This window comes from Haliotis asinina, chromosome 7 (assembly GCF_037392515.1).
Source record: "Haliotis asinina isolate JCU_RB_2024 chromosome 7, JCU_Hal_asi_v2, whole genome shotgun sequence".
Classification (NCBI taxonomy): Eukaryota; Metazoa; Mollusca; class Gastropoda; order Lepetellida; family Haliotidae; genus Haliotis; species Haliotis asinina.
In genome coordinates, this window is record NC_090286.1 from 36429576 (window position 1) to 36656148 (window position 226573).

General features: G+C 40.3%; 10 protein-coding genes across 12 annotated transcripts; 6 read left to right on the forward strand and 4 right to left on the reverse strand.

The window, feature by feature from the left end:
• Positions 1-10249: 10249 nt before the first annotated feature.
• On the reverse strand, positions 10250-21484 carry LOC137291778 (uncharacterized). Its single transcript, XM_067823300.1, has 4 exons — positions 19764-21484; positions 17006-17173; positions 14993-15136; positions 10250-13542 (listed from the first exon to the last, which is right to left on the reverse strand). The coding sequence occupies exons 1-4, from the start codon at positions 21016-21018 to the stop codon at positions 12860-12862; spliced, it is 2250 nt and encodes a 749-aa protein (XP_067679401.1). The 5' UTR covers positions 21019-21484; the 3' UTR covers positions 10250-12859.
• A 15765-nt stretch (positions 21485-37249) lies between these two features.
• On the reverse strand, positions 37250-40019 carry LOC137290887 (protein DBF4 homolog B-like). Its single transcript, XM_067822056.1, has one exon. The coding sequence runs from the start codon at positions 39774-39776 to the stop codon at positions 37674-37676; it is 2103 nt and encodes a 700-aa protein (XP_067678157.1). The 5' UTR covers positions 39777-40019; the 3' UTR covers positions 37250-37673.
• Positions 40020-45829: 5810 nt separating this feature from the next.
• Positions 45830-106197, reverse strand: LOC137291777 (proteasome adapter and scaffold protein ECM29-like). Its single transcript, XM_067823299.1, has 50 exons — positions 106076-106197; positions 104233-104363; positions 102900-103016; positions 101556-101674; positions 100798-100947; positions 99882-100160; positions 99216-99257; positions 98765-98843; positions 98171-98287; positions 96631-96716; positions 96054-96132; positions 89112-89228; positions 88232-88354; positions 84420-84523; positions 83099-83231; positions 82536-82607; positions 81879-82071; positions 81327-81418; positions 72997-73131; positions 71806-71947; positions 71152-71339; positions 70298-70399; positions 69397-69510; positions 68948-69040; positions 68244-68358; positions 67618-67732; positions 66966-67034; positions 66458-66575; positions 66032-66202; positions 64149-64228; positions 63050-63155; positions 62586-62633; positions 61966-62087; positions 60791-60950; positions 60320-60379; positions 60051-60140; positions 59490-59556; positions 58794-58885; positions 58516-58582; positions 58276-58407; positions 57721-57789; positions 55889-56100; positions 55195-55238; positions 54318-54366; positions 53620-53763; positions 51780-51900; positions 51152-51257; positions 50330-50424; positions 49643-49714; positions 45830-48444 (listed from the first exon to the last, which is right to left on the reverse strand). The coding sequence occupies exons 1-50, from the start codon at positions 106107-106109 to the stop codon at positions 48302-48304; spliced, it is 5508 nt and encodes a 1835-aa protein (XP_067679400.1). The 5' UTR covers positions 106110-106197; the 3' UTR covers positions 45830-48301.
• Positions 106198-106942: 745 nt separating this feature from the next.
• LOC137291291 (mucolipin-3-like) lies at positions 106943-138949 on the forward strand. 2 transcript variants are annotated; one of them, XM_067822592.1, is made up of 14 exons: positions 106943-107271; positions 117979-118256; positions 121115-121306; positions 123762-123915; positions 124218-124326; positions 124625-124721; positions 125553-125649; positions 126424-126536; positions 127364-127513; positions 128429-128542; positions 128838-128960; positions 130174-130380; positions 131365-131501; positions 133133-138949. In XM_067822592.1, exons 1-14 carry the CDS (start codon positions 107067-107069, stop codon positions 133185-133187), a joined length of 2031 nt encoding a protein of 676 aa, XP_067678693.1. In that variant the 5' UTR covers positions 106943-107066; the 3' UTR covers positions 133188-138949. The 2 variants fall into 2 exon arrangements, with proteins under 2 accessions (XP_067678693.1, XP_067678694.1); XM_067822593.1 differs by lacking the exon at positions 106943-107271 and adding an exon at positions 115719-115788.
• Positions 138950-140101: 1152 nt separating this feature from the next.
• Positions 140102-145653, reverse strand: LOC137291699 (uncharacterized). The gene is made up of 4 exons (XM_067823137.1): positions 145581-145653; positions 142333-142527; positions 141172-141243; positions 140102-140729 (listed from the first exon to the last, which is right to left on the reverse strand). Exons 1-4 carry the CDS (start codon positions 145603-145605, stop codon positions 140479-140481), a joined length of 543 nt encoding a protein of 180 aa, XP_067679238.1. The 5' UTR covers positions 145606-145653; the 3' UTR covers positions 140102-140478.
• A 7497-nt stretch (positions 145654-153150) lies between these two features.
• LOC137291468 (thioredoxin-like) lies at positions 153151-161729 on the forward strand. Its single transcript, XM_067822820.1, has 5 exons — positions 153151-153463; positions 158875-158976; positions 160181-160243; positions 160766-160831; positions 161195-161729. The coding sequence occupies exons 1-5, from the start codon at positions 153443-153445 to the stop codon at positions 161255-161257; spliced, it is 315 nt and encodes a 104-aa protein (XP_067678921.1). The 5' UTR covers positions 153151-153442; the 3' UTR covers positions 161258-161729.
• A 6741-nt stretch (positions 161730-168470) lies between these two features.
• On the forward strand, positions 168471-169499 carry LOC137291967 (uncharacterized). Its single transcript, XM_067823519.1, has one exon. The coding sequence runs from the start codon at positions 168471-168473 to the stop codon at positions 169497-169499; it is 1029 nt and encodes a 342-aa protein (XP_067679620.1).
• Positions 169500-174265: 4766 nt separating this feature from the next.
• LOC137291377 (uncharacterized) lies at positions 174266-185970 on the forward strand. Of its 2 annotated transcripts, XM_067822696.1 has the most exons (3): positions 174266-174655; positions 182292-182412; positions 184261-185970. In XM_067822696.1, the coding sequence occupies exon 3, from the start codon at positions 184262-184264 to the stop codon at positions 185372-185374; it is 1113 nt and encodes a 370-aa protein (XP_067678797.1). In that variant the 5' UTR covers positions 174266-174655; positions 182292-182412; position 184261; the 3' UTR covers positions 185375-185970. The 2 variants fall into 2 exon arrangements, with proteins under 2 accessions (XP_067678797.1, XP_067678798.1); XM_067822697.1 differs by lacking the exon at positions 182292-182412 and having other exon boundaries at positions 174418-174655; positions 184261-185515.
• Positions 185971-186827: 857 nt separating this feature from the next.
• On the forward strand, positions 186828-195361 carry LOC137290669 (thioredoxin-like). The gene is made up of 5 exons (XM_067821749.1): positions 186828-190525; positions 192976-193080; positions 193692-193751; positions 193919-193984; positions 194577-195361. The coding sequence occupies exons 1-5, from the start codon at positions 190505-190507 to the stop codon at positions 194637-194639; spliced, it is 315 nt and encodes a 104-aa protein (XP_067677850.1). The 5' UTR covers positions 186828-190504; the 3' UTR covers positions 194640-195361.
• A 7708-nt stretch (positions 195362-203069) lies between these two features.
• LOC137290670 (thioredoxin-2-like) lies at positions 203070-208726 on the forward strand. Its single transcript, XM_067821750.1, has 5 exons — positions 203070-203244; positions 205278-205382; positions 206760-206822; positions 207573-207638; positions 208397-208726. Exons 1-5 carry the CDS (start codon positions 203212-203214, stop codon positions 208457-208459), a joined length of 330 nt encoding a protein of 109 aa, XP_067677851.1. The 5' UTR covers positions 203070-203211; the 3' UTR covers positions 208460-208726.
• The last annotated feature ends 17847 nt before the right edge of the window (positions 208727-226573 follow it).

Consider the following 226573-nt stretch of genomic DNA (forward strand, 5'->3'; position numbering starts at 1 on the left):
TGTCTCAGCGTCAGTAATTGGCCTTCAGCAACACATGATGGTCAACTAACAGGGTCAACAGACTTAGTTGACAAATGTCATCGTATCCCCTGTACGTAGATCCATGCTCATGCTGTTGATCACAGGATAAATGGTCAAAACTCGAATATTTACAAAATATATAGCTGGAATATTGTTGAGTTAAACAAAATAAACAAACATTATCAAGAAATATGTAATGTTATACAGTGAGACAGTCCTGTAATTTATGGGTTTTGGGGTAGCCTAGTGGTTAAAGCGTTCGTTCGTTACGCGGAGGGCCAGGGTTCGATTCCCCACATGGACACAATGTATGAAGCCCATTTCTGGTGTCTCCTGCTGTGATGTTGCTGGAATATTGCTAACAGCGTCGTAAACCTAAGACTCACTCTCTAATATATAAATACATTTTTCAGCAGGTTTGTGACTTAAATCCGAGCCCCTTTCATAAACTTACTGAACAGTTTTATATGCAACTCTGTATTCCATATGTAATTGTCGTAATGAAAAGTGTCCGTACTAACTAGGTAGAACACATTCTAGGTAAGCCATTATGGAGACAGCCAGGGTCAGGGGTCGCCTTTGTTTGCAAAGCCAGTCCCTGTTCTTGATCCACCTGAAACGATGCATCCAGGGAGTTTGAGGCATTTACAGTCAACCTTGACATTAAATGTAATAAATGTTACCTGATCATATGCTAAACACTGAACCCAGCGTGTACAATTGCATAAACTGTTAGAGGTCGAGTGACTGATGCACATATGTTAAGGCACGTTTTGCAGTGGGTAAGGACAATAGCTTGATGTGTAAGAGTGAGTGAGTGAGTGAGTTGACTCACTTCTGCAGTTGTACAGGTGTTCACAGCGGTGGATCTTTATAAAGTTTACGAGCACGACAAACATAATGAATGGACATGTTGGCTATCTGAATTATCCTTTTGTAATCACAAAAAAAGTTAGCATCAATTTGACATTTGAGCACATTACCGAATATCAGTATTCGTAAAATATATAAATATATGTACATACATGCCAGTGAGTGAAAATCAGTTTGGGAATATAAGACCAAATAGTAGAGAAATTAATATGAATTCTAAATGAGATGTTTTTCTCCTGACTTTTGCCCCGTATTTCCACTCACGCAATCTGGAGCCCTTAAATGGCTCCGATAAATGTTGAAACATACTTGAGAGAGTGAGGTTAGTTTAACGCCGTTTTCAGCAACTTTCCAACAACATTCCGGCAATATAACGCCGGGGCGGCAGTAACGTATTTGCGTTAGGACTGATCGTGTTGAAACAAATATGATGAGTGAGGCAGACTTATTATATTCAAATGCTTCTAATAATATGACGTTTTATGTTTTCACAGGCACACATTTATGAATGGACAATGCCTTTTAGAAAGGCCAAATAGAAAACACAACATCTTTGAGATTGCACTTTCTCAGCCAAGTACACATTCTTGTACGTTTGTGGGTGGAATCAAATATGGGTTCGAACCCAAACCCTCAAAGTGAGGCGCCTAAATTTAGCAAAGAAATGAGCGATCTTACACTGGCCTTTCAGTGTGGATAGAGTGTTTTCTTTGTGTACACTTTGGGGACACGTATAACGTATAAAGAAGGGGGGGGGGTAATTTATGGATATAACCTTATGGAATATGAACTATCAAAGAAAATATGCACGAAATTTTAAAGATCCATGTGTTCTGATCAGACTTTTTACATAGATCATGACTATCTACAAGCCACCGTGTGGTTCCAGTAGTTCCAGCGACTAACGTGATCGTGTGGTCAGACTCGCTGGCTTAGTTGACACATGTCATCCTGTCCCAATCCCGTGGATCGATGTTCATGATGTTGATCACTGGATTGGCCCTGTTGATCATGTGAGTCTCTGACCCGCAATCGGTTTTTTACAGACCGTTGCCATATAGCTGGAATATGTCCAAACGTTCACCATGGAAGAGAAGGAATCTAAGGTATCAAGTCCCAGATATGGCCATGTTGACTCTGTGTCATGACAATGCTTGGATGTCCCACCATCAATTATTGCAGAGTAAATATTGTACAACATCACATGAAATTCATGATGTAAACGCTGTTATGTTTCGGTCACTGGTAATTTATCTACGATGGCATGTGTCACCAGTACAATGTATATGTAGCACACGTTTCCCGTTCATTTTAATATGCATTCAAGCATATGTTTTTTGGTGTTTCATGATGTAGACAAATACCTAGCATACCACAGTCATCATGTGTTGTTTTACAGGTGTGTTTGGGGGGGAGGGGAGTGGTTGGGGGAACCGCTTCGGACAGCAACATTAATTACAGTTACATGCCGAGTCTAGGCCAGGCTGACCAAGGGTCACTATTTCAAACAACAATGATAAATACTAGGTTATCTTATAGACAGCACTATCCAAACATCAAGACAAGTCTTAAAGGCACACTATCACGCCATATGTTTCTAAAAACCAATATTGCATTTTTCTCATTAACACTATCAGCCCACAGCGAAGCTACCATTTAATTTATCCCCCCAAAAATACGTACTAAGATTACGCTATGAAATTATGAAGTTCTAATGAATTAATGCAAAGTTACGTTATATTGACTTTCGCGCCCCCTACCTACCGAACTTTATTTTAAGGGAACCCCATAGAGTTATGTCCCTTGGAAAGCTGTTACACCGACAACATTGATCAACACGAAGCTAAATGACTGCTATGCCCCAACATGTATATCATAGACCATAACTGTGACACTGTGTCTTTAACTGTTGCAAACGGGGTGGCCGTGTGTTTTGACAAATGTCTTGAGATGAAACTAAACGAAACAGACGCAAACATCTCTCTCTGTGGGATAATAGATTCACATCTTGTTCATTTCCGCCTTGACAAATCGTACAAGTACTTAAAGGCTTCACCTGAACGTCCTTGAAACGAAAATATATTTTTCGTAGTGCACAGTGAGCAAAGTCTCTGTTAGAAGCAAAATCGTCATCATTCTTCAGCAGTAAACGTCATCAGTCATTCTAATGCAGGAAGATATCACTTGTCTTCCGGTTACTTGAAGTTGCCTTTGACTCCGGGATGTACTATTGAACGACTCTGTGGCGAATTTCATGTAACGAATGAATAGTGTCTGTGATTTTGCTTACACACAAATTGTGATGAGTGAAACAACTCTTGGAATTCCAAGTGAAAAGATTCTCGTGAATGTTGAGATCATGCCAGTTTCAAATATATGCAGTTTCAGATATGCTATATTACCACCTTATAGTCGTATCAGCACAGTTGCTTAAAGGTCGTACTATAACATGAAAATGGACGTTTGTAAGGATTGTCAATGGTTGCATTTTGTTGGTCATGATTATATTGGATTATGAGTGTACTTTTTGGCTGTGGTACGTTCTCGGGGAGTCGGGATCTTGCATAAGACTCTCATTTTAATGTCTATATAAAACATACACAATAAAAGTAATACTATTTCACACATGCGTGCACTTTGTCTGTGATGTGTTGATTGGGTCTTTTCAGAATCTTGCAGACCTTGATGGGCCACTCTTTTGTTACAAAAAGTAAAAATCTACTCCACATGACTGAAGTCTCGCACTTTGAACTTTGGGAGTTTTCACGTGTGCACCAACACGCCGTCCACAAATTACTTGTTACAAGACGCGTGTATTATTCCACTGTCAACACGTGACGCTCCAGTTACAGGGCACCCTGGCTGTGTGTGTAATCTTTTAACATGGAAACGCCCATCTGTGGGTGACAGTTCCCCCTGGGACCCTTGACCTACAATCATCGGGCTGAATCCATCATTCCATTTTCCGTGTACCTGAGTGTGGGTGTCATGTACATTCAAACCACACTTACATGTATGTATTCCATAATAAGGCGATATGCATATTAGGCAGTCATGTCAAAAAACGAGAAAGGAAAATTACCGATCTTTAAGTAATTCTTCTTTCATGAATTTCTAGAAAGTTATTACCGGTTTCATCATAATTTGTAGTATCAGATTTCAAAATATTTCTAGTTAATTTAATCTAAATTCAAAATGATTATGAACCAAACCCGTGGATTGTTGTCCTCTTTTCTGACATTGTCTTTAATTATGGGTCGGTGGAGTAGCCTAATGGTTAAATGTTCGCTCGTCACGCTGAAGATCTGGGTTCTATTCCCCATTCGGGTGCGGTATGTGAAGCCCAGTTCAAGTAATCCTATGCAGTGATATTGCTAGATTAAAAGCGGTGTAAAACAGTACTCACTCACTCACCCTTAAAATATAATAAGAGTGACGTTGCAGGCACAAACTAGTTTAACCCAAATAACTACATTACACATGCCTACTGATGTCGGCAGGGTAGCATCAGATCAAACAGCTGTGAAAGCTTAGTCGTTTTTCTGATCCGAACACTCGAAATTTCGGTTTAATGAGCGGAGGCATAAACCGCTGGCCTGCCCGACCGTAGGTTGTATAAGCAGCCATAATGGGATATGAACACACTCGGTTGGTGTGGTCCAGCGTCCTTGGTAGAGTCAACAACAATGGTGTAGGAACTAAACACAACAACACCTTTTGTTTAATGTTCAAAAAACACTATTTCTGATCCGAGCACTTGAAACTTCGGTTAGATGAGCGAAGCATAAACCTCTGGCCTACCCGACCGCAGGTTGTATAAGCAGCCATAACGGGATATGATCACAGTCAGGTGATGTGGTCCAGCGTCCTTGGTAGAGTCAACAACAATGGTGCAGGAGCTGAACACAACACCACCTTTTGTTTCATGTACCAAACACGTTCTGGTACCTTTACTTGAAGTTACTGAAGTGAGTGTGAATGTATAGTTTTTCGTCAGTCAGTGACATTCCAGCTATACGGTGGCGGTCTGTAAATAATCGAGTCTGGGCAAGCAATCCAGTGATCAACAGCATGAGCATCCATCTAGGGAATTGGAATCCGATGACATGTGTCAAGGACGTCATCGAGTCTCACTACCCGATGCTCTTAGTCGGCACTTACGTTATCAAAGTTATTCAAGTAGTGCAAGAGGCATTACCAACATGGACCATAGGACCTGATGTTGAGATATGAGATCCCTATGCATGTCATCGCTAGAACAGTGAAAGCTGTGACAGTTACTAGATTTAACGTAATTAGTGTCTACTGTCGCTTAAAATATTGGCAACATTACTTTTATCACGAATATCCCTGAAGAATATTTGCAGAAATATAATTTTGAGTAACCTACGTGAAACGAATGTGAAAATTACTTTACATTAACTAAAAGGTTAATACTTAATACAGTTTCCATGATGGACCTTTATGCTGTATGTCAGATATGACACATCACTTGGTTCGCGATATTGTGATTCTTGGTCACCTTCGCAAATACGTTAAAAGCAGTTAGTGTACCTATGTATTGTCAGTGTCTGCATTTAACATCATGTCTAGAACTTGCAGCGGCTTCTGAAAAGATGAGTGGTGGAGCAGACTGGTGCATGACAAAAACCCAGGCTCGATTCCCCACATGGGTACAATGTGTTAAGTCCATTTCTGGTGTCCCCTGCCATGATATTGCTGGAATACTATTAAAAGCGCGATGCGAAACAAAACTCACTTCCTCAGAAGAGGTAGGTTTTGCAAAGACTTGGAACTAATATCGATGCAGAAATGGAGATTTGTATGTTAGCATTTGACGAAATAACGATGATACATCGATCTTCACCACCTTATCTGTCAGAATTAACACAAATGATTCACAGAAAGTCACACCATTCGAACTATCAATAACTATAAATGTCAAAAAGTATTTAGACCTGTGATGCTTGATACCAAATGACGGAAACACATCAATCTTCAGCATCATTAAACTTCTCCATAACCCACTTAACAATGAGTACACTGTATTGTCATATGCTATAGTACTAAGTATGTCACAAAGTGGAAAGTGTCAACCGATGAACCGTTAAATGTAAAGGCATTCATCATTGTTGTACACAAATGTGATCATTTATTAAACGAAAATGGGTTTTATTCGCTCTAACAGGAACTATTGTAAATATGTATAAACGTAAATCAGTCACCGAATGGCTATACATTAGAACGAGTGGAATACTTACATTAGCTAAAGGGAATTCTAATGTGGACGTTAATGGTTCATAATGAAGCCATTCTGAAAATGACATTTGAAATGGCATTAAAACATACGAATACTATACATCATGTTGAAATGAAGGGCAGATATGAAGGTATTATATCAATCATCCTGAATTACTCGGTACAGTTCTCTGTCATGTGCTAGTACTTTAGGAGATTTCATTACATATATTCTGCACTGTTCATTTCGTTGTTATGAAGACAGTCCTATCCAGCTGCACTGAAAATACATTTCATCACAATTTATCATGGGATAATAACATTACATACTTGTGATGTTTTCGTATACGGACATGTAGGTTAGAACATTTTAGAAGCTTAAACTATTTTTGTCTTGTAATTTGAGAACGTATATCCATTTTAATGGATATCCATTTTATACGGGAATCATCCTAGCAGTGTATGTTCCCATCTTTGTAAAGTTGTAATTGAAGTTAACTACGACTGAAAAATCCGTTCATTTAATTTATTGCGATAACAAACGTTCGGAACATGTTAGGATTCAAAGTGAACTTTAGTTCTTTGGGCTTCTAAACCAAGTAATTTGTAATGTTTCAGTTCGTTTCCAACTTTACTTTTTAAGGGCCTATTTTTGTGTCTTTTGCAAAGTATTTAAAATAAAAAGGTATTTTATAAACTACATATAAACTACATATATGATTCAGATTTTACACATTGTCTGTAGAATGTATACATACTATACATTTATAAACAGACTTGTGCGACACATATTGTTTAGTTTTTGGAATTAGAAAGAAATGTTTGTAAAAATATCGACATGATATTTTAAATCTCCAAGCATATGCACTGGGGAACAGTTTGTGGGCCATCAATGCCCGAGGCATTTCTATTGACGTCACCAAGCCCCGTTAAAAAAAGGCACATGTTGGGTCAAAGTTCATTCGTGACAATAACACGAGCTGACGAATGCATGAGTTGAAATTATTTAAGTTGATATCTTACATGAAGGTTTCATACGTGTCAGGTGATGGTTCGGTTCCACTGTTCTAATTAATCCCAATGACCCAGTCAACCTAATAGCACAGAGTTACGTCCCCTTAAGTGACAGTTATGGCCGATCTTGGCTTCGTGTTTGGTGATATTAGCCAAATATTTTATTAACTTCTATAGCAATGTTATATATTTTTTGGTAACTGACTATGATATTAACGGCTATTATATATATACATGGTGCATAGTCTGGCCATAGTCTGAAGCAATAGCAACATACAACATTGACCACCTCAGCCGACTCCTTCTTAGTGTACAGGAATCTAACCAGACAAGTATTGAAATTACTTGTGGTCACATTCAATATACGTCATCATGGAAATAAAGAAGTGAAAACACAACTAGATATTAAAAATGTATGGTCAGTTTTAATTACTGGGTGGATGTAGATTGAAAAGGCACAAACATATTACATAATATCATCCAATCAGAGCTGTCAGATGACTCAGACTGCACTGCAGATTCGGATTTGGGGTCTTGTAGGTCCGTGTTAGCAACGTATCGAAACCGATGTTATGGAGCCTATTGGGACGTCCTCCAGAACGCTGCTCGATATGTTAAACCACAACTGAGTCACAAGCATTAAAATCACATAGGGTAGCAAGTAGATAAAACATGCGCCGTTCGTCACAAGCGATGTTTGCTACTCAACCTTACGGCATTTTTTAGAAAAAGTTGACAAAATAGTACGTTCATAGACGACGAAAATTTATCGTTTAGTTTTGATATGTAGAAAAAATATTAATCAAAAACGACAAAATCAGTAATTTCCAATAAAAGCAGAAACCACTGATATTTATGAATCAAAATCTAAAAGTGATCATTCCGTGACCTCGCGACCATGAAAGGCTAAGTCAGGTCAAATGAAAAGGGAACATATTTCAGGTTTCAAATCCAGTTTCTAAGTTGCGGACCCTCATCTTCAAGCGGCGACAGCAAAGATCGTCAAAGGCGCCTAATAGTCGCCTAACATAACAAGCATCGGTGGTGTCGACTCTTTCAGTGTTGTAACACCCCCCTAGTGTGCAGTGCACAACCCTGTGCACTTAAAAGAACCCACGAATACGTTTGCAGATGACCAGTTGGTGGCCACATAAATAAATGCAAACACCCAGCAACGTGCAGCATGTGTCCCATTCCACCAAGTTGAAGGTACCTCGTAAGGATGGGAAAGCCACCTTAACTCGGTACGCTTGGTGGGCAGCAAGAGTTGTATGATCTCCAGTGAGTGAGTATGTATGTATGTATGTATGTATGTATGTATGTATGTGTGTGTGTGTGTGTGTGTGTGTGTGTGTGTGTGTGTGTGTGTGTGTGTGTGTGTGTCTATACGTACGTACGTACGCACGCATGCATGCATGCATGTATGGCTGTCGACCAGTTCAAGACCAGTTTCTCCCAGGTCGAGAATGATGTACCTGGAATGCTAACAAATGCTGGGCTCAACAACGTTCACATAGCACACACTAAGCACAAAGTATGACGCACAGAAGCTTGTCTCCCTCAGGCATGTGCCAAATTTCGAGTCGGCCTCTCCTCATCATACAATTTAAGTTACATACAGACCCATTACAACTCAGGCAGATCCTTATCTTGTACTAATACTTCACGCCATGTACAGCAGATTCTAAAGTTTCTGTGTTTGTTGTCCTCAAAGTGTGTCCATTTGAGTATACTACCTTGATAAATCATCTAGAATTCGTGCTATATGTGTAGGGATTCATATGGCTCCAAGTGCTTCCTTTCGCGAGATAAAACCTAATCCTTTAATCGGTACAACCCATTAATAATACAGATATGACGTAGTATGATTTACAGCTGATAATCATCCGTGTTATTTTTAAAGAAGAAAGGCTAACAATGAATTAGCCTCTTGGCACGTTGCTCCAGAACACTTGTATACGATCCGCACTACATTTTACTTCAGTATGCTGCAACGTGCGCAGCAACGATGTTTTTCTTTCTTCTTTCCGTTGACGTATTGCCCCCGTCATGTTGTTTATTAATGTTGATGCTAAAACCGACATGGCGACATTTCGTGCTGCAGTGAACATGCGCTGTTTGTAGGATTGGCGACAGACAACACCGTGGGCGAAGGAGGGGCGAATATTGCAAAATCTACCAAAACACTATAAGATATATTATACACATTAAAATTCGTGAATAAAAAAGTTTCAGCATGTTGAAAGGGAGAGAGTATGTAAAATACCACTGGTTTGTGAAGTATTTGGTCATGTATACGTATATTGATTAACTATTACTATGGACATTGTGGCCAGAGAAATAAATTTAGTAGGATGTTTTAATATACCTGTTCTCAGACTTATTCTCCTTTTAACTGATGTTCACTGCAAACTCGGACCTCCTTATTCATATATTGTTGAGGGTCTGTTTGTAATGGTCGTCCATCTGTATGTCTACCACGTGCCGTAAGTAGACATCTTAAGAAAAATATACAACCTACTCCATGTGTTTGTTTACGAAAAGGCAAATATTGTTGACAACGGCGTACCTAAACCAAAAGAAAAATTGATTTTAAATGTGTATTATGTCCACAACCACAACCTAAAGTACCCCAACCTTCAGACGAGGTCACATGCAAGGGGTGACACAGACAACGACAAGAAGCAGGCATTCTCAGGGACATTATTTTCAAGCAGCGGGTATCGTCCTGGGCCCCTGTGCTCAAGAAACAGGCACCCTCTTGGTCTCTGGCCTCACGAATCAGGAATCCTCCTGGCCTCTGGCCTCAAACAGTAATCACCCTGTGCCCTTGGCTTCAAGAATCAGACACTCCCCTGGGCCTCTGGCTTCAAGAATGGGGGCACCCTTTTTGGCATCTGTGCTCAAGAAACAGGCATCCTCCTCGGCTCTAGCTTCAAGAATGAGGCACCCTCCTAGGGTTCTAGCTTCAAGAAACAGGCATCCCAAGGGGTCCTGTGCTCAAGAAGCAGTCATCCTCCTGGCCCTCCCATTGGGATTCGACCGGGTCTTCAGCGTAAGGAGCAAACTCTGATAATGGAAGGGTCAAGTAATCGTTATTACATTGATTGTGTGCATTTAGTTTTATTGTTTGATAATTAAAAAACGTACACAGTTTAAGTGCTATGAACACATACCTTACAAACGTAAGCCACAACATGCTATGTGTGAGGTACAACCATCTACCGTCTGAGATGTCAGTACTGGACAATATATACACACTGGATAGCTAAGTTATATACTATGTGTATTAACGTTCGTAAATCTACAACTGTAATGACTCAAATACATGGAGCCATACCAAACTTATATATCACAAAAACCATGTTACAGATGTCATACTAATATAGGGACAATATATTCTTAGAAATACAAATTATATATTCATATTCCTGGCTTTTCGCAGTATGAAAATGGGTACATCATTCTCAACTTGCATCAACTTGTCAAGTCATACATTCGGTCTATGCCCTATTGTTTTATGACATGCGTTGATTGAACAAAGTTTGATCGTGAAGGAAATGATAGGATGAGGACCCTTTTTGGTCAGCCAGAAATGTTTAACTTGTAAAGTATATGATATTGGTGTGAACAAATGACTTTTGCGTAAAAGTGCAGATTTATTTTTACTTTTCAGATGATAAATTGCACGCATAAGACTGTGATTTGTGAGTGGAGTTAGACAATTGTCTGACCTAACATCTAAGCCCGATCAAATTCATGACAACACAGGAGGTTGCGTACACCATGTCTGCTCTATTACCGCCCCTGAAAATAAAATAGAAACTTATAATTTTTCGAAAACGCTTCCTGATCAATAAAACGAGTCAAATTATCCTTTTCGAGGCATTGTTTTATGTGTATCTATATATTTCACACCGATTTCTGAGGGTTTAGAACAATGTTTACATTACGCAATTGCTGTGTGCCAAAATGGCCTTCATCCTTCCTGCTCTTTATATTTAAATACATTTGCTTTACCTTCAGTTCACCGGATCCTTACAGTCTGTAAATTACATGGTAATAAAATGATAGTCAGTTGATGAGACGTGTGTGTTTAATGTAAATGAAATATTTACATCTAACGTATTTACTGGTGTATTAGAGCCTATGCGTGTGTATGCTAAAAGGAACAGTATATAATGGTCATTCGAAACGACGTTATCACAACAGTCTTGCGTGACTGTGTCTACATTTCAGTTTCAGTTTCGGCCTAATATGAATAATTGACTTGCATAGCACCTATTGTCATCAAAGACGCCGCATTGCATATATTGTTAAAAAGGAGTTCTATTCAAAAGTCATCATGAAAAAATATATTTTCAAGAAGATCTTGAAAGATGACTGGGACTCAGTTCGTCTGAGGGTGACTGGAAGACTCTTCCATAGAGCTGGTGCTGGCACAGAAAAGGCTCTGTCACCCATTGAGGATTTAGTGCATGGCAGTGCTTCAATTCCTTATTTAAATCCATTTGCCTTGCTTTTAGCCGCCAATAGCTTCAAAAGCATCGATGCGGTCTAAAAGCAATATTTGCGCCCTGCCTTTGTTTGTTTGTTTTTGCTTTTCATTTGTTTGCTTTGTTTGAGGTTCTGCGGGTTGTTTTGGTTTTCGTTGTTTTGTTGATAATCAAATACAGACAGGAACGTGCTTCGTTGACAGGACAAGCAATAAACCAGTAACCTTGGTTGTTGCCGAGACGATTCATTGTGTTATCAATATTTAGCCATTTAGGCGCAGGTGTTACCATAGAGAACTTTGACTTACTAGTATTAACCATGGAAAAATTTGAAAAATGCCACAGACGTTCTCAACTAAAATGATCAATCATCCTGTCAAATGTTGTTTATTCACTCATGACCTTTTTCCTCAAACAACTTCAAGGTTTAATTCAGAAATTAAAATCGGTAACGACGATTGTTATTGATGGGTTTCGATTTAAGTGAAAATAATACCTCATGTGTATTGAATATCTGTGTTTGTGAAACTGTTTGTGTAAACATAAATTCAAATAGAGAACGCGAGTCTTGACTATTCCCCAAAACAAATTCCGCATTGAGTAAACGGGAAGATAACTGTGAAAACAATATAAATGGATCGCGGATAATGGTAACATCAGGTGTTGAGAAAAAGGGTAAACATGTTTTGCCCTAAAGATTGCTAAAAAAAAGGTTGACAAAAACACAAAATTAGCCCGAAATAGGAAATATTTTGGGCCAACGCCAAACAGCAGTATCACTGAGTTAGTGAGTGAATATGGCTTTACGCCGCTTTTAGCAATATTCCAGCACTTTTACGGTGGGGGACACCAGAAATGGGCTTTACACAGTGTACCTATGAACAGTACTTGTTCAATTCGAAGCCAGCATGTGAACAACTCTAAATAAATTCCGTCATGATTGTGGCTTATTTAGTTTTTCCTTATATTTCAAATGACCATAGTATGCCAAGCAATGTTTGTTGTTTAACGCCATATTCCAACTAGGTGGCCCCACACTCACACGGTAAGGGGTGAAGGGGTTTGCATACACTATATTACGAATTCACGGAGAACTATAAACATTTTCCCTGATAAACAAAACAATTGCATCAATATAACTTTCACGTCACAATTTTTACAATTTGTCCTTGAGTGGAAGAATGCCCTGAGAACAAAAAGTTAATGATGAACCAGCGCTAGGAGGCCGCCTTTCTTCCAATGTTCAAGTCCAGTTTGAATTTACGGAATATTTTCAGTTTATGTCCAGGAAGTTTCCTTATTTCAATCACATGATCGTCACTTGAAGGTTTGTTGATGGCATTCGCGGTGAAGCTATCCTTCATAATGTCATTTGAAAGATTAATCACAGTGTCATTGCCGTGGTGCTTGTTATTTATATCATTCCTGTCGAGGATATCAATATTGAACTCATCACTACTAGTGTTGCTTGAATAAATCTTCTCGGGAAAAACATCATCGGAAAGTGTGTCTGGAAAATGGCTTCCGGTCACAGAGGTCAGAGGGAGATCACTAGAACTACTTCCGCCGGAAGTCTCGCTTTGACCTGAATCTTGCTTTTTCTTGGGTAATGCACACACCATTAGTTTCCAAAAGCGGTCTAGCTTCTTGGAATTGTCTTCCCCGGGCCAATCAATGTATGTTACAGTGTTGAGAATCTGCTTCAGGTTTTTATCCATATTCTTCATCTGAGACATGTCCCCAAACACGACTGGAATGATCCTGTGTCTCATCCTCAGCATCTCATGCTGAGCTTTCTGATATTCTAGCATACACCACTCACTCTCCACATACGCAGGCGAGAGGATGATAATTGTTCTTCTACTGCTTTCCACGGCCTTCATTATGTTGTTGGCAATAGCTGGAAAAAAACATGACAAAGATGGCTAAATACTTGAAGAGTTTATCAGGTAACTAAAACGACATTAAAGTTTCATTGTTATTAATTTTTATATAATACAATGTGTAATACAGATTGGATGTAACATTTACTACAAATGTAGCATCCTTTTCTAAATAGAATCGGAACCATTTAGTATTAACAGAAACATAGCTATCTGTGTATGAAAGTCAGTTGCACAAAAGTAACTTATTTGATTTCTATTTTGAATTGAAAAGATCTTATTTACAGCAGTATATTAAGAAAATAACTACAGTGCGCTTAATCAGCACTCAATCAATACCATGGGTCGTTTCAGTTTTTTAAAATAATTTTATCTAAATCTTTCTAAAAATGGAAACCTACAAGTATTTTCAAAATGGAGTCTGCTGTTAAGAGTGTCACGAATTAAACGCAGTATAATTTGCACTAAAGTGACACACCACGCAGCTGCATGATTCATGGCTGGTACCTGGTGTTTGCCTCCTCAGTGTCATAAGTTAAATTTCATTAACATGCCCACGTCGTGTTTCTGGGTTTATTAAATTCCTTTTGGGGGTCTTCAAGTAAAATGTTCTGCACATGGACTATCAAATGAGGTTTCGGTAATGTCTTGGCGCTGCCAGTTCCTGACGCCTTCAATGATTGTTCATTTATGATAAAGTGAATATTGCATATATTTGAGGTGTACACATTCGTACATGCAACATGCCTCATTACTACCTTCGTACTGTTTTCAGTTTCTTCGAGTTAGATATGCAATTGCTGGCACTGAAGTAATGAAGTGTTAATGGTTTATATTGTGACAAAAATGCGTGCCCTCACCGTCATTGTCAAGAAATGAATGCAATGCTTAATGCTGCATTTTATGATTTGTATGCCTTTGTTTTAAATCCATGGATGTATAAACAGTATTTGAAAGGATAAGGTTTTGCAAGTATTTCAATATATAGTTTGTCATTTGGGTCTGTGAATATTACAAACTGACCGACCGTGTTCCACTGACTTTCACCTGTCAAAGGTCAAGCTGATAATAAGCATAAAAAATGATTCTGGGCAGTATTTCTTAATGAGCTAGTCAGTTAAAGGTGAGCCAGCAGATTAAGACACAATACGTGTAACTGTATCTTTAGGGGTATTTTTAGCATCAGTTCTTATCTAATCACACAAAGTGTGACTTGCAAGCTGAGCAAAGTGTCCTACTCCATACTGAACTTCACAATAGTGAACACCTTCAAGAACATTTTTAAAATATTTCCGGAAAAAGAGGCACCACATTTTGAAATTTTTTTATCCACTAAAAATATGACGATCAAAGATTTCAAAAGAGGGTTGGAATTGCGACACTTTTGAGTGTAAAGTTAAACAATTCTTATTTAGAAAGCCTTTTGATGATTCAATTATTTATTTATGTATTTTAAAGAACGCTCACTTTCTCCAGGAAGGAAGTCCCGGAAGTGCATACACAGCTTGAAGTCCAGCTCCTTCTCCAGCTTGGGGTAGAGCTTGTGGACAACGAAGTCCTCGTCCTCCTTTGTGGACTTGTACGACACAAATGCATCAAACTCCTTCCCATCTGTGAATGAAGTAGAGACTCAATGATGAGGAATACGAGCAAAGCCGCAATGTCATAGATGACGGAACTCCATCATTAACATTGTGTTTGTTTGTTTGTTTGTTTGTTTGTTTGTTTAAAGTCGCACTCAGCAATATTCCAGCTATATGGCGGCTGTCTGCAAATAATCTTGTCTGGATCAGAAATGATCAACATCACGTGCATCGATCTGCGCAACTAAGATACGATGACATGTGTCAACCACGTCAGCGAGCCTGCCCACCCGATCCCGTTAGTCACCTCGTACGATAAGCATGGGTGACTGATGACATTTCTAGCCTGGATCTTAACGGGTCACTTAATAACATAACTAACAGTCGTAGTTTACTCGTATATTTATGCAACAGTGATTTGCATTCCCTGACCACCCGATATACCGTTAGTCACCTCTTACGACAAGCATGGGTTACTGAAGAACGACCCGGATTGATATAGTGGCAATACACAACAGACACTCACAGTTCTAGGGCAGGGCCTGCTAACTGAATCTCTGTGCTTAAATATTATCTGAATAATCCAAATGTTAAAGCGATGTGAGACTGTATTTGGGCCATGTGAACGACCTTACACTATTTTGGGGTTTTTTAATGGTAATTGTTACATCTGTACCTGTCAAACGTCTTACAAAGCCGAGGATTGTTTCACAGGCATCGTTCCAGGCTTTGTGATACGTAAGAGTGCTGGAGATGTAATTTTATTGTTTTATATATCTGAAGTATTCAGGGTTCAAACAGGACTGCGACAATTTGATGGATTACAGTCGCTTCAAGCAGGAAGTCCCGTAGTCATTAATTACACTAAATGGCAACAGCTTTGTAACAATGAAGCATGTTGAGGACTGAATGAGAAACAAAAATGTGCGAGCGACCTGAATTTGGTAAATATGTAGTCCATATATCAACGCAGTGACAGAAATCACAAAACACGGGTTATCAAAGTTTCCGTTTGTGTAAGAAAGCTCTGTCACCAGGTTTATGAAACATTTGCAGCTCCTTGTTCAGATACTCTTAGTTATTCGTTCGTTCGTTCGTTCGTTCGTTTATTTTGAGAGTCAAATGTTTGATCTTATCAGCTTTGTCCCGAAATCGTCAGGTTGTAATGGTATGCAGTCTGCGAAGCCCTCGATTCTACGGCATGAAATAGCGTGCTTCAGATATACATGTACACTACTCAAACTTTGCTGAGCAACATATCTTCATCATATCAAAGCTTCATCCAACAATGAGCAGTGAAGCACTGAGAAATATCCTGGTATGTAGTGATTTGATCAGTTCCACGCTGTTATAAGTGGTAGAGATTTTTTGACCATGAGATGTGCTAAAGCGTTTTGAAACCATACAACGAAAGAAGTCCTTGTTGTAGTATAATGCAACATGCCAGCGCCGGATACTATCCAGCTTCTATTACCTGGCGATTATGCCATTGCATGTAAATGGCAGATTTCAAAATAGTGAATACTATGCGAATGGATCACTGAAAAGGAGCGATATCATGATATCATAGTTGGCGGGTATCGATAGCAACGCCACCAGTGCTAAAACAGGAGAACGCTTGTTGGTTAAATTGCACAGCGGAAGTTACAGCAGTGCATTGTATGAGCAGCGCTAGGAATGCCAGTTCGCTGGCTACCTTGAACATTTGTGAGTGAGTGAATGAGTGAGTGAGTTGGGTTGTACTCAGCTTTTGTAATATTCAAGCAATATCTTGACGGGGGACACTGGAAATGGGGTTCACACGTTGTACCCATGTGAAGAATCGAACCCGAGTTCTCGATGCGACGCTTTAACGCTTTAACCTCTTGACTACCCCACATCATCATCTGTAACTCACCATCATCCTCGTACTGCTGGAAGTAGTGGACGAGTTTCCTCATAGGCAGCCAGCGTCTCCGCCAGGTCCAGTAGGGTAGGAGGACCATGAGCAGAAACAGCAGGACAAACAGACCAATACAAACCCCGATCACTGTCCAAGGCTCGGACTTGACAGCTTGTCTGTACTCTGGAGAATAAAAACATAATCATAAAAAGATATGCATATAAACTGAGGATGGCGCTTCATAACTTAGTGTGCAACTTAGTTTCCCCACCATTTCATTACAGGGTAGTGAGTGAGTGTAGTTTTACGCCGCGTTTAGCAATATTCCAACTATATCACGGCTAGGGACACGATAAATGGGTTTAACACCTTGTATCCTTGTAGGGAATAGAACCCGGGTATCCGGTGTGACGAGCGAACGCTTTAACAGTTAGACTAAAATATGGTACTTGTTGGTCCCTACCTGGCGCTCGACATTAATGTGTACAACAATTGATCTTGTTGGCTCAGTGTCAGTTTAATGTGTCTGAGTGGGGTGTTCATGCATACATGCATAACTGCCACGTGGTGTCTCATTATTGAATCAGCTGTGGGGTAGTACGAGCAACCACACACACACACACTTGATCACTTGATCACTCTCTCACAAGACATACCCAAGCCCCAACTCACTCGTGCAACTCACAGTTACAGAGTTGTTCACTCATTCACTAACAAACTTACCATACCTAACGATTCAGTCACTCATTTTATGTAGACCAGTTCAGTCTTAAATACTACCCTATACCAGTGACTGTTTATGAATGCATTCTATTTAAGGCAATAGTTCAATCATAAATTACATTCAACACCTCTGTTTATGTATGCATTGTATTTAGAACAGTTCAGTCTGATATAACACCCTGTACCTGTGACAGTTTATGCATGCATTTTTTATAGAACAGTTCATGTATGTATGTATGTATGTATGTATGTATGTATGTATGTATGTATGTATGTATGTATGTATGTATGTATGTATGTATGTATGTATGTATGTGTGTGTGTGTGCGTGTATGTATGTATGTATATGTGTGTGCGTGCGTGTGTGCGCGTGCGCGCGTGTGCGCGCGCGCGCGTGTGTGTATGTATGTTCGTTCGCTGCACGTATGTAGGCAGGTGGGGATGTGCCTGCGTGCCTGCGTGCTTGCCTGCGTGCGGGCGTGCCTGCGTGCCTGCGTGCATGTGTTTATGTATGTATTATTTAGACGACATTAGTCTACCTAAGATTTTTAGATTCATACACGTTCATGAGTAAACATTACTCGAAACAACCTAAAGGCGTTTACCACATGTGAGTGTAGAGCTATGCTTATTATAAACACATGCTACACAATCTGCTGGCCGACTGCATGTATATGTAAATAAGACATGTAAATTTATATTTTTTTCAGGATGTCTCAGCGCTTTCAGCGGTATAATAACAATGGCTTTTGTTTTCAAAATTGTAAGTAATTTATTATAAAATCTAATCCGACTTCTGACCCTCGTTTTAACTTATAGGAACCTAGGAACAATATAACAAAATATAAATCAACATGTTTACTGTTACAAAACAATAACTGTCCCATTATTCTTCACTTTTTATACCCATGTGTCGTGATTAAGATTCACGAAACAGCCTATCATGTCGTCTGTAATAAATTAAAACCTCAGAACTTATCCCTGTCTGGCGGTCGAAAAGCATGTTTATCTGATTATCATATTCAACATAATAACATAGTGTATTATATGGGATAATTTTTTTTGTCAGAATTGCTTTGTGTAGCATGATGTCGTAAGGCTCTACCCTAGAATACAACTACATATTACTGAAAGTAAATATTTCAAACCAAAATGAGAAGAAATGTTGGCTCAGTTACGTCAGTATCTCCAGGGAGATATGCCAGGAGCGACAGTTGGTCTAAAACACTCCTTGTGCTCGGGGTAATTAATTATACCACAAACACTGCCTTTCCTGTCAAGACAGCCCATGCGTTCGTTGTTGGTATGCCTTTAAAACGACACAGTTGGTGATCAATACTTGACGAATCTATGTGGGATACACATCAGTGTATTACCACATGTAAACCATATGTAAACTACAGAAAGGAGGAGACAGGACACACAGAGAGCGTATCTATTTCTTGTCCTTTTAACCTTCCCAAGTTGCTACCGATGCTATATAGGTCAACTTATGCTTGATGATATAGATTGCAGCTTCAGGTTTTGCGCTTGTACGTATGACATGGAGGTTGATAAGTCCCAAAACATTCAAATCAAATTAAGCTGACCAAATACTTACACTTGGTATCTCTGGGTTGTTAAATTATGGCCAGAATTAACTACAATCAACGGCTGAATGGATGGTGTAACTCCAGCTAGAGCCCATGCCAGTAGCAAAAGGTTCTTAGGTTCTGGTTCTTAGTATGGTGATCTACTTTCAGTCGCTAGTGATCTATGGCCCCTTTTTATTGTATTGTCCTGATAAATGTCAAATGGTAAATGAGAGAGATGCTTGTTTAAATTCTTGTTTCTGTAATAATGTAGTCGGTGTAACTATATTTATCATGTGTTTATGACTAGTTTCTTGTCACAACACAGTGTGCGGTGTTGACAGTGCACGGTGTTTACCGTGTCCGGTGTTTACCGTATACGGCGTTGACAGTGTACAGTGTTTACAGTGTACGGTGTTGACAGTGTGCAGTGTTTACAGTGTACAGTGTTTACAGTGTACGATGTTGCAGTACCTTACCTTTCACAGATGGAGCAGGTGTTGTCTTCAGTTCTTCGCACTGCCCGCCAGTATAATTCCAGTTACACACACAATGCATAGTTTCATTGAAGAATGCACAGTTTCCTTTCTCTCCACAATCAAGATCACAGAGATGCTCACAAAATATCCCTGTGTAGTTTGCAAAACATTCACATTTCACTTCATTTGCATCTTCCACACATTCCCCATGATCCCCACAGTAGAAGGCATTGCATTTGTGGTCTTCACCATCCTCGCATTCGAACATTGGCACCCTGTTCCAATCAAACAGACAGGTGCCCTTACAGTTTTCACATGGGGAGGCAGAATCCATTGTTGGAGGTATAAAGTCCGAGTAAAAGTCCTCAGTGGTCATCTCTTGACCTGTATCGTCAATACTATTAGAGTCATTTGTTTGGAGTTGATTTGACGCCGTGACTGGAACTATTGGATGTAACAATTCGATTCTGTTGTCCATATCACCCTGGACAAGTGATGTTGTTGTTGCTGCTGCTGTTGTTTTCGTTGTTTTTGTTGTTGCTGTTGTTGTCTCCAAGGTTGTGGGGGATTCCAGAGTGTTTGTATATGCTGTTAATGGAGTCTGCATTTTGGAGGTTGATGTGATGAGTTCCTTTTCAATGATCATATCATTTGAAGAAATTGAATGAGGTGGGGTGCTTGGAGTTGAAGAAACAGACACTGGAGATGCATCAAGACGTGGGGTTGCGGTCACAATGTAAGGTTCATGAGATAGGCCTGGCGAATCGGAGGCAAATCTCATGACAGGCGTCGAGGGTGGAGAACCCAGTACTGAATCCACCGATGAAGATGGGAACACGTCAACTGTATCAGAATGCCCAACAGGTGTGGAGGTAGATGTGGAGAGGGGACTGGGATCTGTAGGTGGGGATGTATTTATTGTAGGCTGACTTGATGATGTGAGTTCATCACGTATCTTTTTCAGCATGTGTTCACACATGTAGGACGGCAGTCCCGACACACACATGCACAGCTTAGCGCAAGTGGTGTATCCAAGAGTGCAGTCACCATCAGCATCGCACATCCCGGGTAGTGCCTGGCAACACGTTTCATTACTTGCTGTAGAAGGCGATAAATGAGGCGACTGTCTGATGTTACCTGCTGGAATTATTTCACTTCCAGAGGGCAAACCAGGAGGAATATCCCCAACTGAAGATGAAGTTCCAAACACACTCGACAAAAACGTGACCCACACTAGCTGTTTCAGCAACAACATGTTTCTGTTCTCAGAGATGCAAACCGTAAATGTCCAGGTACACTTCTGTTCTACATCATCCAATACATATGCATGTATGCATAATCAGCCGTCGGAGATAGGATAACATTGGTCAGGCTACCACTTGCATGTCTGAAGTAAACCCGCGCAATACGTTCCGTCAGAACGGAAGCCATTGGGTGAAGTGTGTGTCACAATACTTACATCACAACACATCAGCCTTCAGAACCCAGCTGTTCGCTTGTACGATTAATACACAGTCTGAGGTTCACATCCCATAGTCCCATACAAAAAAGATCCCCAGGGTGGATGGACGGACTACATAACACGCACGACCTGATGAGGTTGGTGTGTGTCTCCGTGTCAGCAAACTTGAATGTAGTTTACAAGGTGGCCCTATCCTGTTTTCAAGATGGCGGCTCCCAATCTGTCATGGTGTCATTCTGCCTTCACGGTAGATGCTTGTATCTCAAAGCGCTCATAAACATTCTCTACTGTCGACTGTGACAGGCAGGGGCCTTGCCATACAACATATACACTGGCTGTATACTCATCTTTAAAAATTGTGATACGTAACCGATTTGCACCATTTTGCTGATTTACAAACCCTATGCCTACATTTACTAAATTGAATTATAATTTAATACACGCATTGTTTTAAATTGCTAAGATCTGATGAACTTTATCCACCCTTCAATGTATTTATTTTAAAATACGGTGTTTACGAAACAACAATACTGCAATATTGTGCATGTAAACGTGATTATACTAACACACACGTTGTGCTATAAATTGTTGCAATGAGAGTGAGTGAGTTTGGTTTAACTCCGACTTTAATCCCATTCCAGGTTTGATGTTGGTGGAAAGTCAAAGGTGATGCAAATCACTAATGTATACTACTCTTGTGAAATTCACCACGAATTTGTTGCTGACAACTCTTGAAATATGATTCGAAGCCTGCAAACAATGTACCACAGAGCCACTGTTGTCAGTGGAAACCATGGATGTAGGTTTTATAGTAGGATGTAACAGTAAACTTACACTCTATATATTCCATTTACAGTGACTGTCAAATATACGAACTTATAAGGGAATAAATGTCACAGTATCTTTCTCATTCATTCACTCATTCTCTCTCGCTCTTCCCTCGCTCTGACTCTCTCTCTCTCTCTCTCTCTCTCTCTCTCTCTCTCTCTCTCTCTCTCTCTCTCTCTCTCAGTTTCTCCATTCCAACCACCTGCCCCTCACCATTCAATGTAACATTCTACCTCCAGCGACTGGTCTCCAGCGACTGGTAACTACGAACTACTTCCTTACACGTGACATTCATGACAACTGATGATCCGCGCCATCAAGTAGTTATGATGGTGTGACAACCGTTAGTCATAGCCAGATGGCTGTGTCAGATATCTATAGGTATTAATCCCTCATTGTGTCTCAACCAGCACACGTGTAGAGGACTTAAGTCAAGTCGAAGACATACACTAGCATAGCAGATCCATGCATCAATCCACCAAGAACTTTGTATTAACATCGCTCCTTCACATTTTTATATTTGTTCAAACATAAAGAAATGCAATATATATTTAGTTGCTTGCTTTACATTTTTTTATCTCCACAAAATAACATAACACAAATGGTTAGTTCCAGAGTATTTAATTTGATAACGTTTGATCACGTGACAGTTTGATCACGTGACATGCAGATGGAATAATCTGGATGTATGGATTACTGCAAAATGGAGACAACAATTTGTAACCGACTGATGCGTGAGGGAGCGAGTGTTACCGTTCAGTTAACACTACACTAAACAGTGGTTCAGCCCCTACTGTCGTTTAGATCGATTATTATCACACGTGTGTAAGAAATACACTGTTTTATGTACAGGTGCCATTCTTTTCTCAAACACCAAGTGTCATCGCTGATTGATAGTAATTCATACAAGTATATCTTATGATGTGGTTGGAGTCGTACAGGAGAGTCGGTTTGTTGTTTAACATCGCGTTCAGCTATAAATAACAGCGGTAGGTTAATAGTCGAATCTGAACCAGACAATCCAATGATCAACGGCATGTTCATGGATCTACGCAACTGGGACACGACGACATGTGTCAACCAAGACCTGACCATCCGATACCCTCAGTCGCCTCTTATAACAAACATGGGTTGATAAAGACAAATTCTAACCCGGGTCGCCACGGGTGTCAGGAAAGGAAAGCCATACGGACGTAGATTGTTAGCGTTTGGCTCTTTGGCAAAACCTAGGAACATTGACAAGCTGATGACAAAGTGATCTAGGAACATTGACAGGCTGATGACAAACTGAGGATCATAATCAGAGCAGGGTTAAGATTCGAAGCTGGTGCGACCCAGGTAACCAGTGGCACCTTGAACCCTTCTCGACGTCACGTCAGCATTGTGTAATGTGCGTGACGTGAGTGCCCTATCTGAGGGTGATTGCGTTGACTGTCACGCACTGCTGATAAATTTCTATAAACGTTAGTAAAATGAGACTATACCTAACTGACTGGTGTCTATGAATAGTCTAGTCTGCGGCAAGCAAACAAAGTTATGTACACCTTATGATGATTATCTGTTAATGCCTCACGGTCATTACGGGAGTACCGTCACCAACACGTGTTTTGCAGAGTTTCGTCCCTTTGCATACTAGGCACATTCGAGTGAGTCATTGAGTGGGTTTGATTTTATGCCTTTCAGCAATACTCTAACAAAATCGTGGCACAGGACACCAGAAGTGGGATTCACACATAGTGCCAGTGTCTTTGACTTGAAGACTACCTCACAGACCCGGAAAAGTTCGAATCCCCATTCGCCCATTCGCGCTGATTTTTACCCTGCTCTTTGGTTTCAACAAAGTGGGAATTTAATCATATCGGGGTTTGATCTCACATTAAGCTATGAAAACCGGAATACTGTCAGTAAGTGAGACAGCGAGTAAGTGAATGAGTGAGAGTTATTTGTGATATTCATCTAGCAAGAGGACGGGCGACTCCATAAATGTAGTTCAGGTATTTTACAATGTGTGGAGTGGAACTCGGACCTTCAGTGCGACAGGCGAACGTTTTAACCACAACGTTACTTCGACTTCTGACACACATCATGACTTTTACTATTTTTGCCTTCGTATTATTTCCAGACTTGAGTGACACTTGTAAGGACTGCTAAATATCGTTACCATATCTTCCCGAACGAATCTTCTATACTTTTCCATTTAATGAAAGTTAGTTGGCATAAGCCTTCTCATATAATCAACTCAACAAAAAATGAAAATAGCAATATGCCTAGTAACGGTACATGTTGTCCTCAGAAGAGGTATGCAGAGAAAATTCCTGCCTGGCGTAAACACGGCGTTACCACCGCGACATGACAGGTAAAAATGTGTGCTCTATCTCACGTGACAGGGGGGCACAGGTAACATCATCACCGGTCAACCGGCTGCAGGCTTTTACAACCCCTCGCCTCCACAGACACCGGATGGCGGGTATGACTTGAATGTATAATTTTGCAGATTTCGAATCTGAAAGGAAGCGTGTATGTAACAGCCATTCAAGACCAGTCACAATGTGCATATCCTTGGAATTACTTCTTCGCTATGAAATTTCAGCGATTGAAGATTTTTGTTGAATCACGGAGAACAAGGCAAGGGATCCCACACAGTAGCGGTGTACACAAATCATATAGGTTACGGGGAAATGCTGTCTAGGGGAGGAGGGGTTGCGCTCACACACGCACAGAGCGACACAGACATAGACTCTGTCTGTCTGTCTCTATCTATCTATCTATCTATCTATCTATCTATCTATCTATCTATCTATCTATCTATCTATCTGTCTATCTATCTATCTGTATCTCTCTGTGTACCTTTACACATACCCCCTCATACGTGTTAACTACATGTAATTTATAAGATATGTCAACATCATTAATAGTTGTTAAATACACACTATTTATCAGTAGTATATCTCCATAAACTATATTCACTGTAAATGTCGCCTGTAGTGCCCGGAAACATAAGTTATGGATGGATCGCATGAAAAAACTGTCAACCTCTAAGGTAGGATATCCTAACATCTGTATCCCACTTAATAGCCTTGATGTAACTTGCATTACATAGTGCTACAAGGTATATGGCAATAGAGTGTACAATGTGGTATGGAAAGTATAAATCATTGAAGTCCTTGAAAGGTATTTATTTAGAAGTTGGACGAACATGAACACGTGACATGTTTTATGGATAACTATTTCTGTTCTGTTTGAATCGAGACATTTCAGAGATAATTCTGATTCCATCAGAAGAAGAATGTATGGTTATGCTGATTTAATATACATCACTGATTTCCACCGTTCAGAGGAGGCACGGTGGCCCAGCAGTCTGAAGTGCCGTTCATAATGATGAGTTGAGTCCCTTGTGCGTACAAGGACCTATGATGGTGGGTTCGAATCCCGGCTCGCACCGATCGCTTGGTCCTTTTGTCGACACCACATCCGAGTTTGTGGATGTTACCAAAGTGGCTACAATGTACAAACAGCTCTGGTTCAGGACGTGGTGATTCGAGCGTTCGCTCGTCAAAAGCAGGAGACACGAGTCCGAGTCCCCACATGGGTACAATGTGCGAAGTATTTTCTGGTGTCCTCTGCGTGATATTGCAGGAACATGGCTAAAAGTGGCTTTCAAGTGAATTCATTCGCTCACACCCGTTATATACGTGGTATAACTGCATCGAAAACTGTTACAAGGCGTTAAAGCGTTCATTCACTCTCCGGAGTCAAATGATACAACGTTGCTTAAAATGATTATGCAAAGGAAATCCCGTTAGCTTTAACGTTTAAGACGAGTACATTATCCAAGACCCATAGGGCCAAACATCGATTTTATAAGTCGTTTGGCCCGGGGGTTTTGTTGTCGGTGTCAAACTGTCAAGTGTGCCTTCGAGGTGTTATTCGGGAGGGTGTGATCGGCAAGATCGCTTAGGTTATGTTTTATAATTACGAGGATGTTTGGGCATTACAAGCATTAATCATATTTGAATTGTTGTTTAAGATATATTAATAATGTGATGATTTGTTTGAGGAACCTTCAGATGTACCGCCTTTAAAAGTGCAAGGGTAGCAGTCTCATGATACATCAATTTTTTTGTAATGAAACATATGGTGATTGAACTTCTTTGTACATCATTTGTAAAGCTATTGTCAATTTGTCAAATGTCATAGTGTCAATCACTTTACAAAGTTTTATCTACATATACTAAACAGCAAAAGAAAAGCAACTCTGTATTTGTTTTTAAATTTTAGATAAATGACTTAAACATGAAAGTTTACTTTGTGAGATTTCATTTTTTTCGAAATTTGGGTTTCTTGTGCTGTTCAGTATATTTGAAACGTAAATCATTTCGGAAATGTTAAACACAACAGTAAGCCTTATCATCGTGTTAAGAAGATCGTGTCTCCCATTGTTTTACGCTGATTAAAACAGTCATAGCTATCATCACTCTCTGGAACAGGTCCGGGGCACTGGGGTCGATCTATTGTTTACTGGGAATGGTTATCGATGTCATCCGTGCATCTCCTGGTTTTTTCCTTACCGACTTAAAAATACCAATGAAAAATGTTATTGTCTATTCAAGAAAAAAAATGCAATTGTGTTCTTCAAAAGGGAAGAATATTTGAAGAAGCCAATTTCGTTTTTTTTAACTTTCCAGCATTATTTCGAAATATACGTGTGGAAACGTAAAATGAACAACTGAGAATAATTTACTTCAAGATGTTTCCAACAAAAATATTAGTATAACTATTAGAAGTAGCGGTATTAGTACATCAAGAGGTTTGGTTCGTATATAAAGTGCAGTGTGCGAGTACTGCGCTCATGTATACAGTATATTTAAGTATTGGAGTTACACAGAAATAGAGTTATCGTTCTTCTTTGGGGTAGTTTGGGTGTTTATACGCCAATACGAAATCCGTGTAGAAGGACAGGGGTTCCGGAATAACACGAGTTGGCTATCATTTCAGTAACTAAGAATTTCAAGATTCTAGAATTTTTTTAAATAGCCCTTGTGCTCTGCTTCCTCCTTAACGTTCCATTTCATTCAGTGACAGACATGATCAAATATAACTATCCAAAGCTGAACCCATCTTAGTACGTATACCGTTATATACGTATTGTTATTGTATATATTTATCTCCCCTTTTGTATTGATGTTAGTTTTTAATATGTGTACTCATATTACCCCCATCAGCGTGCACCTGTTGTACTCCGGAAGATAAGCAGGGTCAGAATTGATCTTCAGTAACCTACGAGGCGACTAATGGGACCGTGTGGTCAGACTCGCTGACTTGGTTGGCACACGTCATCGTATCTTTTTGCGTAGACCCATGCTCATGCTCTTACAGATCTCTGCAATATAAGTATCCCATTTCATTGTCAAGGCGGAGGCACAATGGAAATGTACACAGGAAAATACTTGGGTTTTTGGAATTACTACAGAATACTTTAGCCCAAAAGAATATATATATCCAAGATCCAGACTAATTATATAATAAGTGGAAACTGTAAAATAATATTTAAAACTGCAGACTTCAGAGCAATGCATTACTCCACGCACATCCTCCGTTGCCACCATGACTGTTACATTTCACACCAACAGGAAATTATGAGAAAAAAGCCAGGGAGCGATAAATATTTAGAGATTACATATGTCAAGTCGATTAACTGTTGATATCACAGAAAGGGTAGCTTACAGCTGACACTGGTTGAAAGGAGCACCGATCACTCATGTGTTTCGTTGTCCGTCCTACATTCGCCCTTGAAAGGTGGTGGTTGTATGCAAGACTTGATTGATATGCTGTCGGGGACTTTGTTCATATATCATGATTTCCCTGTTAGAAAATGACGCTTATTTTCACTGCTTGACAGTAAATATTCAAAATGTGTATATCTAGCATTGCTGATATATAATAGTGTTACCATAGGCCAAGTTTTATCCACTCAAAGCATTGATGTTTGTATTCCTTCATTTTAAGATTTTTCTTAATGTCTTGAGAAGTAGGTCAGAAATGTGAGTGTGTTTAGTGTTACGACGCACTCAGCAATATTTCAGCTATATGACGGTGGTCTGTAAATTATCGAGTCTGGACCAGACAATTCAGTGTTCAACAGCATGAGCTTCGATCTGCGCAGTTGGGAACCGATGGCATGTGTCCGAGAGAGTGACCACCTGGTCCCATTAGTTGCCTCTTACGACAAGTAAGGGGTACTACAGATCAATTCGGATCTTCATATGTAGGTGAGGAATGTTTTGGAACTTGCTGATGTGTCCTAAAGAAATGCTGTTGAGCACTGGGTCAAAACTCGATAATTCGCCGCCATTTCTGAAAGCGGCGTTACACAACAATCAAACCAAACCAAACCAAAGACTATATAATCAACAGTTCTAGCAAGACTGCATTGTACTTCACATGGAATACGTAGGTCAGCCTGAGGAAAGTGCTTGTTATTGAAAACACGGGTAGCCCAGTCGTGTAAGGCTCTGTCATTTGCCTTCCTGAGTTACCTAGGGCCGACCAAAAACCTTTGAATTCGTTTCACTCCGAAAACGTTTCAAGGTTTGTCAGCATCCTTGACACACGCCTTTGACCCGCATCACTTTGAACTTTTCACCAATCTACGTAAACTTAGGCTCAGTGTTGTTATTCGTTACACTGCTAAACTGAGTCTCATACTTTCGCCCAGAATGTGCTCAAACGTCGTAATATATATTCTATGCTTGTCACAGCGGCATTAAAACCCACTTCTCTCATTACACTGTGGACCCGTGAAGACCCGAGTTAGATTTGATCTTCAATGCTTGTCGTAAGGGGCGACTAACGGGATCGGGTGGTCAGACTCGTTGTTTAACACTCAGCAGTATTCCACCCGTGAAATACAGACAATACAGTGATCAACTGCATGAACATCGCTAAGTGCGACATTTAACAAAATGCAAACAAAATGAAACAAAAAGAAAAACAACAAATCTCACGCCCAACAAAAACTGTGGTACCTTTAAGTTTAAAACCTAACTCACTATAAATCAGGGTTCATGGGTCTATGGAATACATACAAATCTAGCTAAATGGCATGAATATTCACTAAACATTCTTTTCATGCTATACCATGCTGTTTTTAGTCGTACAATAAAAAAAACAATCGTATGCACAAATAATTGAGACATTTTCCATGTAAATCAAGACTGTGACGAAGTCCAGCCGAGATCCATGTTAATAGTTTCTGAACTCAAACGCCATATGGAAATACGTATCGACAAGAAAAAAGTGTGCCTTTAAATCGTTAACAATGGGCACTGTCCTCAAGCGTTTCAACACTGGTACACTGCAGTGCTATAAAGTGTAACGCATTCATATGTACACTTTCAGCGATGAATTATGTAGCAAGATGCAGAAACAGTAAGTTATGTAAGCATATTGTGCCAGGTCATTAATTAATCTACAAAACCAACGTCATCATATATTCATCATCCCATTCCCGTCTCTGTACGTGTGTAGAGAACACATTACACTACCTGCACCAGGCGACCTGCTACCTAAGACACCTGGTGTTTTACACAAGCACCACCAGTTAAGACATGTGCCATAGAGGTTTAACCATGAGTACTCTCATACACACGACACCTAGGGCACCAATTATACACATATGACACCGGGTATTGATCATGGGTGTCTGGAGATAGGGACTGCAATCATATATAAGCCCCTGTTGGTGACCTACTCCAAAATGGTGACATTTGACATTTGGAAAAAAAATACACTGGGGGATTAAAATAAGGGATCGCATGAAAGCGCATGTGTTCCTTAATATTTTTCCAGGTTTCTTCACAAGCTGTGCGACAAAAAGCTTGTGAAGAAACCGTGGACAAAATAAAGGAACTTTAGTGCTTTTATGTGATCCCTTATATTTTCCCTCAGTATATTCAGTTAGTGCACATTGGTTATTAGTTATCAGTTATTAGTTATCAGTTATCCTTGGATCATTGAACTATGTTGTTCATTTTCCCACAAAACTGAATCTGCACGAGAGCACGGATTCCAACTAAATATATTCCATCAGAGGACCTCTGAATAATGTTTTAGCTATGTCCTTAATTTATACATTTCATTTTTGTTTGTTTGTTTGTTTTGTTGGCCTTTTTGTTGATTGCGCGCGCGCGCGCGCGTGTGTGTGTGTGTGTGTGTGTGTGTGTGTGTGTGTGTTTGTGTGTGTGTAGATAGTAGTTAAATAAAGCCTCGCTTGTTACGTTAAAGATCGATTCCCAACATGCAACATGTGCACAATGTGATAAGCCCACTACTAGTGTCCCCCGCCGTGATATTGCTGGAATATTGCTTGCTAAATTCTACGAGAAACAAACTCACTCACCCACTCACTCTGAAGGGTTTTTTTTTTTTTTTTTTTTGCTTTGTTTCGTTTTTGTGCTGGAGTTTGTTTGTTTTTTCTTTGGGGTGGGATTTTTGTTTGTTTGCCCGTTTTATCATGTTCACACACTGCTATTTTCAGAGGAAACTCTCTCTCTCTCTCTCTCTCTCTCTCTCTCTCTCTCTCTCTCTCTCTCTCTCTCTCTCTCTCTCTCTCTCTCTCTCTCTCTCTCTCTCTCTCTCTCTCTCTCTCTCTCTCTGTATCCAGGTTTTAGCTTCTTCTGAGGGTATTTGTAATCATATTTCACAACCGACACACGAGATAGTCGATGTGTGAAGTAGCGTGTCTATGACGTGACGTAACGTAGTAACGTAGACATTTTTATATGCTGTTTCTAATGGCGTCAGTGGGGACCAGTGGAGACTGATGGCGAGCTGCTGTCGTAGACACTTGTGAGAAAAACAAGTTTTATTTAAGGATATATTGTGTAATTTATTACTCCAGCTAGGTAATGAGATTGAGTATTGTCTGCAAGACACGAGAACACTTAAAGTCAACCTTAACTGCGTTACGGCAGTACAACAGGTGTGGGCGGGTCAATGAGTGTGTGTTCCAGTGGGTTTGTGGTTTGAGTGAGTGAGTGAGTGAGTGAGTGGGTTTGTGGTTTGAGTGAGTGAGTGAGTGAGTGAGTGAGTGAGTAAATAAACACTGACCAATGACCTCTCTCGGTCATGAGTACAGTACAGTAACAGCTTTCAAGTTCAGGGATGTAACACGGCTTATCTAGGTTTCCAGCTTGATACACCCTATAAATTTTGGCTTCATCTCACTGCAGTAAATTGTTTCCATGTGGCAGAATGAATACTTAAGTATTCCATCCAACAAAACAACCCCCAGGGCATAGACTGCAAAATTTATGTTGCTCCATTAGCAGTGTTGTAGCGTTCTTTAGAATTACTCTTATATTTTACGTGCGCTTCAAATGATATGTTTGGATTCGTCCTTTTGCGTACATCAACATGATCAACGTCAGCAAATCATCATTATTTCTCAAACGGAGATAATGTATTGTAAGTACTGGTCTGTGTGGATGCAGTGTAAGTACTGCATCTATTTTAGATAAACGCCGACATCAACAATGTCAATCAACGTCAACATCACACCCTTGAAATTTATGACTTGTATTTACACATCAATCAAAATGGCACCTGCTCTAGTGTATACACTGCAGTAGGTATTTGAACGTGCATCAAGTTGTATATTAATATGGTTATGTTTTAGATGGCACTGACCTACTGGGGCTATTCTACTGCTTAGGTACGGTGTCCGTTGACATGTGGCGTCATTTGAAATTTTATCTACTTTAGACTACCTACAGTATCTGCCCATTGCATAGCTCACGAAGCGAAGTATTTAAAATTTCAAGTGGTGTTCAAGAACACGATCTAAACATATTTATTTCAAAGAAAATTTGAACTGGATTGACAAAAAGTAATAACTCATGCTAATACTACACCACACACAATAACAATATATCAGTGCACAGACGAAATGTGTTTCATAACATTGTTTCAAAAGCTGAACAGGTAATCCAAACACATATAGAAGTAGCATACGTTAACACTGAAGCATCGGAACTGATACAGACGTACACTAAACCGGTAAATCCCTCTAATTTATTGATATATACAATAATGGACATGTGTTAATCGTAGGATTACCCATCCGTTATGGACATAAACAAGGGTGACTATCCATGATATATGAATCAATCTTTGGACAGACTATGACGTTTCGAGCTTATTGCACTAGTATAGCGATGCGTGGGTGTTGTTTGGTGGTGGTTTACACCTGTTGGGTTATAATGCTGAGTTATAGTTCTAGTGATATACTTAGTTAAAGTCAAACAATCAAGCGAAAGGAAACATCGCTTCATGAGCATTCATGAGCATGAGCTAAGGTTTTAATAATGTTTGATCAAGCGAAACACTTAGCTTGAATATTGCAACCTTGACGGTATTGCTTATCATACGTAAATAGGGATTTATGTAAGAGTCACAGATTAAATTTACTATAGTTTAATGGTAAATAGGAGGGTGTGCGTGTGCTTTAACCACTAGACACACATAGTAACAACCAGGCTACCCCACCGTCCCCTAAAACAGGAGAGGAGATAGCCCTGGTCCACGTGTTTGTAGTGTAGAGAGAATCACGCGTATAACGGCACCATGGTGTCACCTCTATTCTCTGCACGTGTTCTACATTAGTCACATGTGATTTTGTACTATTTCAGTTAACCTTTTTCAATGTTTCTAAAATACAGTCAAACTCGATTATGTTATCGTTATTTCAATTAATTTATTGCTCTTTCAAGTTCCTTTCTAAACGCTTGATTTCGAGTATTTTCGGGAAACATGTACCCCTTAAAGCACCGTAGTTTCCATCACTCACGCGTGTTACTACACTTGACTTAACACTTACAATATTCCAGCAAATTAACGGCGGGGGACAGCAGAAATGGGCTTCGTACATTGCACCCATGTGAAAAATCGAACCCGGGTCTTCAGCTTGGCGAGAGAACGCTTTAACGACTTAGCCACACTACCGCACTCAGACACAGACCAGAGGGCACATCACTCCTGGTGGATCGGTTGAGGATTAATTAACCTTACCGTCACAATGTTCACACGTATATCTTGCTCTTTAGAGCTAGCTACTCGTGAACATCCGTATTAGAACTGGTCTTCAGCAGTCCATGATTGTCGTAAGGTGCGACTTAGGGGATCGGGTTGTCACACTCGCTGACTTGGTTGGCACATGTCATCGATTCCCAGTTGCGTAGATCGATGCTCATGCTGTTGAACACTGGGTAGTCTTGTCCAGACTCGACTATTTACAGAAGCTGGAATATTGCTGAGTGTGAAGTTTAACAAACACCTAAAGCAAGGGTAAGGCTAGCGACCAGGCCCACGAACATCGCGAAAGGTGACGGTCGACACGAAGACATCAAGATTTATCACCCTTGTATTGCAAATTTCACTACTCGATGACATTCATGATATATTTTGTGATATATATGCAATGATAAGACGTTTGACATTTCCTACCATGGTATATTCAGTCTTACTTTACCTGTCAGGGGATGAACTTTCGATTATCTAAATGCATCATACATATACCAAAGGCTTATACGCTTGCTTCTTGTATCAGCAATGAAACCGAAGTTTCTGAGTTGGTCGGGTTGGTTGTTATCGCCTGACCCACTAATCCAGTTATATGGCGGAGGTCTGTAAAGAAACGACTCTGGAGCAGAAAATCCAGTGATCAACAGCATGAGCATTGATCTACGCAGTTGCGATACGATGTGTCAACCAAGTCACCGAGCCTTACAACCCGAACCCATTAATAGACTCTTACAGCAAGCATGGGTTACTGAAGACCAATTCTAACCCGATGTAAATGAAGATAAAGTGATACAGTCTGAAAATAAAGACATCCAGTCCAATGGAAATCGATTCCAGCACAACAAAGGGGTAAGCCAAGGGTCCTGCCTACCGGTACCATATGGTATGTGGTAACGCTCCTGTGCGTCCACAGTGTGGCGCATTACGTTCGCCAAATGTCGAATAACATAATTGTTCTTCCTTACATATGATATAATATACGATATGAAAACACACGCGTCTAGTAATCTCTCTTTTTCTGATATGATAATCTAGGTTTATAAGTCGAATTAGTCACAAGAAGCGCCGACTGGTAGCATGTGATTAATCAACTGATAGTTTGTGAGTAATCAACTGACAGCTTGTGAGTAATCAACTGACAGCTTGTGAGTAATCAAGTGATAGCTTGTGAGTAATCAAGTGATAGCCCGTAAGAAATCAACCAAGGCAGGAACCGTATTGTGTCTATTGTTCATTATGCCTAGTGTTGTTGATCAGATAACCACTTCCAAAAAGCTTGGTGTGACGACTGGATACATATGCACATATTATCCTCAGTGTTATGCTTCAATCCCCACCTTCATAGCCATACACAGTATCGTATACCAGTTGCGTAGATCGATGTTCATGCTATTGATCACTGGATTGGATGGTCCAGGCTCGATTATTTACCGCTGCCATGTAGCTGGAATATTGCTGAGTGCGGCGTAAAACTAAATTCACTCTCAAATTCAAACTACTGCACTGAATGAAATCACGTCTCACTTGTGTGTTGTCAAAGGAAAATATTTGGTGGTGGCTAAGCTAATACCAGAATGAAATGTTTATTCCACGGCGGTAGCCTTGGTACAGATAGCTGCATGTTGGACCTATGCTGCTGTCGTGTTTCGGTTGTTGTTTTGAACCGTGTAACATTTCAATAACGCTTCAAACGTTCGGTGACAGATATGTAAACGCGCACTATCAAGACACAACTCTTTAAAAATTAGTATTGATTTTTTTCTCAGACACGGCAAACCTACCATACAGTATTTATCCAACAAATGCGTATTACAATTGCAGTATGAGTTAAGAGTTTGAACGAATTAATTAACGTTGCATTAAATCACTCTCGCTCCTTTTACTGACTGAAATTTATTTCAAGCTAACCTAACTGAGTTACGTCCCTTGAAGCAGTCTTTTGTAATATCATCTTTAGTATGCAACTTGTGATTGGAGCGAGTTTGGCAAACACTGACAACACCGCGTGCGACAATTTTCGACGTGCGGGACAGTCGTTTACATTCCATATGTGGCAATTGTTCTCTGTTTGGAAACTGTTCGCCTCGAAGTATATATATATCCTACACTACATATACTATATACATGTGATGGCAGCAAGTGAATATCTATCCGAACATTTTAAACGTGATGAATTTTACATGTACTGTGAGTCAGTAGGTATTAAGAAAGCGAGACACCTGGTTCAAAAGGAGGGATTGCAGCAAATATTGGTGTGGGGGTATACCTTGAGCCGTTTTTGTTTTACGTCGCCTGCGTTTAGCAATATTCCAGCAATACCACGGCGGGGGGACACCCGAAATGGGTTTCACACGTTGCACCCATGTGGGCAATCAAACCCGGTTCTTCGGTGTGGCGCTCTAACCACTGAGCTACTCCAATTATGCAGTCTTTGCATGTTCGATAGTGTCTTGCCCATATGTATATACATTCACTGACAGAAGGAGACACGGCTTGCTCAATCGCAATTTGTTGTGTATAGTTGCCTCCCTTGGCTACACAGGAAGCCTGTGATAGTAGGTTCGAATAAGGTAATATATTCGCTATTTACAGATCAATCATATTATGCCAGCATAAACATAAAGAGCACAAGTCCATCTTAGCTGGGACATGTCTTTCTTCCATGAAACACAAAATGGATACTCTTCAATGTTGGGGAGCTTCATTTTTAATTTACGATTGGGACATTTCATTTATCGGAGTCAACAAATGTTGATATGATGCACAATTTTCATTTTTAAACAAAAAAAGACCCGGTTTGATGAAACAGCCACTAACAACTGTGTGATGCAAGATTATTGTCAAAATTAATGGTCTACAGTAATTAATGAAATCAATCAAAATCAAGAATGACACCCCACTCATGTGTATGGGGCTACACGCGTCCATCTCATGCATTGTGTTTGGGATCCTGGTAAAGAGAAATGGTAGTGTGTAAAAAAGATGCCTGTCTTTGAAGGTTTTTGTCACGCTTATAAATACTTCCTAATCAGATTGAAAGTTCAGGTTCCCCTACTTTTTTTAAAGAGTATATTAAGGTAATATGACATCTATGATTGCCCCTATACTACAAAGTGTAGATTGTAAACCGAACTGTTGTCATATACATATTTCGCCCATCAAGGTATTATTACTGTTCTGGAACTGGCTTCATATATATTTTTCTACACTAATGACGTTATTTCATTAAATACACTTCAGTGTTACTGGGACATTAGAAATGGCGTTCACACATTGTACCCATGAGGGGAATCGAACGCGTCTTCAGCGTGACGAGAGAACTATTTTACAACTGGGCTGCCCTATGGCCCTTTAGTACAACACAAGTATTGTTGGTTGGTTGTTTTACGCCGCATGATGCACGACGCAAGATGCACGACGCAGATCGTGTAACATGTCCGGGCATGCGCGGTGCCAACAGGCCAAGGGTCACGGATATACTCTGAGATTAAAACCCAGCCACAGCATTTACATGAAACACGCTTCTACAGGCCTGTCACATCAAGGTTACTTATGGAAATTCAAAACCATGAAGAGCGGGTCCTGGATCGGGTAAGGGTTAACAATCAAAGTTGAGTGAGTGAGTGTAGTTTTACGCCGCACTCAACAATATTCCAGCTACATGGCAGCGGTCTGTAAATAATCGAGTCTGGACCAGACAATCCAGTGATCAACAACAAGAGCATCAATCTGCGCAGTCGGGAACCGATGACAGGTGTCAACCAAGTCAGCGAGTCTGACCACCCGATCTCGTTAGTCACCTCTTACGACAAGCATAGTTGCCTTTTATGGCAAGCATGGGTTGCTGAAGGCCTATTCTACCCCGGGACCTTCACAGGTGATCAGAGGTAGATTTATTTGAATATCATTTTCAATTACAAACGAGATGTTCCTGATGCGTAACTGACCGCGATAGAATATTCATAATATTATCGGGGCGGTGAGGTAGCTAAGTGGTTCGATTCCCCACATGGGCACAATGTGTGAAACCCCGCTGGAATATTGCTATATGCGACGTAAAGCTATAATCACTCACTCATAATATCATCAATGTATCATTAAAAATAACTCATTGTTGATTTCCTCTTGTTTAATAATCTCTGTATAGGTTGTTGTAAAAAAAACAGGAAGTATGTCAAAATCGCCATACCACAGAACATTGCAATACCGCGTGTAAAATAAATTATGTCATGGGTCACGAAATAAAGTAGAAAATATTTCAACATGACTAGATGATTAAAACATCAGCATCTTTGGGTAGAGTAGCGTCTGTACTGGACAGTGGCTAACACAGTGGAGCTTTGGATATCTCTGTAAAACAGCAATAAATAGAAATAAAATCTTCATTATGACATCTGCGATCACTAAACGAACGTAAAAGTCAGTTCTTTTGGGCATGGTAACTAAATCATCACTGACACACAAACACATAATACTGTGTCTATCACATTATAGCTTGTACCAACGTGGCACCATAGAACAACCATCACTGAGATAGGATTTCAGAAGACGAGTCTCTGACGTTTTGGCTTAGGGGAGACATCATGGGCCCGGAGGGGGCTCATCATTTCATCTCCGACACCCGTGGCGTTTTCGTCCGGCACGGAACGCTTCCTCTTTTCAGAGCTAAACAACAAACGGCAGTCGCCCGTTTTGCGTACTTTCCAGAACATCTTTAAATTGGATTTCTGAGCAACAGGCGTGACTACCACCTTACACAGCTTTAACTTAGTGTCACTAGTTTTATGACTGTAGTACGTGACCTTAGTTTTGTCTTTCTCGCATCTTGGATTTGATCGATTCGTGTTTTGTTGACTAGATGAATTAGCGGCCCCATTTAGCAGCAGCTTCAGCTTCAGTTGTCCTGGGGTGCGGATGGAAGCCGTTACCCTTGGCAACTGGACAGGAGAGCCTACCGACATGGGTGTCTCGTCATTCGGTTGTACAACAGGCGTGCTTTCAATGGGGGAATCAGATGCACGCGATGTACTTATGCATGACGTCATGGTTTGTGAAGTAGAATTTTCACTCGAGGTATCCGGAGAACTTTCGGTACCCGTGCATAACGTCACTGACTGACCGTGCTGGGCCACAATTGTGCCATCTAATTCACGTCCTGAGTTCGTGCATGATGTTAGAGATGGGTTTGGCTGGAGTTCGATTGCGTCACAAGGATGAGTGGGACTTGTACACGATGGTACCGGCTGTGACGACGGGATGTGGGGCGTGTTGACAATCATTGGCGATTCGTGGGTGATCTGAGATGCGCTGTTTACGTTTTGCAAGGATAAATTGTCAATGAGATTTTTCAAAACGTTCGTTTGGGAGTCAGCCTCAGATATGTCAGAAAACATCTTAGCGTCAGCGACATTGTCACCGAGGATACAAGAGAACACATCACTGTCGTTCAGCGTCAAGGCAGGCGTGACGGAGTTTTCTACCTTATCCGGTACCTCTGGAGTGTTGATCTCACCAGACAGAATGGTGTCGATAAGAGGGAGTGGTGGTGTGTTGCTGGTGAAGTTTGTAGTTGTGTTTGATGCCGGCAAAATCGTCAGTCCCTCCAGGGGTTGAACATTACTGACATCCTCTACATTGGCGACATTTTCACTGGGGTCGTCAAAGTCGTAAACATCTTTATTGGTAGGCTGCGTCGTCGGAATCTCAGGAGACGTGACTGGGGTGATGTCAGACTTGTAACACGGGGGTTTATCAACATTACGGACAGGAATGTACTTGAATAAAAACTTGTACAAATTCGGTAATTTTCGCACAATTTGGTCCAACACTGCAAAATTTTCTTTATTCCTGACAAACTTCTGATGGCCAACACTCCTGCTGTGTGTCCGAAGTGAATCCTTGTACCAGCACTGGCACATCTCGCAATATCCCCCCTTGTTGTGAGAGAACCGACTGGGTTTGGTTCCTTTTTTCACTGTACTCCCGGTCGTGGGGCGAGCGAGCACCACGGGTCCGTCAAATGGAGACCCGCCCCCGTTATCCGGATACAACAATGGTATATTTTCTAGTTTCTTATGAATCGGTTTATACTGACACGAATCATCTTCTACTTTAATAAAACACTTATCTTCCCACTTTATTGGAAGAAATTCAGTTGGAGGGTCCTTCTTCGTTACCTGTTTACTAGACGCACCGAGCTCCTTGCAGCGTTTAATGAAAGTGTGTACATGCTCTGTGTTGATTCCCATCTCTGCCGCCTTGTCTTGAATATTGCTTGCATTGTTTACCTCGGACGCCAAACTTTCACTTGTATTTTTCCTAGCTTTCAACAGCAAAGCTCTTCCTCGACTTAGGGGAATGTCTTGTTTACGTTTCGACACATCGTCGCGATCGAGGGTGGTTTCACCCCGCAATCGACTCGGTCTCTTTGTCAGAGGCCGAGAATCCGATACACACACATGAACGTCGTTCGACAGAAAAGTTTCCACTGAACCTCCCAGCTGACGAATATATCCTTCTACACGCTGTCGCACAGGCTTTGATTTCACATCCACATAAAATGACTTACTTTTGAAAGGCATTGAACGGAATTCCAGCCTACGCCTAGCACAGGCTTCGGGACTGTCCTCCATGCTGTCACACATTGCCTTGTTCGAATAGCCCTCGCTTTTGTCACGTGACCCAAGTGAAGATTTTTTTCCCGTACACTGTCTTCGCTGATGTAAACAAACCGGTATCTTGGTATGTATGTTAAGTGAAGAGTTGTGCACAATATATCAGGAAAACATCTCCAGTTTCAGTGAGGTATGTCCGTATTATGTATCCATGTTTGACTGAGTTGGGCACGAGGAGTTTATGTTGTCTGATGGGTTCAGAGGGAACGGTCCATCTAGAGGGGAGGAAGGTTGTGATAAGACCAGACCAATTTAAATGATCGGACACTGTATCCTATATTACAATAAAGCAATTAATTTATATTACGACAAAATATATACTGTGTTAATCATGGGTCGGGAACAAATACTCACAGTGTTTAACCTGACCACCCCTGTACGAAATGTGAACGTCGGCTTATGTCACTCACAGCAATTTACGCACAGTGTCGTCACGGTTCAATGGCCCCAGGTGACACCAGACTTAGAAAGTAATGACGCTCACTGCAGCGGTTCGTTGAGATGGTTCTCCCGTTTGACATGCACCTGGATTATCGCACTGTTGTGTAATTCTGCCAATTTAGCAGGCATTCCGCAAGTTAACACTGATAATCAGACAAATTCCTACACAAAATGTATTTCGTGACACTAATTATGTTTTGTCGTTTTATTAGGATTTTCGAAAACAAATTCATTTTCAAGCTGACATAATGTTCAGCCACGTATATACATGTGATTCGATTTTTCAGATTTTGTCCAAAAGTATTAACGTTGACTTAGAGTTTTACCCTTAGGTCAGGAGCTGTGCTTCCTTACGCAAAATTAAATCATTTGACAGCGTTTATATGTGTCATCATAATATACACTTGCTCACGTTTATAACTTCAAAGTAGTTTTTACATGAATTTTCAAAATTATGTATAGAATTGCGCGCTGTTTCAGATTAATGCTGTTTCAACGTAGCTGTTTTAATAAAGTTTCGTAATTTCAAAAGTTATGATTGAATAATGTTTTACTCTTTTCCTTGATACATGTAATAATATTGTTTAAGCATAACACGGGATCGTTATTACTCTTTTTCCTTGCTATCGATAAAAAAACATACTAGTATATCCAGTAATTCCATTGCCCACTCACAAAGTCAATACAAACGTTACATATCTCATTCGACGTTACTGTGTTTTTTAACAGAAAATGTTCGTTCACACAACAACGGAAATGGCTTAATTGTGTATGTAATACTAAAGACAGAACTTGACTTTGTAATGAGATAATTGCAATTGATACCACATATCCCTATCCAAACAAATACTACGCGGTCGTATAGCCAGTCTTCAAAGCGGTTTTCCAGGTAATTAACACATGCTTATACAATGCTATTGAGGAAGTAATCGACTGATCCGGGATTGAATTAAGATGTTAAATAAACACTAGAAAGATGATGAAACGAGAGACGATTATAGATGTTTATTGTGTTGATCGACCTACTTTAAGATATGTAACGAAACTGAACAATGAATAAATATAGAAAAAAATAACATCCACTAAACTGAACTAGGTTGGTAATCTTTATCAAACCTTTACTAACGATGCATACTGAAAGTTGTTTATGTTCTTTTTTGTGCGGTTAATGCATGTTTCTGAAGGAATGAACTATGAAATAGGTAGAAAAAGAACAAAGCAAACGAAAAGGAACGGCGTTTGGGTCAAAAATAAACTAGCATAAACCCAAATATAGCTAACGACAGGGACTGAGAATGGGCAATTGACGGCTTATTTAAATGTACTTGTTTTGTTTTGTTTTTGTTTTTGTAAATTTTTTTTGGTGTTTTTGTTGTGTTTGTTTGTTTTTGGTTTTTTGTTTGTTTGGTTTTTTTGGGGGTCTTTTTTGTTTTTGTTTTTTTGTGAGTGTGTGTTTGGGAGGTTTTTATTTATTTTTTTTTTTTGAGGGGGGGGGGGGGGGGGAGGGCGGGGGTGGTGGTGTTTTGTTCAGAGAAGTGAAAAAGGTGTTATACAGTCATACGCAGATTTTCAAGTTTCATTTTACCTTCCAAATGCGCATTGTTGTGGTCACATGCCTATGTTTTGCCACTAGTCGCCTTTCACACAAACCTGCACTTGTGTCTGTCGTAAGTGTTGAGTCGTCCTCAAATGTCAGACCAATTCCTAAATTGTGTAATAAACCACAATCTTCTTACGAACCGAAACGATTCACTTGTTTGTTCAGTTTTGGTACAAATTTAGGTGTGTCTCACACACACAAAATGACTTATCTTTAAAGAAATTGTGCATGTATATCTTCAAAATGATCTAATGCTTGTTACACGTTGTAAGAACCCCTTTATGTGGGATATTATCCACAGAAACTTACTGACATACTCGAACACATCTACTCATCTAGTCATATCTCACGTACATATACACTTCGTAGTCGTGGAACGTATGTTGTTGCGTTGTGACATGCAGTTTGTTGTGTTTGTAGGTGCGAAACGAGAACAAGCCCAGCTAACGCTCTTCGTTAATTAGGGTTTTGCTGGTGTCAGCACTCCAGTGAGTCTCCCCTGGTGTACTTGTTGATACGCGAAGGTCGTGGTGAGGTGTTGACAGGCACTCATATAAACCGAGGGTTTGTTGTAGCAACAATACCGTCACCATCGGGCTCAGGGGTGTGATAGGACTTGGGTTTTATGACTTAATCCACGGGTATGTGAGGTGTTAGAAGCGCTCGTCAAATCCCTAACAAAGCAGAGATCAGGGTGTCTATTATTATTGTGTATAAACATGCGTAAACGCGCAAGGAATTGATTCCAGATCCCTCACTGTACACGTGAAAACTGACTATATCTAAAAAAGCAGTTTATATGTACGACAAATCAATGTCACTTGTTAGATAGATAGAGTTATTCATGGAATACCAGGGCTGCGAAATACACCCCTTGAACCTTGACTTTCGTGGTGAGTCCGATAGTCTGTCGTACAGACCCTGAAGTGTATATATCCAAGAAAGCCCACACAAGTCTAGAAAATGTGGCAAGTCTAGATTTCCATAGCTTCTGAAAATGAAGAAAGTCTCAGGGCTCCATTTCACTATCTTATTATTTTTTCACTATGAACGTTTTTTCAGTTAAATATGTTCGTTTCAGAGACTAGCTGTTAGTCTATGAGTCCGACAATGACCATCCGAAATATCTGATGAGAGCTAAAGTTAGTAGTTAGTACTGTTTAGTAGTAGTAGTAGTAGTAGTAGTAGTAGTAGTAGTAGTAGTGTAGTAGTTTGTTCTTTTGTTTGTTTAACGCCCCACTCAGCAACGTTCCAGCCATAAGGCGACGGCCTGTAAATGATTAGTCTGGACCAGACAATCCAGTGGTTGACATAATGAATATCGATTTATGCCACTGTCATACGAATACATTCGTCATCCACGTCAGCGAACCTGAACATCCCACCATTTTAGTAGCAGCAGCAGCAACTACAACAACATCCGATGCATCAGTGCATTTCCGCTTGTAATACCAATAATAGTTTAACCGTAGTGTTTTTTAATACAGTATATAGCAGAGTCTCACCAAGGGTACACAATATAGACATACGACTTAACCTAAGTAAAACACCACCCATTCTTCACAGAATTACGAGACTGTACGAGACATGTTGTCCACATTCTAACAGTATCTGGACCCTTTGGTCACCATACCAATCTTGCCCCGAGGCAGCGGGACGCTCTACCCCACTCCCCTTCACCCCGGGACCCCATGTCGCCACATTTGTTGCGACCCCGTACATAATACACGACACTGATCATGGGTGTCTCCGAGCTGACCGCCTTACCCTGGAGCAATGTGGCGGGAGTTTGTGTTACAGACTTTCGTACAAAGGATGTCTTCGAATGGTTTTATTTTTTTATTGCTTTGATGTCCCGTTTGTCGTTAAGGCGAGGGATTACATCACCAGTTGATCTTTTAGGCCTTCAACACACGACGTGCAAGTTGGCCCAGAGATGTACATTGATGTATATCCGTTGTTGGATTTAATCAGTATAATTTGAAATTCCGATTGGATTTGCTGATAGCAGAAGTACATGGTTTTACACAAATTGAATGTTTGTTATCGGGCCGAGAAAAAGAATTCTTTAAATACAGGAAACCGACAAGGGGTGATGCACGTCAGAGGCTTACATTGACCAGCGATAATCTGCATCTGTATAAAGTCTCCTCGCATGGAGAATACGGAATGTACATGTCTGCCATGCAAGTAACAGTGAATCTATGTCATTCAAACATAAATGTTCACATAACAGAGTGAAGAAGAATCAAGTGATGATAGTTTCCTTACAAATATGACAACATTGTCACATTTGGTTCTACCACAACCTCATTCGATTGACATACCGTGGATAACATTTAAAAACAGATATTTGCAGGTCTATTTGGAATAATCTTTGTATTTTAAATGACACAAACGTGTAATTTAGGATGAGCGACTTGTGTAAAATGGTTTGGACTTCAGTGAATCAATTCAGCGACACCACTGGTAAGATCCACTACGTGCAATATCAGTTTAATGTCCTAAAAAGCATTTGAAACCCACATGTCAACGTTTAGCAACATGCATGACGAATACAACTGGAAAAATGCAAATGGTGTCATGTAAATATGGCTACCACGTCGGCCATGCTGAAATGCGGATCTGAATTCTGTGAGCACTTTGGAAGACAACAAAGCAAAGGACACACGGCGTGCTATAGCTTCATTTGCCCAGTTGCGTAGGCAAAATCTCCTCACCTTGTTCTCAAAACAAACACCCTGAATATTCAATACCAGTCATTTTGCGGGCATACCGCTATCCAATGCCAATGCATAAGATAAAATGATACATACAGATGTAACATTTCCAAAGGAATAAATTGTCACATTCCCCCGTAATTTCTCCTCCTCATCTGTTTCTCCCTTGGGGCCATCAATTGCATTTATCAGTCTTGTACATCTAATATCCCCTGCTGTTTTTGACTGTTTTGGATAAAAGTCGCTCTCGCCTTCTTCAGACTGAAGCGATGCTGGTTAATACGCTAAGAACATATTGAGAACAAGCTGTTTGCACTCTGTTCATTTCAAACGCAGATATATGTTTGTTTTCCATGTTTTGATTTAATTAACCCTACCAAAACTCAACTCTAACATCAATTTATTACAAAATACATGTTCCGTCGGGACGTAAAACAAATTTCTATTTATCACATTACACCAGTGATCATCAGTGATGCGTAACTTGTAATGTATACACATTACAATTATATTCCAAATATCTGAAGTATGGACGATTCAAAAACATAACGAATATACTCGTACACAATTGAAAAAACCGTGAAGTACAAAAATATTTGTATGAAAAACGAACCTCCACTTGTCTTTAGAAAATTTCTGCATTTGGCATTGCTCTTGTGTAGCTAAATGGCTGATATATCTGATAGATGATGAACAGACCCATGCTCACAAACTATGAAAATCTTCTCAAGGATCTGAGTTTGACATTCCTTGACATTTGAGTGTTAAAAATGTTATTTTTGCACTCCTCTATTACTTTGAGTGGGTTTCTGTGAGCATGTTTAGTTTCACGCCATTCCAGCTATATAGCGGCGGTCTGAACATAATCCAGTATGGACCAGACAATCCAGTGATCAACAACATGAGCATCGATCTGCACAATTGGAAACAGGTAACTTGTGTCAACTAAGTCAGCAAGCCTGACCAACCGATTGCACTAGTAGCATCTTATGACATGGCTTTTGTATATTGTCACAGGAGTACACGTCTCTAGTTCCTATAATGTACATATGTATTGACCAAGGACCTCAATGCCAGGACCTAGCAAAATCATGTTTTAGTCCCACATAATTCATGATGTTGTCAGCATAATACTGCAAAAATGAATCAAATCATGGCACAACATAACAGAGAAGTGAGGTGGCATAAGTTCACCATGGCAACCTACGCCTCTAGAATGTACATTCCACGTACAGACAAATAAACATACATAACACCACAAGTGTAGAGATATGGCATCCTGTTTATTGTGGGGAAATCTCCACCCATCCATTCCAACGCCAACAGGACAAATATACACTTCACTGGTTCAGCCACCTGTCATCATAAACATGACATTGTGGGACACATACTTCAGATCAACAAGGATAAACAGGACAAAAGCATCATATTCAATATTATGGCCACAAGCATGAAGACAAGATTGAAATTATGAATGAGAGTTTACAGAATAAAATGATTTCAGAACAGTTCAGTCACAGTCAAAAGTAACCCTAATGAGGCTTCACTGAATGAGTAGAAAATTGGATAATAGTTTCAACATGGCCTACATATATCCAAGGACAGTCTCAGCTATGTAATAACAGACAAGTGGCCATGAGATAGAAGCATTTAAATACTATAAATAATATGTCACATGTTATCTTACAACTCATGTAAAGTCACCATACACCTCAAAACAGCATTTAATATCAATGCATCATCCACAGACTGAGCTATCTGTCCCAAGTCCCATTCAACATAGATAGCTCCTGCAGCACTTGAGGCAAATATCAACATTCATCACAGTGTAGAAATTCATCACTGAAAAACATTTGACACTTGACAACCTGTTACTTAGTATATTATCTAATGAGAATTCATTATGAACATTTTTCTTGGAGTCATTCTTGTGAGTTAAAGAAAATGTCACCACTAACTTGTAAGTACAATTGAAAAGAGACAACAATGAATGTTCAGAAAATATGGAGAGTAGTTCCCATTTTTAAATTTACAAATCACTTCAAACATTAAAAACAATGTTAAAGACAATAAAAACCAATACCAATGAATTCAAACAAGATCAAGCATTTAACAACATGAAATGGATTCTCATAACAATGAAACGTGATCAGTCTGGATAATATGGTCTAATCACAGGTATGATGTAGTGTAGAACTAACATTTGGTTTCTAGCAGTGGATGCAATCAGATGAAGACAAATATTTTGCTTCTGTTAATATAAGGTTTACCGCAGATGGCTGATAAAAATCTAAGGTTCAAAATCTTCAAAGGTCTTACCTCATCATTCCATAACAAACAAGAAACATGTAAGTAGATCAGTATATAAAATGAAACTTGAAGAATAATTAAATAAATAGTACCTAATACTTGAATCCCACAATTCAAATGAGAATATGGTGAGAAATGGGCTCATGAATTGTACCCATGTTGCAAAGTGAACTCCCTCAACCAGTAAGATTCCAAAGCTATTTGAATAAGATCACAGATGGCATGGGGATATTGATAATCGCATGCCATGCTTACGTAATCACCATACATAAATTATTTTACTACATTCTTTTGTAATTTGCAGGAAAATGCTAGACACATTTCAGGAAAGGATGGTAATTGTTTTGGCGTGACATCTGTTACCATCTTTTTCAGTTTGCTCTGTAATAATAGTATCAGGTGTTAAGCAATGCCAAATTTCACATGCAGTCCCAGAAATTCAACAACATTTGGCTTGTCCACGCAGTAGTGTCAACCCCACTATTTGTATTAAATACTCATAATTCATCATGGACTTTTTAAACCTTTCCTGCCAGACTCAACACTACTCTAAATATTATTCTGACAAAATAAAATATGACACAGATATCTCAACAACAGGAATGACTATTTCTAGAACATGAAATGAGAACCCTCCTTGAAGACATGAACTATGAAATGTGGGAGGTGAGGTCCAAATGGAGGTCAGGCAACCAGAGGCACACCCCTCTTAAAGATGTACAAAGAGGAAGCACAGAAGCAGTTGGTGCTTACAGTTTACACAGAGATATTAACTTACAACACCCCAAATATTCCATACAAACCCCCAATACTTTCATATTACTCCGGGATATCCATCAAGGAAAGAGACATTTACTAAAGTATTATGAATGAATTGAGTGTTCTGTAACTTTGAGTACTATGTAACTCTGCAAACATGATAATCAAGCTGTTAACATCAAACCATGAACTTGATCAGATTTTAGGTTGGTGACTATCCATACTTTGGAAAGTTACTGAGAAGATTGTCAGCGTTATGATGCATCATGATACCGCTGAAGACTATTTTTCAGTTAACCTGACATGCTCAACACAAAATGATGACCTTATTTAGTTGCAATTCAAATGAGTGTCAACACAGGCTGAAACTGAGGGACACCAATGAGGACCTATACATGACAAATAGACGTCCATGTCTACAGAGCATACGGACACCACTCTCAAACATCAACCAGAACCTGACAGAACATACTGATCAAGGTGTGTACCAATGTGACTTCAGCTTGTAGTAGTGGAAGCCAAAGTATTCCTTTGCTGGTGAAGTCATAAGATGTGATATTCATTTTGGACTTCTCAAACTCTGGATCCTTGCAGACAAACCTCTCACACAGTCTTTGACGGGAATGTCTAAAGGTCACGTCTATCAAAGGCAGGTAACTCTAGTATCACGCTGATGCGGTCAGGAGCTTCTTTAAATCTGCAGCTTTTTCTCTGAGTTCATAAACTCCATCTTCGCACATGGGAGATAACTCCTCCACGAGCTTGTTACCAACACTGGTGCGAGATAGAAGAGGTAACTGTCCAGCATCTAGGCAAGGAGAAAATATATCGAATTATACAATATCCCATTTCAAATCATCTTTGACAGCAAACCTGTTCAAGTACCAATTATTATTGTAAAAGTAAGGTGCACAGTGAGTAAGTAGGCTTTTCGCAATAAGTTGAGAACCACCCCATTTTTTCACATTACTTAGCAAGGAATAAGCAACTGACTGATGTAACATCAAGGAATCTTGTCGTCCTTACCATCTTTTGAGCACTTTCTTAAAGTTAAATGCATAATGTCACACACTTTCAATAATATTTTGGCCTATATTACATATATACTGAGAAACAAACTCACTATAGCTCCCTATTACAATAAAAGACTTATTTTCCATTACGATTTGCCTGAAATTAATAACTGGAACTGCGAGGAATGTCAACAATTGCTCTGCACATCAAAAACTGTTACATGCGGTGTTCTCGCTGGTTCGCCAACGCCTGTGCCTCAACAAGCGCCCACAAACCATCCTCATAGCTGTCTCACCAAGCAAACCAAGATGGCAACCATGCAAAATGTCGTTAAAAAAAACAAATCAGAAAATCAAGATTTATGGATGACAACTTCTTTATTGTGAATATTATGACAGTTTTGGAGCATATGCTTGCTCCTTTATCAGGTGCTATAAGGTCATTTGTCACCACTTGCCCCTTTCCATATTATCACGAATGGTTTAATATAACCAAGCGCTCACATCCATTCAGGACCAATGCAAGCACATGCAGTTCTGAACATACCTCTGGTTTCAACAGTTTTGTGTGGGATATTCGCAAAGAGCGCTTCAAGCAACATAACTACGTGGATCTCTTGAAATAATGTTTGGACGGAAGAGGGCACAGGAGTCGATTTAACGCAATCAATTCATTCAAACTTAAAAACTTAATACTGTAATCTGAGTAATTTTTTGTGGAATTACAGCTTTCCTAATGGCTGTTAGTATTATTGAGAGAAGAATATTATTTCTAGAGAAAAGCGTTGTGATACAGTGCCTTTAAAGTAGCAACAACAATAACTTTGTATCAATTAAATAACCAGTTGGAGTTAGTTCTACAGTTCAACCTGCTCCAAAGGAGTAAGCTATTATAATTGTCTCCCTCAGTTCATTAGCCTTACAGATTAACAGATTCCTCAAATGTTACCCTCAAGAAAGAAGGAAAACTAATCAATCATCAATCATGCTTACCATGCAGCTTTGACACAATACTTTCTATCACAGCAAGAGCTTCAGTTCGGATCACAGCATACTTCATGTTACCTGAAAATACATACCCAGTGTTAAATGCTTGTACAGATAGTCATCAGGAAATTTCTTGTAAAATCTTGGGAATCCAGTCTGGTACAAGTGAAAGTGAGTGAATGAGGGGGTTTAGTTTAACGCCGCACTCAGCCATATTCACGTTATGTGACAGTTGTCTGGAAATAATTTGAGTCTGGACTATACAATCCAGTTATCAGCAAACTGAGCATAATCTGCACAGTTGGGAACCTTCAACATGTGTCAACCAAGTCAGCAAGCCTGACCACCCGATCCCGTTAGTCGCCGCGTACGACAAGCATGGTTGCCTTTATAGCGAGCATGGGTTGCTGAAGGCCTATTCTACCCTGGACCTTCACAGGTTAGTACTAGTGAAATATCTCCAAAATGCTATTGGTACTGGACTAATCCCAAGAGTGTCCTTCAGCAAATATATCTGTTTCATTTCATGAAGATGTAAATTTTTCGAATCAAGGAAGTGGAGATAAGTAATGATCTGCACAAACACTATAGCACCTCTTCACATAGAGAGGTATCACATGGGGTACTAATCTGTGTTACCATGATATGAACAAGTGACCGAGAAACACTTCACGTGTTACAAGACTGTAGTACCTAGGAGGGGTATCACAGTAACCAGCAGCTGGTCTACGATGGGGATCACTTGACTTGTGTCCTTCATAATGTTCTCTTTCTTCAGACATGATAACCTGAAAGTGCATATCAGCTCTCATTTAGTCATCCAGGTATATAAGGAATGCAAATTCCTGCATCATATATATGAGGGTCTGTAAATAAGCGGGTCTGGAACAGGCAATGCAGTGATCAACAGCATGAGCATCGATCTTACACAGTGGGGATAGAAAGGCATGTTTGAACCAAGTCTGGAAGTCTGACCATCCAATCCTGTTAGGTTTCTGAAGACCAATTTTCACCTGGATATATGTTATATGAGTGAGTGAGTTTAGTTTTACACCGCTTACAGCAATATTACAACCATATTGTGGCAGTCTCTAAATAATCAAGTTTGGGTCAGACAATCCAGTGATGAACACAGTCAACCAAGTCAGTGACGCTGACCACCATATCCCGATAATCACCTCTTATGACAGCATTGGCTGCTGAAGATCAATTCTGACCAGGATCTTCACAAGTAAAACATGATAGGTACACTGGTACCAGAATCATCATGAAGAGAAAAACGCAAACGATTATGAATCTGTCACTAAAATCCTTACACATATTGATTATGTATGTAAGAATTCTTTTCTTCACTTTGTTTCAGTATAGTGACCTATACTTACTAACATATGGATATCCTATTTTATATCTGCATAGTAGATGGTAGTGTTATCAGCAAGTGCCAGGTGCTTGGAGCAATTTATTACTGCATGCAATGGGAAACACACTTCTCTAACGTGAAGGTCTGTCTCTCACCTGTCCACAAACTTGTGCATTGTCTTCAGTATGGTGACCTGGCCCTTCCATGCATTGACTGGCACTCCCTCACATAGCGACTCACACACTTGACTCTGGAACTCACCTGCAAGGTACACAGGTATTTCAATGTAAAATCATCTGACAAATTCTCATACGAAGAGAAACTTGAGAACATGGGACGATAGATAAATGTGGCAAATCTGTTCACCCAACACTGCTACCTGTAATGTTTCATTCTCAAATAAATGCTTGTAATTTGGAAGCAAACAGACATGCACAAATATAGTTACATGTTATAAGTGTGTTCAGCAGGACAGTACTACCAGTACACTATGTCCATGACACTACAGGAACAGTGAGTGAGTTTAGTTTTATGCCACACTCCGCAATATTCCAGTTATATGGTGGCGGTCTGTAAATAATCAAGTTTGAAACAGGCAATCCAGTGATCTACAGCATGAACATGGATCTACACAAATGGAATACAATGACATATGTCCACCTGATTCCCGATTCTGTTACTCGCCTCTTACAAGCAACAATGTACATACAGTAGTATGATCTATAAAAGACTCAGAAGACAATATATTTAAAGCATGCTTCATGTCATGCATAGGCCACCCACCATGCGTGTCAGATGTACTGGGCCAGGTCTCCCCTAGGGTTGTGTAGGCACACTCTTTAAGGTTGTGCTTCACGGCAGATGGTACGTCATCCTTGTCTTCATCCTTGTCAGATTCCTTTTCCTGAAACAGTCATAACAGCCATGAAGAGGTGGTGTATGGTCCTGTATGTAGAGACCAGGTCACAACTCAAGTTCAAGCAAAATTACGGAGAGTCTTTGGATGGGTGACTGTGCTGGGCAGCAGGACTTCAGTCCTGCCCCACAATAAGGCACATGTGATACATGTGGTTTCACCTTAGGCGAGTGAGTTTGTTCAAACTTGCCTCTGTCAAGCCTTCAGAAAATGGGTACCCGGTGGGATAAGTCATGTGACTGTTAACCATCTAGTGCCTCATAAGCACCTTGGTTATCTGGGATAATAAATATCACTTTGAGCACACTCCTCCAAGAGGCAGAATTCAACACATTACAAATGTCCTTATCATTATTAAATACTGAATGAATGGTATTTATATACATTCAGTGTTTCCTACATCACATGACAGGACTTCACATCATCAGTTTTTGTTTTGTCCTCATACAAGAGCGTACAACAGCGCACGACTTAATACAGGTTGATAAGGCTAAATCAGCTGATCATAACCTGTGGGGCAGAATTAGGTAGCCTCTTCATTAACACCTGGTATGATAACCTTTTTGATTAACACCAACTTCTGATGGTGTCAGAATCATAGTGGACTATGTTTACAGTTGAGATTTTGTATGATTAAGATAAATGTTTCCTTGCTTGTATTTATGTCAGCCTTGACCTCTGTCATCAGGCACATGACAAAAGGAGCTCCCATATTACCATTATAAGGACTCAAAAAACCTCCATTGATGTCACTCTATATATTGTCTCATCAGGTTCTCCTTTTATCTAGTAAAACTAAACATGTAGTTTTGCAGTCTTTTTCCAAGGAATCCCAGGGATTTTCTTTACAAATGCCTGCATCCTGGGGATTTTCTGACGCAGATCTTGACCTTGAATTATTTTACCTGCTTTGAAGATTGTTATTGTCTTGCTATTATTGAACATGACTGTAAAATATCACATTACTGAAAACATCCGGTATATTGTGCCAATGCCTGGCCTCAAACCTGCAACCTTTTGCATACCAGCATAGCGGTTTTACCCACTTGGCTACAAAGGACTCTTGTGAAGAATGAGAATGTTTGTCCGTATGAACCATGTGTTCCTCACAAGATGGGTAGTGCATGCAGTGCACATGCTAGTCACACGTAGCATGGGCAGAGAATGAGAATGTTTGTCCGTATGAACCATGTGTTCCTCACAAGATGGGTAGTGCATGCAGTGCACATGCTAGTCACACGTAGCATGGGCAGAGCACATGCACTGCATATGCAAGGCAAGATATCGGTTGGCAGTCAGATGTCAGTTGATGCAACAGTAAATACCAAATATTAAAATTATATCTAAAGTGTATCTTCTGTCAGTTCATAACGTGGATCAAAAGCTTGGAGTTGGTTTTGATCCTTCACATCCACACTCTGTAACCATGTTGGTCAAAAGGTCCCCATTAGCTCCTTAAAAAGAGTGGACAATCTGGAATTGAAAATCTTTCCTGTCCCCAAAAATTCTCACTAAAGAATTGTGTTGGAGGTCTGTAGGCATCTCTAAATGCAGGGTTAGGAAATAAGTTTTATTTTCACTCATCTGCAATAGTGCTGTGCTCAACAGCCGATATCTACATGATGTTAAAAAAATGTAGTCTGTATGAAAATGTTGCAAGTCCTTTGTCACTGGTATTCACATTTGAAATAAAGATAAACTTCTTACCTTTATCATAGGTAGCAGTATATCCCACACATCACGGAACAGATCCAACTCATATGCTTCAATGATGGCACCTAGACACTTCAATGCTTCAATCTTGTAGGCCGGCCTCTCCTTTCGGGACTCACGAAGAACTGCTTCAACAATCTAATAAACAAACAAGGGTAATTTGTAACCTGTCTGGCCAAACATGCGCGATATATATGAGATATTGCTACATAAGTCATAAAGTGTGTGTTAGCAAGTAAAAGTTCCAGTCAGTACTATTAAGGTTTAGATCATGGAAAGATGTAATAACATAAAGAAATAAGATAGCATAAAGAACTATTCACAGTGCTGAGGTTTATTGTTGCGAGTGACACACCATAACCACCCAATATTCCTGTTAGTCAGTCCTTAAGATGAAAAAAATAGTGCAAGACACTTAATCTGAGTGAGTTTAGTTTTACGCCTCTTTTAGCTATATTCCAAAAGTATAATGGCTGGGAATACCAGAAATGGGCGTCAAGCATTGTACCCAAGTGGGGAATCAAACCTGGACCTTTGGTGTGACAAGCGAAGACTTAAACCACTAGGTTACCCCACTTCTCCACTTATTCTGAATCACATTACCTGTGATGTTTTGTATCTTGCATTAATTATGGCATGACACATCTCATACACACCTTATCTTCATTGTTTTTTTAAAAGCCAGCACCTACCTCTTTAATCTTGGGTTGTCCTGCTATGTCCTTTTCTTTGATAGTGTCCCTGAATCAACAAAGAGAGTGAGCATGACAGCAGTTTAGAAATTTACCTGCACTGACAGGATGGGACACAAGAAATAGGTTTAGTGTACTCAAACTGTGAAAAATGTAGTTGTGACTGTGACAGGTAACCCTCCTGTGTGTGAGTTGACATCACCTGTACAATATTTCAGCCATACTCTAAGCGACCCTCATTGTCCTGCAATGAGTTGGTACTGATAAGTACTTCAGGTTTAGTTAGAACTGACAGAGACACTAACTTTATATTTTGGTCAGGATCACTGACTTGCATATCATTCTGCATTAACTAAAAAGATTGTCATGTCAATCACTGGGTACTCCAGTCTGGATTCAATATTTTAGGGAGATGTAGTATTGCTGGCTGAAGCATTAAACAACAAATAAATCATGGCATATAATGATATTGGTGCAATGCTGGACATTCAAAAACCAAAGACTACTCCTCTCAAAGGAAACCAATACGGATGGTACAGTGCTGACAGATCAAGGTCTATAGTCAGATGTCAGACCCACTATCCGTGAAGATCTGGGTTAGAATTGGTCTCCAGTAGCCCATGATGGTGGTAAGAGGCGACAAGTGGAACAGGGTGGTCAGGCTCACTGACTTGGTTGACATATGTCATCGCATCTCAGTTGCGTCGATCAATGTTCATGCTGTTGATCACTGGATTGTCTGGTCCAGCCTCACATATTTACAGAATGTTGCCACATATTTTGAATCTTGCTGCATGTGGGGTTAAACAACCAACCAAACAAGCAGTCAGCTTAGATGTCAGAAATGTTTTGACTGATGACAAGACTGTTTACTTACTTGCAGGATGTGCACACTGTGGACAGTGCCTGGAGGAGGGCTTCCTGAAGACACAATACACACGGGCTGAGACAGTAAATAAGCAATTCTGCAGAAATGTACCAACAAATGAAGCATATGACTTTATGGATTAAACTTCTTGTTCTTTGCGTTAAGTGATGTTTTGATATAGATTCTTCATCGTTATAATTGTTTTAGGTTGATAATGGTGTAAGAAACTACATCAAAACAACGCTTAAGGCAATGAACAACAAGCTGTACTCCATAAAGTCATACATTTCACTTTTGACTCACTGACTTAAAAAATGCCAATCAAATGCAGAAATGCACAAGAAATGTGCCTGCATGAAATTTCCAAGGGCGAGATGACACAAACATAGTCTTCAGGACTAAGTAAACTATTTATATACAAGAACCAGCAGCCATTTCAACACAGGTGGTCAAGATAACAGTTCCTATAACAAGTACAATCACAGGAACTACAATATGATAATTAGATAAACACACTTAACTATGATCATAATGAATTCATATACACCACTAATTTATAACCAATATTCCTTATACGCAATTCTATTAAAGTAGACAGCAAGTGTCAGAATAAGAAAAAAATAACTTTGTAAAATATGTCAGTTTTCAATTTAATATCCAGCCATCAGTCTCCTAAATATCACTAATTCCTTGAAGAAATTACCTTCCCATCCCAGGTCCTGCCCTGAAGGCCACTGAGCAGCGCTGTGAGGAGGTTGCCGAGATGTGGAGGTCCCAGCGATGACCCTAGTTTGGTTGCCACAGTGCTCATGGCAGCAGCGGCTTGGGCCTTGGTGCTCCACAGCTGGGACTCCAGGGACACCTGCAGGAGCTCCACCACTTCAGAGATGTACAGTCGCAGGCCTCCCTCCGTTCCTGACATACAAACACTCAACTTAATGAGTTTGGGATTTGGAACCAGAAGCAGCACAGTAACCAAGTTTCTCTTAAATCATACACTTGTATTGGAGTGAGTGAGTGAGTGAGTGTGTGAGTGAGTGAGTGAGTGAGGGAGGGAAAGAGAGAGAGTGGGTGAGTGAGTAAGGTTTTATGCTGCTTTTAGTTATATTTCAGCAATACCACAGTATAAGTTTATCTAATACTGGAGTGAGTGAGTGAGAGAGTGGGTGAGTGAGTGAGGTTTTATGTTGCTTTTAGCTATATTTCAGCAATACCACAGTATGAGTTTCTCTAATACTGGGGTGAGTGAGTGAGAGAGTGGGTGAGTGAGTGAGGTTTTATGTTGCTTTTAGCTATATTTCTGCAATACCACAGTATGCGTTTCTCCGGTACTGGAGTGAGTGAGCGAGTGAGCGAGCGGTTGAGTGAGTGAGGTTTTATGTTGCTTTTAGCAATATTTCAGCAATACCACAGTGTAAGTTTCTCTAATACTGGAGCGAGCGAGCAAGCGCTTTTAGCAAAGGCCAGCAATATCACACCAGAAAAGTTCTTCAAACGTTGTACCCAAGTGGGGAATGAAACCATGGTCTTCGTAAACAATAGGCTAATGCACCATCCATGTTGGTTCTTTTACATTAATACACGACAATGGTTCAGCTAAATGGGCACTATTACACCATAATGGTCACTTTGGCTTTTGTAGTAAAGAAATAAGCTGCACTGGCAAAATATTTTTGTACATATTTTGAGCATCCACCTTTTCAAGTATCATATTTTGTCAAAGAGCTTTTGAGGGCTTGAACAAACTACATCCTGAAACTCACAACAAATTATCTAATAACAAATTTTCTAATTCAAGAAAGAACAGAACATGATTACTGTCATCCTCGATATCTCCAGGGTATACGTTCCGATGAGTCTCCACTATACCCTGGACGCATCTACGGCTCTGCCCGATAAATTTATTACCTCCCTTGGCTGGCTCCGCCTTCTCACAGTAGCCAATCAGCTAGGCCGCCGTTATAACTGATCTTGCCAGTGTCAACAAAGGTAGCGGTCGCAAATGCAAAGGTTTGCTCGCAGTGCGTCCCAGATTTTAGGGAAATCATACAAACAAATTGACAGGTCCGAAACTTTAAAACAACATATGCAAGAACGCCTTCTACCTCTTCCAGAGAACCTCTGCATGGTTTCTGTTGCCAAGTATAATCGGTTAGATAATTCAAAAAACGAAAGTGAGTTGTGATTGGTTCGCTCAACTTCCCAGCGTAGGCACCTGACTGGATCAAAAGACAGTCAAGGGAGATAATAAATTTATCGGGCAGAGCCGTAGATGCGTCCAGGGTATAGTGGAGACTTATCGGAATGTATACCCTGGAGATATCGAGGATGGATTACTGTTTGTACACTTCTGATTCAAACAGGACACATGTCTGCAACAGAAAGTGATCAATTTGATTCAACTCCATTAACCTGGAGAAACTACAACTATCACAGCAACCTAGGATTTTTAACTGTTTGCTTAAATCTAGGCATTTAATACAGTGAGGTAGCAGGGATGCAAAGTAAATGCAAGGAATGTTACTGAATGCCAACCTGGAGTAATCTCCTGCCACACCTCCTCCCATACTGACTGTGAGCTGCTAGCTGCCGTGCTGCCCTCATCTGAAACAACCAAATATTCTCAGTAACACTTAACCCACAGAGCACTATGACATGAAAAACACTATTTTTGAGGTCCTAGTGCCACAGTTACCCCTGAAACTGGTTATCTCAGAATCACCTCACCTGTAAGTAAATGACCTGAGTCTCATAGTGTATTTGCTTATGAGTGTGAGAGTTTAGTTTATGCCACTTTCCAGCAATATCAGTGGTGGTAACGTCACACGTCGTACCACTTTGGTAAGCAAACGCGGGGCTTCGTAGTGACAAGCGAACACCATAAGCATCTATCCCATCACCCCCTACTTGATTTTGAACTTGTTAAACATCACATTATGGGGTATTCCTTATCACCAACTGAGCTACATCTAATCAATACCATAGACTTCACTGAAACAATTGAAAGTGTCATAGTTACTGTTACAATATATATCATGTTACTATGATAACTTAACACACAGTCATTGATGTCCTATCTGTGCAACTCACCTGTCTTAACCTTCTCATGCATAGCAAAGAAGGCGAGTGGCATTGCTAGAGTGGCATGTCGCTTCAGGGAATCTGTACTGTGTTGACTCATAGCCTGCAGGGTCAAACCACATGCTAGCCGAAAAGACTCATCTGAAACCAGAAAGTGGGACTTTACTACATGCCACTCTTTACATCTGGGACATTTGACATAGTAATTTATCTACTGATGATTCCTATGACCAATGTCTGCACACTAACCTTCCTTCTCCAGATACCATGACTTGAGGCGGTTGATTAGCTTCTCTACACTACTGTCTTTGGCAATCTGAAAAGTAACATACACATCATAAACAAAAGTTTATAGCTTTTGATCACTTAGCGATCACTTACAATATCCGTAAAATTTTGAAGATGTCTAATTTCTATATGATAATTATCGGAAACAGAAACATGTTACACTCATCATTTTCATTACTGCAACTTGTAATAACAGCTTGCTTGTATTGTTGAGAGTTGCTACAGTCACATTAACTTACTTTGACCAGGTACCCTAATGCCGACGCGTAGGACTTCCTCACAGAGGAGTTTCTGTCACTGAGACCATGGAGGAAGGCACTCATCAGCTTGCCTGCAGATACAGAGCGGATGAGAACAAGGTGCTGTTATTAGAACAAATGCTAAGCAAATACAATTCCTCAAGTTCTATATTTCTGGGCCAAAGGCCAAAACAAAACATTTCCATTAGAATTGTGACTGGTTGGTGGGTTCCTATATGTCAATAGCCTAAGCACTTTAATAGTTGACTCAATATGTTACAATTTGTTAATGTTGTACACACTTTGATAAACTTAAAATAAAATTTTACAAGGTGTATTTTTTCAAAAGACTGATGACCTGAATGTGGTCAGTAGAAGAGAAGGTGGGCAAATATTAGACAGGCTTGAGAGACTTTAGGAAACAGATCAAGATAAAGATGCTCAATAATGTTGACAGTGCCAGTAAACACATCACACTGTTCCACTGAAAAGTTATAAGGTAGGCACAGTAACCTGTATATTTAAGGCTCAGACCAATCAAAATCCATAAAGTTTTTATTTGATTTTGACACAATTTAATTATGATACAGTTCTCATAAATCAGGGAGTGTGAACAATCTTTTGAAAAGTATTTCAGTTACTTTTACCTGGATCAGACAGGTAAGTAATTAAGTGGTTTTACACAATAGGGCTTACCTGCATGGGGGCTGAGATCCTGAGGGCACTGATGCACAAGGGACACAACAAAGCTGGAGCAGCCAGCCTGGAACATGACACAATCAATGGGTGACATTATCTCACCTTCAGAGGCGTGATGACCATACACAAGTCGCCAGAACACTGGATGTAGCTGAACTTACATTATGTGCTGTGCAGAAAATCAACACATATAACTCGCTTGCATAACAGTTAAATATGCTATGCTGCGTAATAGAAAGTTCATACCTGAGGGCCAGCAGATTTCAAGCTGTGCTCCTTCGTTGTGACTATTCAGGTTAACAAAAGCTTCAGTTTAAGTTAGGGAGTGAGTTTTATATCACCTTTCGCAATATTCCAACAAAATCATGGAATGGGGGTGGAAACAAGAAATGGGCTTCACACATTGTACCCATGTCAGGAATCAAACCTGGGTCTTTGACATGACAAGTGAATGCTTTAACTACTATGCTACACCACTGCCCCTTCAGGTTAAGAGAAAAAGCTTTTTCATGGTCATGTAAACTATCATCAGTCAACCTAATGCCACAATCACCTTACCTTGGTTCCAACGCCGATCCCACTCTTGATGAGGTCCACTAGCCGTGGCACCAGCTCTGGTAATACTGACTCGTCTACATACTGCACGCACTGGAACAGACCATCACTTCTATATTGGATAATTACAGGTGCTCTATTGATAATAGTATTCATAATATTTGATAACTTTTATTAAAATACTATGCTATTTTCCTTATTTATCAAAGGAGATGTCACTTTTTCAGCAAACCCATTTGACTTCAGAATTTTGTGTGAGGTTGCCTCCTTACCCTGTTGATTGTTTCCATCATCGGAGACATCTTGGAAGCAGCGATACGGGCATTGTCAAGCTGCAGGCAGAATAATGTCATATAATATGACAGTCACAGTACCAGTAACATACATATGAAGGCATTAGCTGGTTAGCAGTAACAGCAAAACTAACATAAACTGTGATAAATGAAGAAAGGAAACAGACAGAAAAGAAGAAAAGAAAAAATGATTAATGATTAGCAACATAGAAAAAGATCAGTGTGCATCAACAGGCTTTTATCCTACTCATAATCATAAAAACGTGTTCACACCAAAATGTCACTATATCTATGTTCTCAACATATATGTAGGTCCTCAATACCTTGTCCTCAAATTATATCTGTCACAACACAAGTCGTCCACATATATCCCTATTCCTAACCCCATGTCCTCTGCATATATCCACTCATACTCTGATGCTTCCCCAGTGCACCAGCAGTCCTCTCTACCTTTTCCTGTGTGGCTTGGGTGCTGACGTGAAGGCTGAGATAGTTCATGACCTGTGGCTCCAGCCCACTGACTGCCTCCAGGAGAGCAGTGACCAGGACTGGAATGTGGGGCTTCATCAAGGCTCCAGCATTCTTACTGATCTGCAGTAGCGTGGACAGCCTGCAGTACAAGGACATACCATTTACTCATATATTATAATCTTGTAATCAAGGGGATGGTTATTGTCAGACTGACGGTTTTCAAGCTTGTGTAAACACTGATGCAGCGGAACAAGTAACCAGACCAGGCTGGACAAGTCATTTCAAAACTCTCTTAATGAAGGATGACAATCAAAGATTCAGACTTCGTTATAAGTTCAAGGAGTGAGTGAGTGAGTATGGTTTTATGCTGCTTTCACCTATATTCCAGCAATATGATGGTGGGGTTCAGCAGAAATGACCTTCACACATTTTACCCATGTGATGTGTGAAACTGAACCCAGGTCTTCGTCGAGACAAGCAGAGTAAATTCATGGAAAGCTAATCACTGATAGCATTAACTTCATAGATACACAAATTGCAAATGAAGTCATTCATCAGTAATGCCTGTTAGACTATTCCTGAAACATGTTGAAGTGATGGAGAAATTTGGGTTTGACAACACATTGAACAGTAGTACAGTAAACACGGTATACCACTGTATGACTGCCTAAAATGGGAGGAAAGCGGACAGCGATGAAACCAAGTGAATGAGTGAGTTTAGTTTTACGCTTACTCATTAATATTCCACCCTATATGGTAGTGGTCTGCAAATAATAAAGTGTATACCAGACAATCCAGTGATCAATGTCATGAGCATCAATTTGGGCAATCGGATTACAATGGCATTTATCAATAAGTCAGCAAGCCTGATCACCTGATTTGTCTCTTAAACATGCATGGATTACTGAAGATCGATTCTAAGCTGGATCTCCATAGGTCAGACAAACCAAGTTACATGATCAGGACAAGCTATGATTCACATGTGCAATCACGGATTTCCCCACCAATCAACTACTGATGATTAAGTAACTCACTGCATTGTTTGCACCATTGCAGCAATATGTCTTTTCTTTGACAAGATGTAAAATCAAAACAATTTTCTCGTATTTACAAATGTTGTTGCATCGTCAATTCAATACTGACTAAGAACTCACCCTATAGCTCTGACCTCTGGGACTGTGCTCTGCAAACTGCTGTTGAGAATACAAGGCAGCATGAGGGTTGTGGCTCTCTCCCCCACCTTGCCCTGGCTTGGGTCACATGTCTTCACACACACCTGTAACATATGTCATATACTTCTGAACCTTCACTGTCATAGAACAAACAGTAGAAGTGACTAACCTACACGCAATGTCACCCTATGCTGTAGTGAGTGAGTATACTTTTATGCCACATTTAGCATTATTCCAGCGATATCACTGCTGGGGAACACCAGAAATGTCTTCTCATGTTGTACGAATATGTGGAATCAAACCCAGGTCTTCGGCATGACAAGAAAACCCTTTAACCACTGGGCTATCCAACTACCCACTCATCGTTCATGCTATGTCAGTATGGAGTAGATTATGTAATCAGATGGATGGACGGACAGCCACCTTTAACAATATACCATTAATATCAGTAGGGGTGATGATCGCAAATTGTATTCCTGTCGGGAATCAAACACTGGACTCCAGCATGAGAAGCTTTAACCACAAGGCTAGGCCAATACTAAAGATATGATGATAGAAACACATCAGTCTACAAACTGACTTCATTCACTTTTTCTACTTACCCGACTAAGAGCTTTGCAGGCCAAATCAGCAGCATTTCTCACGGACTCCTACAACACGTCACAAGTTGCTTTTTAAAGTCTCAACTGACCATAGCAATATTTCAGTGGCTTCACACATTGTACACAACTTCACACACAGTTTCTGAGGTTCCTTGGAGTTGAAATAGTTACAGCTAGAGTTGCCGGGCATTACTGCTCAGATAGATGTTATCAAAATACAGGACAAAAAAGAGATTTCTGAAAAAATTACTTTTGCCTGTTTACAATGCTTTCAGTGATCGTCCAATAATATCACAGCAGGAAACACAAAAAACTTCAAACTTTCCACATCAAACCTTTGTCTTTGGCATGACCAATTAACACTTGAACCACCAGACTACTCCACCTCTTCCCCATCTCTTTAATGACCAACCCATCATTTTGAAGACAAATGAATAAACTGAAAAGTTTACAAAAGGTCTCACCTTAATGTCATCGCGAACTCTCAAACAGTCTTCCCACAGTGGGGGCAGCTGCTCAACAATGTCATCGACAGGTCGACCTCGCAACAGGTCCGTGACTGCCAGGCAGCTGAATACAACACAATCTACATCACTCAACTGCACCTACAAGAATTTCCACTACTACTTAACTTGCATAATACTGCCATTAGTCTGAAGCCTGAGTCATGAGATCAGCCAATAAAATACCAGATGATAACACCTTACATACTTGAAACAAAGTAACAGCCAAGTTTCAGCTTCTTCAGTCATAAACATTTGACACAACCTGTAATGTCATAGGTAATTGAAACACAATTACAGACCAAAGACAACAGTTGTTCAGAGATTGAATTCACAGAACACTACAAATGAATACACCTTGTATGATCAGTATCCAAACTACTGATACACTAAACGAAACATTCAGCCCCAGATTTCAAATGTTGAAACAAGTTTTGTTAAATTTTGATTTCCCAAAAGGTTAGTGCCAACGCATCAAGCTGGATCAATATTGAACACTCTTCAGACCTCCAAACAAAGCTCATCAGAGGAGGTCATACATGCCAACATCCTCGATATCTCCTGGGTATACGTTCTGATAAATCTCCACTATACCCTGGATGCCTCTATGTCTGAGACTGATGATTGTATTTCCACCCTTTGTTGGCTTTATACCCAAAAAGGTGTACACGATGAGAAGGTGAGCATACTAATCACAACTCACTTTCCGTTTTCAAATTATCTAACCAACAACAACATAAATGATGACAAGGTAATCTGAAAGGGGTGGAAGACGTCCTTGGATATTTTGTTAAAGTTTCGGACCTATCATTTTGTCTGCACAACTTGCCCCAAATCTGAGTCGAACTGCAAACAAACCTTCTGAGCTGCAACCGCTATCTTTGTTGATATATCCAGGGTATAGTCAAGATTTATCAGAATGTATACCCTTTAGATATCTAGGATGATACGCAAACTGACCCTTAAATCTTTAATTCCTAAACATTTTGCTTCTGACTTTTAAGTTTCATCTTGAATATGCTGATACATGAGCATGGCCTGACATGAGCTGTTTGCTGACCTGGACTCTCTGATCCTCCACTGACTGCTGGTCAGGTTCTTCAGGAGATCATTCAGGATTTCCTGCAGGTACTTGTCCACCTGGGAAGATACAACATGGCATACACTGTCAGGAGCTGTTACAGTATGTCAACAATCAAGGTGGGTTCACACAAACATGGCATACACTGTCAGAAGCTGTTACAGTATGTCAACAATCAAGGTGCGTTCTCACAAACATGGCATACACTGTCAGGAGCTGTTACAGTATGTCAACAATCAAGGTGGGTTCACACAAACATGGCATACACTGTCAGAAGCTGTTACAGTATGTCAACAATCAAGGTGGGTTCACACAAACATGGCATACACTGTCAGGAGCTGTTACAGTATGTCAACAATCAAGGTGGGTTCACACAAACATGGCATACACTGTCAGGAGCTGTTACAGTATGTCAACAATCAAGGTGGGTTCACACAAACATGGCATACACTGTCAGAAGCTGTTACAGTATGTCAACAATCAAGGTGGGTTCACACAAACATGGCATACACTGTCAGAAGTTGTTACAGCATGTCAAATCAAGGTGGGTTCACACAAACATGGCATACACTGTCAGGAGCTGTTACAGTATGTCAACAATCAAGGTGGGTTCACACAAACATGGCATACACTGTCAGAAGCTGTTACAGTATGTCAACAATCAAGGTGGGTTCACACAAACATGGCATACACTGTCAGAAGTTGTTACAGTATGTCAACAATCCAGGTGGGTTCTCACAAACATGGCATACACTGTCAGAAGCTGTTACGGTATGTCAACAATCAAGGTGGGTTCACACAAACATGGCATACACTGTCAGAAGCTGTTACAGTATGTCAACTATCAAGGTGGGTTCACACAAACATGGCATACAATCAAGGTGGGTTCACACAAACATGGCATACACTGTCAGAAGCTGTTACAGTATGTCAACAATCAAGGTGGGTTCACACAAACATGGCATACACTGTCAGAAGCTGTTACAGTATGTCAACAATCAAGGTGCGTTCTCACAAACATGGCATACACTGTCAGGAGCTGTTACAGTATGTCAACAATCAAGGTGGGTTCACACAAACATGGCATACACTGTCAGAAGCTGTTACGGTATGTCAACAATCAAGGTGGGTTCACACAAACATGGCATACACTGTCAGAAGCTGTTACAGTATGTCAACAATCAAGGTGGGTTCACACAAACATGGCATACACTGTCAGAAGTTGTTACAGTATGTCAAATCAAGGTGGGTTCACACAAACATGGCATACACTGTCAGGAGCTGTTACAGTATGTCAACAATCAAGGTGGGTTCACACAAACATGGCATACACTGTCAGGAGCTGTTACAGTATGTCAACAATCAAGGTGGGTTCACACAAGCATGGCATACACTGTCAGGAGCTGTTACAGTATGTCAACAATCAAGGTGGGTTCTCACAAGCATGGCATACACTGTCAGGAGCTGTTACAGTATGTCAACCATCAAGGTGGGTTCTCACAAGCTTGGCATACACTCTCAGGAGCTGTTACAGTATGTCAACAATCAAGGTGTGTTCTCACAAGCATGGCATACACTGTTAGGAGTTGTTACAGTATGTCAACAATCAAGGTGGGTTCTCACAAACATGGCATACACTGTCAGGAGCTGTTACAGTACGTCAACCATCATGGTGGGTTCTCGCAAGCATGGCATACACTGTCAGGAGCTGTTATAGTACGTCAACCATCATGGTGGGTTCATAAAAGCATGGCATACAAGCTGTTGGGTATACTATTGGCAGAGTTGGTTTACTATTGTCACAAAATGTTCTTATGTCATTCATACCAGCTACAAATCACCCATAAGACGGTGAGACTTACAGTTTTCTTGTTGTCCTGTATCAGGGCATTCCAAATGCTTGTCATGGCTTGTTGTATTTTGGGATTAGGGTCAAACTGGTACCGGTACAGTCGAGGAACAATCTGAGACAAGTATGGCGCCAGCTGTTCCCCAGCCTGAGCTGCAATGGTGGTGAAACCAAACGCTGCACCCTGGAAATAACATAAGAGATGTTTTAATAATTACTAATAATCTGAAACGGATTTTGTACCATTAGCAAAGAAAGGTAAAGAGAATCCATTTTACATTTTAAAAGCTATTATCTCATGGACTCTAAAATAGATGTGACAAAAATGTCACTTCAATGTTTTGTAAACAATACTATAGCTGAACACATATGAACAATTATTTATCTTGATCTTGTGACAATTAGCAACTTTATAAAATAATGTTTGAAGTTCACTGACCTTCCTTGAGTTCCACATAGCATTGTGGTTTGCAAGATGCATAAATTTATAGATGAGGTCAGGCTGGTTGAGATCATTGGCTATTGCACAGAGTTCTTTATACGTAGACATGCTTCCCCTGTTGGATGAAAGAAAGTTTTTGTTTGGTTTCGTTTAATTGTTGTTTAACCCCAGATTCAGCAATATCCAAGCTTTTTTGCAGGGACCTGCAAATAACTGAGTACAGACCAGACCATCCAGTGATCAACAGCATAAGCATCAATCCATGCACTGGGATAGATCAATCCTCAAGGTGATGATCACTAGATTGTCTGGTCCAGACTAGATTATTTGGTGATTTGCTTAGAACCAATCTACACAACAGTCACTGATATCTATCATTTGCCCAATTAGTGGTGAGTATGATGACTTTACCAACATTGTTACTGAGAATGGTTTGAAGACATTCTTACTTGTGTAAACATAACTGTGATGACAAAAGTGTTCATTGAAGAGTAACACTGCTTACCCATCGGGAGTCTTGCCAAGACTTCCTTCTTCAAACACTTGCGTTTCTCCACTCACTTCCTGCTTAGGCCTGAAACAATTATTGATTGCCTTAATAATACTCTCATGCCCTTTAATGTACATATCTGTGGTGGTATGATATATGTCTATAACAACACCAAGATTGATTTTTGTCATTCATCCAAGTGGTGAATGTGTGGTGAAATCAGTTTCATACTTAAGGTTATTTTGCTCACAGAGGATGTGCATGCACATGTGTGTGCCACTGCATGTACTAGCAAGACATAAGTTTGGTTTATAATACTAACTAACTGAACTACCACACTGCAGTTATACAAGAATTCCCCACTGAGAGACATTGTGCTGAGTGAAACAATCAGTCCTTGTTGTTCCTATCAATGCTGAATGTCAGGCAAGGACTAACATGTACCATAATTTAACGTCTATTGGCATGGTGCAGCCAGGGATTTAACCTGCAACCTTCTCTGGGCAGACGCTCTAACCACTATTCAACGGAGGCAGTTCTAAGTTGCCAAAACAGGATTAACTTTTAAAACTCTTTAACTTATGGTCAAGTGATATGACTTCATTCTTGCTGAATAATAACTATACTACCAGAACACTCAAGCTCTCTGTATGAAAATCTTATGTACCTTTTGCCAGTCATGAGTGTGTTGACTAGCTCGGACACCAACATGTCCTTCTGTTGGGCTGTGCAGTTTTCATAGACCACGCCCAGACCCTTGGAGGCAACATCCTGAGTCATCTCTACAACACAAAGAAGTAAGTTACTTCAAACAAGGCAGTCAGAAGGATGCTCATTAGAGCTGCAACAGACAATGTCAGTCCTTGGTTAACACTGATATTTACCATTAGTTACATTTTCAATATTTTGGTTCAGTCTGGAAGAAGCATTATGAACTGCCTCATGACGAGGGTACAAGCATTATGAAATGCCTTATGACAAGGGTACAAGCATTATGAAATGCCTTATGATACAAGTTCAAGTATTATGAATTGCCTTATTATACATGGTGTAGATTTTTCGAAGCTCTCTTAGCGCTAAGATAGTAAATGATAGATGGATAGGTGGACCTCAAGCCAATATCCCCTCCTACTTCAGGGAAGGGGATAAAAATATCATAGATACTCTTAGAAAGTATCAGCAATTATTTACTGCATCCTCCTGAAATTGTCTCTGAAATCTTTGACTTACAATGCTGAAATTATGCAATAAAACAGATGACTTCACATCAAGTACATGGCATGAGTGTCTCACCATCACTCTCTGACAGCAGCTGCATGAACGCCCTCTGGATGTTCTGGATGTTAGTCTGAATGGAGTTGTGTTTGCCACACTTCTTCAACACTGACAGCAGCCAGATGCAGGAAGCCTTAACACAACAGTCATCATCATCATCATCATCATCATCATCATCATCATCATCATCATCACCGCCACCACCACCACCACCACCATCACCACCAACACCAACATCAAAATTGAGAAAAACAGGTCACACATTAATGACACCCTAATTCTCATTGTAAAAGTTTTGGTGACGCACAAGCACACAGACATGCACAAAAAGATTTTGTTTCTCTTGCAGTCAGTACCATTGGTGGATCATAATATGGAAAGAATAGGTTGCATGTACTGAACTGAAATTCTTCAAAGGCATTTAGAGTGAGTTTAGTCTTATGCCACACTCAGCAATATTCCAGCAATATTCCAGCTATATGGCGGCGGTCTGTAAACAATTGAGGCTGGAGCAGGCAGTCCAGCAACCAACACCATGAGCACTGATCTGCATAACTGGGAACCGATGACGTGCCAACCAAGTCAACAAGCCTGACCACCCGATCACGTTAGTCGCCTCTTATGACAAGCATAGTCGCAAAGGCATTTAGAAGTTGGTGAAGTAATAGAAGACAAATCTTATGGATAACAACCTCTTTCTTCGTATTGTATTATGTACTGACCTGTCTTAGATGAGGGTTTGTATGTTGAACATACGACTTTAGAATCTCTTTCAAGAACCATTCAACCTCATCCTGCATATCTCCAAGACTCGCCTGTAGAGTTTAAACAAAGCTCTTCATTATGGTGTATACTGAACAATATTCTGTGTTATAGATGACTTGCTGTATCTATCTCAGGGAGAATTCAGTGATCAATAAATATTTTGTCCATCATATCACGTTTTCAGATATCATACGTTTTCAAACAGCAGAGTTTATTCTTGATATAATGAGGAGAGTTGTGTTACACGAGCGTTGTAAATACTCAGTCAATGGCCTTGTTTAAGATGCAGTTGTCTTTACTAAGTCAGAGACAAGGTTGAAAGCATCTGAAAACCCATGAGGAGATAAATTTCCTGTATTGTAAAACCAGCCTCTAAAATGTTCACTTTCTGCAGTAGTTACTTCACCTGGAAGTCTTCTTCTGTCTCTGTCCAAAAATCCCTCACCAAGGATGATCGTCCCCCTTGAGCCACACTGACGAGGGCATCACCGATAGTGAAGTGCAGATCCACTTGCTTCACCTGAAATGTTACATAATACTTCTCTGTATAAAAACCATAAATAATTGCAGATAAGAGGAATTTTAAGGACCTAATGGATGTAAATCTAAAGGTTATACTTCATCAAACTTTTTTTCTGATAGTTGAAAAACGACATTGTCAGTGACAAATTGTGCAAATTAATATTGCTGGACAGGATTTATAACCTTTCCAGTTTCAAATTACTTTTGCTAGTATTATCATAAGCCTTTGTCCATGACTTTGATTTGGACATAAGTATCTCCCATCTAAGATCTGCAGTGAATAATGCTGAAAGTGTATGCTGAGTGAGTGAGTGAGTGAGTGAGTGAGTGTGTTTTTTTGTTGCTGTTAACAATATACCAGCAATATCTTAGCAGGGGACACCAGAAATGGGCTTTACACATTGTACCAACGTGGGGAATCAAACCCAAGTCTTTGGCATGACAAGCAAACGCTTTAACCACTAGGCTAACCCACCGTCCTGCCTGCTCCTTTAGCAGCAGTTGTATTGCATTCACTGGCACAACACACTTGTTTATGAGCCGTGTGTACTTGGGACACATTAACTGTAAAATGCACATTTTAGGTGTACGACAAACATTAGTAAATAACTGCATCTGGACCAGACAATCCAGCACAGCAGGCAACATCCTTAACCATGCCGGTATGATGAAACAATCAAATCACCAAGCCTGACCACCTGCATCAGGTCACCTCATGAGACTTGCACATGTTGCTGGGCAACCATACAAGGAACCACAATATGACAGACAAGGAGTGTATTCACCTGTACTGCATTAAAGAGTTCTGTGATGGCCTTCCTGCGATGAGGAAACTCCACATCTCCTGCACAGATATATCCCAGGCACATGGCAGCTCGCTCCTTGGACTGTAACAGAGCATTCATTTACCTTAGTTCCTGTAACAAATATTACAATGACATTATCATACATAGATAGAAAAATGGACTTTAACAGATAGGATAACACATGATCATTGACCATTGACAGATGCTATACCAAGGCTAGGGTTTGGAGCATGGAATCATTCAAGACAAGCAATAAAATGATGAACATTAAGCAAGTCAGTTAACCTGATCACCCAACACAATGACCTGGGAAACAGATGCATGTCAGGTGACATCAAAAGTGGTCCACATTGAGTGTGACCATACAAGCCAAAATGTCTGCAGACTATATTGAGTCATGAGATATGGGAGACCTTTAACTCCGGGATGATCGTGGAGTGATTAAGGAAAACAAAGTTCTATGGACAGTCAACTTCTTTATTGCAAGAAGTGCAACTTTTCAGTGAAGGTACTTTACTTGCTTGATAATGGTGTTAGAACCTACCCCGAAATATTGCATTAATTGCAAATAAAGAAGTTGACTATCCATAGAACTTGGTTTATCTTCATCTTCACAACTGCTAAAATGAATCTCTTAAAAAAGTTACATGAAGAGACTGTTTAATGTAACACAGCCATAAAATTAGTACTACATTTTAACATCAGTCAATGAAAATCTGATGACAGAAATGAAATCATAAACAAAAATATGAATCTCCTATGTGTCCTGTTAGATCTGTGCCTTGAGTTCTTGCCATTCAGGTAGAATGATCTATAACAGAAATATTGCTGACCTTGTTGGATTCCTTACTGGTCTTCAACATGTTGATAAGCCAGGTCATGATGTTCCACTTGGTTATGTCCTCCTTCTTATCCTCCTCTCCACCAGGAGGCACTGGTAGGGGGGCATTACGACCAATCTCACCCAGGGCTATGCAGGCAGGAGTCAACAGATTACTGTCACTGTCTCGTATGTAGCCAGCTGGAACATATACACTCTTGTTAACCAGTAACATCTTCTGATAGGTACTATTCAGTTAGATAATACAGTCATTAATGTATTAGTTTAATCGTACCTACTTACAGTACATGCATTTGTCTATCTGGTTTAGAGTACATCAATGTATCAGTATATCCCCCTGCCTGGTGTATAGTGCAACCATTTGCCTATAATTTCTACAATATATTTACCTATCTATCATGTGTATCAGATTCACCTACCTGTCAGGTGTACACTACATCCACCTTAGTGTCAGGTGTAGATTACATCCACTTACCTGTCAGGTGTACAGTACATCCAACTTACTGTCTTGTGTACACTACATCCACATACCTGTCAGGTGAACACTACATAGACAAACCTGTCACATAGGTGTGCACTACATCCACCTATGTCTTAGGTGTACAGTATATCTATCTACCTGTCAGGTGTACACTACATAACCTACCTGTCAGATTTACTGTGTTCTGGATCAGTTCCTGGTTCCAGTGGGCCTGATCTGTCTGCATGTCACATGACCTTCCACGTCTCACCAACTGACCAATCAGGTAACCCAAGGCAAGTAGTGAACCTTGCTTCAACTCCACATTCTAAAACAAAAATAACTTCCACCATCCACTATCCTGATATTTATGGTCAACAAACAATAGTCTGAGAAACAACTTTATTGTTTATTAATTGCTTACAGCGTCACTAACACTAATCAAGCAGTATGACTGCTGCAGTAAAAAATTGTGCACCAGATGATCTAGTGACTGATACTATGAACAATGACTGGTTGGAACCTATGCCATCATTCTTATCTATTAAGTATAAAAGAGGAATACTGTTGTTATATTGGATTTTATTACTTGAGTCTGAAAGATTTAGCAAATTTGCATCTGTACAGACATCAAGAATTCTGTCATGAAGGTCAGCAAGGTAAGCTAAAACTCAGAGTGGTGCAATGTTGCATTACTGGTAAACAAAAACAAACAAATGTATCCTCTGGTTGAAGCACCCTGCAAAAGTTCTCTGATTAGCCACAAGCCTCATTAAGATGCTACCTTATGTTCTAGGTTATCTGCTAGAGCTGATCATCTGTTACCCATGCTTCTCGTAAGAAGAGACCAACGTGATCAGGTGACTGACTTGGTTGAAACATGTCATCGCATCCCCATTTCAATGATTGATGCTAATGCTGTTGATCACTGGATTGTCTAGTTGAGCTGGTCTTTCCATCACATCAGCATTGTCTCAGTCGTATTGTGACAAGATCAAGTCTAAATTTATAGACGTTTTAAGTAAAAAGTACAAATGACTTTTTGAAAACATACATATTGACTACATTATTATTAACACAGAAAATGTTGTAGCATCAAAATTCAAAAGCAGGCAATTTGTTATTCACATTACTAGCTACATATTTGGTACAGGTCAACTTCCCTCAGGAAGCTAACAATGAGTTGCCCGCTGACATAGGAAAACAGATTTTCTCATTTCATAATGTGAATCCCTTGCAGTGGAAAAGTCCATGCCTGGTCCAGACTCAATTATTTACAGACCACCACAATACAGCTGGCATATTGTACAGTGCTGCGTAAATCTTAACACACACTCTAGGTTATCAGCAAACTCAATTCCACCTCCATGATCATACCTTGCTTTTGAGGTTTTCTGCAAACTCCTGTGCTGCTTCAGTGACCTGTGCCTTGCTTGATGAATGTAGGATAACAATGGAAAACAGTTGGGCAGCAGGTGCGCGGATGTCATCTTTACTGGATGATATCAGATTCTGCAATAATGACCAACATCTCTGAAGAGAATGTACTATTCATGGTAAATATAGTCATCCCTTGCAATAATGCCCATTGTGATACTGCGGTGTCAGTTAAACTGCTGGGTATTCAGTGGCTTTCATAAAACACTGTCTCCAGAGAAATAGGACATCAACAAATCTGCTGGTGTGTTGAAGTTAATCATGCAAGGATTAATCAGACTAGTGCATCCATGGATCCTGCAACACTGCAAGGGATGACTACAATAACTGTAACATAATCATGCTCAGTTTAAGTAAATTTATATTCAATATTATTTGTCACACACTTACACATTGAGTCTTACAAACCCTTGTTACCTTGCAACTTTTGGGTGACCTATGACCATCCAATGACGGCCAAACAGATTTATTAAAATCTAAATATTTTAGATATTTAAATACTTACCTTACCATAGGTCTTATGCATATTACCTCAAGCTTCGCTAGAAGAGATCAGACAGTCGTTGATTCGCCATTCCCTAGATGGCTACCTCATGTAATCTACGAATGTAGTCACGGAAGTGACGTGATCTCCCCACTCGCGCAAGCGCGAACAATCCAAAAATCACTTTTACTGGCAACAGGAAGGTCCGAAGAGTCCAGAGTGGGGAGGAGCATCCAGCGTTGGGAGGGAGTCACCGCCCTATGGTAAGGTAAGTATTTAAATATCTAAAATATTTAGATTTTAATAAATTTTTAACTTACCTTACCATAGGTCTTATGCATATGGCTTCGACAGATGGATGGTGGTGTGGACTCCGGAGGACCATCCCTCAGCAACCAGTGCACATGCATTAGAACCTGGGAGACCAATGCCAACAGTCACAGGACAAACCTGGAAGCAGGACAAAGAGTAACCCAAGGGAACTCCAAAGAAAAACCGACGCACCCTGAGGGTGAGGTTAATCTTAAGACCAACGGTAAGTAACAGTGTTATTACCTAATGGGCGGACGTCCGGGTAAGTTGCTGGGCAACCACCAACGGACTGAAAGACTGTAGTCCCTCCATGTCCTCAACTGCCAAGTCCCTCAGGTAGTGGGAAGCGAAGGCAGTAGACGACGACTTCCAAAAGCAGCCTTCCATAGTTTGTGGCATTGTGCAATTTCTATGGAGGGCCATGGTAGATGCCAACGCTCTAATCTCGTGTGGGCTGTCTGCCACCGGATGAGGTAGACGCTTGGCATCAAAAGCCGCCAGGATCGTAGATCGAAGCCATCAGGCGACTGTGTTCCTGTTCACCTCCCCTTGCAGATAGTCGAAAGCGGGATGAACAGTCTTTTAGGGGAACGTCTCTTAGAAGCCAACTTCCGGATGTAACATCTGAGGGCTCAAACGAGACACAGCAGCTCCCCCTCCATGTCCTCAACTGCCAAGTCCCTCAGGTAGTTGGAAGCGAAGGCAGTAGACGACGACTCCCAAAAGCAGCCTTCCATAGTTTGTGGCACTGTGCAATTTCTATGGAGGGCCATGGTAGATGCCAACGCTCTGATCTCGTGTGGGATGTTTGCCACTGGATGAGGTAGACGCTTGGCATCAACAGCCGCTAGGATCGTAGATCGAAGCCATCAGGCGACTGTGTTCCTGTTCACCTCCCCTTTGCAGGTAGTCGAAAGCGGGATGAACAGTCTTTTAGGGGAACGTCTCTTAGAAGCCAACTTCCGGATGTAACATCTGAGGGCTCTAACGAGACACAGCAGCTCCTCTTCCAAGTCATGTTGTCCCAAGACTGCAGATGACAGAGGAATGGAGAACAGTCTGTCTGGCTGTCCAGGGAGCTGATTCTTGGCCACAAAATCTCACAGGAGACCCAAGTGGGCTAGTCCATGCCTCGACTGATCCAAGCGAACCTGTGTGACGTCCAGGGCATGAATTCCACTAGCTCTATCAGCAGTAGCGCTAACACTAGAATGAAGACCGTCCCTTTTTTTTTTTGAGACAAATACACGAAGGAGGCTTCCTCTAAAGGCTTATACGGAGGTCCTCTAAGATGTTGTAGGACGATGTTGAGGTCCCAAACTAGAGGACGAAGCTTAACTTTCCGGTCCTCCAATTTGCAGGCCTTGAGTAGCGCAATAAGATCTGGTACCTTGGAAATCTGTTTATCTGCTTTAATCGAATAGAGTTCAAAGCCGACAGATAAGTCCCCAAGGTACTGCCTCTAAGATGCTTGCAGTTATGCAGGAACAGGAGGAAGTTCGCTAAATACTGTGGAGAAGCTGTCATAGGGTCTTGCGATCTTGAGCGCAAAAACTCTCAAATGAGCGCCACTTGTCGTCATATAAGGACCTAGTGGACATTCGATGCGTACAAGCTAGGACGCTTGCCGCGCACGAGGAGTAGCCCTTAACTCTTATTGCCTTCTGCAGATGACCCAACTGTGAAGATGAAATCTCAGTGGGTCCGGATGCAGCTGCCAACTGTGCGGATGTCGAAGCAGACGTAACTAATCTGGGAGCTGGTACGACTCTCCGCTGGCGAGATGACGCAGGTCGGGGAACCATGGCCTGGCTGGCCACCAAGGTGCGACCAAAAGCAGTCGCAGGATCGTGTCGATCGCCCACGCCTGCAGGTCCATAAAGTGACTGAGTGGAAACCCTGTGCTCCAGGGTGATTAATTTCGCCACTTGAGATGAGTACCCCTTGGCCCTCAAGACTATCACAGATGGTCCAGGCGCAAAGATGAAACCGTGACGGATCCAGGTGCAGTGTCCAATTGTGAGGATGGTACAACAATTGGTCCCACTCTGGAAGCCGATATTTGAAACGTCTCTCGACACAACATATTCTCTGTTGGAGATAGACATAGGGGCGAGATAAGGCGTCTGCCATGAAGATGCAGGCTCCTGGTGTGTGAGATGCTTTTATATGGAGGATCAGACTCGACCACGTCGAAGGGTAGAAACGACAAGTGTAGTAGAGGTCGTGGTCTCCTTGACCCTTGTTTACCTAGAGGGCTACTATTGAGTTGACCGAATGGATCATCAGTAGCTTGTCTCTCGGTGCTGTCAGCCAATAATAGACATGCATCACCGCTTATCTTCAACTGGGTGATGTGAAGAGATAGAGCTCCACTCCCCCAGAATCCTGCTGCAACCTCCTTGACTAGATAGGCACTCAATCCTGGTAGAGACGTGTCAACCTAAAGATGGTTGTTGAATGACGGCTCTAATATGCAAGTTCCAAACATTGACCAGCGAGTCTACCACTGGTGTGGAGTCAAGACGTCCAAAGTCGTAAACCTGTCTTGAAATCATGATCAAGAAAACGCTGTCATAGACGTAATAGTAGACGTCTACGTCTGATCATATCCTAAGGTGACGTGAGCAAATCGAGTAGACATTATCACTGACATAGTGATAACGGACAGAGTACAGCTTGCTTTTAACATCGCCTTGAACTTCGACCCCCGAACCTGGGACGGCGATGTGATGAATCAACTCCCGCGGAGTTAGTTAGTCATCCAAGCTGACTTAATAGCCTGATAATGAAGTCCACCCCTCTCAAGATAATCTTGTATGCCGTAAAGATGTGTCATTCTTCGACTTCAGAATAACCACGCTGTTCATTATGAATGTGTTGACATTTCAAGGAAGTCTTTTTATAGCTGGCTGTCTGTCCGATCAGAAACTGCCATACATCGCTGCACGCCTCCTGATAGGCAGCGTTGAGACTACTGTTAGAGGATCTCTATGCCGAGTAGAGAAATCCAATGCCGCTGTAGACTGCTAGTCTAGAGTGTAACGACATCTTTCCATCGTAAATGACTAAGTCACTGCAGACAACTTCCTTACACTAGAATAATAACAACACATTCTGCGCAGGGCGTTGTCCCTCGATGACCAATCAGATCGTAGATGTAACGTCCTGGGATCCTTTGCAGGGCGTTGTCTCTCGGGGACCAATCAAAATGTAGACGTGACGTCACCGGTGTAGCAGGTAACTAATCACCATGAAATCTTGTAAACGGTGATACCCTGCTAGCCTGTAGGCTTAACAGTAACCATGCTGTATGGCGAGCACGTGTCTAAAGGAGTAAAGCGCGCGAAAACCCTTCCGCCGCTTGAAACGGACGTAGACAAATTGCTTTCCAAGTACATGTGTTGGAATTTTCCCCGAAGATAAATGCTGCCCTCTCTATAATAAGAGGTGTAGTTAGGCGTGGCACTTTGTAGTTGTCTCGAAAAATCTTCATGACACAATGCGTAAAGCACGTGAAAGAAAACTTTCTCCGCTTGAAGTATATGTAGACAAATTGTAAAGTAAGGATCTTCGAGGATGCAGCCAGTCCCTCCAAAGGACACCCAGTCTCACGCCTACCAGCAGAGGAATATCTGGTACGGTGATCAATCCTCGAGGCGTTGTCTTCAGACAAGTCCATCGCCGTCGCCGAGGTAGCTGACACCAGAGCAGACAACGGTTTAAGCATCCGCTTGAGTTCAGTCTCAATGGTCACCCGCTTAGAATCCTGCACTTTGTAAGAGAGCTGCGAGGAGCCCAATAACCGCTACATAGATTCAACCAAGACCGCCACGCTGTCCGCGAAAACCAGGCTGTGTATCTTGTAATCTGACTTCTTGGATTTACACACTTAGAAATTCGGATTAGATGACAATTTTTCAAAGACCGCATCTAATACAGCCACGGCGTCCGCCACCATAGGATCAGGCGGGATGAGTAACTCCGGCGATAAATGAAGTGCTGCAGGGTTGTTGGAATTAGCCGAAGGTGAAGGGCAGTACGGTAACCTGTCAGCAATCCACTCGAAGACGACTGATAAGGGTAGTTAAGTGCCATCACCATCGCCGTCGCCTCCTGCCTCCTCGTCGAAGTCCGGGCCAAAAACCTGTTCTTCCAGGTCCTCATAGGAAACGGAATTCGAATCACGCCGCGACGTAGGAGACCAAGTCGATGCATGAGCAGCAGATTCCTTGGACGAGATCCAAGGTGGTTCCGGCGACCGCAAACGCCGAGTTCTAGAGGAGCGTCGAGGTGATATGGACTGGGAGCGCAAGCACCGTCTTCACCTGGTAGTAAAGCGAGAGTCCTCATTCAAAGGGCGTAGCGGGGACCGAGAGCGCCGACAAAGACTACTGTGGAGGGTACAGGATCACCGACTCCCAGGGAACCTGGAGCGCGATCTGCGCCGAGAGCGCTCTGCCTCCAAGCGCCGAGCGCGCCCTTCATCCAACTGTCGTTGTAAAACCTCTTCCCTGGACAACGTATGCAACACCCTGGGTATACGGTAAGGCGCAGGCGCTGGCGCTGGCATAGGGTCCGGCGTCGGCATAGGCGCTGGCGTAGGTATAGGCACTAGCGCAAGCACAGCCTCTGGCGCTGGCGTAGACAGACGCTGGCGTAGGCATAGGCATAGGCACTGGCGCAAGCACAGGCGCTGGCGCTGGCGTAGACATAGGTGCTGGCGTAGTCACTAGCGCAAGCACAGCCTCTGGCGCTGGCGTAGACATAGGTGCTGGCGTAGGCATAGGCACTGGCGTAAGCAAAGGCGCTGGTGTTGGCATAGGCGCTGGTGTCGAGATGTCGAGACGCTGGCATCGCAGCAGCACCGGGCGTCAGGAGAGAGCGCAGGAACCTCTGGACTTCCGGATGAGACAAGGCATCTGGATGAAAACGGATCCACGATGAAATCCGAGCGAGGTGGTTCCGGGGACAAGCGTACAGGCGTCACAGACGAACGCCCCATCCCAGGCGTCGGCACAGGCGTTGAAGGCGGTTGTAAGTCAGGGTCGTCCGGCAGAGATCCCAACGACGACTCTCGAAATCCGCCACCAATAACACCTCGCAGTACTGGCAGTGTCCGTCAAAAGAGCAGGCTAGAGATGCACAATCCGGGCACCAAGGGTGGGGATATTCGCCGATTCCTGCCCCAAGCAGATAGTGCAAAACTGGGGAGATATACACAGTTAAGTGCAACAAACAAACATAACAATGCGTTGAAACCAACGCTAGGAGGTAGAAAAAACACCCCTATACCAGAAATGCAGCACCAACGCACCCCCACTATAAAGTAGGCACGCCCGTAAGCTCGTGACAGCGAAGGGCAAACAACCAAAACGGTTGCCTGCGTACATCGCAACGTGGCACGAAAAAACATATAAATGCAGTGAAACCTGGCAAAAATACTAATCGACATGGAAAACCACATGGAGGGAGAAAACCAGCAAGATATAATACCCCCACGGACGCCATGCCGCACTCACACACGACGCGGGCGAACCCACCCCGAAGTGAGAGAAAAAATAACACGAGGTAGCAAAGTAAGTGCAGTTAAAAGATAACTTACCTTAACACGCACACCTAAGGGATACAAACCATACCTACCCCTGAGGAAACAACTTTATTGAACCACAAAGTAGGTAAACTAAGCGAACCAAAAACGTCCGAACAGACGAACGCTAGAAGTAAAAGTGATTTTTGGATTGTTCGCGCTTGCGCGAGTGGGGAGATCACGTCACTTTCGTGACTACATTCGTAGATTACATGAGGTAGCCATCTAGGGAATGGCGAATCAACGACTGTCTGATCTCTTCTAGCGAAGCTTGAGGTAATATGCATAAGACCTATGGTAAGGTAAGTTAAAAATTTGACCAATCACAAAAGAGCTTATATTAAGGATTCAGCAGGACTTATAAACTTCCCCAGTCACCAATACTGACGTCTCATCAAACAAAATTGTTTGTATAAAACACAGATATTTTCCCTGCAGTATATACACTTTAGGATTTCTGTTGACATGGTTACCATCAGCTATTATTTCTGCAAGCTGACATCCTTGAATATTTCCAAAACACCATTTTCAGCAACTGTTTACACACTGTTGTGGCATGCTACATGTGCATCACCTGGGAGCTGTTGTACATAAAAATAGCATTCAGAATCGGTACAAACCTTTTCCAGGTAAAAGTTCAAAAGGTATGAGCAAATTTTCTAAGCTGTGTTCTGATTTGTTGATCTCAAAGGTCACTTGACTTCTTACTAGGATTTCTTAGACTCAGTATTGGAGTGTAATGAATAATACTGAATCTAAGTTTACTTGCCTCATGTGCCAATCCATGTGGCATGTTATATGTCAACACCCTTCCATGTACCCACCTTGAGCCAGTCCATGTGGCATGTTATATGTCAACACCCTTCCATGTACCCACCTTGAGCCAGTCCATGTGGCATGTTATGTGTCAACACCCTTCCATGTACCCACCTTGAGCCAGTCCATGTGGCATGTTATGTGTCAACACCCTTCCATGTACCCACCTTGAGCCAGTCCATGTGGCATGTTATGTGTCAACACCCTTCCATGTACCCACCTTGAGCCAGTCCATGTGGCATGTTATGTGTCAACACCCTTCCATGTACCCACCTTGAGCCAGTCCATGTGGCATGTTATGTGTCAGCACCCTTCCATGTACCCACCTTGAGCCAGTCCATGTGGCATGTTATGTGTCAGCACCCTTCCATGTACCCACCTTGAGCCAGTCCATGTGGCATGTTATGTGTCAACACCCTTCCATGTACCGACCTTGAGCCAGTCCATGTGGCATGTTATGTGTCAACACCCTTCCATGTACCCACCTTGAGCCAATCCATGTGGCATGTTATGTGTCAACACCCTTCCATGTACCCACCTTGAGCCAGTCCATGTGGCATGTTATATGTCAACACCCTTCCATGTACCCACCTTGAGCCAGTCCATGTGGCATGTTATATGTCAACACCCTTCCATGTACCCACCTTGAGCCAGTCCATGTGGCATGTTATATGTCAACACCCTTCCATGTACCCACCTTGAGCCAGTCCATGTGGCATGTTATGTGTCAACACCCTTCCATGTACCCACCTTGAGCCAGTCCATGTGGCATGTTATATGTCAACACCCTTCCAAGTACCCACCTTGAGCCAGTCCATGTGGCATGTTATATGTCAACACCCTTCCATGTACCCACCTTGAGCCAGTCCATGTGGCATGTTATGTGTCAACACCCTTCCATGTACCCACCCTGAGCCAGTCCATGTGGCATGTTATGTGTCAACACCCTTCCATGTACCCACCTTGAGCCAGTCCATGTGGCAATTTATGAGGCAATGCCCTTCTGGCTACCCACCTTATCCCAGTCCATGTGGAATGTTATATTGCAGTGCCCTTCCAGGTACCCACCTTAAGCCAGTCAATGTGCTGTTTGAACTGAGGAGCCAGTTTTTCTGGAGCCACAGCTACAATCTCCAACAAACAGTACATGACCTGTGGATCTGGAACAAGATATCAGTACATCACAGACTGGTCTCACATTCCTCACATGGCCAGGGACACAGCTGGGTCAAACAAAGTAGCGAAATACATAATGAAGATGTGGCATATATACTGAACAGCAATAAATATTTCTGCACTGTTTCTCTGTTTGTAAATAACAGACATAAATATGAAAACTTACTTTTATGAGATTTCATATTTTCAAAAATTGTGTTTCTTTTGCTCTTCAGTAGATTTATGAGCATTCCTAACACTCACATTTTTTACATAAATTTCCGTCTTGCACTGATTTCATGAGTAATAAATAATTATAAAAAACCTGTAACATACCAGACTAGTTGACTATATGTCACTATGCCTACCTATTCAGGTATAGTTCATAAACAATAACTCCAAACTGACTATCAAATAGACAATCTGTTTCCCATCTAGCATAACATCTAGCACCTTTCTACTCACCTGTCACAGCTCTGAGCAGTTGTCTGAGCATATCAACATACATCTCTACCCCCGACGTGCCATCCCCGCTGGCATCCAGCAGTTGCTTCACATACTTGGCTATAGCAGGTGCTTGGTCTTGCTGCGAGTCTGTGTGCAGTTCGGGGGAAATCCCGGCACTGTAAGCCAGACAGGTCCGTAGATACAGCACCACCTGGAGGGAGAAGACACTAAACTCATGCTCAGTTACTAATGTTTGTTAACTTGTAAGAGATTATGCTGGCATTTTTAGGGTGAACAAGTGTACAGTAAAAAGGCTGGGCAATTCTTACATTTTGAGGTACTGGCAGCTTGAACTTATGTGAGTAGGAATAGATAAGGTGAGGCAGAAGAGAGCATCTCTGGAGTGAGTGAGTGAATGAGTGATGAATGAGTGAATGAGTGACTGAGTGAATGAGTAAGTGAGTGATTCACAAAGAGAGTGAGGGAGTGAGAGTGTGTTTGAGAGAGGGGGGCTAGTGAGAAAGAGAAAGAGTGAATGAGTGAGTTTAGTTTTACACCACTTTTAGCAATATTACAGCAATATCACAGAAATGGGCTTCACACATATCAATGTAGGGAATCGAATCTGGCATGATGACGAATGAGTGTCATCTAGATGACAAGGATGGGACTCACCTGTGTGTATGCTGCTGTGTTGAAGGGGAGAGATGTGCTGCCCACCACAGTCCGATCCTTCCTCCTGTCAGCCTGTTAAGAAACAACCAGTGTTACAGTTTTGCCTTAAATTGTGAAAGTAAGTTTGATTTAATGTCACTTTTATTCCACTTTTATCACTTTGTGTCAGGTTCACAAGGGAGAAAAGCATGAAGTCGTACAGTTTTCTGATGTTAACCACTTTGGTGAAACCCACAAGGACTCAGGGATGAGAATGGAAATTTTCATTTACAGCTGAAAACTAGTCGGGGGTCTGGGGCCATTGGCCCCCAGCCAGGTCCAGGGCGGAGCCGGAAGCTCCTAGGATTTTGGCATTTTACACACTAAATATGGCTTCTAAAATCAATATTAACACTGTATATATTTAGATGTTTCAGAAAAATGACCCTGGGGATGTAAAAAAACGCGGATTTCCGCGGATCCGCGGAAATTTCTCATCCCTGAGGACTTTGTGATGACAAACATAACAAAACTGGAAAAAAGCACAGAATGTTTTTGTAAAGTACGTCATCTAAAGGACTCACTTGCGATCTGATGTACTGAATCATCTGAGTGAAATCTGGCAGCGTGATGCTACGTCTCTTTTCAGCATCCAGCTCACTCTGACCACTGCCTCCCAGCAAGGCTTTCACGGCTTCCCCACGGATATCTTCCTTACTGTTGAGTGGACAGGACACTTTACATTCACACATTAACATCATACAAGGCTTTCACAGCTTCCCCACGGATATCTTCCTTGCTGTTGAGTGGACAAGGCACTTTACACTCACACATTCACATCATATAAGGCTTTCACAGCTTCCCCACGGATATCTTCCTTACTTGCTGTTGAGTGGACAAGACACTTTACATTCATGCATTAACATCATACAAGGCTTTCACGCCTTCCCCACAGATATTGACCATTATCCAGTTATGTTCTGTTTCAAAACATTTAATTCTGAGTCCAAGAATCAGACGGAGTGACTGAGAATGGTTTTACGTCGCTTTAGCAATATTTCAGCTATATCACAGCAGGTAACACCAGAAATGGGCTTCACACATTGTACCTATGAAGGGAATCGAGCCCTGGTCTTTTGTGTGTCAAGTGAACACTTTAAAGACTAGGCTGCCCCACAGTCCCAAAACTAACAATCAGGGTGCCTTATTACTAAGTGCAAACATAGTCGTAGGTCCATACTTGAGTGAGTGAGTTTAGTTTTACGCCGCACTCAGCAATACTCCAGCTATATAGCAGCAGTCTGTAAATAATCAAGTCTGGACCAGACAATCAAGAGATCAACAGCATGAGCACTGAACTATGGAACTGGGATATGATGTGAAAACCAAGTCAGCGAGTCTGACCACCAGATCCCATTAGTCACCTCTTACCACATGCATGGGTTACTGAAGATCAATTCTAACCCATATATTCACAGGTCGACAACTCAGAAGATTCTGAAGACATCAAGCATCTATAACAAGTGCTTCTTGCCCCTTCATCAGATGGATGCTGAGGAAGCATTTTGAATTCTACAGACACTTGTACATAAGCTTACACATGGTAGGATTAATGTATGTGAGTATAAGAAGTACTCAAGTGGGATTAACAAGATTGAGCATGGTGGGTGTTTTTTATTCAATACCTCACAATAATAATCCAGCTAAATGACGGCAGTCTAAAAACATTAAAGTCAGGAATAGCAAACAGGGATCCACACAAATACACCATCACCCTCGTTAGATCACTAAACACATCTAGTCGACTCATATGACCTGAATATATTCAGTTCCAACAATGAATTAACCCATGGGTTGCAGGTAATGATAGGCCAACAAAGAACTGAAATTTACAAAAGTACTCACATGTCACCGGAAGCCAGGAGTAAAATGTATCTTGACGGGATGTGGTCTTGAGGGAAGACAGCAATGGCATACTGTACTGCCATCAATCTTGCCTGGGATTCACTCTGAAAGCATTACACATTCCTATCAAACTGAATCATTTTCTTTGCAGGAATGGACATAACCCACTGCGCAACATCTCAGTCCAGTGTACATCACGCTGTACAGGGGCCCCTTTCACAAAACTCTCGTAAGCCTAAGGTCTCGTAACTTTTCTCGTAGCATTGGTACCTCCTATACTGAAACATAGGAAGCAGGAATGCTACGAGGAAAGTTACGAGATCTTAGACTTACGAGAGTTTTGTGAAACGGGCCCCAGGTGTCTAGTTGACGGTCCAGTGTTAGTGTAACAATTATCAGGGCAAGTGATTTTACATGTGCCACTGTTCTGGAGTACGCTAGCAATTTTTAAGGTATCTCCACCCATGCTTAGGTGACATGAAAATAACCTGCTCCTCACGCACTGTGATCTCAAATGTAAATCAGGGTGCTAGGACCTTGGTTTTCATGTAAAAGAGATTTTTCCCCATTAGAAAAATTGGCTCTGTATCAAAAATTCAAATGGACGATACAACATATTTCAGCCTGTATGCTGATGCCTGAGCAACATTTCCTTTTTGATTTCAGATCAAAAACATCCATAGTTGATGCCATCTCCCTTTCAAGCCTTAGCCACTTTCTCCACTCATGAAGATATGTACTGAGGGAAAAAATAAAGTGAGTAAGTTTAGTTTTACGCCACACTCAGCAACAGTCCACAAATATGGTGGCGGTCTGTAAATAATCGAGTCTGGACCAGACAACCCAGAGATCAACACCATGAGCATCGATCTGCGCAATTAGGTTGTGAACCGGTTGTATGTGTCAACAAAGTCAGCGAGCCTGACCATCCAATCCTGTCACTTATGACAAGCATAGTTGCCTTTTATGGCAAGCATGGGTTGCTGATGGCGTAATCTACCCTTGACCTTCACGGGCCCCCAAAAAAGCGATCACAGGAAAACACAAGTGTTCCTTTATGCTTTTTCCCAGGTCACTTCACAAGCACTGTATGACATAGTATGTGAAGAAGCCTGGACAAAAAGTAAAGGAACACCTGTGCTTCAAGTGATCCCTTGTTTTTTCCCCTCAGTATATATTAAGAACACCTCAATAAACATATGTCCACAAAAGAAGTGAACAGATTCCTCGTACTTATTATGAAAATCCCTACTGTACCTCACTCCAGAAATAATGTGAAATATCTTGCAATACAAAATGTCAACAGGGTAGAAATGCCACCACCACAGTCTCTATAACTCTCTGAAAGGGTTTATTTCTTGGTATATGCCAAACAATACCAGATGTGCCAAGAACACTCATTATGTCCATAAATAAAATACTTACCAGGCACATGGTTCTGATAAAACTTGCACAGGAGAATCAAGAGAAAAGTAAACGAACCGAGTTCAACACCACTTTAACATAGTAAAGCAGTTATCACATGTTGTGTCACATTAATATTGAGGTTGGTTGGTGTTTAACACTCTCAGCAATATTCCAGCTATAAAGTGGTGGTCTATAAATAATCAAGTCTGGATCAGACAATCCAGCGATCAAGTGATCAAAAATATGAGCATCGATCTATGAAACTGAGATGTAATAACATGTGTCTACCTAGTCAGCAAGCCCTGAACAGCTTACTATCTCATTTCTACTTAGATAAGATTTCATTTTCCGCTCAATCCATAGGTCAGGATACAAACTACTAGTATTTATTTATGATTTTCAATCCCTATGTTATATTCTTGTTTGCTACAGGAGTATCTGTGTCCAGTGAGTATGCTACCAAAAATTGAACTATGGCGATATTTACTCTACAAACAATAATTCAAAACTGTTAACAATATGCGCATTTTTAGAAATTCCAATTTGTTTCACCAACAAACATGGGGCACATATCTGTCCTTAATCTACACCAGAGAGAATAAATCTCTCAGAGGCATTGGAGTGCACGAGTGTTTTTATGACACTTTCAGCACTATTTCAACAAGTCATAACATCGAACATAAGAATTGGAGTACTCATGATGGGAATCGAACCAAAGTCTTTGGTATGATGAGCGAACACTTTAAACCCACTACATCATGGGGTGAGTGAGCATGGTTTTACGCCGCTTCTTTGCAATATTCCAGTAATATCACAGCGGGGGACACCAGAAATGGGCTTCACACATTGTACCAATGTAGGGAATTGAACCAGGGTCTTTGGCGTGATTAATGAACGCCACAACCAGGGATGGACTACATCACAACATCAAGGTGGTCTTCAAGAACAATGAAGAACTATTTGGACTCTGTGTGTAATTCAAATTCAGGAGGGGTCATGCACATAAAGAATTTGGGTACCTGAGACCAAAAATATGATAAAATGGGAAATTGATGAAAGTTGGACTGTCACTGTAAAACCGCGATAATGATCATTAAGAAATAGAGAAAATAAATCTTGGGTGGCCATGCCGTGACAAATCTCAGGTACCTTTCTCACCCTTGTCTCCATGAATATAATCAACTGAAAACCAGTAAGTTCATTAACATGAGACATACGAGTGCAGTGGCTTAACTAACATAGGTGAGGTAAATGTGTTAGGAATACTGTGTTACACAGTGCAACAACTGGACAATAAATATATTATAATATTACCTCAGTACTTACTTTGTTGGTGCAGATTTACACTACATGATTGGTGTTTGTGATCCTGAGTCTCATTCCTCAAACCGAGCACAATGCTACAACAGTCACTACTCCATACTTTAACATAGACTTCTGACAGTCATATCGCTATGATCACTTTGAGGAACTCTTTGCATAGAGCTCATGCCACAAATCAGTTGAAGTTAAGCAACACTGGGTAGTCCTGCCTCAGAACGAAGCACATGTGGTCTCATCTTATGCAAGTGAGTTGTTCAAACATGCCTCTGTTCATCCAGCAGAAAATGGATACCCGATGGGATAAGTCATGTGACAATAACCTTCTTACATCTAACATGTGACAATAACCTTCTAGCGGTCATCATGTGACAATAACCTTCTAGCGCCCAACATGTGACAATAACCTTCCAGCGCCTAAAATGTGACAATAACCTTCTCGCGCCCAACATGTGACAATAACCTTCTAACATCTAACATGTGACAATAGCCTTCTAACATATAACATGTGACAATAACCGTCTAGTGCCTAACATGTGACAATAACCCTCTAGTGCTTAACATGTAACAATAGCCTTCTAGCAACTAACATGTGACAGCTTGGGTCATCTAGGGTAATGTGGACTTTGAGCACATAAAAGTGTATGGACACAGGCTATATAAATGGGTACAATTATCATATGAGAAATTATTCTGTTTAATCACATTCAGAATATAAGAACACCTACTTTGACCATGTTCTGCACAACACAATCACTCCTATTTGAGTGCAGTACAATGGTTCCTGCAAAAATGGTAACAACAATTGCAAGAACACCTACTTTGTCCATGTTCTCAATAACACAATCACTCCTGTTTGAGTGTGAAACAATCCTTCCTGTAACCATGGTAAAAAGTAATTACTAGAACTCCTACATTTTGTCCATGTTTTACAAAACAGTCACTCCTGCTTGAGTGCTAGGCAATAGGTACTGCCACAATGGTAATAACAATAACTACAAGAACACCTACTTAGTCCATGTTCAACATAACGCAATCATTCAGACTTGAGTGCTTGACAATGTTTCCTGTAACCTGACACCTACTTTGTCCATATTCTGCATGATCAGTGCCTCCATGAGCTTCTTGTTGTTGTCGTCCAGATGTTTGAAGGCCTCAGACATCATTGATAACCCCTCTTGGACTGCGAGTCTTGTTTCATTGTCTTCCTGAGATACACAAGAGTGAGTGAGTGAGTTTAGTTTTACGCCGTGCTCAGCAATATTCCAGCTCTATGGTGGCGGTCTGTAAGTAATCGAGTCTGGACCAGACAATCCAGTGATCAACAACATGAGCATCGATTCGCGCATTTGGGAACCAATGACATGTGTCAACCATGTCAGCAAGCCTGACCACCCAATCCTGTTAGTCGCCTTTTATGGGAAAGATACACAAGATAATTATTAGACAGATATACACATTTCAAATGTAGACATACACACAGCCCATAACGTTTTTAATCTATAAACACAATATCGTGTTTACAAACAGACCCAAAAGGTTCAAGAGCTATCCTGAACATTTCAGAAATATTTGCACTATTTGATAACACTTGCAAACACAAATAACACAGTTTTATAACAATTTATCACATCCATATTTGATAAGTTGAACAAGTGAAAAATAAAAACAGCTAAAAGGAAGTACTGCATAATATTTCATACATAAAATACATATTGCATATCATATTTCATGACACATGCACTACAGGCTATAATAAATACTTCCATTTCCAAAATGGCTGCCACGATGGTCTTGCTCGAAGCTTTAACTTGAAGCTTTAAAAGAAACCACTGCTCAGATCATCAATGCAATGTCGAATCACTGTGTGGTTTTAGAAGTAAAAGAAACAAGTTTAAGATTACACAATATATTCTTATCATTCAACGCAAATATAAAAGTAAAGCAAAAATATCCTGAGCTCACCTGGCAAACTGCCTCAAAGAACTTCTGAACCAGTGTGATATCTTTGGCCACTCTCTGGGGCGACCTCCGAGCAATTTTTCCAACAGCAATGTAGGCTAGACTTCTCAATTTGGAATCCTAAAGGAAAGATACATCATGAATTAGAGATATAAACGTTTTTTAATAGGAGGATTAAACATACATACATATGCCAGTTCAGCATGTTATACACAATAGTTTTACTGAACAAGCATATCAAAAAGCCTACACAATGAAAATGCAAACAGAAAGTTACACCGAAGCTGATTAGATTTTTTACTTTTTGCATTAAATAGCAAATACTTGGGACACTGCACATTAAACAGGGGAATTATGCCAGAACTTTAATCTACACCAAATGAGAAAGACAGCTGAAAGGTGTAATAATAAGACCAAGCTGACACTACAAAGTTAGTACTATCTATGGACAAACAGTCGCATTATGGTGTTACTTCGGAATGTTCTGCAACACAGACAAACGCTGACAACGTGTCAGACAGTTACTAACTTGAGTTATTAACATTAAGGAGGTTGGATACAAAATATCAAAATGTCAAGAAATAGCTAAATTGGATACCACTTTGTAGAAAAATGTGTCCCAAATCTAATTATGTAATAAAAATAGCGAGTCACCATGACATTTGTTTCACAAGTGGCACCCCCCTTGTGGTACCATCCGTAAAAAGTAATATGTCAATAAAAGTTCTTTAAAAGTAAACTGTTTACTTTTATTATGCAATATGTGTTAGTTTTATAAAGATATTTCAGTATTGGTATGAAATAAAGCAAGAAAATCAATTTTGAACGTAGTTTGTAGGACATGACATATTAATTAAGTTCTTTAAAAAATACAAGGAATTTTTGAAAAATATTGATACGATTTTTTTTAAAATTATTTTTCATATGGTAAATTCACTCTAGATTAATATTAAACAATAAAAAAATGTTACCACAGGGTATCAACATTACCTCCAATTAAAACAGCATACCCAAATAAAATTTGATAAGGGGAGATAAATGCTTGTGTAGCCAATTTATCATATGATTAGAAGCAAGATAAAGGGAAATAACTGCACGCCTACTGACACATCTTGTCGCATACAGTATGCGCACAAACCACGGTATCCAACCTCTTTAAGGAATAGATATTTTTGTGATCACTACTGAAAGCCAAATCATTTAAATAATGCAGTTTTAACACATGCATATAAATAGCAGTGTTTGGTTTTCGTCTAATGTGGTTAAGCCGCCTATAACTATTTACACTAGGAAATACAAGACTGCAGAAAAAGCTGCCAAAATAGACATTCCAGTTATAATTAAGTCAAGTCAAAAGCAGCCACTTAATGGCAAAATGATAAACACATTTACTACATTTGATCTAAATGATGCCCTTACCAAATCCACTGCACCATTCATTATTGAAATAACACATTTCTATCCAAGACCTTTAATTTGTAAAGAAAGCATGTCATCTACATTTTAACAGCTGAAAAATATATACTTTTAAGATTATGACTTTGGAATGACTGTTGATAGAAGAAAGCTCTCATATGTTTTCAAGACATCAGTATATGGATTCACTTTCAAAGATTAAACATTTGTACATCGTTTACAATATAGAAATATCAAACTAATACATTCACATACACAGATATGGTAGATGTTAGATTAAAAATAAGGATACTGACAAAATTAGGGTCATGTTTTAAAATGATCTACATCATTCTGAGCTAGATTTTACAAACTATGGAACATTATGACAACCACTAAATGGTAGAATTTAGATCTGAAATACGAATATTGACAATATTCAGGTCATGTTTCAAAATAGTCTTCATCATCCTAAGGTAGACTTCACAAACAATCGAACATTGTAACAACCACTTATTTGTTCTGACTTTCAGATCAAACCATAGAAAAATGAAGTACTGTGTTGTTTTGCAGGTACTATTTCAGCTGTACCATGGTTGCCTCACAACACAAACACTGTATACTACAAGTATACAACAATGTGCCAGTAATACCTTGGTTCCACATACTGAAATTAACCCATCCCTCTATACAGTCAGGCCGCATTAATCCGGACATTTCTGTTTTTCAACAAAAACGTTCGGATAGTGAAACGTACGGACTACAGAAACTTCCCTTTGACATGGAAATACAAAAACATACGAATGAATGCTTGACGAGATATTTCTTGTAGCGGGTCTTGAATGTTCTTATGATGCCAGCATCCATTGGCTGAATGTGCGATGTGGTATTTAGGGGCAAGAAATGAACTTTCACATTGGTCAGTTTGACATTGGCACACTTGTGACTGGCAGCATTGTCACAAAGTTAGATCACGTGTCAACCACGTGATCGCATCTGTCTTTCAAATGATCGTAGCCAATCACAAAACATATCAGATGTCATCCATGTTTACTTGTTAAACCGATATCGGACATACATTTCTGGATTAATGTCTCTTCCAATACATCTGGGACGTCACGAATTTGCAATGACAAACGGCTTGATTTTGACCGATCCAGTGCCAGCCATTTTCTTGGTTGCCAGGGTGTGATTTGGTCCGAGTTTATAAAACAACCCACTTTACGCCATTATGACTGACAAGTGTCACGTGCAGGTGATCTCATTTTGACACGATCAGTGTTTCATACAGCAAGTAAGCATGACAGGCATTACTCAAACTAACCAAAAGTGAGACCTACTAATTGATCAAAATCACAAACTAACGACTTGTTCGAATGGGAAGTGTCACTTAACAATTACCACTGAATGGGGCTCACGGTGTGAGGGGATTATCCCAACCTTTTTGATGTACCACCGGATTAATGAAGCAAAACTATGTGTAAATAGCTAATCTGTTACCACTAATTAAAGTCCGGATACGGAGAGTGAAGCACCGGATTAATGAATCAACAGGTAATGAGTTTACATATTAAACAAGATTGGTTACAGCTAGTTATCGTTCGGATATCACGGGAATCAGACTGTCGGGGTCCGGACTAACGTGGCCTGACTGTATACATTTTACAAAAATATCCAATCATTAAACACATAACACTAACCAACATACATTGTATGCATCATGATTAAATCCTCGAAAGAAATTCTTGGAAAGAAAATGTACTTGTTCCTCAATAAAGAATATTGACCACTGGGAATTTTTTAGTCTTCAAAAGGATGTAATAGATGTTATAAAAGGGCAAGTTTAATATGATGTACAAAAATCTGTTCAAGGTTTTAATCAGCAACTACATGAGTACATACTGCCAATCCTTAATCCATCAAAGTCATAGAATGCACAACAGTCAGAACAGGTTAAAACGACCAATACACAACATTTCATCCCTGTAGCCAACTAATTACAAGAATGGTCTTGAGATTTACAGTATCCTATACCTGTGTCACAAGTCCTTACACTGGGATATAACAGTGTGCAGTCTACAATGGATGATGTTCATGAGGAAGCTTTACAAGGTGTTTGCATCATGCCAACACCGATCACACAAGGCATGGACAGGGTGCATGGCGGTACCAGCAGTCTGGCAGCCAGCCAATGGCCCTAGCTGGTGTGGGAGGGGCAGGGCTACTGGACTTTCTAGCTACATCACTCTGGGGACACACACACACATCGCAGGTACTCAGCATAACAATTTGTACATTCAACGTTTATCTCGCAATCAGGGCAAATAAAGTTTAGTGTTATCTGGTGATACTTTGGAGATTATTTAAAAACATTTTACTGTCTATACTATCCAGGTCCTAGCAGAAAAAATCCTCGTGAATAATGATTCTGACATTAAGAAATCAGTTAACTATCCTTACCAATTCTTGCTAACAGAGGCATTAATCTACAATGCATAGAGTGAATGATACAATACAATAGCAATGTCAGCTTAAGGTGTTTCTCATCTGACTGCCACCTAACTAATATCTGTTCACTGTCTAATCACGCGTTCACCCATATTCCAGCATCTGTGAAAACAATCAATCCAACAATCTAGTGATTGTTGCTAAGAACAATGCAAGCAATCTGGCTACAACGGTACACGTACAGCCAAGCTCACTGTTGTTGATCACTAATCCATATGGTTGCCTCTGCCTACAACAAGCATGGCCCCGTTTTCCAAAGAGAATCTGTACCTACTATACTGTAACATAGGAAGTATAAATGCTACAAGCAAAGTCACATGATCTTAGACTTACGAGAGCTTTGTGAAATGGGGCCAAGGGCTGATAGTAACCTTTTCTCAACTCGAATCCCCATGGGTATGGCGGATATCCACAGATAATTATTTATCTTGACTCTAACAGGCAATCATCAAGTTATGGGACCTAATCTGTCTCAAAATGCCCTGACGACATGTTTCAAATGAGTATTATTCTATGTGGAATTAGGGGCTTCTGGTTTTGACATAAAAATTTAGGTCCATTCAACTTTCCATCATTAACACAGGGGTACTGGTAAGGACTTGTTTCTCAGAGGTTTCATTTCAAACATAATACAGCTTCACGCCATTTTTTTCCCCTTAATGGTTTATCCTTCAGTAGTTTTAGCAATGATATAAGCAATAATTTCAAGAAAACATGCTCAACACTCAAACACACACACAAACGCACGCAAAAGTCCTGCTCTTAAGTCATCATCTTAACCAAATATTTGAATTATAGCATTTCAAATCCTACACTGGCCTCAATCTAAGTAAACTTAGCCTCAGTACTTTTCGTTACATTCCACTACTGAGTCTAACAAAACCTTATGGGAGGTCGTGTCAGGTACCCTTTGAGACTGACCAATCAGAACACAGCTTACCGAAAGTGGACTTCTGCACATACCTTTTGAACTTTTTATCTCGAAAAGATTCATAACTGAACGATTCTTAGTATACGCTGGCTTCCGGGTGAATTTTTGTTTGTGGAGAGATCTGTGTCAGTGACCTGAATATTTTGTAAGTCCCTCCGATCCCTAAGTAGTAGCAGTTCTCTGACTGGATAAATCTATTTAACTGTCTCACATTTGTTTGGACAGTCCTCACTCAAAGGTTACCTGATGCAACCTTCTACTAGGGTTTGTTTGACTCAGAGGTGGAGTGTAACAAAGAAACACTGAGACCAAGTTTACTTAGACTGACAATGGCCTCACTGATAAAGTAGCATTGTATGGGTCAGGTTGGCATTGGATGGCTACAGCTGCTAGGCAAAACCGTCATTCATCAGGAGCTACTTGCCTGATAAACGAACTTACGACGACGACGTTTCATCTGAAATTAAGTCGTGGTACGGCAAACTTGTTTTAGCATTTGTGCCACGAGGTAGGTAATTCAAGTAGAGTCCTAACATTATCAACATTCATAGACATATGGTTATGTACACAGCAAAACCTTCTTAATCTGGACCCAGCTATATAGAAACTGCTTCAAGTATTTCTCGGAATGCTGATGGATAGGGACAAGAATAACAACATAATAATGATTCAGAAATCCAGAAATTTTAGTGAGTGATAGAGTTGGATTCTATGCTGCTTTTCGCAATCTTCCAGCAATTTCACAGCAAGGGACCACAAACGGGCTTCATACAATGTATCCATGTGGAGTATCGAACACCACATGGCTTCAGTTTGACAAGCGAATGCTTTAAACACTCGGCTACCCCTCACCCCTCCAGAAATTTGTAAATGCATAAACTTAATTTTACAAAGAATGGTTCTGTCCAGACTAATATGATTTCACTGTAAACATTTCCACACAGGTTCATACCAGTATATAAGAAATAGAAAAACCAAACTATGTCGCTACACAGGCTTTTCACACATTTAATACAAAACAACCAGCAGCATTAGTGCAGAGAGATCTACAGAAGAAGGGTGTACCAGTAACAAAACACACTGTTGGTAACATACAGTTCTTCTCACAGTTACAGAAGTATGAAAGATTGTATCAAGCAATGGCAGCATCCTGTGGCTAGTGACGACGTTCATCTGAATAACGAGCATTGCTGTGAAGATGTCAGCTAACCAGCAGATAATTCAACATGAACCATATCCATCAACTACAAAACTTGGGTCGATTCTAGCTGTTCAAGACAAACTCAAGAAGTGGCCACTGAATTATCAATCTTGAAACTCAAGAATCTTTGGGAGCTAAGTGTTGTTTAAGGCTGGACTTATATTCATACTACACGCAGGGCTGGAAAATACACTGACAATTTTGGGAGAGTATCTACATAGTTGACGTTAAAAGATATTCCATCAACAAATTCCCCGAGTCTGACTGCCAGATCAGTCTGGTTGTTCCACAGGACCAGCACATATTGGGACTAATCCAAACCAGAATCAAAACAGATTTTTTTCATTTGAGCATCCAAATGCCTTTGAAACATTATTTATGTCTTTCTCAAATAGTCTAATAACTTGCAACTATGCACTTCTTTTCAAAAGGGGCAGGTGTTCAGACTCAAGTAAACTTTAAAGAGGACAGTTTTTAAGGATGTAAACTTCTTTCTAAAAAAGCCATATTCCTTATGAGTATCACCTCCAAATGACGTTCGAAGACCCTATCAAAATTTGTCAAAAGAACAAACAATATCTATTTCAACAGCTGAAAGCCCGGTCTGTCTACACATTCATGATCACCATCAATTATACATGGCAAGTAATTGGTAAAAGAAATACAGAGATAAATCTAATCCTGGAAATATAGTATTTAAGCAGCATTTTATGAAAATTCTTTTTAAGTAAAAGAATCTTTTTTCAAGGCTCATCAAACATTTTCAAAAGGCTTTTCAAAACACATGAAAACATCAAGATCTACTAAGTGCCTGATGAAACCGAGTACAACTGTGACAATGGTAAAGAGCACAAGCAACCCTCCTACAATAAGCACAGTAATGACGACATGGCTACATGTAGTTACATACCTCCTTGGCCTCAGCGATCAGTTTCACCATTCCTGACAACAGCACGGCATCAAACATGTGGAACTTGGCCGAGTCACAGCTGAGAGAGCAATAATCACACACCACATCAATATCATACAGCAATGTATTATGGTTGGATTCAGTTGTACCAACTCCCTGATATTTCACGTCAAAATGATACATATCAACACATGAACAAAACTGTGAGGAAAACATAGCATCTCATCTTCATCTAAACTCGATCTTTCATTAAATTAGAATTTACATATCAGAAGTTTAATTTCTAATAAAATTTCCATACTTTTCATTATTGAAAGCATGTGTGTATTTATACTAAATTTCATTTATCAGATTCTAGTACATCTGATACTACCAGGAATATATGCATAATCACAATTTGTCTCTTTCATGCTGTCCTCATGGGAAACATTTTTTGCCAATAAAAGCATGAAATAGTAAAATATCTTGGGATTGCTCAATTTCACTTCCTTGGAACACATTTCTGCAAATATCATGTGTGCTTTCCATGCTAAAGGAAAATTAATGCATATCTTATTGAAGCACTCAACATACATACGTGAAGGATATGTGGTGAACTAGTTGTACCGCCATGTTCCGCAGTTTCTGGTTGGGGTTAGTGCCAAACAGGCAGTCAAACACGACCTAGGACATGAGAAATATTTCGTTCATTTCACAAAGTAACATTACCAACATAAAACCACAGGTGAAACACAAGAATGCTTATGTTAAAACAGACTATGAATAATCATCAGCGCAAACAAGGGATATGAATCCACTGTTAGCAGATCCTAACTAAATAACAGGATGTAATTCAACACATCAATTAATAGTTTCTAAAACTGCCGAGCCACCTGATATGTAAAAGTTATGGCTCACGATTTTTTACTTGAAAACGTTGATTATGCTAATGAGTGACACCTACAGCTGAAGTCAGCTAATGTAAGGAGTCTACAGATACAGTCTGCCGGTGTAAGGAGTCTACAGGTAGGAAGTCTGCCAGTGTAAGGAGTCTACAGATACACAGTCTGCCAGTGTAAGGAGTCTACAGGTACACAGTCTACCAGTGTAAGGAGTCTACAGATACAGTCTGCCAATGTAAGGAGTCAACAGGTAGGAAGTCTACCAGTGTAAGGAGTTTACAGGTACACAGTCTGCCAGTGTAAGGAGTCTACAGATGCACAATCTGCTAGTGTAGGGAGTCTACAGGTACACAGTCTGCCAGTGTAGGGAGTCTACAGGTACACAGTCTGCCGGTGTAAGGAGTCTACTGACACACAGTCTGCAAGTGTAAGGAGTCTACAGATACAGTCTGCCAGTGTAAGGAGTCTATAGATACATAGTCTGCCGGTGTAAGGAGTCTACAGGTAGGAAGTCTGCCAGTGTAAGGAGTCTACAGGTACACAGTCTACCAGTGTAAGGAGTCGACAGGTACACAGTCTGCCAGTGTAAGGAGTCTATAGATACACAGTTTGCCAGTGTAAGGGGTCGACAGATACAGTCTGCCAATGTAAGGAGTCTACAGGTAGGAAGTCTGCCAGTGTAAGGAGTCTACAGATGCCCAGTCTGCCAGTGTAAGGAGTCTACAGGTACACAGTCTGCCGATGTAAGGAGTTCACAGGTGCACAGTCTGCTGGTGTAAGGAGTCTACAGATGCACAGTCTGCCTGTGTAAGGAGTTCACAGGTGCACAGTCTGCTGGTGTAAGGAGTTCACAGGTACACTGTTTACTTGTGTAAGGAGTCTACAGGTACAGTCTGCCAGTGTAAAGAGTTCACAGGTACACAGTCTGCCAGTGTAAGGAGTCCACAGGTACACTGTTTACTTGTGTAAGGAGTCTACAGGTACACAGTCTGCCGGTGTAAGGAGTCTACAGGTACACAGTCTGCTGGTGTAAGGAGTCTACAGGTACACAGTCTGCTGGTGTAAGGAGTCTACAGGTACACAGTCTGCCGGTGTAAGGAGTCTACAGGTACACAGTCTGCTGGTGTAAGGAGTCTACAGGTACACAGTCTGCTGGTGTAAGGAGTCTGCAGTCTGCCAGTGAGCCTGTAAAAGGACTCTACAATCACACAATCTGCCAGTGTAGGGAGTGAATACCTGAATACAAGAAGGGAAGGTGTTGGCTGCCTCTCGGGACTTCAAGAAGATAGGGAAAATCTTCAGCCGGATTCTTGTACATGCAGGAGTACGTCTCTGTTCTGGTTTCACTGGTGCCTTGTTGAAAAAGTTGATACAACATTCACATTCAATGTCCATAAAAGCAACACAAAGGGTGCTTCCTGAGGACACAATGAAGAGCAATGACAAAATAATTTTGATCCAACACATTAATTGCAATGGATAGCTTTCTGTAATGCGATATTATGATCATGTTCAACATATGACTGTATTCTGTCGACATAGAACTCTATCTTATGCCCCTTTCAGCATAAATAAATAGGCTTGCCACATAGTGCCCATGAGGGGAATCGAACCCAGGTCTTCGGCATGACGAGCAAACACCTTAACCACTTGGCTTCCCCACTGGCCTTAGCATGGATGCGACCATACAGTGATAGATCAACTGCAGTAACATGACATCATTGGCTGCTCTTTAAAAAGAATTGTTGAGTAGTATATGGCCTTTCGATAGTCAAATATAAGTGCTAACATATTTCCTCCTATGACAATCAACAAAACATGTCCACAAACCTGGCCCTTTATTACTACTGTCCCTTGGAAGATGGAGAATAACTTGCTAATAATGGCTGGTGAGTTCCAGTTGATGCTCCTGGTAAGACATAAACATAATTCATACATCAGCTTGAAGTAATTAATAAAAGTACACCTACAAACATTTTCTGATAACTGAAACATAAACCATGCAACTGTAAAGTTGATAACGAATAAGACATTAAGCTTTTATTTGTTTTTCAGAGTTGAACGGATTCTGGACCAGACAATCCAGTGAATGTTCTTGTCAGCTAGGAATCATGTTGGTTGGGAACGCGGACTCATTATAAACCAAGCCTTTAAATCTAAACAGTCAATCCACCTGGTCACCTCTAAGAACCTGTAAAGGTGTCTGGGAACCAGTTCTATGACAAAGTTCACAAACAATGTTTATGTAATATATTTTGTTTGTAAATAATAGATATATTACCCTGTGATCCTCTTCAGCTCCATGTCAGCGGAGGTAGCAACACTGGAACAAAGATGATACTATCATATAAGATGACATTACAGTGGGTTACTTAAAAAACGTGATTTAGCAATTAAGAGTGTGAATAAAACTCATTTCTAACAGTTGTATTTCCCGAAGATAATGCTGAGATTTTATGAGAGCTTCTCATGAAGCTAATCTCCCACAGTAGATGTAAATCAGTTATGAATGAGTCAGTGACAATGACACCTTGTGACCAAAAGTATCTGCAGGAGGATGTAAGCAGAAGCTGCCAAACTAAATATGCATATACTTTATTAAAGAGGAATTATATAGATTACATTTGGCACGTTTATGATTTTAATTCAACACCCCAAGGGCTAAGGACAGACTTGGGGTCAACCTATCTTAGCCAAACACAACATAAACATGAACGCTTACTTTATAAGATGTCATTTTTTCCAATCTTGCACTTTTCTCGCTGTGCAGTATACTACATATGCAGAATAATGATTGAGATACATTTCGTTTTTATGATACTGCTGAGTGACGAACCAGACTGCAAAATCACATCTCACGAATGATCGTCATGAATATCTATACTTGTTTTCACATTGACATTTCTATAGATCATTTGTTGACAAGGTTTGTTGAGAAATACTCTACCTATGCCTGGTGTCTGATGAAGCAACAACATAATGGACAACAATGTCAGCATCAGGTATGACGTCTGCCCCAAGAAACTTGAGAATGCCAAGTTTTGCTTGTTCCAGGGCTTCAGGACCAAGAGGGTCATCTCCTGTGACACGTTTGAAGGCTTGCTCACACAGCCCTGGGGGAGGAGCAACAGAGGTACCCCCGGAGCGACCAGCTGGAGCTGTTGCAGGGCGACCTGAACCCCCCTGTGCCTGGGCAGCAGATTTCTCTATGGCAGCAAGGTGAGAACTGAAAAAATGGAAACAGACGTTAAAGAATATCATCTACAACAACAAACACGGTCATTTGGATGATCAGGGCAACAACTTGCGGGCAAAAAGAACATCATATTCAGCTAACACCATCCTGAATCTTGAAATGCATTTTTATGCTAGCCTGACACAGAAATCCATATTTTGCTTGGTAACACTCATCTACATTTTAACCAGTAAGTAAGTGAATGTTACGAAAAATATTTCAGCTATATCACATCCAAGAATCCTTATTAATACATTCTGGGGAACATGGGCCACATGATCCTCTTCACAGTCTATTGCCCACATCGATACAATGTGTGGAGCCCATTTCTGATGTCCCTGTTGTAATATTCCTAGTATATTGCTAAAAGTGGCATAAAACCACACACATTCACTCCCTAGGTTTAACTTTCAGTCGCCATGACAATCATATATGTAAGTTAACTGTCTCACAAAGAGTTGTACCTGGTACCCAAGTTAGACCAGACTTCATGTACTCAATACTCCCCAACATGATTTCAAACAATAATTCTGCCAATAGTTATAGAATCTCTGAAAATCAGCTGACATGTCTGCCAAGCTAACGCCATATACTGGCATAGCTAGAATCAACTCAGTGCTTGTCTTACTTGTAGGGGAGCAGCAGTACATCCATCATGAAGTCAAGGAGGAGCTTGAGCACAGCTGGACGCTCACAGAAGCTGAAGGTGGTGCGGCGCTGGGCCATGTTCTGTTGTAGTTTGAGATGTAGGAGGGCTGGGATCAGAAGCTGTAGCAGGCTGTAAGTCAACAGACACCATGTGGTACAATGGTAGGCAGTAACACTGATGTCTGCATACCAAGTTTGGTGAAGAAGCATTGAAAAGTTTGTCAGTTCTGCTCCAGAAAAGAACACAACCACCAACTTCAGTCAAAGTCAAACATGTTGTCATTTAAACACCAAAAATATTTTATTCAGAATTCCAATAACTACCAAAGGGTACCTTTACCCAACCAGACCTATCTCACCAGACTTGCCAAGTTTGGTGTTGAAACATTGAACAGTTCTAAAGCTCTGCTCCAGAAAAGAGAAATGTGCAGGACACATGTACAGACACACCCATTATTTTAATACTCCCAGCAAAACACGCTGCAGGGATAACGAAGGACATGGTGAATTGTATTGCAACAGCACACCAATGAATTCCCAGCCCTAATCACGCTTATTAACTATCAAGTATAGATACAAATCATACAAAAAACCCAACCAAATCAAAGCTCTCATACACGTTACTGAATCAAAAGATATTCAATGTAAATAGATTGTGAAACACTAACAGTGTGTGATAAATACCAGTAATAAAGTCAGTGAAAACTCTGATTTAGATTCAACTCTTCATATTATTACCTGTCCTGATGCTGTTGAGGTCGACCTTCCAGACAGTTGACCAGCTGAGGAACTAGCTCTGCCTGTTTCTCTGCACTGAGTCTCGGATATCCCATCTTGATATACAGGATCGTGAAGTTCTGCAAAAGGTAATAACCACATCTTCATTTCTCAAACAGTTCCTTCTTGTTTTTACTGATAATAAACACACAATTTCTGTCCAATTTACATTTGTAACATCAGTGTTGACCTTGCTTCTCGTTAAGCAACTGCTCCATCAGTTTCAAATCCTTGCCATTATTATTAGTGGATTTTCAATTTCTTCTACAAAATCTGTTATTCATGTGGTTGACGAAGATGCTTAAGCATTTGTCAGTGCCTTGTCTTTTTTCCATGTAGATACCACCACGTAGAAAACTCACTGACTTTTCACTGAGACACAACTGCCTGTCCACTGAGACACAATTGACTGGTCACTGAGACACAATACCATAACTTAATACAAACTGTCAAAGAGGTCACTTAATCAAATAATCTGTCTAACTCTTTCCAAAATCATGGTAATCATGATAATATGAAGGTTACCTGTACAAAAAGCACTTGGGGCAAGTAGATAATGGCTGGTTCTACTGATCAACATCATCAGAGGACCAGGTTCTAACCTTCATAAACCTTTTAAGATCTAGGTTGGAATGGACCTTCAGTATTGATGACGACCACGTATGAGACGACTAAGGGGATTGGGTGATCAGGCTCACTGACTTGGTTGACGAATGTCATCATATCCCAGTTGTGTAGACTGATACTTATGCTGTTGATCAATGGATTGTCAGGTTCAGACTGGACTATTTACAGATTACTGTCATGTAGCTGGATTATTGCAGAGAGCAGTGTAAAACTAAACTCAATCACTCTAACCTATAAGTTGTTCACTGGTCTTGAGGGGCATCAGTTGATGGTCCTTCACAGGAAATCTGTCTTCCAGATGCACTTGGCTGTTATGTATGGGAGTTTGAATCAAACATGGTGCTAGTCTGTTTCACCACCTTGTTTTTCATTGTTTTTGACAATGTTTCATTTCACTCAAACTCAACGAATATTGAATCAATTGCTTCACTGCAAGTTCTAAAATGTTATTTAAAGTGAACATTAAGCCCTTAAAAAGTTACATTTACCTTAGAGAATAAATGACCTCACCAGAAGTAAGTTTATACCTGAATATTAAATTTTAGGATGTTCCCATATTTTTTGTTGTAGTATAAAATAATGACTCTGAACCATTGTGAAGCTTACATTCAAGGGCAAGGTAAGATAGCAGTCCCTGTACATTAAGTGACTGCCTCACTGGCTAACAGTTGAACTGACCGTGAGGAATGGCGTGGCCTTGGGATCCTGGTACTGTGTGAGGAGTGCCTCAACTGGGAGCTGGACTTTGGGGCGACTCTTCAGCCTCTTGTTGATGTGTACTAGCAACTCCATAACCTGAAAAAAACAAACAATAGCAAAGGTACAGCTTGTCCAGCTTGACCTGAGCTACTCTCCATATGCATAACCCAGATGGTCAAGTGACACAAACGGCAGGTCGAGTTACCTTCATTATATAGGGGAATAGAGAATGTTAATGAGTAAGTGAGTGAGGTTAGTTTTACGCCGCATTCAGCAATATTCCAGCTATATGGTGCCAGTCTGTAAATAATTGAGTCTGGACTAGACAATCCAGTGATCAACAACATGAGCATCAATCTGTGCAAGTGGGAACCGATGACATGTGTCAACCAAGTCAGCGAACCTGACCACCCGATCCCATTAGTCGCATATTAAGACAAACATAGTCGCCTTTATGGCAAGCATGGATTGCTGAAGGCCTATTCTACCTTGGGACCTTCATGGGTCCTGAGAATGTTAATACTGTTGTGTATGAGCGAAGCATGCATATATCGGAAACACTAAAGAACCTGTAGCTTTTGTTTTTAAAGATATTTCTTGACACTGAGATGTGAAATGGCAACGTTGTCTTAGCTGTTCTGACATTTTGACAATCAACTGAAAAGGAGCATCCCTTCACAATAACAGACTCAACAAGTTGTGACACAGTCATGCAATGCATTAGTATTCACTTGATCAGGTAAAGTTGAACAAGCTGTGGAAAAGTCTTTAAAATTACAGCTTTGGCCTATATCAATCCTTACACATTTTTTCTTCATTCCAGAGATAATCAATAAATTCAAAACAAATATTCAGAGAGTGATTGTATTCAGACACTGATCCATTTGTTATTTATTTGTAACTAAAATATACTGCATGGTATTTTTTATCAAATATTTGTTTCCTGTCAAACCATAACATGACACATTTTGTTGAACATAGGACCATTTTAGGGCAAATCAAGCTAAGGTGAATTCTGTATTAACTTTAGATCACAAAAGTCATAATTAACAATGATAAATAACAAAGAAAACAGTTGACGCAAACTGCATTAAAATGTGATCAGTCATGATCATGAAAAATAATACAACATCCATAGAAAAATACTCTGCATACAAATGACATATAAAACTTAACTTAGGGCTTTGTTTGGCATTATCAGGAAAGCTAAAAAAAGGCTTCATCTCTGGTTGCTCACACAGACTATGTGTCCAATCTACTGACCCAAGTCTTCAAATTAGATTCAGTATTAAGAATATATAGCACATCCTACCTTTTTCCTGATGCCTTCTTCTGTACTGTTCAGTTTAATGAGGACAGGAGCAAGGAACTTCCCAAGAGCAGTCTCCAGCTGTTCATCTGTCTCCGCTGATCCGATCCTCAGAAACACACGCTCAATAAGAGCTGCAGCAGAACCATATTTCTGATGTATAACATATGCTGACAATGTTGGGAGAATGAGTGAGTGAGAGTGAGAGGGAGAGGGAGTGAGTTTAGTATTGTTTTTCTGACAATAAATGTAAATCTGTATGAATGATCCAGTATAAGCACTTCTATCTAGCCCCATGTAAGAATGTCGAGTTTTGATTGGTCCATGTGACTCTGATAAAATACCATGTACATCCATCACGATCCGCCAGCGGGAGTGTACGACTTTTATACTCCCACTGCGAAAGTCATATCACCCCGCTACGCCTCAGTGACAACGTGAAGTGAGAAAAGCATGCATCGACAAGCCTTTAGTAACGTGCGATGCACTGAAGTCAGACGATCAGCTGGTGTCAACATGGCAGCAAGTCGATTCGATGCGTGTTGTTTTGTTTTGATTTAGTGAAAACATTCAGCTAGATAAATGCATTATCACATCTCGTCAAGGGAAATACAGGGTTTTATCAGTCCCTCGTAAGGTTGTATTCCCTGTATTTCCCTCGATACGATGTGATAACTTATAGAGTATTCTTCAAGACATAAATTGATCTATCAACCTATAGAGTATGTCACTGAATAACTTTGAAAAACGTGTTTGTGAATTTGTGTTAAAATACACTGAAGCAACAGGAAAACATTCTTACTTCACTGTGAGAGTAAATCTGGCTTAGTGGAACATGGAACGTAAACCAATTTCTTCAACAAACTGTTTTGGGTTAAGAGTGACTGAAAATCTCTTGAAGTATCATTATGTACTGTAAACATATTTACAGGTTTTATTTCAACGCTTTTCACGCCTTTGAAACTGGTCACGTGTTCTATTTGACCACTCATAGAGAGAGATGGTTTCATACAGAACGGATTATCTTGAAACAACTCGGAAAGAAATAATACAGCAGCATTTTATTTATTCATTAAAATTTTATAGATGTGTTTTTCAGCGCTCTCTATAGCATACCATCACAATGTGTCACTTCCTAAGTTCTTAATACTTCCGTGAGTAACCGTATTACTGTATATATCGGGCAGGCAGGGATTTCCTGTGACTTAGCAATCCAAGCTGCATGTCAGGTTAAGCCACTCTGATTGTTTTATTGCTGTTAGTTCCGGCAATTAGTGATTCTGCAAATATTTAACCACGCAATGTAGTCTCAACTGTCAACTCCGTGAAATTTGCACCAAGCGAATATAAGTATGTTTACAGTATTTCAGATTATCAGACACTAAAGAAACCTTTCTAATCACACAATAGTGGTAGGATTCATTATCTCAGCTTGTAAAAACACCTGAACATCTGACTGTAAACCCTGCTTGAAACTGATTATATATATATATGGATTATTTCGAGGGTTTAACTTTAAGGTTAGGCTTAGGCTTTCATAAAAAGTATATAGATTTTTTTTATATAGAAGCATACATGAATTCAGGGACACAGAATGAATTTTAAAAAATACTGGGTTTGCGGATGGAAACCTTTTCCCCGGTTTTGTGTACTAAGAAAAGGTTTTAAAAAAACAATGACACTGGGACATCTGAGAGACATATACTCATTCCTTCTACAAAATGACTTTCATGCGTTGTGGCCTGTCATAATCCAATTTGCGTAGTTGCTATTACGTCAAGGACAACATTATCAAAAAGGACTGGTGAGAAAAAAATATCAACCGAGTCAAAAACAGAAGTCACACCGTGTTCATCTTGGCTGGCTTGTTGCCCTGCCATTGTTTTAGTATTTCCAATCAGCACTTCATCCACTTCTTGCGAAAATCGTTTGTCACTGCAGCGTGTTGCATAGGTTGATTCTAAATTTAGGAATAGGTATTATATGGAAAACATATAAATATCTCACAATTTTGTACGCTCACTAGCAAACATCAGACGCATTTATTAGTGCTTAACGGTAGCTGTGTATGATGAACTTATCAATAACTTCATAATCCGAAGCGTATCTCGTTATATTTTCCCGCTCCCGTTAATGAAATCCAAAGACAAAGATAAAAAGATATTCCAAACATAAAAAGAATATGTCATCTTCTTACAAATTTATCGACTTCGTAGAAGAGATTAGCTATTCAGAATTTACATCACAAATTCTTTGCCCTCGATTTGCATTAAATTAATGCAAACTTCAAATGTCTGGTAAAGGAGTTCATAATTTCTCTCGAAACCAATGTACTGGCATTTGTGAGATAATTTTAAAAACTGTTAATCTTGCAGTGTTCAAATTTTGGAGAAAGGTGATACATTCGAATCGCAATATTTTGTCACGTTTCAGAGTCATGTACAAGATGTGTTAGTCGTTCGGGTGCGTGTTGTGAAGATCAGATGTCTTGAAGGTGCTTTCCGTAAAAGATTCCAAAATGAATTTAGTACTTTTGAAAAGCCAAGTGATGGTAAGTCGCACAATATTGAGTTGGACGCTATTTTAGAGTATGTGATTGTTTTATAGCATAGTCTAGACCAACCACGTTATAATCAAGATTTCACAACAAGCAGCCATAAAAATGAAAGACAAATGAAAAACGAAACGGACACTTTGTTTTTGCGACAATCGTAGACCGTTAGACAGGAAGCGCGTGAGTTTGTTTTGATCTTGACTGACATATCATTGTGTGGAAGTCTGTAGGTCTATCTTGTCGCACGTCAGCAGAGTCGGTTAGGATAATATCATAAAAAAAGATGAATCCATCAAATATGCAGCAGATGAGGAATAGATCTCCGAGCCCTTATGGCAGACGACCGCATAGTCACAGCCATACAGGATCCCATAAAGAAGGCGGAAGAGAAAAGAGCTCTTCACTGGATCATCATCACCGTCATGGACACCACCACCACGACAGGTCCAGACCTAGAGTCAAATCAATGAATCTGGGCCAGCGAAATGGTGAGTTGGGGGTAAGATTACAAAATACCATACACCTTCTGCCATCTTTAAAAATTTGGGTGGGGGTTACAGGCGGAACTCTTACTGTGGGATATGTCTTTTAGTAAGGTGCAACTAAAGAAACATGTTATAACTCATACTTATCAGATGAGGAATATATAGTCAGGTGATAGGATTTAACTAAATGAGATTTAAGAAGGGAAGTACATAGTTTCCCATCTCATGATATTGCATTAAAGAGGCCCCTCTAAAGAGATTTGGGGGGAATTCAATGTCAAGCTGTATGTTTGTTGTTATATCCTAACAACATAGGGCAATACTAATCAGTGTTTGCACTACTTTAATTTGCCAGTTGACCATAAGGGACTGCTGCTGCATGCAGGCTTTGAAATGATATATACATCAAATTAAAGGGGAAATGTTGCTCTTTATGTAACACGATGAAGCAGATTGAAAACACACTTACCTTGAAAATGGCGAGCATTTGAAAATGGGGGAGTTTTTCAAACGTCAATTCCACACGGTTCCTCTTAATTCGTTGAAATATAAAATATACCACATGAAAGACCTGCTTCTGATCTTAAGGTTCACCGATTTTCATGACATTTGAACTTAGAATGGCAGCACCACGGTGCTTTGAAAATACCCCGACGAGACTGGGCACTGCCATCAAACAGTCCACGGGACGGGACCTTTGACAGACTGCCAAAGCTGACATTCACCTTGTTGTCGCTAATTAACTAAACAAACACCATTTTTGGATATTATTTACTTTAATATGTTGTCTAAGCATATCAGAAGAAATAATTGAAAAAGATTCAATAGTTTTTCTGTACTATACGAATGAAGAAAATATTCCAGGGTAATTAGCCAAATCCAGTCAATTAGTGGGAGCCAGTGGTATAGCTATTGAAATCTACAGGCCCTGAACAAAAATCTGCAGTCAAACCAGTAAAACAAACTTTGAAACACTACACTGCACATAGTTTCACACTGTATCTACGAATCAATTAGCAAAGACTATGGCACAGAGAGAAGTTTGAATATTGCTAAGAGTGGCATGAAACCCAACTCATTCACTCACTCACTTCACTTCACTTCACTTCACTTCACTTCACTTCACTTCACTTCACTTCACTTCACTTCACTTCACTCGCATACTCTTACAGTCCATAAGGACCCTGTGCATCAAAGTCAAGAAAAACATTTCCTATAGGCTTTTGACTGAAAAGTTTCTTTTCCTTATCCCCCTCATCATTTCATTCTGTCTGTGCATCTACCTGTCATGATTTTATAACCATACTTTTACTTTAAATAATTGCATAACTATGGTATTACCTTTGGAACAAACAAAAAGGATTATCCCTGTAACAACTGTAGCTGTTATAAAAGTTGAATAAATTGATCAGATTAGGGCTGTATAGATTCACTCATATAATCAGTTACTTGAACTATGCCCATGCATGAATTCAGTTGTTATTTAAGATCACTAGAATGAAATAGTCATAAATATCTTAAAAATATGTGCATTTGGTGAATTTATCAAAGTGAGATATGCAACATGGAAAAGATCTTAGGAAGACTAGAGAACAGTCAGTACTGTTTATAATATAATACAAAGGATAATTGACCAACACAATCTGAATAGGATGTATGTAAGTGGTGGTCTCAGTCTCAATACTGGGTCACGTCTTGATTTACAGCCCTGTAGACTAAAGCCACAATAGTGCACTCTGCCATGTTTACCAGGCTCACACACATATGTTCAGTGACACACTAGTTATATCAAGATTGATGTCATGAGATTGAGTAGGCCTGGTGAAAAGACATGCAGAGATACTATTCTAATCAAAATGCCCACACATTAAAACAAACATGGCAGGGTTCTACCTTTTTCATGACTTTATGTTTGCTTTGTCTATCTTGAGTGTCAGTTCTCATTTGTATCTGTTCTACATATGCTACAATCATGTTATCTTTATTATCACCTTTAATTTTCTTCTGGGGTGCTGGAGCAGCCAGTTAGTTAAGTGAAGCATAAATCGAGACTCCTAGGTCATGGTTGGGAAAGTAAAACCCCAAGACTGGAAAGTGGGGAGAAGTAAGACCAAGGGCATGTGTCCCCCATCGCGATGTTACTTAAACACATTATAAGCGAACAAGATATTGATCTTGCCGAACATCTCAATGTAAATTTTGAACTGTTTGAAGGACTGATATCAGATCATAATATTAATAAGGCTTACCTTAATTAGACAATTAGCATTTCCAAATTTAGAGTTATCATCCTTCCATCGATTTGCATTCACAAAACAACATTAATTTCGTGATATATGACTCAGTTATTCGCGATAAAGAAGTACTAACACAAATTGCCACGTGTGAGGTAAGATAACTGGTTATTTTAACTTCTCAAAGAAGGAAGATGCCACTTTCATCGTTTTTTCATATACTTTCAACTTTCCATTATTATGTTAAACATCAACATTAGATAAACATGACTAAGGAATGAAAGTGTGTATAAAGTGAAAATAAATGCCAAATTTTCAGATGTTGGGCTATATTTTCCTGCTAGTCTGTGGCTTGTTGTCTGACTAGTTATTCTCGAAAAGTTCGTAGCCCTGTGAACTTCTTAAGCCCATTCTTAACACATTGGCTACAATCAAAGTTAAGAACTCTTGGGACTACGCATGTTTTGAGAATAAAGGCCCTGTTGTGTATCCCTGTAGTGACTCACAGAATCAGTTGCAGTTTACACCACTTGAACAATATTTAAAAGTGTGTAAGCTTAACATGTAAGGAAAGTCTGAATTGATGCAGGCCTTAGATCAGCTGTACTCCTGTAGAAGTTAACAACTACAGGAAAGGCTCATGCTGATAATGCAACTAAGGGGCACACACAATAATGTTCGACTTTCAAAATGGAGGAGTTGAACAGATGAGGTCTCTCATCTTTGTAAAGGCCTGTAAACTTGGCGGAAAGCAACTTTCTTTGATTATAAAGTGTCACCCTAAATGCAGCTATCCATAATTACAAAATGTATGAATCTGATGTCTTGTTTATCATATCTAAGGGACTATTCAATAATTTTTGGCTGCGGTGAAGATGATGATTTTTATGGCAAAGTATGTACAATGAAAATGATAACCCCCATCCCCACCAGTCATAAATTATGAACCACCTCAATATACTAACTGACTCAGATCCTGTGATAGTGTTGAGGCCTAAGTTTGTGAGTGCGCTTCACTTCTTAAAGGTCGCATACAACATAAAACACAACCTTGCAAATTCTAATACCTTTCGATATGCACTTATTGAAACAAATAATCAAAATTGCCAATTCCACCTGTAAAGTTGGAAAAAATGCGATGAAAAAAAAGCCCATGAAATCAGAGTTCAGGCGATTCACTAAATTTCCCCCAGCGCTGGGGGGAAAAGTGGTTTCAACCCATAACACATGCACAGTGAATAAGTTCGCGGAGCTTGAAAAAGTATGCATGCCTGAAGTATGAGGTCAGCAGCATTAATCTAATCTTGGTTGTGTACACAAGGTTGTGTACACAAACAACTTAATAGTCTACTCGTGAAATAAGAAAACTTGATGATTGTAGTAACCAGCCTCTGTCACAGAGAAAGCTCAATGTCTGATTCATTGACACCTACATGTCTGCCTGCCTGTCTGCTAAAGACAATATGCAGTACACAGCTTCAATCATTTTAACCACATGCAATTTGAACTGAACACCTGTCAGGCTATATGCCATGAAAAAATGAAAAATTGATTTAAAATTGATTTATGACTTGTGCAGTCCTGTCCTGTCTCTGACACATTATGTAATTAGGCAGATGCGGTACTTGTACACATGTCATGTTTTTATGTCTGTGGGTTGCAAACAAAGTACATCTATTTTTCGCGGATGACTTGATCTGACGGAAACTGGTGCCAACTCTTGTCAGTTTCAAGTCCTGTTTTGTACTTGGGCGAATGACAGTTTCCAGCCACGCAGTAGGTCACCATCTACTGAGATGATGTTTGATGATGTTTGATTGGGTCAAACGCAGATGCAGAGAACATATATTTAGAAAACCCAAAATCTCTGTGTAAATTCTTTATGGATAACAACTTCTTCTAGTGTATATGCTTTTGTTTGACAACAGTATCTGAATCCATACTGAAACGATGCATCAAGTACTATAAAAGAAGTTGTTATCCATAAAGAATCTTACTTTCTTGTGACCTGCCATACTTCAAAAATGCCCATCAAACAGATCATCTTTCTGTACACACAATGAGCCCTCAGCAAATGAACATGATAAACCAGCTAATCGGAAGTCGCTGTTACACTTGAGTACACACCCACCCACTATGACTGGGTTTGGTCTCCCGAGGGCTTCACTGTGATTAATTAAGAGGTAACCACAATTCTTTTATTTGTCCTCATTTATCCTATATATATAATTATAACAGGAAATATTTAGGTACATGTAAGTTTAATTGTAGACAGGATTTGTGATCTGAACAGACAGTAGGTGTGGCCATGTGGAAGACAGGATGTCATTCAATGACTAGTCATAATGATTTTGACAATAGCTCAATTACCATACTTGGTGTTAGTGCTCAGGACAGGAACAATAATGGTCATTTTTTATTCTCAAAGATTTGTAGAAAATAATTGTCTACCATGATGCAAGAATATCTTTGGGATGTCGAATCTTTTCTCTCTCTGGGAGGTGGTTTGAACACATTATTATTCAATTAAGATTGAACAGGGATCTGTGAAGAAGCTATAAGATTATATGAACACCTCCCTGACAAAAACAAATAGTAATTGATTAGTTGGGCAGTTATGTAAGCTGTACATATTCCCTAGGAGGTTTGTCAACATCATAAATTGAGAGTAAATACTCTTTTATCCTGAGAAAAAGGGCATCAAATCAGTCTGAATTTACAATATACAAATCACCAGATTCAAGAATGTGCATATTTACACTAAATCACCAGATTCAAGAATGTGCATATTTACACTAAATTACAGGTGCCAAATAATGCTGAGTCTAATGCAACTGTGCATGTTATTTCAAGTCACAGTATATATTGGAGAAGTAAAGAAAAAGTGAAAGTTTAATATGGTTGTTATAATTTACTACATCTCAAGGGTTTACTTTACAGACAGGAATCTTAATAAACGCCAAATCAGCATGATAAGTATACAAGGACAATCCAACTTCAAAACAAATCTATTCTGACTATTTTAACATGCTGTAAACTGACATTTGCATATCTTTTCAGTCATGTTTCAAAGTAAATGATACAGCTTCGGTGTTTGTTTTGATTGTGTTTTATTTGGACTGTTCCATGATGTGTATGTAAGAGGTAGTAGTTAACCAGTTTGCTGAACAGTAAATGTTGTTTTAAGGTGTCTGCAAAATTAGGCTGAGTGTGTTAGACAGCTGACATAGTGTGCTGGCTGTTAGGTGTCTGTCTCTGAGGGTGGGTGGAATCCCATGTGGAAATCAATGCAGAGAAAGTACTAGAATCTGTACCTTACTATGAAAGTAATATCCCAAATATAACATTCGTTTCATCTGACACTTTGTAAATGGCATTGTGTAATCATGTCTGCGAACAGCCTGTCTGGGTTATGGGAGGCTGCTTTTTCAGCATGTTCACTGCTTCCAGCAATGAAGTCATGTTCCATACTGTGTTAAACAAGCAATGAAATAATAAACGTCATGAACCAAGGTTGGGATCCAGAACAAAATTTATCAACCAAGGATTTTAATATATGCCAGAAGAAGTTGCTAAGGCTTCGCAGCTCACGTGAGGAATATTAGCAAGCAACGCAACATTTTATATTTTGAGATTAGACATTCTTTGTAAAGTACAGAGTCTAGAACTTTTGTTGGGTTGAATCCCATCCTGGATTGCAACCTACACCATCAGAGTCAGGCACAAACACAGAAAGTCAGCGTTTAACCCACTCAGCCACCACAACTTCCACAATAAGATGGAAGTGAGACAACTTGGACTCTAAGCCCACCGACTTTGTGTACCCCCCTGATAAATGTATATTGACAGGAATCCCACGCCTGAAGTAGGATAATTGTAGACATAGTTTTTGGTCATGAGAACCTTGCCGGTTTACAACATATGTTGCATTTGACCACCTTCCTTGTGTATTCATTGAAGTCTATTGATGCTTTTATACATACAATGATCAGGAAGTGATTCGTTTTCTATTTCCTGTGCTCACATGTCAGAGAAATTTGTAGTGCCGTGTCATAATGTGTGGTTGTAGCATTTGCTTATCAGGCTATAAAAAGTATCATTTTACTGATGAACCAGTGTTAGATGAGCCACAACCTGAAAAATGACTCCAGTTTGCATATATGGAAAGGCCCTCCAGAACGTTTCGTTTTGAAAAATGAGTGAAACAGGTTGTCTCCTACAAGCTGGCAAATTCAATTTCCCTGTGCAAATCGTGTCTGCGGGACGCATGTTGAACAGAAGCAGCATTGAGTTCGTGCCACGATCAGCGTGTGTTGCACATGCTTAATCCTTCAATCCCTAATCCCTCCCTTATTCCCTAATCTACCTCATGTACCTATAGCAACCAAGTGTATTCGTCTACATTCCCTGTCCCGCCTACTTGTCACAAACACGTTTACTGCGCAGGCTCATCTAATACTTGTCAAGCAGTTGTTATATAGGTTTATGGTAGGTCAAATGAAGCTGTCAATAAGTTTTTCCGTGTCAGAGCAGGAAAAGTATTATTTTATTGATGGAGATTTTTTGTAGGTCAGATAAGGCTTTCGATAATTTCCACATTCAGCTACTGTCTTTGTTGCAATGTCAAGAAAGTAAACTATAGTTATAGCTCTCCTGATGATCTTGAAAGTTGGGAATTAATATTGGAAAAAGCTGTGCTTTGTTGTTAACCATCTCGGCATATATACTGCACTCCATGGCAACAAAGATTCATCTCCTTCGGACAATGAAAATACTATTAGTATTAAAACATGACACATTCTTATGGATATTCAGGTTCGTTCAGCTTCTAAATGCCTTTCATTATGAAATCAATTCAAAATTACTTAATGGAAACAAACTGCTGTGCAGAATTAGAGTAACAACTTAGGAATATAAAATGCATTTGGTATCTCACTTTTTAGTTTTTAATTTCGATTTTGAGTCCTTTCATAGAATTGATTAAAAGCTATGGTGTACCACATGCGGAGGAGCATTAATATAGGCCTTTAGGATAGGATATATTGCTTATGCTTTTTCCATTTTGGTATGTTATGTAACTTGTAATATGTAAACATTAATGGAAATGAAATAAATAAGAAATAAATAAGAAAATGTTGTTTAAATCTGAAAAGTTCTTAACTGCCTGTGCTGCATCATTCATTTATTCATCTTCTTATCAAATCAAGTTGTTGTCGCTTAGTAATGGGGCTCTACACATATTCTGTATGGTTAATATTTTTTGTTTTGACCATGCTCTGTACTTCTGTAAATTTTCCCCAGATGCATTTTTAAGTGTTCTCTCTCTACTTTGATTAAACTGCATAAGTGATGAAGCAAGATTTTGGTAAGCGTTTTTCTTATCATGATAACATTGCATTTTATTTATCAGTGCCAGTGAATAGGGCATCCTTGTCAGGAATGTAGATCCGCAGCAACATGAATGTAGATCCGCAGCAACACAAATGTAAATCCGCAGCCACAGGAATCTAGATCTGCAGCAAGCTGCTGCTATTTAAGTCCACTCAATGGATAGGTGGTAAGGCCTGAATATTTGGTTCAATGCTCGACATGTTCAGGAAGTCATTCCTTGGATTGTATCAGGTTAAAACCCAATTAGTTACAATTTACTCATGCTACTTTGCAAAATATTGGTGGTAGAAGTATTTAAAATGCATGCACACACTTTCTTTCTCTCAAATCTGAAGAATTGAAGTATGTGAGTTCTCTTAAGACCTCAGTGTGACTCACTGAATGCAAATTTATGTGTGTGTGTGTGTTTTATACTATTTATAGCACATGTCACATGTCAAAGGTAGTATGTCTCAAGATAGTAAACAACACTATCACACTTATGTCAGTAGTGACAATAATTTACCCAGCAGCCTATCACCATCTGAGTGTTACTACTGAGATAAAGTGTCGTTTACAATCTATCAGAGTCCACTGACTGTAGGTCAGATGGAGTTCTTATATGACAGTCACATGACAGTCACATGATCAGACAGCTGGGTCAAAGCAGGGTCACAGTCAGTACCTCTTGCTGACATGTGCCTTCAGTTAAGACTGTCATCGCCCACTTTGTAGTCATGCTGATGGGGATTTAACCTGATTTCATTCTACGTGCTTTGTGACAGTCAGTGCACACTGCTACTTGGGACATATGAAGCTGGGAACTTTGTTGCATCACCTGATACCGTAAGGACAGGTAATAGGACCTGTCCCTCCCCATATGTTTAATTTTTACCTGTGTGCATTCTTGAGCCAGGTAAGAATGATAAATATTTCTGGCATTTGTGGTTAATCATTGTTTTTGTTTGTATATATCCAATTTTATTATGATGAATAACTGATGTCTCTAACACATGTTAAAATTACCTGAGTAATTATTGTAATTAGGCAGGAGTTACTGAGAGTGAATTGTATTTCAATAATAATCCAACCTTGATAAATATTTGGGTATTATGTTACTGTTCAATTTTTTTTTTCATTTTTTTATTTTTGGCTAGAGGGGTGATGATAATTGTAACGGGTGGTGTTGGTGTCATCCATTTTGTTCTGGGGAGGTTGGGTGCAAGTGGGGACAACAACTTTGTGCACATGTACTAGGGGGTTAGCAATTTTGTACATGAAAATATAAATAATTATGCATAAAATTATGAGAAAGTTGAGTGTCAATGATTTTGTGCATGACATTCAGCGGGGTTCACTCACTTTATACATACATTTTAGGGAAGGTGGATGGATGGTAGGGGATGGTCATTCACATTGAACATGTTCTCCTAGTCATAAGATAAGTCTAATGTTGTAGTGGAATATTCTTTCTTTTGGCACGGCCTACAGTGTTAAATTACAAGTTTAAGATGCTAATGTCTTGCAAGTCAACATCATCATCATAATGTTTGTGCTCAGTTAGCTTATACATGTTATAAGGGGCAGTTGACCAAGTTTACCATTAATAAGTAGACTGTTGATATGGGATTAGGTCAAATGAAGGAATATCAGAACCTAGCCACATTTTGTTATTGGTGGGAATTGTAGATATCTGCTCATGCTGTCAACTCAAGAAGAAAACTTTTGAGTGCGACGTTTTGGTGTAGGTACTAACACTGTTATCAAGCAAGTCATCATCAGTTGATCACCATGATAACAGTGTTGGTACCTACTCTGAAACGTCACACTCAATGCAAAATAAAGTTCACTATCCAATTTCTTTCACCTTATAATACAGCTTCTAAAATGCCTCTCAAAGAACTCTAAAGAACACACAAGAAAATAAGGCCATTTTCCTATCTTCTGCTAGTGTGCACATGAATGGATAGGTACACCTGGTAACGACAGACACAATAACCAGTGAAAGAGGCTGACATGGCTGTATATACATCATGCAGATGACCTCAGGCAGTGGAGGAGACTGTTAAGTGTCCTACTTCCTGAACTTGATAACAGTGAGAGGAACTAGTTCTTTTGCCTGATTAAAATTAATGAGTTGTTTGAATCCTGGTAATTCGACATTTTATCCTCAATGTGTATACTAGTCAGTACACCCAGTTCTGTCATATTACCTGGGATTTGCATGACGCAAATTCCTGTGTCCTTTATGCATAGAAATTGACTATGGACGCAACTGAATTTATCGGCAGATCCACAGGGACACAGATCAAGTCCAAATATTTTTGTAAAAATTTCAATGAAATAACAATAAGTTGTGAGTGAGTTAATGCTACAAGCTGGCTTATGGTTTCATTACTGTAACAATTGATGTGTTGATCATTATACAGAATAACAGGGTTAAGAACAGTATTTAAGTGTCTGGGACCCCCATTTTGTTGTCCAGGACCCCTGAACATAATACGCACACGTCCCAGGGACTCTCAAATACATGACTCGAGGTAAATCCCTGATTACTATATGTCAACTGTCATGAAAGAATTGGGTGTTCTTTTTCTTTTAGTTTGCATGCATTTGATTGTCGTCCTTCAAATTCATATCACCAGCTATCCGGATTAATTTTCAACATCATGTGTAGGTACTACATATTTTTTCAATGTAGGAAATATTGGAAAATGTTGAGAGTACATTTAGGGTACTGAATAGAATTAATCAGTAATCTTGTAGTTCCTTTCATATGAGCACAACATTCTTACTCTTGTGTAAACAGGTCAATAAACAAATTAACAATACTTTTTCAGATAAATAGGCCTCTAGATAATTCTAAAACTGTGTACACCATTACTGTGATAAGTATTGGCTATGTTTTCAAATTTATTTCTTAGTCCTACCATATCGTGTGTACTTTTTATCCATACATATGCCAATACAGCCCTTGTCTGGGCTCTATCATGCACGCACGCATGCACGCACGCCCGCATGCTCGCTCACTCACTCACTCATCCACCCACTCTCTCAGTCTCACTCATCCACTCACTGACTCACTAAGTGTTTTGTGTTGTGACAGAGCTGGAGAGCATGGCTAATATAGAGAGTGCATCAGTCCATGGCAGCATCAACCAACACCATGATAACCCAGACAATAGTGATGACGACAAGGCTGAGCTGCCTCGGGAACCCCGTCTCAAGCGGATTCCATCACTATACACACCAGGCATGGAGGACCAGCTCAGGAGAAAGCTGAAGGTGTTCTTCATGGATCCGTGCAGCAAGTTCCGAGCCAAACGGCAGTGGCCCTGGAAACTATCCCTGCAAATACTCAAAATCATTCTGGTTACAGTTCAGGTGTGTAATTCATCCATTCTTTCATAGAACTCATGGTGATTCTTGGTAACCATGGCACCAATATAGGTTCCGAGTAACCCATGCTTGTCATATGAGTGAGTGAGTGAATTTAGTTTTGAGTAATAATCAGTCTTGGTTATAAGCAAAAGCTTTGATGCTTTTGTTTACTGCGCACCTTTGCAAGATAGATTTCATGTTTGTATTCAAGACATGATTATTTAATGTTACATACACATCTGATTGTAGTTATAAGATGAATTTTATTCATTATCTGATAGTCAACAGCTTGCTCCAGACATTGGCTAGAATTGTCCCTTGATCTGCAGACAAGTACATCATCAGAAAATGTGTTGTCAATCCGTTTTACACGTTAAATCTACTAAGATATAAGTAAGTATTCAAAAATACTTATGCAGGCATGTTCTTGGAAAATATAAACAAGTTTGTTTTCATGCTAATAAACCAGCTACTCAGGTCACACAGTCTGTTCAGAAACTTAGGATGTTTCGTGGAAGATCAGACGTCACTGTTGTATGTATGTGCATTACTTGTAAAAGAGAAGTTGATTTTGCAGACTACTTAAGACAGACAAGTCTGGATTCCTTAAAGAAACTAGAAAAGTATAATACTTTATGGCTACTAACTTCTTTATTTCTATAATGCGACGTTTCGGTATAGCTTCTTATACCTTTTCCAAGCAAGTGTAAAGCAGCATATTACAGGGATTAAGTAAGACATACATAGTGGAATGCATCAAAGGGATTAACAATAACAACAACTGGATGGGTATTAATACAGTAACATTTGGAAAAAGCCAATGTTGAGGAGGCGGAACAAGGTATACATAGCAAATAGAGTGGGTAATAATGCAGTAACAATTGGAAGGAAGCCAGAGGAGAGCTAGGTATACACAGCAGATGGGGTGGGCAGTAATACAATGGTGGAGGGAATGAAGGTTTGTGTCGACGGATTTGAACTGTTTCTGTCAGTTTTCTTTATGTAATGTTGTGGAGGATTTTTGATAATATTTTCACATTGTCTCATTCAATGTTGTGACCAGGGCAGTTGATTATGTGTTCTGAGATGGCTGATTTTCACTCTGATTTCTTGGTTGATGCCTGGTGTTTCTTTATTCTGAGGTTTATTGGGCGGGAAGTTTCACCAACATAGGCCTCACCACAGTCACAGCTGATCTTGTAGATAAAACTCCAACTAAACGTCACATCATAGAAATAATGAAGTTATTATCCATAAAGTATTATACATTTCTGTTATCTATCAATTTCTAAAATGCCAGTCAAACAGATCCTTATAGAAAATGTCAGTTATAAATCAGCCGTCTGCCATAACAATAACATTCCTCCAGCCATACAGTATTGTCATTGTTATTGCTGGCCATGAATGTCACGTCTGCTGACAAGGAAACATCTGTTGTCAATGACACAGATAAAATTGTTTATGTCAACCAATATTTTTTATGATGTATTCTGGGTAATTCACTTGTTTACACCTGGTGCAGGTAGTTTAAAAATATCACTGCATATCACTGTAATGGGTGTTTTCATGACTATTCTACCATGTTTGTCATTGAGATGCGTATCATAACACAATAAACTGTATCATTACTTGTAAGGACACACTTTGTGGATGAACAGCTTCTTTTTTCATGTGATGCAGCATTTCAATACAGATTCTTGTATCACTGTCAAGCAGATATGAAAGGGGTAGATAACAGGTTTATATATGTACAGTGTACAATTGACAAAAAGAATGAGAAGAATCAAGAGAATTGAGAAAAACTGTGATGTGATGAGAAGGGATTACAAGAATCATCGCATCACCTGAATAAAGTTGCTCATACTCAAAGTTTGTCTTCATCTGACTCAATTTGTAGAAATGCCACTCAATGAATGTGCCTTTATTGCCATATCTACTACCTTCTTTATCATGATACTGGATTGAAAACTGAGTAATATTGCATTACTGTAATGAGTACCTTTCCCTTGAAGGTCCAGGGTAGAATAGGCCTTCAGCAACTCTTGCCATGAATGGCGACCATGCTTGTTGTAAGAGGTGACTAACAGGATTGGGTAGGTCAGATTCACTGACTCATTTGACTCATGGCATCAGTTCCTGATTGTGCAGATCAATGCTCAGGCTGTTGGTCACTGGATTGTCAGGTCCAGACTCGATTATTTACAGACCACTACCATATACATGTGGCTGGAAAATTGCTGAGTGTGGCGTAAAACTAAACTCACTCACTGACTGACTCACTCACTCACCTTTCCCTTCATCATTTTCCTGCTTAGTTACGATCTCATTAAGTTGAGATCTTTTACTGATATATCTTCTCACGTGAATACTTTCAAGGCATTCTAAGCATTTATTAGGTGCCCACCATCTTGACTTCTTGTAAGTAAAATTGTCCAGACTCTGTTTTAACTTGGATGTGTCAATGAAAATGTGTGTTGTGGGTTTTCGGAGGGAGATAACTCTGCCTGATCAGCAACTTGGACTGATATGAGGTTAGTCTGTTATACAGACCCTGAAACAAATATGTCCAGGAAAGCCCATGCAAGTGTAGAAAATGTGCCAAGTCTATTTCCACTGAAAAAAAGAATCAGGGCTCCTTTTCATTACATTTTCTTTTTATTAACTATGAACTTTTTCTGTAAAATATGTTCATTTCAGAAACTAGTGATTAATCTAATATGAGGTGTCTGGAAAAAATGATTAGGTGTCCCCCACCCCTGCACTGTTCCTCATTAGGGTTCAAGTCTACCCTGTAGTTCCTCAACACCTTCCACGGATTGCTCAGTCTCCAGTGATGTTGACTTGCAATGTCTCTCTTCCAGCTTGTCATATTTGGCCAGCAAAGATCAAGCATTGTGCAGTATTTTGAGCGGAATCAAATTGCCCTGAAACACATTTTGCTGAAAGACTGGGACCCTAGCTACGAGACATTGCCATATCCTCCAGCAACTGGGCAGTATGCATTATATATGCGCAATAATCTTTTGGAGCACATCAACTATGCCATGGATCAGGTAAATGGAATTCTTCCTATACCTTTGAAATCTTTAACAGGAGTAAATATCTTTGTAATGTGTTCCAAAACACAAATTTGTTGCATGAAATGAATTTCTTCTTTGCATCAGTCCACATAAAATATCAGTCTGATGAATGCTTGGGATTTTATCATTTTTAATAATTGTATCTTTCGTATATGCCAATGTTTCTGTAGCAACAACGACAAAGTCTTGCTAGTGTTCATTTCTAGATCAGACTTATAAAAGCGTGCCAAACTTCTGCATTGGTAGATGTGGAGATAAACTGGTGCCTTTCGATAGTTTGTTATTTTTTCCCCCTGTCGCAACGCGGAGCAGGGTCTTTGTACCCAATTCTTGTTAATGTGATATCTCATGAACTATTGTACCTAAATATCATCAAATTTGGTGACAGCCTACATTGGGGGATTACACAGACGCCAGTCAGTTTTGGTGACCTTTACCTTATTTTCAAGGTCACTATGACACTTTGACCACTTTCCAGATTCTTAATAACACGATATTTGATGAATTATTACCCAACATCTGCAAAATTGGTGACAGCCTACATGGGGGGGATTATACAGACACCATTCAGTTTTGGTGACCTTGACCTTATTTTCAAGATTACCGTGACACTTTGAACAGTTTCCACACGCTTTCACATATCTCATTAACTATTTTATTTGATGTCTTCAAATTTGGTGACAGTCTACTTTGGTGAGTCTGCATTAGGGGATTGTGCAAACACAAGCCGATTGTTTGACCTTGATCTTCTTTTCAGTATGACCACAAGATTCATCTGTTTATTCATGACAATATTTACCATTGAGGACTTTTTCCTCTTGTTTCAATAATTTAATGCAACCAATAATTGTATCAGTTTTTGGCAAGATTAAATGTTATTTGCATGGCAGCATATCCATGCAATCAGTAATAATCAGTCTCTGGCCAATCATGATATCCCTATCAAATTGTGAGTGGTATATTTTAGTCTCAATACCTGTTTAGTCCCATTGTAACTGTACTATAATGTACTATGAAGAATTAAAGATTGCAGTAATTATATTTCTCTGTCACATGTTTGAAAGAAATCTTTCGGATTGGATAATGACAGAAAAATAGTGCTTTCGTCCATGACCATGGTGACAGCATTTGCATTCAGATTGATGATTCATGGATGTGGCCTGTTACTGTTACGTTACATTTATCTCTCTATTTAAATGATTTACATGGATAGTGGAAACATTCCTGTTTCTTTATCAATTTACACTCACAACACACAAAGTTTCTGTTCAAAGCCTGCTTCTAAATTATGTTGAGAATCCTGTGTTGTTAGTAGTCCATAAACATGTCGCCACTCCTGTGATGAAGGGAATATTCATTTCTTTCAGAAGCTTTTGGCACTTTTGCTCAAAGGTACATCTCAGATAGTTCTCGATAACTGATAGATATTTATTTAACAATTATTGATTCTAAGATCTATATCGGCAACCAACCTTACCATTTGCTTTATCATTGTTTATCTATTGGAAACAACTTGCAATGGAGAATTATGATCCTTTGTTTGTCAGCATCTTTATCAGTTTATCAGGGTATGAAGCTCCCCAAAAATTCGACCAGACCACAGGACTGGTTAGATGTTTTTAAGGAATTTTCATTCAGAAGGCGAGTTTTCCGGATATCTGAGGTTTGGATAAATGAGGCACAACTGTAATCACGTTATGTACCTCTGATTTTCCAACACAGTATGTATTTTTTTTAAATCTTGATAATGCTGTTGTGGTAGAAAGGAGATAAATGTACTACGCAGTTTTTAGATCTATAATTTTGTTATGTACCTCCAATACAGTATGTTTATCTCCTAATGAAGCCAACCCAATTTTGTATGATCTACCCAAAGATACTGTAACTTTAACCAAACATTCAACACAGGGTTTTACGCGATGCACAAACGTGCATCCAGTATGCACAAATGTAGAAACTGGAGACAGAATACCAGCGCATCAAGAGTGGTTATCTGTCCACATGACCATTGATTCGTTTCCACCATTTCAGTACTTCACAGGACCCTTATATTATCAGCAATAGACCCGTAAAATGTATTGATAGGGTCCCCATGACCTTCACCTTTGTAAGTAAGGTCAATCCTTAACACAAAAGATAGTTTCAGCATCATCCAAGATGTCTGCCAGTAAATGTGCCTGCACATGCTGAACATATGCATGGTGGAGACATGATGAAATTACACCTTGATTTAATGGCTTTTTAGATAGACTTGTGTAAAGCCTTTGTTGCTATTTAGCTAATAAATTAATTCTTCTTTGGAGAACCACTCTTCAATATTTGCTTTGGTGACCCAATGTAGAATGCAATCTCTCATGGCTGTCACACAGAGTCTCAGAATGTATGCATGATAGTTTCAACATGTTAACAAGCCTTTTTTATTTTTCAGTATTATAAAATTCCAGACATAGCAATTGGCTCATTTAACTTAGAAAAAGATCGTAATGGTAGCATTGCGCCGATGCGATTCTGCCGTACCACATACACAGAGGGGAAGATCTTCGATAACAACACCTTCATCATTGATCCAACCTTGAGATACTGTGAGTGTGTTGATGTGATGGATAAAATATGTACCAGTGTGTTTATGAGAATCATGGCATAGCCTAGCAGTTAAGGTATTCACTTGTCATGCCAAAGACCTGGATTCGATTCCCCACATGGGCACAGTGTCCATTTCTGGTGTCCCCTGCAGTGATGTTGCTGCAGTATTCCTGAAAGTGGTGTTAAACTCAAGTCACTCAATTTTTATGAGAATTTTAAGTCTTCTAAAAAATATTGAAGTGTGTTTGTATTAGGTTTATATTTTGCAGTCTTTGTTATGTACTTGGAATGTTTGTTGCAGCCTGCGTGGATCTTGTGTGTCCGAAGCACAGTAAAGACAATGTAACATCTTACACCTGTGATATTGAAAAGATGCTGAAGGCGATAAATGCTTCAATACACTTTGATAGGTACTGTATATCTTCTCGTGAGATGAACACAAACTGTGTATCATGTGATGATTATACTGTATGCATATATATATATGTTATGGCCTTTATCTACTTTGTTCCACAAGGTCAACATGCGCAGTGTATCTGATGTATTTTGTTCTACATCCATGGTGTCCCATTTCATGTTGCTCTTTATTTGCACAATATACCATACTATATGATTGTAACAAATAATGATCGCTATTAATCTCAGCACAAGGTGAAGTTTGTGTCTGTCTATGACACCTCTACGACTGAATGATCTTTGGTGTTACAGATTGGTATCAATTGAGCTCCACATGACAATACGATCATACCATCTGGACCTGCTCGCTGCTCATGCTGGTCCTGCCTGCTTCAGTTCTGATGTCACGGTACAGCTTTCAGTCTCTATTCAGTCTCACAAGAAAGATACCCAAATATCTAGAAAGTCCTTTGGCTGGTGTGGTAGCCTAGTGGTTAAATCATTTGCTTGTCATGTCAAAGACTTGTGTTCGATTCCCCACATGTGTACGATTTTCTAAGTCCATTTCTGGTGTTTCCCACTATAATACTACTTGAACATTGTCATACCATCAGGATATGTTTTTTGCTCAAATTATCAACCTCTGATTTGCCCAATAATTTATTTATTACTTTATTACGGTCCTACATCTTTCGAACTGTCTCATGAATCAAAGGCATCCTGATAGTAACACATGTCAAACACGTCTTAGGATATATATGAATCTTTGTGAGTATATCTTGAATATTACGGTATAAGACAGATGTAAACATCTGAGAACGTAATCATCATTATCATGACACACCTGTTAGCATGGTTATTGATGATGGGGAGTCAAGTGGTTGAAGTGTTCAGTTGTCACATCAAAGATCCAGGTCAGATTCCTCACATGGGTGCAATGTGTGATGCTCATTTTTGGTGTCCCATGCCATGATATTTGCTGGAATATTGCCAAGAGGTGTGTAAAAATAAACTCACAAACTCACAAAGTCGTTCACTCACTCTCTGATGATGACTGGATGTAATTCTAAATGCACTTTCACTCATTGTTGGATTCCAGGTCCAAGTTTGTATCTGTGATTATATATATCTGTGTGTTCTTTCTTATGTGTATATTTTAATGATGTATATTCTGCTATTTGACTGTGTCATATAATATGATTTTGCTGTGGAATAATCTTAGCTTATTTTATCTTTGCAGGTATTATATGACAACAACCAGCGAGACGGTCAGGTGTTAGTGAACCTCAATGCTGTCGTAACTGAGTTACAATGTCACGGCCAGGTCTTGTCAGAAGGTGAACATGTTTACATGTGATAATAAGCTGAGAACAGAAGAATTACCGCAAACAAGGATAAGCTGAGCACTGACCTGACAATGGACTCATCTCAGCATGTATGAATGCCACCTACTACTGGCACATACCATTGTGAACGAAGGGGCCTCAGGTTGTCCGTAATTAAGTATAGTTGCTACACTGACCAGTTATTGTGACCAAGGCTGTCTAGCTACTCGTGAAATAGATGTCATCGTCATGCCCTGCATGCACATTTGCCTACATCTGCTATCCCCTTCATAAACCAAATGGGTTTGCTCATTGCCATACACTGCCTACTTATCATAAACGAGCTCACTACACCAGTCCAACTAAGTCTGATTCTTGTTGACCAGTAGTGACCAAATAGTATATTTCCATCCATTAAGGCTTCATTCTTGATTAGGATCATATTATCTTTCTCAAATTCGATCATGATTTGAAGTATTTAGTTTAGTATTTAGTTCTGTTTTTACTGTCAAGTACTAAGTTTGATCCTTGAAAGCACTAGTTGCGACACTTTGGAGTAGGCATCCTTCATGATATTGATACTGAGGATGTGTGTTTGATTGTCACAACAAAGAGACACTCGTATATCCTACTCTGTTCACTGGATGTTCTGGCCCAGTCTCGATTTAGAGACCACTGCCAACTAGCTGGAATATTGGCATGTGAAGTGAAACTAAAATCACTCAGTGCTCTGTTTAATATGTTTCATAGTGTTGCCATATTTGCACTGAGTTTTGTATGTTTCAGAGTCGTTGTACCGGAAAGGACTGATCACCTACGATGTTTTCATCATCATCCTCTGTATTCTGTCTCTCTTCCTCTGTTTACGCTCAATATACAGAGCACAGATGCTCAAACGGGTGAGTCATGCAAAGGGTTACACAAACATCATAAGGGACTATTCATTATTTATGGCTAAGGGAGTGATAATAAATTTTTTCTTGTTAAACAGTTGGGAGGGTCAGCAGGTTTCTATACATGTACTAATGGGGAGGTCAGCAATTTGGTTCATGACATGGACCAGGGAGGGGAGGGGGAATTGTCATTCACATTGTACATGCATCTCCATAAAAATCATCATCACCCCCTAGACAATCAAGTGATCAACAACATGAGCATAGATCTGTGCAATGGGGATACGATGACATGTATCAACCAAGCCTGACCACCTGATCCTGTTAGTTGCCTGTTATGAGCATTGGTTCCTGAAGGCCAATATTCTAACCCAGTCTTTCATGGGTATTCTAAAAACAGAGTAACGTAACAAATAATTGCATGTCTTCAGATGCAGGATACTACGGTATATAGCTGGACAATAAGTCCAATTTTTCCAGTCTGAGTTTTAGTTTTATGCCATGATTTGCATTGATCCAGCTTTAAAATGGAAGGGACACCATAAATGGGCTTCATACATTGTACCCATGAGGCTAATCAAACCTGTGGTTTCAGCATGAAGAGAGAATGCTTAAAGCTACCCTAATGTTCATGAATTTTTCATATCACTTGTGTTGTGTCATTTTTGGATCATTCCTGTTTTTCACATTTTTTTCACCTGTTTTCCCTGTCATTTATTTACATATCCAAATGCAAGTGTTTTATGATGTTTATTCAATATTTTCTTGTGTGTTCTTTGTGTGTTAAACTTTTTCATGTTTTTTTTTCCTCAATCTGAATGTTTTCATTCCAGCAAACAGTCAAATTTTTCATGAGTCGATTCGGGAAGAAGCTCTCTCTGTCAGAACAGACAGATTTCTTAAATATGTGGTACATCCTGATAGTTGTCAACGACTGTCTGACTGTGGTCGGATCCTCCTTCAAAATACAGCTTGAAGATCAGGTATGTATTGAGTTACCTCCCTTACTACATATACTGAGCATGCTCTGTAATGCTGCAGCATGATCTCTGCTTTATATTGTAATGTTTCCTCTCCTTTGTCCTTGAAATAATTTGCAAGCAAATATATTCAGTTCAGCTTTAGAAAACAGAAATAATCATTATGGTCACATTGGTGTCAGTCATTGAACAATGTAAGTCATTCTCGCAATGTGTGTGCTTGGAGTAAATGTTAATGTACCGTTAGGCAGTGTCTGACGTTGGCTCCCAAATGTATCCAGAGTGTAGTTAAGTGAGGGAAGATAAATGAGATAAGATGCATTAAGGCTATATTATTTTTCCACTGGGACCAGTAAATATGTAGGTTTCACATTAATTTGAACTCGCTATGCACATGCAAAGGTGTGTGAAAATATTTCTGATTTGGTTGTATGCTCTACCGATAGTGTAAATACATTCTAAAGAAAACAAAAATGAAAACAAATACATACTTTTATGTCCAGTGCAAGTCATCTCAATTCGTTTATGAAACAAAGACTGGGATCAGTGAAATAAATAGCTGAATTTATGTCAACAACCTCTTCTAAAAGCATCTCACCAACACCATCCTTCCTGTGCATCCCCATCTCACAACAAAAAACCGGAAGTTGACCAATGGGTATTATTACACACCCTGCATATGCGCACAGCGGGTCAAAAATCAATGTGAAACCAAGAAATGGATAGCACTAGACGTAAGCTGCCACGCACTGAAACTGGGCCTGCTACCCCGTTACTGATGATATCCTGACAACACTGATTATTTAAACATTGCTCAGTCTGTTAATAACTAGGTGTACAGTCCTGGTTGAATTATTTATAAGCCACTGTGTTGGCCTCAGTGTTCACTGTAGCATGTTTTACATTCTCCCCTTACAGAAATTTTCCAGTTCCTCTGAGAATTACGACATTGGCAGCGTGACGCTTGGCATCGGCTGTCTCATGGCATGGATGGGGGTTCTACGCTACCTTGGCTTCTTTGAGAAATACAATGTGAGTCAGCACAACCACATGATTCTGTTTGTTGTCAACGCTATTGTATCTTACATGGTTTGATATGCTGATTCAGCAGAGCTTGTTTCACAGGAGAGGTGATGCTAAAAACAGACAAATCATCCATCCATATACTTCTGTATTCCCATGTATATGTATGTATATTAATCCTTAACTCTGTAGGTTATCTCAGGTTATGAAATGTTGATGAGAAATGTTCATGAGAAGTGTTGAAGATGCCCCACACAAGTGTGTTTTATAAAATCTTGTACATACTATTTTGACTTTTTTCCAGATTCTTATAATTACCCTTAAAAAGGCTTTCCCAAATGTGTTGAGGTTCCTTGTGTGTGCCTTGTCCATGTATTTTGGTTTCACGTTCTGTGGATGGCTTGTGCTGGGACCATATCACGTGAAGGTATGCCACAAACTTACTTCAGTTGTATGTATTCCATACAGTTGCTAGAGCTGCAACGGTTCATCCACCACAGTTCAGTTCAATTTTCAACATTGGACCCTTGACTCCCTGATCATTTTTTATTTGATTCTCCTTACAAGCAAAAACATGAAATTTCATTTTACTCTCAAATTCGGCTTTTTTTCAGTATGAAATCCATCATCAACTTGGCAGTGTCTACTAACAATAATTCTCTTTAGATAATTAGTCCGGCATCAGCCAATCACATTTTCCATTATTTCAGCACTCGAAACTGAGTCAAAATATCTTCTAGATGAGTGGAAATAATTTAAATAGGTATTCAAATATCAAATCAAGACAGTGATAATGGATATTGAAAATTGAAAGTAAGGTGTCAGATTCGATCTTTGATGTAGCAAATCGAATCGTTGCAGCCCTAATAGTTACTGTATTCACTGTTACAAGCACCCATGCATATATGTACGAAAGTGTGGCTGATCATCAGACAGTAGGAACTGGTACTATTAAGCAGGTATGTACTGGTGGGAGGTGAGAGGGTTATTAGAGTAGGGCAGTATGTCTGGGCATGGCTGAGGTAAAGATGGATAAGGGCTGGGCTTAGCATGTATTTGTGTGGGGTTCGGGTTTAGGTGACACAGGTATTGCAAAATGGCAGAATGTGTATATGGATGGGTTTTCATGAGGTGGAAAAGGGGTATTGAGCAGCGTACAGTATATATGCATTTTCAGGATATGGTTACAGTGGAAAGGTTTCTTGAGCACTCAGATTTCAGCAATATTGGCATGTTGTTGACTTACAGTCCATCTGGCTCAAATCAGAATATAGTCAAGAAAGTTCACAGAGTTGGTCTGATGTTTTGATTGTGATCAGCCTTTTATGGAGTATTGTACATTTATTAGTTTTTTAATTAGACTGCAGTTCATCTGTCCTCTTTGGAGCAAAATTGTAAATTTTGAAGGCTTTTAACTTCTTTAAGTGGCATTTTAGAAGTTGGTTTGATAAGGATGAGGACTTTTATGAAGGCTTTTGTGAAGAAAATAAGTCTTATCATAAAAAGACATTTTTAATGTGTTGTTTTGAAATCTGATGCTATTAACTTAAACTGCATTTACTTTATCAAACTGAATTCTGTCCAGTCTCATGGATATGTGTCAATGTCTTATTCTGATCGATTATTTTCTGTCTGTCAAGTTCCAACATCTCAGCACTGCATCGGAGTGTCTGTTCTCCCTTGTGAATGGTGACGACATGTTTGTGACATTCTCTGCGACAGAGACAGATAGCAACCTCATCTGGTACTTCAGTCGCACATACCTCTACGTCTTCATCAGCCTCTTCATCTACATTGTCCTCAGTCTCTTCATCGCAGTCATCATGGACACATACGAGACCATCAAGGTGAGAATATTATGAAGATTGTTTGTACACCACTACTGGATGTCGTGAAATACTTATAGAAAAGGATCTAGGATCACTTAGGCAAGTATTGTCAAGACTCAAATAGTTTTTACAGTTCAATATTTAAGGAGTTATTTCCCTTTGGCAACGACCCTTGGCATTTCAACAAGGTAATGTCATGAGTTATTCTACAACATCCTGTCTCTTCAGAAAACAATCAGGGTTGGAATCAGTTATTAGCCAATGTTATGACACCAAGTGAAACTTCAGTGTCATTGTCAGCCACACTTGGGAACTCATTGGGTATATCCAAACTAATATTAATGAATTTAGTTTGAAGATATTCAGTTAGTATTAGACTATGGTACTTTCAATTTGAGAGGCATGAGTAAAACTGACCTAAGTTTATACTTTGGACAGTAGCTGGACAGAAAATTGCATTTATCTCCAAATTTAGCAGCAATCCAGTTTTCATAGCATTTGAGGTTGATATGGAAGGAATGTCCAAGATGGAGCAGGTGCTGCATGTTCACCAGTTTGGTGAAATCCATGACCATGAGCGTGGTGAAACCTAGAAGCATAATTAGGTCGAACCAGGAATCAAACCTATGTTCCCAATCCACAAAACGTTGTAAGGTTATGACCTGTCGTAACTCCATAGTTTATCGTCATGTTATGAATGTCATAGCGCTACAAACGTTTTTGTGGATCAAGACTCATGATCATATTTTTCAGGTGTGTGGAATGAATCACTTCTTGTTGTAGATATGAGGGAGTATAAACACATCTTCACTTTTAACAAACAAACAAATGTGTCAGTGACTGTTGTGAAAACATTCTCATATACTTTTGATTACACCTGTTAAGTCAGTTAATGTTTGACATGATGTACTTAATCCAAATTTAACAGCACATGCTACCCAAATTCAAAATCTGTCATAGAAAACGTCAAGCATGTTTGTACTTATTTCTTTCCACTTTCAGCATTGTTACGAGCACGGGTTTCCTAAGACGGACTTGATGAACTTTATAGACGAGTGTACAGAGCCGCCCAGTTCTTCAGTGTATCATCAGGACCACCAGCCATGCTGTCTCTTCTCGTGCCTGCCCTGCTGCAACAGGTCAGTGCCATCATCCAACTACAGCTAGCCCCAAAAAACATTTTGTAGTTCCGATTACCTGACCAGGCCTTGAATACTTATGCCAACCCTATTTCTTTAAGTGGTTTGAATAAAATAAGCTTACAGATACCTCTGTTTTTTGCCAACACCAATGGACATCGCTCACTGTGATGGAGAATGTTGAAAGGATTCCCGCTTGCTTGATTAAGTAACCAGTTACACACTGATAAACATGTTATGAGTTTGTACTTTACTTCTGAAAAGATGTAAATAAAATCCTTCCTACTTGCCTACACACTAATACCAATAATGTCTTTTCAGTACATACCATAGCATGAACATACCTGTACACCCTCTACCTGTGTAGATCCCTGTAAGAATTGGTCTTCAGGAAGCCATGCTTGTCGAAAAAGGGATCAGGTGGTCAGGCTCGCTGACTTGTTTGACACATGTCAGTGTTCATGCTTTTGATCACTGGATTATTGCCATACAGCTGGAATATTGCTGAGTTTGGTGTAAAACTAATCTCTTCATATCCTAATTACAGAGACCTATAAAGATCGGGATTAGAGTTAATTTTTAGTACCCCATGCTTGTAGTTTGAAACTCGCTGACTTGGTCAACATGTCATTGGTTCCCATTTTGTAGATCAATGCTTATGTTCTTGATCTCTGATATTGTCTTGTCCTGACTCGACTATTTACAGACCACTGTCATATGACTGGAATACTGCTGAGTGCAACATTATGAAACAAACAAACAAACAAACAAACAAACCTCCTTCATGCCCTACATTTTGACATACTTCTCTAGCTCCTCATAGTTCATGGCTGTATAATGTTTGAATCAAAAACTGAATAACAAAACAGCAGAAATACAAAAGACATTTTACTGATTTATGGATGTCAGTTTCCATGACAACAGAATGGCAGCAGCTGACCATGCTGATGTAGACATTGTTATATCAACATTAAAATGTAGAAAACTGGATTTGCCATGACAATAACTTTCAGACACTTATACAATAAATGCTAGAATCACAATACCAGTAGCACAATACTTCATATATATTTTACAGCATGATTCATTGCCAGTATACAGCCCTATCTGCTAGGGATTGTCACATGGCATAAGAGGGCTTTATCTGCCGTTCACTTTAACTTATCTGATCTGTCCATATTGTAGATTTTCAAAGATTTTAGAATGCAGTTTGAATGCTCACTGACCAGCTGATGATCATTAACGCTTCTTGAAGCTATATAAAAGGAATGAATTATACTATTATTTGATACGATTATCATAACAGCTCATATTATTACTGAAATCCCTCTTGTATATACCCATGAAGAATTAGCTAAGGGTTGGTCTTTAGCATCCAGTGCTTGTCGTAAGAAGCAAATAACAGGATCAGATAGTTCAGCCCATTGACTTGATTGAGAAATGTCGTTGTATCCAAGTTTCATAATTGATGCTCATCATGCTGATCACTTGATTGTCTGGTCCAGACTTAATTATTTCAAGACCACAACCATAGAGCTGTAATATTGCTGAATGGAGCATTAAACAAATAGATCATACGTTTGCGTTTTTTTTCGTTGTCTGTGGCATGTCTGTCTTATGTCTTTGCACAGAAAAGACCCCGACGTTCCATCAGAGAGGACCCCTCTACTCAGCCAGTCTATCTGAGACTCCGAGGGTGCTGGGAGAGCACAACAATCTCACAGTGTGGACTGATGGACTCACAGTGCAACTACAGCCTGTGCTGTGGCGTTGGACACACACTATCACTACCATATAGCAAGACTTTCAGTGTTGATGTCACAGATGGAGATGACCTCACAGATGGAATGACAGTCACATATTTTAGAGGTCGTATCATCCTGTTTCATCATCATCCTCAATACAGAGATACGTCAGCAGCACACAGATGCTCTTGTTCACAGTGTCTGAACTTCAGCAGTACAGGGCTGAAAATGTTCACATTGTCTGAACTTCAGCAGTACAGGGATGCAAATGTTCACATTGTCTGAACTTCAGCAACACAGAGCTGCTCTTGTTCACATTGTCTGAACTTCAGCAGTACAGGGATGCAAATGTTCACATTGTCTGAACTTCAGCAATACAGAGCTGCTCTTGCTCACAGTGTCTGAACTTCACCAGTTCAGAGTTGCAAATGTTGAGTTCAGCAATACAAAGCTATTCATGTTTTCATTGTCAAAACTCATGTGATAGTCATCTTATATTATTACTGCACTCATACTTGTATATGTTGCATACTCTTTGATACTTGTGTTGTTTAAGGAATGATATTCATATATTTATGAAGCATGAAAACAGTGGGGTTTTTTTCACCTTTGTGATGTAATTATTATCCACAGGATATTAGTATCCAGGACAATGTTTTATTATTGTCACATATATTGTCACCACTCCTAGAACATGGTAATGACACTGTCATGTCAGGTGTTAATGTAACATGCGGTAATGGCATTTGCTTGGATGCCTGTAAACCAAGAACCCCTCCAAGTGGTCAGATGTTGTTTTTATGTCTTTAATAAATATAATGCAGTGCCATCAAAGTCAGATTCTAGTCCCCCCCATGTCTACACGAAGATCTGAGGACAGACCACAACAGATCATACTGGAACAATGGCTAACATTTTTTGACCAGCTGACAAAATGACTGAACTGAACATCAACCAATCAGAAATCTGCCTTCATGAGCTCTGTGGTTCTGGTTTCAAACTGCCACTTCCATTCCACAAATAATGGTAAGTCTTCCGTTTCAAAAGTTTCCCCAATGAGGAGAGAGACTGATGGTTTTGATGGACTCAGTAGTAGAGCCCATAAGAGGTTGTTCAGAATGCTCCATGTTAATCTTTTCAAATGCTGCTTAGTTATGAAATAATGGATAGATTTACTTGTACCAGTATCACTAAACACATTTTCTATGCATGATCAGAACTGAAAGCAGCTAAAAGAGTGGTAACGGTGTAAGTAAGGTGCTCCAAAATTAACATCCAGCACTCTGGTACATGGCCGTCTGTTGGGTCTGTTTCAAGGTCATTCTGTAATGTCCCCAGATCTGTGTTCATTTGTAGCAATAATATAATATGATTTTAATGTGGAGTTTGTATACTCAGTGAAAGAGAGTGTGGGTGAAAGAGAGCTTTTCTATCAGCATTCTTTCATTGTATACTGGTAGCACACTGTCTGAAATCATGACCATTAACCACTTGTGGTTGTGTAAAAGTGGTCCTGGACACTTAGGTAGGGTTGGTTGCAGGGTAAGATACCCGGGTAGGATCGTTTGGGTATCCTGATAGGGTCTGCTAATCAGGGGTTTTAATAGCTGGGTGGAGTCTTGTGATATGGGTTGGGTACCCAGGTAGAACTGGGTTATATGGACATATGGGTACAGTGGGTTGAGAAACAGTGTAGATTTGGGTAATAGGGGTTGGGTTACGAGGATACCTGGGTAGAGTCTTGTAAGTCTGGGTTGGGTACCCGGTAAGGGTATACTAATATGGCCCTAGGTACCAGAGGAATCTGGTAAGAGCCGATTAGGTAACGATAGATATGGGTTGGGTTACCAGGGTACTAGGTTACTAGGTCTTGTAATTCTTGAATGGAACTTGATTCTACGTGAAACCTAAATCATATATAAGTGTTGTGAACTGATACATATTCACAATGCAGTGTGTGAGTTGTGTTTATGGTTGACAATCATAGAATTTGGCGCCAGTTTTTCTCCTGGAAACAGTTGAATGTTGTTCCATCTGTACATATGTGTCTGGTAATCAGTTTTTGGACAAATATCAAATAATCTTCAACTGTCTACATGTACATCAGTGGTTATTTTGGTAACGTTAACCAAAAGACAAATGACAGTGTATTTCTTTCCTATGTTGTTATTTTACAGTGAATCAACTGTCTTATGCTACTCTCCTGTTGTTCTTGTAGAGCCAAGTTCTGACAAACTGCTTCTGTTATTTCATAACCTGAGATGGTCAACGTTTTTTAGTTCCATGTTCCCCAAAGGTTTTCCATCGTGTGATAAGTATGATATGAAAATAGTGTGGGAATCATACAAAGCTTCTGCTTTTAGTAGGTACACTTATATAATGGTTGTCACCTTGCAGTATCTTGTGATCCAACCATGCTGTTACAGCTTAAGCGTGTTTAAATCTGTTACTGTTGTTTGTTAGTTAAAACCAATGTATAAATATCATATAATGCCATGACTGCTAAGGTTTGCAGCGGTCTTGTCTGGATAATGGTACAGGTCCTCGTGTCTATGCAAGGCTTAGATGACCCCTACTCAAAATGCTTTTTTGCATGCCATGATTTATTGCTTTATTTATTTTATTTTTTTTAGCTGTTTTATTTTTTTTTTGTAAACACAAAATATTTTAACATGAAAATTTATAAACAGTGAATAAACCTTTCATTCAATCATTCTAACCCCACTCACCTCCAAGTTGTTACCATAGTACATCAAGTTTGAAGACAAATCTACTGGAATCTTACAATAACGACTGATAATAGCATAACAAATCATACTTCTCTGTTGCTGTAATGGATTTCCCAAATCATGTGATCCATTAATGCTCATAAAGACACGAGAGTCTGTGTGTAATGGTTAGTGTTGATTTTGAGTTGGGGTTGAAAGTTTTGATCATGTGGATACAAAACTGTAATGCTAACAGTACGCTAGTTTATTCCCCACGTGGTCAACATATGGAGAGTTGCATACTAATCTCGTACATCACACATGTGTCGTATGGCATTGACCCGTGTCGTAATGATTTGTCCTGAGATTCTAATGATTTGATTGGATAACCAATGACCTCTCAGTTATGTCACGTTGTAACTGAACTTCGTTTCCATTCATAACAAACACATCAATTCATTCATTCTACAACTTGTATGTATTGATTGTTTGTCAAACTATTGCCACCGAAAAACATAAAGCATTGTTTCCACCAGTGATATTGACTGAGTGAAGCAACTGCAAACCAAGAAAATGGGTGCTACTGAGTAGTTTACTGTAGGAGGCTGTACGGGCGATGACAACTGACATGCATCGTGACGACAGTTACCAAAGGTACAAATATAGTGACGTCATTACAGTGTGACCTCATGCCAAAAGTGTACAACAGTAGAACATTCTTCCACAACATCTTTCTGAAACCACTTTTATTTTGTAACAATAAAAATAACATAAATACACTATTTTGCCATTTTAATGCATGTAAAACATGCATAATAAATCAAACGCTCACTCTGATTACATATGAATTATACGAAACTCGTGACTTTCCTTTAGTATCTGACCAAGCGATCACAGATATCATAGGAAGGACAATCGCTTCGTATAATTTGTATACAATGAGACCTCATGTAGTATTCTCTATATATTACACTGATATCAGTCATGATATTAGTATTGGTTATTCACTGTGTTGGTTTTTTCCCGTATGAGCTGATACTGTTGTATAATGAATAAGTTTGTTTGCTACAGACTGTTGTTGAAATGAATTAGATCCCCAAAGTCTTTTCACAGCAAAGTCTTCCACATTTCCAAACATGTAGTAATGCGTTGTATGGTTTGTCAAAATGGATACTTTGTAATTAACACACGAGGTTGATCAGTATTATCTGAACACATTCTGTTTTCTCCACATTGCTGCAGGTCACTGAACGAGTTTGCAAGAAATTACTTATGTATTTTTCAGAAGTTTGGTTGTAATTAAGTTTTTTAAGTTTAAAAACATTTAAAACATGCAGCATGACTTGATTAAAGCACTCATATTCACAATCTGAAAGGGACAGTGCGTTCTGCAATTTGAAACAAAGGTTCCATAGTATTTAAAAACATTTACATTACGTGCATCACATTTAAGAAGGTTACAGTATTCAACAGATTTGGAATATGAAAAAGACAAGCTATTAGTGACAATAATAATAGAACAATGTAGACAGAAAGGCTGTCCCCTTATTAGAAGTGAAGGGCAGTTCAAATTCTGTGTTGTAAAACATAGGTGTATGGGTTCTTTTTGATAGGACTTACTCACAATGATGTATACCATGTGATCAGACAAGTTCAGTTTGACTTATTGTGATATTCATACGGTGGGTGTCTAATGTGCATAAACAATGCATAATGATGACTTTTAGCACCAACAATATTGGCCATATTGGCCAGGGTTGATTCTTGCTATCTGTGTGTAGCTTTCGGAAGAGGTGTTCTGTGTGTCTGTGTCTATCTGTATCTAGGTAAACCTGTGAAGATCTTGGTTAGAATTGATCTTCAGCAGTCCAAGCTTGTCAGGACTAAGAGGATTAGATGGTCAGGCTCACTCATGCATATGGATGCAGTGATACTTCTGCACATGGATGCCATGGTACTTGTATATATGTAGGGATGGTGTGGTAGGTTAGTGGTTAAAGCATTCCCTCATCACGCCAAAGACCTGGGTTTGATTCTCCACATCAGTACTATGTGTGAAGTCCATTTCGGATGTTCCCAGCCATCATATTGCTGGAATATTGCTAAAAGCTGCATAAAACCCAACTCACTCACTCACCCAATCACTCACCATCTGTGTTGATATCCTGGTACTTCTATATATGGATGTCCTGGTACTTCTATATATGGATGTCCTGGTACTTCTGTATATGTTTTGGTACTTCTGTATGTGGATGTCCTGGTACTTCTATATATGGATGTACTGGTACTTCTATTTATGGAAGTCCTGGTACTTCTATATATGGATGTACTGGTACTTCTATTTATGGATGTCCTGGTACTTCTATATATGGATGTCCTGGTACTTCTATATATGGATGTACTGGTACTTCTATTTATGGATGTCCTGGTACTTCTATTTATGGATGTCCTGGTACTTCTATATATGGATGTCCTGGTACTTCTATATATGGATATACTGGTACTTCTATATATGGATGTACTGGTACTTCTATTTATGGATGTACTGGTACTTCTATATATGGATGTACTGGTACTTCTATATATGGATGTACTGGTACTTCTATATATGTTTTGGTACTTCTATATGTGGATGTCCTGGTACTTCTATATGTGGATGTACTGGTACTTCTATATGTGGTTGTACCGGTACCTCTACATTTGGATGTCCTGGTACTTCTATATATGGATGTTCTGGTGCTTCTGTATTGACATCTTGATACTTCTATAACAGATGCCCTCATATGTTCATGAATAACTTAATGATAAGTAATATGTTGATCTCCTCAGACTTTCCTGTGTACTTGTATCTCATTCACATGTTCACATCATGTCTTTCATCATTCGTATCATCTCATGTTGCATAACTGTATATAAGATATATGTGTACTAGTATATACTGTATGTATGGTTGTATACTGTATCATGTAAATATGTAATAAAGAGTTTTCACTGCAGGTGCTTGTCCAGTTGTTTTATAGTGAGACCATCTGAATCAGTTTTACACCTGCAGCAAATTGCATAATCTGACTTAACCCATTGGTTCAGTTGTGTGAGTTGCATAAATTCACGCTATAGGCTTCTGTTACATGGAGACCCATGAAGGTCCCGGGTAGAACAGTCCTTCTGCAACCCATGGTTGCCATAAACAGCGACTATGCTTGTAAGAGACGTCTATCAGTTAGTCAGGCTCACTGACTTGCTTGTCATCTGTTTACAATTGCATAGATCAATGTTCATGCAGTTGATCACTAGATTGTCTGGTCCAGACTCGATTATTTACAGACCGCCACCATATAGTTTGAACATTGCTGAGTGCATTGTAAAACTAAACTCACTCACTCACTGTTACATGGATGTGCCCTGATCAGAAATTGTTGGATCACAAATTCTCCTGGATAAGGAGTCAGTGACTTTAGTTTTACCCTGTTTTTAGCAAAGTTCCAGCAGTATCATGGCTGGGGACACCAGAAATGGTCTTTACACATTATACTCATGTGGGGATTCGAACCTGGGTCTTTGGCATGACAAGCAAACACTTTAACCACTAGGCTACCCCACCGTCCCTAATGGTGTAGGACCTTTGTTTTCTATGGCTGAAATGTCGCAGGTGTCACCTTGCATGTAAACCCACTCCTTGGACCTCTTGTGCCATGTCAGTGTTCCCAAACATCAGGAGGCTTTGGGCAGTGTCACGTCAGGTTGGCAAGAAAAGCATAGCTGTCTAGTTCACCCGTGAAATCGTTTGACAGACAGCAGAGTACTTGCAAAACCTACATCCTATTTCGAGAAATCGGTTTGGAGACTAAAACATCCAAGAACATCACATGGACGTATAGCAAGACCTTCACACATTATACCTATGTGGGGAATAGAACCCGGACCTTCAGCGTGACAGGCGAACGCTTCAACTTCTGGTCTACCCCACTCCCCCGCCATGGTTTGAGAGAACATTTTTATGTCCAGGTTACAGACTTTAGTCCCCATCACATATGTAATCATGTTTCATTTGTGGATATTTCAGTAATAACACAATAACGGGCACTATATACGGTGTCAGCGACAAGTTGATGCCAGAACCACCACCTTCATTAACAAGAGACACATGTACAATCGAAAGGTTTATTGCAAAACGTTCGTCAAGACATCTCCCTCAGACGAAAGATACATGGGAAATATTGCCGGCAGTGAAGGAAACTGATTACTAGAACTGTCACCGAAACACAAAAGGCAGGCATGGCATCAAGCAGCAGTAGTGTCGGTGATAGGGCTTGTCGCTATATCAAAGACGGTATATTTGCAGACTCTTTTGTAGCATATGCAACTATACACTGTACTGGCATTAATCCATGCTTTAGTATAATTGCCGTTTTTCTTTTTTTTCAACTGGAGATATGGTTCTTATGTAATTTAATGTCATTCAGATCGATATTAAGAGAAACTGAACAATAAACATTCCTGTAACCGCAGTCTTCAAAGCTGCTTCTATTTCCCGAACTGGACAGCCCTGTTGAGGCAGACGTTGTTCTGGGGCGTTACTGGGTCAAGGTCAAGATCGACTTCACAACTGAACAGGTTTGGGTTGTAGTACTTGAAGTTGAAGATGCTGCAGCTGACAGTCTTGACCATGCCCTCTCTACACGTGTAGAACTGGGTGCAGTTGTCCCAGTCGGGGTAGATGTAGAACACGAGGTTATCAGGACAGTCGAACTTCTGGTTACACCTGCCAGGGGAGCCTGTCAACATAAGGTGGTCGTGCAGACACGGCGGGACAATGCTTATTTCGCTGATTTCTTGGCCTTATTTACCATTGCCCCTACCTATGTTGTTATCATTGGGAAATAGTCAACCCCATCGCGCCAGCTTGTAATATCTCTACTGTACCAGTTTGTCTTCAGTGAATTAGTGTGTATTACGCCGCCTTTAGAAATATTCCGTCACGGCGGAGATACCATGAATGAGCTTCAATATTGTACCCACATATGGAAGGGAACCCGGGTCCTCAGAGTGACGACGTTTAACCATTCGGCGACCCCAATAAGAGAAAACTTGGAAATATCTGTGAATTGAATGTCTTTCGACCAGAACAATGATGTACGTGCCAGGTGATAGGTCACGAAATTCATTGTACCGACAAAGGTGTTCCTCCCTCCCTCACTGAAATCTGAAATCACTCACTGACTCTGAATTCACGTACGGGCCCTGACTGTCTCTTCCGTCTGCCTCTCCTTGAAACACTTGACGATCCACCTGATACACAGAAAAGCGTGATCAAAACAAACATGGTGGCTAGAGCATACGACATGGTCGGTGGGTGGTTTGGTTGTCTCATATCCAGTTTAAAATTGTCTGTTGCACACGTCGTAGTAGAAACTATTATTCATGTTACTAGACTTGTTCACGTGACAAAGTATTAATCCCCATTCACGTGTAAACGCGTCTACTCAGTACGTGAGAAGCAAATTTACATGTGGTAGGTATACATATGTAAATGTAAATTTACACATGCGCACATTTAGATAATAATATTGTGCATGCGCATGTTGTTTCAGGTTGTTTACATATGTTATTTACTTACTACATCACAAACTGCATATGTAAGTATACAATACGTTACAGACTCTGGTTTTAGAAAGTGTCAGTAAATCTTTGACTCAGGCAGAATTCCAAAGGATAGGTAGATATGAAACAGTACTCATGGTTAAAAATCGTCTTCAAGAAAGATACAGGGTTACTGTTTATGATCTACATCCATTCAGCCACATGTATGCTCTTGACTACATTCGTCCAAAACGTAGAAGTGTCAAATAGGACAACCGCATTTCAGTGGATATATTTCATGCAAATATTTTACTGATTTCCATGACTTAGAATCTGACATTTCAGGAAGACCAAATACGATCTTTATCCTACTTTTGTCGTAAGGAAAACGTGTTTGAAGCTTGTGAAACCATCACTGGGATAATGTCTAAAGACTGCGCGTGTTCAGCGTAGTGCCGATTTTAGCAATATTTTAGATATATCACAGTAGGGGACACGAGAAATGAGCTTCACACATTTGTGGTTTTGGTTGTGGGGAATCGAACCCGGATCTTCGGCGAGGCGAGCGGACGCTTTAACTACTAGGCTATCCCACCGACCACCATTTCTATTTATAACAAAACGTTAATTTCAAACCGTAGTCGCGAGGGGTTGGTAGGGAGAGCATTGTCACTTTAGGTCGTTGATATTTGTATCATCTGTCATACATGCTCGTTTTGTTGTCTTATTGCTTTCTTTCCTCTAACTGATGTGTAGATGTTTGGATCTTCACAAGTGAATATCTATTGATATAGTTACATTCGGCCCTTGGTTCACAAGTGTTGTTGGGGCCCAGGTACATATCCTCCGGACAGTAGCCGCGGATGACCATGTTGTTGTCGCACCGGACGTAGGTTTTGCTGCAGGTGTCTCTGCTGGGAAAGATCCGATTGCCCTCACACAGAGATCGGGGTCGAATCTGCTGGCTCCCCACACACACCAGGCACCACACAGCTAAAATAGGATATACCCATTGTATTAGGCTAAATAAAAACAGTGAAATGTTTCTCGTCGTGTCGCTTTTTTGTGCGCGAAACAACTTTTTATTGCCATTTTAAAAAAAACCCATTATTTTGACTTTGCCGCGTCCCGATCATCCATTTGTCCACTATAAGAACAATTGTGACTGAATCTACAACTCATTCACATGTGCTAAACTTTCCAAGCTGTATTTCTGAGAGAAGAAAAATTTGGAGATGTTCTCATTCCTCGTCACATTTTACTATGAAAACTTTTTTAAAGTCCTACCGCCCTCATCACTTTTGAAAAAAATGTGCTCGCGAAACATTTACTTTTTTATGCAGCCTTAGGCGTCATTAATAAGTGGTGAAATGATATATAGCACACGTAAAGAAAACTTTCTCAGAAGTAATATAACTCAGAATGTTAACATAATGTTTAATGTGTTGACAAAAGTGACATACAGGCAAAAAGTTCAAACAGGACCAGAACATATCAGCTATATAGGCCAACAACCCCCAAAATGAAAATGACAAACAAACAGGTACCTGAACAGTGAACGACAGTGAAAAAGACCAATGCATGTGTTTTGTCCTCCACTTTCCATGGACGTTAAACAACGTAATGACATTTTAACAGCCGGGTTTGTTTTTCCATATTGTTAAGAAAGTTTGTAAAACATTCAGTTGTATATATTTCAAACAAAAGGGAAGACTTTACAACTTTTAAGAACAAGAGTTACTAATGGCTTGACCGTTCATTAATGACGCCGAGTATATTTGACTGCCTGTGCAGAACCGCGTCCACTGATCACGACTCAAATACAGCTACCGCACGGTTGTAGCTTCCAGGTCAGGGTTTCTGGGCTCGTAAGTATCGCCAAAGTGGTAAAGGTCGGAGACGTGCGTTACTGACGCTGACAAAACTGGAACACTGTTCTAAATAGCTTGAAACCAAACTCGCTCATTTCCTCCCCCCCTCCCTCACTCACTCACCCCTGTACAGTGAAATAACTTTAAACCCTTATAACAGTGCTCCAGCTTTACACGGGCGTGCCATTAGCAGCTGGATATGGAAAGGAACACAAAATTGAAGAGTGAGTGATAGATTTGAGCCTGCAGACATAGAATCCTCAAAGGGCGCAGCCGTTGCGTATCGCTATGTCTGGACGCATTAAGCATTGCTGAGCATGGAGTGAGTATGGCTTTACGCCACCTTAGCAACATTCCAGCAAGATCACGCCGGGGGACACCAGAAATGGACTCACACCTTATACCCATGTGGGAATCGAACCCTGGTCTTAGGAGTGACAAATCAACCCTTTAACTACTAGGCACTCTGGATCGGGTGGTCAGGCACGCTGACTTCGTTGACACATGTCATCGTTTCCAAATTGCGCAGATCGATGCTCATGCTGTTTATCACTATATTGTCTGGTTCAGAATCAATTGTTTACCGGCCGCCACCATATAGCTGGAATATTGCTGAGTGCTGCGTAAATCTAAACTAACTCCACTTACTCCATTGCACCATCGTGCGTGTAAATCTATACAGATCCTTGTGCATGATCAACACGCCATCTTTGTTTTGGTAGATAAAGTCTGGTGTTTATTCAATTGTACAAAAGACGAAAAGGTTAGGGGATTGTTTTGTTTAGAGGTGAAACTACAGCTACCTACAGAGAGGGACTTCATATATACCATTCAAGAAATGTAGGGGATATTCCATTTTGCAAGCATACCACTAGCCAATGTCAATGCATATGAGAAAAACTGATATTAATCTATATCAATACAGATGAAACATTTCCAAAGAAATGGAATAACATATCACCTTTTTCCTAAACAACTCTTCATCACCTGTCCTTGGCATCATCACTTGCATTTTGTCAGTCTTGTACATCCAGTATCTCCTACTTTTTTTATACCTGTATATTACGCCCACCTGTGCCATCTGGACAAATAGTGTGCTATTGGCAATATCAGTAAAATTTACAGCATAGCTGAAATTGGCTTGATGCATCATTCTTCGTGAACTTTTTTACAGCTAACATCTTTAAATCTTATACTGTATGTAACACATTCAACTGAAAACAAAACATTGCCAAACAAATCCTACAATATTCCCAGGATGAGGAACTTGGCATAGCTATCACCCGAGCCGCGCTGTGAGGAATATTCACGTTCTGCACGCACGAGGGAAGAAACTACGGGCGGTATAGACTCATGATCACACACTGTCCCACTAAATATCCTCGTGGCATTGTGAATCCTCCCTCAAACCGAGGTAATTAAATTGTAGCCTGTGTTGACTCAAACACACCGGTCACTCCCAGCGCGAGATGTGCTGGCGAGATCAAAGCGCGACGATTTTTTTCCTTCCGAATCTACCTTAAAGCGCTACCTGCTCGGAATGTTGGCAGCAGGTAAGACTCACCTGTGGATGTGTCATACCTGTCATTCAAACTTGGAAGAACAATTGCATTCTGATAACGAATCCGAGACATCTGTAGCCAATTATACTGGAACCCGATACAACTTCCGATTTTGTTCGGAAAATATATTTTCAGATATCTTACTCCTGACCTTTTCAAGGTTCTAAAATGTAATGTAGTGCCTGGTTAGAGAGATTAAATTAATTATTAAGAAAATGTGACAATTATCACGATTATTCACCTGTTTTTTTTATTGTTTGATTCAAGTCGTGATTGTTGAATACATCTAACAGGTTTAAAAACATGTATATTTTTTAAAGAACATTACAATTTCGAGCTACCTTACCCAGTATGTAAATTCAAGCCTCATATCTATCCCAAATCTTTTTCTGGTGTAGATTACAAAGTATAATTATGTTCACACCGCTGTCAAAGCGTTTGACTAAATTAACCTCAGAAACTAGCAAACAGAAGTCTCTCATCGAACTTATAGAAATGACATGTTTAAGAAAACAGAATAAAAAAATACAGATAAGTGTGCTCTGGCAAATATTGGACGTTGTGTCTAATCCTCACTAACTGTTTAACATTTGAAATAAAAGTTAAAACATACCGACAGCTAACAGGAGTGCGTTCATGATGACTTGTTCGCGTCAATCGGCTTCAGGAGCGCTGAAGGCGAGTATGCACGCCGGCTCTATACAGGGGCAGATAACTCTGTATTTAACTGTGTACAGATGAAGGGTGATCGTAGTGCAATGAAAATGTCTGTCTGTCTTGTTAACCTTAGGGTTGTTCGGTATAGAGGACATCAGCATCAGCAGAAGGTCCCAGCATCCACAGAAACGTGTCTGTTTTGTGGGTAAGAGGAAGCCTAGTGTTTGATCGCCAAGTAAATGAAACCATCCCATTCTTTGATACTGGTGATGTAGATTTCACTGTTTGTTTTTTACACCCGTAATTGCTGCTTGTTGACAGAGGATTTCTGTAGGGAACATGCATCTTTGTTTGAAGAGCGCGCTGCAAGGTGTACCTGATCTGCGGGTTTAATCGACCAATTAAGTATAGAATCGGGCAAAGCAAAGCCTACAAGGGCGTCACGTGTCGTATTGTCCCGTACATATGTCACTGAACACGACACCTGGAAGAGACACTGCCTGGAGCAGACATGCCCTCATCCCATTCAAATAAACTTCAAAGCATCAGAGGGGCCAGCCTAATGCTAATTGCTATAAATAAATCATTACAATGCTTTCGTTGTACAGTGTATGCAGGAATGTTCTTGAATACAGAATACAGAAGACCGCATACTGGATGGGTGGAAGGCACAATGGTTAAAGCGTTCGCTCGTCACAGCTGAGGCTCGGGTTCGATTCCCCAGGACGGATACAAAGCGTGACTATTTCTAGATTTTCCCTGCTGTAATATTGCTAACATTGTTTAAAGCGACTGATGGGTAGAAAGTGTCGTTGACGCATAACAGAATGCAATAATTAAGCATAAGCACTTGCAAAGAATGCTTGAAGTCTACCTTGTAATAGATGAAATACGGTATTCTTCGTCTCAGATTTTCTTGACGTCAGCTATTTTCTCTTTTGGTTGAGAAATACGAACTCTATCATTAATTATAAATATACAATCAGTCGTTAATACTATGTAACATTCAAATTATTTTCTTTTGCTGCAAGTCAGTTTTAGTGTAAGCCAATGCTCGGAGGAGAATGACTGGCCACGTATTATAAATTGGTTGGCTATGCAGAGTTGCGTGCCTTGGGATAGGAATCTGTGATTGTGGTTTCGAATCCTAACGCCTAAGATATACTTTCCACCAAACTCAAACGAACATGTTCCCAGCCGTGATATTGCTGAAATATTTCTAAAAACGGCGTAAACTAAAACTCACTCAGTAACCTATTCATATTAATACTATATAAAGATTGGTAGCAGATCACCAGCCGCCATGTTAGATCACCACACCAGAGACCATTTTGAATTAGCCAGATGTACGAACGCTATCGATATTGTCATAAATCTTCACTCCGAAAGAAACAACAATCCAGTCATCAGTCACTATGATAATGTTAATGAAGATTAAAGAGAAATACTTTCAAATATGGCTCTCAAATATGGTACTGTTGCACATACAATGATAGCCTGTATAAGTGCTAACGAGCATGTAGGACGTAATGAGACGTACGGGCGCAATGGATCAATTGTATCCGGGTGACGTCATTATGCGATAAGCACGCGAGATGTAACGAGAAGAAAAAGTTGTTACTGCGTGGACGTTACTGAGCAACTTTACTGGGATGACGTCATCATTGTGTAAAGGGACTGTGTAAAACATGTTGTGATGGAGAATTAATTGCAATTATTATCAAGCAGTAGTCATATTCACAGCTCCAGTCCTCGACAACAAAGGTTATATTTATTTTAGTTTTAGTTTTATTTACTGCTAATCTGGACATTTCTGTATTTCAGTTCTTTAAGGTCAGTCATACTGCAATAAAAGACGTATTCAGTCTCAACAGTAAAGGTGACGCAGCTCATGTACAACCAGGAGCCGGCCTTTGATCTCAGCGTTATGTTCCCAGCACTGAATGCGGTATTCATCCGTGCGTGAGACTTTGAATGTAGGGCACGCACCACTATTGAACAGGTGAGTAAGTGAGTTTGGACTGCCTAGCGGTTAAGGCGTCTGCTCGTCTCGCTGAAGACCGGGGTTCGATTCCCCACATGGATACAATGTGTGCAAACCCCACTCCCTCACTCACCCACTTCCCCCCTCCCTAATTCACTCTCTACAACCCGGATTAGTTAGTATACTAATTTCCATTATTAAGGGTCAAGGTTCTTTATAGCAATATGTAGGAATATGTGTTGAAATTTCGTCATTTCTGAAGATAACGATAATTTCTTTTTTACTCGTGCAAACAATAATTCACCAAACATACAGACGAAAGATTTGAAATGTTCAGTCAATTATGGTTAGGATAAATGGTTACAGTTTAACATTAAAACGAAAAAAAACATTATTCGTAAAAACGCCATAAAATCTCAAGTCTAAACACAACATCATTTCATGTTTTGCATGTGAAAAGTGTCGTCAGATGTGTATAAACGGAGCCAGTTGCTGATGTGTTTGCTCACAGGCCTACGATACGTGGCGTTAAACATGATGCTCTTTTTTAGTAGAAAGAGGTCAGGCAGTTGGGCCGGATGGACGGAGTGAGCAATCACTTCAACGTCAGTCCAAGCTTGATAGGGAGACTGTGGCAGAAGTTCCAGGCCACAGGAACGATTGTATATGCACGAAGACCTGGCAGACTAAGGGAGATTACAGTGATCGAGGCAGGATTGTCATTTGGTAAATGTCGACCTACGTAACAAATACGTGACAACAGTGGATGTCCAAGCTGAACAGTTGAACGTCAACACGTCAGGATCAGTTGCAATACTGTTCGTCGCCGCTGACATGTTGTGGGGTTTTGTTCACGTCGACCTACTTTTCGTCCACCATTGACACGACTTCACCGACAGGGCCGTATGGCATGGACTAGGCGTCATACTCGGCGGAATCAAAGCCAGTGATCAGCCGTGTTGTTTACAGATGAAAGCAGGTTTAATCTGTCGTTTAATGATGATCGTCGCTGGGTTTTCTGTCGTCGAGGTGAACGTGTCACAGATGCAACTGTTGCTACCCACAACCCATGTGGAGGTGATTCTGTAATGGTTTGGGCGGGAATTTCAGCAACTGGACGCACTGACCTTTACGTCACCAGTGGTAGTGTCAATGGTATCGAGATGAGATTTTAGGTGACATTTTAGGTCATCGCAGCACCACACTACCAGGCTATGCATGGGTTGTACTGTCCTGTTCCCATTTTGCAGGACAGGACCGGGCAAGAATAGTCACTGCTTATCTGTAACAGCAAAGTGTTGACCACATGGCTTGGCCAGCATGTTCTCCTGACCTCAGTCCGATAGAACATACATGGGACGAGTTGGGTAGGAGACATCATCAACCAAGGAGTGTGGAGGAGCTCCAACAACTCTTAATCCATAATTGACAGTAGATTACACAAGCCTTTTTCATGAACTTGATACGGAGCATGATGTCCCGGTGTAATAGTGTCACTGACCAAAGGGGTGGCTACACAAGACACTGATCATCTTAAGACTCTATAATTTGCTATTGTGATTTCTAAGGGTGCCTCTCTTTCAAGCTCTGTAAAATCGTCAATATTGGACGTGAGTGTATTTTCTCATCTCTGCCTGGCACGTTGTCATATGATGCAAACACTGCCGAAGGAGACGTTACAAGCAATCCACTGCAAGCAAACTATGTCACCTAATAACTCTCACTGAAGTAACGCACATGGTTGGTTTTATGGCAAAGAAACAAGTTGTTCACAATAAACCTCTTACTTAGATATTAGGCTCGCTAAGAGATTTACACTTCAGCTGATATAGCCCATTTGTGACTGTGTTAATCTTCCGGTTAATCAACGATTGTTTAACCAATCCCAAGGTTGACCCGGTCGGTACATAACTGGCTTTGTACCTCAATCCCATTATTTGTACAGATCCTGCATATTCAGAGCTGGACAAACACAAGTATGCGATTTCATTATGTTTAATTTTTAAACGAAGACAATATCATTCGCCTTTTTCATCCATCGACCAAGTTTCTTGGACATATTCTTGCAGGAGTGCAGAAGAAATATGCCATAGGAAATTTAACCAGATTGAAAGGTTTAACTTTTGCGCCAGCTATTTTTGCTCCTGACTGTAAGAAGAGATTACATTACTTATGTTCAGTGACACAGATGTGGCGTGAACCTTGACATGGTCACAGTGCTGGCATTGAACGTACATATGTTGTGCTTTGTGTGCTAAATCTGAGACAGGTTTGCAGTGTTCCTCTGTATCGGACCGCCCGAGGCGTGACATTGTGTTTTCTCCTGTGTGCATGTGATCGTTCTACGTTCAAAGGATACAAACTGTAGTTTTATGATGACGTTTCCACATTTAGGCAAACGTTTTAGGATCTACCAGCCTTTGGATAATCCAAGGCCTCTTGTGCGAAGGCCTGCCAACTATTTTCGAAAAAAGAAAGTTTTCTGGGATTTCCGTCTTCCATCAGTGGGCGATGTCGACGAAATAAGTGATGTGACGGAAGATGCTCAATTGACGAACCGGTCAAACATGTCGAACATTCGTCACCTTGGAAATACTCAGAAGAAACCTGCAAGTGTGTCTAGGGACACCGCTGATGTCCATCTACCTGCCAGAACGACCAGACAACTGATAATTCACCAACAGAAACTGATGTTTAAGTACCAGAACCTGGAACACCAGTTAAAAAAGCTGAAGAACAAGGCTGGTCTAATTAAAAGGGAGCTGGACAAGATCAGAGTCATGAAGACTCCCGAACCGGAACTGCCATCAATAACGTTGAACACAAAACCCGACCATGACCCTCCTCGATCTGGATCCAATTCTCCTCGCCCGACCTCCTCTACCACTTCCGGGTCAAGGAGCGGAGCTGCGTCATCCACATCGTCCAAAGTGTCCTCCAACGCTGACACAGCAGCTTCGTCAACCCTCCTTGTGGGATCGTCCTGTGTCGTCCGGTCCTGTTACTCTTGCAGTTCCTCGTCTTCCATTTCTCTCAGTGATGGATCCGTCGATCTCCCATCGTTATCCTCAGCCTCCTCGCCCTCACTGTCTTACTCACTCTCACCATCCCCTACCTGATGTTCTTGCACTTAGGTACAACGCGTGAAGCCCATTTTTTGGTGTATCCTGCCGTGACATTGCTAAAAAGAAGAGGCTAAAAACTATACTCACTCACTACGGTCAGATTCGGGCATTAATATATTGTGTGTATCCTATATTGGGATTTCTCATCCTGCAGGAAGGAAAAGGACTCATTGAATGCCAAGCAACTATATATCATTTCAGAATGTAAATCAGAGGCATTGATGTGGACATATACTGAGTCAAAAAAGAAACTTCACATTCTTTCTTCAGGGTTTGAGTGGGTTTTGCTAACGTTTTTCTAGAGTCGAGAGATAGGGATCCCATTTCGGATACACGGATGTATCATCAGAGATACCTTATTATATTCCTTATTTTTAAAATTACATTTTGTGAATTTTCTTTTTTGACTCAGTATAGTTAAATGAGATTGAACGGAAGCAGATGTGAAAAGGTGTACACAGAAATACTTTGTTTGGAGACAATTTTGAGGTGTGAAATAAAACCTATCCCCCTGTTCGAGATCTTTCATTCTTAGAGGCAGTAATCTTGTTAACTCGAGGGGAGGTGGGGTATCCTAGTGGTTGAAAGGTTTGCTTGTCATGTTGAACACCTGCGTTTGATTCCATCCAATGTGTGAAGCTGATTTCCGGTGTCCCTCAAAGCGGCGTAAAACAAAACTCACTCACTCTTGTTAACTCGTGGAGACACGAATTCAACAATATCTCTATCACTCTGTTTATAGTCTCATGCCATCTGGCTATTCCGGTGACTTGATTGTGTTTCATCGTACCTCGATGTAGTGGGAAGGTTCGCTATATCAACCACCGGTTTGGCTGGCCAAGACACCATCGTTCCTTTGTGTGAGTAAAAGAACTAACGAACAACTGAATATATTGTTTGCAACGATATCATGTTATGACGCAGGCAAATCCTTATTGAAACATATCAAATCTTTATCGAATTTGACAACTGTGCTTGACGCCATTGCATCTTTGTATGTTTTCTGTGAAAGAGAGAAGTGAGTGTTATGGAAAGGATTTCCGTCACAAATCTTAACCGGACTTGACTGAGAGTATGGCATTATGAGCAAATATTTGAAGAATTCTTTTACGTTTAGCTTTCGAGATTATGTCAAGTCCAAAGGCAGTTTAGTTTGTTGTATTGTTGCTCAGTGTGATACGATCACGTGACAATCTATTCTGAAGTGTTCATGTAACGACAATATGTGATGTAAAGATGTGACGACATGTTGTGATTGTGAAGCGGTCACGTGACGACATATTGCGAAACGATCGTGTGCCGAAATACTTCTCCTGCAATCAGTTACCTCGGGTCGACATGTATTGAAAAGAAACGTCCAGTCAGTGGAAGATAAACGACTTGGGAAAGTCAAAACATTGATTACACAACAGTCACTTTCATGGGTTCCGTCCTATTGTGCACCTTAGTACATAAACCAGTCCAGAATTCTGAGACCAACTCGTTCAATTGGATATATAAATATTAATCATTATTTTCTGATACATCATCTAATCACTTGTATATTGCAACACTACGATCTTTGCAAAAACGTGCAGCGTGCTCTATCGTACGCTGTGCCCTAACAAACGGAAATCTGGAAATCGTTGAAATCACAAAACGAGCCTCGGCCACTAGAAACGTTTGGCGGTCTTGCACTACCTTGATTTTGTATTACCCACGTTGTACGTAACAAAAATACACTTAACATGAACAAATACCACTGAGCCAGATGAATTTTGAATCATTGTAAAACTTCTTCAAACAGGGGCAGTCTGTTACGTCTTATTAACGACATGCTGCCGAAACCCCGATATAAAATATAGAAATACGATATTCTTCAACTTTAAAATTAAGATTCATTTGTAAATGCCATTTTCCTATGAAACAAGGAACTGGAATTTAGTGTAACCATAGTTATTTGTAGTCTCTCTTTTTACTTCACGGGAGAAAATTCGGACTGGCTGAAAAGTAGGTCATTGTCTTAATTGGTTATTTGAGACTCATGTTTCGGTTTGCAAACTGAACTCCACACATATCCAGGTATCTTGAAAAGCAGCAGCTAATATGTCTTTAGCCATTATCGGGGAATCGCCAAATGCATATTCCGTAGTTTACACACATCATAGAATACATATAGAACCATCATTTATGACGTGTACGTGTGTAGAATGCCAGCTGGTCCTCTTGACTTAACGGAGGAAGATACGAGTCTGTAGATATACATCGTGTAAAGATTCTTCTATAAGCTTACCCAAGAAACACGAACAAATCTGCCCATCCAACCAATCTGTCTTTAATACATTTAACCTCACCTGGCCATTAACATCGATTGTATCAGATGGAACCTTCCAGTTCCGTCTCAGAGTGCAGTTATCCCCCTTCGTCAAATTCCATGCACTATTCTGTAATTTTGATATCATGAAAGAAACGTATATGTAGTTTAATATCACATATATTTGGATGTTTAATAATATCTTTAAAGACTCTCTTGCATTTTCATGCCTGTTGTACTGGTAGTGTATTTCAATTATTGAAGAGGGAAATTTTCGACATGAATAACCCAGCACCCCTTTCATAACACCCAAGGTGTATACTGGGGACGAATAAGACAGCACAGACGACATTGTCTTTAGACAAGAGAGCAGACGACATTGAAAGAGGAGACGTCACAAGCAGACGATAATCAAAATGAGGGAGATTGAGCAAAAGGTAAGAAACGTTTTTGCCTTAAACCTCTGTATTGCACCTGTTTATGAAACTGATACACACACATTGGTGGAATGACACAAATGACGTCATGTAGCAGACGAATGACCCGACATTGCGGGTATTGTCAGATACGGATACATAAACTGAAGAATTTGAGATTCACATCTGTATTTTGTCGGGAGAAAGAATTACGTGGAACACATGTTTCAACATTCAGTGTGAACATAGTGCATTTGTACAATTACACTCATTCAAATCCTTTCAGTGTCTGGAAACATGAATTATGAATGCCATGTGTCATTTATGTGTACTCATGCCACATTCTCGTGATAAACAGAGGGGTTGTATTTTCAAAAAAAATAATTCAGAATGTAACAGGTAATGAACACACTCCCTTCTGTTAATCGATATAATGTTGACTTACTTTGATTTACATAGAAATACCCATTAGTGATAGTGCTTAATCGCTACCGGCTATAATCAGTTTCACTTCCTGCTGAACCATGGCTTGGGTCTCAATTCCGACGTTGCTGAAGATCTAGCTGTTTACCTGACTAGATCTAATGGCTCTGCTAAATGTATTAGTCGATATATCTATACATTTATACGTCGCATCCGATTATGTCGTCCTTGTTGTCATGGTAATAACAGAAATCAAATCCAGGTCTTTTCAAGATATTGGTGAATTAAAGGAAGAGTGCACTCACACGAACCTTCCGTTGATAGAAGCAACTCCAATCACGCAAATACCGCAGTCCCTCGGTAAATTATTCATTAATACCTGTTTCATTCATGTCGTCGAGGATTTTTTAGAAAACCATGTTCAAAGCAGCCCCTAGAGGACAAGCTATCATAAATATTTCAGTTTTCTATTTTCAGTCTATTTAAGTATATTCAAAGAATAATGGGGCTATGAACTAATTTGGAAAACACGTTATTTGGAATTTACTTTTCGGGTCTCCTAATCCTTTGTGTGGCTTACGTTCGTCATGTACAGAACCAGCACGTATGGTGGCCCCAGAATCTGATGGTGATTCCTAAACACATTTCCAACATATGAGAGAATCCGACGATGAGTTTCAGTGGAAATCTGATATATTTATGTAGATGTATTTGTCCCTTTGTTTGTATGTATGCTTCTCAAAAGATGTAAAAGAACGCCCGGATTTTCCACATTACGCATGACAACGACTAAAGCTGTTATGATTGAAAGGGGTGTCAGTCAGGCAGTACCTCTGAGCTGATATGCAATTAAATTGCATTTGACATGTGTGTGTAAACGATAACAAAGTTTATGTGTTAGGAGGTGCTTGTTATTTCTCTCTCACACTGTCTGCTTTTAGTTGAGGGAATTTTAACACATACTTATATTGTTCATAAAAGGGCGCCATTATCACAACACAGTTCGTGAAAAGATGGATACTTTGAACAACTTCAGATTACAACTTAGATAAAGAAGCCAGACGAGACTTCCTTATTAAGAGGGTGGTGAGGTAGCACAGTGGCCGAACACCCGGGTTCGTTTCCCCTCCCTTTTCTGGTGTCCCCTCTCCGTGAATTGCTAGAATATTGCTAAAAGCGGCGTAAACCCAACTCATTCATTCACTCCTTTCTAAGGACCAGTCATCTATGTGCGTATTATGCCTGAATCCGGCTTAATGCCACAGATGGAAATTGTGCTTCAGTCCTGAAGGGTACGTAAAATCGTAACTTTGTTCCATAAATATAAGTTGAAACTAATGCACGAGTAAACCGGAAATGAGTCAGTAAAGGACTTGGTATAAAACCAAGAAACAACAATGCATTGTGATATACTTAATCATTTTATTCTAAATTCATGTATGTTTATAAAATTAATACAAATCAATATCAGGGCATTTCACTGGCAGTACATATTCAAAAACAGTGATCATAACAATGAAGGTAGAGTTGGTAATTGATCTTTACCTAACTGCAACAATAGTAAAGTTTCCAAACGGTTGGCCTAGGTTTAATACTCATGGTATGATATCCATACCACTGCTGTACTTCTTGTGATATCTTCTCTTACCCCCCCCCCCCCCCCACACACACACACACCCCCACACACCCACACACACGCACACACACACACGCACACACACACACAAAAACACAAAAACACACATATTTATTATATTATATTATTATATTAATCATTATATATATCCAGTACTCTGAATAATCACTGCACAAGTCTAACTATAGCGCTCAGATGTCCCCACCTGACTGTCAACAGATACTGTGTATTACGCTTTGAACATTGTAACATAATGTATATATATAACATAATAACATGTGCCTAAAGGAACTATTTTACACCACTTTTCACTAAAAAATAAACAATGCATTTCTCCAAATAATAATATCAACATTCATGTGAGCTACCATATAATTTATTTTAAAAAGTAATACGCATTATAAACTAGCATGCAAAAGAAATGCCCCAAAATATTTTTCTGGTCTAAAACAAAAATTAAGCTAAATATGGTAACATTAAATGTTTGATTGCGAAAAACAATCATTCCGCAACAGTATGCAATGGATATCAAGAAGGAAAACGACGCAGTTCGTGATCTGTCCGGTTGTATTATCCAGCACTCGATCACCAATGCTGAATCGACTTGGAGCTTTTGCAACTTTCTCGGGAGCACATATTGTTCAATGCCGGGTGTGGCACCCCTATCAGTGATGCAGGTCCTAGCCCGAAGACGAACTGAGTAGCTAAATCTTCTGACGTCTTGATTAGGGATCCGACACCATTCTTGTAGCAGAGCAACTGCCAAAGCGTTCCTCGTCAATGGCTGATTTTGGTGTTTCCGAATACGACGTCCCAGTTATTCCCAAAGGCGCTCAGTTGGGAACAAATCTGGAAGAACTGGAACTTGCTTTTGTCACCAACGTTCACTCTACGCCACTTTCGCTGCTGCCAGTGTCGCACAGCCCTGGTTCATCTCAGTCTGGCACGTGCGTTACAAGTCAACGTCATGCCCATAAAAGGTCGATCGGCACAGAGACCATGAGTGCGGAATCGTCGGGTCACACTCTGTCTGCTGACTGGATGCCCAATACTGTTGCAGCTTGATAACGTCACAGTGACGTATCGTTTCCTCAACCGCAGCACCCGTAAATACTGGTCTTCATGTTCGGTAGAGACCTTCAGTCTGTCACTCTTTGGTCTGTGTGCAGTACTGCCAGTATGCCGTAGACATGTGACAAGTCTTCCGACGGTCAATCGATTAAAATGATGTAAGAGAATAAACCTGGTTAGCTTTTAAACCCTAATTTGATACGGATAACTTTGTGCAGTTTATTTGTGTAAATTCATTTTGTCCTTTTTTTCACAAAATACGAAATGCAAGTGCAAATGATTACTGGGAATAGACAAGCTGTGTTTTAGCTATGTTCAAACAGACTGCCAATTATTTTGACAGTTGAAAGTCGTTTTTATTTTGGTAGCGTTTCTCTTGGCCGCTAGTTTATTACAATAAAAAAGTTCGAATGAATTAATGCAACGCCGCATCAAATCGACTTTTGCGTCCTCTACGGGCTTAACATTCCCTCAAGTGAACCCTTTAGAGTTATGTCCCTTGGAGCGTTCTTTACGATTATCCTCTAACTAGACTTGTGATCGATACCAGTTCGACAAACACCGACCACACCGCGTGCGACAGTTTTCGATGTACGGAGCAACTGTTTACACTACATATATGGAAAGTGTTCCTGGTTTGGAAGCGGATCGCCTCGAAATTTCAATTGTCGATTTCGGGCAATTCGTACATGCTAATAAGTCTTTTACTGCAACAATAGGAAACTAAAGTGAGTGCTTATGCCCCAATACATATAATATTGGCGAAGATATTGTTGAATCTCATGCAATTTTGTGTGGAATTTTGCATGTAAATAATGTCCGTATTGCCGAAGTAGACTTGACGCAGATGCATTGTATAGGTTTGTTGTCTGGCAGGTGTTTACGCTGTACTGACAGAGATATTTCAGCATTATATTTCAGTATTATAAATAATCGAGGCTGGACCAGGAACCCAGTCACTGACATCAGCACCGATCCATACCCATCGATCTATCCCAGCCTGTCAGATTGTGTGAGGAGACCCGAAACTAATGGGGCTAATTATCCTTTCAGCTCTTGACGTTTGGTACTCACAATAAACGTAAAGACCTCAGCCCCATTAATAGTGCAAGCTGTGGCAATCATTCCTGTATTGACTTCACCAAACAGTGGAGACAGCGGGCACATGCTTCTATCTCACTATTGATGTATATCTCACACTACTCAGCGTAAATATGCTTTCGTTTCCAAAACATTTATGAGCGTGGGTATGCACTCTCACTTACACCATACCGATTTAAATGTGTACGTGGACATTAACACCATGGTGTCGGAGAAATCAACACCCAAATGTCAGAGAAATCAATGCAGTGATGTCAGGGAAATCACTACCCAGGTGTCAGGGAAACCAATACACTGATGTCAGGGAAATCAATACCCTGGTGTCAGAGAATTCACAGACCACTCCGTAACTTGAAGGATGCATAAAACGTCAAACCCGACGGAGACGTTCGATAATTATTGTTCCAGTCGGTTTCATGTGGTTGTCCTACAAGATATTTGTTCAGCTGCCTGCTGCAAAAGAAGTAAAGCTATGAGTCTATGCATGTATATTCTGAAGAAATACGGTCAGACACAATGTGATATTTCTTACAATATATTACCACGTGCACGTGGTATTGGCTCGGCGATAGACATTTGTATAGAAACATCGTTTTGTAATGTACTTCGACACCTGTCTACATGTATAGTTTTATAAATATTCATCAAAACGCGTGACTGTTTCTCACCGTGCTAGTCAGCTACACAGGCGAACGTGAGGTGGGACAACTGATCAAGCCGTCACTACAATTGACTATTCACATTCAAACTCACAAGACATTATGAAAGGTTTACTGAGGTCTGGATTGACGCCATTCTGATCAAACAACTTTTCAGCAGTGTACAAATATATTCACTGACTCACTGCCTCTTCGAACAAAGGTGCGGAGGGGTGATTCAAGCGTTCGATCACCAAGGGTTGGTTCGATATGGAATAGTGCTAAATGCGGCGTCAAATAAACTCACTCACTTTGAACACAATCCTTATAACTGGACATGTTGATGTTTGAAATCGCATCTCAATTCAATATCTACTCCAAGGGGATCATCATACCATTGCAATAATATCGAAACATCTTTTTATTGAAGTACATTCTCCCACAGGGAAGCGTAGATAATAGTTGCTCCTCTAAATATGACACATCTCGTTGTATCACCGAGTGTTGAACACAATAAAGTCACGATATTGTCTTGTAAGTATTTGTTGAATGCTTTCTTTCAGGAGGAGTTTGACAACCTGGTGAAAACAGCTGACAAGCTTGTGGTTGTGGAGTTCGGCGCCAGCTGGTGTGGACCGTGCAGAATGATCTTACCTGTCTTCCAAGTACGATAAGTTGGGAGGTGCTAGATTCCGGGTGAAGGGGTTGAATGTCGTGTTGTACAGTAATCTGGTTATATCAGAGCGTGTCAGTGTAATGTGGAATCTTGAAGTGGTGTAGATTTAAGACGCTTACCATTTTGATGACGTTATATGTATAACTGGAGATGTAAAGCAACTAGGTCTGATGTGTATATTTGGTGCTGTATACAAGTAGGCCTGGTATGTATATTTGGTGCTGTATACAAGTAGGCCTGATATGTATATTTGGTGCTGTATACAAGTAGGCCTGATGTATAATTGTAGCTGTGAAATAAATAGGCCTGATATTTATATGCGATGTAAAATAACACGGCCTGAGCTCTAAAATAGGTAGGCCTGATCTGATAATGTTAGCTGTAAAGTAAGTAAGCCTAATCTGTATAACCGAAGCTGTAAAATAAGTGGGCCTGATCGGTATAATTTAACTGTAAAGTAAGTGTGTCTGATATGTGTGATTGAAGCTGTAGAAAAAGTAGACCTGATATTTATATTCCATGGAAAATATATAGGCCTAATATCTAAATGTTATGTAAAATAAGTACCATTATTGGATATTTAAATGGCGCACAAGTTCATGCTCAAGGCGCTGGTATATTTTCCCTCGATCTTTGGGTGTCAGTCTCAACGGCACATCTAATTATCAATCTCATACACCAACGGATTCGTTTGTTCTTTAAAGTCCACAGGGTTGTGTATTGCACATTTGGAGATGTGACAACACTGAAGGTGTCTATACACAAAGCTGACTCCAAGGCTTTCACACACGGTTACAGGTGGACTCAATCTTAGCACCTCAAGCTCGCTGGATCACTAGCCCTATGTTTTAGCCAGCTCGGTCACCAAGCCTCCTTGGCGTAGGCCAAGAAGGCCTGGTATTTATGTGCGCCAGTGCTTGTGGAAATCTGAGGTGGTTTTGTGCAGACGACCTACTGGCGATCATCCAAGATGAAAAGAAAGATTTAACGAAGAAGAATAAGTTAAACTGGTTACAAGGGACAGGCTTGATCGGAACGTGTTTTCAACACCGTTCCTGCTGAAATGTGTGTAGGGGGAGATTGTCTCTCATGTCCGTAACCTGAAAGTAAAGGTGAAACTCACAGTTGCCCTTCCTTCGTGTCTTGTTTATGCTCTGTTCCATAATAAATGTTACCACTGTTTTCATCCACAGCGTCTCGAGGAGGAATTAGGGGATAAAGTGATATTCGCCAAAGTCGACGTCGATGAAGCAGGGGTACGTCACAGAGCGTCTGAATTTTACGTCCAATCTGTTTCTATGACACTGCTGCAGGGTGTAACTGGTTAAAGGCATAGGTAGTCATGGGGTCCTCTTTACAAACACTGCCTAATTCCATATCGAGTTTGCTTCTTTCTGCCATTATCATCACTGTTATATTATGTACTGGAGCAAATCGATCGGCACAAAAGTTGTTTCCTTCAAGTCGACGTTTCTCCACATCTAACATTGTCATATCCGCATTTTAACGTCAGCATGACTCCATCGAACACATGATTCGGTTGTATCAACACACGCACACGCACACGCACACGCACACGCCCGCGCACGTACACAAGCACATACACACACGCACGTACACACACAGTTCTATGTTGATGTCACACAGACAAACAATCTTACGCACATACGCACATACACATGTCACAGACGATGAGATGCACATCTTACACACGCGGTCACAAACGCGCACGCACGCGCACGCACGCGCACCTCTACATGATGATGTTGGTGTTGCAGGACCTGGCGGAAGAGTGTGAGATCAGCTGCATGCCCACGTTCATTTTGTACAAAGGGGGCGACAAGGTGAGCTTCTGTTCTGATTTGGTGAGTGAGTTTAATTTTAAGCCGCACTCAGTAATATTCCAGCTATAGGTCTGCGGTCTGTAAACAACGCCATGTAGTTTGAATATTGCTGAGTGTTGCGTAAAACTAAATTCACCTACTCACTCCTCATATAGACGGTAGTCGGGCGCACTTACGTTGGGTTAACCGTAACTAAATCATGTGTTTCGGCGTGCCTTCATTTTTTTATTTAAGGTTGCCTTGACATTAATAAATGTTGTTCGGTTTGGCATGCAACCCACTACTAGTTTGAACTTAATTCAAAATTAAAATTCAAAAATTCATGCATGAATTTGACTAAATTTGTAAATATTTTACCTTCAGGTGGAAACGCTGCAGGGGGCTAACAAAGACCAGCTTGAAGAAACTATCAGGAAACTTTGCTAGTTACTCTGAGTAAATAATTTCAACATGTGGACATTTGGACACATGTAACAGTTACCGGCGTCCACGCTTAGTGCTTAATAATCTGTAATGCTTATCACGATTCTAAGGACACTCGAGTTTCACACACTACGTACGTCTTCACGTTCTATTACGCACGAACGGGCTAAATGCACCGATCCTTGGATAAGCATTACAGTAGGGGCAGCTTCATCAGCAGTTCCCTAAACAGTACAAGTGTATTTCATTGTAGCCCCACTCCCCACCACCAACCCAACCACCTACCCCACTAACACCAACACTCCCCACCCACGAGTGACTAGTCATTATTATGTCCGTAGAGGACTTTTAGTGTTCTTCAAAAGAAATCGGTCCCATTTCTCATTCCCATCACCGCTACATTAAACTCAGATGTGACATTTTTCAGCTCACCCCTCACGCTCAGCATTTCGAGAATAAAGTTTATCTAAAGAAACACATGTTTGTATTTAACAGCAACACCGGTTGAGGACGTCCTTATAGTATTTTGTAGCCGATTGGAACGAAGTACACGATTTAACGGCGCCAGTGAAAGTAAAATTAATATTACAAAACACCAACTGCACATTGCCCAGTTGTTTATCTCATCCATATCATTTGCTTTTTACTATCTAGCGCCTTCTGTCTAAGGGTACTCAACGCTAATTAAAGTTTATGTCGGACAATACTGACGTAGCGCCAGCCTCTTGGGTCTACATTCACTACTTCATGTACAATCGAGGATGCTCCCTTTACGAGAATACCATGGCCTTTAAGTGGCGATCTTTAACATAGATTAGATATTATATTTTCTGACTGGTTGTGTCGGTGGCCTTAATGATGCCCGATGCAATTATTTATTTTGCTATTCCAGCTGTATGGTTATGGAGTGGTTTTCCGATGAACAATTCACTTGCCTTGGCGTGTGTTTGTGATAGATGTGAACGGAAGGACAGACAGCTCACTACACATGAACGTATAGTACGTCAGCTGTCTGAGATATTTTCTGGTACACATATACCAGAAGGTTTGAATATACAGACAGTCACACAGACAGATTATATTCAGTATTAGGTTTTTGGCCTAAAATACAGAAAATGCAGGGTTGTTACTGTGCATAATACTTAAATACAATACATTACTTTGCCTCATTTGTTGAGCTTTAAATGAGAAGGTTGGAGTTTTATGCCAAATATTATACTTATGAGAAGAAATTATAGAATTAAAATTATGTTGAGAGTTATAATTGATGTATTTACAAATAAGCGCATTACAGAAAAAAACTACAGATTAAAAGAACATGATGTTCATTTTCAGTGAAATAGTTATTATTGGAAAACAGAGAGGACAGCCAATCATCATATGGTGTGGTTTGGTTTCCTCAAGAGTTGACAGCTAGTCTAGAGTTACAGCATCTTACGTGTGATTTAATTCTTTCTTAACAGAAATGGGAGCGATAAGTTCGAATATATACCAAGCGTCATCAATAAAGGGTCAAATGATATATCGTCCATATAAAGAAAAGGTTTTAAGAAATAACAGAACCAAGAGTATCATCATACATCCTCTGCCGACCATCATGTAAGGACAAGCTGAATCTGCTTTGATCGGCGAAGAGCACACGAGACCATTGACGCTGATTCCAGCGGCCATGATATCTACTCCGTCTCAAACGCGCCTGCCTGTGGCGTAGTGTTAATGGTGGACGTAACTGCAGTCGTCTCCAGAGCCCGGCTGCCGTTGAAACGTCAACGAACAGTGCTCCTGGATATCCTTACATTGTTAAAACTGAAGATCTGCTGCGTTAAGGTATCTGTTGCGTAACGCAGTGTTAATAATATGTCAATCATCTCGGACTGGTGTGACTCAACATGGGTCAACATGGTCGACGTGCATATCCCATCATCACGAACAACCACCATATGTGAACGTTGGGACTATTACAGATCTGTGCCGTAACATAGACTTGTGTAGTAAATGCCTTTGACTGGGAATCCGTGAAGATCGGGGTTAGAATTGGTCTTTGGCAACTCACAGCGACTAACGGAGTCAGACTTCCTGACTACGTTGATAAGTGTATCCCAGACCAATTGCATAGACCAATGCTGTTGATGCCTGGATTTACAGACCGTTGTCATTTAGCTGGAATATTGCAGCTTTAAGCAACAAACAAACAAAGTTTGTTTGACAACAATGACGATTCTCTGAATGATATATACTGAGGGGAAAAAATAGGGAATCACATGAAAGGAAGTGTTCGTTTAGGTTTCCTCACAGGCTGTGAATCGTATAGCTTGTGAAAAAACATGGAAACAGGTAAAGGAACACTTGTGCTTTCATATGATCCCTTATTTTTTTCCCTCAGTATATTTAGATGTGACACACATAATACCTTGGGAATATATGGATGTTACATACTATATTACAAGGAACACAAACATCTTGAGTAATTTAAACTCATTCATGTACTTTTTATCCCTGCCGGTATCCAAGAAACTTCCTGATTTTCACGAAAGCCTAGTGAAAACATAGTCGTAAACCAATGTATATCAGCATGAAAAAGGCCTAAGAAAATACTTGCTGTGCTCCTTATAATAAGCTGAATTATCTGTAAAACGTATCAACATTTCTAATCTGTTAGAGAAAGCTTGAGTAACTAAAACATTTTCAGAAACAAGAAAATAATTTAAATAACGGGATAAAAATAATTGAAGCATCTTGAAAAAATCGATTTTCCGAGGTTTTTAATAAACTTGAATTATCAGAGAACATCTAAATTACGTCTGTGTAGTCGAAATGATGAAAGCAAAAACCCGAAAACAAAACCAAATAGACATGGAATATTGATAAATTTAGAGACAAAAAATAATCTTTCTTTAGTACCAACATGGAATTGTGTTGAATTCCAAGCTGATGTAACTTCAACATGACACAAAGCAGTGGGGTAGCCTAGTGGTTAAAGTGTTCAGGCCGAAGACCCGGGTTCGACTCCCCACATAGGTACAATGCTTAAAGCACATTTCTTCATCTCCATGTCCATCCCCAGACCCCACCGCGATATTGGAGGACTATTTCTGAAAGTGGCTTAAACATACACACTCACTCCACTGATGTAAATGGGTCAATGTGTCATGTATCTGTGAGTCATAGACACCTACTTTCATATTACATGAATATTAGGTTGGAATGAACTCTCACGCATTGAAAATAATAAATGGCAATGAATGTACATTTTGTCAACTAGAGCCCGAGATTTCTGTACATATCTATGTTGATTATATTGATGTTGACAAGTTTCTATTTCTTTGTCAATGTTCATAAAACTGTTGGATTTAAACAATGAACATGGTTTCATTAATCATATCAGAGACCATATAACAGATATCATCATCTGAACATTCACCCTATCGTTACCTGAACCTGGGCCCAAGTCACCCTGTCATCATCTGAACCTAGGCCCAAGTCCCCTATCATCGTCTGAACTTAGGCCCAAGTGAACCTATCATCATCTGAACCTAGACCCAAGTCACCCGGCCATCATCTTAACGTAGGCCCAAGTCACCCTGACATCATGTCGACCTAGGCCCAAGTCACCCTACCGTTATATGAACCTAGGCCCAAGTCACCCTACCGTCATATGAACCTAGGCCCAAGTCACCCTACCGTTATATGAACCTAGGCCCAAGTCACCCTACCGTTATATGAACCTAGGCCCAAGCCACCCTACCGTTATATGAACCTAGGTCCAAGTCACCCTATCACGTCTGAACCTGTGCCCAAGTCACCCTATCACGTCTGAACCTAGGTCCAAGTCACCCTATCACGTCTGAACCTAGGTCCAAGTCACCCTATTATCATCTGAACCTAGGCCCAAGTCACCCTGACATCATGTCGACCTAGGCCCAAGTCACCCTACCGTTATATGAACCTAGGTCCAAGTCACCCTACCGTCATATGAACCTAGGCCCAAGTCACCCTACCGTTATATGAACCTAGGCCCAAGTCACCCTACCGTTATATGAACCTAGGCCCAAGTCACCCTACCGTTATATGAACCTAGGCCCAAGTCACCCTACCGTCATATGAACCTAGGCCCAAGTCACCCTACCGTTATATGAACCTAGGCCCAAGTCACCCTACCGTTATATGAACCTAGGCCCAAGCCACCCTACCGTTATATGAACCTAGGTCCAAGTCACCCTATCACGTCTGAACCTGTGCCCAAGTCACCCTATCACGTCTGAACCTAGGTCCAAGTCACCCTATCACGTCTGAACCTAGGTCCAAGTCACCCTATTATCATCTGAACCTAGGCCCAAGTCAACTTATCGCTATCCGAACCTGTGCCCAAGTCACCCTATCACGTCTGAACCTAGGTCCAAGTCACCCTATCACGTCTGAACCTAGGTCCAAGTCACCCTATTATCATCTGAACCTAGGCCCAAGTCAACTTATCGCTATCCGAACCTGTGCCCAAGTCACCCTATCACGTCTGAACCTAGGTCCAAGTCACCCTATCATTATCTGAACATAGGCTCAAGTCATACGATTGTTAAGTGAACCAGGTCCACGTCACTCTATCGTTATGTGAACCAGACCCTAGTCACCCTATCGTTATATGAGCCTTGTACAGCGGTATCAAATTGGTTGCAGGAAAGACTACACTGAACAGATGTAAGGCCATAGGTTGTTTAGGTATAGAAGTAAGACCATAGGTTGTTTAGGGATACGTTGCGTCATCGTAACACGATGTTCCTAACTGTATAGATTTGAACGATTATCACACCTGGGCCCAGTTTCACAAAGCTATCTTAGCGCTACGACTGTCGTACGTCTATGATACAGTATAGGAGTTATGAAAGTCTTAGCGCTTTGTGAAACGGGGCCTAGATGCCAAGAATAATGAATATGGTTATTGAGTTATTGACCTCTACATGTACGACATTTTGCGTGGCCCAAGGAAAGCTTAAAAGCCAGCTGGCGCCTTGCATTAAATAGAGTTATTACCGATAGTGTTGACTGAATTGAAATGTGTATGTTTGATCGTGGATAAACAAGACCGGCATAGGTAAGCACGGAACTTTCAGTCATGTTTTCGTGAACAGTGTAAATATTTCAACTATTACCTGTGGAACCTGTGAGAACACGTTCGACACGGAATAAAGGCAGATGAAAGTGACAACAGCTGAGAAGCTGTAGGTTACTGACGTGCGAAGTGTGTTGAACACTGTGACACGTTTCAGGTCAACATCTTACACCTGGTGCTCACGTGTGGTCCCTGATGATACCTGTCTGTTTACATAATTATCTATCAATTCATTGTTCCTGTCACCCGTTCATTCATCCTTACCTTGATGTTTAATTTCCTCTGTCTTCTATCCGTCCATTTGTCCATCCGACCGTCCTTCCATTTGTGTTTGTAGCTTTCTAATCGATTTACCACCAGACATTCCAGTGACTGACAACAGGTAGTTCGATCTCCGTGGATCGGATTCAATGACATGACAACCAAATCAAAGAAACAGCTGACAGTCTGATACCCTTCTTAGACAATTTCCAAATAAACGTTCATAACTCATTATGTTGCCATATCTATCAAGACTTTCCCCCTGTCTCCTATGTCGTATTAAAGAACAACATGCTGTGTTGATCGAACCATATTCCCCCAAAACCAATCGATATTTAACGTAAACACAGATAAGTTGTTGGATATAGCTCGAAGACCCGGCTTCGATTCCCAACATGGCTAAAACGTGTGAAACCCATTTTGGTTAAGCCGTGAGATTGCTGGGCCTGGATTTACGAAGCTCTTTTAGCTCCCTCGAAAATCTAGGCCCTGGAATATTGCTAAAAGAGGCGTAAAACCAAACTCACGCACTCCTTATGACGTGTGTAATAAGTAACAAAACACTTCTACATATTCCAGCTTATCACTGACAGATACCTTAGTTATACTGTTCACATTCATCATTACAGTAGTTCGTTCGCCACGCTGAAGACCCGGGTTCGATTCCTCAAAAGGGTACAATGTGTGAAGCTCATTTTTCTTGTGTTCGCCGCCGTGATATTGCTTTAATATAGCTACACTCACTCACTCACTCACTCACTCACTCACTCCTACAGTGCCTGGAGTCAATGGCCATGCCGTATAAAAATTACAGGAGGTGATGTGAAATGCGTTAGACATTGTTTTCAGAACATCACATGTGACTGTTTATGATAGATACTGATAGAAAAAAGTAACTGTAAAGTATTGCTCTGCACTCATGCATTTTAGCCAATAAAACATGATCACCAGCGTACGCAACTAAAGCTCCATAAACAGTAATCAGTTTTGAATGTTTTGTTTGTTGTGTTTGTTTGTTGTTTACAGTCGTACTCGACAATATTCCAGCTATATGACCCCGGTCTGTAAATAATTGTGTCTGGACAAAACAGTCCAGTGATCAATAGCGAGAACATCGACCAATTCCACGCAGGTTCTTAACGGGTTCTCATAGTTTATACCCGGCCATATACTAACTCACGTTTTTACTCGGCCTTATACTTGAACATTGTTTATGCTCTGCCATTCAACTAACTAGTCGTCTATATTTTACCATTACACTATCTCACTGTATATAGTCAGTTATATAGTACAGCATTTATACTTTGTCGTTCTGAGTATGTTATTGTTTATACTCAACAATTCTATGGTTTTATACCCATTCTATTATTATAGTGCACCGCCATGCTATTATATCCAAATATCCTACATAGATCCGGGGTAGAATTTGTCTCCAGGAAACCATACTTATCGACAGCGATGACTAACGGCATCTAACGGTGGTCTGTTCTCGCGGACAGTATGTATCCACGAGTAAATGTGTATTTTTCCAGTACAGTGGAAATATTAAACCCTCATATTGCATATTTACCGACACTGAACCACCTGAAGACTACAATATGAGTGAGCGAGTTTGGTTTTACACCGCACTCAGCAATACGGTGGCACTCTGTGAATAATCGGATCTGGGCCAGACAATTTAGTGATCAGTATCATGAGCATCGATCTACACAAGCGGGATACGATGACATGTGTCAACCAAGTTAGCGAGCCTGACAACCCGATCCCGGTAGTTGCCTCTTACGACAAGCATGGGTTACTGAAGATCAGTTCTAACCCTTATTTTATTATGTCATTTGGATTGCAGGTACTATGAGACTCCATCCGAAGCGAGTTCTTACTGTCTTGTGCTGTGGTGTTTTACTCCTCATCCTCAGAAACATCTTCACCGTGCATCGTATGACGTCATCTGGGATCAAGTCCAGATGGCCGCCAGGGTCTCCATCCTGCATTGAAGTGAACATCTGTAGAAACAAAACATACCCGACAGAAATTTACTACTACAAGCGGACGAATTTTTATCAACTTGTTGAAAGACCTGTGAATCTAAACGCCACAACGGATCATGCAGTTCCTATTGTGCCGAGAATAGTCCACTTCTGTCTGTTCACTAATGGGAATGTTACATTCCGATTTCATTACATGATAGCAGTTCTCGCCGCGTCTCGCATTGCGAAGCCAGAGAAGATTTATTTCTGGCATGACAACCTCCCGGTTGGTGAATATTGGGAGGAGACGAAACAGAAAGTGAAGAATCTGTACCTCGTCCACAGAGACAGACCCACCAAGATCAGAGGAAATGACGTCAGAGTCATAGAGCACGTCGCTGACATTGTGAGACTCGAAGCGCTGTTGGAGTATGGAGGAATGTATTTCGACACCGATTCTATAGTCGTCAACCCAATCGACCCTCTTTTAGTCCATGATGTCACAATGGGTCACGCGGTACCATGGGTTTTAGCCAATGGAATAATGTTTTCTAAACCATGGTCAGACTTCTTCCGAATATGGCACAGAAAGTATGCAGATTTTGACGACAAAGTCTGGGCGAAACATTCCGTCATGTTGCCATATCTGCTATCACAACAACACCCAAACTTGATTCACATTGAGCCCACAACTCTCTGTCGTCCGAATTATTTAGAACTTAAACACCTCTTTGGTCCTCTGAGATGGAATTGGGAGAAAAACAACTTTGTGGTGCATCTATACATGAGATTTGGTCCAAAGAGGAAGAATGAACGGAATCGTGAAAATATAAAATCATGGAACACAACAGCCGGCAGTATCATGAGGTATATATACTACGGAGATTCACAGTTAATTCCAGAAAACACCTGATGCCTTAAATTCGGTGCTTTTGGTCACATGTATAAATGTTTTGACATAGTTGATAACCTTTAGTTGTATATTACCACGTGATGTTATGATCGAACAGTTAACATTACCACGGAAGGCTGCTAGACTGCAGAGTACAGCAAAATTTACTGCACAAGTTCCTGCCATTGGATTTTCATATCCAATTCCAAGCTAAGCTCAAGCAGACTGTTTGTATCAGTTGTGATGTTCCTGAAACGCCGGTGCTAATTCTGCAAACCTTACCTTAGGATCATTGTCGACCTTGCCTTAAGTTCATTGTCGACCATGAATATTGTTAACTTGTAATAATAAATTATGTCAACGTCATTTTGGCACAGTAAATAAGCTATACGTGAACGGGTTTACATGGCGATATATAAGTTTACGTGACTATGTATGGGTTTACGTGACGATTTGTGAGTTTACGTGAGTGCGTGAGTTTAGTTTTACGCCGCACCCTGCAATACTCCAGCTAAATGACGGCGGTCATGTAAATGATCGAGTCTGGATCAGACAATCCAATGATCAACAACATGAGCATCAGTCTGCGCAATTGGGAATCGATGACATGTGTCAACCAAGTGAGCGAGCCTGACCACCCGATCACGTTAGTCGCCTCTTACGACAAGCACAGTCGCCTTTGTATGGCAAGCATGGGTTGCTGAAGGCCTATGCTACCCCGGGACCTTCACGGGTCTGTGTGTTTACGTGACGATGTATGGGTTAACGTGACGATATATGATTTTAACGTGAATGGGTTTACATGACGACATATTGTAGTGGTTGAATATAGTGTTACGCCGCAATCAGCAATATTCCAGCTAGATGGCGGCGGTCTGTAAATAATCCAGTCTGGACCAGACAATCCAGTGATCAACAGCATGACCATCGATCTACACAACTGGGATACGATGCCAGCCCGAGCCTAATCACCCCATCCCGCCAGTTGCCTCTTATGCCTAGCGTTGGTTACTTAATTCAAACCCGTACCCTCACAGGGGACGACATTTTGTAGATTAACGAGACGATAAATAAGTTTCTGTGACTATATGTGGGTTTACATGGCGATATATGGGTTTACGAAAATGAAACGGATGGTTGTGATAAGCAAGATGTTAAACCTGCAGTCACAATGTGCCAAGAGCACTCTAAATATTCTGCAGCCACGATGTGTGACCGCCAAGGCCACTCTATATTGTCTACAGGCACAATGTGTGACAGTCAAGATCGCTCTATGCAGCTTGCAGCCACGATTTGTGATAGTCAAGCGCACTCTATATAGTCTTCACGCACAATGTGTGACAGTCAAGATCGCTCTATGTAGTCTGCATCCGCGACATGTGTGGCAGTCAAGGTCGCTCTATGCAGCTTGCAGCCACGATGTGTGATAGTCAAGCGCACTCTATATAGTCTTCACGCACAGTGTGTGACAGTCAAGGCCAATCTATATAGTCTGCAGTCACGAAAAGTGACAGTGAAGGACGTTCGACGTAGCTTGCAGCCACGATATGTGACAGTCAAGGTCACATTATATAGTCTACAGCCAGGATTGTTACAACTTTTGACGGTAAACATGTGCTTGCATCTCAAACAACGAGTGTAAATTCAAATTCAATGCGGAATCGAACCTCGATATTGAGCGTGAGCAACGCTGTAAGTGCTGGGCCACCTAGTCCAAGGCTGGTATACCCGATGCTATTCATCCACGTCCACTCACATGGGCCCTTATTTTAAGTAAACTAAAATGGAAGGATGTTACTGTGAATATAATCTTGATTTTGGGTGATACCAGCATTTTCACTTCGACAGAAAGTGTTGCTTACAAAAACTCAGGTTTAATGACTTTATGATTTAAAATAATGTCTTCGGCCACAACTGGTTTCAGCGGGTCCTTACAATCAGGTATTGTGAACCGACTTCACGAAACGTCTATGTATGAAGTCATCTTCACCACGACTGAGCCTTACACAGAGTCTGCTAATCTGTCTCACAGTCCCCGAACCACATTATTTACTTTACTTTACTTTATGCAATGCTGTAGTCTAGATTTCCTCAGATTCTGTACCTTCCATCTCAATGGGACTCCTTTGGTAGATGTACTGAGAGAGCTGGCGCACGTTTAAGAGTCGGTTAAAGTTCCAGTCGACACCAGAAATGGACGTGCACCCATGTGGGGAATCGAAACCGGATTTTCAGCGTGCGAGCGAACACTCTAGCCATTGGGCTACCCAGTAACATATGTAGTGAATGACACGTGTCCTGTTCTCTACCACTGTTCCGCATGGACGTAGGATACTAAAGGGAGTCTAGATTTTATCAGGTCCCGAATCTTCCATCTCAGTGAGTCTCCTTTTTTAGGTGTATTCTGAGACTTGACACTAGTTTAAGAGTCCGGGAAGATAGTGAATTGAGCTTAGGGGATGCTGGTCTTATGGCAGTCATCGCTTTGGAGGAATAGAACAGTATGGACTTGGCGCTGAAGAATGCTGGAAACATGACTAGGGCAAATCTGTAAGTAGAGACCACAATCACAGGTGTCCGTTGAGAATTTACACAGTGGATCGCGGCAGCAGAGATATTCAACGCCCCTTTTCCTCTCTGCGATGGAAACAGATTGAAAATAATGATTTCCAGGTGATATTTTACGAACGCTTCTTCCATATACGCTCGCGACTGCATTTGTTTTTAATTAAAGTACAGTCTGTTCAGCTTGACCGCAACTACTCTACATATGCCTAACACGGCAGATCTGTCGGCACAAACGGCAGGTCGTGTTGACTTCAATAGATAGGGGAGCAGAGAATGTTAAACGGCGACTTTGTAGGATATGTTGGCAATAAAGGTGCTCCCCTTCACAATAATAGACCCAACCAGCTGTCCATGGTCAAGCTATTCTTTAGTATTCACTTGATAAGGTCAAGCTGAGCAAGTTTTACTTACTGCAACGAAGACACCAAACAGAGACGGTTTCAGTTAAACTGTATAACAAACATATTTCTCTCGAAAATACATGATGTACAAGTATTCAAGTTGTTGGTTGCCCTTAACAAAGGGAGGCAGTGTTTAAGGTAATGGAACTATTTGTCCAGTACGGAAAATCCGGACAATAGAGTCGGTCCCAGCCAAGTCCGTAATAGACCGATTCCACTGTATATTAGAGAGGTTACTAACAGTTTCATTAATAAAATGACAAAATATACATCATCTAGTGATCCATCTCCAGACAGACCCGATGTTGAACACCTGAATGGCTCATTCCCTTACTAGACCCAACCCTTGTTTCATACCTAAAAGGATACTGTGGGGAGATCGAATTTGAAGGCAGTAAGGAAATCAGTTTGGAGCCAAATAGATCGACCATGAAGGTAGCAATTTGATCGATTTGGAGTCAATGAATAAATCGACCATCGATTAGGTAAAGAGATTGATTTGGAGTGAATATACAGATCGAACATGGAGGCAGTAAGGAGATCGATTTGGAACCAAAGGGATCGACCATGAAGCCAGCAGAGAGTTCGATTTGGAATTGGTGAGATCAGGGATAATCTATATATAATCTCCCTGGTGAGATCGACAATAAAACCTGTGCAAAATGTAAAATTACAGCTAAGTCAATAGATCAGTCAAAGTAGTCTCAGTACTTTTCGTTATACTCCACTACTGAGTGTAACAACACCTATTCGGAGGTCGCGTCAGGTACCCTTTGAGCGACCTGTGACTGTCCAATCAAACGCGAGAAGACCGAACGGATTTAACCAATCAACGGCTACTGTTTAGGGTATGGCGGGATTCGCTAGTCGCTGACACTGATCCCTCAGTAAACGAAAATCCGCATAAAACACAGGTGTTTGACCGCCAGTATATATGCTTAGGGCTTTCTGATAACACAGTTGCGAACAGCTAATATTTCCGCATGCGGACATCCTTGAATGTTGACAAAACGCTATATGTAGTGACTGTTTAGTCACTCCAACTAAAATGCTTTATGGTTCAACTTCTTTATCATACAAGGTCACAACGTTTCGAGACAGTTCCTAGTCTCTTCTTCAGGTGACTTCACCTGAAGAAGAGACTTGGAACTTGGAACCGTTGTGACCTTGTATAATGAAGAGGTTGAACCATAAAACGTTTTTAGTTTGATTCCACCAACTTCTAAATGCCTTTGAAACAACTTGTTTAGTCACTGTTGACAGTACTGTAGCGTGCTCCATGTGCATTAGCCGGTAGCGAGCGTACAGAAAATAGCATTCGGAATTCTTCGGGTACAAACCTTTCAGAGGTAAAAGTTCAAAAGGTATGTTCATAAGGTTTTGTTAGACTCAGTAGTGGAGTGTAACGAAAAGATAGATATAGATAGATAGATAGATAGATAGATAGTTGTAAGACAGTTATCCTGAATAGTGAAAGAACAACGGTTATTTCTGAACATTTCCGGAGTATGCTTTCTTAGGACAAGAAGGTCTCAAAAAGCGCTGAAAAGACAGGCACCAAGACTGTAAGAGAATTATATCGTAACATAATCATTTATGTAAACTTCTACAGTTAATATACATGTATTAGATATTATTTCTCAATAATTTCTGGGAATACAATACGCACTCTATATGAATGTTGAAATGACATTGAATACGGTGTAACATGACAGGGTGCGTGATGTCCCAATGTAAAGTTTTCAGTCTGGCTACAAGTGTGTCTACACACGCGTTTTCTTGGCGATAATTTACGGTACATCCGGGTCACAGTGTGGCAGTATGGAAAACACTCAAAATTCACGACTGTTGTTTTTCCATCATTCTTCCAGTCACAAAGATAAAGGCGGGCCCTTTAGTTTTGCTCGCATCGAACTTCCTGAAACATCTTGCTCGGTCATTGAAAAGCCGGCGCTCACCACCTGCTCCAGGTGAATCACGCCCTGTAGTTGTAAAGCAAATCACATTCCCTTCTTGTGCAGACTGCCAGTCCCAACATGGGTCGTCAGCGTGGTGACAAGACTACTCTACAGCTTTACTGAGTTAAACTTACATCAGAGTTAGTTTCCACTTCGCCTGCGTTGACGACAAGGTATACGCGAACGTTTTCTCTTGGGACTCATTTGGAACTTCGACTGAGTTGACGACAAGGGGTACATGAAGCAAGAGGTAAATATTTTAGGTTTATGACAGAGTTGTGAAACTATATTGTGCTGTCTTTGCTGGGAGTTCAGTTGTTTGATCTACCTGGGTTTTCATTACATAACCTATCGCCATATTTCTGACTGAAAACACCAACACCACCACTACTACTACTACTACTACTACTACTACTACTACTACTACTACTACTACGCTGTATAGCTGAAATATTGCTGTGTGCGGGTAAAACTATAAACTCATTCACACGCTCACTGAAACTATTCCGACTACTACTAGTACAACTACTACTGCTGTTGCTGCCGCTGTTGCTGCAAAAACTAACAATAATTATGTGTAAAATTTAAACACGCATTTTACGCTTTCACTCACATAATCAGATCGAATCGTGTGTACACTTACAATATATTACGCATCATATAATATCATACTGCCGTATTCATGCTATAAAGGGAAATAATTCCATATCCTGTCTTTCGATGTAAACCCCCTAGGTGAATAGGGATCACATGCGAACAAGGAGGAGGTTGTCTGTCAAGAATAAATTAATTTGGTTGATTTGTTGCTTAGCGCCGCACTCACTCTGTAATAATTATGAGCCGCCTTTCTGTCTTATAAATGTAGAAAATGGGGACTACTTAATTCCCAAGCTGAGGCATCAGACCATCTGACGTATTGTTTGCCTGTGACGTCACATATCATAATGTGACGTTTCCAGTATTAGGATGTTTCCTTTACCTTGAGTATATTGCCTTTAAGGTATAGGGATGTGTTAAAATTCACAGAAACAGTAAAAACATAAACTCGTCAGGATTTTATAGAATCTGTACATCGGATCTGGGTTAGTCTTCCACAAGCTTGTACAGATCTGATTCGAAGAGGACACTAAGTCGTATCATTCAGGCTGGCTATATTACAAAGTACTAGAATGATTTGCTAAATAAACTCATCCAGCTGTTTCCTGACGCAGTGTTCCTGCAACCCTCTTGATCTTATACCAGTCAGATTGTAATGCTACTCCGAATTCCTGAAAATAATTCCACCAGATAATTCCTGCTGGTTGATACATGAACATTACACTCATTGTATTTTGAGTACAGGTATTCGAATATCAAATAACAATAATTAAGCTGATAGGAGACACATTTCTTGTTCCAAATATAATATGTCAGACAATATGGCAAGGAAACAAAGGAGGTTAGTTATCCCAGAGCCACGAATGTAAAGTCATTGTTGAAATATTTATATTGAATTGGAATGAAGATCTGGAAACAAAGAAGGGTAAATATTTAAATGTCATTGTTTTGTCATTGTTAAAACATACACAATGAATTAAAAGTATGATCTGGAAACTAAAACGTATATACTTTAATGCCGTTATAATGTCATTGTTGAAATGAATACATTATTAAATTGGAATTATGATCTGGAAAAAAGAAGGGTACTTATCTTATATCATTGTTGAAATAAATATATTGACTTGATGTTATAGTCTGCAAAGAAACTGATGGGTGAGTGAGTGAGTAAGTTTAGTTTTACGCACTCTTCAGTATTCCAGGTATATGGCGGCGGTCTGTTAATAATCGAGTCTGGGCTAGACAATCCAGTGATCAACAACATGAGCATCGATCTGCGCAGTGGGGAACCTATGACATGCGTCAACCAAGTCAGCTTGCCTGACCACCTGATTCTGTTAGTCGCCTCTTACGACAAGCATAGTCGCCTTTTATGGCAAGCATGGGTTGCTGGAGGCCTATTCTACCCCGGGACCTTCACCTTCACGGGTCTGATCTGAAACGAAAGGAGACAAATTAGCTGAGTCGTCATAATAATGCCATTGTTGAGAAAATAAATGAAATTCTTTGACGTATTTTCAATTCGGTGAAGTAAATTATAACCGTGTATGAATTTGACAGTTGGGTGAACCACTCTCTCGATGAAACACTACAAACCACAGGCGTCATTGATTCAGAATCTCTCATGCGAAATTTGATGGGAACGCGAGACGGCAGTATAATATGTATTAGGCATCACATACATGTAAGACAATTATGATAAGTACTATAATCCAGAATTGTTAATTTTACATAATAGTTTGTTGTTTTCAAAACAGTTTATTGTTTGTTTATTTATATAGCGTTTGAATCTTGTACACAGTTTACACAAGTGGTATACTCATATTATTAAGTTTAAACGATGGAATGTTTCTTTAACGACGCAAAAGATGTTCATGTATTCGTTAACAAAAGATTTTAAACAAAAATCTTGATTTCAGAAAGACGTGGCACGTCACACATATTGAACATCTATATAACTGCTGTAGAATCGGGTGCCCTGGAACATTGACAAATACATACAATGGCAGGTATTGATAGAGGTGTCACAGATGGTCTCCTCAAGCACTTGCGTCCCGATGTCGAACAGACAACTATTTGTACACTACAAGTTTGAGTGACAATCAAGCAATTTTCAACAATAACGTCACATTTTACACAGGTCACCCTGGGCAACATGATCGATGTTCTGGTGAAAACACTTCTTTTTTCAGCCAGAATTTGAGTTAATCTTAAATTCGTATGCTCAAGTTTATTTGTTTGTTTGTTGGTTGGTTGATTAACGCCGCACTCAACAATATTTCAGCTATATGGCTCTAAAAGGACGTCCATCATCCATTCCTCTTTATGTTAAATTCCAAAGCTTCCTCATTAATAACATCTCTATAAAATCTTATGTTTATGATCTAAATAATTTGTGTATTTAATGTATTACTTTAATTTTAATGTCTTATTCTTCTTTTGCATATCTTTCTATCCCTGTACATATAGTTTGTTTCACCTTTGGATGTAAGCACTGTAAATAGGAGAGGGTTTCTCTAAGTTGAAATAACCTGTACCCAATCCACTCTCTTGAATAAATATTCTCTTGCATTTTATTAAATCAATAAAATCTTAGGTAAAATATTTAAGACGTAGGCATGGCCATGGGGCCAGTTGCGTGACCCTTCTTACCCATCGATTGAATATGAATCCGATTTTTTCTTCCCATTTGCCATGTCAAAACAGCGTAATTTGGCCAGGAAGTTCAACTTCGACTCTAGCTACTTATGGCGATCAACTTCTACTCCACTTATGTCGATCAACTTCAACTCTACTTATGTCGATCGTTTGATGTTCAATATTCTTCCACTGATTTACCTAATGGAGTTAACTACAGACATGATCAGCAAGACTGCTCCTTCCGGTTGATGTGTAGACCAGTGATGGAATATGACAGGACGTTTTGACGACTTGAGTGAGTTTGTTTTTCACACCGCACTCAGCAATATTCCAGCTATATGGCGTCTGTCTGTAAATAATCGAGGCTGCAAAAAATGCCAGCGCCCCAAGTATACACTAGTTCGTGGATATGTGCGCTATATAAATATCCTATATCTATCCAAGTCAGTCTGACCACCCGATCCAGTTATTCGCCTCTTACGACAAGCATGGGTTGCTGAAGATCAATTCTGAACCGGACCTTCACGGGTTGGGACGACTTGGACCTTCCGATAGTCAACTTCCCCGTGTGCTTTAACAGCCCCGTTCTTCATTGTTTTCAACAATTTGAGGTACAATCGAGCTTGCTATTTTCACTCAGCGATACTCTTGTTCAGAAGTTGTTTGACCAATGTTGCCGAATTCCAGATCAAAGCCGTACTTGGTGGGTTTTATTGTGGGCGTGTCCGGGTGTGAGTGGTTTCCGATGCTTTTCTTTGTCCCCGTGCTTTTTCGGGTGACTAATTCACCTGCCTCTGCATGTGTTTGTGCATGTTGCGCCTTGTGGGCCCTGTGCGCATTAATTCATGGACACCTGGTTAACTATTCTCTAAGGTGTCTGAGTCACAAACAGTAAGTAAGTGAGTTCCGTTTTACGACGCTTTTAGCAATATTCCAACAATATCACGGCGTGTAACACTAGGCTAGCTATTCTTGAAACGTTCGTAGCCCTACGAACTTCTTAAGTCCAATCTTCACACATGGGTTACGATCAGAATTAAGAATTCTTAGGGCTACGAACGTTTCGAGAATATGGGCTCTGCTCATTATTTATTCGAAATCATAAACATGCTCTTGTAATAGCGCATTTATCGCGCCAGCCGGTAACCATCACATATCGATCGAACACTTCTACCTTTTCCTTGTTTGTCAATATTTGGAGTAGAATGTGATGAATGATCGATTGACATTTTCATAATGTACAATTAAACAAATAAATTAAAATTTTGCCTACGGCAACTGCGGGATTTTTAATAACAGATGTTAATTAGTTTATTTAACCAACTTAAAGTAAGGTGTGACAGACGTTTGTTTGAATAATTATATAAATCACGTACTTCGTGTAGTGACTTTGTGGTGACCTGGACTAGATAATGCTAAAGTAATCTGTATAGTTCAACAAGATCTCTTCTAGCCCCCCGGCCTAAATATAGTAACAGTCCATCACTGCCCTAAATTGAATGTTCACAGAAACACATATTTTGTGTTTTTGATATTTTATTTGTGTGCTTGTTTGTTGTTTTAGCGCCGCACTCAGTGATATCCTAGCCGTATGGCGGAGGTCTAAAAATAATCGAGTCTTGACCCGACAATCCAGTTATAAGATGTTGTCGAGCTGCGTTGTCTGTTAACCTTAATTTGATGGCAGACAAGTGAGTATGATTACCGATGATTGTGGAGAAAATGCCTGCTTAATGGTGAAGAAATGATATGTAGATGTTGCAGAAAGTTTTTAGACCCGTGGAATGCTACTACCGATCGAATCTAGCCCTACACAGGTGCTGCCAACGTGGCAGGAATTATTAAACGAATCTGATCTGATCGGTGATCCATGATTTTGGGCTGAAATTGCGGAGGTAGCAGTTTTCGACGAGTCGTGGGGCATAACTCTTGAAATAACGATCCGATTGTGCTCATTTATAGCTCATTTTGTGGGGAAATTATCTAGTTGTAGGTCTGACTTAACCTTTATGCGTTTAATGGCATTAAATATATTGATTTAATTCTGCCACACAGCGAAGAACGTAAACAGCAGGAAATCTGCCAAAACAATCAAGCTGAGTAAACTGGACTCTCAGTCGTTGAGAGAAGTTAAACGACTTCAGCAACATTGGCAGTATAACATTGGCATTTTTATCTACTGTTAAACATCGATGTAAGGATTGCTTCCTGCAAGAGTGGACCAGAAATATTCAAACTGGAAAATGTTCATATTCGTATTCTTTGTTTAAATAACATGTTATGTGTGAGAAGTATTTGACAATTGCAAGGGAATTAAGAGTATCGTTATCGGAGGTTCGATGTGGTTGTTATGAATAAATGTATTTTAAAAGAATATGTCATGGAATTGTAAATCAATCTTGCAAAATGTGTGACAGGGATATTACTGAAGAAAAATACCATGTCCTTGTCATAGAGCTGTGACGATATATCGTAGTATCGATTATCGTGATACTTTATCAGGCCATAAATATATCGATACGTTTTTTTGCATCGTGGTACGTATCGTTGACCTTGAAATTGTTAATTTTCACTAGAAATTGATAGTTATGTGAAAATTTACACTGTTACTTGACATAAAAATATACGTTTTTAAAGAAAATAACCAAACATAGCATATCGCGAAGTGCATGGAATCGAATCGTATCGTTCCAAGATATCACGATACGTATCGTAGCGTAAACTTTCTATATCGTCACACCTCTACCGGGCTTGTCGTTTGTCCACAATATGAAGATCTGTGGAGCTATTAATATATATAGCATCTGTGTATACGTCCTGTTTCACGTTTTACAAATTGTGTATTAATGACAACGGAAAATGTACATCTCTTTCAGAATATTCCCACGTTTATACACCATCCACCGTTAAAACACTTATACCTTTCATCCACGATAACCGTTATTCGTGTACTACTGGCCTACAGTTCAGAATAAGGAAGAACACGTGGTCTAGAGAAAATTATTCGCGATATTGCTTCGAAAGGTTTGACGAAGCAAGAAACAAATTCTGAATCAGAGAAAGACCGCGTGTTCGTGAATCTGAAATTTACAAACACGGGAACTGATATTTTTAATAAAAGCAACATTCTGAGACAAAAGTTTATCGAAATGTGCGCAAAATTTCAGATTTCAGGAAACACCAGCAATATCATTTTCCCACACGAAGACAATCAGGTTGTTGAATTATAGGAACGTTTTGCATAACGTTTGCACATACAATACATCATGACCTCCAAATGTTAGAGGGAAATGCTCCTCGGAGACAATAGGGGAGGGCACAAGAAGTGTAACATAAGCTTCAGTTTTGATCAACGATCTGGTTCCGTTCAACATCAACAATCATCAGCTAGCCAAATCCTGTTCACATGTTTACCATCTGACCTTGACTTTGAGGAGACAAGCGAGACGTCTCAACTGTTATATATTAGATCTGTGCGTAAAGATTCGGGTAAAAAGGGGGTGATATATCACAATGTTTTAAGTACAATGAAGCATGTTCTCCTTTACCTCTATTTCAAAAAGCGACATATAATTCTCGCTCAGAAGTTGTTTGATAAAGCTTACACCATTCAAGGTCTCAGCAAGGTTTTGAAAAGAGCTATGGTATGAGAAGGACATTTCAAAATTGATTGCGTCAGTGACAAAAGCCACAGATGTCCGATGCATTTCCTTATTTTGTCTTGTAACATACATTCTCAATTTTCTTCAGTTGAGTTACCGACTAGCGTTTGCATATGTTGGTCACTAGCGGCATCAATAGTGATCACGTGGTTACAGAAGGGCGCGCCAGCTGGTAGAGTGCATGTACATATCAGATTTACATTTACGTCAATTTTATGTAAACTTGGTAATCTGATTATTGACATCTGATTATTTAGATAATAAAATGTATGGCTGGCTTGATGGATGTGTGCACAAAAACACGTGGCAGCCCGCTTTATCACAATTATTTAATGGATTGTAATATGTACACGTTTTTGCACCACCAACACTTTTCCACATCAGAGAGCAGATAGCGTAGAGAGAAATTGCCAGTGATTATATGTACTGTAATAAAGAAAGAAAGAGGAAAGGGCAACCATGACAGCTGTCAGTGGGAAGCGACGACGAGCTAACATGCACTAGACTATCCCATAGCGTGTGGTAGGAATCGACTAACATGATCGCACCACAAGGGAGGCTCAAGTAAATGGTACATGCACGGCTTCCTGTGTGCTGACTGCATGCTGCATTGTCGATAAGAACAGCACCACTGTCTGACCAGTCACGATCAGTTTGCAGAAGTTGTCAGACATATGAATTCGTCTCCATGATTTCAGAATTGAACGTGGCAGTGTTCTATTTGTGTTTTGTTAATCCCACTGCGATGAGTGGACGTCTAACTGATCTTCTAGCTCAAAATACTTCTGCATTGAGTTAAAGTCTAACTGCTCCTCTAGTCCGCAAAACTATTGCATTGAGTGGACGTAGCACAGAGAACAAAACCATTCAGTACTGTGTCCCAGTATTTTCGTGAATTGTCTGCAGTATTAAACAGCATCGATTTGGGATATTGTTTTCCACTGTGCAAGCTATTACCACTGAGCGACCATCTTTGAAATATTTTAGAGGTGCTGGCTCAAGTGCAGACAGCTGCCGACGATGTCGTGACGTCACATGATTGAAAATTCCTTCCTTGTGCGTGGGTCTCACTTTCAAGGAGCTCGTGGCTCAGGAATCACGGGACGAGGTAACCTTTGAATTTTCACGTTACCACCAGGCCTATGTGCTCGTGGGTTATCCTACAGTTGCGGGTTTGGGGTTTTGCATGTTTGGTGAGGACGGGTAACAGGGCTCCATACTTGAGGATATTATTGGGTTTGCTGTCGGAATTAAATCGGTCTATTTTGGTATCAGTTCTTGACATGGGAATATTTGATCATCGCCTGTAGGTTTCATGCTTCAGGAAGGTGTAAACACGTAGGTTCGGTATCCATTCTTGACATGCCCGTGAAGACCCGGTTAGAGTGAGTGAGTTTAGTTTTACGCCGCACTCAGCAATATTCCAGCTATATGGCGGCGGTCTGTATATAATCGAGTCTGGACCAGACAATCCAGTAATCAACACCATGAGCATCGATCTGTGTAATTAGGAACCGATGACATGTGGCAACCAAGTCAGCGAGCCTGACCACCCGATCCCGTTAGTCGCCTCTTAGGACAAGCTAGACCCGGTTAGAATTGATCTTCAGCCACCCATGATTGCCATAACAGGCGACTAACGGGATCAGGCGATCACGCTCGCTGACTTGGTTGGCGCATGTCATCGTGTCCCATTTAAGTAGGTCGATGCTCATGTTGGATTGTCTGGTCCAGACTTGATCATTTACAAATAACAGCGGCGTTTACAAAGTGCGGCGTAAAACAATAAACAAACAAACTTGACATATGATCAAATAGGTTCTTTCACCTGGCCTGACATATGATCAAATAGGTTATTTCACCTGGCCTGAAATGGGTCCATGCCTTCACGCCCAATGTCATGGTTTGCCTTCATTATGTCTAACGCCCCAAATAGATTTAGTTGGCACACGCCTTTAGTCAATGTTTCGTTTCCACGATATTTCACTGTTGACCTACGTTTTGACCCTACTCTCTTACATTCTAAACATAAATTACCAGTGCAACCCAGTCTTGACTATTCTCTCAGATAGATTAATATTGATGCAAGGGGCAATACAGCTGGAAAAATCATTTGCATGGGGAACTGACACTGGGCGTTCGCGGCACCCACCATTGGTGTGAACAATGCATCTGTACAGAACCCGACAACACACAGAGGTATTACTGCCGGGCGACGGGCTGTGGGATAGCCTCGTGGCCAAAGCGTTCGCTCTTCACGCCGAAAGGCCCGAGTTCGATTCCCTACATGGATACAGTGTGTGAAGCCAGTTTCTGGTGTCCCCGATATGTGTCGTGATGTTGCTGAAATATTGCTCACTGCGGCTTAAAACTACGACGACGGCCTGCTAACAACCTAGGCACCAACCATATGCTGGTTCTGCATACATCTGTAAACATATCGTGTGTGCATAATGTTTTCATACCACCCAATTTTGTATGGAATTATTTGTGTAGAATAGTGTTAGTGACAGCCCTAATTGTTTATTCAGAAAACGTGTTAGAAGACTGTTAGCAAACACATTTTGTCAAGTAGCGGCCTTTTTTCACATATTTAGCTATGAATTGGTGAGACTTAAACGCATCTTCACGATACAGTTTGAATGAAGGTTCTGTGTTTGGCTGAGATTCTTTTGGCGGAAGGTGTTTGCGCTTTCACTTTATATACGTGTTGATTTCGTAGATGTTTGTCGTTGTATGATCATCATATTATTCACTGGACCATCTGGTCTAATTACTTGCCGCTGAATACTGCTAAAACAGCGTTAAACAAAACAAAAGCACCCTGATGATTATTTATACAGGTGAGCTTCAGTACCGTGTCCTTTAATTTTTTATAATATCTCTCGAATCAATGTTTTCCTAAATTGCAGAAATGCCTATCGACAGTATTACAAACGCATTTGTTCAATTTCAGAATGATCAGGCTCTTGAGCAATCACCCTTTCGTGACGTTGGCGACCCTCTTGGGTGTGCTCTGCTGTTACCTGGTCGTTGTCGAAGACATATTCCTTCTGGGTGGTCGTCCTCTATATAACCAGAACGCATCTTTCAAACCTGGAGGAGACAGATTTGCCCACAGAAGCCTTGCAAACTATATCCTTCCAGCACAACCTGCCACTCCAGATTGTCTTGAAACCAATATATGTAAAGAGCCAGGGAGTAAAGGGGATATATACTTTTATAAACGCACAAATTTCGATGAACTTGTGGAAGAATCTTGCGATGTTAACGCCTCAACAAGCCACGCCGTGCCGGTGGTGCCGAGAATAGTCCACTTCTGTCTGTTCACAAATGGGAACGTTACATTCCGATTTCATTACATGATAGCAGTTCTCGCCGCGTCTCGCATCGCGAAGCCAGAGAAGATTTACTTCTGGCATGACAACCTCCCGGTTGGTGAATATTGGGAGGAGACGAAACAGAAGGTGAAGAATCTGTACCTCGTCCACAGAGACAGACCCACCAAGATCAGAGGAAATGACGTCAGAGTCATAGAGCACGTCGCTGACATTGTGAGACTCGAAGCGCTGTTGGAGTATGGAGGGATGTATTTCGACACCGATTCTATAGTCGTCAACCCAATCGACCCTCTTTTAGTCCATGACGTCACAATGGGTCACGCGGTACCATACGTTTTGGCCAATGGGATTATGTTTTCTAAACCCTGGTCTGATTTCCAAAAAATATGGCACCACGAATATAAAACATTCCAAGACAAACATTGGGGCTCTCACTCCGTGATCAAACCGTATCAGCTGTCAAAGAAATACCCAAACTTGATTCACATAGAACCCTCATCACTCTGTCGACCAAACTGGAAGGAACTAGCCTACCTCTTTGGGGGCAAGAAATGGAACTGGCAGAAAAATAACTTTGTTGTTCACCTTTACATGAGATTTGGTCCAAATGGAAATAGAGAAAGGAACCGGGAAAATATAAAGACATGGAACACAACAGCTGGAAGTATAATGAGGTATATATACTACGGGAATGCTGATCTGATAGAAAATGAAGACAACATGGACTGACAGACACAAATGTCCAAAAGTGGAGGATGCTGGTGCCGGTGCCGGTGCCGGTGCCGTTGCCGGTGCTGATGGTGATTCTCGTGACTTTTTATGCATAAAACACGTTGTGGTAATAGCATATTATATCTCATGATAATATGACGTATCGATTGCCGTTGTCATAACATACCTCGATTTATTATGGGTGTCATGTGGAGTGAGTGAGGGAAGTTTTACGCCGCCCTCAGCAATGTTCCAGCTATATGGCTGCCGTCTGTAAATAATCGAATCTGGTCCAGACAATCCAGTGATCAACAGCAATAGCATCGATTTACATAAATGGGATACGATGACGTGAGTCATCCGAGTCAGCGAGTCTGACCATCCGATTCCTTTAGTCACTTCTTACGAGAAGTATGGGTTAGTGAAGACCAGCTCTAACATGGATCTTCACGGGTTCCCAGTCAAAGGCATTTACTGCACATGTCTGTATAACGGGATCTGACAGTGATAAAGAATCTGAACTTTCACATGGGCTACAGGTCAATGCTGGATGATAGTGGTGAATATTGCATTGATGGATATGTTTTAAGTATATTTAAAGTATATAAGTGTCACGAACTAGTAATTCATTGATTAGTGTGGACATACCAGTACAGTGGAAGCTGTCAAAACCGGCATTTGTCCAATCCAATTTGTCAACACCGGCACAAAATCTCAGCCCCATCTATGGATTGTACATTTACCATCAGCTCTACAATCCATCACTTTGTCTAAACCGGAATATTTCTTCAGTCCCAATGAGTGCCGGTTTAGACAGCTTACGATGTATGTACACCCTGTATACCATTCTAACAAACAGGTGATTCTGGATTTACAAGACTGATAAAATGAAATGATGAAACCAAGGAAGAAACAGATGAAGAACAGAAATTAAGGGAAATGTGTCATTTCATTCCATCTTTTGGAAATGTTTCATCCGTATGGATATCTAACTCTTCCTCGTGTGAATTTGCAATGACCGCTCCAAAATGGAATGTCACCTACTTGTTTGGAATAGTATATACTAGTGCCTGTTGGTACGTGTGTATCATAAAACATCTTAGACCGCTGACCTAAGCATCTGAGAACTTCCATTGGACCTGCTCTCACACACACGCACCCATGCACACACAAACATATATATATATATATATAAATAATTAATGTAGGTACGTAGGTAGGTTGGAAAATTCACGCTGTGTGTACGTCTGTCTGTGTCTGTGTGTGTCTGTGTGTGTATCTCTCTCTCTCTCTCTCTGAGTGTGTGTGTGTGTGTGTGTGCGCGCGCGCGCCCATGTGAATGAATTCCCGAGGCTGCCACCACCACACATAGCTGCTTACGGCTACAACTAGCCCCATACGATTGTAGTGTCCCGGAATTCGGTGTTATCTTGCTGATAACAAATGTTATCACGAGAATAGCAGTCATCCTGACAACAAAAGATGACGGATTCGGACTGACACTCTGGTCTTACTCGTCCAGGTAAAGATTTTCTGTGGTAATAATTATATTTCTATAATTACAAACAGGTAACGAGTAGAATGAAACAGGTCCAAAGTCATGCTATACAATGCCTTCATGTATGATCAAGCCATTGATTCATGTATACTTGACGGTGACTTGTGTGTACATGTAGTAACGTGATCCCACCTCGCCATCGTATGTATGAAAGCGTAACAGAGCCACTTTGGTAGTAAGAGATTATTTTGTTATGCCAATTTTTATTATTTATTTTTATTTCGATTATTTTTTCCATTCCTTTTCTAAACTGTGCGTAAAAACTCCTCCTTAAATTTTCGTATTTTCGATTTTTTTTCAAGAATACGAATTTTACATTCACATTTCACATTGCTATCATTATTGTCTCGTTATTTTAAATATATTCTCGAAAATGTGAAGTTATTCTCGTTACTTGGACTATTTTATTCGTACATATTTTTCTCGTTATTTTAAGATCAGTTCCAAAGTCTCGAAATTTCGAAACTTTTCCTGTTCCATAAGAGAGTAAGATACTTTATGGATTGAAAAAAAAAACCAACAAACTCTTCATTATATAGGATGTGACGTTTCGATATAGATTCTTATAACGTTGTCAAGTAAGATTCTTAAATTGACAATCAAACAGATTTCCTTGTTTCTTCTTTAATGCGTGTGTCCCCGGAAACAAATTCCCTTTGGTGAAAGGAAACAATAGCAGTTAAAATTACATGAATGGTTCACTGATGACACGAGGTGTTCGTGAAAAAGGTAAACATGTCCTGCCATACCAACAGTGCACTTTCACAAAAATTGCCGATAAATGGAACTAATTTTTTCGATCTTTTTGACTGACACCGCACAGCAGTACTCCTCCAATGCAACTGCTGCCTGTAAACAAACCAGGCAATCAAGTGATCGATGAAAATCGAAAATCCAGTTAGATAATTTGGAAATTAGACAACTGTTGTGTAGAAATACAGAGACGTAGATGCGTATAAGTGAAGGAAAACGTTTGAGAAATAGATTTGTCTTACAAGACATTTCTGGTGTCGTGTTCCGAGGTGTTGGAATATTGCTAACAGCAGCCTGGTTCCCTGGGTCCGTTGCGCCTGCGCTAATACTCCGACACTCAGTCTAAGTAAACTTAGCCTCAGTGCTTTTCTTTACACTCCACTACTGAGTCTAAGAAAACCTAATGACCGCGTTAGGTAACCTTTGACATTGACCTATCAGAACACAGCTTACCAAATCTCGAAAGTGGTCATTCGCACATACCTTTTGAACTTTTTATCTCGAAAAGGTTCGTACCCGAACGATTCCGAATGCTATTTACATACGATCGCTTCCGGGTGATGCACACGGCGCACGTTACAACCATGACAACGGTTAGTAAACAGTCGCTGAAAATAGTGTTTTTGGACATATTCAAAGATGCCATCTTGCGGAAATATTTGCTTATGGTAACCATGTCAACAGAATCCACAAAGCGTATATACTGCAGGTCAAATAACTGTGTTGTATGCGGATTTATGTTTGTGGAGACATCTGTGTCAGTGACCTGAATATTTTGGAAGTCCCCCGATCCCTAAGCAGTAGCCGTTGTCTGATTGGTTAAATCTATTTAACCGTGTCGATGTTGGTTGAACGGTCATAGGTCGTTGACGCGACCTTCTACTAAGATTTGTTAGACTCAGTGGTGGAGTGTAACGAATAACACTGAGACTAAGTTTACTTAGACTGCTCCGACACTGTGTCGCAGCTTTAGCGTAGACGCAACAGACCCAGGGAACTAGGCCGTACCAAAAGCAGCGTAAAACTAAACTCACTCTCTACACCACGATTGGGACAGAGCTGGTCCTGATTGATAGTAGGCAATATAGTCACTCAGCCACTGCGTTAAATTCCGTCAGTTTGTGTCTGCGTCTGTCAGTTAAAGCCTGTCCGCATGTTTTCGATGTCAGTGATATTTTTAACGAAATAAACAACAACAATAGTAATAACAGACGCAGAGAGTGATATCCATTTAGCTCTGATTCCTAAGTATGACTGAATAATATTGCCAACAAGTTGTTCAGTTTAGTAATTATAGCACGTGGGAGAGAATTGTATCGCGGCTTCTGACAGTGAACAGCGAACAAAAGATTTCTCTGCAGGTCGTAAGTGGCAACGTCTCTCTATAGGTAATTTCACTGATTAGCATAAAAACACATTTTAAGTCAACATCCCTGCAACGTACTCTGTGGAGAACGACAAACTGGTTCTATTTGTTGATTGTTTAATGCCGTACTCAGCAATTTTCCAGCTACAAATTGCGTACATTAAGAGTATTTTCCAGAACAGACCCCTGTCATAGGGCGGAAACATTGTTTAGTCCCGCGTTCAATAGCAAGCATGCATCAATAGACATCATTCACTCAAAGCGAATCTAATATAATCTGCTACTAATTGTAAGCCAAATTACTTTCACAAAGTCTATTATCACACCGCCCCAATGTCTTGGTGCACCCTTTGTGCGATGACTGATTCATTCTGCCATGCGTTTCGAGTCAGGTAACAACATACGTAAACGTTTCCCATAATACAGTACTCGTTCATTCCGTTATGCATCAGTACCATTGTGAACACATGGAAATATTTAATGTTAATATGATATACTCCTAACATTTGGGACCCGTGAAGATCCGGGTTAGAATTGGCCTTCATGCTTGTCGTAAGAGGCGACTAACGGGATCGGGTATCAGATATGGCCTACACAAATGTCATCGTATATCCGTTGCGCTTTTAGCAATTCCATGGACGGGGACACCAGCTATGGGCTTCGAACATTCTACCCATGTGGGGAATCGAACCCGGGTTTTCGACGTGACAAGCGAAGATCTCCAGCATTAAGCAACCCCACCGACCCGATTCACGTTGGAACATATATACAGAAAGTTAATACTGTATGATAAGAACAGTGTGAGATTACCATTCAACACCCGCCTTCGTATATTTTCAGTTAGCATTTTGTGCTATTTGGATTTGCATGTAACTAGGTTAGTTATCCCGTTACGCAAGCGCTAATACTTCTCAGACCTTGCTACCTGGCAACCCATAACAGTAAGAGGGGTATTGACGCCGGTATCTACTACTTGCATGTGAACAGTGTGCACTTCTACTCGAGCTCTCTGCCACTGAAATTGACTCCTCAGGTAAGTCAACGAGCTATCAACAAACGATCACGAAGTGTTTTATCAAACATGTGAAATTCATTATGTATGCTCTTGGGCATTAGGCTGTATTTATTATTCCATTTTAAATTTTGGAATGAAACACTGCAATCCTAAGACACACCGTATTGAAGTAACAGGAAGCAGTGATATGATATACCGTTGTGAAGTAACATAATACAATGATATGTCGAACTGTAAGTAATATAACGAGGTGATTTGACGTACAGTTCTACGTGATGTGATTTGATGTGATGTGATGTACCACAGTGAAGTTATAATACAGTGATATGACCATCAGTAATGAGGCATTCTATATCTACACCCGCTTCACTCGATTGCGATCTATTAAATTCAACGAGGTATGATATGTCATTCATCAAATCTCATCCTTTGTTTCAGTTGTCTTAAAACCTCAAGATGAAAGTTGTTAAAACGAAGGTAAGAGTCAAGGGAATTCATATGCGTTGAATATATTTTCTTATAAAAAATATATGCAGTATTGTACACTTCAGCTGAATCGTGTAGTCATGATAGATATTCGTGTTTGTGTGGTGTGCAGTATACGGTATATCAGTGCATCAGTGTTTGTGTAGTGTCTAGCAGAAAGTGTATCAGTACATCAGTGTTTGTTTGAAGTGTAGTGAAGTTTGTTTGTGTATACGGTATATCGGTACATCAGTGCTCGTGTAGTGTGTAGTATACGGTACATCGGTACATCAGTGTTTGTGTAGTGTGTAGTATACGGTATATCAGTACATCAGTGTTTGTGTAGTGTATGGTATACGGTATATCAGTACATCAGTGCTCGTGTAGTGTGTAGTATACGGTATATCAGTACAGCAGTGTTTGTGTAGTGTGTAGTATACGGTATATCAGTGCATCAGTGGTTGTGTAGTGTATGGTATACGGTATATCAGTACATCAGTATTTGTGTACTGTGAGGTATACCGGGTATCAGTGCATCAGTGTTTGTGTAGTGTGTAGTATACGGTATATCAGTGCATCAGTGTTTGTGTAGTGTATGGTATACGGTATATCAGTACATCAGTGTTTGTGTAGTGTATGGTATACGGTATATCAGTACATCAGTGTTTGTGTACTGTGAGGTATACCGGGTATCAGTACATCAGTGTTTGTGTAGTGTGTAGTATACGGTATATCAGTGCATCAGTGTCTGTGTAGTGTCTAGCAGAAAGTGTATCAGTACATCAGTGTTTGTTTGAAGTGTAGTGAAGTTTGTTTGTGTATACGGTATATCGGTACATCAGTGCTCGTGTAGTGTGTAGTATACGGTACATCAGTACATCAGTGTTTGTGTAGTGTGTAGTATACGGTATATCAGTACATCAGTGTTTGTGTAGTGTATGGTATACGGTATATCAGTACATCAGTGCTCGTGTAGTGTGTAGTATACGGTATATCAGTACATCAGTGTTTGTGTAGTGTGTAGTATACGGTATATCAGTGCATCAGTGGTTGTGTAGTGTATGGTATACGGTATATCAGTACATCAGTATTTGTGTACTGTGAGGTATACCGGGTATCAGTGCATCAGTGTTTGTGTAGTGTGTAGTATACGGTATATCAGTGCATCAGTGTTTGTGTAGTGTATGGTATACGGTATATCAGTACATCAGTGTTTGTGTAGTGTATGGTATACTGTATATCAGTACATCAGTGTTTGTGTACTGTGAGGTATACCGGGTATCAGTACATCAGTGTTTGTGTAGTGTGTAGTATACGGTATATCAGTACATCAGTGTTTGTGTACTGTGAGGTATACCGGGTATCAGTACATCAGTGTTTGTGTAGTGTGTAGTATACGGTATATCAGTACATCAGTGTTTGTGTAGTGTATGGTATACGGTATATCAGTACATCAGTATTTGTGTACTGTGAGGTATACCGGGTATCAGTACATCAGTGTTTGTGTAGTGTGTAGTATGCGGTATATCAGTACATCAGTGTTTGTGTAGTGTATGGTATACGGTATATCAGTACATCAGTATTTGTGTACTGTGAGGTATACCGGGTATCAGTACATCAGTGTTTGTGTAGTGTGTAGTATACGGTATATCAGTACATCAGTGTTTGTGTACTGTGAGGTATACCGGGTATCAGTACATCAGTGTTTGTGTAGTGTGTAGTATACGGTATATCAGTACATCAGTGTTTGTGTACTGTGAGGTATACCGGGTATCAGTACATCAGTGTTTGTGTAGTGTGTAGTATGCGGTATATCAGTACATCAGTGTTTGTGTAGTGTATGGTATACGGTATATCAGTACATCAGTGTTTGTGTACTGTGAGGTATACCGGGTATCAGTACATCAGTGTTTGTGTAGTGTGTAGTATACGGTTTATCAGTACATCAGTGTTTGTGTACTGTGAGGTATACCGGGTATCAGTACATCAGTGTTTGTGTAGTGTGTAGTATGCGGTATATCAGTACATCAGTGTTTGTCTGTTGGACAATGTACGTCATGAGCACAATAGTACGTCATGTTGATCTGTTCATGTTGTAGTCTGTTCTATGCCGATGCTTGTTTATTCAGTAATACACAGTAGATATGTTTATCAACGTTTAGTAGAATATAGAGTATATCAATGCACCAGTGTCTGTGTAAAAATATACGATCAGTGCAGCTATATGTGTGAATGAGTAATATACAATATATCAATACCAATGTGTAGTAATTATGTGTACTGTTCATTATATCAACACATGATTTATACCGCATTGTGATTCATAATATTGTCGAGTGAAATACTGTGTAGTTTTATGAATTAAACCAAAGTTAAGTTTAGTTTAGTTTAGTGTTTTGGTTTAGTAGTACTTAGTTTTAGCTATAGTTTTAGTTTGTGACGTACATCCATGTTTGTGGCAGGCTGAGTTTGACAGTGTTCTGACGGGTAGTCCTGGACAGCTTGTGGTAGTTGACTTCTTCGCAACATGGTGTCCACCGTGTACAGGCATTGCGCCGTTCTTTGAGGTAAGTGTGTCCAAGTTACAGAAACATCGTTCAAGGTCGTTGCTGCCAATGACAGAGGCGTATACATTTGTAACCCATGCTACATTCTCACTCTGTTTAGCTCTGAAGTGTCCAGCGACGATACCTTTAATAGATAATCCCGTTCTTCAACATTACCCGATTGGTGACGCATAATGCATAGATAACAATATAACTTCTACCACTGCAACTTTCATATCTTTGAATTATTCTGTTTATAGCGTCGTAATCGGCAGTATTCCAGCTATATGGCGGCGGTCTGCACCACCTAGCCTAGATTTTCGAAGCTCTCTTAGAGCTAAGATAGTTAATGTTAGGGTATGCCATTTACGACTATCTTAGCGCTAAGAGAGTCTCGAAAATCTAGGTCCAGTTGTTTTGGGTTTTTTTTATCACAAGCATCGCAACTGCGATTCGATAACATGCATCAAACATGTCACCGCGCATGTCCAATCGAGATCCTGTCAGTTGTCACTTACGACAAGCACGGGTAGCTGAAGATCACTCGTGACAAGATTCCTTACGACTGAACATTGACACGTGGAGATGAACATATTGGTATGTCGACAAAATGTATAATGTTTGCATTTCAGGCCCTGTCCGCGAAATATCCACTGGTTGTGTTCATCAAGGTCGACGTCGACGAAAATGAGGTACCGGTTCGTTCCATATATAAACAAATGGTTACCTTGTCTTAAATCATATTTTTGTTTTGTCAGTTCAAAAAAGAAATAATAAATGATGTCAGTTTTGTAGACTAAATGTAAATATTGTGACTGTTTTGATATATGTTGTACACTTTACCATGATGATTCTCCAGGAGACAGCAGCCGCCTGTGAGGTAGAGGCGATGCCGACCTTTAAATTCTACATGGACGGAAAACAGGTACGACCATTACATGGAGACGTTAGTCTACACTTGTAACACATCGGGTCAGTGTACACTTGTAGGACATCAGTCAGTGTACACTTGTAGGGAATATAGTCAGTGTACACTTGTAGAGCATATAGTCAGTGTACACTTGTAGAGCATATAGTCAGTGTGCAGCTGTAAGGCGTTGAGACGGTTATTGGATAACTGTGTGATAGGCAGCCAGAGGCGTACAGCTGTAGAACATAGTGATGTCAGTGTACAACTGTTGGACATCGAGATGTCAGTGTTCAGTTGTGGGACGTGAATGTACAGCTTTAGGATAGGCAGTCACGGGCGTACAGCTGTAGGACATAGAGATGTCAATGTGTATCTGTAAGACATCGAGTCAGTGTGCAACTGTTTAGCATCAAGATGTCAGTGTACATCTGTAAGACATCGAGTCAGTGTGCAACTGTTGGACATCAAGATGTCAGCGTACAGCTGTAGGGCATTGATATGCCCTTGTGGCATACCGTAGAACCGTTATGTGTTGTTCGTGAGCATGCAGCGACTACAGAATTATGACGAATTTCCTATTCATCGTGTACTTTTTTGTGTTGTTCAGGTGGACGAACTCGTCGGTGCCAGTCAAGTTGACCTAGAAGCTAAAGTCGAGAAAAATCAGTGAAGTGTGTGCAGGAATGGATGCCCTAGAATGAGAATCCTGGTGAAGGTTGCCAGATGTGTGTTGACGATGTGTGACAGCAGATGACTGACTGCATGGTCTCTTGATTATAAACCTTGGAGACTTAAACGACTTTGATTGGAAGGTCTGATTTTTGTAAATCTGACTGACTGACCGTGGTGATGAGTTATTGTAAACCCGTTGACTGTCCATTGTATAGTGTTTTTATTGTAAATAAAAGCGTTAATACAATTTCATACGATTCCATATTACTATTCTAGTAACTATATCATCTAGATTTATGGAACACTGTAAATAGTGATGATACCAGGTGTTCATGTATAGTGAGCGTGTCTGCCTACCGTTGACACCTGTCACAAACACACGCCGAGGCAAGTCAATTGTTCATCGGAACACCACTCTATAAACATACGGCTGGAACTGCAACATAAATTATTGCATCGGAGATGATTAAGACCACTGATACAAACAATTTGAAAGTATTATCAAAGTTACAAGGTAGAGCTGTAACGACATATCGTAGTATCGATAATATCTAAATAAGGTATACTAAAATATCGATTCTTTATCAGACGCTAACCATATCGATACTTTTTTCGCATCGTGGTACGTATCGTTGACCTTAAAATTGATCATTTTCACTAGAAACTGACGGTTATGTGAAAATTTACACTGTTACCTCATATAAAGAAAATAACGAAAAATAGGATATCGCGAAGTGCATCGAATCTAATCGCATCGTTCTAGGATATCGCAATACGTGTCGTATTGTACATTATCTGTATCGTCACACTTCTATTACAAGGTATCTTAAAGATCGTCATATGAAGACCTTGGGTATTTAAAATTTCGTATAGAGAGCATGCTCGACTGTACATAAAAATAGTGAAGGTAGACACAGGAGGCTGTCGCTACGTCAATATTGTACGACATAAATTTAAATTAGTGCAGCATATATTTACACAGAAGGCTCTAGGTAGTAAAAAGTAAATGATATGGATGAGAAAAACAACTGGGAAATGTATTGTTGATGTTTAGCGATATTAATTGTAATTTCAATCACCCTATAATCGACGTCACTTATTTTGTTCCCATCGGCTACAAAATACTACAACGACAAACGTGATAAGCATAACAGATTACTGAAAACTGAGCATGGATGTCGGTAACTGTTACATTTGTCCCCATGTCCTAATGTGTTAACCTCTAGCGTTTTATCCAGTCAGGAGTCTACGCTGGGAAGTTGAGCGTACCAATCACAGCTCAGTTTTGCTTTTTAAATTATCTTACCAATTAAACTTGGCAACACCTCTGCTAAGAGGTAGAAGTAGTTCTTGTATGTAATTTAAAGTTTCGGCCCTGACAACCTGTCTGTATGATTTCCCCCAAATCTTAGTCGCTCAGCGAACAAACCTGCGCAGCTGCCACCGCCACCTTAGTTGACACTGGCAAGCTCAGTTGTAACGGCTGCTTAGCTGATTGGCTACTGTTGTTTGTTGTTTTTATTTGTTTGTTTTTTTGTGTTTGTTTGTTTTGGGGTTTTTGGGGGGTTTTTTGGGTTTTTTTGGGGGGTGGGGGTGGGGTTGGGGTTGGGGTTGTTTGGTTTTGTTTGTTTGTTTTTTTGTTTGTTTTATGGGTTTTTTTGTTTGTTTGTTTGTTTGTTTTTGGTAGGGTGAAGGTTGGGGTTGGGAGTGGTTAATACAGGGTATAGTGGAGATCTATCGGAACGCATATACCTGGAGGCATCGAGGATGGTTTTGAATCTCCTAGACCATTTTGTGGCACACGTTGATCGTGTACAGAATCAGCGCGTGTGGTGTGCCCAGCATCCTATGGGGATTGCAAAACACATTCTCGCCATATTCCAGAATCCGATGAAATATTCCATCTATAATATGTCTGTAAAACATTTGAGCTTCAATGAACGCATTTGGGATACCATGTCTACAAAGTCAGTGAGCCTGACTTTATATATAGTGGACTAGGACACCTCCTATGCGGACTAGGTCATGAATCAACAACCCAGAGGCGACTTACAGGATCAGGTGGTCAGGCTCGCTGACTTGGCTGACACATGTAATCGGTTCCCAATTGCGCAGATCGATGTTCGTGCTGTTGATCACTGGATTATCTGGTCCAAACTCGATTATTTGCAGACCACCGCCATATGGCTGGAATATTGCTGAGTGCGGTGTAAAACTAAACTCACTCACTCATTGAGGAGCGCAAAACTACCGTAGAACCCACAGACTCACTATATAACACGGGATCAACTGGTCATGCTCACTGACTTTGTAGACACACGACATGGTATCACAAATAAATGTGATGCATAAGCACACGTTCATTTCATGCTGACGTTAAATGGCGGATATGACATTGTTACGTGTGGAGAAACGTCGACTTGAAGGATAGATGTGTTGTAACTATCGATTTGGACCAGAACATAATATGACATTGACGATAATGATAGTAAGACAGTTAGCCTCGATATGGGATTATACTGTGCTCGTAAAGAAGACCCCATGACTACGTATGCCTTTAACCAGACAGTTACACCCTGCAGCAATGTCACAGAAACAGATTTGACGTAAAATTCAGACCCTCTGTGACCTACCCCTGCTTCATCGACGTCGACTTTCGCGAATATCACTTTATCCCCTAGTTCCTCCTCGAGGCGCTGTAGATGAAAACTGAAAATGACAAACCCACACCAAACACTGACATGTGGTAACGTTTATTATGGAACAGGGCAAAAAGAGGACAAAGGCAATCATGTGTTCTATGGACACGCATTTCGCGCTGCTGTTAAATAGCGGTTATGACATTGTTAGATGTGGAGAAACATCGACTTGAAGGAAACAACTTTTGTGCCGATCGATTTGCTCCAGTACATAATATAACAGTGATGGTAATGACAGAAAGAAATCAAACTCGATATGGAATTAGGCAGTGTTTGTAAAGAGGACCCCATGACTACCTATGCCTTTAACCAGGTACACCCTGCAGCAGTGTCATAGAAACAGATTGGACGTAAAATTCAGACGCTCTGTGACGTACCCCTGCTTCATCGACGTCGACTTTGACGAATATCACTTTATCCCCTAATTAATCCTCGAGACGCTGTGGATGAAAACAGTGGTAACATTTAATATGGAACAGAGCATAAACAGGACACGAAGGAAGGGCAACTGTGAGTTACACCTTCACTTTCAGGTTACGGACATGAGATACAGTCTCCTCCTACAGACATTTCAGAAGGAACGGAGTGGAAAACACGTTCTGATCAAGCCTGTCCCTTGCAACCAGTTTAAATTATTCACCTTCGCCAAGCCCTTCTTTCCATCTTGGAAGATCGCCAACTCACTCGTCGGGGATTGGTCGTCTGCACAAAACCACCTCAGATTTCCACAAGCACTGGCGACGCTTTTCTACAATCGCATAAAAATATCAAGCCTAGTTGCTTTACATCTCCAGTCATACATATCAGACCTAGTTATTTTACGGCTCCAGTTATACATATAACGTCAGCAAAATGGTAAACGTCTTACACCACTTTGGGATTCCACATTACACTTACACGCTCTGATATAACCAGATTACTGTACAAAACGATATTCAACCCATACACCCGGAATCTAGCACCTCCCAACTTATCGTACTTGGAAGACAGGCAAGATCTGCACGGTACACACCAGGGGGCTCCGAACTCCACAACCACAAGCTTGTCACCTGTTTTCACCTGGTTGTCAAAACTCCTCCTGAAAGAAAGCATTCAACAAATACTTACACGACATTATCGTGACTTTATTGTGTTCGACACTCGGTGATACAACGAGATGTGTCACATTTAGAGGAGCAACTATTATCTACGCTTGCGGAAAAATGTACGTCAATAAAGAGACGATTTAACGATGTTTCGATATTATGGCAATGGTATGATGATCCCCTTGGAGTAGATCTTGAATTGCTATGCGATGTCAAACATCAACATGTCCAGTTATAAGGTCTCGAACAATAATTATCGAACGTCTCCAGTTTACTTAGTGGCCTGTTCCCAGGGTATTGATTTCTCCAACATCCGGGTATTGGTTTCTCTGACATCAGGGTATTGATTTCTCCCACACCAGGGTATTGGTTTCTCTGACGTCAGGATACTGATTTCTCCGACACCAGGATATTGGTTTCTCTGACAAAAGGGTATTGGTTTATCTGACAACAGGGTATTGGTTTATCTGACAACAGGGTATTGGTTTCTCCGACATCAGGGTATTGATTTTTCTGACATCAGTTTATTGATTTCTCCGACACCAGGGTATTGATTTCTCCTACACCAGGGTATTGATGTCCACGTACACATTTAAATCGGTATGGTGTAAGTGAGACTGCAGGCATACATGTACTGGAAACGAAAGCATATTTACGCTGAGTAGTGTGAGATATACATCAATAGTGAGATAGGAGCATGTGCCCGCTGCCTCCACTGTATGGTGAAGTCAATACAGGAATGATTGCCACAGCTTGCACTATTCATGGGGCTGAGGTCTTTACGTTTATTGTGAGTACCAAACGTCAAGAGCTGAAAGGATAATTAGCCCCATTAGTTTCGGGTCTCCTCACACAATCTGACAGGCTGGGATAGATCGATGGGTATGGATCGGTGCTGATGTCAGTGACTGGGTTCCTGGTCCATTATTTACTCAATTATATACACGCAGGTATATCACTGAAATATCTCTGTCAGTACGGCATATACACCCGCCAGACAACACCACCAGCCAACAAACCTGGTTTATACAATGCATCTGCGTCAAGTTTACTTCGGCATCACGAACATTATTTCACAATTGTTCGACAATATTTTGGCTTATATTATACATGTTGGGGCATATATACTCACTTTAGGTTTCTGATGATACAATTACTCACTTATTATCCCTTACGACTTGCCTAAAATCGATAATTCTTGCGTTGGGTATTAAGTCTAGGCCAACACTTTGGAACTTTACCACTGTTGCAGTTAGGTAAAGATCAATTACCAACTCTCCCTTCATTGTCATAATCACTGCTCCTGTAAATAGTTACTGTCAGTGTAATACCTTCATGTTGATTTTTATTAATTTTAAAAAAATTAAAATGATTTTAGAATAAAATGGTTAATTATTTCACAACGCTTTGTTGTTTGCTGGTTGCATACCAAGTCCTTTACGGACAGGTTTCGGTTTAAAAATGCATTAACACAGGCCAAGTTACGATTTTACGTACGTTTCCAGACTGAAGCAAATCGCGAGTTTTAACCTGGTTTCAGTCCAGCAACACAAAAGCAGTGGACACCAGGAATGAGCTTTACATCCTGGCCACATGTGATGGATTGAACCAAGGGCTTCAGTATGACAAGTGAACTCTCTAACCATAAGCTTCACACGTCGTACTCATGTGGAGAGTCGAAACAACGGTTTTAACAGGCCTTTAACCCACGGTTTAACCACTGGGCTACACCACCGCTGTTTCAGAATTGCAATCTGACTGACACCCATTGACAGTCATATTAGTTTTAGTCCTTGTAAATGCGTAGCGTAGAAGACTCGTGTGATACTCGAGACTCGCGAAGTATACATACAAACAAAAGCGACAAACTCATCTCCACAAATACAACAAATTTCCTCTAAAACCCATCATCGGATTCTCGAATATGGCGAGAATGTGTTTTGGAATAAGATGCTGTACAGGATGAACCTGTGTCACAAAATGGACTTGGAGACCCGAAATCATCCTCGATATCTCCAGGGTATGCGTTCCGATGAATCTCCACTATACCCTGGATACAAAAAACACAGTAGCCAATCAGCTACGCAGCCGATACAACTGAGCTTGCCAGTGTCAATAAAGAAAGCGGTGGCAGCAGCGAAGGTTTGTTCGCTGAGCGACTCAAATTTGGGGGAAATCATACAAACAGGTTGTCAGGGCCGAAAGTTTTTAAAAATGCATGCAAGAACTGCTTCTACCTCTTTCAGAGGTTCTCTGCATAAATTGTGTTTCCAAGTTTATCATTTAAAGAGCGAAAGTGAGCTGTGAGTGGTACACTCAGCTTCCCAGCGTAGACTCGTGATTGGATTTAGATGTATCCAGAGTATAGTGACGATTTATCGGAACGTATACCTGGGTAATATCGAGGATGACCCGAAATGTAATGACTGCATAGTGAGTGAGTTTGGTTTTACGCCGTCTTTAGTAATATTCCAACAATGTAACAAGGGGGTAAACCAGAACTGGTCTTCATACGTTGTGCCCATGTGATGAATCGAACCAGTGCCCTCGGCGTGACGAGCTAACGCTTTAACCACTAGGCTACTACCGCCCACAACACATAGTACGGTATGTTGCAATGGAAAGCTACAACAGAAAACAATTAATATGTTTATTTGTTAGGGCTCATCTTCACATTTCGAAAATTTGCTCATGCATTGTACCCATTTGGGGAATCGAACCCGGTCTTCGGAGTGAGAGCTTTAACCTTGAGCAGGCCCCACCGCCCCAGCTGAAAATAGAACTGACGACCACTTCTAATGGTTATGTCTATGTAAATCATAAGTCCACATTACATCGATTTCAGGCGCTGTTTACCATAAGAGTGTGGATAAAACTTCTGAAACTTCAACCCCTTATTATGCTACGAAAATAGCATGAGGATTCGTATCTAGACTACTCGCCTCTTTCCGTGACCTACAAGAAGACATTCACAACTACTCGTCTCTTTCCGTGACCTACAAGAAGACATTCATAACTACTCGTCTCTTCAAGTGACCTACAAGAAGAAGCCACCTCGAGTAGTTACGAATGCTGGCATGAGTACACATTAATGTCACATGACATTCAGCAAGGATTGTGTACATTGGACTAAGGGGACTATACGTCCAGTTACACCCGACTGTTTCAATGAATAAACAAATATAATTTCACGGTCAGCAAAGAGTTTCATGAATGTAATTGTACAAAGCACTTTACTGATGAAAGAGAGAAATATTTTTTGAATATACGTGTGCATAATTCTTTCTTCCCACAAAATACATATATCGGTCTCACGCTCTTTGGTCTGTTGATAAATTCTTATACACTTACTCATTCTGACTGTTCCAAGCAAGATTGTCAAAATAATCGTTCTTTGGATTTAAGAAATTCCCACCAGTGGTGTTTAAAAAATTAATATATATTGAACTGTTATGTAGCATATGTATTTTTACTTCTAAATATTAAGTTTCAGTAACTATTGCATTCAGGACATAACCATCACTGATATATCTCAAATATTTTACGGGCGTTTCCAGACGTTTTCATCACCTTTACCATCCATCCAACGTGGCACTACAATGTGCTTCAAACATATTCTCCAACTATCTGGAACTATGTTTTTCTCGAACTACCATCTTAGGACATAGTACTAATTTCGAAATACACAGTTGGCATCGATTATGATACCAGCTTTTCTCGAGCTCCGGTTTGTCGTCAGTTGTGACGCCATTCTTTTCTTGGGAGGATCTGCGGTTCGAAATTATGCTCTCAAGCAATATCTTTATCTTCATAATAAGACAAAATGATTTTTTTTGTGTGGATAACAGCTTCTTGTATTTGTAGATCCGTTTAGATCGGGGTTAGAACTACTCCTCGGTACCACATGCTTGTGGTAGAGAGGCATCTAACGAGATCAGGTGGTCAGGCTCGCTGGCTTTGTTGACACGTGTCGCTTGTTAACATGTTTCATAGTATCCCAGTTGAGTAAATCGATGCTCATGCTGTTGATCACTGGATTGTCTGGTCCAGACTCGATTATTTAAAGACCGTCGCCATATAGCTGGTATATTGCCAAGTGTGGCGTTATGATGCAACAAAGGTAGAAGTCACAACCACATCACTGGCGGATCCGGGGGTGGGGGTGGTGTGTGTGCGTGCGTGTGTCTGTCTGGGTCTGCGCGCGCACAGGGGTGCGAACCCTACTTTTTGTCCTCCCACCCTACTCAAAAAGCCGTATACAGTATCCCACCTCCCAGCTCATCGTCAGCTTCATTCAGCTGATGACCCGATGAAGAAGTAGGTATAAACTCCGAAACTCTGTGTTCCCCACAACAGAGAAGTTGACATCCATAAACAGAAAATTCTCTTGCTTCTACAAGTGAATCAAATACAGCTGCCATAGATCTATTGACTATGCTGTCATCAGAAAACAGCGACCAGAGACGCGTGTATAATAGCAGGGAGACTATGTACATTGTGCTCTTGGTTATCCCTGAAAAATAAATACAGCAAGCGAATGTGTCGGGTATATAGTCACACAAATGCCCAGTAACTAAATAAATGTTCACGGTTCATAGGTTTAGTCCGTGTTCATGTCGAGCCTTATGCAAGTCTAACGTCGGTGTGAGGAGTTCACGAACCTGACTACTAGACGGCGCTAGTGTCACTTGTTCGTCTCCATCCGTTTGGCGCGGTGCGTGGTAGCGAAAAAGGAATCGGGAGTAACTGTAGTTTGTTTTCTTTGTGTTATTGAATCACATTAATCATGGTGAAAGAACTTCCCGCCGACACTAATAAGGTAAGGCTGCAGAAAACATTTGATCTGTAACTTATTAAGTACATTTACACCATTACGATGTTGACACGAAATTGCCCCCACCTTGAAGTTGGTCAAGCCAGGTGTGGCTGACCGGTGATGACGGGGTGGATTTCGATACTACGTATTTTCACCGTTACATCATTTAAAGACTTCGGAGTTAATAGTAACTGGTCCAGTGTATGTGTGATATGTGTTTAATTGCTAAATTAAGTGTTTCGAAGTAGCATGGCAAAACGACAGGCATGTTAGATCTAGATGTGCATCGTCATTGAGGTTAATGGGTCACATTTCTGGCAAACTATCATATGCCATTTTCATTTTGCTGTGACAATGCTGTGTTGAGTGAATAGTTTTGCATCATTGATAGACTTTTTAATTGGTGACGTCGGATCAGTGTTCCACCCGATCGTAAACATCAGACAGGTCAATACATATTCTGCAACCAAAAACTGAAATCAGAAAACAGTTTTGAAATGAGCCTTTCCAAGGACTGACTGTCCCCCTGAAAAGCGACCAGTCCTGAACAACCAGTCCCAAACATTAAAACAATGAAAATTCATCAGATTTTGCTTTGATCATAAGTTCAAACCATGTTAAGTGTTTAAATATTTCCTCTGATCTAAGGGTATGACTTCTGCCTGTATCCCCCCAAATTAAAACGATGGAGTATTTCTTTGAGTTGCATTTTTAGAAGCTGAACATACCTTTGAGTTTGTTCAGATACAATGAAAGAAACATGCTAAAACTAATCAAGGTCATATGAGGAATATATATATATATATATTCAGGTGATATATAATTTAGCAGGAATGAAGTTTAAAGGGGAATACGGGCTGAAATCTTTCAGAGTATCAGACAAAAGGACATCCTTGTTAATTTGATAGGCAGTCCTTCACGGAAATAGACCATCAAGGATGACAGGTGGGGCTATGTCTTGTTCACTGATGTAGTTCTTCCGGTTTAACTGATTGTGAGTAGTACTGTGCATTGAGGAATATTTGTTACCTTTTATGCTAGTTTCCTAAAATAACGTAATCAGATGCATCTAACACAACAGTATGAAATTTCCAATCAAGGAAAAGGAAAGAATGGACTTGTCTGGGGTAAACGTGTAGTGCCATGCTGACAATCACCCCTTCAGCATGTTCAGCCAGATTCTAATGAACAAACTGACCTGATCATATGGTTGGATCATCAACCTAGCTGGACAATGTTGTAAATGTGGCAAGAGACAACTAACATGATGAGGTTGCCAGGCTTATTGTCTCTGTTTGATGCATGGCATTGTATCCCAACTGTGTTGATGGATGCTCATGTGTCAAACAATACATTGTCTATTTCTGGGGGTGCTGGGGTAGCATAGTGGTTAAAGCGTAGGCTCGTCACACCGGAGACCTGGGTTCGATTCCCCACATGGTTACGTGGTGTGAAGCCCATTTATGGTGTCCCACATCATGATATTGCTGGAATACTGCTATTTCAGAGTATATTATGTACAGACCTCCCTCGTTAGCAACATAATATCATAGGAACGTTTTGTCCAGATATGCCAGATCAGTAGTATATTTCTGAGTGTGGCATTAAACAACACACTCATACACACACACAAATGACCAGATTATTTATTATTTATTTAAAATCTATACATTTGACTTGCAGTTTGACAACTATTCCCGGGGTAGAATAGGCCTTCAGCAACCCATGCTGGCCATAAATTAAAAGGCGACTATGCTTGTTGTAAGAAGCGACTAAAGGGATCGGGTGGTCAGGCTCGCTGACTTTGTTTTCACATGTCATTGGTTCCCAATATGCAGATCGGTGCTGATGTTGTTGGTCACTGGATTGTCTGGTCCAGACTCGGATTATTTACAGACTGCTGCCATATAGCTGGAATTGTGCTGATTGCAATGTAAAACTTACTCAGTCACAACTTGCAGTTGCACCATTGCTAAGTGTCCCTTTGACAACTATGTAACTAAACACTGGCTCATGTTATCAGTTCCATGTTTCAGGCTGCTTTTGATGAGGAGATCGCCAAGCACGGAGACATGGTTGTGGTGGTGGACTTTTTTGCCACGTGGTGTGGTCCTTGCAAAATGATAGCACCAAAACTTAAAGTAAGTCATTGATGGTGACATCCATGATGGTCCGGGGTAAAACATACCTTTAGCACCTCATGCTTGCCTTGAAAGGCGACTATGCTTGCCATGAAAGGTGACTATGCTTGTTGTAAGAGGCAACTATCGGGATCGGGTGGTCAGACTCGCTGACTTGGTTGACATGTTATCAGTTCCCAATAGCGCAGATCAAAGCTCATGCTGTTGATCACTGGGTTGTCTGGTCCAGACTCGATTATTTACAGATCACCATATTGCTGGAATATTGCTCAGTGCGGCGTAAAACTAAACTCACTCAGTCATTATAGGAGAATTAATTGCAGCTATAACTCTTTTGGCATCCCCCTGCCATGTTAATGGTGGAATACCGTTAGAGGATGCCACAGGGCACCAGGCAGACAATTTTGGTGTGTCGTTACGAAAATAGGTATGCCCATATCCCCTAAAGATCCAATTAAACTTAAAAGTAATGACCTAAACAGTGTTCTTAAAGCTTATATGCACAACTTTGTATAATCTGATACTTTCAGTGTGGCTCTGCATAATTATCAAAATTGCAGATTCAACTTATAAAGTTGAAAAATTGAGAAATGACAAAAATCCTGCAAAATCAAGTTCAGATGATTCACTAATTACTGACCAAAACAGTTCTTAACATAATATAGAGGGGACCATAAGAAAATTATTGATGATGAAACATGTCTTGTGTGAAAATTAAACCTTTATTTCATATCACATTATATATCACATATAAGTTATTTTCAGTGACACGATTTTCATATTGATAGTCTTCCCATCAGTAATGTTTGCAATTATTGATCTTCCAAGGCAACGTAAGCTGAAGCAGTGACTTCAGTTATTACTAGGTAACCATGGTGACAGATATAGACTCTCTTGTTGGATGAGCTGTAAAGCATAATCAACATTGACTAAGATAGAGCATTTATAATATGTAATGAAATTCGCAATAGAGAGTTTGAGTAGTGGCAAAATTGATCAATAACAAATATTGTTGGTAAGTAAAATTATTAATGTTTATTGATGTGAAAATTACGTCATTGATAATGTCATCCATAAATTTTGAAGATAGAAAAATGTTTTAATTTAATCTCCCAATATACAAATTTAATACTTTATTCATTGTCTGCTTCTAAATCATACTCAGGATGCTGTTTGTAACAATTCATGCATAAACAGGTAACCCAACCATCTGAACTAAATCCACTTCTTGCAGTCAATTTTGGCATTTTTGCTCAAAGTTATATCTCCAATGTTTATTGCTAATGGATTGAAATGTTAACGATTCTTGATCACTATGATCTTCTTCAATTGCCAGTCCTAGAGCTTTGTAGGTAATTTTGTGATGTATGCTTGCAGGCGATGGAAGAGGAGTGGTCCGACAAGGTGGTGGTGATAAAGGTTGATGTAGATGAGTGTGGAGTAAGTAGATCATGTAATGATGACACAGACAGTTCCTTATCTTGAAATGGTCTGTGAACAGTGAGCGTGAAGTCAAAAATATATATACCTCTTCACTAAGATATCAGGCTATGAAAAAAATGTTTTGACTCCAGGAAGTGAATCATAATTTTGTTACTCTTTCACTGGCAAACAAGGATGCAGCAGTGTAGGACCTGCTGATGGCCTTTCCACCCATGAAAGGTTAACATTGACCGGCTGTGAAAAACATTGCTGTTGAAAGATGCATAAAGCCATCTGCAGTTATTTACTTCTTGACAATACCATCGATGCAGGTCATGTTAAAAGATTACCCTTCAGTAACCCATGCATGTCACAAGAGGCGACTCACATGATCAGGTGGTCACACTCTCTGACTTGTTTGACACAGGTCATTGGTTCCCAATTGCACAGATTGATGCTCATGCTATTGATCACTGGATTGTCTTTTCCAAACTCGATTATTTCCAGGCTGCTGCCACATAGCTGGAATATTGCTGAGCGTGGCATAACACTATACTCACTCTAAACCGCCATGAAGCTGACTTTCTGTAAAAGCGACTGTTGACACAGGTCATCGGTTCCCTGATGCACAGATCGATGCTCATGTTGTTGATCACTGGATTGTCTGGTCCAAACTCCATTATTTACGGACTGCCACCATATAGCGGGAATATTGGTGAATGCGGCGTAAAACTAAACTAACTCACTCACTGTTTCTGTGTTTTGCAGGAATTAGCTGAAGGCCTCAATATATCTGCCATGCCTACATTTTACATATATAAAAATGGTGCCAAGGTGAGTAGTATAAGTTGTTGCAAGGATTTTCGGTTTGAATATGTCATGATGTATGTAGTAATGTGCCATATTACCAATAAGTTCAGTTGGCCATACAAGAAGTCTAGATAAGCTGGTGTGTATCTACATTTATATTTATATTTGATCTATAGTATGAGAAACGATAAGAAAGACTGCAGATTGTTAAGTTCATGTCCTGAAACCTGTCAGTATACCTCAGTTATTTTATCTATAATCCGGTATGAAAGATTTGACATTTTTGTGTGTATGCAAGACATCACATTTCTTGAGTTTTCACAAAAACCCTTACGTAATTGATGCAGGTACTCAATCTGTACATGTATATTCTTTAAATCTTATTTTGAATTAGGACACATTAGTAGCAGCGTTCGAAATGACCGCCGGCCAGAGGCCCAGCGCCGGTTGTTATTGTGTCAGGCCGGCAGTTTCAAATATATGCAGGTCCTCATGGCCTTCAGTAAATTATGCATGGTTTGTGCTGCCAAGTTTAAACGGTTAGATAATTTAAGAAGCGAGAGTTGTGATTGGTACTCTCAACTTCCCGGTGTAGACATCTGATTGGATAAATTGCCAGCCAAGGGAGGTAATGAATTCATCAGACTGAGTCGTAGAGCATCCAGGTTATGGGAAGGAGACCCTGGGGATATCAAGGATGCGCAAAAGTAAACTCATTCTCTTGCATAAACACCAGAGAAACATTTGATATGTCAGATTAGAATTTATGTGTGTCTTTTCAGGTTTCTGATGTTGTAGGGGCCAATGAGAATAAATTAAGGGAAGCAATATCTGCACAACTGTAAGTTGGCAAGTCAGACTGTGTTTGCATACTGTACATCTTCAAGGACATGTGACTTGGGGTGTGTGAGCACACCCCCTGTTTTGATGGAAGGGATCCGCATATCACCATTGCAAACATTGACTTGAACTTTTCACGAAATTCTCACTTCATATTGTGCAAGTAAAGAATGTTTACATATTCTTTCTATATAACTGGATTACGATACAAGTGACCGATGATTCTTCAAGACACTGTAGCCTGAAAATAAATCTTTTGTCCTATTTGTGAAGGGGATGTCTTTGTTTTTTATGCTGTAATGTTGATGTATGACAGCAGTGCATCAGCCAGGCAAGCACCATTCACACTACAAATATGCAATGGCACTATTTTTAATGCTAGAGTACTCATAGGTGCAACTGGCAACAGTCAGAAAAATCACTGTGGCAGATGGGTCAAGCAACCATATATCTAAAAAAAGCTTTTCAGGACCGCTGAATAGCCTAGTGACGTTCCTGGCTCAATTCTACACATGGGTCACTGAGTGAAGCCATTTCCTAATGAGGAAATTCCATGATATTAATGAAATATTGCTACCTGAGGTGTAAAACCATATTCACTGACTCGTGCTGTTTCAGATTAATTGTAGCAGCATGAAAGAATCGTGAGCAATTTTTGGGAGTGGATAGTACACGTTCACGTTAGTTCCTGCTTGCAGGGATCCACTGTGGATTGCTGATCGACGAGAAGTCACATACATGTGAAATGTGGTTAGATATTGCGTTTCCCCGTAAACCTGGATATATCTGTTCTCATGGTAGACTATTCAGTTCCTTGTGGAATGTGAGTTGACACGTGACGGATGCTACATATGTACATAAGTGCAGGACCTCCATAGCAGGATATGTTGTATACAGGACATTGTGTATGGTGCGACCGGGAGTAATGTATATCCCATTGGGAAGGTCGGTTTCATTTATTAGAAAACGTTTGTTTTGTTTGGTTTTTTTCTTGATTGCAAATTAAATAACTAAAGGTCACAGGTGTGTTTGAATGAATTGTGTTAGAATATTCTTCTGGTTATGTATAGCGCCCTAAGGGATATCAGATTTTTCTCATTGTATCCGTGGATGCATTGCTATAAGCGAAACTCACACCACCTCGCTAACCTACTGTGTGTTTTCACACACACAGAAACAGTACATTGAACAATATTGTCTGCATGTATACAGTAGAACCTGTTCTTCGTAGTTTCCTCAAAATCCATTATTTTAAGGTGCGACGGGGCAGCCCAGTGGATATAGCGCTCTGGTGACGGGTTCCATTCTCTACGTGGGTACTATGTATGAAGCCCATTTCTGGTGTAGCCCCGCCGTGATATTGCTGGATACTACGTTCCAAAGCTCCAACAGTTGATTCCCAAGACGTCGCTTAGATATCATGGCAAAGGATGATTTCTATACGATGGATGTACTGTCAAGATTGCGATGTTATGAGTTTCAACATTTCAAAGAAATGGTAACCTACTTGGGTAAAGTTACAATCCCTGGTAAGTTGTTTTCAACAACACAAGTCCAGTGCGCGGCTCAAACACGTTATGAAAGACCAGACTTTTCATTGATATAACTTTGGATACTTTGAATGTCATATATCTGCCACGTCATGACAGATTAACTATAGTGACATGAAAGACACGGTTAGACCTTAGCATTTTTAGTCATATATTATGTTAGATTTGTTCAGAAGGAAAACCGTCCCTCTAATGACAAGCTATGCGTTTCTTATCTCTATGGTTCTCTATGTCTTCGAGTGGGGTGACGTTGCATTTTTCAACAGCACTTTGCCAGGGCTCATACAATCATTCGTATAAGCGCCATCACTATGTTCTCAGACGTGGACAAGAATGGCCTTCCCACACTGTAAATACACATAGTGATAGAGAATTCTTTGCCCCTCGCAACGAAACGATACTGCGTGGCGACAACTGTGAAATGTTAATGTTGATGAGTCGTAAGTAAGCACAATCTACAAGGCCGTGTAAATATATAATTTGTCAAATTCACAGTGTGTTGCCCTATTCATAATCTCCTGAATCTAAGCTGTAAGGGGTCGTGATAACGGGTCCCATGGTCGTCAATGGTACGCGTGCTATCGGTATTAGTGATGTATTCTTCATCGTCGGTTGAGACACCGTTATTAAGACTTTTGGGGTATTAGCATAAATACTTTATGTAAAACGTCAGGCAGAAAAATGGGGCAAGCAGTCTAGCATAACAATTCATTTCCGGTGGTATTCTTATGACTAATGTTGAGATAATGTACCGCCGAGACAGCTCAGTGTCCCTGTTACAGCTTCGTGAATATTCGAACTTTGGGTTCGAATCCGGAATCGCCCAGTCTGTGAACATTTGTCAGTACCACACCCATGCCCGTAGGAAACCTACGCCATTAGCTTCAAGCGCTCGCACCCTTGAAGATCCGGGTTAGAATACTGATCTTCAGTAACGCATGCTTGTCGGAAGAGGCGACTGATGGGATCGGTGTGGTCAGAGCTGGCTGACACGTGTCAACGGTTCCCAGTTGTGTAGACCGATGCTCATGTTGTTGATCACTGGATTGTCTCGTCCAGACTCGATTATTTACAGACCGCCACCATATAGCTGGAATATTGCGGCGTAAAACTACATTCACTCACTCACTTAACTGTCTGTTTGGCTAAGTGCTAAGCCTATAGCATATTGGATATTTTGTATATGTAGTCCAGTCACAAGCGCGAAAGATATTCGATCCCATCAGGAATCGCACTGAAGTTATGTCTGTATCAAAGGGATAAGATTACATCCGTGTGCAGTGCCGTAACTTAGTCATAGATGTGTGTTGTTCAGGTGGGACTGGTGCGTCAGTTAGTGGGTTTCAGATTCGTCCAGTCATATATCTGTATTATGCTTCACCTGACCTCGGTTTGACCGCAGGATACATTCAGTAACACAACAATCGCGGGTTCCTGTAATGTACGCTCCAATCAACTCCAGTTGCACGGCCGCGTCATTATTATTGTATAGTGTTATTCGTGACTACTGTAGGTTGCTGAAAATGCCGTGTTGTGACGGACGTGTGAAGGTCCGGGGTAGAATAGGCCTTCAGCAACCCATGCTTACCAGAAATTGTTTGTCGTAAGGGGCGACTGACGGCATCAGGTGGTCAGTGTCGCTGACTTGGTTGACACATGTCATCGGTTCCCAGTTGCGCAGATCGATGCTCATGCTGTTGATCACTGAATTATCTGGCCCAGACTCCGTTATTTACAGGCCGCTCCCATATGGCTCTATTATTGCTGTGTGCGGCGTAAAACTTAACTCACTCACACGAGTTGTGACGTGTGATGGGACGCGTGTCTGGCCCCCCCTGAGTTTAAGTCTGTATTGTACAGGCCTACTAAGAAATTTAAGTAAACAGACTCGTGTGTCACTGCAAAAATATAACTATCCTGAACATCCAATAAAATCATACCTCATGTGTTCATGTCAAACAGACACTAGTTGTTTGAATCATTTGTTTCGACTAGCAATCGCTAAATTCCAAACCAAGAATCAGTGTTGCTGTAGGTCACTGTCAACGTGATCAGTTTACCTGCATGCTGTGTACCTAACTGCATGGTTATATTCCTTTATTGTCCACACAAGTATCGCTGCAACCTTGTAACCGGTAATGGAAGTCGTGCGGCAAACAGTTTATCTAATTTGCGTTTACAGATGAGTTTGATATCCCGATCGAGCAATTATTGCAGCGCTGGTCGTGTTTCACCTGACTCCAGACTAATCACAGACTCCAGGCATCAATCCCCGGTGTTTACCTTCTGGAGTGATAACAGTGAGACTACAACCCACAGTTTGAATGCGATGATTCTGCTGGATGTTGGGGACTGCGAATAGATATTGGCGCATATGTATGGATACCTCGTGTCTCTCGTTCAGTGGTGTTGAATCATGGTGACAGTTTGTTTCACAAATGTATATTTGACAGGGAAACTTGTTTCACAAAGGTTTACTTATGTATTACAAACCCTGTTTTACATAGCTTTTAAATGATCTGACGCACTGCAAACATGGCCTCACAAAGCTTTCAAAGTACAGCTGTTTTGAAAACCATGTTCTATAGGGCGTCAGACGCACAGAGAAGTGCAATTCCTCGGTCTTCCTGCCTCTTGCATTCTCTCGAGAATTGAAGTGACAATCCGTGGCAGAATCCTGTTTCGGTGCTCCACACTCGCGGTTTGAAATATATTTCAGTGGAGTTTCAGTGTTCCTTCATACGATTATGCTTTGTACTACAGCGAACGCCATGCGATATCAGTATCCCTCGACATAGTCACTTTACCCCTGTGACAACCGGTCAGGGTTAGAATTGATCTTCAGTAACCCATGCTTGTCGTAAGAGGCGACTAATGGGATATTTGGTTGACACCTGTCATCGTATCCCAGTTATGTAGATAGATGCTAAGGATGCTGATCACTGGATCGCCTGGTCCAGACTCGATTATGATATTTGGTTGACACCTGTCATCGTATCCCAATTATGTAGATAGATGCTAAGGATGCTGATCACTGGATTGTCTGGTTAAGACTCGATTATCTACATCGATTATTATATTCATATAGCTGGAATGCGACGTTAAACAACAAACCAGCAATGACTCCCAACACCCATGCCAGGTGTATTCGTGTAGGTAGAATCACTATAACCTTCTGTTGGCCGAACCAATGAAACTGCATAATTGATAAATACAGACGTATACACCAAACTCACACGCAGTTACAAACAATTTGGCGTCAATAGAGAGAGAGACAGAGAGAGACACCGAGAGAGAGAGATGATATATTCTCATTGCAGTTTGTTGGAACAGTACATACAGGGATATTATCAGTGCAAACCTCCCCGTGTAGGTTCCCCGAGAAACATGTTTCAGTTCAAACACTGACTCCCGGATCCCCGTGTGTATCGATATGTACATTCCTAACATACAGCGACCTGTGACTGGTGCTGGAACACGCTGAGAGCTGGGAAATTACCTGCCTACAGCACTTGCAGAGTGGGGCATTGTCGTGTGCAATCACTGGGGCATTTAGACCTGCAATTATCAAATACGTGAGACGTGCAGGTGTACAGGTATGAAATGCTGCGACTTATAGGTGTACATTTATGAAACTCTACGACTTGCACCTGTACAATTATGAAGTCTGTGGTCATGCAGATTTGCAGTTGCGAAATTGCGTCTTGGTCAAGTAGATATACAGTTATGAAACTCTTGGTTATGCAGATATACAGTTATGAAACTCTTGGTCAGGCAGATATACAGTTATGAAACTCTTGGTCATGCAGATATACAGTTATGAAACTTTGGGTTATGTAGATGTGTAGTAAAACACTGGCACTTGTAGATGTAGAGTTTGGGAACGTTGGGCAGTTTGGACTAGCATTGATTATTGAGGGTACTTTCACGCTGTCAAAGGGACATAAGTGAAGAACTGGTCACAGTGTCACACGCTTATCTCACTGGATTTCAAGCAGTCCTAAATCATTCGTGAAAGTAAGGAGGCTCTGGCCTCCTCGTTATACGGCGAGGACTGTCAAACGTGTTGGATGCAAGCTCGCCCTGAACTCTTCATTCGGTCGCATAGCGGGCAGGGTACAGGCTATGGAGGAAAAGATAAGGTATAAAAGTATTTTGTTTTGAGGTGAAACTACAGGATGGTACGCCACAGTCCGACAATGAAAGCCAGTAATTTATGAGTGATTGAGTTAACACTTTATATCGCATCGGCAATACTGCAGCCTCATAGCGATGACAAGAAATTGGACAATATTACAGTCTGTCTACAAAGGATAGTAAAACGGTAAGTCCCGTATCACAGTTAAGGTATAAAACAAACCAATTCTTTAATTAAATATTTACTTCATTGTGCGATTATTTAGCATGAATTAAAATAACATATTTTGAGAGTAATGAAGCTCTAGTCCCTGCCAACTTGTGTAAAGGGATGATGTGGTAGATTTACCATTGTTTCCCAGACCAGTTTGTTAGCAGGCGCATATTGTTTTCTTGGAACCCAACTCTCAACGAATCTTGTTTATCTCATTTAATCAGAATGAATGTGACAATGCTGAACTTCTGCAACATTCTGACCGTTGACCTGTCATAAACGTGATACAGGAGGGAACACGTCAGAATATTGCAGCCGATATTGCATGTTTCTCGATCTGTCATCAGTAGATTGTATCCCAACAAGAGAAAAACGTCGAGGATAGGCGCGGCTGTGGACTCCATCCAAGGACTGATTTGTCAGAACGATGACATTAAACAATCGGTTGAAAACTATAAACGAGTCTAGAATATGAGTCAAGACTAGTTTACCACATCTTCAGTGATCCTTTTTTCATATTTTTGTAAATAGTAGTTAACATACATGACTAGAGTTGTGCAGGTGATGTTGCTCTTAATAGCTGTTCGTCGATTAAATACACACTTGAAGAGAATAATTCCCCATGGCAGTTAGCCCAGTTCTGGTCGCTACGCACGTGTCATCCCAAATCCCACGTCATCTCCATCAACGGCGTCAGTGGCGTAGATATGACGTCATCACAGGGACAGCCAACGTAGAGCCGATATATTTTCTGACGAATCAAAGTTCACTCTAGACCTCCATGACCGAAAGAGATTGAGTTTGGAGACTTACTGAAGAACGTTGAATGGATCTTGATGTCGTAAACCATGGTCGCGTTGGTTGGGTTGTTATAATGTTATGTTGTGGTATCACAATGACTGCTTGGACTTTGCTTCACGATGTCCCTGAGTTCCACGTTATCGGGACGTTTTCACATGTTTATCGTGCCAGGAATGTCACCCAGTTCCTCCAACACTATAATGTCCATGAAAAACTATGGTCAACACACATTTCGGACCTTCTTTCCCCGATTCATCAAGTTCTTGGTGAAGCATACGTCGAAGAATTCGTGAATATGTGACTAAAAGAGGTGGTTCTTACCCGGTGTCCCTGGTTGCAAAACACAAATTTCGAATGTGATTCCCAACCACCTTCACATCCAACTGTGCCACTTTTTGATACTACCAGCCATTAGATCTGATTGCCTGCAACAGGCCCCGTTCAGAATTGGTCTCCAACAATCTATTGTTGTAAGGGCTGGTTGCTAGGTTGCTTGTTTGACGCCGCACTCATCACTGTTCTTGCTATATGCAGACTAATTGTAAATAATCGAGTCTGGACCAGACATGTTTGTGACCAGCCTCATGAGCATCGATCTACTTGTTGTAAGGGATCGCAGTAGTGGTCAGATTCGATTTCTTGGTTAATTGATGCCATTCTATTCCGACTACAGAGATCAGAGCTCATGATGTCAATCACAGGATTGTCTGGTGTCCAGACTCGACTATTCATAAACCGCTTTCCTATAGCTAGGATATTGCCGAGTGTGGGATTAAACAACAAATCCTCATCAGACATGATCGTATCGTTTCTATTTGCAAATACCATAATGATCAGAAGATATATCGTGATGGTTTCCGGTATCTTCTAGTTTTAGCTTAGTTCAGTAGAGGAGACGGACTGGATCAGGTGGTCAGGATCAATATTTTATTATGTGTGTCACTTATTGTCAACCACAGGTTTGTCAGGTACAGACCCAGTTACTCACAGACCGCAATGATATAGCTGCACCATTTCTTAGTTCAGAAAGGAACAACGAGTCTCAATTCGCCATTGCCCACACACAACCGCGTAACACGTGCGTGATACCGGAGTGTACAGGTATGGCGTATCTTCTTTGTTTACTATCGTTCCCGAGCGCGACTTTACGGTGTTTCTAATGTCAGTGTGTTATCTCACTGCTTGTATTGGAGACGGTAGTTTTGATAAGGATACCCAGCGTTTGTTCAGCTCGTTAACGCAAGTCACATCGATCATGCGCAGTGGCGCAGGTACGCATGGGTAATATCAGATTCTTGGACTATAAAGAATAACCTATTCAAGCTCGTCCTTGACTTCGATTTCTGGCATGCATGTGCATGAATATTCAGCCATAACACACAAGAACATTCCACTCAAGAAACGTCACATGTCTTGATGAGGAGGAAATAGAGCGCGTATTATTTTCAATGCTTTGTTCCAAATGACAGGGAAGAAAAGTGTGTTGAGGATTGTCGATGTGGTGAGGTCACTTTACCATATGTAAGCCGCTGAAAACAACATGTCTAACATATATTATTTTGATAGTCACAAATAGACCCATTCAAATTAAAAAGGAAGCCCAGTCTGATGGGAAACCTGGGAAAATATAGACTTACTTTATTAGAGCTTTAGCATTGCATGGATGGAGCAGTCTAAGTAAACTTCTCCTCAGTACATTTCGTTACACTCCACTAGTGGTGGAGTGTAACGAAATCACTGAGACTAAGTTTACTTATACTGATGGAGGGAGGAAAAGGCGGTAGGGAAAATAATGTTGTTCACGGTCTGTGACACAGACTATATGTCTGAGTTTGAGGTTTCACCACAAACAGATATTAAACATATATTATTTTCCAAATGACAGAGGAGTATAATTCGTTGACACGGTGACCATTAGCTGAGTAAAAGTGTGTGTTAGGGCCGTGGTAGAATTCGGTGGTCCTTGGTTCGAATCTCAACTTTACGCTGAAGGTAGCTTGTAGTTTCTTGCCATATGTAAATGGATTTCATAAATATGTACACATGGTCTTCACACAAAGTGGAGAATCGAACTCGGGACTTAACCGTGACGAGCTGTACAATTAGTCTACTCCACCGCCCGAGTAGTAGTAGTTGTAGTAGTAGTAGTAGTAGTAGTAGTAGTAGTAGTAGTAGTACTTGTTGTTGTTGTTGTTGCTGCTGTTGTAGTAGCAGCAACGTCAGTAGTAGTATCAAAAGCTGCAGAAGACATGACCCGTTTTGCTGCTGAATAGTCAACAAGCCGCAGTCGAGATTGTTGCAGTGCCACGCAGTTACATCAGTCCCTCACGCAAGTTCTTGGGGCTTGTGCCTGCATGGCATGACGAATCCATAAAATTCCGCTCTGGCAACTACTGAGTCGCTGCCTCAATCCAATAGCTTTATCGATTGTTCCTATTCAGTATACCCGTCTCGGTTGTGTTCCCTATGGCAATTGCGTTGTGTAAACTTACCATCTATACCATTAGGATAGTGCACAAATTCCTGACTGCAATACTTGGCTGTAGGCTGCTTGTAACAGCTGCATGTAATGTATATATACTGCATGTAACATATACAGGAGCAAACACGCTCATGAACTTGCATTATCCGTCTGTGACATGGATGAGTATACAGTATCTGTCTCCCTGGGACGGTAATCAGGACAGGTGGCATTGTTACGTGGCATTGTTACCTGTATAACGCTAATTAGGACATGTTGTAATGTCAGAAGCGCAAGGCAGAGTAACACAAAACGATCTCTGTAGAAAGACGAAAAATCATGTACGTGTTTTGCTGGAAGTTAGTGAATGCAGTGTGTATGTGAATATTGTTTTACGCCACACATCCATGTATATTCTGGCAGATAAACCAGTGTAACAGTCCATAATGGTTGCTTGCACCTGTACCATGTGAATATTATATGTGGGCGATATGTTTTGTTTGTATGTAACGTCGTATTCAGCAGTATTCCAACGATTTGACGACACTCTGTAAATGATATTACCGACACCGCAGAATCCGGTGACTGACATCATGAGCATCGACCTGTGAAACCTGGATTAAATCCAATGCATCTACAAACTCCCTTTTGTCGCCTCTTTCGACAAGCATGAGTTGCTCTAGTATATGTCTCAACCGGAGATCTGAGCGAGTGAGTGAGCATGGTTTTACGCCGCTTTAGTAATATTCCAGCAACATCACGACGGGAGACACCAGAAATAGGCTTCCCACATTGTACACATATGGAGAATCGAACCCGGGCCTTCGGTATGACGAGCGAACGGTTTAACCACTTGACTACCTCACCGTCCTGGGTGACAGTAAATGTTAGATAGATCCGTGAAGCGACTGTGTGAATCAACGCAGGGTTTAATATATAAACATGATCACTTTTTATTGTCTGGCCCACACGCGATTATTTACAGACTGCTGCCATATAGTTGGAATATTGAGGAAAGTGGTATAAAACTAGATTCACTCACTGTTCGTTGACACACGTCAGTAACTTACAATTTTGAACGCATGGCCTACGGGTTTCCCTTCTCTGTAAAAGGCTCAATCCGCACTAACGAGGTTACGTTGTATCCAGGTGATACTTAACAGGTGCTTTTATGCGTAACATTACTATTGTGTGGAAATACGATACGGAGATGTTCTGTTTACTTATTCAAAGATGTTTCATGACATTCGCTGGCTCTAGACAATAACAAGGCTAATTTATTAATAATATATCAGGCTCTGAATGTATTATATATTCTTAAAGCTGAGGGGAATGGCGGCGGTGAAGGCCATGTGAGTCTTGGCAATGACTCGGCAGAATGTGTTCATGCCGCTTAATAAGGCATGCAAGCGAGTCCTATATTGATTCTGACAATGCTTCAGAGCTTGCCAATATAGCCTTGCTAAGGTTAAAGTTCTCACAGTTTACAAGAGAAATAAGATTTGAGTACTAAATGTCATATTTTACGGACGCTTCCGGTGATACAAGGTACACGAAAGTAAATACTTTCTGCTTTTTCTACTTGCACACACAGACTACGACCTGGGAATATTCACTTACAAATAGGGGAAATTTTGAAAAATGAATTAAAAAGGCACAAACGAATGAATAAATTGTTCTTGGATTGCATAACTTAGCTTATGAGATCTAAATTGTGAACATTTGGTAAGATCAAGTCGCTTTTGTTCAGAAAAACTGAATATTCTGTTCTTGTTGTCGTTCCTTAAATTTTGTTGTTCCTGTTGTTTAATAACACTCAACAATACTTTAGCTAAATGACGCCGGTGTGTTAATACGCGAGTTTGGGACAGACAGTCCAATGAATGACATCATGAGCATCATCGGTTATGATGACATAGGCAGAAGTTATGGACCAACGACCTTGCAAAATGGACACACGTGGACACTATGCTCTGCACATGCGATTGAGACTCAGGTCCTGTTTTACTTGTCAAAGGTCAGGGAGTTTGCGTTCACGCCGTTTTTAGCATTTTATCCAGCAATACCGCAGTGGCTGACGTCAGATGGGCTTCACTCACCCATATGGGGAATCGAACCCGGTTTGGGGACTTGACAGAACCACTCTGATACCCAAAGGAGCACCAAGTTAGGTTGATGCTACAACAGACATATTCTGTGCTTATTAAATACAAACTGTTATGGGTGTACTACACACACTAATCACTTTGGCTTCTATCACTCATTACTTACGTTTGTACAATCATCCAACGTAAATGTAAGCTAGGTGGTGTGTGTGTGTGTGTGTGTGTGTGAGAGAGAGAGAGAGAGAGAGAGAGAGAGGGAGAAAGAGAGAGAGAGAGAGAGAGATGGGTGGAAGGGAGTGTGGGTAGGGGTGAGGTGGTACTAAAATTGGAATCGTCAGTTGCCATGCTCATAATCACTGATTGTATGATGTAGGTAATTAACGTAATTAAGCAGTTGTGTTACTTGGTTGAGGAGAGAGCATGCAAGTTAATAACGTTATCTTATAGCGAGGTAAGTTTAATCTAAACATGTTTTTATCGTTCGTGGGGGATTCTGATCGAATCCAGATTACGGGATTTGGAATTCGAAATAGACCAATATATTAAACAACCAGTTGGGAAAACTTGCACAAAAAGATCTTAGTGCTACGATGGTCGTCAGCCAATGTTATAGTATAGTGGTGAAGGTCGCTTTGATGCCCTTTATATAAGCGATCATTGCACTAAAACGAGTCGAACTTCCTTACCTTAACATTGACTTAGGTTGTCTTAGCGGCCACTCATACCGTGTCGTACCCTAGATCCGATTTCTAAATCATTCAACCTGTTGTGTGTAAATTGCCTGACCTACTTCTTGACACGTGTCTCCGAAATTTGAAAGATGGGATATCCAGGGGTACCCGTACATCAAAACGCTCGTTTGTTCTGGAAGCGCCCAGAAAATACCCATACGTCCACTGGGGATTCGCAGATTCCAAGGGAACCAGACTGACCTTCATTCAGTGAGGATAGTGTTTGCTTGTTGTTTAAAGCTGCACAGAGCAACATTCAATCTATATGGCAGTGGTCTAGAGTGAATAATTGGTTACCGTTCGCGTGCATGTTAATAAATCGTGTTGCTGTTTTCATTTTTAGTCATATAAGCAAAGTGTTGTTTTATTCGCATATTCATTATTCTTCTGGAGAAACTACTGTGCAGCACATTTACTGTCACCGAGCCAGATCGTCTGCTTCATCAATCTTGAGGGGTTTCCAGGAGTTGTTTCTGATACCAGATTCAAAGGCCCTCCAAGCAATATTCCAACAGTGTCACAGCTGAGGACACCAGAAATGGGCTTCACACATTGTACCCATATGGGGAATCGAACCCACTTATTTGGGAAATACGGTAACTGTATACCCTTCTGGAGCCTCATATGAGCCATTTCCATTTTGATATCATTTACACTAGAGGACAATCACATATTCCATTAAATACATTTGAAAACATAACAATAAAACTACTGCAATTAAAACCATTTATTCACAAAAATGTTGATGTCAATGAAAGAAGCTACACCTTATATGCTTTCATAATTGAAGCCACGGATCTGTAAAAATCAATTTTAAGTCTTCTAAATACAAAACGTTTACACATGCTGATGTTGACTTACAGATTCCTGTGACTTTGGGGAAATCTGAAATAATTGTGGATGTATGTCACTTAAATGATCATGCTGTAAGAGGTCTCTGACTTTCAAGTCATGTTAAAACACATAACTCTATTATATAATATATATAGTGTTCAAATGTTGTTAGGGATTACTCAATTATTTCATTTTATTCCATTCTAAAACAGTAGGGTATACGGGATTTACAGGATTGATAAAATGCAAATGATGAAGCCATTTGAAACAGATGTTGAAGAGAAATTAAGAGAAAATGTGACAGTTCATGCCATTCCTCTGGAAATGTTTCATCTGTGTGGATACGTATTACCTTCTCTCAAATGCATTGGCACTGGATAGTTGTATGCTCACAAAATGGAATATACACTTTATTTAATGGTACATTATATACCAAGAATAACAGGTTAAGTCTGTTTCGAACGTAAGATGTGATGCTGTGAAAATGTCAGGCTAAAACAATTGGTACAATCAAACCCCACTAAAAGGTTTATCTGATTTAGGGATGGCATAATCATTTGTATTTACAATTAAACAGAGTGAGTGAGTTTACTTTTAGGCCACACTCTAGCTAGCAACATTCTAGCTATATGTTGACGGTCTGTAAATAATCAAGTCTGGACCAGACAACCCAGTGATCAACTGCATGAGCATTAATCTGCGCAAATGGGAATCGATTACATCTGTCAACTAAGTCAGCGAGTCTGACCTCCAGATCCCGATAGTCGCCTTTTATGGTAAGCATGGGTTGTGGAGACCTATTCTACCTTCATGGGTCTACAATTAAAGCAAACATTGTCAAAGATATGATGGTACTGCTTTTTAAAGCAAAATAACTATTCCTATCCTGCTTAAACACTACTAAATTTACGTTTTACTTATCAACAATGACAATCATGTGACCATATAACTGTCATTTGTGATTTTCACATTTCAAAAGAAGATAACCTTCTTGAGTAAAGCAGAAATGCATGTTTTCCAAAAGCACATATATAAGCTAAAGACAATTTTCAGATTGGTCCTGTTTTTAACCTAAATGTACTAAGCCTAATCAAGATTGTTTTTTTCTGAAAGATTACCTGTGAGAGAGCCTACACTGGCAAAATACCCAGGGTGGCCATTAATCTTTCAGTCTCAGTTTACTGGTAGTTCATCTGTCATGCCGTAAATATGCAAAGAATGTGTGGTCCATATTTCTTTTGAGTGCTACATATGGTTGCATGGTATTTCATACTGTGGTGTGCATAATTACTCAGCTTTTTGATGGGCACATAAGCAATAACCTCCAGTTAACTCATGATACGGAGAGGGTGGTTGGGTAATGTAGTGGCAAGTGGTTCACTCGTCACACTTATGACCCGGGTTAGATTCCCAACATGGGCACAGTGTGTGAAGCCCGTTTCTGGTGTCCCCACTGTGATATTGCTGGAATATTGCTAAAAGCGGTGTAAAACCAAACTCTCTCACTCACACATGCCAGTGCTGCTGTAAGTAGGATTGAAACATCAGGATCAATGGCTGAATAGTAAAGATATGAAATCAATCAACAAGGTCTGGTTCAGCGAAAATGTCTATTTGGATGCTGGTCCCCGAGTCCATCAGCATGTGCAGGTTTTAGTGCATAATGCTTTGGTAAAACAGAAACATCAGCACAGGAGCTGTGTTAAAAGTTAAAAGTTGATATTGACATTCGAGTCAAGTTTTGAGATCATACTTCTAGGATGATATGTGACCTGTCACTTTCTTACTTGCAATCTTGTCCTGGAAGCCACAAAAAAAGACAAGGGCCTTTATGGCACACTGTAGGTGTCAAAGGGTTAAGGCCACAGATATCCTGTGCGAAGTTCTGAGAGCGTGTATGTGTCAGCTCAGTTTTAAGCTGATTTCCAGCAGGAATGGGATTCACATCCTGGCCCCATGAGAAAGGGATTGAACCGAGGGCTTCTATATGACAAGTTTACACTTAAACCATAAGGCTACCCAATGCCCCATGTATCAGTGAGTATGGTATTATGCCGCTTTTATCTATTTTCCAGCAATATCACACCAGACACGAGAAATGGGCTTCACACATTGTACCCATCTGGGGAATCAAACACACTAAAGCTGATGTTTTAAACACTAGGCTGCACCACTGCCCCTCATGATAGTACTGAAGGCATCATCAGTTCAGAGGCATTACATAACAATTTTTACTATCAAAGTTACAAATGTGATGGTACACAAGAATGTTTAAACTGAGCAAAAAGGGCCTGTTTTTGTGACCTTTGTCTTCTGTGATTACAGAAATCTGTGAGCAAATCAGCAACTATACTTCTTGACTTCATTATCTACAGCTTAGATAATCATGAGCTGTTAGTGTTGTTTGAAATACACCATAATGTGTTTAAATGAAGTCTAGTTTGTATTCACACCTGAATTCATATTTGACGTTTCCAAGAGCAAAACAGATTCCATGGGTCCAAAATAAGGCCCTTATCACTCCCTATCCATTTCCAGAGAGACAACATAACAATGGTGACCAGTAATGCTGGTGTATGATAAAACAGTTATACCCCTCTTAGGGAATGATGGGAAATTTGGCGTTTAATATCTCATTCAAGAATATATTTGGGATTGCAGTTTCTTAGTAATGAACAGATTCATGTACTTCAACACCTTAAATATCTACTGTTTTTCTTCAGAATGGGGGAAAATTTCCAGAACACAGGTCAGTGATCCAATCAGCTCTGCTAACACTAACACAGAAAAGCCTGACAACTCCTAGACTTTATGATTTATCATAAATTGGCTGAAACCTTCACTGACAGAATCTCTACTTTGCAGAGAAAGTGTAATCCCAAATACACAATATGGTAACCTGACCATTTTCTCAATGGAATTATGTACTGAAAGATTATTGCATTTACATTTAACATGCATGCTTGTTGCTGCTTCTGCTTTTCCAGACAATGCTGGTTACAGGGAGTAAACTTAGCTTTGCGCCGCTTATAACAAAATTCCAGCAACATTACATCAAGGGACATCAGAGTGAGTGAGTGAGTGAGTTTGGTTTTATGCCGCTTTTAGCAATATTCCACGACATAGCGGCAGGGACACCAGAAAATGGGCCTCACACATTGTACCCATGTGGGGAATCGAACCCGGGTCTTCGGCGTGACGAGCAAACGCTTCAACCACTAGGCTACCCCACCGCCCCAGGGACATCAGAAATGGGCTTGACAAACTGTACCCGTGTAGTGAGTCGAACCTCTTCAGAGTGATGAGCAAACCCTCTAACAACTAGGCTACCCCACCGCCCTACGAACACAATGACATACAATTGAGAAGCTTACCAAAACAACAGTACACTGGCTCCAATCCAGCCAGATCCTGTTTCAGCTACCTCATAGCTAAGTCAGGGTGAAAATATAACCATGTGTTGTGCATGTAATCAAGAATGAACTGGTACTAAGCCACAGCTTGTTCAGCTTGACCTGAACTACTCTACATATGCATGACCCAGTTGGTCAGTTGACACAAACAGTAGGTGAAATTAACTTCAATAAAAATGGGAGCAGAGAATGTTAAATAGTGACCTCGTCTCCACTGATCAAGATGAACAAGCTGTACTCTTCTTTAAACTAACCTACATGGAGTCAGAAATAGTGGATGTGCTTGTAGAAAGATTTCTGAGGATTTCTGAGAGTTCCACAATGTTATATGGTTTCTTTTAACACTTCTAACATAAAACACTCTAGCCATTTGACAAGCAGTCTTATATGTCATATGCCCAATTTCGTGCATATATTCGACAAAATTTTAAAATTCTCCTAGAAGGGTTGGTTTCTTTGGAAGGACTTGTGCAAGTATCTTAATGCAACATAAGGATGTGAGAACGATTTCTGGCTGCTTTAGCAATATTCTAGCAATATCATGGCAGTAAACTCCATGAACAATATTCACACAATGTGCAGAACTGAATTGGTCTCTCGCCATAGTGAGCAGACGCCTGAACCACTTGGGCATCCCCCAGTCCCTCACAAATTAAGTACTTGGTATGTACCTGTATATGCTGCTGAATGCTAAAGACAAAACCAATCAATTCTGAGACTTGGAACAGTTACATGTGAGGAAGAGATCAGCCAGCTTTTACGCCTCTTTTAGCAATGTTCCAGCCAATGAACAGTAGCAGACACCAAGAATAGACATCATGTATTGTAGCCATAAAGGGAATCGAACCCTGGTCTTGGTCATGGTGAGTGTACAACAGCAGCACTCCTTGAAGAGCCTTGAGATAAAGGGTACATCCTTGGAGGCAACAAAATAGCCGGAGGATTCAGTCCCACGTTCTATAACATTAATGATGAATTTTCCGGTTCATCCTTGCATTAGAATCAATCTGTAGGCAGAAAATTAATCTTTCATTAAGTTATTGTTCATCTATATCTTCTTGCGTAAGCAATAGACTAGAGACCACATTGATATTTAAACACTAGACAACAGTATTTTCATGTTTAACCACAAGGATAGGCCCCATTCCATAAAATGACTTCAGCACTTCAGTGATCATGATTTACTTAAACACACAATCGTACTGAGATTTCCTTGTGGGACAGCACCAAAGTCATCTGGGGTGAAAAGGTGGCCACCAATCAGCAACTGGCAGACAAGGATAAGTTGAACACTGACGTGACACTTGATCTGTATTAGCATGTTTGAGTGCCACCTACTGGTGCTTGAAACTGGGAACAAAGGTGCCCTAGGTTGTCCATGATCTGGAGCTATACTGACCTCATGAAAATCTGCGCAAGGCATATGCAACTACACACAAAATCAATTTCATTGTCAGGCACTGCACATGCACTATCCTCCATCTGCTCTACCTTTCACAAACCAAATGGGTTTGCTTATTGCCGTGCACAGCCTACTTCTCATAAACGTGTTCCTTGCACCTGTCCAGCTTATCCTTGTTTGCCAGTAATTATACCAACAATCTTGATATTCCAACTGGTTGGTAAGAAGAGCAATATAATAATGTATTTTACATACACTTTTATTGTAAACATGTGACAATGTGAATGCAGGCATGTGTCAATGGGTTGTATATCACAGTGTAACCTTGTTCATCCAGGGGTCCTGAACCAGAAGTGGGGGTATTATGGTAATATGTACCACAACCTTCAAGGGCAATAGCTGCTGTATGAAAGAAAAAAAGTCTCTTCAAATAATTTTGAAATTATACATCACTATTATTTGACAAAATTT

What these genes read in the sequence shown, in the direction of transcription:
- LOC137291778 (XM_067823300.1), bottom strand. Translation starts at nt 21,018, where the DNA reads ATGTTGTTGCTGAAACAGCTAGTGTGGGTCACGTTTTTGTCGAGTGTG. An exon ending in CCAGCAGTACGAGGATGATG is followed by an intron (nt 15,137 to 17,005) that starts GTGAGTTACAGA and finishes CTTCATTCACAG; the next exon opens with ATGGGAAGGAGTTTGATGCA. An exon ending in GGACTTCCTTCCTGGAGAAA is followed by an intron (nt 13,543 to 14,992) that starts GTGAGCGTTCTT and finishes GTTTTTTTCCAG; the next exon opens with CTATTGCCAACAACATAATG.
- LOC137290887 (XM_067822056.1), bottom strand. Translation starts at nt 39,776, where the DNA reads ATGTGTGACAGCATGGAGGACAGTCCCGAAGCCTGTGCTAGGCGTAGG.
- LOC137291777 (XM_067823299.1), bottom strand. Translation starts at nt 106,109, where the DNA reads ATGGCAGGGCAACAAGCCAGCCAAGATGAACACG. An exon ending in GCTGCTGTCAGAGAGTGATG is followed by an intron (nt 67,733 to 68,243) that starts GTGAGACACTCA and finishes TTTGTGTTGTAG; the next exon opens with AGATGACTCAGGATGTTGCC. An exon ending in CCAGAGGTCAGAGCTATAGG is followed by an intron (nt 60,951 to 61,965) that starts GTGAGTTCTTAG and finishes CTTGTACTGCAG; the next exon opens with GCTGTCCACGCTACTGCAGA.
- LOC137291291 (XM_067822592.1), top strand. Translation starts at nt 107,067, where the DNA reads ATGAATCCATCAAATATGCAGCAGATGAGGAATAGATCTCCGAGCCCT. An exon ending in GAATCTGGGCCAGCGAAATG is followed by an intron (nt 107,272 to 117,978) that starts GTGAGTTGGGGG and finishes GTGTTGTGACAG; the next exon opens with AGCTGGAGAGCATGGCTAAT. An exon ending in GAGCACAGATGCTCAAACGG is followed by an intron (nt 126,537 to 127,363) that starts GTGAGTCATGCA and finishes TTTTCATTCCAG; the next exon opens with CAAACAGTCAAATTTTTCAT.
- LOC137291699 (XM_067823137.1), bottom strand. Translation starts at nt 145,605, where the DNA reads ATGAACGCACTCCTGTTAGCTGTCG. An exon ending in CGCACTCCTGTTAGCTGTCG is followed by an intron (nt 142,528 to 145,580) that starts GTATGTTTTAAC and finishes ATCCTATTTTAG; the next exon opens with CTGTGTGGTGCCTGGTGTGT. An exon ending in CGTACGTGAATTCAGAGTCA is followed by an intron (nt 140,730 to 141,171) that starts GTGAGTGATTTC and finishes TTATGTTGACAG; the next exon opens with GCTCCCCTGGCAGGTGTAAC.
- LOC137291468 (XM_067822820.1), top strand. Translation starts at nt 153,443, where the DNA reads ATGAGGGAGATTGAGCAAAAG. An exon ending in TGAGGGAGATTGAGCAAAAG is followed by an intron (nt 153,464 to 158,874) that starts GTAAGAAACGTT and finishes GCTTTCTTTCAG; the next exon opens with GAGGAGTTTGACAACCTGGT. An exon ending in TCGACGTCGATGAAGCAGGG is followed by an intron (nt 160,244 to 160,765) that starts GTACGTCACAGA and finishes TTGGTGTTGCAG; the next exon opens with GACCTGGCGGAAGAGTGTGA.
- LOC137291967 (XM_067823519.1), top strand. Translation starts at nt 168,471, where the DNA reads ATGAGACTCCATCCGAAGCGAGTTCTTACTGTCTTGTGCTGTGGTGTT.
- LOC137291377 (XM_067822696.1), top strand. Translation starts at nt 184,262, where the DNA reads ATGATCAGGCTCTTGAGCAATCACCCTTTCGTGACGTTGGCGACCCTC.
- LOC137290669 (XM_067821749.1), top strand. Translation starts at nt 190,505, where the DNA reads ATGAAAGTTGTTAAAACGAAG. An exon ending in TGAAAGTTGTTAAAACGAAG is followed by an intron (nt 190,526 to 192,975) that starts GTAAGAGTCAAG and finishes TGTTTGTGGCAG; the next exon opens with GCTGAGTTTGACAGTGTTCT. An exon ending in TCGACGTCGACGAAAATGAG is followed by an intron (nt 193,752 to 193,918) that starts GTACCGGTTCGT and finishes ATGATTCTCCAG; the next exon opens with GAGACAGCAGCCGCCTGTGA.
- LOC137290670 (XM_067821750.1), top strand. Translation starts at nt 203,212, where the DNA reads ATGGTGAAAGAACTTCCCGCCGACACTAATAAG. An exon ending in TGATAGCACCAAAACTTAAA is followed by an intron (nt 205,383 to 206,759) that starts GTAAGTCATTGA and finishes GTATGCTTGCAG; the next exon opens with GCGATGGAAGAGGAGTGGTC. An exon ending in TATATAAAAATGGTGCCAAG is followed by an intron (nt 207,639 to 208,396) that starts GTGAGTAGTATA and finishes GTGTCTTTTCAG; the next exon opens with GTTTCTGATGTTGTAGGGGC.